Source organism: Talpa europaea (genome assembly GCF_964194135.1).
Source record: "Talpa europaea genome assembly, chromosome: 3".
Taxonomy (NCBI): domain Eukaryota; kingdom Metazoa; phylum Chordata; class Mammalia; order Eulipotyphla; family Talpidae; genus Talpa; species Talpa europaea.
The window spans coordinates 110,741,254-111,029,611 of NC_140069.1; the positions used below are offsets into that span (position 1 = coordinate 110,741,254).

The window sequence follows — 288,358 nt, forward strand, 5'->3', positions numbered from 1 at the left end:
ATTATAAATCTCTGGATACTTAATAAAGCTGAATAAAAAATGATAAAAGCAGGATTGTGTCATCTGCCATCGCAGTAAAAAGGACATTAAAATTTAAAAGGCTTGCCCATTTCACCAGTTGGCAATCGTTTAAAGGATCAGGAAACATCAGTTTGATGTTGCAGAATGTGTCTGCTTCTACTTTTGGCAGTGATTTTGGTATAGCTGCTATTCTCTATGCCATCTTCCTCTTCCACATTAGCAGCTCTAGTTCTTATAAGAGTAGTTTATAAATGTGAACTCATTGGGGGGCCTCCCCGGTGGCGCAGCGGTTGAGTGCTGGGTTGCGAAGCTGCCCGCAGCCTCCGCGGCACCGGTTCGATCCCCGGCTGCTCCCCGGCCACCAGAGGGAGGGTCCCATATGGCGCGCAGACCTCTCCTGCCGCCCGCTGCTCCCCTCAGCAGTGTACTTCGGTCCTTCTGCCTGTTCTGCTCCCCGCTCTGGATCTGGTGAATTCTCTCACCCTCCCGCGCTTCTGACTGTACCCAGTGCATGTATAAACAAGCAAACAAACGAACAAATGAAAAATAAATAAACATGCCTCTATTTAAAAAAATGTGAACTCATTGGGAAAATCATAGGAATATTGCCATCAGTGAAAATAACATGGGGAATCAATCTCTTAGGTATTTTGATGTTAGACCAATGGGAAGGGAGAGTGTAGACTCAGAAATATTCACCAAAGACTAAATTTAAATAGCTTAATTCCTAAGGTTTCAAATTTTAACAGATAGGCTGTGGGAGAGAAAATGTGTTCCTGTGCATTTCTCATTGGAACTCTACAACTTGTAAGAGGGTTCCCCATGGAAAGAACATGCCTGTAAAAAAGGGCTGCCTTTGAGTGCATATAACCTGGTGGGAAATTCAAGGTGGAGACCTGTGTAAATTTTCTACAACCTCACTTATTTGTGATGTCCATTTATTCAGCTACAATATGGTAAAAGAACAGTAACCCTACAGGATGAATTTGAAGATAAAAGAAGAAATTTATGTGTAGCTATTAAAAGAATGTTCAGAAATACTGTTAATTCTACTTGCTATATTATTATTCTCCTTTCAGCCCAGGACTGAAGGAAGGTCCTTAAGGAAGCTTTAGGCCCTTAAGGAAGCTCAGAACTTCACCCATGATGGTGTTAGATTCTCAGGCTAAACCTTTGGAGCCTCATTTTACTTCTGTCTCCCTTTCACTGGGATTTTGTTTCCAGTAATCAAAAATAGAATTTGAGGGCCTCCCTGGTAGCACAGGAGTTGAGCACAGCAATGTGAGGCTGTCTGCAGCCTCCATAGCATGAGTTTGATCCCCAGCGGGCCAGGGAGCTACCCACATGGCGCGGCAGGCCTCTCCTGTCTCGCCTGCTGCTCCTCTCAGCAGAGTATTTCAGTGGATCTGCCTGTTGTGTTCCCCACTCTGTCTCTGGTGAATCCTCTTTCCCCACCCCCCACACCTCTGGACTGTACTTCAGTTCTTGCATGCATAAAGTTCTTGTATGCATTGGGTCATCTTCTATTTTCATCTTGGAGCACTCATTCTATCTTATAAATAAATCTTTTTTAAAAAAAGGTGTCCTTAAAGAAAAAAGAGAACTTGACAAGACACATGTGTTTTATGATAAAGTACTCACAAAATTTTACTTCATTAAAATTTGAAGATGGTTAATACAAATAATGAAACTCTTAGAAACATATTTTGTTTCAAGTATGTAGGCCAACAGACATGGCCAAATCATTTATAATAGTTAGAACAGCCCAAACTAACCCATGATGATAAAAGACAGATTGGTACTTACACCCCTAGATGAGTGGGTAATGAGCAGTTGGGATCACAGGGCAGCTTTTGGAGTATTGTTTTTTTCTCTTGACTGGGTGATGGTTACATGATATGTGCATTTTTTTAAAGATTTGTCAACTGGCACTTAAACCAGCGCTTTCTACAATTGTCAAATTAAATGCAAGTGTTTTTAAATATCTGAAGAAAAGATATCTAAAATTAAGTATTTTTGTGAAATGCTCATTAATATTTTCATTAGAATTTTATGGGTCGTTTTTCTCTGAATTCAATCCTTATTGAGGGAAGTCCCTCATTCATTACACCTCAACTCTTAGGTATAAACAATTTTATATTTTGCTCATGCACTCACTTGTACCTCACTCCATTCTTCTTCCTAGGAAAGTCTCATTGACCTTCAAATCATTTCTTACGATGACGGAAAACATTAGCACCCATTTTTTTCCCTCTTCAAATGCTTTTGCTATCTTTAATCAAACTCAGTGCCATTATTTTTGCTCGGTTGACAAACTGCCCTTTTGTTCCTTAGTCTCATCTCCACCTGACTAGAATTCAGTCACATCTGGGCCTTGTCATCACCATAAGGAGTTTGGAATAAAAAACTTAGACAAATAAATTTATCACAGCCTCCTTCCTTCCAGCACTCTTGTTCACTATTTCCAGTAAAGTGCTTCAGTTCTTTGTCTTATTCATGTATCCAGTAGGCTGCTCTCTCTTTTTTCTAAGATGTTATCACTTTCATTTCTTTGCAATCTTGTTTATTTACCTTATAAGTCACTATCAAGGCAATACCTCTTTTCCTCAGATCAGAGGATTTTCTTTTAAATCTTTCCATCAAACCTCAGTCTCAAATCATCCAAACTGCCTATCATTATCATCTCCAAGCCTCCACCAGAAACATTAGAGAAAATCACAAGGCAATGAAAGTTAGTGACAGTGATGATTATCATGATGATTATCACTAATTGGCCTGCTGTTCAATGATTCTTAGATTTCCTTGTCCACTCTTTCTGCCATTTTTCACAAAAGTAATCTCATAGCCTTTTCCTACCTCTGTCCCTCCCTCTCAGACACAGTCACTCAGTGTAATAGAGAAAATACTATCTCATCAAGTGAGAAATATCCTAACTTTATGCCACCTGATGGCTAAATTTAGCTGTCCTATCAGTCATATTTCACTTGTTCCTTCTCCATAGAGGAAAGGATTATATCTTCTTATTATTCAAATTGGTTCATCTTCTATTTTCATCTTGGAGCACTCATTCTATCTTATATTTCTAAACTCCCATGATACACCCCACTCTAGCAATTTCTTCCTATTTAATTCTTTTCCCTTTATAGTTAAATAGTACATATATACACATATATATAGATGCACACATATATATAGATGCACATTTAAGTATGTCTCTCTCTATATATATGTATAATACATGCCTATGTAATACATCATTGGTATCTCTATCTGAAATGCTTGCAATATACATATGTACATATATGTGAATTGTACCTCTACCTTGTACATATTCAACACTATAAAACTTATTTCTTTTAAGTTGCAAATAAATGATAATAAAGTCACTTAATCTAGTAGACAATTTACAAACCCTATCATAATTTTTTTTTCTTTTGAACTTACTCTGTACCAGACTAAAAACTCTAAGGGCAGGAGCTAAAACTATCTTGCTACTCTTATATCTTCAAATTTCTCATAGCTGGTGTTCAATAAATATTTACTCAGTGGTTCAATTAATGTCATTAAACATCGAGAGTGGGGAAAGGAAATCTGGGTTATCTTGTTAACCGGAAAGAACTCCTAATTTTTGCAAGAGTCCTCTAGCTTCAGTGACCCAGGAAATCCGACTAGTTGCACTGAGGACAAAAGAAAACAGCTTTACTGTTCAGGGAAAGCACAGTATGTGGTGAGGCTAGATGACTCAAGTAATAATAAGGTTTATGCACAGAGTACTGGGGCAGTTACTAGATGTTTAGCGTATTTTCTGAGAAGCTTCTCCGTGGATAGTGTTTTAAGCTAAAAAGAAATATAGCTTTCTTGAGACAGCCTTCTGGCTCAAAAACATTCTTCCTGTCTTCACTTAAGTGTACAAGTCCTCACTTAAGAATAAATGAGAACACACTGCTATCCTGGAGATGTTTCTTCTGACCATGTGTACTGCCTTCAAGTCCTCCTGTCCACTTGGAAGCAGACTCTTGGCTCCCAATCATGTAAATAAGCCCTCCTGGCTCCTAACCTGCTGTTTCTCAGCCACAAATTCCAACCCAGCTGCTATTCTGATCACTTACCAAAGTGTAGCACCTTGGATCAGCAAACAATTCTTTTTTATTTTAAACAATCCTCTGAAAACCTAAAGAATCTTCACATTGATAGAATCAATGATACCCAGTTGCACTAATAAATTAATAGGGTTATTAATGTCGTAAGTTGATATTTGCCATACATTTCTCTTATTGCATAAGTGACTTAAAAGAATTGGGTTATATTATACTGTGGATTCTTATGATAAGAAAAATCCTATAGGAAGAATAAACAATATGAATTTTATCACTACTATCTCATCTCCATTTAATAAGAAATATTTAACTCTTCAGGAGATTTTATATATATATCCTGGGTATGGGCACTTTTTCTCCAAATTAATCAGAAAAAAAAAAAAGTAAGAAACAAATATTCCACAATGGACAGGAAAATTGATTCCTAAGAGATTTTGTAACAAGTGATAAAATCAGAATATAATATTATAACTCTAGAATTTTTCATTCTACATGTATATTCAAATAACCTATTAGCAGAAGTAGCCATTGGAAAAAAAGTTTCATTACTTAGAAATAGTGAACTGTCAACTCGTGTTGAATTGTGAAAACAGATTAAAATGAAAATGTAAAGTGCCAAGCTTGTTTTAGAGTTAAAAAAATCACATTGGCCTATGGCCAAAATATTTGCCTCCTAAATGTCATCTTCAAAACAATTTTTTAAACCCACTGTGATTGCTTCTCCCTCCTCTCAACTCCCAGCAGGCTAAAGCAGACCTCACATAGTCCCACACAGATGTAGACACAGAAACTGCTCATTATCAATCAGCAAACACAAACAAGTTGAAGACTGCTCAGTTCCCCCTATGAAAGGTAAAGGGACTTAGAGCCCCCAAAGAGTTTATTATTCTGGGACTGAGATCGTCAGAGTCATTTGATTTTGACTTGCACAGTAGCCACAAAGGTTAACCTGAGGTTAAGTTTCCCAAATAAAATGGAAGTAATTAAAACAGTTAAGTAATGTAGCTTTGTTTTTTTGTTTGTTTTTTAACCTAGAGACCAAAAAGGGTATTAATTTATTAAAGTATATTTTGTTTCTATTTAAGTAACAAAGGTAATACATAACAAATTGCCCTTTACAAATAATTGTATGTCTCTACATACTATTCTTTTACTAAAATTCACACCGGAATATATATGTATGTATCCAGGCAGTAACCGATTAAACTTTTTTTTTTTTTTGGCAATAGGATGTCTAAGGGTTTTAAAAGTCTATATTGTTTAATTAGACAGGGAAAAGTCAGACTTGTTGAAAAAGATAGTAGTAATACTTGAGCATGGTTTTGCACCATCAATTGGAAAGAAACCACAGAATCAAAAGATCTGGATGTAGCTGTTTTCTTTCCCTTATTATGTATTATGCAAGGCTAAACTCCTTTAGTTTACTCAGCCTTTTTCACCTTCTTTAGCTAACTTGACCTCTAAAAAAGTTTCATAAAGGAAAGGGACATTTGGCAAGTGAAAAAAAAAAGTAGACTATGTGACTTACCTAAGACACATATTTAGTGAGAATGGGTGTCAGATTCTAAGTCATTGCTAATTTCATAAACTACATTGTATTATACAAGTCTTTTTAAGTATTACAGAGTACTGATTTTATCTTTAACAAATATTCTGTGTGTTATTCTTAAAGAATAATTTCTTAGCACTTTAAAAAATAGTTGACCTACTATTCACTAACTCTATGTGTCTGAAAAAAGTTCTAACCCAACAGTATAGGGAGTGAAAAGTCTGGATATGTCTATTGTATCTGCATTTATTGGCAAAGAAAAGTTAAAAAAAAAAGATTGAATTGTGACAAACTTAAGTCCTCTCCTTACTAAATTCCTTTTCCAGTTTAATCTTAACTGTTACTCTAAAAACAAATACTCCCCTGCCTTAATTTAATCTGAAAGAGTTCATGGGGAAGGACTGAGTTGAAGAATGGCTTTTACAGAGATGTGCTCGCTACCGAGCCATCTTCAGGTCCAAGCTGGAGAGGAAGGGGAAAGTGGCTCCATTGAGGGGGCAGGGAACGGCCATCCAGCAAGTTACGGAGGAACACTTTATTCTCTGACACAGGGAAGGGGAAAAACTGAGCTGCATAAAATATTGCCCATGACTTTCCAAGTAAAGACACACCCAGTTTTCCTGCTCCACATGAGGTAAGAACTTGGATCCCAGATGTCCAGCCAAACGTGGCCTTACACTGACCCAGATCGTGCCACAGTCACTCTTAGGACTGTTCTTTTTTGTTCCTTGAAGCCCTACACTCCCTTCTAATAGGAATATTGAGCTATTATAGGTCTCATGGAACATTTTTGTAGAGTCTCCAAGGTGGAGAACCTCCCAACACACATTGTAGTTAAGAAGAAAAAAGAAAAAGACATCAAAGAGTGGGATTTTTTAGATGGTTGCCTACAGGAATCCTTTTAGCACTATAAACATCCATTGACATGCTGTTTATTGAAACATGTGTCTGAAAAAATATGTTAACTCTTATAGATAACTCAGCAAAAGAATGCAGTTTTTATCTTAAGGCAGCATAAGGAGAAGCACATTCTAGGAAAACTAAATGTCTATCTGCTGACTCTCAAGAAGAGACAGGCAAGTATTCAGTTTATGGTGAACTCTTTGTTTGACCACATGCCACAACCACCAAGCAAGTGGTTATATTTCTCATGGCTCCCTTTTATTGTTGTGAAGAATTTGCCTGTGGAGCATGTGACATACACATACAAAAATGCAGGAATTACTTGTGCTTCTTAATTTGTGAGAACGGTGTGGTCAACAATTTCAAGTAGTCCGTTTCAATAACTTACCCTCAGAAAAAAATATTTAACAGTCGTTTTAAAGAATAAGCAAAAATTTATTTGAAGAGAAAGAGGGAAATGGAGTGAAAACAATGGAGATGACAAAACTAGGGTAAATTTTATTTTTAAGGTAGTAATGTCTGCCATTGACCAAAAGAGAAGGCACAAATTCCAGTTTCCAACTTGAAGTGGCAAAGTAAGGTAGACCTCATATGATTGTTTATTTATTGAATAGTGGCAGGTAAGTATACTTTATACTGCTTTGCATGAAGCGGAAGGTAGGTCAATGAGTATTTTTTTTTTCCCTAGTGTAAAAGAGCTAGTCAGTAAATGTGTACAGATGAAAGAAGATCAGTCATGCCTAAATGATTTTGAAGAAAGAATTACAACTCAGCACATAGTTTTCTTTCTAAACTCTCAGTCACCATCTACAGTTCATAGGTTCTTCTACACCTCATACTTTCTGAGCAATAGCAGTTTCTTCTAGAAAGCTACCTGGTTGTGGTGGTAGTAGTGGGGTGTGGTCATGAATTTAGTGACTGAGCCTATTAAAGAATTTGGAGGCAGTGCAAACCATTTATTCAACATCTTACAGAAAATTCCCTTTTCTTCCTCCTCTGTGAACTGACCAAATGCTTCACTGTCAATTAGAATTTTTTATCACCATTAACTTGAAAATTTTTAAAAATTTGATGACTTTTTTCCAAATTATAAATCTTCTATACATTTACTTTGGGGTATCTCCCTAACTTATCATTAAAAACAAAGTGAGAAGGGTGCTATTTTGTATATTATCACTTTTTCCATCTCAATAAAATTTAAAACACAATGGAGAGATAAAGAACAAAATATGTCAAGATATTCATACCTCTGTAATATTGATGCTGGATATCATAGTCCATGTTGTAGTTTTTCTCTCACATTGAAATACTTATGTTTTAAAACTTTAAATATCAAAAATACTTCATTGTGGAACCCAGTGAGATTAGAGATTTTTAGAGATTAAAATTTAAGATACTGGGCCTCCCTGGTGGCGCAGCAGTTGAGCGCTGGGTTACGAAGCTGCCCACGGCCTCTGCGGCACCGGTTCAATCCCTGGCTGCTCCCCGGCCACCAGAGGAGGGTCCCACATGGCGCGCAGACCTCTACTGCCGCCCACTGCTCCCCTCAGCAGTGTACTTCGGTCCTTCTGCCTGATCTGCTCCCCGTTCTGGCTCTGGTGAATTCTCTCATCCTCCTGCGCTTCTGACTGTACTCAGTGCATGTATAAACAAACAAACAAATAAATAAAACATGCCTCTTAAAAAAAAATTTAAAAAAAAATAAAATAAAATTTAAGATACTGCTTTAAATAACTATCACTCAGAATTAATTATTTAAAACATTTGAAAATAAGTATCTGTTTATTTTTTTAAATATCCAATTTTGTAATTTTTTGTTTGTTTGTTTTACCTTCCAAAATTTTTTGTATTTCATATTTTCTTAAAATTATGAAATTCAGATTTCATAAAATTATGCCCCCAAAAGCATGTCTAATGTCATTAATTATGGTTAGAAAGCATAATTTGTAGCTATATCATATTTATTATATAATTTTCAGAAATTATAAATCTACCTTCCTACTGGACATTTGCATTATTTTCAAGATTTCCATACTGAAAATGATGCGGTGATAAATAACTTTCTGTAAATCATTCTGATGACTGACTTCCTTGAGAATAATTTTTAAAAGTTACATTTCAGAATCAAATATAATACATGCAATTTTTACACAAATATACATATCAAATTTCAATTTTTTTTCTAGGATGAAATGGTTAGTTTTTCCATGAGAACTGTATGCTTGTGCTTAATTTATCACATCCTCCCTTAAACTGAGAAAAATAGGGTTTGATATTTTTGTTAACTTAGGAAAAAATATTATCTCAACTTTATTTGCATTTGTTTTATCACATTATTAATTTTAAATAATACATGCATATTAAGGTCTCTTGAATCTTAGAGATAGTCTTGTTATAATAGGGTATTAGTAATTTGGTTTGTTTATATACTAGAATTAATCCTTTGTTCTGTTTATAACATAACAATATTAAGAGTGTGTTTTATTTTGCTTTTGGCATTAAAAAGCTTAAGATTTGAGGTAGCAAATATTTTTGTGTTTCTTTTATTAATTTTTCCATTGCCTTTGTGCTTAAAAAGCCATTGTATTACTTTCCTAAAATTACAGCAAAATATTAACACAAACTTGGGTCTTAAAAACAACACAATTTATTCTCACGATTTTAGATGACAGAAGTCTGACATCTGTGTCACTGGACTGAAATCAAAGTTGGGAGGGTCATGTTCCTTCCAAAGACTCTAAGACAGCATCCACTTCTTGCTTCTCCCAGTTTCTGGAGCTATCTCCCTTGATTGATGGCTTTTTTGTCCATCTCAAAATCATCAGTGGGTCATCTTCAGATATCTCTTTCAGCTTCCATTTTCATGTGTCCTGCTCTCTTCTCGGCGTGTGTCTAATCTCCCTTCGTCTTCTTGTGATAAGTACAACTTCTCTTCTGAGTACACTAGTGATAGTAGTTAGGGGCCACCTGGGATAACTCAGGTGCTCTCCTCATTTCAGGGTCCTTCACTCTTGTACCTGCAAATCTTTACCACTTAAGGTAACATTCACAGATCCCAGAAATCAAGACCTATTACCTTTGGTGATCACTCAGGTGGTCATCACTCAGGCCATTTTGATGCTCTTTGAAAAAACATTTATAAGTAGTTACAGGCTCACTTCCATATTTTTTCAAGCCTCATCATGCATTCTTTCTCTCTCCATTTGAATCTGATATATCTAGTCTAGCTTTGATATTTATCTTTTGTCTTTGACTATTGTTATTTATTTTGGTAGCGATACCCTTGTGGGTGTGAAATGGTTATATAAAGCACTTGAAAATTTATCTGATAATTTTACTTATAGTCATACTCTAAGTATTATTTTTAATATTATTTTTAATTAAAGCATTCAGCTAATCTTACTCAGTCTAATAATAATAAAAGAAGATGTGAATTCTGCCATTAAAGTGATTTAAAAAATAACTATTCTACTATATTGTAGCCAACTATATTGTATATAGTAGGCTATAGTAAATTTTTTATGACCTCTATCTTTTATTTTTTTATCAGTATAGACTTTGCCTGGACTCATAATCATAGAAGTGGTGATTATTTGTGAATTTCTATTTTGATGACAGGAACTTCAACCAAAGGTGGCCTCCAAAGATGGAAATTCAGCAATGTGGTTTCCTAATACTAATTCGTCAGATTTAGTGCCCCAGATCCCATTATATTTCAAAATTTTGTTAAAAAAAAATCCTAACTGTAGTTTTTTTTTTTAATTTAAACTATAAAAAGAAATTGCTACCTATAAAATATAATTGGTACAGCATTTTTAGTCAGAAAGATAGCCGGATGTTTTATTTATAAGATAAATTCATTATATAAGATTCTTAAAATTTGTGCTGTGAGTAATTATTCCACCAAATAACAGTTCTAATATTTTAAAAATATCATTTATTACCCATGTCTTCATTTTTCTTTGATATTTGAGAGCATGATGAGTATGCCACATGGCTACATAATATGGGTTAGTTACAAAATGTGTAGTGAGTGCAGTTGCCTTTGGGCAACAGATTCAATATTTTTGCAAAATTTTTGTTCTCAAATTTTTTAGATGAAATGTTGAAAGTTTCATAAATTAAAAAAATATTCTGATGGCAATTAAAATGTTGATTAATACATACCTCATGGAATATTAATATTTTTGTTTTACCTAAAGTAAATATGCAATTGTATAATCATGTACTCTTACAGAATATTCTGAAATGTTAACATATTATTTGCATTGAAAGAGTCTTATTTTAGTATTATTATAATGTAATTATCTTTATCTGCATTGTTAAAGTTCTGAATTTGATATATGGCTTAAAATCTTTGTTATTTTCATGATACAGTTAAAAGAGAGAGATGATTCTACATGCACTTCTATAAACATGTGAAATATGTAAAGTTGTTATGGAAGAACAGAAATGCTATAGAAAAATTAGTCTATTTCTACATTTCTACTTGTAAAAATTAAGTTACTGAGAAAAACACATATAATGTAATCACAATATTATATGCAAAAAAAAAGGAAACCTTAGAACTCCATTAAAAAAATATTACTCATTCATGGATATGAGTATATGAGTGTGTGAGAGGATTTCAGGTAAGTGGTATTATCAAGGTAAGGTCAGGTTTCAGCTCAGGTGAGGAAATGGTTCTACAAATTTTAGATTATAGGATTTAAAATTTTTCTAAATGATTCATATTGCAACTGAAAATAAATTCAGTTTAGAAGTGTCCAGTTAATGAAAACAATATGCCATGATTGCTACCAGCCCTCTAAAAATATCAATGTATTGACTTTTTTATAGCTTTTTACTGATTTGTATGCTGCTTTATGGCTATGATGTCATCATTGAAACAGATCAATAAATAAGATCCGTAACTGTAGTTTACAATATTTATAAAAATGAGGTTTTTTTAGTGCAGAGCACGTATCAGATTTTCATAGTAGTCACAACATTATAAATTTGTTATTCATTAAATGTATCTCATGCCTTTGAAGAGCCACTAAATGCTGAGTTCCTAATAGGAATGTGAGCTTCGTGAAATGAACTGCTGTGTCTTTGAGCAACTAAAGGTGCCAAATATCTGGTCACGTAGGAAAAATTGCAAAAATAGTTCTTTAAAAAAAAAGCCCCATGTCATGATTTAGTGTAATATAAGTAAATTTGAGAGAATATAAAAGAGAAATTCTATTTACTACAAGTGTTCAGGGAAAGAGCATTGAGTTGTTATCAAAGATATTTCATGATTGAAATCTTTCAAGCCTTTTAGGTGTTTTGATGTTGGCTCTCTTTTATTATATCCCTGCATTTAAAGCACACTCATAGACAATAAGATGATTTTTATTTTTCGTCACATGCAAAAATTGCATACTTGTGGATAGGTCTATGCAATTCTACCACAGAGAATATTCTGTGGTAGATAGTCTATGTACATTTAATCCTCACATTAAAAGTCTAAAATGAATCATATATTCTGTGTTTTTTCCTATGTAGAAAATAGGGACATAAGTTAAATAAATAGTAAAAGTCACATGACCAGTGAGTTTTAGGTTAAAATAATGTTTAATTATAGCTTTGCTATAATACACACCAAAAGATATAGTATTCGCCCAAGTGAATACATATGTGCAAGTGAGGTTTCATTCTTAACCAGTGGCTGTACCAACAGGAAAAAAGAAAATAAACTAAAAAGAAATTTTATAATTGAAAAATTACTTGTTGCCCTGGACTTTATCTTCAGTCAAACTAATTCTTTAGGTCAGCATAGTGGATAAGGAAGATGTAGAGTTATTGATATACCCTGACAACTAAGTAAACCAATGCCAAGTGTAATTCCACTTCTCACTTTTGTAATTTACCTAGGACTAAAATTAATCATTTAATCATTAAATTAAATTCTTTGGTGTTTGGAACATGCCAGAAAGGGTCTTGGTAATAATCACCACAAAGGCTGTCCTAAGGAAAGAGCAGAGTCTTGGCCCAGACTCCTGGGAAGAATCTGAGGTGGTGCTGAGAAGCACCTAGAACAGCAAAGATGACTAACTGTTTGTGAAATATGAGCCTGTGTTTGTATAAAGCATTCTTTTGCATTTAAACAGAACTTGGAGGCATGTCAAGAAAATGAATGCAGTACAAACATCATGTGAGTTTTGTGAGAAATTAGGAAGAAAGTCTAACTTCTCTCAGACAATTTCTGTGAAGTTGGATACAGTATTTTCTTAGGGGGTGGGTGACAATGAGGAAAAGAATAAGTGAAAAGAAGTACAATAAGGAAAAAAAATAAAAGCATTTTTCTTGCTACAAGAGTTGTTGAGCATAACTTTGAATTTTGTTGTTCAAATCTGTATCTTTAAGCCCTGGCACACATGTGAGTGTGTGTGTATGTGTGTATGTGTATGTGTGTGTCTATGTATGAACAATATATCACTGGGAGATGAGTTAAAATGTGTTCCTCTTTTTTTGGCCATGGGTTTTTCATTTTTAATTGGAAAATATGATTTCTGGTTTCTGTAATTTGAAGCTATGCTTTTTCTTGCAGGCACATTTTAAAATATCATGTCTATTGAACTGAATATTTTGTGACCCTCTATATTTAAATGGTGGTATATTGTTTTATATCATCAAATATTAATAAAGCTATAGTTTCTTTTAATTCATTTTAATGATCTCATATATATACATCTTCGTATCATTTTATTTTCAACACTCTCCCTTCCTTCCCCCCCCTCCTTCTCTCTCTCCTTCCCAGTCCTCTCTCTCCCTCTCAGCTCTTCCTTCTCCCTTCCTTGCTTCTTTCCTTTCTTCCTGCCTTCCTCCTTCTCTCTCCCTCCCTCCTTCTCTGCCTCTCACCCTCCCTCTCTGTCCTTCCTCCCTCCCTGCCTTTTATCTTCTCTACTAAGAACCAAGACTACAAATTCCATCGTATCCCCCTGTGGGAAAGAGTATGTTTCTATGTTCCAAAGTGGAGAGATTTGCCTGTCAGCCTCTGAAGTGATTTACTATGACCGGCTTTGGTTTTGTCTCCTGCGCGCTTTACATTTAGCCCCTTAAAATACATGCTCCTGGTCAGCAAGGAGAGAACGAGGTCCCCAGGCTTACCTCACAGGATTCAGGCTTTTCATCCCTTCTGAAATCAGATGTTTTCTATTTTTTTCCCTGTGGCTTTTTTTTTTTTTAAACTGAGTCACATTGCAAGCTTTCCTATAGATACCCACTATGCCCAGTTTAGGTAGCTGTTAAATCATGTAATAGAGCTCTCCTTTAAAGTTAAATGGGGAAAGACATAATCTCATTCGATTTTAGAGTTTTGGGATGCTGATACTACCTTGTTTATTGTGTCCAGTCCCAGGAAAGTATCGTTTAAGACCTTTTCTTCCTTCTATTTATTTTTCATTTGTTAGCGACTCAGTGCATACCAAGAGTGATAATTTGGGGGGAAATACATGAAAATGTACTATTTCAGTACAGTGAAATGAATGTAAATGAATATGTTGAAATAGCATAGTTGGTGTGATTCACCAACTCTGTGATTCAGCAATGACCGCAGGAAAGAAGTATGAGGGCAAAATATTTTTCAAGATTTAGGTTTCCCAGTCAGAATGGCTGCTTGGTGATCCAGCCAAAATGGTTAGCTGGTTAGCTGGTGCACTGTGATACTGTATGATTTGGAGTAAATTGTAAATATGTTGAGATAACTGGGATGATCTGCCAGCACATAGATAGATATTTGAAGATAAAATTAAAAATACAGCTACAAGCCAGAGTATCAAAAGCCTTTTTTTTAGAATGCAAAGAGAAGATATTGAAAGACTTTGCTTAAGAGAATAAGATTGCATTTTTTTTAATTCAATAGCTGTGTAATCAAGTCCATGAGTTTTGAGGTTATTGCAAAAGTAAAAATAAGAGTATTTGAGACATTAAGCCAATGTTAGCCGAGACATTCGAGATCCAGATAAAGCATGGTCAGACAGTGGAATCAGAATAAGGTGACAGATGATATAAAATCTAATGGGAGTTGCAACAAATAAGGTAACTGAAAGACATGACTAACTTTGGGATTTAAGGATTATTTTGTGTATTTGATTAAAGTATATATAAAAAAGGAATGTTTCATTTCAGATAATTCCATCCTGTTGAAGTTGAATTCCATATGAAACATGAAATGTGGACATGTATCCAGGCAGATAGAAATGTGAGCTTTAAAAGCTGAAAGAGAGTTACACATTGATTTGGCATTATCAGAATGTACATAACAATTGAAACTATGATAATGAGGTGAAATATCATTTTTAAAAATGTTTAGGCTGAAAAAAAGAAGAGAGCCAAGGTAGAACTTTGATAAAAATAAGGCTAGGGAGAGATTTTTCACAAAGATGATAATGGCGGGCGTGGGAGTAGGGGCAGGAAGATGATAGACCCGTGGAGTAGCAGAGTTCAGTAAAAGCTCTGTGATGGTAAACCAAAGAGGGGATGTTTTAACTAAGAATTTCAAATGATCAAGGGTGTCAAACACTAGAGATTTGAGGTAAGATTGTAACTGAATAATTAGGAAACCGTTAGTGACCTACTTATGGTGTTCTGTTGATTGCAGAGAACTCAGTAATGAGTGAGGTTAAGATTGGAGATGGTCCCAGTTGTCGCCTCTTCTGAGAATATTGGGTGTTAAGGGAAATAGAGATTGGCTTACAGCAAAAGGGGGTATATGAGAGTGGGGACACTGTGTTTTCCCTGCCTTTGTTTTTCCTTTTCTTTCCATAAGATTGAGAAATTGAGCGGGCTGTTGACTGGAAAGAAAAGAACAAAAGAGGGTAAGAGAGAAGTATAACAGAGATAACAGAGAAAGGAGACTTAAGGTGTCTTCTTTCTGTATTTTAAGAGCCAAAGACCAATAATTTTGTATTGCAAAGCATGAGTTAAAATTTTATTATTTTGTGCTACATGAACCCTTCAATTAAAGACCAGCATTGATAAAGTTCTAGTAATACAGGACTTGAAGATACTAACAAATCACCATTGTGAAGACTACCAGAAAGTAAGAAATATTTTAAACACAATCCGTCAGGGAAGCCACATTCTGTTAATGACATGTTGTATTTGACCAACATTACAAGATTAAATTGGATTGATAATGAAACTGGAATAAATAGTGTTTATGAGATTCTGTTAACTGCTATTTCACTGTCTATCCATAAAAGAAAAACTACTTATAAGGAGCAATTTCTGTGTGCTTCATTTGTAATCTTAGTAATAATGAACTTTAAAAAAAATACCTACAGTTGTCCATGGCCAGTAAATATCTAGACTTTTTTGGCCTTCTTAGCAAGTAAAAGTGTTCAAAAGGAAACTTGAGAAAAATATGAAACATCACTTTTCCAAATATAATCAAGAATTTTAAAATCTACTTTGTAACGATAACCCTAGTTTACCAACCGTTTTGGTGAGTTACTTGCTACTAGTTATAGATAACAAAAAAAAGTGATATAAAAAACAATCGCAAGTAAGTACAAGTGAAAATTACACACAATGCATGAACTGTACTGTAAGTGTTAATGTCCTAGAACAACTGGCACATTCAAAATGCAAAATTTGAAGATAGTCTAATAAAGAGACATTTATATAGGTGTGGGAAGATTATAGGGATCCCACCAAGGATGGTGAGCTGTTCATTTTACTTTCTATTTCCCAATCCACCATGATGTGGCCCTCAGTTTCTTTCCAGCCTAACCATTTCATGCCTTCTTAATCACCCCGCTTTAGAGAATATCTAGGTATCCAAATAACCCCAGCCATATCTTTCCTTCTAAATAGGTAGAGCAGAAGGTCTCATCAAGTAATTAAAGGAGGTTTTATGGTTTAACTGATTTTATTTTTCTGTCTCATTATCTGTTACTTTTACTTACCAATCTCATGAGCTTTCAGTGACCACTCCCCCCCATATACACAAACACACACACATATATCGCCTACTCATCTGTAGTAGCTCAGAAAGAGAAAATAGAGGTGGCACAGTGTTTAAAGTCTTACCACTATCAAGCTATTACCAGACACAGCAACCTGAGTTAGATTTCTGGCCAGGGAGCTACCCACATGTGCAGCAGACCTCTCCTGTCTCACTCACTGCTCCCCTCACTAGTGTATTTCAGTAGATCTGCTTGCTCTGCTTCCTACTCTGTCTCTGGTGAATCCTCTCACCCCCCACACCTCTTGTATGCACCCCAATTTGTGCATGCATAAATAAAAATAAATCTAAAAGAAAGAATGAAAATAACTCAGTGATGACAATTTCAAGCTGAGAAGGATACATTTCTGTAGCAATAGTGGAATTACTTTGGTGGTGGAATTACTTTGTAAAAGCAGGGTCTTTTGATTCTATTCAAATTACATCACACATGTAGCCCTACTCAGTAAAGAAATAATCCACTCTCCCTACGCATCAGGACAATACCTCTAAATAGCACTTGGTGCTCTTATTTAAAGTTATTAGAAAAATACTCATAACTATAATAGTTCTTTTTTAAGAGTAAAATTAATTCAATAATAAAATGGCCTTGATTAATATTTAATCAAATAAATAGTGGAGATGGATAGGATAAACTTTTCAGTCAACTATTTAATTAAAATGCAGTTTTTCAACTGTCAGACATATTTGATATTTCATGGAGAATATATATTAAAATAAAATATATATATACATATATATTTATATATGTGCAAACATGCATATATGTTTTTCTTTTGGTTGTTTCAAGAAAGCAGGTAGCAAAGAAATACTTATTGCATCCAAGTTAGAATTACAATTGCAGCCTGCCTTGAGATTGAAAATATCCTGATGAAAACTTGAATCTCTCTTGAGAAAGATTTTATACAGCAATCACTCATATTTTCTCCTGCACCACTGTATCCTCTCCTTTTAAAAAAAAATAAGCAATTTTCAACCAAAAGGCAAATTGGTTTTCTGCCAAAACCTGTCTAAATTGTACCCTACACAGTTCATTTTAAAGCATTCATTTATCACTCACAAATTAACCTTGTACAGGATAGCTGCTCTCATTTCCATGTCCTATGAAGAAAAAACCTCAAGCATTGAACAAATGATGAGAGTTGAAGCTGTGAGGCATGTTTAATGCAAAGAGGATTTTTAATGGCATCTCTATAATTATAGGTAATGATAACTGACTATAAATCTTCATTTCCCAAATGCCATGGCCATTGGGAATTGAATGATATGTGATTTGTACTAGACATTTTCAAGAATCTTATGCCAAAATCATCTAGCTTTTTTCTAGCTTTAATACTGGTTGTTGGGGATTAGGTATCAGATGTTTTTGTAGAACCTAGCTACCATGCAGAGTGATTTTAAATATTTTGGTCTTTCTTGAATTTAATTGGAATATGATATTACCACCATGGTATCTTTGCCCAACTGTTGATGATACCTTACAAATCACACTTATTTTAAGTAATAATAATAATAAGATAAAATGTTGGCTAATGTTGTGGGCAGGGAGCTACATTTAAAAAAGTTATAGATGTGATTTTTACTGCTTGAACACATTGCTATAATCTATGCCTGGTGACTTTATTGTAGACAATTTTTTTTAATGCTTCAAAAATCCTATGGAATATTTGCAAGCCCGAGTTATTCCAGTCCCTGTTTTTTGTAAAGCTTTATGGGCTCAGCTTGTACATTTAAAGACATTTTCTTTAAAGAATTTCTTATTGGGAATCCATGGCAAAATGTGTGATTTCTGACACCTTTCTTTTTCCCAAAAGCACCATTCAGAATTTATGTCCCCTGTTCCAAATCCTGCTCTCCAGGGATAGAGACAATAGACTGTCTCATTTAATAGTTAATTTCTGATTCACCACTCCTTGATCTCTAAACATGCTTAAATATTTGGTAAGATATTGTTTCTCCCTCAAACTTACTACAAGATGATTTACTATTGTTTCAAATGCTCTTATACAATTAAAATCTATCTTATATACAATATGTGTATTGAAATTGAATAAGAAGATACATTTTCATATGGCTTTCAGTCATGATCTCCAGGGAAATTTACCACATAGACAACTAATAAATAATAATGTTTAAACTTGGCATCCATGACTGTTTAAGTGCTTCTCAGAAATTAGCCCATTAATCTTCATGAGGCTCCTTATAAAGTAGACAGCAACTTATCTTATTCTGCCCACTTTCTTCTTTCATCACACTCCAGTCACCTAGAATTCCACACTTTTGTGCACACATCCTGAGAGCCAGGTTCTGTGTGCTTCTCTATGGAATAGAGGAGACAGCGAGTGAGACATTCTATGCCCCTTCCGCAAGATTAATCTAGACCAGTTCCCCTCAGGATTCATTTTAGATGGCGAGTCACATGACTGGGGCAGGCAAGCACACAGAATAGGCATGAGCCCTGAGTCATTGAAAATGGCTTCTCTACTTTGTGAATTGGGTCTTGCTTCTTGAAAAGAAAATCTTGGCATCTCTTCAGCATTCACTCTTTTCTGATTGTAAAAAGAATATTCCACAATTGGATGAACAACAAACCTTCAAGATCTCCTTCATGAATTTCTTATGAATTAATTTACACTCTTCAAATAGATAAATTTAATTGAATATTTTAGGTTTCTTACCCTACGAGGGATACATTAAGAAAAAAACAAAAACAACTATAGGGTATGGAGGTCCCACACCACATGTGAAAAATGATAAAATGTTGAATTAATTAGTTGCTGTTCACAGGTTTTCAGCTATTACCACAAATATGATCTCCTGAATATGGTTCACCTCTTTATAGTATGCATGATGCTTTTCTAAAATTACATTAAATCTGAATTTGAGAATGACAAGATATACAATTAGAAGTCACTAATTATATATAAGTGACTAAAAACAGAAAAAGTAATTTGAACTTTTCCGTAACATACTTAAATCTACTGTGAAATATTTCTTATTAGGCCTACAAAAAACTTTTTTCTGGTTCTACACTTAATGATTCTTTTTTCATCCGCTTTCTTCCTTCTAATGTCTTTTGATCCCAGTACATATATCTGAGAAGAATAGAATGCAGACACACCATATTTTCATAATTAGGAATTGATATATTACCTTACTGCATGTAGTATTGATGGCTCATATTCCCCAAACATTCACAGATTCCATGGGAAACCCATGAGTCAACTTCCACTTGAGTTGTTACCAGCTGTTGGAAGAGGTCTGTGTGCTAAAGGAGGCATTATTCATTCAGAGAGTAATACATGAAAAACATGAAGTCATATCCACCTCCCAGTGAGTGATGTGACAACAAATATTGTTTCATTAGTGGTACTTGAAAGGGTGCTCAAGGTGTCCTAAATTTCTCTCTCTCTTTCAGTACTCTCACCACCTAAGAAGGAGTAAGAATGGAATGAACTCTGTCTTGTTTAATGGATTGTGTATAGTTCATAATGCGTATTTTCATGGGAATGTTTTAGCTTTGTGTCAATACTCATTCATCATGATATTGTTTTTTGTAACCAAATGAGAGTGAAAGATTAATTGACCTTTTATCCTTTATATATTTAACAGACAACTTCTTATAAATAAATAAATCTAGGAAGTTTGAACAGTTGCAAAAATCACCTAAATTTTCTAGTATAAAGAGAATACAATTGACACTGTAATATTTGATATGTAGTCTTAATATTTCTATAATTTAGAAAGTAAGAGTTGTTAATTATATGCCAAGCCTATGAGTTAAACTTTCAGATAAAAAAAATACATTAGGAGCATCACCTCCTATACTATTTGTTCATACTTTATTATACTCTTTGGTATATAAATAATACTCACTGGAGCATGAAGAACAGAAGATAAATGTCATCAAATGTGTGAGCTAATGATGGAGAAAGTACAAAAAAATTATAATCTATTTTGGTTTGTTAACATTTGAACAGTGTATAGTTGTGAGTTACTTTATTATCAATTTTTATTTATATATTTATATGGAAGCCTTTTAAGATTTCTTGACTGGGTACTTTTATTGATCTTTGTTTTGGCCAAGATTTCATTCTTGCAATCAGCCTTATGCTTGGATATTTATTTCAATTAGAAGTATGTAACACAAGTCTTTTTTTTTTTAAAAAAAAAAAAGGATTTACTTATTTTAATACAAGAGCTGGGGTACAGGCCAGAGGCATGGGAGGGTGAGAGGATTCATCAGTGACAGAGTGGGGAGCAGAACAGGCAGATGACCGAAATACACTGCTGAGGGGAGCAGCGGGTGCAACAGGAGAGGTCTGCCATGTGGGAATCTCCCTGGCCAGCCGGGAATTGAACCCACACTGCAGGGGTTGGGGTCAGCTTTACAGCATGGTGCTCAACCCACTGCACCACTGGGGAGGCCCCTGTAACACAAGTCTTAAGCTTTTCTATTAGTGAACCCTGCAACTGGGTTCAGTTAGGATAAGATTTCTATTTCATTTCTAAACCATGATATTTTATCTTTCCTAAAGTTCATGATATCTAAAATTCTCTAAAATGTCATATTAATTGTATTATCTTTATTCCCCATATTTGGTTTCACATGCTAAAGCCTTAACTTTTCACATAAAATATTCCCCTTCAGAGCCTATATTATGTGGTTTTTAAAATCCTCATTCTAACTGACTGATTCTTACATTCTAACTGACTCTTAGTCTTACTGACTCTTACAAACACACCATATGTTTAGTTGAATTTTGAAACAAAAGTAATTTGAATTTTAATTTGTATAATGTAATTATATGTACTCTCACCCAGTGAGTGTATTTTCCTCTAAAATATGAAAGAGTTATGTATTTAGAAACACCAGTAAGATTTGAGTTCTACCAGTGGGTAAACCAGTATGTTAATGACAGGGGAATATTCTCCAAACAAATGTAACATATTAGATAAGTGTGTATACACACACACACAAATACACACACACGCAGACATATCCTTATATATATACAAAGGTGACAGATCAGTTGTCTCTAATACTCTAGTAGTTTCTCTTCCCACTCCACTTCTCATATCATTCAGTAAAGCTTGTGATTACAGCTTTTATTTTTTTTGGTTGTCAGCATTTCTTCTTTTCCCCCTCTTTAGTTCTTGCCTTTTAATGAAGGTACAAATCTCCCATCAGTCTATACCTGCTTCCTTGGTGGGCATGCTCAATGATCCTGCTTTAAATACTTGTTTCCTAATGTGTACAGATTCTGTTATGATATTACATTCAAAAGCATTTTTATTTAATCTGTTTCTAATTTTAAAATCATTACTTGAGAATCTTATTGAAAATACAGATGATTATTCCCCATACCTTTGAATCCCAAATCAAAGTTTGAAGTGATTTTTACATATTTATTTATTGAACAAGCTTCCCCAGTAATACCAACACAGCCAATTTTGTGAGCCATTACCCTAGCGCAGGTCTCGCACATGGTAGGTATTATGTGCTTGAAGAAAGATTTAATGTGTAAATGAAGAAGGCTGAAAATATTAATTTAAAGCCAGTAAGCCTTTCTTTACTGAAACTGAATATAATGCTTTTTTTTTAATCACTTTTGCTCATATGAAATTTAAACATTATTCTTTGGAAACGTCTATCCTGTAGCCAGAATTAATAAGTTTTGGAACAAATATAAAATTAATTACTTGCAGTTGCTTTGTCCATAATTGTCATTTCTAAGCCTTTGCTTTATTCTAACTTGCAAAAGGCAATATGAGATTTTAGTAGTTGTTTGGGTTTTATTTCCTGCCATACTCTTACCAGCTCGTTATATTACAACTGATTGATTGTCCTGCTTGGTTGGATTTATTCTTATGTGTCTGGTCTTTTTTTTTTTTTTTTCATCTCTGATGTAAAAAAAATGTTGGCGACTTGGTTTACTTCTAAGTATTTATCATTGGTAATAAGCTCTGTACATTATCTACAAGTATATGATGATCTAGAAATTTGATATGAGATGTGCGGTTAAGAGGCTATAGGTAATATCAAAGTTGTGAAACTTGAAATCTCACTCCCTTTATATATCTGTTTAATTTTTGTTTGATCATATTTTCAATGAATAACATTGAACCTAAGAATCAGAATCAGTGATAACTTAGTTCTTTTTCTTTTCATAAATCTTTTCTTTGTTTCTCAGATATATGCATGAATTTTGGTAGCAGTACTAGAATGCATAGTTAGTAGCTATAGAGCAAGTGTAGAGAATCATGAATCATCATCATGGAGAGCTTTGTGGTCTTGACATACATGATCAAGCCAAGCTTTCTTTGGATGATGACGAGTTCCATAATTGCATTGTGAGAATTACTGTTTCCATGCTTGACATAGCCATAGACTCTCCATACACCCTCAACATCCTTTCAGAAAAAAATAAAAATAGCTCTTCCCCTCACCCTGCCCTTCTGGGAGGCTAAATTTTACAGTCAGATTTCCAGGGTTTGCTATCGGTTTGGTTTTATGTAACCCTTTCTTTTGTTTCTCTATATTCCACATATAATTGACACCATTGATACTGGTCTTTCTCTGTCTGGACCATAAGTTCTTTAACATCATTCTTCTTCTTCTCTCCTTTACTTCTCTGTCCCTTCCTGTTTCCCATCCCTTTCCTTTTTTATGTTTAAATATATCCTATTTAAACATAGCAGCATAAGGTAGAGCTATCAAGCAATACTATAACATAAAATTTACAATGGAAGCTGACTTTTTTACACACTTGAGTTTTTTACTGCAAAACAGTGTGCTCATTGCCATTTCTATTTTTCTAAAAATAGAAAGGCCTACAATTTAGAATGAATGATTTTATTTCTTTTAAATGATAGGAGACAAAGCATGTCTCAACACATCATCACATATACTTGAGGGTTCACCTTTTATTGCTAATGTCTCCTAATCTGGAAATATTTGGGTGTTTTTTAATTATTAGAGAGGAGGAAATTATAGTACCAATGAATTAATTTTTGCTGAAAATATTTATGAATGAAATCTAAATTCTCATCTGAATCTATCAAAGAGAGGCATTCTTTTCAGTGCATTGAATATTGGTTTCAGAAGGGTATGGGATACACACTGAAAACACATTACAGCTGTGCCAATCTTTTTGCAATTATTTTGAATAGTTGGCTATTTGCCCCATTTGACAGTTTGTGAACATGGTGAATAATTTAGCATTCATGCTGCTGCTGTTTTGGCACAATTAACATGAATTGCATATCTGCTGCTATTCAAACTGATTGCAATATGGGGGGATAGAGAATCCCTGCCTTAATATTCTGTTCTTTGTAGTCTGTTTTTCCAAAAGTGACTTGCAAGGCAATGCTAAACAAAACACAATAAAGACCTTTTCCTGTGATGACCTAAAAGCCTCTGAGGACATCCCATTTTATTAAATTCCTGATACCAATTTGGATCTAGATTCTAATTTTAGAATTTTCTTGGAGAGTCTGTCAACTGGACATCCATGTATTCCAAGTATGTGCAAAATATTTATAGGCCTCCGTGCAGAGCCAAAGACTGCAATGTCATCATGTATATCATCATCCATTTGTCATTCTGCCTAGCTTGACTCAGGGGCAATGACTATTACACAGTTTTTTACATACCCTCAGTGGCATAACTTGAGCTTAGTCTTCAGTTGTGCTGTTTTAATCATTAAAAAATGTCATTATGATTTAAATTTGAGAAGGGGTCAGGATTTGAAAAGGTACTGTAAAATATATTTACCCTGAATTCTTAATACCTTAATGCAAAGAACTACTTTTTCCAACTGCTTTTATATCTTATAGGAAAATCTGAAAGATTATCTTTCACTACAAGGACACACTTTAAAATACAGGTAATTATATACCTCTAAATCATATTCGGTTGTTGTATACAAAGAATTACTGAGCCAAATTTATCATTATATCTTATTAGTAATACAATAATATTTTAATTCTAGTTAAAAATGAAATAAAATAAAGAACATAAAAATCAGCAGCAGCAAGAATTTGTTAAGTGAATGTTAGTGCAGTATCATTTATCTGTGTTTAAAGGACCATGTTTTAAAAACTGATAACACAATCTTGTCATAGCCCTATTAAAAAAGATTCCATGTTTTCTATATAGCATAGAAAAAAATCAGATTAATAAAAATTAGTCCACACTTAAGCTTCTGGATGTCTTACGAGTTCACACAATATTTAGAGGCATCTACATTTTTCCAGGTACTATATCAGGTGCTGGAGATATTAAGTAAAATGAACTAAGCATAGGAATACTTTCTAAAAGAAGACAAACAACATTGTCACCTAATTATGTTTACATTCTGGATGGCAATAAAGATGAAGAACATTACATCAGATTTCAAGAACAGAAATAAGGATTACAGTTTTAGACTGGGTGTCAGGGTGAATGTAACGTTATTGCAATGCAACTTTTGAGTGACTCCATGAAGAAGGTGAGGGGATGAGCAAGGCAACTAGTTGGGGAACAAAAATGTCAGACAGAGAGAACATTGATCCTTGGCTTTTTATTATTAATGTCCAAAAATACAGGGTCTGGAGGAATAATTCTTTTTTTAAAAGATTGATTTATTTATGCATACAAGAGCTGGGGTGTAGGCCAGAGGTGCAGGGGGTGAGAGAATTCACCAGAGACAGAGTGGGGAGCAGAACAGGTGGATTGACTGAGATAGACTGCTGAGGGGAGCAGCAGGGAGACAGGAAAGGTCTGCTGTGCCATGTGAGTCAGCATCCTGGCTGTGGATCAATTGAACTTTTGCTGCAGTAGTTGCCCATAGCTTCAAAGTACTGATGTTTAACCCCTTGCACCACCAGGGAGGCCCTAGAGGAATAATTCTTCAGGGAACTTTCCTAAGGTAACAATAATCCACATAGTTCAGCTATTTCCCTGTATACAGAAAGTTGGAATCAAATATTCTGTCATTATTATTCTAGTTTTGTGTGTGTAAGTTTTATTATTTTAATAAATGTATTTGTAAGAATGGTGTCATGCGCCTCCCCTGGCGGTGCAACGGTTGAGCTCTGGGCTGCGAAGCTGCCCGCAGCCTCTGCAGTGCTGGTTTGATCCCCGGCTGCAGGGCGAGGGTCCCACATGGCGCGCAGACCTCTCCTGCCGCCCGCTGCTCCCCTCAGCAGTGTGTTTTGTCAGTCTGCCTGTTCTGTTCCCCACTCTGTCTCTGATGAATTCTCTCACCCTCCCACGCCTCTGACTGTACCCAGTGCTTATATAAATAAATAAATAAAATCTTTAAAAAAAAAAAAAGAATGGTGTCATGTTTGTTCAGTTATACAATGTAATTGAATTGTTTAAAAATCATAAATTTTGGGGCCTCCCTAGTGGCTCAAAGGGTTAAGACTCAGCACCATGAAGCTATCCTCAGTCAGTGGAGCGTGAGTTGGATCCCAGGCCAGGGAGGTGACCCACATTGCAAAGCAGAGGTCTCCTGTCTCCTGTCTCCCTGCTGCTGTTCCCCTCAGCAATGTATTTCAGAGGATTTGCTTGTTCTGTTCCCCACTCTGTGTTGGGTGAATCCTCTCACCTCCCGCACCTCTGGCCTACCCCCCAGGTGTCCATGATAAGGCTTATTTATTTATAGATCTTTATAAATAAATAAATAATTAAAAATCATAAATCCTTTATGTATCTATTAGTGCTATCATGGTATCTGACTAGATATACTAATGTAAGTCCATCTGAGTTGCAACTATACAGAGTATGTTTTTAAATTGCCATGTGAGCTATGTTGTCAGACATCAAATTACTTAAATTTTCCAGGGTTCAGTTTCTTTATCTATAACATGAGAAAAATCATTCTCATCTTGCAGAAGACCACTGAGGATTAAATTATCATATGAAAGAGTATCTCTCTCTCTATATATATATTTTCTCTTTTTAGGACAGCTTGTTTACTAGGGCAGTACTTCTAAAACTGTGGTTCCCAAACTAGTAATATAATTTAGAAACTTACTAGAAAATCAAATTTTCAAGTATTAAACCAGGAAAAAAAAAAGAGTATCTAGTTCAGGATCTAGCTTTGTGTAGGCAATTGAAAATATATGTCTGTTATTACTATGTAATCAATCAGAACTTTTATTATTAAACTCTAATAAGAAATTTAAATGTCACAAAACCCATAATTCTCATATTTTCAGGACAGTCACACCCACGGCAGCTGCATAAGTGGAAGGTAGTTTACATGTTAGGATGTTTTAGGGCATTAGGTTGAGAGCATAGCTTGAAGTGCCTATTTTCATGATAGTGTTGGGAAATCTCTTCTTTTCAGAAGAAGAAAGTCCAGGAAAGATTAGAATGTTGTACCAGGAGTTGTCTTGTGCTCTTTTCTCCTTCTCCCTCCATGACTGTGCTACCTCCTATGATTTGCACTTTTTTATATGCTCACTATACTAATATATTCAAGCAGATGCTTTTCAAGTTTTTTTGTTGTGGGAATTATGTGATTTTTAGAGATCATTTTGCATCACTTCCCAAGAGTCCTATGTTGATGTAATTGGTGACTAAATGCTAATTTAATGTTGGTTTCATAGAAGACAGTTTTATTTTTTCAAATTTTCAAAATTTTTGCAAGAAAGAACTCTCATGTTTACCAGTTCAAGTCACTGGTAAAAATTTATCACCAAATCTATAATCCTATTAACAGTCTAGAAAGTGAAATAGTTAAAATCCAGAATATGCCTATTATGCCCATTATCCTGTAGTTTTCACCCAATATCCACCTTGTTCCACTATTCATTCATCCATACACACATTTCAGGTTTCTTTCTGAAACGCCTTTATTGAGTGGCTAGTGTATGCTTATGGTTGGGTTGTAAGGCAAAGAAGGTATAGTTTCGCCATGTGAGAAAGGAAAGAAATTGATCTTTAAGAAAATCTCTATGCTCTATTTTCAGATTTCATTGAAATAGCTAAGAACAAAGACTATCTGAAATTACCTATAGTTTTAGGAAAGAGTTAAGAGAGGTTGACATATGAGATAGGTCATGAAAAATGGGAAGATTTACTTAATAAGGATATATTGGGATTTCTTATAGGAAGAAGAGCTTTTGCTAGTTCTCATATCAAATTCCCTACAGTTGTCATACTTGCATTTAAATTGTAAACTTCCCATACCTTTGAATATAATTTTTACTTTCCCATAGTTTTGGGTAAAACTTGTATACTTTTTTTAACACCTGCATTCTTGACAGTGTTCTTAGGAAATTCCACTTAGAGAAAATGAGATAGAAGGTCAGCACACACGAAAAATATGCTACTGGAAAGGAATGTCATAAAATCAATTTGAATTAGGTAACAATCTCAAGTGATTCTAAGTGCAGCTGAATGTCCTCTAAGAAAATCACCACTTATATTTGTATTAACTGGTACTAGACTCAGAATTATATAATTTAAAATAAAGATAAGTGTAATAAATTAATAGCTAATGCCTTTCAAGTCAGTATTAAATTCTATTGTATTTCTCATTGAAATTAAGCATACGGAAAAGGAAGTGATTGATTTTTAAATCTCATAGAAAGGTTGATCTTTAATTAGAATAATACAAAAATTATCACTTTTTCTTTAAACAATGCATACATAAGTTTGTGTGTATGTTGGTGGAGAGGATGGATCCTTCAAGTAGGAAACTAGAAAAGACTGGTTTCTACATGTAGGCATTAAATATCCTTTTAATCTTACCATTAGCCAAGATAACAAGGAAATACATTTCCATTGACTGATAAAAAGGAGTATATCATTTCTTTTTCTGGCACTAAATTCTAGGAGGAATTTATCATGTGTATCATTATATGAGATGTTGACTAGTATAATGAATAGTGGTTTTACGGACACTGGAAGAGTATTTATAAGATCATTTGTTATATCAAACTACAATAGAAGTTAATGCTATAATATTACATTGTGATCAGTGAATCAGTTTCTATGTGGAAACTGCAGAAACACTGGGGAAAATGGAGAAATAAATTAAATCATATGGAAGAAAAGAAAATTAATTTCCTCAGTGTGGTAATGATAAATGAAAGCTGTTATATGTTCTAAATAGTTTCTATTTTCAGAGTAGATGTTTCCATTTTGATTGTGAATTAAAAATTCTAGGATGCTAAAGTAAAGAGTTTTAAAATGTCACTTCATATTTAAGAAAGGGAGGAAACTAGCCAGAATCAGCTAATTTTTTTATTGCTTATATCTCTTATAGTTGGTCTTCCCAAAATCCGTTGCAGTTTGACTTCTGTTCCTACCACTAGCTATTCTTGCATAGGGGAGTGATAATTTTCATCCTGGCACACAAAATAGAAGTTGTATTTCCCAGCTTCCACATATCTCTTCCATACTTGGCTGACCTCCTTTAATGTTTCTTCCCAGGTGTCCATGATAAGGCTTTCCCCTTTCCTTATTAGTCTCCTTTTTGGGGTTCTGCTCTTTTGCATGTTCCTTAATGTCATCCAGGGTATTATCTACTGCCTACATTTTCTCTCCAAATGATCTTAAGTTCCACATATGTCCCAATCTTTGTCTCTGGTATTTGAGCTTTAAACTAATTTACCATACTCTTATGTCTACTTGAAATATGTACTTAGCAATCTTCTGAAAATGAGTAAGTTCACAGTTAAACTTCCTTCTCTTTCATTGGTCATATCTGCTCCTCTTCTTCTCGTGCTACTATCATTTAATGCTGCCTGCCCCATAACAATCTTGAAATATTGTAAAGTAGTGTATTCTTTATAATGCAGTATTTACAGTATTGTAATATGAGCCTGGGAAATATAAAAAACATTTCTCCATCCTTTTTATCAAAACTTTCATCCTTAATGTAACTTCTCCTTTTCATTATCTATGGTCATGATTAACCCTTTGCACTCCGCTGTCCCCTCTCAGGGGACATTGGAATTCTAGCCTATCACTCGGATGTCCCCTCTCAGGGGACATTGCAATTTATTAGTGATTACGGGGAATTGAGGTTATTTCAACACAACTTTTTGAGACATGCATGTTTCCCTGAAGTTTTATCTTGAAATGGCACAAGAAATTAAATCAAAATATCGTAAAATGGTTCAGAGTGCAAAGGGTTAAATGTCTTTCCAATTCTTATTTAGACTGGTATAATGGAAACATACTTGGCCTTCCTATCTTCATGGTTGTTACTAATAATTTTACCTTACACACTGCAACCAGACTCATTTATCTAAGAAATAAATCTTTCTGTGGATGTCTCTCCTTTAAAGTCTTCTGAATCCTGGGCCTACCCGGTGGCACAGCGGTTGAGCACTGGGTTGCGAAGCTGCCCATACCTCTGCAGCGCCGGTTCAATCCCCGGCTGCTCCCTGGCCACTGGAGGAGGGTCCCACATGGCACGCAGACCTCTCCTGCTGCCCGCTGCTCCCCTCAGCAGTGTACTTCGGTCCTTCTGCCTGCTCTGCTCCCCACTCTGGCTCTGGTGAATTCTCTCACCCTCCTGCGCTTCTGATTGTACCCAGTCCTTGTATAAATAAATAAATAAATAATAATAAAATCTTTAAAAAAAAATAAAGTCTTCTGAATCTTTTCATCACCTACATAGGAATTAACACCATGACTGTATAGACACTTTGATTTAACCCCTGCCGATTCCTGCTTCTTCTCTTTACACTTTATACCCTGTTAGTGGCAAAATTTCCAGCACTTACATATGCTCTCCTATTTTGTGACTTTGTACTTCTTTAGAAACCTTGACCCAACTGCCTCATCTTTCTTCACCTGCTCTTACTCATCATTTAAGAACCAGATCAGGCACCATCTCCCACAGGAAGCCTCCTGTGAAATCCCAGTTGGGTCAAATGCCTATCATATGTGGTAGCTGAGCAATTAGTATGCTGTGTTTATATTTTCTTTTCAAGTAAATGTTTCCCTCACTAGATTGAGGGCAATGTTCCATACCCTCTTCAGGACAGGACTCATATCTTATTCAGTTTCCATGTATAACAACTGTTTCTGCATCTGGAAATGATTGATGAATATTCATTGAAATAGTTGGATTCAAATGATCATCAATATTATTGTTTTCCCTTTTCTCAAAAGCAGTGTAACTAAATAAGAAGAATGAAATTGAAACATGCCTTTTTTCTCTATTAATCCTCTCTAAAGAAGAAATTTATCTATTCTTCCCAAATGGGAGAAGTGGTAAATGCTTTCCAGAAAACTTTCTTCAGCCAAATTCTGTGTCATGCCAAAAACATCTAATATCAGAAATATGTGATCGGCTTTTGTCCCAAAGTCCTACTTCAGAGACTTGTATAGGAGATATGTTATAAATGCTTTGTTTAATAAATTAACACCTTGATATTGGCATATGTCCAATATTTTTGAAAACTTTATTGGCAGAGTATTATATAATATAAATTTTAAATTTACTCCCCAACTGAAGCTACTTTACAGGAAGCAATATAAATTATTACTTTCTTACTCCTAATTAAACTAATTAAGTATTGTTAATATTTTAAGTGATAAATTTCATATTATGATTTGGAACTACACTTTAGAAAATAACATTTTCAGTGCTGGAAGAAATCAAAAGTACAATATATCTGTCCAGCTAACTCATTAATAGTGAAAGATATTGAAGCTATAATAAATTAATTATCTAGTAACATTACTGTTTAGTGCCCAAGCTGGAAATAGAACACAGGTTGGGTTTCTCTCATCACATTATACTGACTCCTTACTTGTTATTTAAAAATATAGTCTATGTATTTGGGTCAGACATGAACTGCACACATGCTTTCCCTTCTCTCTCTCGCTCTCTCTCACATACACACACGCACACACACACACACCATTACATCACTACACATAGAGGTTCAATAATGGAATCTTCTTATTTTGTCATTACTATTTGAACCACAGAAGAATGTGAAAAACTAATCTCTAAAATTAGCAAAATCAATGAAACATAGTTACATAATATTCATCTCTACTTTGCAATTTCATTCCAGATCATTTCCAGGTATATGTAATCAAAGTGGTCCGAAAAGTGACATTTCATCTCCAGTGTACATGAAATAATACACTTGGAAGAAAAACACATTAAAAATGCAAAGATTAGCCACAAAGAAAATAATTTCCTTGATATTCACAATTGAATTAAGATGTATAGGTCAGTAGTAGACCATTAGTTATAAAACAACATACTATTTAGATGTTGAATATTGTTTCTAGAGCATTAAATATACATAGTGTCCATTTCTTATAATGAGACTCAGGTGATAGTACTTACCTTTAAACCCATTTACAATGTGGTAATCAGAAACCTGCAGTTTTCTATACCCTAAGAGTCTGATTTCTTTATCACTTTTTCCAAGGCTGAAATCTGAGAGTAATTCTTTAGCATAAGGAAATGGGTTAAAGCCAACTGTTCCACTTTTACTTAAGATGCCTGAAATCACATGAGTTGTATCACTTGAAAAGAACAGTATACTTTTAAAAATAAGAGTAATTATCTTCTAAGTTTTAAAGTTCATAACTAAATAGCATCTAGGAAAATGTTGGTGTGTACTTGTAAAAGACTAATATTACATTGTCTTTCCCACTCAATTAGAACTCCTTGATGGTGAGAAATGTGTTCATTTTCTTTTATTTCTTCCAATTTAAGCACAGTGTTTGGCACAAAAAAATTAATAAATGTTTGAAAATTACATTTAATTTGTTTATATGTGTGTGCATACATGCATACATGCATATAGAAGTAGATCTACATAAGCATGTATGTATACAGATGTAGTTGTGTGTATATTTGCATGTATATGCACACATACATAAAATACAAAGAAGTATAGTGTTTTATAATCTTGGGATAAAAGGTATTCATTTAACTGTGCGCTCCCTGTCTCACTGGTTGTACATACTCATTACAAGTACCGTTATACTCTGTCATTGCATATTCATTTAGGGAAGTGTAATTGAAAGGAAATCTACTTCCACCACTAACAGACCTACCAATCTCATGTGAAAAGGGTGACACATTTTCCGCACACCTACTTATTCAGAAAGAAGACTTAAATTTTATAACACCTGATATTTAGATTATGGGTCAGAGAACTGGGCAAAATGAAAGCCATGTATGTCAAGCTTATACCTAATGAAATTCTATTACTTAAGGATATTTCATCACTCTACTACAAAATACTCTTCTGTATGTTCCAAATTGGTACACAGTATTTTTGTCAAATAAATAGTTTTCAAAGCATAGTAAATTTTAGTCTTTTAAAAAAAAACTTAAGCAAATGGTTATATTGCCAAATTTTGAATGCTGGCATTTTTTTTCAAGCCAATCTTAGTGGTCTCAAGAATACATGAAATTCTTTGACTCACTTTTGATAGAATGGACAGAGTTCTTTTGAAAACCTTTGAATTTTGATCAACTCCTGTTTTTGCTGTTCTTCTGAATATAGCAGTTTTGACAGCAGCTTTGTCTCTTGCTGCCAACCCCATCCTGCATCTCCCAGGAACCATGATAATGGCCAGGAAGTCATTCACTTACATTTATTGAGGACCCATTGTGTAAAAGGAATTGCACCAGGAACTTCACAGGAAACAGTCCTTGTGAGCCTCACCCTTGAAGTGGTCCTGTAATTAAAGCAGTACTAAAGACAAATGTATTCATGACATGTGCACTTCACTGATGGTATGAATACATATAAACATGCCCCAAACACAATACATATGTATAGATTTAGCTCCTAATGCATAATGCATGTATTGGAGTAACTCAAGTTAGGATAAATGATTTGGCAAAACTTTGTAGAGAATTGAATATAAAAGGGGGAATAGCCAAATTAGAGATAAGGGAAACTCACTATAATGCCATGTGTCCCAGAATCTGCACAGAAAAAGATAGTGTTCTTTTTTTTTTCCCCACTGTATCCACTCGCTCAATTTTACAGTTGAGAGAAAGGAATGTGGAAAATATCATAAAGTCCTTTTCAAAACAAACAAGAAACACAAAAAGTAGAAAAGTCATTGTGATCTGGAAAAAGCCACAAGAGCAAATAAAAGTTCATCTTAATTTGTACAATAATTTTTATTTTAGTCTACTGATGTAAAGTTACAGGTTCATTTCTCTTTCATTCCTAATACTTTTAATGTATAAATGCAATGTGAAAACAATAACATCTACATAAACCTGAATGCAAAGAAAGCTGTAGTGTCAATCATGTCATTTTTATGAAATTATTCTGAAATTGTATGAAGCAAAGGAAACATGACCGAGCTGCCAGGGTGGCAAACAGCCCCCCACTGTCAGATAGCTCAAGTGCCACATCCTGAGTCTTGTTAAATGTAACTTAATCTTCTCTATTTCAGTAGAAGGGTCTTTATTTTCATCCTGGCACTCCAGTCTTAATGCAGACGAAAGCTTAAGTTTATTTAAAGCTACACCATGATTATTCCTATAAAACAATTAGTGACATTTGAACCACTTTCTGATAGATTCAATTTAGTGGGAGACTAAGTGACTTTCCACATTTATTGAATTCACATTTGAAAATGCTGCTAAATGCATTTGAAATACAGCATTTTTGAGGGAGTACAATAGGATATACTTTTAAAATTCTGGATAAGTTTATAAAACATGAGTTTTTTTCTTTAAAATGTGCTTACCATAGGAAGCTCCTTATGGCCAATAAATCTACAAAGTTTTGCCATCCATCAATGCTTATGTAGAAATAGAAATTCTACTTATATTCAGATTGTGGCAATTGTATTTTAATACTTTGCAATATTTAAACCTCTGGCAATTTGTATGAAAAATAAAGAATATCACCTTCATTTTTTGAGTTAAAGTAGCCACAATAGTTTGTTTTGTGAATCTACATTACATATTTTGAGTGTCCTTTTGTCGATTTGAGAAAGTATTCAAAGACAGTTGTATAATATTACTCATTGTTGTGTGTTTCTTTTGGCTAGTGTGTTTTAACAGTGATAATAAAGGTAAAAAGGAAATGTTCCTGGTGAAACTATTTTAGTAAAATGTTCCACTAGAATGTAAAATTAACTTATTTAATAGGCAATCAAGAGTCCCTAGTGTTCTGGAAACAGTGTGAAACAAAACTCATTGAACAGTTAAAATACTGAAGAACGCTGCTGAAGCATAATGACTTAAAGTATAAATAGTAGTAGGAGATATTCCCATAATAGTTGTACAGGTGTTTCACCTGTTGACCTGAACTTCTCTGCTTCCTAAAGTTAAGTATGACACTTATCTGGGAAAATAATTTTCTCTGAACTATAAATACTCACTAACTCATGAAGCTTGCAACTTAGGCTATTAAAAAGCACTTGCATAGGGAGGATTTAATGAGAGTAATGGGTTCTCAACTACTTTAAGCCTTGATTTACCATATAAGGTACAATTCTTTCTATACTCTGCAAGCTGTGAAAGGTGGAGGATCTCAAATCCACATCTGGCCAAATGAGTCACCAGCAATTCATTAAGAGGTGAAATGTTGCTCTCATTTAATTTGCAACTGCCTACAGTTATAGGACAGATTAGTGAAGACAAGCTCATGCTTGCTAGTCTAAGTCATGGTTTCTCTCCTTACTACTACTCTCTCTACTATCCCTACTTTAATTTAGGTATCTTATTCTTCATTGTTAAAGCTGCTAAACCTCACATGTAAATTTGATGTATTTATGGCTTTCTTCTTTATATTTTTGAGACGCTCAAAACAGTAAGCTTCTGGGAAGTAGTCCATCAACTGCCCTCCACACACACACATAATCTAATGGTATCTCCATAGGGAAAGTCCTTTAAAAAAAAAAATCATGTCATTGTGGTAACATTGCATTATAACACTGTATAAATTTTAAGTATATAGATTCAAACATTTACAGATGTATTTTATCACACCAACAATTCTTCAGGATAGACCATTGGGCCTCTCCCCCAGTGCTCCCAACTCCCACCATCACATTCTGGAAGGCTGAGTTCTGCAGGCAGATATCTAGAGTTTGTTTTGTTTGTTTCTATCTGCTCCTCTTTTTATTTCTCTATATTTCACAGATAATTGAAATTATATGGTATTTGTCTTCCTCCTTCTGACTTTCTGCTTAGTATATCTTACAGTTTTTTTTTTTTCCATTTTGCTGAAAGTTGCAGGGTTTCATTGTTTTTACATAGCTTAGTAGTTTTCCATTGTGTATGAGTACTGTATTTTTTTTTCAAATATTTATTTATTTATTTATTCAAGCACTGGTAACAGTCACAAGTGTGTGCGGGAGGGTGAGAGAATTCACCAGAGACGGAGCAGGGAGTAAAACAGGCAGACGGACGAAGTACGCTGCTGAGGGGAGCAGCGGGCGGCAGGAGAGGTCTGCGCGTCATGTGAGATCCTCACCGGTGGCAGGGGATTGAACTGATGCTGCAGAGGCTGCAGGCAGCTTCGCAGCCCAGTGCTCAACCGCTGTGGCACAGGGGGAGGCCCTATGTATTGTATTATTTTTATCCACTCATCAGTCATAGAGCAGTTACTATTCATAACTTGGCTAGTGTAAACAGTGCTAAAATGAATATAGGAGTGCATATATCCCTTCAAGTTAGTGCTTTTTATATTACTTGGGTGGGAATATAAATTCTAGAAGAATTGCTGGATCATATGATAGATATATTTTTTTAAATGTTTTGAGAACCTCCATATTATTTTCCATAGAGGCTATACTAGGCTACATTCTTACCAATGGTGTTTGATGTTTCCTTTTTCGCTATACCACCTTGAATCATTGTGAATTCATTTTATGTATAATGTGAGGTAGTGGTCTAGTTTCATTCTTTTTGCAAGTGGATGTCCAATTTTCTACCACCATTTGCTGAATAAATTTATCTTTCTCCAACTGATGCTCTATCATTAACAAATGACCCAAGAACATACTGTTCTGAGTTTGCAAGGGTTTTTCCCTTTCTCAAAAGGGCTTTTTAGATTAACCATTTTTCATCAATATTATCTGTGTGATACCCTCATCCCTCAAACTCAATTTTAATGCTCAGAGACTTAGCCAAAATTTTTATTACATAGTCCAGTGCCATGGTGTGTGGGTGTAGAAACAATCCCTGGTAACACAGGATCCAGAGATGGTCTTCTATTGGGCAGAATCAAAATGATAACTGATTTGAACCCCATTTCCTTGGAAAGGCAAAGGTAATAATAAACTACATTTCTAGACAAAGAAACTAGTTTCAAATATGTTGCTACTAATTATGATGATGTGATTTAGAACTCGATGTACTATGTCATTTAATTCATATATTTTCACAATTGCAGTGACTTTCTTCCTGGCATTTTTTAACTCACTGTTTTAAGCATTTTAGATAAAAAAGTTCTTTGTAAATGTTTTTTTATTTGGAAACACTATAGAATGTTCATTTTGATTAACATTTATATTAGCAACACACTGTAACAATTTGCAGGTTTTTGGAAATTTAAAAAGAGGTCTTTAATATGAAAATAAATACATAATAATATTTTAAAAATTTAATAAAATGTTCCATTCTTTGAAAGTTCAAACATAGTTTATAGACTGTAATGTGAGTACTTTAACAATGTTTCAAATGAGCAAATTAGAACTATTTATAGTGCTACTGTCTCCATCCAATATATGCTGAATGTAAGCACATGAAAAACTAGTGTGATTATATCTGAAGTGAAATAATTTCTGCCAAACTACTTATTAAAATTATGAGATTTCTGGAACACAAAATTTACCTATCTAGCATATATTTCCCCTGGCTCTTTAATTAATTAATAAATCCATTAATTAAATGTTAAATTTTACTCTGTAATGAAAATTACATCAAAAATAAAATAATGATAAAAAAGTTTCTGTTCTCTTTAAGAGTAGTGTCTACTGAGGAATTTGCTGTAATATAAAGGAATAAGAACTATAATAGATGTAGGTGCACAACACCATAGAATCATAATGGAGAGAGCATCACAAAATATTGTGGAAAATTATGTACTTAAAAAAATTGTCTTCCTAAAATAAAATCCTGACATAAGAGGGGTTAACTTTACAGAAATACAATAAGCAGCCACAATCATGAATAACCCAACAAAACTGCATAAATTATCTGTCATTGACTGGTGTTTTCCTCATAATAATAGACAAGATATTACTGCAAGTAATGAAAACAGATGTAGGATTTGATTAAAAAAAAAAAGAAGGTAGAGATGATTTTTTTAAAAATAATTAAGTGAACAAGGCACTCTGCCAAAATAAGTACAAAAAAATTGTAGTTTTTTTTTATATCAGTTGCAAATACAAAGACCAGATAAATTGGTTATGGGGAATGGATATTATTATTTTCAAAAAATAGCCATTTGTTTTGAAAGTCACAGTGTTTGACACCTAAGCAATTCTCAAAAATCTTTTGAATGAATGCATAAATAGAAAATAATAAATATAATAAGTAAAATGTTTCCAGTGGTGACTGTATGTGAATTTAAAGAAAGTATATTTAAAATTGACACTCTGAAACAAAATTAAGTGTGCTGAGTTACCTACAGTGGCAAGCACCCACAAACTCTTGTTACCAGCCCACAAAATAGACTATTGTACTTAGTTTGATTCATTCAAATTCAGTTTTCTTATTTCTCTAAATATTTTTATTTTGATCTGTGTTGAAATCAATTTCATAGCATCATTAAATCAGCAGTGGTTATATAATGTCAACATGAGACCACCAAACTCTCCAAGTCTATAAAAAAATTCAAATTCCTTTCTACAAAACTTACACAGTAAAAAATACACTCATTTGTAATATCTTAACTCAGAAATTGACTAGATTTTCCCTTATATATAATTGGCATATTAGTACATAATTGCTAACACTTTCATTTAGGTAAGAGTTTAAGCCTGTATGAGAATCCAGACTGAGATAGTGGACATTATTTTTATGCACTAAAGGATTTTTATAAATTTTTGTCTGATGTTTGGATATTTAAAGTTTTTTTGTTATCAAAGCTATGTACCAACTTTTACAAAAAACAAGCACAGTAATAGTTATTGTCAGGGAAGTCCTTAATCAAACTGTTTTTAACTTGGATATGTAATTTAAGAAGATGCAAGGCAGAATCTATTGAATGCTCCTTCACTGATCAGCGATACAGCAGGCATGAGAAAATGAATTTATGTTGATTGATTTTCAAAGAGATTAAATCTATGGATATGTCCTGAGCAAAAATGGGAAGGACTTTTTTCTTCACATATTATTTATTAATAATAGAAAATATTGTAACCATCGAACAAGGTATGTCCTAATCTCTTCCATGAGGTGACAGCTGCTCCTGTAGCTGAGTCAGTGACATGAAACCTGGTTTATAATTCTTACCCCATCCCCCATGCCACAAAAGAAAAAACGGGGGTGAGGAAGACATGACCAGATGATATTTAACACTTGAGACTATACTAAATAGAAAATAATTGAAGTCTTTTTTTCTCTAACTCTTGCTATTTGGAGAAACGATCCCTGAAAAGCAGAATGCACTGAGTTTTTGAGTCACCATCCACCTAACAGTTGGCTTTGCCATTCTAATGAACCCCTTTAAGTAGCTTTAATTTTAGGTTCAACATTTCTTTTCCCTATTGTTATCAGTTTTAAACACTTAAAATATATTTTTTAAAGAGGAAAAAGGCTGCTTGTGAGAACATAAAGATTTTAGCAAATTTACATTTGAGGTGTAACATTCTTTTCAGAGGATAACAAAGGGGAACTATATACATCTGCATCGCCTGATTCAGATGTAAAGTAATCCCTTAAACAATATCGCCTAGCTTCTTCACTTTATTTACTTACTATAGATCTGCTTATTTATTTATTCGTTGAGAAGATGGGTGATATGCCTTCACTGAAACAGATAACTAATAACTTCAAATCCTGAAACACTCAACAGCCAACCTGCTCATTTCATTTGTATTCCACAGACGCCTCATTTTTTCCTCCTCACTGCCTAGCCTGTACTGATCAGTATTAACAATGGGATTTTTGTCTCACTTGAAAACTTTCCTGTTCCATTTCAGTTGAGGTGGAGACACTCTTATTTAGGAAAAAAAAAAAAGCAGGTATTTTCAGAGTTTTATTGTTTTTCAATATATTGATATTCAGAACACTTCATTCACTTATCAGATAATCTAATAAAGAAGTTGTAGTGACAGCAAGCTTATTAAATAGAAAAGGAATAGTCCAATGTTTAGAGCATTTTGAAATATTAAAAAAATGTGATGATTTGAGAAGTTGAAAGAAAGAGAAACTGGAGAAGTGATAACTCATGTGCCTATAATTGGAGTTTAGCCACTTTCGGCAACTTGGATACAACCCATACAACATTTTATGCATCTCTATTTTTGTTGCTCTCTTCCACCCCTCATTCAAATTTATAACCTAAGAAAACATACCTACCAGCCCCACAGATCAAATTCTCAAGGAAAGAGAAGCAACTTGCTCACCTTATCACTAAACTTGATCTGTAATTTCAACAGCCTTTGTTTCAAGTTTGTTAAAAATCTCCAGTTACGAATAATGTGACTGTTGGGCCAGTTTCTAGTCTCCTTCTATACTGATTTAACATTTATCACTTCAATTCATTTGGGGGGAAAAGGAGACCTTTATCTTGAGTCCCTGTGTCATGGACATTGTTGTCAAAAGAGAATATATGCAACTTTTTTTTTTTCAAACTGTTACAGAATCAATCCAGAGGAAGGATGAGCTTGTTTTACAGAAATCTCTATTTTGGTGGAGGGAAGAGGGAAAGGCAAGAGTTAATGCTTCCCTAGAGACTGAATTCCCATTGCATTTTACCAATTCCTCCTTTAACTCATGCTTTTACATGTTGCTTATACTTAGAACATTCAAAAGGGTCAGACTGTGAAAAGTTTAACTTAATTTCTGAAATACTGCTTTTAACCTGCCACCCCCACTTCTTAGCCACTACCATAGTAGTTCCTAAATAGCTATCATTTTTGGCTAGAACAAATAATACATCAACTACTTAGTTTTCCCAATTAATAGGATATCTTCTGACCTTCTAAAGAATGTTTTCACCCACACAATTTCTTTTTCAGGAAAAAAAAAAAGGTTCAGATTCCCTGTACCAGAAAAACCCTCATTAAAAATGAATTTTCAACATGAGATGTCAAAGCAAGGGCAAATGTTCCACTATCGTACTTGATATAATTCTGTTGATCACAGACCTTTCTCATATATTCATGAAGCATTCCCTTGAAGAAAAAAAATAGGAAATAGCAGATGTTGGATGGAAACTAATATAGGTTTGTTGTTATTTACTTAATTAGATAGCACCTTGAGAAGTGTACTGAAATTTGTCTGTTTTTAGTAATGGTTTTCTTCCAATATACTCACTTTGAAATTCTTAATTCAGTCATTTATCATAGAGGGGTAATCTACTTCTGTTGGTACCACTCCTTTTGGGGAGTCTCTTCATCTAACCATAGTGAAAACAGGGATAGAGGAAAATTACAGGGAGAGGCAAATATTTAACGAGATATACAATAAATTTCAAGTACTCCTGATCCACTAACTCTTTTATATACACCTAAACTGTATTTCTCCTTTTTATTCTTTTATACGCATACATTTTTTAATGCACATATATCTTTTATTTCTTCTTGCGCATGTTTCCACAACCACCCACAGAAAGATTCAGGATATATAATCTGGTGAAGCACTTGGAATATTACCTCAAGAACTAGAATAATGTATGCTCTTAAATTGCAATGTTTATTGTTATCACAATTTGTTTCATAATAAATAACAAAATACAGAGTAGACATTTAAAATATATACACATTGGTTTTATCTACTACCTGAAAAGGTCAAAAACATATTTCCAGTGAAGAAATGATTTACTATGTATCTTCTATTACTCTATGGTATAGCAAGAGTTAACCAACCTGTTGTGAAGTGGAAAGTGTTGTTTCTCTAGAAAATCAAGCACGCCACCCAGAAAACTGTCACTCTTAGTTTTATACTTGAAAGTCTTTGTAATCCATCTCAATATGGAGTAGGGTGAGGCTAAAAACTACTGATTTATTTGACAGAAATGTATACAACAGCATGATCATCATATTAAGCACCTGCTCAAATTTGACACTGTAATAAGAGTTAATCACAACTGAAAGCTTGAAATTTAAGAAGATATTAGGAACTCACTTGCAAGCAGTTAATTATACACTGTGATTAGATTGTGGATGAGAAAATAATTGAAAATAGACTGCTTTGAAAAAAGAAAGAAAGCTATTCACTCTATTTTAAGCAAAATTCAGTGTTAAAAGGTTCAGATAATATTTCTGACTTTTAAAAAGTAGTATATGATGTAGTAAAATCAGTTGGCTAAGGTAGCAAATAGCACAGACTTGATTGCATCGGTGGTTAGGCCACAGATTGTTAGAGTAGGGAGTGATGTTCCTTGTGGGGCTGGGGGAAGGAGGAGGGCAAAATCCACCATTGACACATATAGTCATATTCTGGCCAAGGCCCACCCCTGCCTTCCTCTGTCTCAGTTGTTATCCCTAACATGTTTGGGGAATTAAGAAAAATTTGAAAATGATTTTATTTAACCCTACCCAAAGTCAATTGGGAAAGCAGTAGAAATATAAAATTGTAAATACTATCTTTAGTACCTTAGGGTTGTAATTTCTTCTTCTTATATTAAATTACAGTTAAAATATCTATGTGTGGCTTCAATTTCCTACAATTTTATAATTTAATTAGTTTAAGACAATTATGCTTGCCTAAGAAAACTTAATATTTCACATTTTTAAATAGAAGAAATCTATAGAAAAGAAATGTAAATGTGAATTTGTTGAACTTTCAAACCTCTGAAAAGATCCAAAAATCATGAAAAATTTGGGTAGTTAAAATATATCAAATATAAATATAAAAGTTTTTTTTTTATTATTATGTGTCTGTGTATATAAACATAGGGGTGTCTGTGCTACTAAATTCCTGGCTTCAACATCAAATTATTTGTTTTCCAGAATGAAATAACTGTGTCCTGATTTTGTGGTTCAAAATCCAGATTGAATTTCTTTCTTCCCCATGGAGTCAATTCTGACTTCTTTTATCTGAATTTTACCTACAACCTTTTATTTTTCCTGGAACACATCAAAATGTTTCAGGATTAGACATTACGCAAGTGTAATGGATACATTTCTAAATTTGCTTATCCTGTTTAGTTTAGACAAATATAAACTTGCTCTCCTACTTAGGTAACAAGAGCTAGAGGGGAAAAAAAGAAATATTTAAAGACATTTTAATATATATTAATGAAAACATTGCAACTATTTAAAGTATTCAAACAAATTATATGTGATATTTCAATAGGATAATTCATTAGTCCAATCCTTTAGGTAATCCCAAAGTGACATGAATTCCTCTGCAGAATGAATGTCTATAGAGAATAATCCATGGAAGAAAGACAAGCCTCTTGTCATTTGTAGCCTTAATCCATTGCCTAGAGCGTGAAAAGTGCTCAGGATAACAAGTGTGGGAATCAGTAAAATCAACATTATTTCGGATTGTATTTTCTTAACAATACTGACTGATCAGTAGGCTGTGGAAACTGACAAATACAATAAGGTCTGTTTGATGAATCAATCTAGTGGAGTAGAGTGGGGACCCTTCTTCCCTGCCCCCACCCCCCCTCCTTTAATCCTCTTCCTCCTTTCCTAATCCTCCCTCCTCCACCTCCACTCACACAAACACCCAATAGGGGGAGGGGGTGAGAGAGCAGAGACAGAGACAGAGAGACACAGAAGTTGTTGCTCTGTTGGTTAGTAGACATTAAGTAATGAAAGTTTCAGTGACGGTACTCTTAGATCATTTTTGTAAGTATAGTAAACACCTTTCAGAAAGTGTTGATGTTTTTAGTTGCCAGACTCTCTCCTTTCAGCTGAGAAATGTCCATGTTACTGAAGTAGTGTTCTCTCTTCTCTATTTCACGCGTGTCAGTTATACGTGAGGTGGGAGTCTGCTGTAGATGTAGAGCAGAACCAGTGGAGGAGTAAAGAAGTCCTGTCCTATTAACTTTTATAAATCACCACGAAAATAGCAGGATATTAGCTTTGGAGAAAATGGAGAGAAAAATGGAAGAGGGAGTTTAATAGTGAACAATGATGTCAAAATAAAGAAAAATGAAGAGGGAATTCAAACACCTCTAGCAACATGCCTATTTGGGAATGAACTGATGGTGTGTGTGACTGCCTGAATTCCTATATATGTGTCCCAAGAAAATTTCACAAACCTTCACCAACTCATGGAGACACAGAGCTAGGCTCTTTATATTGGTCCTTGATACTCAGTAGGGACTTTTGTGAACTTTGTCATCTTCCTCTGCCCTGTCAACCAAACTGAGGAAGTGACTTTAATTAATGAGATGTGATGCATTCAAAATGTTAGCCAAAACATTCCAGAAGCTAGAAAACCATAGATGTTTTTAAATTCTGAGTATCCTTTTGAGAATCCCTTGTTGTAATTTATAATTCTCAGTGGACCTATATTTGTCTTGAACTGATTGTTGAAATGGGCTTTACTAGGAATTTCTTCTCTGAAATTGCAGTGGGGCGGGGGAAGGGAGCAGTTGAGCCAAGAGGGTTTGTTGGGAGGAGGAAATGATCTCTAACAAGGCTTTAAAACCTTCAGTGGTTAAAGTTATGTTGATGAAAAGGCTCTACATCTCTATGCATGTGTGCATAGATATAAACATATACATACATGTCCACACATAATGCCAAGTCGGCACAATGACATAATGGGCAGGAGTTGTAAATTATGTAGGTAGCAAAATTCAGATTTTTTAAATCAAAATTGCACCTACAAATGGCTATAAAACAACGCTTGCCTTGGGAAGTAAATTTATAGCTACATGCCTTTCACAGGCACGCTGGAGGGTTCTGCTCCCGGCTCTAATCTCTACGAGATGTTTTTTGCATGTGTTGTGTGACAGGAGGGAAGGGGAGTGGGTTGAGCTTGCCTGTTCTCCCATTGTCAGCCAGTCTAGTGAGTGTTGGGAAAACCTGTCTGTGGGATCTTGTGTCATCTCTCTCTACATGTGTACAGGAAAAGTCCGCGCTGCTCAAGGTTCCTCTCTCTCTCTCTCTCTCTCTCTCTCTCTCTCTCTCTCTCTCCCCCTCTCTTTCTCTGTTTCCCTTTCATTCTGCTTCCCCGGAGCCGAATGAAGCAGAGAGCAGGATTAGAGTCTGCCACCGGCTATCAGAAGAGCCTAGATAAAAGGAACTGCTTCTTAAGCACCACTGCAGCAGCCCTTGTTAATTTTTTTTCTTCGCACACAACAGTTGTGCCTCATTATCCGGTGCCTGGCTCGATTTTTTTTTTTCTTTTTGGAGGGTTTGAAGTTTCTGTGCTTCAGTGACTGTTACAGAAGAAGAGGTGTTAGTGTTGCCTTGAGGTCTTGATTGTCTGCATTTATGAATGAAACTGACCTAAATCACCTGTTACCTCCAGTTTCCAGATTGTTTGAACTTCTCTGGCCGCACAATACAGGAGGGAAGACTGAAGCAGCATAGGGACTCACAGTCTCTGCAGCATGGGCTGGTTCGCTAGGATTGTCTGTCTTTTCTGGGGAGTATTACTTACAGCCAGAGCAAACTATCAAAATGGGAAGAACAATGTGCCAAGGCTGAAATTATCCTACAAAGGTAAGTCTTTATTTTTCTTTTATTTGTCTAGCTTTCCCCTGACCTCTGCCTTTTCATTTCTTGAACTCCCTCCCAACCCAAACCATAAAATCTTCAGTTTAACCTGGGAAACCTATGTGATTCTGTGTGTCTTTCTAAGATGATTTAAGCACTTTTTTTTTTTTTAAAGAAAAGCATGTCTTCTGTTTGATATATGACAATTTAAATGCAAACAAAGAACATTTAATCACATTTGCAGAGCCGGTAAATGCTGATCCTCCGTATATGTGATCATATATCCTGCTAGTTTTTCTGACTCTACCTCTATTAAAATATTTTTAAACCATTATTGCAAAAATGGTCTCTTTGTAGATGTGCATGCATCCCCTACAATAATTATTATGATAGATTGTATTTTTTTAGTTTTTGACACTAAATGGTTAATCATCATCATGAATATTCAGTTTGTTCAAATCTGACAATCAGATGCTTAACATAAGCAGTAGATCATGGTTTGCCAAGAGAATATAAACTGGAGAGAACAGACTAGTTTTTCCACAGTGTGTTATGATTGTACAAAAGACTGTGTATTTGACTAATTGGTGTAAAGCTAAAGCCTTTGAAATATAATGTTATATGTTTAATTCCATATGTACTTCAGTGAGAATGGAAGAGACATACTTTCTACTTGCACAGCTAGTTGTGTGAACTTCTCAAAAAAGGGGATCAATTTCAGAGAGGAAAAAAAGCTTTATCACATGGTTGCTAGTACTTTATTTGGTCACAGTTTAATGTGTATGTGTATGCTATTTTATGAAGATTTTAAAGAAAATATTCTGCATTTCTTTAAATAGACTTTATGGATATGTGCATTAAGCAATGCTTACATAGATTTCACAGTTACACATATGAATATAGGTGACTTTTAATGGAAGAGAATATTTATATTATGGAGGTATTATTAAAATGGAGTTGAAGATTAAACCGTTTTAACTCAAGTAGTTTTATTCCCTAAGGTGTTGCTTTCTTATTCTCAGATTTCTAGAATTGGGGGTGGAGCAGTGAGCAGCTTCAACTATATTCCATATTTAGACTGTAATGTGAGAGAAAATTATTGAAACTATCTGTAGAATTGTCTGTCTACTGTACATTGCTCTTATGCCAGAAAACACTGTTTAATTTTCACATGATGGGAACATCTCTTTCTGAAGGCTGTAGTGTGAATGAGGACCACAAATAGGAAAGAGAGATGCAATTTTCACACTTTGAATTGGAAAATTAAACACCTATTATATGTGTTTATTTGGATTTAATACTTTTTCAATAAAATACATGGAATTGGAAAATAAATATATTTGGCATAATATTCCCTGGTTATTAAATTGGAGTTGGATTTTAAACTGACAAATGTAATTGTAGTTGCACTCATTATGTAATATGAAAAAATAATCATATAGCATGTATTCAGTATCTAATTACATTTTTATTATCTACTTAGTACTTATCTCTAGGATATAGTATTTTGACCTCTGTGTTTTCATCAGTTTTTGCTTTCTTATTTCACTCTTTGAGAGGAGGCTGTCAAATAATTCTTAGGTTGATGGTTCACTTTATCGAAGTTTATATTTCTTATGTCTAAGTTTTATGTGCAAGTTCAGTTCTTAAACATGTGAATGACTTAATGCTATAATTTTCGGATAACAAGTTTGAAAGCATGAAATACATTTTAAAAATCTAATAGACTTGGGAATACTTGTCTAAGAGCTAAGTAAATTGTAAAATAAAAATAGAGAATTACGCTTATTTATTTGTCAAAATTTTATTTCCATGGTAACACCTTACTCTCCATTATATAGGAGGCATCAGTCCTTTTTCTATATTAAAAGAATAGCATTTAGTTAGAAATCCCCTTTGTTATATAGAAATGCTTTATTCTTGCCTGATGCAGTAAGTTGTGTATATTAACAAGATGTATATGTTTGGCACTGTCTTTATAAACTCTCTTCTAACAATGGCATCCATTAAAATTATTCTGCTTTGCTTTAAATCACAAACTTCCCTACAGCTAAATAACGATTCTATTGCTATACCTAGAGCTTGGCAATTTGGTAAAATAAGCTGTGAAATGAGCAACAGCAAAGAGAATAAAAGGAATAGCCTGAGCAATTTTTCTTCTGTCATTTTATTGGTCTGTCATTAACTTTTTGTGCCTACATGTACACTTGTTTTGCCAAAGCAAATGCCTGGTAGTCAGTTGTTACTACTTTGTTTCTAAACTATAATGGGGAATTTTTTTTTAGCTACTTCTTTTCCTCCTTAATTAGATGTCAAACATTGTTAAAACATCCATAGCATTGCCCTTAAAAATATTCCAGCATGATTCATGAAGAGTTAAATCCCTGCCAACCCTAATTTCCCATGGTCACTTGTTTTCAAAGATCCACCATTAACTCTCTCATTGCTCAGGTTGCCAAGACAAAGTTTCAGGCAATCACTGTACTTACTTTCTGCTTGTCATCTTGCCTGGTAGGGGATGAGAGAGATTTGATATGTTAAATGAGAAAGAAAAAGAAGTAAGAACAAGAAGGCAGCCTTTGTAGTTGATGTACACACATATCTAATAAGGCACCTCTACTTTCTAGGAAAAAATCAATTGAATAGATGTTTTCAGGACCATCTGGAGAAGTGATAATATTAGAAAAATGGGGTATGCTGGCTTTTCCTCTGAACCCTTCTGATTTAGAATCCTTGTGGGGGAAGCAAATGTGAGAACTCTGTAAATCTTAGCAGTCACATACAAATTATCTTCAAGAAACATTTACTCAGAGATACTTTTCCTTAAATATATGTAATAGAGCTAAATGTTGAAATGCTCCTTTTCAAAATTGGTGCACACTGTTTATTTCCCCTACAAAACTGTCAAATTTCACTTTTCTCATGAAATACCAGAATATCATATAATCTTCCTTTGGAAAGTGTGGTGCAATGAAGACTTCAGTAAAGCCTATGGAAATCACAAGGAAATAAATTAGGTTTGGGGTTTTAAACAAATGACAAATGTTCCATCACCCAGTGTAATAAGCTTTTCCAGGACATTGTGTGCTTCAGTTTTAGTAGAAATCAAAGAAACATGCAAGTATAAAGTGGCAGTAATCATGTGAATCCAAAGGTTAAATCAATGCCTTTACCTCACCTTCAGAGGAAGGACTTAAGTGTAAATAACACATAAATACATGGTAGACTTTAAGGCTTTTCATCTTACTTTTTTGTTTTATTTTCTCCCACGTCAAGTTTAATTACTATTAAGAATGAGATTATCAGTTGAATCAAAATTCTCATGGACACCTTTCTGATGCAAGATGATATTTACCTTAAAATTAGGATGCAAAATTTTCAAAAGTTTTCTTATTTGCTAGAGCTAAATACATTATAATTCAAAATTTAATTGACATGAATAATGATTTACTAATTAAACTTGTTAACATCTTTTCAAATATTTTGTTTATTTCTGCCAAAGCAATGTGTAGGTATCTGTATAGGTATAGAAATATACATGTACAAATACATATTCACACACATATACATACATATAAATGACAGCTTCATGTTAATAATAAAAAATCTGTGAATAAAATTGTTATTGTTTTTTAAATAAAATTCTTTATGTGTGTATGTATGTCTTTATAACAGGGTGAGTGTGATTTTGAGTCCCATAACAAATCTTCAAGGATATCTCATGTATTCACATAATAGTAATTTGTCTCATACTGCAAATCTCTTCAGAGTTAACATGGAATTATCTTCCACAGAGCAAAGAAGTTATAAATTATTTGTAAAATACCATTTTACAATAGTCATCCACATTTGGCATCATGTCCATGACCTGCTGATTCTTATATAACATTGCTTTTTTTCCTCAAATACTATTAACTTTAAAAATCCTATCGATTCTGAAATCTTTAAGTGCACTGAAAACTAGAACTTTTTATTTATCTGTACAATAAATAATCTTGACAAAATAATAAAAAGCAAAATAAAATAAGAGGCTCCATCACACATCTTGTGATGAAATGCTGGTCAGATCAAGTGAGGACTGGTAGAGATCTCCCATTCATGACTTCTCTGTATAAAATTGCCAACCAAGATTGGCTTTTGGGATACTATTTTATACAGTTAGAATTTAGCAAGTAAGAAAAAAGCTGAGCCTACCAGATCATCCCATATAAACCCCTAAGCCACCAACTTTGATAATGAGTTTCAGTTATTTCTAGCTGAAGTAAGCCTAATTATTGAAGATATAATTGTTCCAATTCTAACATTTTGTGTTGTTTTTCCCCTTATATGAATTGTTTCCAAGACTCCACTACTATCAATCCTACAAAATATATGAGTATTTAGGTAACTAAATCTAACTTTCTCTTGATTTTCTTTTAATTATCACATACAAATCAAACAAAAAAATTAACGTGTGCTATGAGTTTTGCTCAATTATATTTAAATTCCATATTCAAGAATTAATGCAATTGAAGACTCTTTCAGGAATAAACTTATTTAGACCTAATTAATATGATTGCATATGTTCCTAGCAACAAAAATAAAAGTTAAACTGTTGCTCACAGAGCATAATCTATTATGCTGGGTGTGAATCTATAATTGTATTGGCGATAAATTTTGCTTCATACCTTCAGATGTGTGTTTCAAGTAACAAAGTTACCATGAACTTTAAGTCAGATGTAAGAAATTGTATAGTTTAACTTATCCTAATTTTTCTCATTTAAAATTCAGTGACATATCTATATATCACAGTTCCTAAAAATGCTGGAGAATTTTTAAATGTAATGTCAGGATTATTCTAAATAGAATTTGCACTTGAATTTTTCTAAAATCTTCCAGAGGCATCAGAAGTAAAATAAACCTTGAAGTAATTATTAAATGTCTAAAAACATTCATTTACAAAATCATCATATCACATGAAGAGTTATTCATCAATCAATAAGATGTCGCTCTTATCAAACCTTTATAAAAGTCTGTTATTAAATAATCTAATAATGCAAAATTATAGGGAAAATCTCTGAAACTCTTTCCAATGTCTGAGATTAGTGCATACAGTGAGAGCTTACTTTAAAAAGACCACCAATGGTAAGCATAATTAGAACAAGTGTGAGTCTTGGGATGGGTTTTATCTATTATGACTTCTAAGGTACTATTTAAAGGAATTATCATGATTTGCAGTTCTATGCTTCCACTAATAGGTGGCACTAGTAATTTGTGACAGCTCTTTCATTAGCTTGGAAGTGGGCAGGCTGCTAGGATAAATATACAGTGTAATGTGTGGAGGCCAAGTTTGGAAAAACTGGCATCAGAGTCAGGAGAGGTAACATGTACAAAACAGAAGTATTAATGACAGTGAAATTCCTCAAAGATTTTGATGTGTTCTTTGCATGCATTTATTGCTACATTTGACCCTGAAAAAGTAAATGGTTATAAGTAATAAATAATGAATAGTATGTTTCAATTTAAATGGATTTTACATATACAATGATCCATAAAATGTAAAACAATGTAATGAGTTGAATAGTAGTACCAAACAATTAGGATGATATGCAGTTATGTATATATATATGTATGTATATATATGAAAATATACACACACACACATACACCCCTAATATACACACATATAGTATTTGAGTCATAAGGTGTATTTAGCAAGAATGAGGCACATTATTGCCACCATTTATAGTTGAAAAGTAGCTAGTTGATAGGTTAATATAAAGTTTATAAAATTATATTTGGCATATTTTTTAAAAGAAAGACTCCTTTTGGTTTGTACATTGTTTTAAATTATGATCATAATTAAACATGGAAGAATCAGCAATTTTTGTCTGACACAAATAAGTCTGAATGTCTCCAGTTACTATCTCCTTCTATTGCCAAGACATAAACATCAGTATAAATAGGGAATTCACACACTATTTCCAAACAGTAACAAAGCTGGACTCTGTCAAACCCAGGATAAGAGAATACACAATTTATACTTGAATTAGGGAATGAAGATAAGCAAAAATAAAATTTTGTTGATAAATATGACAAATGATTTGGTCTTAGTATTTTCTACAAGCTTAGGGTAAAACTTAAAAGAACCACAAATTTAAGGAGTCTTGACATCTCCTGACTGAAGTATTAAATCTATGTTTTCAGTTTCCTTTGCTTGGAGAGATATGCATAGGAAACAAGGTTGACCAAATCTTATGGTAACTTAATTTATTGCTGCAATCATAAACATGTCTTAGATAAAATATAACATAGCCTACTTGAGTCTTCATCAACAAACTAAATGAAGCTTAGTTCTATCAAATATGCTAAATGACATCTTTAATCTGAGAAACTACTTATGTGGATCATCTTTGTTTGGCCAGATTGTGAGTTTCTCAAGGCCAGATCCGTATAATTTTTCATCATTATAGTCTCAGTGGTTACTACAGTCATTCATTGTTGAGTGGTTTTATGTTTCATTTGATATACCTTGTTTTTTTAAAAACCAAAGTATACTTTTTATAAATGAGTACAATGCAAAGACACAATAAATCAATGCATTGTGGGTGATTTGTACCTGATGATGTTGAGAAAGTAAATTTAGTCCTCCATTCTAAGCAGGAAGCTATGCACAAAAGGTTTGAGAGAGATGGTGTTTTCCAAAAAACAGTACCCAAACCTATTCCAGGAATGAATCAAAGTGTCTGGTTGTCATTTTATGGCTACAAGTAAGAGATAGGCATACCTAACAATACCTGCATCTGGAAGCCTTAGGAACCAGGCTAAGGGACTGTTTCACTTCTTTGGAAAATACCCTGACTTTCCTTATTATTATGTCTCAGTACACAAGATGGGAAAAAAAGTAAAACTATTCTAAAGCCAAATAGTGGTTAAAGATGAAATGTCTCATCATCATTCTCATTGTATCTAAACCTTTATGTAGAACAAATCAATTGTTCCCCCCAAAAAGTAGAAAATGCAATTGTTTAAAAATTTAAATTGACTATTTTTGTTGTTCACATTTTTGGGGGAATCCTCATTCTGCTCTTTGACAAGTTGCTCAGATTTAACATGTCAGATTTTATATGTCCCTTGTTTTCCCTTATCCTTGATTCCCCTTATCAAGAGAAGCAGTTGGGCTCCCCTGCTTTTCATCCCCAAGTTGGCATCTGTCTTCCCCTGGTGTTTTGTTCTATGAAACCAGAATGCTGGTTTCTTCTTGTTTTTTTAGTTAGTTCTTTTTTTTTTTTTTCTGCTTAACTTTATTTTGTTTACCTAGCCAGTTCACTAACAAGTTATGGAAAGATCAAATGCCATTTTATAAATCATATTAGTTTTTATTATGAAAACATGTGTCACTTGTTTGATGAGTAACAGGTATGAAAGGGTCCCCTTAATTCTGTGTTCCCACTCTATGCTACTTATATCAAAATGCAGGGACACACATCGCATATATTGCACAGCACTTGGTACTTTGTTAACATTCATGATATTTCTAACTCACCTAAGAAAAAATTGGTTTAGAATGAACAGATTATCAAATACTGGAACATTTTATATTGGACAAAGTTATAGGTTCATAATACTTTACCACCCACACATTGCAGAAAGTCACATTCAGAGTTTTGGTTTAGTGTATCCCCTTGTTCTTGCAGAAATATATATAGATGAAGGACAACAAAAATTAGGTATTAACACATATGTATGTATCCTGAACAAATATAAACAAAGTTACATGTCTTTGTTTTTCTAAATTGTTGGTGGCCCTGGGGTTAAAGAAACAGCCTTAGCCAGCCACTGCAACATGAGTTCAATCCCCAGCCAGGCAGCTAATCCACATGGCACAGCAGACCTCTCCTGTCTCACCCACTGATCCCCTCAGCAGTGGATTTCAGTACATCTGCCTGCCCTGCTCCCCACTCTGTCACTGGTGAATCCTCTCAACCCCTGCACCTCTGGCCTACATTCAGCTCTGGTATGCATAAATAAGTAAATCTTTAAAAATAAATAAATTATATTACACTTATTTGGCAATTTATGGAAAGTGGAAAGAAGCACTAGGGTATAGATTTTAGGTGAAAGGCCTTGGAGTGAGTATCTCTTCTTGACATCAGGACTTGACTGTTCAGGACTTACTATGATCTTCTCTACCTTAGTCGTTGATTTCTGTAGAGCACCTTTTACTGTACATAGCTACTGTCTAGCTGGGTTCCCTGTTTCCTCTTAGACACTGCCACTGCTCTCAGAAGTAGCCAGGATCCCCATTTTGGTGGTTCCTTCATAGAGCCTTCTTGGCATGTTGGTTTGAAGCCATGGTGGTTTAATCTTGGCGCCAAAGACACACACAGTGTGTCCACTCCAACTCTTTCTACCTCCAGAGTGTAGGATAAGAGCAGCCTTCCACATTTCCAGATTTGAAATATATAATTTTTAACTGATTCTAGCCACCCTCTCCACCTGTTTCTCTGGAAATACAAACTCTTCAACCCACATCTTCTTGCTTTATTCAAATAAATCTCTTTTAAATCTACTCTTTTAAAAAAACAAAATCCCATTAATTTTCACGTAGGTGTCAGGAAAGTTTTCTGGGCCTAAAAAAAATAAAGACCCTTATGTCTCTTCTGGGAAGAGATTAGAAAATTTCCATTTTTAACAGTCTGATTCAAGGAAATTTAAACAAAATAATTTCTTAATTTGACAATTTTATCACTAAATGTTTTTCCTTTTATAGTTATATACCTAATGAGCTACACTAAACATCCTGAATAAAGCAGAGAATGTGGTTGTTATATATTTTACTCTCTCTCCATTTTACATCTATAAAATACTGTGATTAAAGTTTCTCTGCAAACATGTTTCTCCTTGTTTCCAGTTTCAGGGCATATTGTCATTTTGATGTAGTTATTTAGGTGACTGGTATCTTTGCCTTTTCCTCTTTGGCCCACCCCACATCTAGCCAGTCTCACTGTCCTTTGGATTCTATCTCTTGAATCTCTCTCTCAATCCTTTCCTGTTCTCTCCTCCACATTGCCAGGTCCTTATCATCATTACTTGCCCTCTAACGGGCACAGCCGCCTATAATTATTATCTCTTCTCTCTGTCATTACTGGATACAGTTCTTTCTGAAATTCAGTTTTAATTACGCCTTTCCTTTATTTAAATCTCTACTGACTAAAACCAAAACTCCTTAATTCCTTGAAGAATAATTAACCAAAAGTATTGTAGGGTATGGAGAGATTTGGAGATCCTGTGGTTGTTGAGACATAAGGAAATAAATGCCTGAATAAGGATCATTGTAATGAGAATGAGAAAGAAAGGCTGGAAATGAGATACTGAATGTAAAGCTGGAAATGAGATATATTGAATGTACAGGAAAATTAGATTTGGCAAATGACTGTATACAGGGAGGATCTGGAGAATGTGAGAATAAGTTTAAATTTCTACAACTGAGAGTAGAAAACAATAGTTAAGAATTACTTAAAAATGCATCTTCACCTTGCAGCTCTAGCCAGACCCCAGTGTAGTAACCCCTTCTCCTTTGTTATAGATGTTATCCTCGCCAATAAATATTGACTTGAGGCCCTTGAAGAGGCAGAGAGTTATAAAGCATAATAAGGCCACTGAGCTGAAAGAATTTACTTTTGCGAAAGGGAGAATACCCGGGTCATCAACTTTTAAACATCATTCCTGTCCTTTATCCATTTTCTATTCTCAGTCAAATACAGAGTCTTGTGCACAAAAGAGCCTCATTAAATAATCCCTTAATGAAGAGGTCGAAGGAAGAAGCAGGAACTAGCAAAGGTGAGAACAGACATACAATGGATTTGAGTACAAAACGGAACCCCATGTAATTAAAGGTTTCGAAAGGGAGTGGCAATTAAATATTTGATTGAAAAAAATCACTCCACGTTGCAAAAATTGTTAAATATGGGTAAATGGTGGGCCTCCCTGGTGGCACAGGCGTTTGAGCGCAGCACTGTGAAGCTGTCAGCAGCCTCTGCAGTGTGGGTTCCATCCCGGCTGGCTGAGGAGATACCCACATGGCAGACCTCTCCTGTCTCGCCTGCTGCTCCCCTTAGCAGTGTATTTCAGTCAGACTGCCCGTTCTGTTTCCTGCTCTGTCTCTGGTAAATCCTCTCACCCTCCTGTACATCTGGCCTGTACCTCAGTTCTTGTATGCATGAATAAATAAAACTAAAAAAATAAATAAATACGGGTAAATGGTAGAGGATTTTGGAACAAATGTTCTAGGATTCAAACTTTAGATTTCTACAATAGATGATTAAACTTTTTTAAGTTGATAAAGTTTATAAATGAGCGGCATATGCAAAGCAATCCTTTAGAAATCCAGAAACCTAGAGGTTGACCTTCAGTTATTGAGTCATCATCTGAGATACTAAAATAAGATTGTGAAACAAACGGTTACAGTTCAGATTGAACCTCATGTAATGACCTTTTTCTCCTGGGGTACAATGACTTCATATGTGGATATATGGTTTATCCTTCTCTGCATACATTATCACATATCCAGAGAAATGTAAGTCCTATTTAATAAAATTGCAGATGTTTGCGTTTTCATAAAATTTTTAAAAATCGAATACTTGATCATTAGTATACAGCACTCTATGTAAATATATTCCATATTGCATACTAATGCCTTCCAGTTTCATAGAGTTAGGCCTGATAATGAAGAATCCTATACACATTTTACACTGTCATAATGTCACAACTTGGGCAAAGCAAGATCTCAAGAGAAACCTTTCTTTATCCAGCTCACTATATTATGCAAGTTCATCATTCTTTTGATGGATTTATTTCTTTTCTCCTGGGCTGGTGTGCAGGGATTCACCCTGTTGCACTTGAGTCTAACTAGATAAAATTGAAAGCTGTGCTCAGAGCAACTACTCCTAAGACTCCAATTCCCTGTTAGACTCTTACACACTGGCCTGGAGCCAGGGAGTTTCCTATTTTCATTGCATGTTCTTCATATTCAGTAAAGTTTCAGCCTTCTTTTGCTTCCTGAGGTGCCTATTCAGAACAGAATTAAGGTTCCCTTTGCACACTCTAAGAGAGCAGACATCCTCTTTCTATCATTCAACCTCCTAGTCCAGACAACTTCTTGAAAAAGATTTCTAGCATAACAACAAAATGAGAACAAGTGACTGAAAAAAGTTTCTTTCTTGCATGCTTGAAATCACGTAGCAAGACAGAGTCAGTCTCTTGTCCACTATTGTTTCATTAGAAACAAGATTAATACTTATCTGATTGGCTTTGCTCCTTAGCTGTCAAATTCAAGAAAACTCCCTATAACAGTACTTACATCTACAACTATTTAAACATCTGCACATTAATTTTGAAAGAATCTTTTTAGTCTATTTTAAGCACATACCATATAAGGAAGTAAAAGAGTAATGCTATAGTGATTTGTTTCTTTAGTACAAATCTCAATCTATAACATTGAGCCGTATGACATAACACATTATGGGTCCTATTCCCTGACATGGAAGCTCCCTTGTATGTTACACACCACTTTTACTATATAGTTTCTTTTCTTTGTGGAAAAATATAATGGCCGAATGTGTCTAGTGTACTCTGCTTAAAAGTCATTTATTGCCTTTTCATATTTCCAAATGAATTAAATTAGACATTCTTGGAATGTAGAAAATTTTACCACATATTCAACTAAGCAGAAATGTATTCGCTAGCACACATTATTATTTATTGTCATTAATAGTAAGACATGCTATATTTGCAGACTTCAAGTACCTGCTTCTTAGTTGATTGAAAATTAATAGTTTTTAGAATTTAGTCCCTGCCACAAAAATTACACGAGAAGAAAAATACTTAGCATAATGGAGAAAGCATGAGATTGACTCTGATGTTTTCTATGTGTGAGGTCTTTGGCATGTTATTTTTTTAATCTTCATTTAACCTTCTTTAATGTGGGACAATAACAACTTCACTATATCTGTTATTGGGGTGACAATATATTTGTGTGATGCCATTCAGTACTTGGTACATAGAAGATATTCATTAACAATTAATTTCTTCAGACAGACTAATAATTACATAGCTTCTAGAGTACAGTTTTGCTCATTCACAGTGTGTGTACATCTGTGCATTCTATAGCTATTTGTTATTTTTTGAATTAGATTCTAATACAGATGAACTCTAATTGAAGGGTGCTTCTTTCAAAGATATCAGGCATAATTGCATGAATGTCTAAAAACTTAAAATTTGTTGATATCTACTAGCCAGTGACTATGTGATAATTTTTTTTTTAAAAGCTAGTATTGCCAGTAAATAATTAAAAAAAAATAGCTGAGTCAAACATTAGGCCTTTCAGTCCAATACAAGTAGATGTTGACCCATTGCTTGATGGCATTTTAAGTATAATTTCAATGAAATTTGTATGCATATATATATATATATATATATATACATACACATATATAAAGTTAATGAAGAGGATGAAAGCATGCCTTACTTTCAGGTCTTGTGGTTCTAAATACTTTCTGAGCCAGGCTAAGCAAGGAAGCACCTGCTTCTTAAGGAAGGGTTGCCTGCGTTGCACAGTCTGTAAGTTCCAATTCAACATGACCCAAAGTCAGTCATTTAATATTTAGTAAAACTAACCAGGAAATGACTAGTTTTATTTGCTTCTGTGATTACAGAATATCCTCTCAAATGGTGTAATGGTTGCCTTGAATATTATTTTGTTATGACTTGGTCCATGAAGACACAACATCCTTCATGACAACTTAAAGAGTATTGAATCCACATAGGAATTAACACAATATTTCCATTTAATATGTCCCCGAATCTGAATGAAACACTGTAGATATAGTCAGACTTTCTGACCATTCTATGAACCACCTGTGATTGCAAATAACCCATTTGCAGGAAAGAGGATATTCAGTCACTCAAGAAAATAAACTTGCAGTCTGAGCTAGTAAATAGAATGAAGAACATATTGAGAGTAACTTAAAGGGGCTTTTGTCTAACAGAAGACACTTGTAAGCCAGACTGGGAAATCTAGACGTCATTAGAAAGGGAGGTGACACTAACCACAGTTGGCTTTTAAAGGATTTTTCTGGAAGGCAGAATTCCTTTGGAAAACACTTTATGTACCAGCATGAGTAAATTTCTAAAGTACTCTAGACAAAGATGAATTTTATTTCATTGTGGCCTTAGCCATATTACAATGCTCATAAACTACTTTACCTTATGCCAGACATGTGGAAGCAATCAGTATATGTAAATGATATGTGAAGGTGAGGTATAGTTTTAGCTTAAAAACTCAGACTGTCTGTGGTTATAAATTATAACCACATCACAAAGAGCAACTTGCCTTTTAATAGTAACTTAAATGTAAAAATAATCAGTGATGAATTCTTAGAACTGCTAGTATTTTCTTAGTAAAGTACACTAAGTGTAAAATATAGTGCTACCTGAGGCTGTTACATTATTTTTAGGACACAATATTCAAAGGCAAATATTTTTTACCTTAAGTAATTGTTAAAATGTAAGTAGCTCTAGTTAAATGAAATTATGTCAGTCTTCCTATAAAATGACTTTTACCAAGCATTGTATTTTAGACTGACTGAAGTCATCCTTTATTAAAATAAACAGACCCCTCTTCTTTCCTAATAACATGATATCAATTTGTGTTTTGTCTGTAATATGTTCTTTCTACATATATATTATTTATGTGTATGTATACATATAGATATATACTTTATAGCATTTCATAAATTTTGCACATATAAACCTGAATCAAATCTCCTTCAAAAGGAAATAGACACAATAAAAGTAAATGTTTCCCTTTCTTTAAATTCAAAGCAATGAAACTCTTAGTCTCAATATGATGGTCTGTGCTTCTTTTAAAATATTTTTACCATCTGCTATGTATAAAACCGGATATTAAAATAATAAGGATTCAAGAGTGTAACTAGACACACACACACACATACACAACACAAACAACAGAGAAGGGAAAGAAAATAAAACAAAATAAAGCTAAGATAAATACTAAGCATCATCTTATCATCTCTCAATGGGCAGAAAAAGGCACAAAGTCATATTTTGTTTGACTAATAGTAGGTCTGTTGTACTCCCCATTAGCTTGTTTAAACTAATAAATAAATGCCTCAATTCTTATAATATGTTTACTTAAAGGAACCATAAAGCAAATCATTATACTAAGTATCTAAAGAAAATTCACTAGTAATTAAAGAAAAAATAAAGCCTTCATATCTTGTTTCAACATGCCATCCTTCATTCAATAGTAAAGTTCTGGGCCAGGACGTATGAGAAATGAGGGTGGCGGTCAAATTCACAGTTCCTGGGCAGAAGGATCTTACCCTTCAGTATCATCCCAGACTAGCTAGGGTTTAGTACATCATGGGGCTAATGTTTTCAAAAATAAAATTAACCCCAGTCTAGTAGACAAATGCCTGTTAACCATTTGGAGGATATTTCATACAATAAGAGAGGAATGTTAGAAATGTGAGTCAAAAGAATCACAGGGACTAACCGAGCCAAGCAGAGAAGCAGCTAAGCATGCTGGATGTGGAAAATTCTGGGAAAGAAACTTTTCAACTCAGATGTGCATGTGGGGGGGGAGTGAGGGGGCGGTGACTCTTGTGTTTGTGTGCATTATTATTGCTGTAATTTGATGTAGAATCTAGTGCAACTGGTTACACTTGATATATAGTTCTTTTTATTGTGTTTTTGCTTCTTTTATATATTTATTTTTTTAATTAATGAACCATCATTGTTTTATATCTTTGTTAATATATTTTTTTAAGATTTATTTATTTATGCATACAAGAACTGGGGCACAGGCCAGAGGTGCAATGGTGCGGGGTGGGGAGGAAGTGAGAGGATTCACCAGAGACAGTGTGGGGAGCAGAACAGGCAGATCGACTGAAATACACTGCTGAGGGGAGCAGCGGGCAAGTCAGGAGAGGTCTGCTGTGCCATGTGGGTAGCTCCCTGGCTAACCAGGGATTGAGTTCCTGCTGCAGAGGCTGTGGACAGCTTCACAGTGCTGTGCTTAACCACTTACCACCAGGGAGGCCCCCTTTGTTAATATTTTGATAATGTAGAACTTCTCCCCTCTGTTGTGGCCATCATAGCTCACCCACCATCAAAGTGCCCTCATCCTCCACCACAGTCTAGTGTGCTCCCTTTTCCACTACCTCCCCCATTCTCATTCCTCTCTCTCTCCCTCCTGGTGCCTTTCAGCTCAGGAAAGGGACAAAGGGAATTTTACCTCATGTAACAAAAATGTGCAAATGCTGTACAAAAGCACTGAGGTGATAGTGCATCATAGTCATGTATAGGAACAGAATGCATGACCTATCCAGGAACTAAACATAGATAATCTATGTATAGGTTATTTTATTATAAGGTGATTTTTGACATATTATGGATCAAATTTTTTTTTAATTTTTATGTATTGTAAAGGTTATATATATGCCCTTTACTTCTATTACCACAGTTCTAAAGATATTCCACTTGAATATAGCTCTAGTCATTGAACTATTTTCACTTAATTAACCTATAGAGAAAAATGAGCTGTATTTGAATGAACACATTTCATTTTTTTTTTAACTTTTTGAAGGAGCATTTTCTTAACATTTTCCCCCTGTGTATCGTTAATAATAGAAGACTCTTCCAAAAACATTTACAAGAAATTTGATAGCACCAATGAAGTAGTCCACTTTTAAGGCTCAGCTAGCCATTTTTATGCAACAAATGAAAGAAGACTTGGAAAGTATGTTTTTTTCCAAATTTCAGATTCAGTTTTCTTCACTGTAGCTATTGAATATTGCGCACTCTAAACTTAATGCATGCTATTAGGAAAGATGACCGCAAACAGAATTATCTGAGTTATTTACTGAAGTAAATAAGGTCATTGCTTTCAATTCACAGAGTGACATTGTCAGAAGGACTAGGAAGAGTAGGTGCATGGTGAATATGAGGAATTGCTCTTTATCGGATCTGAAAATTCAATGAGATGTTTAAATACTTAAATATTCTTAAGCACTATTCTTAAGACATAAATGTAGGTAAAAAAAGACAAACTGTTCACTTTGTCTATAAAAAAATGAGTTTTGTACTATTATCCTTGAGAAAAAGTACTTATATTTATAAGCTACTGTTCTCTGCAGTTGTGGGGGCTAATCTGGCACCTTCCTGGTTTGCTGTGTTACTGTTCATAAATAAATAAGCCATGCCTCTTAGAAGATGATAGGTGATTTTTTTCTTTTTGGATAGGTATACATCAAATTCAAAGTATGTTTTACATTAAGTACAGGAAGAAAGAACTATTTGTGGTAGAAATCCCAATAGAAAACATATTTACACCCTCTCTGATCTCTATTCCAGTCTGAATAATAATTTTTTGACTTGGCTTCTCCTTTTTTCAAAGTTCTTACTATTTGCACTAATTGGAACCTCTTTTTAAATTACTTCAGCAATTTACAACATACCACAGAATAACCACTTAATGTGTATTTCATAACGAGATTTGCATCTACTGAAACCTAAGAACTGCATCCTAAACAATTTGTAAACTCAAGGAAACAAGATATTTCATGTACTAAATGGAGAGCAACTAAATAGAAAGAATTGTTCTTTGGAAATAGTATTAAAAGTTTTACTTCAGAATTGCATAGGCTATCACAGATTTACCATTTCCCATGCCAAATGAAGGGATATGAATGCTGTGAAGATTCAGTGCTTGCTAGTGTTGGTGAACCACTCTGACCATAAATAAAAATTGCTATAAAACTTCCGAACATTCTTTTGTGGGCCAATCAAGTTTCACTCCTCTGCTTACTTCCAGACTTAAGGATTAACATACAAGCTTTTAACAGTGCGTGCATCTACCTGATGGAATGTTTATCCAATACTTTTATTCAAGCAAGCAATGGTTATAATACAGAAGTAAATGCGCCTTGAAGTCCTGACTCCCTGACTTAAAAGCAAGGCAGCTACCATGAGGAATACTCAGCTGTCACAGGTAACAGGGAGCTGTGCTTGCAGTCAGTCTTCCTACTTCATTTAAGTGGGAATGTTTGGCATTCCTCACAATTGATGCATAGTTTTGTTTGAAATAAGGTTAGTTCTAAGACAATTGTTTAAATTACTTAAAAAAAAAAAACCTATGTTTCTATTACACTTAATAAAGGTGATGATAAACATAGTGTCAATAATCACCGCTTAATGAGTGTTTTTATTGCCAGGACCAGTACTAAGATTTTTTTTTTTTTTGGTGAACTATTCCAGATAACACTTAACGCTACTCTAGGAAGAGATTGTCCATCTTTTTTACAGATGAGGAAGCTAAGACCTAAGGAAGACCAGCAGTAAGGGGAAAACAGTTAAAATCAGACATTAAAGGCCTTACTTTGTATTTTTTGTTTGTTTACTTTTATTTTTTTTAATTATTGAGTTAGCACTGTTTACAAGATTTCTTATGATTTAGGGGCATAGAATCACACCCACTAGGTGTATGTTACCATACCACACCCATCACTAAGACATCCCTAGTCCTCCACCGTAGTCCTCTCTGCCTCCTTCACACTTCGCTCTCTCCCCTCTGTTCATATCAATTCTACAGTCAGATTTCTAGTTTGTTATTGGTTTAGTTTTTCTGACCTTTGTTGTTGTTTTTTTCTGCATGTCACATATATAAGTGACACCATCTGTATTTGTCTTTCTCCTTCTGACTTACTTCTCTTAGCATATTTCCCTCAAGATCTATCCATGTTGGGCCTCCCCGGTGGCGCAGCGGTTGAGCGCTGGGTTGCGAAGCTGCCCGCAGCCTCTGTGGTGCCGGTTCGATACCCAGCTGCTCCCCGGCCACCGAAGGAGGGTCCCACATGGCGCGCAGACCTCTCCTGCCGCCCGCTGCTCCCCTCAGCAGTGTGCTTCGGTCCTTCTGCCTGCTCTGCTCCCCGCTCTGGCTCTGGTGAATTCTCTCACCCTCCCGCGCTTCTGACTGTACCCAGTGCTTGTAAATAAAACAAACAAACAAACAAATAAATAAAACATGCCTCTATAAAAAAAAAACCTATAAAAAAAAGTTTTTAAAAAAAAAAAAGATCTATCCATGTTGTCACACAAGGTAAGAGTTTATCTTCTTGATAGCTGAACAGTATCCCCTTGTGTATATATACCACATCTGTAAGAACACTTAACAAGAAATTTACCCTCAAATATTTTTTAAGTTTACAACACATTATTATCAACTGTAGGTACAGTGTTGTGCAACAGAGCTCAAAGGTTTGTCTTGTTTAACTTTAATAAATACTCTCCCATTTTCCCTCCCTCCAAACCCTAGTAACTACTCTTTAATTCTATGAATTAACTATTTTAGTAAATAATAATTTAGTAAATAATAAAAATAAAAGTAGACTTATAACTTTTAATTATTGCCCGCCACTGAAGGAGATCTGATTATTATTTCCATGAAGAAATTGCTGTTCAAAGGTTGCAACTGTGCAAATACACATTCATTACAGTAGAAAAAGACATTTTTAAGAATTAGTTACCAAATCAGAATCCTCAAGATTTTGATATAATTTTTTACTACTGACAATAGTAGGTCTGACTTACATTTTCAAGAACTTATCTAGAGATTATTTTTTCCTAAAATTTTCAAATTTGTCTTTCAAAAGGTCTTTTGAGAATGAAATCTTTTTCTGTTGACTAAATATAAGAATGAACAATTAGGACTATACAAAGATTAATTCTAAATCTTAGATCTTCATTTATCTTTATTTAGAAATCTATGACTGGTTGAGGCTGAAATAATGCAAAAACTTCAGTGTTCCACAGAAATTACTCTCTAAATCATAAATCCCTTCCTAACATCCAGATTTTACCCCAGCATTGCTGGCAGCTTGGGTCTCATTCATGTAAAATTTCCTGAGTTTTGGGAAACTTTTTGAAAAATGAATGAAATCAGGGGCTAGAGTCAATTGTCACATTCTATTGTAGATGCTTTATGGGAGCCATTACTTCTCAGCATCAATGAAATGGGCCATTTTTATGAAATGTTAAGAGGATCATCAATCTTTCAAGAAGAAAGAGAAAAATTGTTTAGATAATGTGGTTGCTCCAATTTTACAGTGTTGAGGTCTTCTGTTTAGAGATAAGCACAGATTGGCAACGAAGAGAACTGTGGTTATATTTTTGTTTTCCATTCAGCTCTTTCACTTAAAAAAATGTTTTGAGTGATGCCCAGAATAATTGGAATATTTCATGATAAACAACAAAGTGCTTGCTTGTAATACTTGGACACTTGTAAAGGATTAGTACAGGAACCAATTACATATCATCTCAGTATTTAGGATAGCAGGATTTGATTTATGTTTTATATTTATGCTTGTCATTTTCAGATACACATATCTCTTATCCTGAATTTCTCCCTTTGGATGTACCAACTTGAATTCATTAGTAACTTGAATTCTCATGAACTTGAGTTCATTAGTGTTTCTTGCTCAGATTCCTTTTGTTTTCTACCACTCAGTCTCTGGTGTCTTCACTTATTGAGTTGGAAATATGAAGCAGGAGGCTTTCTCCATTACATTAAATGTATTTGAGTACATAGTCATATTTCCAGTAAAAAATAGATTTTATAAGTGTTTCTGAAGATAGTTGAATTTTTTTTTTTATGAATAGTAGTGATACCTTCATAGATGAGATGATAACAAATAGTCCAGACATGGAATCGAACTAAATGCCTATCAGTAGATGCCTCAATTGGGTATACTTAAGTATAATCATCGCTACTTAAATACTACCAAACTATTTAAAAGGATGAAATTTTGCCTTTTGCAACAACATGGATGGAACTTGATGTGATTATTAAGTGAAATAAGTGAGAAATTGAAAAACAATTGGATGATTTCACTGGATGATTTCACTCATTTGTGGAATATGAATAATCAAAGCAAAAAAAAAGGGAAAACACAACAAATATAACTCTTAGGCTCTGTGAAAAATATTGTGCTTACCAAAGGGGCAGGGAAGGGTGGGTAGGAAAAAGAGGATTTATTTGGTAGTGTGATGGCTCTAGAGCTTCGGTGGTGGGTGAATGGAGCACATATACATATGAGGTGTGAAGTTGTACTATCAAAATAATAAAGTCTTTAAATCAATGGCCTGTCATTAAAATTTGATTTAAAAGAGGAAATACTTCAAAAAAGATAGGACAGGGGGCCTCCCCGGTGGCGCAGCGGTTGAGCGCTGGGTTGCGAAGCTGCCTGCAGCCTCTGCAGCCGGTTCGATCCCCAGCTGCTCCCCGGCCACCGGAGGAGGGTCCCACATGGCGCGCAGACCTCTCCTGCCGCCCGCTGCTCCCCTCAGCAGTGTACTTCGGTCCTTCTGCCTGCTCTGCTCCCCGCTATGGCTCTGGTGAATTCTCTCACCCTCCCACGCTTCTGACTGTACCCAGTGCATGTATAAACAAAACAAACAAACAAATAATAAATAAATAAATAAGACATGCCTCTAGAAAATTTAAAAAAAAAAAAAAAAAGATAGGACAAAGAATACCAGATACCCTAATCAGAGAAAATCTCAAGGAATAGATAATAATAAAATATTAAATAATAATAACTGTGCTTTTGTTTTAAATAATATTTGCTTCCCACTATTCTTCACTACTGAAATATAGCCAAAAAATATTGGGAGAAACAAAAACTTTTTCTGTACCTTGTGATGAGGACACAGGAAAATTGAGAATTTAGTCATCTACTTGTTTAATATTTCCTCGATACACATCTAGGTACATATTTCAGAAATGAATTTTTCAGGTTAAGAGGCGTATACTTCCTCAAGTAAAGCTGCATTTATTTCTTTATATTAGAAACTTTCCAAAACAAAAATCAAACCATTGATTGAACCAAGGCTTGGGAAATATACCTTGTAGGCTAAATCCAACTGCAGTTTACATAATAAGAGTATTTATGCATTAAAATAATTATAAGCAAAACTTTTTGTGATATGAAAAATCATATCACAACCTTTATAGACCCACAAAAAGAGTCTTAAAAATTGTCAATAAATTTTGTAGACAAGTGTTGACCTTTTTTGTTATGTTGGTCTGCAATACCAAAAATACTTTATGCCACTGACAGTAAAATTTTATTAATTGTTGAATTAATTGATAGTTGGAAATGATTAGTCTATCCATTTTTTTTTTTGTTTTTCATTATCAAAGGTCAATTTAATCATTGAATTGGTCATTTAATCCCAATGACCAGTAATATCGGGAATGTACAAACTTCATCGGATAACTTACAAAATACAGATAAATCCTGATTAAAAAGTTAAAATAGTGTTCTTGAAATTTGAAAAATATAGCAGATACTTGATTTTGATCATGTGTTTCCTTTCTCTACCACTTCCCATAGGAGTTGTTAACTGCTCTTTTTTTTCTCTTGACTTGTTTGAAGCAGGGTGACATGGCTTATATTGTTATACTCATGGTACAACAAATGTAGAAAACTCAACATGAATATGTTCCTGTGTAAACAGAATAAATATAATGTTTGGAAAAAAATCTTATATAAATGATATAATCCTCTCTTAATATGATATACATTTTTTCTTTCCAAAACAGTTCATTTAAAATATGAGAATTATATTTGTTCAGTAATATTTTATTAATTTCTACTGTTTTAGAAATCTTACATGTAGCTACTGTTTAGCTGGTCAAGATATTATTTATCTAGACTTGTATAATAAAAAATAGAAAACAATTTAATGGAATACCAATATCAACATGAAGATATTTTGCCATATAATGCCAAATTAATATATTTCTAATATTATACTGAAAAGAATGAATTTTCTAGTGGTTTGTGTATTTGAAGGTAGAACACAACAATCTTTGTCAGGACAAAGGTGTTAATTTACATATTTACATGTAATTTACATATATTAAAATGCCTATTTCAGCGTAGTATACATCCCTCAGATCTGACACTCAAATTTTTATTGTAATTACAATTCTCTTCTTCCTCTCCAATCCAAAAAGGAAACACAGTTTATCTGTTTCATTCATCCAGTGACAGGAAACAACCTTTCTACTTCATGCAATGTTATGTATTAACACTGAATGGTCACAACTTGTAGCTGTACTCTGTTCATTGTTTTTGAAATTTTTTGTTGCTTCAGTAACAGTGTTGATTTTGTACTCTAACTGAAACAACTATCAGGAGATTGGAGCCCCATTCTTTATAATTCAGTGTGATAGTATATTCCATCACCCAGCAGCTCAATTTCTTTCCTTCACCATCTGTTCTTTCTTCCTTTTCTCTCTGCCAAAAATCAATAGAACTCAATGAGCAAAATTGAGCTGTTCTGTAACCCAACCATATTGGGATTATTTTGTTCACAATACATTGACCTAATTCTTACACTGGTCCAGTTTAATTAGGTAAGCCCTCTGTTTATAAAAATGCACATTTACTAAACTGTAAACATTAAACGAGTGTTATAAAAGCAGCCAAAGTGTTATTGTTTCAACAGTTAAGATTTTAAGATGGCAACACTTGGCAAACATGAAGCCACACACTGTCTGTTTGCAGCTTGGAAATCTCTTTATGTAGGAAGAGCTTTCCATGAGGATCAATTGTGCACATCCAAGGAGATTCAATATTAAATTTTTAAATGCAGGGAAGTCTGAAAATATTACCAGGGATTTTTAACACACACACACACATATATATGTCTCTGGAGACAAGTCTATCACAATATTCACAAATTCCTAGAATAAATTCACAAACTCCTAGAATAAAACTCCTGTTTCATTTCAAAACTCTCTATAAAGTTTTGGTACACATATCAAATCTGTCTTCTATGGTTGTCACAAATAAAAAACAGAAAGAAAAAAAAAACAACAAAAAATGTGTGCTGGCATTTTCTAATAAACCAAAATTGTCACAGTGTTTGCTATTGTGCAGCTTTATTAGCATACAGAAGCCACAGCAAAAGACTCATAAATTTCATTTAATAGTCACTTGAGAAATTGTAGGAGTTGCACTACATCTAGAATAATTTTAGTACATTATATATTACAAAAATATTTCAGTATTTCAAAGTTGATAAATGTTAAGGCTTTCATAAATAAAAGATAAGTAGTATGTAAAACAATGCATATAAAATATGTTATCATTGCAAGGTCAGGAGTCATTTTAACTGAGAGGACTAAGATGAGTCTGCCTTCTATAACTATGTCAGGACCGTGCTAACAAAGTTAACTTTACCTGATGACTCATTTATCTTTACAGCCTGGAAACAAATTGCAGTGTACTTGGTAACCCATATATTTTCTTTTTTTTTAAAACTTTTTTCTTCCCAGAACTTTCATTAGAGATGGCACTTTATTATAAAATAAAGGTAGACTAGAAGGAAAACAGAGATTTAGATCTTAATATCTTTTAAATATGAAGCTATTTAATGAGAGGAGTTTTATCTTCACTACTGGAAAGTTTTAAAGATTCACACAAAGGAATCTTTCAAGTTACTGTCATTATTTTAATATGTAATCTCTCACTTTGAACACTGATTTCCTCTATATTGTGTGGTTTCATCATTTAATTTAAAGAAAGTGCCATCTTTTTGTGATTGGCCATAGGCTATTCGTTGTGACCTAACACAAAAAGGTGATATCTAGTTTTTTTAGAGAGAAGAAGAAAATTCTGGAGAAAGTATTCTTTCTTAATATTTATGCTTCTTAGTTGCAATATCTGAAGAACAGCAATTTTAATAATTACTATTAAAAAGCAGAAAACTATTGTTAAGAACCCCTTCTCTACCATATATATTTTAATCCAGCAAATAAGGTTTACATAAAAGTATTCAGATAGAGGGATAAACAATAATGATTATCTATAATACTCAAGTTTTACAAAGGTAAAAATGTGATATTAGATATACTGTATTAACTCATTGGCTCTATTAGTTATAAAATTGAAGCCTAATATAATTCACTGACTTTCTCTGTTGGAGACATGCAAAAACAGGACTAGAGCTTAAGACTAGTATCCATATAATGTCTTTAAACATTTACTGATGCTCCGTTATATTCATAAAAAACATAAGTAATAGAGAAACCTAATGCCTTCATTTCTCACCATACTAATGAGATTTTATTTAATAAGAATCTTGTTTATAATTTATGATAGATGTTGTTTTCATAAAAATATTTAATATGTTGGGGACAGTGTAGAAACCAACCATGACTACATTAGAATGATGTGGTAAGATTGATAAAAAAGTAAAATACTGACACCTGACCTCAACTCCTGACCTCAATAAATTTGCTTCCACATTTTCTGAAACCTAGGAGGTAACATTAATGTATGGTCAGGTTTGAGTCACTGCTCTAATAGTACATAATTCAATACAAACTTGAATCCTCAAGAAAATAAAATTACATATAAAAATCAGATAGGAAATAAGTATAAACCATTATTTGATAAATTTAAATAATGAAACTTATAAATTTAATGATGAAAATAATAAAGAAAAATTTATAGTAAAATATTATTTCTAGGGCCTCCCCGGTGGCGCAGCAGTTGAGCACTCGGTTGCGAAGCTGCCCGCAGACTCTGCAGCACCAGTTCGCTCCCCGGCCACCAGAGGAGGGTCCCACATGGCGCGCAGACCTCTCCTGCAGCCCGCTGCTCCCCTCAGCAGTGTACTTCGGTCCTTCTGCCTGTTCTGCTCCCCGCTCTGGCTCTGGTGAATTCTCTCACCCTCCCGCGCTTCTGACTGTACCCAGTGCTTTGTATAAATAAATAAATAAATCTTTAAAAAAAGGTGCAAAAAAACAAAAACAAAAAAAAATATATTATTTCTAATGACTCACATATTTTATGTACCGATGTATGTTAGGTATCCCAAATGGATTCTGAAAGATTCTAAAATAAAATTCCATTCTATTAATCACCCAATTTGTTAATTTCGAAATGACAAAAATTGATTAAAATTAAGTCTATAATTTCAAAATCTAGATGGCCATCTTTCATTTTCTTATAAGTTTAGAACATTGTGATACTCTTATCTGAAGATATATTTATTTACGCTGCCAGTTAAATGTATAGAAAAATCACTTCCTTCCTATTAATGCGTCCATATGTATTTGTAATGTCATCTTATTTTTGAAAACAGCCAACACTACAGAAGTTTACTTGCTTGAAGTGTTAGAAATTAAAACAATAGAACATAGGTTTCTATGGCAACATATGGGCTACAAACAGAACACGAGTTTGTAAATACAGCATATACTGAACAAGTAAAAAAGGAGATGATTTTTGCAAAAGTCATTTGAATGTAAGGAAAAACATCCCGAGAGACCATTACTTTGTCTTACTTCCTCTTTGTTTATTCTTCATTGTCCTTTTGCAGAAACAATGTTTTCTAATTGAATATCAGATCATGGAATTCCAGAATTTTATTCTACTTACGTATGAATTATCGTTGACCTCAAGCCACAGAAACTTCATTTATTATTAGGTAATACCTCACTTATTGAGTGAGATATGGTTTTATCATCTTTGAGAATGAAAACAGTAGATAGAATCAAACAAAACGACTGAACTCTGTCACCTATTCTAATAATTTACAGTCAGTAGTTGTTGGTTTAGCCTATGGCTCACTTCTTTATAGTGTCTTTTTTTTTTATTTTATTTATTTTTTTTTTTATAGAGGCATGCTTTATTTGTTTGCTGGTTTGTTTGTTTGTTTTGTTTATACATGCACCGGGTACAGTCAGAAGCGCAGGAGGGTGAGAGAATTCACCAGTGGCTCACTTCTTTATTATGTTTTCTGCTTGAAGACAGTGTAACCATCACTTCAGTGTTTTTCAAAACTATGCTATTCATCAGCAATCTCAATATTTATAGTTCCTTTTTGTTTGTCCCTTCTATTATACTTGAGGAATAATTCTTGTAGTGTATTTTATCCTCTTGAAGTGATGTTAAATTTGAACTAGGAAATGAAGACATTGGGATTGTCAAAATATATTGCTAAAAGACATAAAAATTTACACCAGCTAATTTTCTCTGTGTCTTATTCTATTAATACCACATGCAAATTCTTCTACACTTTACTCTTCATCTTGTAGTTTCTGCTTTTTCATGACTTTCATTGTCAGGGGTTCCTCTTTCAACCTTCTCTCTATGTGTCTGGATGTTTGCCATGATCACTTTTCCAAGTCTGTAATATTCAAACTTCCTACGAGGGTAAATTTAATCTTTTCAGTTAGGATTCAATAACAAAATGTTCTACTGAAAGAGTTATTGTGCCAGGCCACGTCAGAGCATATAGAGAGACTTTTGGCTCACGCAGAGGTCTCTAATCCTTTAAATTTTGACTGCATGATATAAAGCATGACAGCAGACTATGCTTCCCATTATTTTTGAAGAAGGCTGTGGGTATTGTGGACTCTCAGTGTTTAATGACTTCAGTGTTTTTTCAGTTGTTACCTGGATACACCAGCCACATGTCCCATTGGTGGTGTTAGGACCATATCTGGTCTTTCTGGAGCACAATCCTTATTTGGTCTATTTCCCTTCTATTTTTTTTTCTCTCACTCCATCATTCCCCCTTACCATCCAGATGAATTGTGTATGTGTTACCCTGCCTTACAAGATAGCTTATGCTTGCAAATGTGCCTGTCTTTTTATTATCACATCATCATTCTGCTCTGTCAGTTATACCCATGATCCAGAGAATATGAATTGCTTTTATAGTACTTGTTCATCCAGAAAAGAATTATTGAATACCCATACCCACTATATGATGAGCACTATTGTAGGCCCTGGGTACATAGTAAAAACCAGCAGACCAAAAAATATATGGTCCATTCATAGAGTCCATTCATTAATTCAGTATCGCAGCTACCCACGTCATTTTCCTTGTCCTACCACTTTCCACTTTCCATATTCTATATAATCAGAATACTCACATTTACTGTAAATATAGGCTAAACTGGAAGTTCTCCATATGAATATCTACTTAAATATGTTAAAATTTAGATCCTATGTCATTTGGATTAATATGTCACAAGAATAATGACTGTGCTAAGGATTAAGAACTATTTTCTTGATTTACTGTTTTAGAGCACAAAGAATGTTCAGTGTAATGAATAACATGAAAGATTTTTAAGTCAAGCTGCCTATATTCTGTTCTCAAGTTCTTTACTACATAACAATTGCTTGTAAGTCTTCTCACTATAAGCTGGGAGTAATAGAACCTATCTCAAGGGTTTATTGGTAGGACTAAATGTGATAATTTAATAATACTCTTTTTACTGTACATAGGGGTAACATAAACTGAAGTTGTTGTTATTATCACTGTTGTTATTAGCAAATAAACATGAGTTTTGAAACTCATGTTCCGAGTACTGTGAAAAATAAGGACCATTACACTTTATTTTGCACATAAGAAAAGATGGTATTTTTTCGTGGATATTATTCTTTCTTGGGTAGAAGTAGAAGCCCAATGCACAAAAGAGCTGTTTATTCAGTCATTGAGTGTTATCTAAAAACAATTCTAATTTTTCATTACTATAAAGGAATTTATGAGATAAAAATCTCAAATTTATTATAAAAATTTTGTTGAAAAATCTTTCTATTTTTTATAGCAATTCAAAATAAACCTGGGCAATGACTAATAAGTTAAGTAGGATATAAGCAGTATTACAAGCAATGGTTCCAAAGCTTTATTCAAGTATCTTTCACAAATTTTACCTTTGGTTTTATTTAGCATCCCTGCTAACTGTACAGGGTAATTAACTACAGTTAATTACCACTCCCTTATAAATGTAATTTCTCCCAAAACCATAATTATAGGTCAGTGGAAAAAAATTAATTAGAAGATGATCAATAGCTTATAAATATGTTTTATTGGTCAACAAGAATTTATAAAATACACAGAAGTACAAAAATTATTTATGCCATTAATTTTATTGAGTTTCACATATTTAAGCAAAATAGATAATTTTTACATATAAATTAACATGTTAATTGAGGGACAATGTTATTTTCCAACCTAATTTTTGAACATATTTTGTTGAAAGTATTTCCATTCATCTTTATTGCATGGAAATATTTTTAATATTTAATATCAACATTATTGTTATTATCAACATTAATTAAGGTGAATTTGGAATCACCAGAGTTGATCATTTTCCCTTAAAATTGTATGCTAACCACAAAGCACTCATATTAAATAATGCTCTACAAAGTATGTGAATACTGGAAAGAACTTGGATTTTGCAAACAAAAATTTTGTATTAAATGCAGCTCCAGCAACTTGTATGGCTTTTGACAAGTTACTGTATCATGAATACCATCTTTTCTTACGTGTAAAATAAAATTTAATGGTCCTTATTTTTGACAGTACTCAGAACATGAATTTCTAAAGGAATTATAATCAATTAAATTAATGAGTACTTCCTTGACTTTGGTATATAATTTCCATCTTTAACATAGACACTTTCTCCCTAACTAATTATTGTAATTCCCAAAAGTCTAATGCATTTTCAAGCAAATCTAATCCAGGTAGCATGAAGTACTGACAAGATTATGTTGTTACTTAGCTGTGCTCTTCCATTCATTTAGCTTCATAGAACTGGGCAGACAGCTACAGCTTTGTTAAGACTTCACATGCGGGGCCCTTTTCTGGAACTTCTCACCAAGGCATTGCCTCAAAGAATTCAAGATGTCCAAGGGTTTTGGATGTTTGTAGGTGATTTGAGAGTAAGACTACCAGTCTACTATGCTGCTATTGAGTAAGAAAAAGTATTTTAAATGAAACACATCTCTCAACTTTTCCTTAAATCTTTTTCTAAAAAACAAAACCAAAAAGCAATGCCAGCACAGAAAGTGATAAGCCAAAAATTAAATTGAATGACACATTGTTATATTTGTAATCAGACTCCAATTTTTATCCCTGAGATTTTTTTTTAATGAAGTCTCTCTCTATCCTTTATCTCCTTCTTCCCATACCCTAAAGCAAATAAGGACAGCTCCAATACCTGAAGTCTAGCCAAGTCTGAATCCCATGTTTGTCTCCAGCTGGGGACTCTGTTTCATTTCTCCCACCCTTCTTTTCTCCTCATTTCTTCCTTTGTAAAATCATACTATGGTGTGTGTGTGTGTGTGTGTATAATACATATGTATACATATATATATAAAACATCAAATCTACCAGTCACTCAGTGTCAAACTGTTTCTATAGCAACTCTTCTTTATTAGAGAAAATTGAACTTCAATGATATTTCAGAGCAAACTCCATTCATACAGGAGCTTCTGCACACCAATCTGGAAATAAATGATTCAAATATTTAAGTATCCAGGAGGCAATACATGAAAATGAGTATCTTGCTCTTTCAATAACATAAGACTTGAAATATTAGCATTTTAGTCCAAGCAGATCAATTAAAACCTTGTGCTAAATACTATACACTTAATTAGGCCAATCTCTTAAGTTATGAATTAGAGTCTGGATTAAATTAGTATTGTGTCAAGCAGGTCTTGAATATACTGCTGCTATTTTTAATAATAAGCTTTTATCAATGGCCTAGAAAAACAAAGCATGAATAGTATTAAATGATATTAGATATTAATTCTTCTATATCCTCACAATGGGTTTGTCAACATTTTAAGCATCTGTTCTTGATCTTAAGAAAAATCATTATGTAAAAGTATTTTACATTTGAATGAGCAGGCCTGTCCTGCATCTGCTCTGTTCCAGTTTCAAAATTAGATGGTAGACACCTAGCCAGTCTCTCCACAAATCGATGTATTCTACCATTTCCAAAGTTGGGGAAGACACATGCTATACAAACAAGTCATTTCACTTATCACTGCAAGTCACCTATTTCAGGATATGTCAACTGCTTTTATAGTTTAGTGGAGTAAACACTTTCCAACATTGCTTTCCCCAATGCAAGCCAGGACTTGGGGATCCAGAGTGTGCCTTGGACGATTTCTGTGGAAAGACAATGCTTAGAGTGTAAAGATTGTGTATTTGTACTGGACATCAGCAAACATTCTGATGGTTCTGAGGTTAAGAGGGTGCAGGGAAAGAAATGATATAAATTCTTTAGTTTATATTGTCCTTTAAGTATCTTTCCTACTCATGCAAAAATATAAACTTTTGTCCTAATTCTGGTGAATAATTCTATTGGAGCAAGCAGAAAGGGCAGCAGTGATAAGAAGCCTGTGGAAATTTAAATTCAGATAACCTTGATACTTGCTAGCTCTGAGGTTTTAGCCATATTTCATTGTCTCTTCAAATAGAAGTCTCCGCACCTATAAAATCAGAATAACACCACCTATCTCATGAAATTATTGTAAGAATAATTTATACAGTGTGTGAAAGAGTACCTGATATAAGGTAGAAATAAGTACAGTAAATATTAACTTTTTACTATTACTGCATGAAAACATATTTCAGTACAAACAACTGGTGCAATTTTGTTACTGAGAGTAAATGTGGAATCACTATTTAAGAATAAATGTTTACTCTAATTTTACAGCATCTTAGATTTTATAAAGACCTAATAGTTATCTCCTGAGGTTTAAAAGTTATAAATTGTTTCAAAAGTAAAATATTTTGAAGATCAATTTATAATCTTTATGACTGTTTTTATCCATCTGGTGTGAAAATTGCTGCTTTCACATTATGAAACTCTTACTCTCATGATTTCAATGTTTCTTTTCTGACTTTCTAACAGTAAAAAGGTCAAATTATGACACTCACAGTATTAAAACCCATTAGAACACAATTGTCCACACCCAGCTTACACATAAGTCATTACCTAAAGCTAATGGTAAAATTGAGTCTTGCCAGTCCTCAAATAACTAGAAGCATTAATGCTTAGATTGCATCAAGAGCTAAAAGAAACTAACCATATTTTTGACAGTTTATTCTGTGATTGAATTATAGTACCACTAAGTAACGCACTTCTCAAACTGCAAATTGCCTTAATGTTGGAATGCTTTTCTGGTGAGAAGAAGTGGTGTTCTAATTTTATTCCCCCCACAATTACTATGTCAACTCCCTTGGAAATAGAGGAAGGGTAGACTGATAGAGCTTTTTGTAGGAATTTTGCATCTGAAGTGTCTTATTATTTAACAGGATCTATGTGTAATATTTCTTACAGAAAAATATATTTGTAAAAATCAGTGCTTAAAAAATCACCTATTTCTTTTAAATTACTGTAAAATAAAAAGGTACTGTAAGAATTTTATTTTTTTTTAAATTTGCTATTCTTGATTGACAATTTCAGATGGACTGGCAACTTCTGTAAGTGTAGAAATAGTCCTTCAGTATCACCATGACTGTATCAGACAGTTATAAATTAGAGTTTCCGAATACTGGACTTTATAACCTGAAGTGGTTTCTCACCATACACAGGGGTAGATTATTTGAATAAGTTTCTATATAAAGATGGGAAGGCAGGTCAAAGAGACCATCCCTTTCTATAAAAACATGATAAAAGTTAATGATCATTAAAAAGCATTGCTTAACAGATCCAGCAAGTCAAACGACACTTTTTAAAAGAGCAAACCCTTAGAGAAGTCAGTTTTAAAATTAGCCCATAAACTTTAGTTTAGGTCTGAATTTTGGCATTTTATATATTTGGGAGTCACTTGTCATCTATGACAACTAAGTTTCTTTTCTGTGATCTAGTAAAATTGTTATATCTGTAGAAAATAAATAATTAAAAAAATCTGGACAAAATCAGGTAAAATTCAGAGCATCAACCATAGTATTGATCAATGGAAGAACAACTGTCAATAACATTTTACTTACTTTTCTTCAATTTGTTGATTCAATGCAATTTATTCAATCAATATTTTAGAAGAATTTACAGTGTTCTAGGCTCTGCTTTATATGGAAGAGTTTGCAGTAGACACAAGCACAAATGACACAACCCAAATGACATTTATTATCTAGTTGGGGAGAGGGGCAATAAACATAATCATGATGAAATCAATATACATTTCCACACGAAGATAAATTCTATGAAATATTAACCGAAAAGTTAGGAGGCTATTTATTAAAAAAGGCAAAGAACATTTATTTAGGATCAAAAAAATTCAATTTCAGGCTACACAAATTCAGAAAACTTAAAATGCACGCAAAGAAAGAAAAGAGTTGGGGAATACTATGGGAGAAAAGCAAAATTTGAGGTATGTGATTAAATAAAAGAGTTGATTAGTGTTAACAAATTTAAACAATTCTTAGAGATACATAATAGGTGACTGATTCTATCCTCCAGCAAAAAAAGGCCCACAGTAGCCAGTCCTTGTAATCAAGACATCTGTTCTCTCACTGATTTCCCAAACTATGGTTTAAGAAGCAATTGCTCTTTTGGCCAGTTCATAGGTCTTGGGTTTAATACAAACAGAGAGTAAGCAGTTTTCTACTGTGGCAGCTCTGGCCCCATTATAAAATGGCTTCACTTATGTCCTCTATAAACAAAATCAAATGGGGTATCCTGAGAAAATAGTGGGAACTATTTTAGATTTTGATTTCAGGGAAGACATCACTGCAATTGTAACACTAAGCTGAAACATAAGGTTCAAGTAAGCCAAATGGAATGGAGGGGGAAAGGGGTTAGAAGATTCCAAACCAAAGTTACAGCATATGCTTAAGACCTAAGGCAGAAAAGAACTGTAGCACTAAGTGTAGTGAGGAAGGAAGAAATTAATAAGCTACTGCCTTGACTCTTCTGTGTCCAATGCATTTAATGGTCGAGTCGAATTAAATTAGATTTCAATTGGATTAGTCCTGGTGAAAGAGAAGAGTGTCTTGAACTAGGTTGTTAATGGTGGCAATTGAAAGGTGTGTGTGGGTTTGAGATGTCTTTTAAGGGTGGAATTAACTGACTTTCTAAATTTGGGTAATTGCAACAACTGTGCACTCTTCTATCAATTTCCCTAAAAGTTAAAGTCTGAAAGTAGCTTAATCAGAATTTTAAAATTGTTTGAATTAGTATATGCGCTAGGTCTTCAGAAAAGACAGCACTGTTTCTCTCTCTCTCTCTCTCTCTCTCTCTCTCTCTCTCTCTCTCTCTCTCTCTCTCTCTTTCTTCCCATCAAAGCAGGTGAAAAAGGAAAATCCACCTATTATTTTTTCCTAGCAGATCTGCTCTCCAGATCTTCATAGCCATGAAAGACATTAGTCAATGTGTGATTATCAATAAGGCTTATATATGAATTTTCATATTCCCATTCTAAAGGCTCTGAATTGCAGTGTCATCCATCTCTAAATAATGAAATATGATTCTTCAAAGGATGTAAAAATTTTACATAATGGAAAAAATGTACTGTTAACATTAAATAACTATACCTGATTTTTTCAGGTAAACATACATATAAAAAATATTGTTACAAGGGTTTAGGAGAATTAGAGTTATGAATATGAAGGAAAAGTGGAAGTTTTAATACTCAAAAAGTGTTAATGATCAACATCAATTCTAATGCCATTCTAAAGAGTAAATTTTTGTTGATGCATATATTCCATGTGATGTTGAAATTACAGAGCACTTGATCAACATATATCAAGCTTGAAAGTTTAATTGCTAATTTATTAGGAATTTGAAAACAAGTAAAGGATTCCATACATGCCTTTTAAATCAGTGCCAGCATCCATAACAGATATTTAAACTCTGCCTTTCCAAGTTAAGTTGAAAAAGTTAGTTGCAAGTAAGAATTTAGATTTGATAATAAGGTACAGAATCCCTTTAATAAAAGGAATTGAGACAGTCTTGAAAGAATTAACATTTTATGGGTCAGGATGAAGGACTGTGACTTCCATTCAAATAAATATATAAGGAAGAATTCCTATGGCCAGAACACACAGCTGGTGAAAAACATAATATTCCCACATACATTTCATGTCTTCTTGACATGTGTATCTTCACTGTATACAGACTTACATACATACAAACTTTCCCACAGAAACGCCACATATGTAGAACTGGAATGTGTATTTTATAAATAATTCCATCACAGCCAATCCAAGCAATAAATACTAAGTGGTGTGATAAAACTATCTTTTCTGTGCCTCACTTGGTTATGCAACATTAATCTAAGTTTTTCTAAAACCCCTAAGGGATTATTTTGAAGATACTTTTAAGTCACTGAATGACAAAATTGCTATCATAGCTCTAATAATAGCATTTTATAAAGTGCCATACTTTCAGGAGTTCCAGGAGTACCTGTAATTAGGAACAGTTTGGAATGACTATTTTTCTGCCATAAGCTTTGCAGATGAAGAACTCAAACTTGAATTGAATTCAAATAACCAAAAAGTTTTCAGAGCATGAGCAAAAATGGTATGCTTTGGTCATGTCAGGAAGCTGGTATAAACCTCATCATTTTTTCCTTCCTGATACATCATGTAATAGTAACTTTTGATTACAGAGGATAATATAAGAAAATGAAAGAATAAAACAATAAGATTGTGTTACAATTTATACAATTCCAACTGAGAAGAATTATCTAGAAACTTAAACATTTGAAATATAAAAAACAAATCCTTCAGGATAGTCAGACATTACATCATTCGTTTTCTTTTAAGTTTGTCTGAAATATATTTTGGAGCAGGTATTTTACATGTGTTATAACAGACAAAGAAAGAAAATATTGCCAATAGATCCATCATAAATCCCGTGCAAAGTTAAATGTGCTGTTTAGAACAAAAGTTATGTTCTCTGGATCTTCCTTAACCCTAGAGCAAAGCTCAACAGATGAAAGTAATTGTATTATGTTGTTAAAATATAAGAAAAGTAACAAATCTCAGCAGAGCTCAAAAATAGAATACATTCTTTAAAAACTGTTTTATTAGATTGGTTAGTGTGAAATATATTTAAAACATCTGCCTTCAAACTTCTGCATTCTCCTCACATAATTAAAATAAGCTAATGAGCATAAAAATATATAAATTCATGATTTGATACAATTTGATGCAATTTCTAATCTATCCAAGGTGAATTCCCAAAGAGGAAAAGATGGCCTATTTAAGGTGAAGTGTGTTTGTCAAATTGTTTGGGAAGAACAAGGCTACCAACTTTGTAAATGTAAACACTGTGCACAGGAAGGTATAAAGTTGATGAAAGTTAAAACTCATCCAAATTCTCCCAGAAACATTAAAGTAACTTTTAAAAAGTTATGAAAATCTAATGGGAGTTGAACACATTTGAGTCTAATTAAAAGAGACACTATTTTATGTAGTCCTGGAAATGCTGATCGACCATAGGAAGAGCTCTGCATGATGAAAATCCTGCATGGGAAAGAGTGTTGATAGATAGGTCCTGAGTTGGAAGTATGAGGTCACTGGTTTATATCCTGAGGAGGAAACCTGGACATATTCCATGAAAAACAGCTGCTTTTGTAAAATGTAATGTCTTGCACACAAATGGAATTAAACTAGCTACTGTCATTTTAAGGATTCCACAACTCTCAAAGAGAGGTGGACATTTGGATGCAAGCATTTCAGACATGCTGCTTCAGCATGAAAATATAATTTTCCTTGAAATAAATCAAGAACAGAAAAAAGTTCCATCACAGTCACAGTACATACTTTATGAGCTGAATTATTTACATTTATGGAGACTTGCTTTATGGTCCAAAATGTGAGGTAGGTTTACTTCAAATGACTGTGTATTGTGTTTTTTGTTTGGTGCAAGGCTTCTACAATTGTCAGTTAGGTCAAGATGGTTTAAGTTTTCTTTACTGATATATACACATTCTGGTGCAATTATTTGAAGAGGATTGTTGATATCTCTAAATATAAAAATAGATTTGCCTGTTTCTCTGTGGAGTTTTGCTGTAGGACTCTGTATAACTTGTAAGATCTGGCTTCCACAGGACAGTGTTATCCAAACCACAGCAGCACTGGGCTGGATTCAGCTTCCTCTGATGCTCAGTGCTTTCCCCGCCTGCACCCACCCCTTTTCAAAAACTACTGATCTTTTTTACTGTTTGAATATCTTTATAAGAATATATTATTTTAACAGAAAGTAATAATTTCTTTAAAAGCACCACCTTCACCCACACCTATTTCAGATCCTTAAACTTTTTTTTTTTTTTTTTTTTTTTAGGATAGATGACCCAGAAAGCCCAAGGCAATTTTCTGGTAGAGAATAATTCACCCTCTTCAGCTGCCCACCTCCACCCTAGGCTCTGTGCACCTTCCCCTTTCACCCAGGGCTCTGGGAACTGACATCGTGGATGGAGATCCTAATGTCTCTGGAGCAACAAAGCCCCTTCAGGGAGTTGAAGGGAAACAGACAGATAGCCCAGAGACCCAACTGATTCAGAGAGTGGCTATGAATTTGGTAGCCCCTCCCTGCGTGCAGGTCTCTCCATTTCTAGGATGCCAGCAGCACCCACACGTTCATGTGTGGGAACCCAAAATTTGATCCAGGTTTATTAGGGTCCAGAAGGAACAGGACAGTTAAGTAGTGACCTAGACAGGCGTCCTAGTGTTGATTGGGGAACTGCCTGACTTTGAGACCTGAGCAGGTTTGCCTGCATTGCCTGGGTGTTCTCAGTACAGTGAGCAATTAGCCCATTCTACAGTGGGTGGGAGAGGGTGGAGTGGCTACGGATAGGGAAAAATTTGCCATCACCCCTTTAAATGTCTGCTCAAGGTCCTTCCATGGCTATCCAAGAAGGACATTCTACTTGCTCAACAAAGCATCAGAAGACATGCACATGTCTCTGCTGATGGTCACATGTGTGTCTGTCCCCACAGTTGTGGGACTGCCAAGATGACCCTGTCAGCCTCATCTACTAGGTCACCTCTGGGAAGGCTCCCCACCCCTGCCAGGGAAGACGGGAAAACCCATTTTATAACATATATTATATGTATATATTACATATATATGGAGAGAGACAGTTGGTATACAATATGTATCATTTTACAGGGGAGATTTGGCTAAAAATGTACAGAAAAGAGATATATTTTAAAAACAATATTAAAAAATTTTTTTTTTAAAAAAACTGCAGAAAACGGGGGCCTCCCCGGTGGCACAGCAGTTGAGTCCTGAGCTGCACAGCTGCCCACAGCCTCTGCAGCGCCAGTTCGATCCCCGGCCACAGGGCGAGGGTCCCACATGGCACACAGACCTCTCCTGCCGCCCGCTGCTCCCCTCAGCAGTGTACTTTGTCACTCTGCCTGTTCTGCTCCCTGCTCTGGCTCTGGTGAATTCTCTCAGCCTCCCGCGCTTCTGACTGTACCCAGTGCTTGTATAAATAAATAAATAAATCTTTAAAAAAAAAAAACTGCAGAAAACATAAAATGACTTATGTTCTACTTTTCAGTTCTGGAAATGCTAGAAAATCTAGGAAACTGTCCAGTTTTTTTATGCAGACATGCCTATTAATCAGTTTCATATGAATTATATGTAAAATATTTATGGCACTAATTTTATAATATTTCTCAGTGTATTATTTATATTAAGTATATAATTTTTCTTTAATTTGCAAAATTATATTTTTAAAGGTAAGTTGAAAATATCCTCAGTAGTCTGTTGACACAAGGGACATTGATATTGCACCATTGTCACTCACCAAAATTTAAAGAAATGCCGACAACACTAGTGCATGAAGAAATGAATAGGTCTACATTCATTTTCAGAATAATCAATGTAGATAATATCTATTAATTTTAAATTACATCTACTACTTTATTTTATATTATAATAACTAGGTAATCATTCATGAGTTACACCATATTTTTTTTTTCCTGATGTAGGATTTCTATTCTCAAATTGCAAAGACGGGCAGGAGGTTAAGAGAAGTTAAGGGCTATGCATAGTTATAAAACTAGTAGGTTACAGAGGTTATGTGTCATATTTTTAACATTAATGTGACAGTATCTCCCTAAATATTCTGTGAAAATTAGAGTATCTATATTTGAAATAGACTATGTCAAATCAGGTTGGAAAACACTGAGTTTAATAGTTTCCAACAGCAAATATCTTTATAGTCTATACTTGAAAAGTCTATGATGACTGAATTTCCACTATAAAATAGTATATGTAGCATTCCTCCAAATTTATTTTCACACAGAATCCTTTATTTTTATTTATTTTTATTTTTTATTATATTTATTCCATGGAGCAATAAAGGTAACCAGGGTTTAACAAACACTACCATAGGATCCTTCAGTCATTAACATTTGTGTTCATTATACAAAGTGGCAGGATCAACAGTTCTTAATATATAATGTACAGAAATGTCACAAAAAATATTTTCAAGTTATTGTTTGGAATATTTAAGATTTTATACCAACATATTTTTCCTATTGGGTATTCTGTTTACCACCTGTAGAAAAAAAGGTAGAAAATAGAGAAATTAAAGGCTATGTAATTAAGATTAATTTTCACTATAGTAATATTTTGAACCTCCTAGAGTTCATCTACATTAAAGAGAAAGCTCATGATAGCATTGTTTAATTAATAAAAAAATAATAAAAGATTGGCCATAAACATAAGACCAAGTATAAGAATCCATTTAGCTATGGAGATTAAAACCTGTTTCTTTTTATATTTTATGGTTCTTCCTTTAAGAAGAAAATATGCATGTTTTATTCCAATTTTGTTGCCCTCACATGATTATAAGGTAAGAGTTCTAAGGTCAATGGTAACTCCACAGTGTGTATTAAATCAATGTGTGTACTTTTTTTGAATGTTACAAGTCAACCACTGATAGTTCAAACCCACTCTTTTTCTTTGATGTCTATGAAGATGATAACCAACTGTGTGGATGTGGATGATGTGCCTTTCCTGATAGACTCTCTTTTAACTTGAAGTCTGTTGAAAATTGGCACTTTTGCAACAAGAGCATTTTCAACTACCTGAATCAAGACTTACATAGCAATATCACTTACTCGTTCTTGACAGCTAATGAAGTGGCAAAGCAGGGCTGATAAACTCCAGAGCCTATCAAGAGGGTTGAGTGTAACATATTTTAGATTCTGATTTACTAAATGAGGTGGAAGTCATTAAATTCATCAAACAGACTCAGCAATGAACTTTTCAACTAATTCCTAGATTCTTAAAAATTGAAGTAATTTCTTTCCTTTGAATGGAGATGATAAAACAGTGGTTATAGTTGATAAAAGCAAAAATTGTTTCTAGATTTTCTAATCCTACCAGTTTCTGCCACTTTCTAGTTATATCAATAGTGATATCTAGCCAACTAATTAAAAAAATAATTCCCTAATAAAAGATATAAAATTAAAAAAATCTCAGAAATATTATATAAAATACATTACTACTTAGGGACATGGAAAAATACATAATCTGAGCATTTAAAGTAATTTTGAAAAGATAGGAGTACATAGGTTATATTTTCATAAAAATTGGTTAATTTGAAAAGAAAGTTAAAAAATAATGGTTATCATGTGCCTTCAAAGAAATAAACTGGTTCCAATTTTAAAGATATAAATTGTATTTATTTTCAATTATTTAATTTAACATTTAGTTATAACAATATTTTCATAAAACTGTAATTGGCAGAGATCATGGTCTTGTAACTATTTACATGCAAAATAAACAAGTATCCCAAAGAAATGAAAGAATTAAGAAATCAGATAAAACCATAGATAAAGATACAAGATTCTTGGTTGCTCACACTGAACTAAAAACTAAGTTAAAACTTAACATTAGCACTCTTACTTTTTCTTCTTAGGTAGAGACAAGTTTCACCGTTATTTGCATTTAGGCTAAAATGAGAGAGTCTCATTTTGAATATTTGTTGTGGTAAGAGGGATTAAAAGGAGATCCTATTTCATTCTACATGTTTATTACTTGTCATTCTAATATCTGTATTTTGTTTTGTTTTGTTGCCTTGTAAAGGGGAAAACAAACACATTACATTTTTGAGGAGTTACAAAGGAAAGTTTAATTAAAATCGGGTTATGTTACTTTGTTGGCCGCTCTTGAAGAAGCAAGAAGTAGATGGTTCTGAAGTAGATGTCATTGTCCATCTGATATAAATTCTCTGGACCCTGCATTGGTCTGGAGAATCAAGTGTCTGCTGTCTTGTGCACCCCAGAGGTGCACTTTATTTAATGGGCCTAAGAGAGCAAAGATGTTTAACAAACTAGATTTTTATTGTAGTTCTAGGCAATCACTGAGTTGTTCTTTGGGCTTATAAAACAAACTTAGAACACATTAGGTTTAACTTCAATCCCATAACTTTTCTAAAAAGTACCCAATCTTAGATATAGTATGTTTTAAAAGTCTTAAAATAGTATATTTGGCAAAAAAAAAAATATATATATATATGACAAAATATCTTGTCACATTTTTCTATACAAAATACTTTTTCCTGTATAAAATAAATCTTAGAAATATTTTGGAACCATCAGATAATTGGTGCAAAATTATTATTTGGATAGAGCTGTATATAGGGCAACTTAATTTTAATCAGATTACTTATAGGATAATCCCACTTTCCTCCTTTTATTTGTGTATTCAGAAAAATCATAAAATGCCAATGAATTGGTATGAACCAACATATCATTAGGACATTGATTTTTCTATTATCTACCACATCAAAAAAAAAAAAAAAGAAAATATATGATCATCTCAATAAATACAGAAAAAACATTCGGCCAAATTCAACATTTCTGATAAGAACTCAGAACAAAGTAGGAACAGTAGGAACATGACGTAACATAATAAAAGCCACAAAATGGCAAGATCATAGCTAACATTGTACTAATCAGTGAAATGCTAAATTTTCCTTAAGATATAGAACATGACAAGGATGTCTACTCTCACCACTTTTATTCAGCATAGCATTGGAAGTCCTAGCCACAGCAATTAAGTAAGAAAAATAAATAAAACTTATTAAAATTTGAATGGAAGAAGTAGAAATGTTTCTGTTTGCATATGATATGATATATATAGAAAACCTAGAGACTTTCCCCAAAATTGATGAAACTAATAAATGAATTCAGTAAAGCTGCAGAATATATGATCAAAAATACAAAAATCTGTTGCATTTCTATGCACTAATAATGATCTATCAGAAAGAAAATTAAGAAAACTATTTCATTTACTACTACCTCAAAAATAATAAAATACCTAGGAATAAATTTAACCAAGAAGGTGAAAGACATATACTGCACTGAAAACTGAGGAGATTAATGAAATAAATTGAAGAAGACACAGATAAATGGAAAATGGTTCCATGCCCATGAATTAAAAGAATAAATAGTATCAAAATGTTCATATTATCCAAAGCAATCTACAGATTCAATGTATCTGCTATTGAAATTTCAATGTCATTGTTCACAGAAATAGAAGAATTATTCATAATATTTCTGTGGAACCACAATTGACCCCAGATAGCCAAAGAAATCTTCAGAATGAAGAAAAAAAAAAACTTGGAAATAAGACATCTTCTATGATTTCAAACTATTTTGCACAGCTATAGTAATCAAAGTAGCATGTTATAGGCATAATAACAGGCCCATCAATTAAAGGAGCAGAATAGAATCCAGAAATAAGCCCATTCATATATGGTCAATTTATGATAAAGGGGCAAAGAGTATATGATGGGAAAAATTCAGTCTATTAAATAAAAGATGTTGAGAACACTGGACAGAGATATATAGAACAGTGAAACGGCACCACTGTTTTACACAGTACACTAAAATTAAGTCAAAATGGATTAAAGACGTGAATGGAATACAAGTTACTCTGTAACTCCCAGAAAGAAACAGATGGGAAGCATTTTAACAGAGACCTGGTAATTACTTTTTTCAATCTGACTACAAAAAGCAAAGGTAACAAAAGCAAAAATAAAAAAGTAGATATACATGAATCAAACAAAAAGCTTTGCACAGCAAGGAAAATGACCAATAAAATGAAGAAACAATCTACTCAGTGGGAGAAAATATTTCCAAATCATATATCTGGTAAGGAATTAATATCTAAAATATGCAAAGAACTCATACAATTCAGAAAAATATAGGTTAAAATTGGGCAGAGAATATCTGAAATTTATATAATGTTATAACACAGTTGTACTTCAGTATAAAAAAGGTAGAGACACTAGACATTTCTTCAAACAAGACATACAGATGACCAACAAGTACATGAAAAATACGCAACATCAGTAATCATCAGAGAAATGAAAATGAAAACCTCAATGAAGTATCACTGCATACCCATTAAAATGGCTACTGATGTTATTATCAGAAAGATAAGAAATAAGTAGTGCAAGGATGTGGAGAAAATGAAACACTCACATACTGTTGGTGGGAATAAAAGGGGCACAGCCATTATGAAAACAGTATGGATATTCTTTAAAACTTAAAAATAGAATTATCACACAGCACGACAATTCTTCTGAAGCATTTCTACATAATGAAAACATTGCTCAGAGTAATATATGCACCTCCATGTTCATTGAAGCATTAATTACAGTAGCCAAGATATGAAATAACCATTCATCCATGGATTAATGAATAAAGGAAATTGGTATATGAGATATATATATATGGAATATTATTCATCTATAAAAAGGAATTAAATGTTGACATTTGAGGCAACATAGTTTGACTTTCAGGACATTATGCTATGTGAAATATGTCAGACTGATAAAGACAAATTGGTATGACCTTACTTATATGTGAAATCTAAAACAATAGCAAAAGATAAACCTTGTTCATAGAGAACAGATTGGTGGTTGTCAGAAGAGGAGATTTGGGGGTTGCCCAAATGGGTAAATGGGGTCAAAATATGCAAATTTGCAGCTGTAAATAAGTCATGGAGATTTAATGTACAGTTTGTAGACAATAATTTATAGTAGCACATTGCACATTTGAAAGTTGAAAAAAAGCAATCGTAACGTGTATCACAAGAAAAAAATTGTTACTATGTGTAGTGATGAATGTTAAGTAGACTTAATGTAGTGATTGTTTCACAACATATGTAAATATCTAATCATTATGCTGTATATTTGAAACTAATGTGGTGTTGGATGCCACTTATACCTCAAGTTTTGTTTTGTTTTGTTTTTTAAATCTAGGAAACACTGAAGAGCATGCCCTAAAACTATGGACCTTAATGGACTTTAGAGTATTTACAAATATCTTAATATGGTCATCATTTAGTCAAGATATTTTGGTATCATATAGATCTAGACTTTGAGTACTTGAAATGGCATATTTAACTGTTTTATAAAAAATACATCATAGGAAAAAGACATAAACCTAAAGCCATCAGTGAATATAGGGAAATTAATTTGAGTACAGACACTTTGAGGTCTTCTTACCTTTCATGATATGACATGTAAAGGAGATAGAGGAAAAGGAAGGACAGAAGGATACAGGATGAGAGGAAAAGGGAGCAGAGAGGATTAATGAATGTTACCAAAACAGAAATAAAAAGAATAGGGTGGCTATTGTTTGGATTTGAAAGTCAAATATACAGAAGTTCTGCATCCTACTATAAAAAATCTACTTCTGGGAGGTCTTGCATTCTAGAAATCAGTATTCATTTCACTGCCTTTTTGAGACTCTGACCCAGTCATTTATGTAATCATCTCTATAAATCTGTGTTTAGCTTAAAGATAATCAGAAGACCACAGTAACTGTACAACTTTATTATGTAAAGATTAAGAGCCATGTATAATTGTGATGTAAATTTCCCACCATTTTCTTTTAATGTATTAAAATCAATAAATTATATAATAGTTTTTTTAATATTATATATATTATATTGAAAGTAATTGCTACTAGTGTGTATTTTTTCTTTTTTCTATTCAAATACCACTATGTTAGAGATCATGATAAATTCAGGGAAGAAGGCAAAACTGAACTGCAAATTTATAAATAATTAAATTAGAAATTACTGATTAGAAAAAACTCAACATTCTTCTCCCAAGATTATTTGATAGCATGTTCTCATTGAAGTAAAGATCAGTATCTTATTGTGATGAATAACATTAAATGAATCTTTATCAAATGGACATTGTATATAAAAATATTGAATTTATAAAACTCTGTTTTGATGATATAGATGCTTGAATTTATATCTCTCCCAGATTGTCTATATATACTTATTGTCCATACTGTCATTATAAACTCATAATTATAATGGTAAAAATAGGCAGCACTTTTAAGCATATACTATTTGCGTGGCTTTATGAACACTATATCTTCCATTCTGTCATTAAATAAATCTTGGAAAAATGAAATCTTTTGGTGAATCTGGAATACACAGAATGGTTGTTTAATCACCTTTCCAATTTAAGAATACATCATTCATTAAAGAATGCTTATTCTAACGTTGCACTTTTGATTATAATAGAATGCTGTGTTTATGAATATGAAGTAATGTATTAATCAGAAAAATGCAAAATTACACCCAAGATGGTTTAGTGCCTTTATGTCCTTTATTCTATTCAGATTCACCTAGTCAAATTGATCTATAGAGATCTAGGTTGTTCTTTAAAATAACATTTGATGTTGTTTGACTGAATATGAATGTAGGCAAGGTGTGAGAAGGTAGAGAATACTAAGTGTCTCACATTACTGAATATTTATTTTAATTCCAATTCCAGTTTATGTAATGCTATGATTTAAATAACAGAAACTGAGAAGAAGCACTTGAAATGTTGAAGGAGTAGAGTCAAAGTTGAAGTTATTTACTATGAATTGGAGCTGCATAAGTCTACATCTAGGAGAAACAAGATCAAAGATCAAATAAGGGAACTGGAATATTAAAGATTGTGATATGTAGATTTAGAGAAAATACATCTAATTTTCACTTAGATAGTTTTGCCCTGTAAAGTGGTGAGATAACCTTGGCAACCAAGAATTTATGTTGCTTACTAACATGGTAGTCTTCCAAAAGACTCCTCTCTCAGTTATAAAGCTTTGTAAAAGTTCTGATAGAAAGAAACATCTAAAGAAATTGGATCAAATGAATAATGAGGCAAAATTAAGAACATTTGAAAACAATGGAAAACAGCTGGTAACTCATAATCCAGGAAAATATTGTTTTTTTGTTTAATGAAATGATCCAGCAGTAACATTTTTTAAACTGCGGTTTGTATCCAAACTGATTTCATGCATAAGCCTCTGAGGGCTTGTCTCTAATATTTCAGTAACTAGGAACCAATAATTCTTCCTGAACTAATTAATTTACATAACTTAATCTATAACATATTTCAACTGGACGAATATTTTCTTTGTTTATAGTTGTGATGTAGAAAGTCATTTTTATTTAAAATTCAGGATATAGGGCCTCCCCGGTGGCGCAGCAGCGGTTGAGCGCTGGGTGGCGAAGCTGCCCCCAGCCTCTGCAGCGCTGGTTCGATCCCCTGCTGCTCCCCGGCCACCAGAGGAGGGTCCCACATGGTGTGCAGACCTCTCCTGCTGCCCGCTGCTCCCTTCAGCAGTGTACTTCGGTCCTTCTGCCTGCTCTGCTCCCAGCTCTGGCTCTGGTGAATTCTCTCACCCTCCCGTGCTTCTGACTGTATCCAGTGCTTGTATAAATAAATAAATAATTTTTAAAAATAAATAAATAAATAAAATTCAGGATATAGAAATTGACAAAAAGATAGAACACTTCACTGTTCTGAAAATAAACATTACCTTTAATAGTAATGTAAATAAAGAAGCATATCACCTGTCTTATTGATTCCCTTTACCATATAAGATTGCTAATGTTAACATATCAATACATTTGGTAAAAGAGATTTTTGTTTTTATATTTTCAGTATGTTCCATCTATACCTTAATTGGCTACTGTTGGTCAAGAAAATAGAACATACTAATGTTTTACCTTTACCTATACCACAGGAGACCTTTGAGGTACTTACTATACCAACTATTATTCTAGGTTCTTTATATAAATTATCTAATTTCACTGCACAATAGCTCCTTGAAGATACAATATTAACCCCATCTTCCAAACACACAGGTCCGGGTAGCATAAGGAATTAATCCTACTGTTCATACCTAGTAGATAAGTACTACAGTCATACTTGTATTTTTATTTATAACTGGATGACTCCATCTTCAAGTTGTTTTTCTATAACTTTTTGTTCTTGATGCTTAGTGCTCCCCTATGTAGCTTGTATACATTTCCAATTAAAATCCACCCTGTATTTCTTAAATGATTCTGCCTTTGGTTACCTTCAGCTGTTTATTTTCACTTATCTTAGTATGCCTAGTTGGTATCTCTGCTATTATGCTAATTAAATTCAAACTCTAACATACTACTAATCCAAAATATATACTGTGTTATTAGGCTTCTGATGGTACATATGTACTGAACACATACAGTCGTTGCTTTTCTTTTTTTTTTTTATTTTAAAGGAAACAGTTTGAGAAGGAAAACAGTTTATTATTTTTTCAAGATTTATTTATTTATGCATACAAGAGCTGGGGTATAGGCCAGAAGTACAGGGGTTTAGAGGATTCACAAGAGACAGAGTGGGGAAGAGAACAGGCAGTCTGACTGAAATACACTGTTGAGGGGAGCAGCAGGCAAGACAGGAGAGGTCTGCTGTGCCATGTGGGTTGCTACCTGACTGACGGGGGATAGAACTTGTGCTGCAGTGGCCGCAGATTGCCTCATAGTGCAGTGCTTAACCCCTTGCACCACTAGGGAGGCCCCCAGTTTTTGCTTTTCATGTGGTTAGGCCCTACACAATAATGTATAATAACATTTCTAAAATATTTATTTTTTGGTATTAAAAGTTATCTAGAGGGCCTCCCCAGTGGCGCAGCAGTTGAGCGCTGGGTTGCGAAGCTGCCCGCGGCCTCAGTGGCACCAGTTCGATCCCCGGCTGCTCCCCGGCCACCGGAGGAGGGTCCCACATGGTGCGCAGACCTCTCCTGCCGCCCACTGCTCCCCTCAGCAGTGTACTTTGGTCCTTCTGCCTGCTCTGCTCCCCGCTCTGGCTCTGGTGAATTCTCTCACCCTCCTGCGCTTCTGAGTGTGCCCAGTGCTTGTATAAATAAATAAATAAATCTTTAAAAAAAAATAAAAAAATAAAAGTTATCTAGATATGGGCCTCCCTGGTGGCACAGGCGGTGGAGAGCAGCAATGAGAAGCTGTCCGCAGCCTCTGCAGTGCAGGGTCCATCCCAGCTGGCCAGCAACAATCCCTCATGGCACAGCAGACCTCTCCTGTCTCGCCCGCTGCTCCCCTCAGCAGTGTATTTCATCAGTCTGCCTGTTCTGTTCCCTGCTCTGTCTCTGGTGAATCCTCTCACCCTCCCGCGCATCTGGCCTGTACCCCCGTTCTTATATAAATAAATAAATCTTTTTAAAAAGTTATCTAGATATGATTTAAAGTGTACATTTCCTAGCAAGAGGGAATGTTAATTTCGCGCATCTGGCCTGTACCCCGGTTCTTATATAAATAAATAAATCTTTAAAAATGTTATCTAGATATGATTTAAAGTGTACATTTCCTAGCAAGAGGGAATGTTAATTCTGGTAGATAAGTCATTTATGTAAATTATTATAATAGAAATGGTGATGTAAGCTATACAGAGTAATTTAAATGTTGCAAAGAAATTAATTCTATAATAATTTCTTGGACGTTGTATTTAAGCTAACTTAAAAATAGTGGTGGATGCTATTTTGTCAGGTAACATATAGTTGTAGGTACTGGGAACAATAGCTGCAAAGTTGGAGGAGTGCACAATGTGTTTACTGGCAGGGTGGTGAGAACTGGAATGAGGTGAAACGCAAATGGTGACAATATGACCTTAATGCTAAGTAGGGGCTTGAACTTAATCCTTTATTGGAATAATACTTTCTGTGATATGATGGAGAACAAAGTAGCATAAATAGATAAAACAAAGAAATTAATCAAATATCTACTGGTCTGGTGTCAGGGCAGGACAGAGGAAGGGGATACATTGCTGCTTCCTTTCTTTGGATAGCACACCTACATTTTTGGATGCTGATGAAATGGTACCATGGAGTGTGTACCCAAAAACTTGGATCATTGATTCAGGACACAGAATTTGGAGAATCTTTGTCTATCCTGTGAAATGGTAGTTGTGGAGAGAGAGAAAGAGAGAGAGAGGGATATAGATATCTATTGACATATCTCTATCTAATTTTTTTGTAATAAAGCAGATTATTAAAAAGAATGGTGAGGTATGAAATCAGACAACCAAAATTATAAGGATTTGCAAAGGAATGGAAAATCAATAAAATTTTATTAAGAAAATGTTAAAGCAAGTAACGAAAGAAAACTTCTTTGACCATTATCAAAAATTACCTTTCTCATGTAAATGTTAGAATTTATATTTAATGTTTTTTTCAATTTGAAATAATTTTCTTACTTAAGATGTAGGTCTAAATGTTCAGTATTTGCCCATTTACAGCAAAAATAAATTGGAAAATGATAGCAATATTATACATTGGTTTCAGATAGCAAAATTCACTTATGTTTTCCTAAAAGCCTAGTCAGCTTCTCAATATTTATCAGTTTCAAAATACTACAAAGGATTTAGATAGTGAATTTAATAATTTCATGGTCCCCCAAAATATCAAAAATCCTCAAATGAAAAAGACTCAAGCAACCTGGGGGATTAAACAATGTTCCCCCCACAATACTTCTGCTCTGTTGGCCCCTGCTTATCTTTCTAGCTAATGACTTGGAGGAAATGAAACTACCTAAACAATTCTGTGTAAAATTAAAGACAGTTTTTAAACAACACTGACTATTCTTGGCGTGCAACGATATTCCACCAAACCAGTTGTATAGACAAGCTATTTCTCTTTGTAGAAGTGTTTGGTTTTGAGTAAGAAATCATCAGACTTATGAATATAGCATGTATTTTATTGAGTGAAAGAATTGATTGCTATGGGTCTCTAGTGCCATGAACAGTCCCTGATCAGTAACTAAAGCAGGAAGTAGTCAGAATACTGTGTGCCTATGGCTTATGCTCATGTAGGACCTAACATTAACACCCAATGTGTTGCTTTGTTATCTTACAGAAATGTTGGAATCCAACAATGTGATCACTTTCAATGGCTTGGCCAACAGCTCCAGTTATCACACCTTCCTTTTGGATGAGGAACGGAGTAGGCTGTATGTTGGAGCAAAGGATCACATATTTTCATTCAACCTGGTTAATATCAAGGATTTTCAAAAGGTATCTTCATTCTAATATATGCATTGTAGTTCTTTTGAAACAATTTATGTTATACAGAATTCTAGCACTGTGTGAGAGCTGAAAAAATTCAGTTAATTCTTTTAATGTTTCAAGATGCAAATAAAGATAATGCATTCATTTGACTATCACAATCAATAAATGCAGTAAAGCCTAAAAATGAAGCCAATAGCCATGTTTTTTCAATGATCATTACAGAAAATACTAATTGCATCTTATCCTTCCAAAGTTATATTATTTTTCTACATGAAAGTAAATAACTGAACTATTACAGAAATATATTGTATTGAATTAATGTAATATACATCTCCCTGTTACAGCAAATGTAGAGTTCATCAATCTCTATATACTGCCTAGTCTGGAATGTCACCTGTGTTTGTAAATGACATTTATTAGAACTGACACTTTAATTCATTTACACATTATCTTTATCTTCTTTCTACAATGGCAGAGTTAACTAGTTATGATGGAGATCATCTATCTGAGCCACAAATACTGAAATATTTCCTATCTGGTCTTTTAAACAAAATGTTTACCAAATTGATCTGGAAGATCAGTTTTCAGTGTCAGATTTTTGCAGATGTGGTCATTTAGACACTAGCAGTCTGTAAATTTTATCCTATTCTTTATAGTGTTTCTGGTTTATTTAATAAGTTATACAGTTTGGAAAATAAAAATGAATTGCCAATAGAAATTTTGTTACTGAATCTGTATATACTCCATGTCAACCAGTTTTTCACAGTGAATATTTCTAGTCTTGATTCTCTGAAGAACAAAGATCTTTATGTAACAGCTTTCACAAGAGTGCTGGTATTATGTGCTTTTTAGAGTGCACATACTTGTGTAATAATGTATACTAGTTTTCCTTTTTCTTAATAACGTAGTAGAGTATTAAGAGGCTATAGAGTAGCAGGCCTCAATTTCTTATAAGTTGTAAGAGATTGGAAAATAATTTTAAAAGTAACAGAATTGTAAAAATATTATCTTCTGATTGGAGAAGGATGCTTTTGGGATAAAATAAAATTTAAATTTTAAACTGATTTATATCTCATAGAGTATACCACTTTAGCCTCCCTTATTAGCCAAACACTAAAATTCCAACTGTGTAAAGAGATTTGATTAATTACATATAGTTATAGAAAATGGAATGCCCTTACTGGTATATTTTATAATTAGACATGGCACTTAGAAATTACCTCGATAATTTTCTGATTTTTTCAATCAATTTAATTTCTAATCTCTTCAGATGGTATCAGTCTTCCTAAAGGTATCTGTTATTTAAGAAAACTATTTGTTTTTCTAAAATTAAAAATATTTTAGGATCTTTTGTAAAGATCACAAAATAGGTAGATTTATTTTGTTCTTTCGTGAAAGGAAACTGTTCTTTATAAAATGAATGGAAAATTTAAGATGATTAAGAAAAATGTGATAGTTTACAATAGATTTATCAGTTCAAATTTCTAGTGTTTATGACATTTTTGTCACTGTAAATTCATATATATTAATGGAAATATATATAACTATAAAATTATAATGTGCAAGAACATATCACCTAGGAATATGTATTTAACATTTTTTTTGAATTTGGTTTAGATACGCAATTGGCTCTAAATTTGAAAGGACACAAATCAGCATATGACAATTTAACGTTTATAGTGAGAAAAATCCTAGAGTCATTTGTGTGGCTAGAAAGCATAACAGTGTCTTCTACCAACTAGATTCAAATAAATATATACTAAATTAATTGTTAATTGATTTGCCCAATATTACAGTATTACTTCTATAGCTCTTGCCCTTAAGTATCAAATCATCATTCTAGTAATAGAAGACATATTTTTAGTTTTAAAACATCCCATTCCAAACTTATTATTATATTTTAATTCTGTCATACTCTTTATTATGAACAAATGCCCTTCACTTAAGAACTTACATCTGTCTGTATTTTTCTATTATTGCTCTTTTTAACCTATATAAAATGTTACTCACAAGCTTCTTCCTAAGCATCTACATTGTTATAAACTCTAGTATGTCATAAAATAAAATTGAGTATCTTCCAATATAATGGTAAAGATAAGATGCATGAAGATAAAGATCAATTCTAAGTCAATTCTTACTAGATACAAAAATATATTTTTGGGTCTGGAAGAATCATGCAAAGATTCTTGACCTTGATAAAGGGTGTAATCTCTTTAAGGCATAGACACATATTAAATAACATAAGTAAGGTCTGCTGCCATGAGTCGAAACATAACTGCTCTTAGAAACTCTTGACTCTTTGAATATGAAGATAAGAAATTTAGGCTTTGTGAGTTTACTGATAAATGTCTGAGCAAAGAAAAGAAAGAGAGCAATGTATTAATAAATCTAACCATAAAGTTAAGAATTATCCTTCATGGAAATGGATACTGTTGAAAATAGACTATATATATGTGTGTGTTCCACTGGCTAATTGTTACTCTTATTAAATTGCTTTCAAAGAGCAGTTTCTAATTAATTTTATTTATTTATTTAACTTATTTTACTCATGCCAGATCTTTCAGTTTTAAGAAAAATCTTCCAACTCTGGAACTCTTGAAAGTTGAGAGCACATACCACTCTAAATGTTAGGGAATTTAACATGAATTTTAGCAAGAGTATTTTTTATTAATATTTGATATAAAAGAGAAATCACAAAAGGACGCCCATGTTATCTCAATGCCAACAATCAAAAGCTAGGTAATGATGAGAATACAATGTGCCTTTTTGAATTAAAAATCAGGCTTGAATCCAGGATTGTTACATAAGCTAGTTGGAAAACTGAATATAGAGTTCAGTAAATCTTAGCTCTGCTACATATTATTATTATTGTGTCCCAGAGAAAATTTATATTTGATTCTCTTCCACTACAAACTTTCAATAAGAATAGAACACTTATTTACCCTTTCCACAGCCAATATGAATATAGGACTATGGAACCTGCAGTATGAATCTGCCCAGCAATCTCCTTATAATTCAAGAATCAGGATAATATTGTTATAGGACGGGTTCCGAACTTTAACAATAAACATGTGCTATTCTTGGATTTTTTTTTTATTATATGACTACGTTTTTAAATAACTTGTGGAACAAGTTAAATGATAACTTTAATTTGCACCTACAGATATATACAGAAAAATAAAAGTGTGTGAAAAAAAAGGAAAGAATATATAAATTTAGAGCTTAAAATGGTAAAAATGAATGCACATCCAAGGAAAGGATTTTTAGGGCTTTTTTGCTTGTGCATGAACTTGTAATGCATTTGTCATGTCATTATAGGTCATTTTAATATGTCCTAAATGCTTTCTTTTAAATGTGTTGTATGTTGATTTTTAATTCCCTAGATTGAATATCACAGCCTTTGCCCAAGTTTTGAATTATCTAGTGGTTTCCAAATGAATGATAATCAGTCATTTTGAGGTTAAAAGCTTTCTAGCAGACATGAATGATTAACTGCCACCATCTCTGGATTTTCTTTTAAATTTGATTTTTTCCCTAAAATTAACTGTTACAGTGGAGAAAGATGAATAAAAAAACATCAAATTGTTCTGCTCCACAACAGAGATGAGTCATTGAAATCGCTTAAGGGAACTGGGAAATTTTATATTAAAATGTATATGAGGACATTTGCATTCCCCTTGTTGAGGGACATGCATCTACAGTTCTCTGCACCACCACTAATGCTCTGGCTCATCTACCAGTGTCACTATATTCATACAAGACAAAAACCTCTCAAAAAATGAAGACCAAATAGTAGAGACAACACATAAGCAATTAGTTTCACATAATCTCACGTAGTTTTACCTGCAATGAGGAAGGTAATATGTTTCAGGTTAGTTGTTCGCTTCTTTATTTTTTTGTCTAGCTCCCCAAAGTATACAATGCCACACAATCTATTTTCCATTCTTCCCCCCCCTAAAAAAAAAAAAAAACCCTTTCTAAGATTTTTTTAAATCATATTAGTTACTCTTTCTAGTATGTTCTGCTAAGATTTGGATTATGGAAATGGATCCAGAGTACCCCATGTTAAAATTTCAGTGTTACTATTTCATGTAACAACCAGCTAATTTAGGAAAATATCCATATTCTACACCTAAATCTCCATTTCTTCACTAGATTTTCATATCCTGTCAATCTGATATCCCTTTTTCAATCTGTATTACACTTCTTTCCATCCCACACTGTTTAGTTTTTTGGCAGCATTGATTTTTGATTGCTCAACTCTTCTACACAGCAGCTTTATAGGTAGATAATGAATAATTTAAGGTCAGACCAGTTAACTGAGGCCCCTCCAAGCCCATTGGTGCCGCAATATAGTATTTTATGGAACTTTCTTAATATCAGTGGCCCCAATTTGATCTACAAGACTTTAATGTTGGGGCCTCCCCAGGTGGCTCAGTGGTTGAGCGCTGGGCTGCGAAGCTGCCCACAGCCTCTGCAGCGCTGGTTTGATCCCTGTCCCCAGGCGAGGGTCCCACATGGCACAGATCTCTCCTGCCACGCCTGCTGCTCCCCTCAGCAGTGTATTTCATCAGTCTGCCTGTTCTGTTCCCCACTCTGGCCCTGGTGAATTCTCTCATCCTCCCGCACTTCTGACTGTACCCAGTGCTCGTATAAATAAATAAATAAATAAATGAATGAATGAATGAATGAATAAATAAATAAATAAATAAAAGACTTTAATGTTGGATCTCTTAGAGAAATTATTTGGCATAAAATAATGTTTCTTTTCTGCACTTAGATTGTGTGGCCAGTATCATATACCAGAAGAGACGAATGTAAATGGGCAGGCAAAGATATCCTGGTAAGTATCAATGCAAATTATTTTAGTAATTGTGCAAGCAGTTTATTATTGTGCTGTCAACACTTTTGTTCAGTATTATATTAAACACCTTGTTTTTCTTGTGAACTTAGGAACAGAATAATAATATTTAATTTTTCACATTGTCATTTTTACATGAAGCATTGAGAGGTTTATGTAAAGAGAGTAAAACAGTAATAGACATAAAGAAAGAAAAATATATCCCTTTGATGATTTTTATGTGTAAAAGATAATTAACAAAGACAAATTTGCAGCATACAGATATTTATATTCAATAAATCAACTTCTTTGCATATACTGAGTTTTATATGTTAATTCCTCTTGAATTTCTTTTGAAGAGATATCAATTTTTTTCTATTTGAATTATCATGATTAAGTTACCAATTCTTTCTATCCCATCATCCCAATCTTCTTTTTCTTTCCCTATCCTTTCTCCCTTTCTCTTCTGCCTTCTTTTCTTTCCTTCCATGTACTCATTTCTTGAATAAATTTGTATTGAGAAATGGCTGTAGATATGATAAGATTTTTGGTGTCATGCAATATTTAGGAATTTGAACTTGCCTATTAACACACAGATAAGAAGTAATGGAGATTGGAATAAATATCTATTCTGAGATCATCACAGTTATAGATAATATAATAACCAGCTCACAACACTACTGTAAGACTTAAGCTCAAAATTAAATTAATGGTTAAATGTTAATATTTAATTGCTAGTAAATATTAATATTTAGTTATCCATACTACAGACAATTATATATTATTAATATTATTGTTGGCTATATAATAGAGTTGTTTAGGTGACTTCTAAGTAAAAAGTTAATGAAATCACTTTCGTCTTTTAATAATCATAACCACTGCAGTGTTACACTGCTCTGAATTCAATTCGATTTGAAAATTGAGAATAATAAGCATGCTCATCTGACAAATTACCTGAATTTCATAATAAGCACCGAAGCCAAGTGCTGACCTTGTTAGATTTAATGACTGAATCAGCTCACTCAGTTGCTAAAAAAGCCAATATTCTTATCTTTGTAGTTTCCAAAATTCACCTCAGAGCTTTGCCTATCTTACATGACTGCCTTCCTTTCCCTTCCCATATTGGTCGTCAATAATGGGCACTGAGAGATGTTGGTGTTAGCCCAGATATAGATAGTCCAGCAGATGCAATAAAGTCATGATCCCCACAGTGCCCTATGGGTAACCCTAGTCATGACCACATAGACTTCCTCTCTAAGAGGAAGGACAACTTTGTTGTATTTTCCAGTCTCACTGAAAAATACTTAGAGGTTTTATGGAACTAAGACATATAATGACATTTGCTTTATCTGATATAGGGTACTGATGTCAACTAACCATTTCATAGCACCTTGTAAAAAAGATTCTGAAAATTTATAAATCATATCCCATATATTATGGTAGAGTAGGGAAAGGTGTGTATTGAGATACATAAAGTTTTGAAAGTTTAATGTAACACAGCATTGGCCATGCTAATCTTTTCAAAAGTCAACTAATTATGTAACATGATTAAATGCTAGTGCTTTGGGTATTCCTTTACATTCTGTGTCAAGTCAATTTATTTGTTGTGAGTTTTGATTTCCCTTCAAATGCATAAAGGAAAAATACAATAATTTCATATATTGTAGTTCAAGAAAAAATGTTTTTTTCTCTGTCTGTAAACATTAAACACCGAACACTAAATCTTTTTAACATCTAAGTACTAAATTGTATTTAATATTATTTTTTGCAATCCACTGTTCCTTTAACATTGTTTTTTCCTTAATCTAGTATACAAAATATATTTTATCAATTTATAATGCATTTTATTAAAGTTTGTTTGAACTTTGCAGGTAATTCTATGTACAAACCTCCACTTCTATTTATTTGGTGCATTTATTTTTTTTAAGATTTATTTCTTATTTTTTTGTGCATGCAAGAGCTGGGGTATAGGCCAGAGGTGTATGTGGGAGTGGAGGGGTAAAAGAATTCATCAGAGACAGAGTAGGGACCAAACAGGCAAATTGAAATACACTGTTGAGAGGAGCAACAGAGAAGACAGCAGAGGTTTGCTGCACCATGTGGGTCAGCTCCCTGGCCGTGATTGAACTCTTGCTGCAGTGCCTGCACATAGCTTTTGATCAAACTATCACTGCACTGGCTGCAGATAGCTTCATAATGCTGAGACTTAACCCCTTGTGCCACCAGGGAGAGCCAAGTTGGTGCATCTAAATAAGATTTTTTTTTTCCATATACCACATGATTTGCAAAAGAACTCATGAACAGTTTGATGGAAATTCTATACTGTATTCAGATAAATGATAATCAGTTGTGACTTATGAACAATAATCCTTTTCTAAGAGTTCTTGTGGGCTGAAAACCACAAGAATGAGGCTTGAGTATTTTTTGCCACCACAAGGACTTCAAAACAATTGTAGCCAACATAGGAACTGACCTTAAAATTTATAGAAAAGTAAACTACCAACCTCCATGAGTGCTTTGCATGGTTTCTATAACCTGGGTTTACTCTTTCCCACTAGTTTTAGTGTGTTCTCAAAAAAGTTCTCTGAATGCAAATTTTATTTAAGCATACTGTCCTGTAAAAAAATCTTAATAGATTCAGTTGCAAAGATTTAATAGGAAAATACAGACAAGGAAAAGCAAGGCAAAAAACTTTGGCTGATTTTATATATTTGAGAGTGGGTCATTCTTATATCTAACTAAGAGACTAAGAAGGCACAGCCATCGAGGAAATCAGAACATGCCACTGGCTGACCTATGCAGTTCTTGTGTCCCTAAATGTAGCATCAAACAGAACATTTAGCCCTTTCCACATTTTCCTGCGCAGGGATGGTGCAAGTGATCCTTTCTTACAGCTCAGTTTTATACAAATACATATGCTAATTTAGTAGCTGGAATTCAAGCATCTATTCCACAAAGTTGGATTTTGTGGTAAACACAGAATCTACAACCTAACCACCACCCTTCTCCCATTCATTTATTTTTCTCTTGTAGAAGTGAATATACAGGATATTTACTGATATGCCTTCTTTTCTTTATGTTGTAGGTTCCAAACCTTTCATTGTTATAGAATTTCATATGGAATGGAAAACTCATAAATTTTTCAGTTGTTGTTACTTGAGAGTTGTAGTTTGAAAAAAAATTATGTGCTCTTTAACATTATTAGGCAGAGTCTCTTTAAATAAATGCAATTCATATCTATCCATTCTGAAGCTATTACTGAACTTTACTTTCATTTTTGATATTTTTCTGTTGTGAATAACAATAACATTTCTGTTCAGGGATTAACTTCCTTGACCCTGTTTTGCAAATGAGAATGGAATACATGGTAAGCTGGTAAAAAGAATCTGTTTCAAATCAAAAGCTCTCTGAATCTTCTTTGTTTATCCTACTAAAGCATCTCTCTGCACTAAGTTTCAGTAAAACCAAATGGCAACCGTATGACTGTTAGAAATATTTTGAACATCATTGGAAATCAAAATTTCAACCATCTGAGATGAACAAAAAAAGGCAGATTCTCAAATCTCCCTTGGATATGTTTCAAAGTGTAATACATGCACCTGAAATTTGGGACATACTGAAATTCTTGAGGGGTTTGTTTTGTCTTTAGTGGTTATCTGTTTCTTATGCTATGGTCTATTATATATAACATGTCTGTCAAAAATATCATGGTTCAAATTGCAGAAATTCAACACTATTTTTGCCAAATGAATGAAATTGAGAAATTGAAACTGCTAATGCATCTAAGAAGAAGCACAACCTGTAATATACATTAGACCTTGAATTCTGTTTACTTTCTCAAAGGTCAAAGTTGACACAAACTTTAATTTTTCACTTTATTTTAAGAACTTCAAGGCCTGGTTAAAAATTACCATATAAATGCTTAGAATTGTCTCCTGATTCTATCAAAATGATGTCTACATTCAATATCAAAACCCTGATATGTATTTTTGACAGATAATCTTTCATGGGTCTCTTATACTTCTGCACAACTAATGAACAGAGGCACTGCCTGCCTATTTTGTGGACTATTTTTAGGATATTTGTACAATGAAGATACTTGAAGGTTGTGTCTCTGCTGAATGAAAGGCTGGTTTGCAAACATCAATGTGAATTAGAGCTTGTGTCTCCTTCTGGAAAAAAAAAAAAACATGTATGATTACTGCCCAGAACAATGAATATAATAGCTTGCTCAATGTGTAATGGCCAGTATATTTATGACTATTATAAAATATTCAGGGTCCCTCAACCCAGGGTTCCTCACTTATGTTGCAACTCACTATATCTGCAGATATCATCTGGCACTCTTTTTAGTGCCCAATGGGAATATTGGAACTTGAAGTTGGAGAATTGGCATGAGAAACGTTAATACTCAGAACACTTCTATCTATGTGTAATTAAGTCCTTTATCTCTGACCCAGGTCTCTTATATCCTCTTAGCATCCATGAAGTCATGGATGCTACCTTATAAATAGGAAAAAGCTGGCCTTCCTAATGGCCTATGGGATACGTTTCAGGGCTGTCACCACCACGACCTGAGTTTGATCCCTAGCCAGGGAGCTAACCCACATATGGTACAGCAGACCTATCCTGCCTGGCTTTCTGCTCCCCTTAGCAGTATATTTCAGTAGATCTGCCTATTCTGCTTCCCACTCTGTCTCTTGTGAATCCTCTCACCACCCACCCCATACCTCTGGCCTACACCCCAGTTCTTCTATACACACACACACACGCATGCACAAAAGTAGGAAAAATCACAGACCCTTTATATATTTTGACAATATTTATTATAAATTTTTGTTGGTACTTTAGATTACCTAACAAATAAAGACTATCATTAATTTATTCTGTTTTAAATATGCCTCCTATGATGAACTTGATAGCATTTCATTTATAGGGACAACTGATTTTTGTTGAGGTTGTCTTAGTAAACCTTTTCTTATTAAATGTCACAGAATATCTGCAACATTTAAAATGGTTGTATGGGCATTTATACTTGGGGTTAACTAAATAAACTAAACCGAATATTAAATAATTTCTTGATAATTTCATGATTTGTACTCATTTCTGACTTATCATAGATTTGGGAATATTTTTCTTATTATATGCCCACGGGGAAAATGATGTGGTTAACTTTCAACTTTTAATGTTTTTAATTTACTTAAAATATGTGACAATAAACAAAATCCACCATTATGTTCACAGTACATCACAAAATTCCCCTAAAGTTCTATTTAAGTCATTTAATTTTTACATATTTCTATTTACTGGGTTGTTTTGGATGGTAAGAAAAGAGAATGCAAAATTATGGTATCTGTAAACATTTGACACTATTTTAGGAAAATCTTAATGATGTCTTTAGTTCAGAGCAGAACATATTCTTAAAGTTTCTCATAATTGCATTCAATTTAGGTGCTATTTATGTATATGCTGCAGGATATTAAATAGTGTGCATATTAAATAGTTTGCATGTATGGGTAAACTAAAAAAATAGATTTTTAGTATTATATTTGAAAGAAACTGAATTAATAGAAATGTATATATGATAAATATGAATATAAGTACAAATATAAATCTAAAATTGATTCTTAAGTCTAATATTAATTTAAGATGGAGGACCCATTCATAGTTAGAAAATAATAAAATTCTCAACTACAACCCTGTAATTTTCTTTTTTTTTCTTTTAAATAGGTCAAATCCATGTTCTTTGTACATTACATATTGCACTGTAATGTACCTTTTTGTTAGTTATGGTTTGGCCTAGCATCAGAACCAGTGTGAGTGTTAAGGAGAAAGGGATTTGATTATAGGTACTAGAGTTCATGCAGCTGTGGAAATGATGAGGAAATCTGTGGAAGAGTATTGCTTCTGAGATAGCTATTGGACCTAAAATCACTGTTGGTCGTCAGACTGGAAGTAGGGAAGAGAAGCTGGACATGAAGTGGGAACAACAAGGGTAAAGTGAAACCCACATAAAAACTGGAATTTGTAAGGACAAGGTAGATCTGATATCTGTCTTTCATTACTTCCCACTTTGATGATTTGGGTGGCCAAGTCATCATAGTTCCTTTTGCTATGCTATAGGATGTATAAAGGGCCAGGACGAGGTCTTACAGAACTTAAAGAATGAGATTTGATGGTAGCTAAGTTCTTTGGGGCCCAGCTGCTGACCCATGTTAGCAAGGAGGATGTTAACAAGAAAGACATCAAATTTGAATGCTTTGCAAGTGTTGTGGTTGTAAATGAGCTTCTGCCATCCAAATGTCATGCAGAGATATCTTATGGCCAGTTTTAACTAATTCACAGGAAAGGGAATTGTGAAAATGCAGTTCCAGCCTATCAAAACAGAAATAGTATATTTCTGCCACAATTATTGGGGCACATATTTACTATTTGAAACAATGATTCATTCCATATACTAGTTTGATTACAAGAGTAATTATAATTTATAGCCCTCCATTGTTAAAGGACTAAAACTTCATGAGAATTCTATTGAACAAATTCTAATGAACAAATAGCTATTTTATAATTTGGAAATCAGAATGTCATTATTGAAAACAGTGTCAGGATTTTGACTACTTAATAGTTCTCTGGGTTTGGTAGGAAAAGTATTTAAATTAATTTCACATATTTTACAATTACATGCATTCATTTCAGTTAAAAGGGAGAAAGGGAGGGTATGCTGAACACATACAATCAGTGGAAACAAATAATGCCAATGAAAGGCACAAATGTTATAGTTCATTAATTGACAACAAAATACAAAGGAAAATATAAATCACAAAATAGGTATCTTCTGGTTCATAAGGAATTTCAATGCAAAATTGCTCAGGCTCCTTTAAAGAGTAAAATAGAGTCCCATTGGATAATGTTTGCCTATGTGAGTAATCATTTTTGGCCAAAGTTTGAAGGTTTCCAGTAATCTAAAAGAAAAATGTTTATAGATTCTAAGCAGTATTTCTAGAACTTCAAAACAAATAGTCAATCTAGGGGTGAAAAAAAAGTCAAATGGCACGCTGAACTGAAATGAGCATTTAAGTAAAATGATTTGGTAACCCTTGTAGGAGTCTTCATTGAATCCTTCATACCATTCATGCCATTTTTCAAATTTTCATTCATCGTAAGTTGAAAGATGATGCAGTTCAATTAGTATGAATGGGCCTACATACTTAAACAACTAGTCATAACATAATTCCAAGTTTGTTGTCCCTGTTGAACCGGTATTCTAAAAACATCCTCTAAAGTTAAAGCATTAAGGTGGAAAGGTCAATTAGTTTTATTATGTCATCATTCTTCTAAATAGTGAAGGTAAAAACGTCTCTCAAAATGGACAGAACAACCTAGTCACCATTTCAAAAGGTGAATGTTAAAAAATCCCATCGCAAATTCAACATCAGAAAGGTAATATAATTAGAACACAGTTAAATCTTAGTCTTATTAGATAAGTCTCTTTGAAGAAGAGATTTCTAACATCCTTAGTGAATGCTGAGGTATTAGAAAGACATGAGTGTGGATGATCTGATCACAGCTGCAATCACACAGTGTTAAAAGAAAAAAATGACAAAAAATTATCGCCATGTAAGTATGGAACAGCTTAAACGGAGAAAGGAATGAAATGAGTGACAGGAACAATCTCATGGATTACTGCTTTGGCACAAAGATTCTAGCATTCAGCTAGCTTGCCAAATAAATTGACCAGAGAATAAGAAAGTCAACAGATTAACTTCAGGAATTAAGCTTATTAATGGATTTTCATGCGGAAATGTATCCACCCATCATGATAGGAAAGGGCTTCCTTTGCTTTCCCAGCTGCTAGGTTGTACAATAAAATATTTTTACATAAACTGATGGGATAGAGACATTTTTCCCTTTTAAATGAATGTCCAATGACCTGAGGCAGTGTTATACTATACCCATTCATTTTGGGCTGATTTATATTTGAACCAGAACAAGTTGTTTGATTTAATCATAAACTGAATATGGTTGAATAGAGATTGTTCATCTTCACAGCCTTCTCTTCATTTTTCCCTTCTTTTGTTTATAATAAAGTATCATTGCTCCATCCATAATTTAAGAACATGGAAGGAGATAATTGGAATTGGAGGTAAATTATATTCTTTTGTAGAAAGTATAATTATTGGAAGTTAGCTAAAAACACCTCTATTCTCTTTGAATTTTCATGCATGGAGCAGTTGTTTTGACAGATGGATGGACTTTATTTTTGTAACCGTCCGGGAAAAGTCTGTGTAACACAGTCTAATCAGTGCTACATATTTGTAATGTTTGTTTTTGAATCACTTGCGCTTGGCTCCTATATCTTTTTTTTTCTAGGGGGCAGGCATTTTCTTTCTCATTTATTTTTCCAGGCTAATATCTCTGTGTGTAATCCCTCTATCCATTTCATCTGAAAACACTAAAAACCCTTTAAAAAACAAGCGCAAATGACTTGCCACTAAGGATGATGAATCATTACTGCTCAGGTGTGGCCTTGGGGTTTACTGGTTTATAACTACCTTTGCTTTTACTTTTAGGCTAAGTTATCAATTTATAATGCTGTTGGTCTGGAGTGCATTTCAGTAAAATAAGAGGTCAGTATGGTTGCCTGACTCTTGGGAAGCCAACTTGTTGCTAAACGTCTCTGTGTATATCAACTTAAACTCCAAAAAGAATCAAGGTTTGAAAAATGAATCCATTTTGAACTGATTACACTCTCTTTATTACGTTGTAAATCCTCCGGTGCTGAGCAAAGCAATGCAGTAGTGTAATGCCAAAAAGTACATTACATTCTGGGTTTTAAGAATCGTCATGGTTCAAGAAAAGGTCAGAAACACTCTTCTTCTGTCTCCCTAGAGCAGAAATGTGTGAAGTGTGTTTCCTTTTGCTGCCACACTTCCTTCTTTTTTAGAGGAAAGTCCATGCTGCTTCCAAATAAAATGAATATCCTGTTTTGGAACACTCCAAAACCTTGGCAGCAGCAACAAGCCAGAGAATGAAGCAAGTGAATGACAGAAGTGATACTCTTTTCTGCAGGTTTTCTGTTTAAGGAACAAATCCTTACTAGCAATGTCTCTTTCGACTTCTTGATTCTTCTCTGTCCATTTCCTTTAATTCACTCTATCCTTCTCCTCCATTGTTGTTGATGAATTTCCTTGCAGTCATTTTAACCTATTTTGAAGGTATTTCCTGCCATTTCTTTGTCTCACTCTCAGTGTCTTAAAACACATGCTAAGACCAAGAGATTTCTCTCCATTCCATTTGCATCAACCTTCAAAATAATATTGAGCTAGCCCCTGGGCATGGCAACAGTACAGACTGCTGCCAACTGGGAGAGTTCAGTGGGGAAATGAATGGGATCATTCCAGGCCTCAGGCCAATAGGGTGGGTCTATTGCTTTGTAGCTCAGATAGACTCCCTTATCAGCATTCTCAGTAGAACCATTTGCCAGATTTCACAGCTATAGTCCTGTGATTGATTTTTTTCCAGCAGCTCTGCAGAGGAATATTATAGTGGCTCTTCTTTGACACTTAATAGAGAACAAATTAAAATTATCATGATATTTAGTGTGACCTAATTCCAAGTTTTTAAGACCTGAGAGATGTTCACTTATTAATTATAGCTAATCAGTTATCCAGTCTAACAGCTGCAGAGGTATAGGAGCCTCCTCTGTGTTCACAAGTGTCTGTAGTCTTATTTTATATTTCCTTCTTTCTGTGTTGTGGAGAGTGAGGATCTATTCCCACCTCTGTGGGATATGCTAAGGTGTTCTTGATGGGATTAGAGAATTTGAGTTTGTCTTCAAAACTGCATGCATATCTTTAAAGGCAACACAGGCAACCTGAAACCCTATCCTTTTTTTAAAGATTTATTTATTTATACCAAAGCTGGGGTACAGACCAGATGCACGGGAGGGTGAGAGGATTCACAAGAGACAGAGCGGGGAGCAGAACAGGCAGACGGACCAAAAGCATTGCTGAGGGAGAGACAGGAGAGGTCTGCTGCACCATGTGGGTATCTCCCTGGCTGGCCGGGATTCGAACCCATGCTGCAGAAGCTGTGGAAATCTTCACAGTGCTGTGCTCAACCCGTGCCACCAGGGAAGCCCAGAAACCCTTTTCTTTTTTTTTCTCCCCCTCCCTCAGAAACCCTATTCTTTTCTAAAATGAACAAGACACCCATCTGGGTCTGCCACTATCGTTTATTAAAATATTCATTTGCTCACCAATAAATAGACATGGACAGTTTCCTGGTGTCAACATATGGTGCTGGAACAGGTTATTTACAGTATTGAATGTTATAAAATTGAGCCCATAATCAGGAAGGCTGTCTTTACGTAAAAGCAGAGACTATGCGGCCACCTACCTATTTGAAGGTAAGAGAGACCGTGAAAAGTTTCCTAAAAATAACTTCTTTGTAAGTGACTGAATTTTCTTAAAAGTGCAAAGAAATCCTCTGGGTAAAACCCCATGAATGCCTCATTTGTAAATGAGTTTATCAGATGTTTCCCATTCCACAACCTGTTTCCCCTGCCCAGCATCCATGCAGTTTCCTTGGGAAAGAGGAACTGTTACAGAATGAGGAATTTATTGTTAAAAGTCTTGGAAGGTATATGTGTTTCACCATTTTGCCTTAGAGGTACTCTGTGCTAAGTGAAGCATAGGTGATCTCCACACACCCTTTTATCTGTGGAATTTTTCTTCACAGCAACTTACAAAATCAGTTGATTTCTGAGTTTAATTTGTATGTATGACACCTTACCAGACAAAAGAAAAAAAAAATCAGGATCTAAGTAACAAAACTATGGGAAAAATTCAATGTTTATTTTTGTTACTCCTCAGCACATGTTAAAAAAGCATGAGGAACCATAACTTCGAAGTTTTACATTTTACTTTAAGTAGATTCACCTTTGGGACAATATATTTATAGCACATACTTAGGTTTCATACTTAGGTTTCATCCTAGAAAAATCGGCGATGATAGAAAGCAATTGTTATAATTTAAATATCAATTTTTCTGCTTAAGTTTGGTAGTCTGCTCCTTATTTTATTGGGGAATAGCATTAAGACCAAAATCATCAGTTGCAACCACAGACTACAAACGTCATGTGGAAATGTACTTAAATTATCGTAGCATTCAGTTAAAAACTGCAACTGACTACGTAAGTCCAAATGCTTGAAAAGCCACATGTCATAGAGGCTGACTTTGGGACTGTAACACACTTAGAGGCTCCAGGACCAGACCAATTCTTTGTTATGGTTGCCATTATTGCTTGCATTATAGCCTGCTTTTGATCTTTATTTGCCTTTATGGTTACATAATTGGTTTTAATTCAAAACATTTATGGGCAAAAACGCAAAACTATTTAAGAAAGTCTCTGATCATTAATAAAATAAATGTGAATGTAGTTTTTATTATTTATCTTAGGAGTATTCAAAGTGAATGTTTTGCATTCCATGGAGAATTCCTATTTTCTACTATATGTATATCCAATTTTTAAGATTTGTTATATGGTGTATACACTAGAGCATTTTATTATGATGTATCTTCATAATTTGAGTTTTTCTTTCTATATTTATAATAATGATAAAGATTCATCTAGTTAAAATAATTTATGAAATTCGTATCTTTCCTGCTTTGAATTATTTGGCAATAAAGTTATGCAATTTATAGTCTGAATATTCATTCTTTTTTCCTCCCAAATTTTCCTCCACAGGAATAAACTACTGTAATTTCTGTTTACAGAAAAATATTTCTTTTCACAGGATCTACAGTTTAAAATATAAATAGCTGTATCCATTTTACTTCTTAGGTGATATTTTTGTTGGAAAATAATACGGCAGGAATTTCTAAACTCCTGTAAATAATAAGATGTGACTAGAATTTCCTCTTATAACTTGTTCTTTAACTGAGCTCTATGGCTTATGGGGTTTATTGGGGTTTAGGATGTCCATGGACCTCCTCAAAATATGTATTAATTCATTATAGCCACTCTACAAATTACCCTTCAATCTACAGGTTTTCCAAACTCTGCCATATTCTCTATCTCAACTTAAATAAACCCGAGTTGTCTCTGAAGCTGAGTGAAGCTGAAGCAGGCAGCTCTACTTTCTTAGGATCTAAAAGCAGCACAAGTGAAGTGCACAGTCAGTGCCCATCATGATGGGTTACTAATGATATTTAAACTTCATGTTTAATAGATTTAGTTATATTTTTTTGTTTTATTTCTAAAATTAACTCAAAGTTGATCTTTGCAAAGAAATTTTCACCACTGTATTACTTAGATAATTCATTAAATAATCAAATAATTTACTATCCCTCTCCTTTTTAGAAAACAGCTACTATTGGTTATATTCTTTTTCTTTTTATTAAATTATTTGATAGTGATCATACTGTAGTATATGCAGATATCAAAGTATAAAGTTGCACAACTGAAACATAGTTTTATAAACTGTTACTTCAATTTTATAAAAGCTAAATTACACAGTTTTAACAAAGAGAATATTATTAATATTCTAACATTTTAATAGCAGAGAATATTATGTTTAACCTCCCAAAGAGTAAGAACTTCTATATTTTTAGTTCATGCAATGATATGAGCAAACAATAGAATAATAAGCTCTAAAAATGTTGTGAAAAGGACACCATAGAAAAGAAATCTGTTCAAGCATGCCTAGCACCCTAGAGGGTAGCTCAGTCATGCTGACTGCTCGAACTCACTGGTTTCCTTTTGTCTTGCAGAAAGAATGTGCTAATTTCATCAAGGTGCTTAAGGCTTATAATCAGACCCACTTGTACGCCTGTGGAACAGGGGCTTTTCATCCAATTTGCACCTACATTGAAATTGGACATCATCCTGAGGTAAAATGGGCTTTTAAAAAATGGTGTTTGTCCATGACCCTGTCCTATTCAAATGCTTCGTTACTAATTTTTTCAACTCATTTAGCTTCTGGTTTGCTATTCAGTGGAACCTACTTCAAATTCAAATGCTATTACGAATTTTAGTCTGTGAGTCCAAAAAAGAATGAGACCATCACTCCACAATAACTCTGGGACAGGAGGAAAGAAGGAAGAGAGCATTTGGTTTCACCCTGGCTTACAGAGTCCAATCCGTTTTGCATGTGCAGCAGATGTCAGCAGGCCGAATGTGTACTGTTTTCTCCTTCATTTGTATATTGCCAGCTTTCCCCTCCATTTCCATCCTCAGCCAGAAGTGTCTGCCACCCCAGTTGTTTTCTTCTGCCTAGGGATTAAGAAAGGATGTCATACATGTGCACAATTATCTGATCTCACATTTGCCCTAAATTATTCACATTTGTGTTCTTGCTCAGCTGAGCTTTGAATTTATATTTTGGCTATTATTTTGGCAGCAAGAAATAGAAAAAAAATTAATCTATTGCTCCTAAAAGATGATTAATGAGAAAATTTAGTGAAAACATTGGACAGGTAAATTTAAGTAAAACCTGAAATTATGGAAATATTTATAGGGAAAGTTACTAATGTTGAAAGCAGCTGAATTGGGTTTGCCGGTAACCTTCAATCACACGCATTTTTTTATTTCTTGGCTCACGATACTTAGAAGAACAAAAACATTCATGTGATGAGAAAATCATTTGTGACAGTCTCTTTCCATATTGGGATTTAGAAATACTCTACAAGTAAAAAATTTGTTTGGGGGATATTGCTTGTATCCGAAAGATTAAAATACAATTTGCATGTTAAACACTTTTTTATAGCTGAAATTCTAGGCTTTCTCTTTAAAAATGTTTATGGTACCTAAAGTGATACCAATGTGTTCTTTGAATCCAAAGACTTAGAATGAAAATAGTGTTCTGCCTACTTTTTTTAAAGAAGGTATCTTTAGACTATATGGTTTCTAGATAACACTCAATATTAATTTCTTGATGAACCTGGGAAGGTTATAACACTTTCCCAAGGTCTCATTAATTAACATCACATCCCTATCACATCCTTATCACATCCTTCCTCCTTCTTTTCATGTAAGCACATACACCGACTTGTTCACATATTTAAGAAATTGAAATAAAAATTAAGTAAGAGCAATTCTACTTAAGTGGCTTGTTTCATGATGACAAAATTAGGAATCATTTCCTACGTAGGTGCCCGGCTATGTTTGGCTCCTTTTAGATAAATCTCTCCCACTTGACTTCCTTCTCAGCTATTTCCTATAAACAGGTATCCTAAAACTTCAGCCCTGAGTGATTGTTCCACTTCCCTATAGCCTGGAGATGGCTGCAGACTGCTCCCTTCACAGCTTACTGCACTTTTTATATGTGCTGTCTCCACGCTATGTAGGACGGCGGGGTCAGGAATGTTGAGCTAGCAAAGGTGGTGGAAATGGCATGGACTTTGGTGACGCATATTACTTTTTTTTAAGATTTTTTATTTTATTTAATTTTTTTTATGCATACAAGAGCTAGAGTGTAGGCCAGAGTTGGGGGGGGGGGGTGGTGAGAGGATTCACCAGAGACAGAGTGGAGAGCAGAACAGCGCATTAGTGTGTTTCAATACACTGCTGAGGGTAGCAGCAGGTGAGACAGGAGAGGTCTGCTTCACCATATGGGTTAGCTCCCTGGCCTGGGACTGAACTCTTGCTGCAGAGGCTGGCAATAATTTCATAGTGCTGAGATTTAACTCCTTGTGCCACCCTGGAGTCCCGACACATGTTGCTTTTAATCTTGTTCTACAACTTACTAAACGGAGAACACTAGGGAAATTACTTAACCTCACTGAGACTCTGTCTCATAATGTGTATAACTAAAGAAATACTCTTTGATGCTCAATATCTACATTTTAAGGGAGAGGCTGACTTACTACCTCCAATTGGCTTCTAACCTTCTTATCAGGGCGTGACCAGTTGACTGTTTTGCAGTGAAAACTCAGAATTCTAGACCTGCCATTGTTAAAACCAAGTCCACGGGTGCATTGGTGAAGGAAACTCTATGGGGATTATACCTTGGGGGGGGGAGGAGAGCAAACATTGTTTAAAAATGAACAATGATGTAAAAAATTTTTTAAAGTAATAAAAAAAAAGAAAAAAGAATTTGGTTGTTTAGGCAACTCTAGATCAGAGGCATTCTGTAGGGAAGGAAGAGGGGGAAGGATCAGGACAGGGAGGGAAAAGCACAAGGGACTATGGTGATGATGCACGGGGGAATTGGTGGTGGGAATTTCATGGGAAATCATACATTGTACAAATATGAAGAATGATGTAATAAAAAATATATAAAAGAAAAAAAATAAAACCAAGTCCTTGGACTTCAGGATACTTGTTAGACCTCAGTGGGTACAGATGCTTGATTTAGAGCAAGCAACTTTCTCTCTGAGTCTCTGTTTCTGATGTAGAGTGGTACTGAGAATGGTCTCTAACTCATAAGGGTGTGAGAGTTTAACATTATGTAGTAGGTAGTAGGTGCTGGGAAACAGTCAGTTATTACTTTAAAAATATAAATCTGCATCTCAGGTTGAAAACTTTTGCTGTCTCTCATGTTAGTAATTGTTACCTTGTCTCTTAAACATAACTCTGTTCATCACAAATTGTAAATTACTTCATGGGATTTTCATTGTTGCCAGGTTATTCTGCACTTAGCTTAATTTCCCAATTTTAGTGTACGAAAATGACCTTGATGGCCACTGAAATTAAAATACCATATAATGTTCCTCTATCCAAAAAAAAGCCATGATTTTTCCCTTTTGAAGTTGCCTTTTAGTATAGTTTGCAGCATATTTCCTTCTGAAATCATCCACTATTTATTGTGCTCTTATGTGTATTGGGGAGAATGGAGAGTTATGGGTTCTGGAGCCAGGAAAGTAGAGGAGGCCATTTCCTCCATTGAAATAAATAAATGAATAAAACTTCCTTTATGATCTCCTTTGAGGTGGTATTATTATTTTCCTAAGACCTGAAACGCCGAGCCTCTTTAGAAGCTTAGTGATCTTGATTTGCATGGCAGCTACAAATTGGGAAATACTGCTCCAAACTGTTCATGAGGTCATAGGGAAGATGATTATACAATTACCTGGGGAATTTGGAGCAGTCTAGACAGTCAACCAGGGAAATTCTGGAAAAGATATTATCAAGATAACTTGTCTAGACGACATAAAATTTAATTTTAAGTGCTTAAGCTGCCTTAAGAGAGAATCTGCATCAAATTGATCTATACTGATATTGCAAGTACTGCTTTCGGATTTAAACAGTTATACTGTAGGGAAGTTTAGTAAAAAAGCCAATGTGTTCTTCATACAGTTAAGGAAAGAATGACAATAATGGAAAGACTGAAAAAGTAAGAAATAAAATAGCAATCAGGACTGTGGCCACAATTGTGTGATTAGAGTTCATAAACTCTCATGAAGTTTTAATCTAGTAACTTTTATTTACAAGATAATTTCTTAGATAGAATTTAGACACATCTTTCTCTTAAAGTATAGTAAAATATAGCTTGTATAGTTCTCTGTTTACCTTGTCCCATACTACATAAAATAACAAAATAGTTCTCTAACTACTGACCAGACTATAAATAAATTACAAGTAACTTTATTGTGGAAAAAGTACTTTTTTCTATTATCAATTTTTGTGGACATTTTTCTTCAATTTTTTCTTTGCAATGTTCTTCCTTTAAAATAATTCATTGCCTAACTGTGCTGAAGGGGAGAAAATCCTTGCATACCATACATCTAACAGAGAACTGATATCAAAGTTCTACAAAGAACTCATAAAACTCTACAAAAACAAAATAAATAACCCAATCAAATAATGGCAGAAGAACTAAGCAGACACTTCTTCAAAGAAGACATACAGACTGCAAATAAACACATGAAAAAATGTTCACCATCACTTACCATTAGGGAAATGCAAACAAGAACCACAAAGAGATAACATCTCACATCTGTGAGAATGGCCCATATTAAAAAGACCAGAAGCAACAAGTAATGGCAAAGATGTTGAGAAAAGGGCACTCTCCTGCATTGCTGGTGGAAATGCATACTGGTCCAGTCTTTATGGAAAAGAGTATGAAGGGATCTTAAAACATTAAAAAAAAAAAAAAAGTGGGCCTGCCATTCAACCCAGTAATTCCACTTCTAGGCATCTACTCAAAATATTCTAAGACACTACTTTGAAAGGAAACTTGCACTCCAATGTTTATTGTAGTGTTACTTAGTATAGCTAAATTATGGAAACAACCTAAGTGCCCCCAAACAGATGCATGGATCGAGATGTGGTGTATATACACAATGGAATATTAATCAGCAATCATAAAAAATGAATTCTTGTCATTTGTGACAACATGGATGGAGCTGGAAAGGATAATGCTAAGTAAAATAAGACAGAAGAGAAAGGTCAATACTAGGGTATAACTAATAGGTGGAATATAAAGTACCTCAAAATAGTAAGATAAAGACAAGCTTAAAAATTAACCTTTAAAAGCTGATTACAGAATGGAAGCACCAAGGTGCTCACCAAGGAAGATAGTGAGGAGGGAGATAAGAACAAAGAGGGAAGGAAGTTCAATGGACTTTGGAGGTGGAGTATGGGTGATTTGGTGATAGGTAGTTATACCTACTTGGTGATACCTGATGGGGGTATCCAAATATTACCTCAATTAACAACAAATAAATTAATGTAAACAATAGAGAAAAAAAAAGTATACCCTCCACAAACTTTCTGAAAGTAAAGTAATTCACTGGCTTATAACAAGTTCATAATATTGCCAAAATCCATTCATAAAAAATGACATTATGAACTTACTATTCCAAATGCTTGAATACCACAAAGTAAAGGCATCAGGTCTTTTTTATAACTGTATTATTTTTCTTGAGGTCTGTGGTTTACAATACTTTATATAACTTAGATATATAGGTTCATCTTATATCTCTTCAGATGTATTTTACGATGCCATCCCCTCCAAACAAGCACATGGGACCATCCAATCAAGACTCCCTTTATCATTTAATTGTTTCAGCTCTTATTGGAGGAAATTACTAATTCCTTTTAAATTATGATCATTTTCATAACCCCTTCAATTAGCATTCTAGTTATGAAAATAGACCTTGTTTTACTCTCCCAGCATTTAACAGCAATATTTGTATTTCTGAATACTGTATTCTTGAATCTACTCTCACTGTATATTGAATGTCTTCTGACCACACACAGATTGTCATTGATTGCTATATTAAACAGATTTTCTGTTTCCTGTAGGACATTTGGGAATTGGTAGACATATTAATTAACTCCAGTTCTATAAGATGGATGTCAATCAATTCTTGGGTATCTGCCAGTACTACTTGACACTGTAGATAACTGCCAATGAGGTCACATACTTCATACACATGTGTGTGTTTATCATAAAAATGCATGCAGAGTTCACAGAAGGAATGATTCAGAGTTAGAATACAGATGATTTTTGAGTTTAAGCTCCTAGCCATTCAAATGAAAAATATAACTCATCCTTAAGAGACAGACTATTCCCAAATGGCTTATTGAATGTGGTATTTCCCCTTCAAATTTACATCTGTTAATAAAAAATGTATGAATTTAGGAAGAGTATAGGTTTTCAAAGAAGTCTCTGACTGTTTTCTCATATTCCAAATGGGACTTTTCTATATAATGGAACGGAAATCTAAAGAAAGTTGGGCCTAAATGCAAGTTGGAAAATAATAGCTCTAAATACTCTCAATTTATGACAGAACAAAAGATCATTAATAAATTTCAGTGACATTCAATAGTCATCATTAAGTTCATTTCTACAATGACAAAAAATACATGTGGATATAAAGTAAAGAATATTTTCTCTTGTTCTTTCCTTCCACCAAGAATAAGAATAAGAATATTTTTATGTAAAACTTTGAATCAACTCTCTTAGTAACAATCCCCAAGGCCAAAATTCTATTAAAGTAGAAGCTAGGTCCCTGTTGACTGATGTATATACATCTAATCTAACCTAGTAATTGAGATATCTCTCTTAATGTATTATGTTATTTAGTCCAGTAGAACACAAATTTATTTCTAAGGTGAGGATACTAAAGCAGAAATTAGTTATCTTAAAAAAACAATTAGGAGTTAGTTTTGTGTAGTTGACTCCTTTCCATCTTTCGTAGCTGATACATTGGAGTATGTATTTACTTTGTAGTAGGCTAACCTGGGTAGAAAAAGTCAGAATTCCTTGTGATTTCTTGTCAGAAGATAGTGTTTCTACAGGAGATAGTTTTTCATTTCTACAGGAGATAGTGTTTGCCTAATTTGCCCTACTAGCATGAGTCAAATGGGGTTAGGGAAAATGTGTTTTACTTTGATGACAATGTGAAAAATACATATAAATACATTCTCAATTATTTGGATAGCTACTTCATAATCATATAAAATTTTAAGGCTTTAGTGTTGTTGTTTGCTTGGGTTTATGATTACATGAGTGCTAAGAAGACTTAATTTTTATGGGCTGATGAGAAAACAACAAAGCTTGACTCAATTTCAAATGCTGTATACCTGGCAAGCAAAGGTGAAAGAAAGGTCAGAGTGAGCTGTTGGAAGGAAGTTTTTGCTATGGTTCAAAGAGAGAAAAGTGGTTAGAGAATTAATATCATCCCAGAGTGCAAAGGAGCTGCCGGCCTAAGAACTATAGTTTCAGATCACTAAAACCACATTCTTGTTGCAAGGTGTTTACTTTTCAGAATATACCACAGTATCACTATCAGGCTGCATTACTATTGCTAATTTCAATTGTATTTGTTTTTCTCCTTTATAGGTAATTAATTGTACCATTGAGAACATAAATTTAGCTTTATAATTCCATAAATTACTTGTTAGAAAATATACAATGCATGGTACCTCAAAGGCATACTAAGAAGATGCCTTGTGTTAGTTTTTAAGCAGCTAGTCACCTGTTGCCTACGTTCACATCTGAAGATAGTCCTCTTGCCCTAATGTAATGATTGTGGTTGTGGGCTCCTTATGGTTCCCAACTGCTCCAGTCAGCACATGTGGTCTGTCTGCGTGGTTTGCAGTAATGCACTATTACTACCTGGGAATGTTTCATCCACTTTGAACATGCCAATCATATTCCAAAGCTAGAATCAGCTAACCTGAAATTAGAAAAAAAAATGAATAGAATACATATTTCATAATTCGAAGCATCATATGATTTTAAAGACTATGTCAAGAAATTATCTTTGAGCAGATAAATAGATTAATAATCACATATAGGCACTCTTACCCTGTATTGGCATCTTTACATTAGTCATGTAAATTGACTTTGTTAAATCCAACTCACTGTGTATTGGTGGTAGATCTAGGATTAATATCCATGATTAAGACTTCATTATATTCCATATTATTTTTTTAAAGATTTATTTATGCATTTAGCTGGGGTGTAGGCCATGGGTCACCTCCCTGGTCAGGGATTGAGCTCGTGCTGCAGTGGCTGTGATTAGCTTCATAGTGCTGTGCCTTAACCTCTTGCACCATAAGGGAGGCCCCCACATTATTTTTTTTTAATCAGCCCAATCCAGTAGAAATATAATTCAGACTGCCTGTACTTTTAATTATTCTGGTAGCCACATTAAAAAGTAAAAATAAACATTAATTTTAGTAATATATTAACTCTATATAAAACATATCATTTTAATGTGTAATAATATTAAGTCAGTAATATTTATATTATTTTTGTACCACCTTGGAAATTTAGAGTGCATTTTACACTTACAGCTCACTCAGTCAATTCCCACATTGCAGGTACTCAATTGGCTCATGTAGCTAGCAGCTTTCATATATAAGAGTACAGTCATAGAAGATAAAGCAATAATAGAGTTAATGTGAGATTATCATATCCTCATTGACATTTGTGCAAGAAACTATATGATACTTGAAATCTAAATTGTTGCTAATGATAATATCACTTAAAATATTTTTGATTTACATTGTCCCCATAGATTATCTGGATCTAGTCATTAGAATTAACAATAGTCTAATAATTATACATATTGCAATTGAGCTTCAGGAGGGAGAGCAAAGCATTGATTTACAAATGTAGGGTGGTTTTAACATGATGTTAATTTCTCAGAAGTTATGGTAGAAGTTCTAATATTATATGTTGTCTTACTGTCATTCATAAATTTATAAATACATCGAAAAGTTCCTTCAAGAGAAAAGGGGAAGCAATCAGTTTTTTCCTGGTATTGAGGTGAATATGATATTTGTTTCTTTCAAACTGTGGAACCTCTACTTCAGATTCATGTGGAAAGCACCTGTCCTTATGGATCTTAAATGATCTTGCTGTAAAAGCCAACACATGTAATTATAGTAGACTAGGAAAACATACCATAATATATATCGCTAACATGTGTTTGACTACACTGACTATAAATACAATAAGGACTATAAAGAACAAATTCATGGGGTAGAAAGGGAGAGCCATCAGTTGTAGCCTCATCGAGAAGGTGAGACTGGATCCCTGCATTACATGATGAGTCAATTCAAACAGGATGAGAGTTGGGGAAGAAGAAATAGCAAAGGCTGGTGATGAGAATCAGCGTGAAATGATGAGAAAAGCACTGAGGTGGGGAAAAAAAAGACATAATGAGAAAGCCAGACCTTTTGGAATAGAGATTTTGTTTATTAAATAGGTTTGAGGGACTACTAGGAAATAACGGAGGCTTAACATGTACATGTAGATTTCTTCAGATTTGTAGTTACCGTTCTGCTCACCTGCTATGCTCAATGCCCAGGTGACTCTGAAAACAACTTGTATTCACATGAAGGATTTAATAGAGATACAATTGACTTTAAAAAAAAATATGAGAAGTATTTTTTCTAAGCAAGGCCAGAAGAGTAATGTCACAGAACATAAAAACAAATACCTACCCTCAATGAACTCACATACACATAAATATCTGACTTGAAAATGGTGAAAATATCAGTAATAATAATATATACTTTAATGGTGATATACAAATGTGATCTCTTGCTCTCTCAAAATAACATTGCATATAATATTTTCATACTGCAGCTAAACATAAGTAATTTAAACCACAGAAATCAAAACTGCGATAATGGGGGACTACATCTTTATTTGATGTTTCAAAAACTCTTGGTGTATGCTTAGTTTGCAAGTGGTGATGAGTGTAAATAAGGAAATGTCTGTTAAAGTGAACAAAGACCATCATATTTATGCTGGATTTTGAAAAGTGGCAGAAGTATTGATTTATGTGGAAGGTAATCAAGACTGGGAACATGAATAGAAGGACAGAGACAAAAAAGATCAATTGGAAAATAGCAAATAGCCCAGTGTCCATAGAGTATAATGAGTTTTTAGAAATTAAGATGAAATTGAGTTAAGAGAAGCTAGTCTTATAGCTACACAAGATTTTAGAAAGAGGCTAGTACTATTATTGCCACCATTGGTTTTGAAATTTTGTAATTTTTTGTGCGTAAGTATGGAGAGAAGCAGAAATGAATGGACGTATAGATATAGCCATTATGAGACTATAGCAAAGTTGAATCATGTGAAATTATGAGAGTCTAGGTGGATAATGAGTGAAAGATACTAAATATATATTTCAATTCTTTTAGGAAAGCAGCAAGGAATCATAATGACATCCTAATCACATAAGCCATAAAATGAAATATAACTGAAATGATACTGTTTAAATATTTCAGTGGAAAAAAATAACTTTCCAATTTTTTGGTGCTACTAAGGCAAACCTGTTTTGTGCATACTCAATTTTCACTCCTGAGTCTACAAATAAGCTGAATTTGTTGTGCATAAAGTATTAAACTATTATATTCAGTTTTATGAATTTCTCACAATAGTGTATCACTCAAGCATGTTTGTAATTACAGAAAATGCTTTTTTGTGTAAAGCATATGTGATCATACAACTAAATTCTCAAACACACTTAGCTTAAAATTAAAATAAAAACAAAAAGCTGAGCAGAAACAAGCAAGATCAGTATGTAGTATTTAGAAAGAGTGAATGTAAATGAGAAATCAAACCTTGTTTTTTTTTAATGTAATAGTGACATTATAGCTTAAGGTAATTCTGTGACATTTATGACAATAATATTCATTATTTTCCCCAGTTTTTCTCCTGCTATCACTGGTTTTTATGATTGTTTTATTTTTATTTTTACTCTTAGTGACTATAGTTGTTGGCACATTTGCTGGCTTTATCAACACTATATCATTTGATTTTCACAATTCCATGATGAAAGTGTTATTTCCATTTTTCAATCTAAGAAATTAAGACTCAGTTTCAGCAAATTGCCTGTCATCTTAGTAAATCTGTTCACTAATCATCATAACATGATCTTTCAAATGACATACATAATATGTCTGGTATTGTACCAATAATGTCTCATTGGTAAGATGCTGCTTCTTGGTTTTATATTAGTTTTTTTATTGTAGTAAGAATATGTAATACACCATCTACTCTAACTTTTTAACTTGCACAATTAGGTATTATTAACTAGAAGCACAATGTTGTACAAAAATTTCTTCATCTTGCAGAACAAATTTTATAGCTATTGATATCAACTACCCATTTTTCCAAACCTGGCAATTACCATTCAACCCTCTGTTACTATGAGTATGACTACTTTAGATTCCTTGTAAGTGGAATCATGTAGCATTTGCTCTATGACTGGTTTATTTTATCTGACATAATAGCCTTCTGGTTCATTGTAGCATTATTCACAATAGCTAAGATATAGAGACAACCTAAACTTCCACTGATGTATGAATGAATAAAGAAAATATGGTAAATACATCCATACAATGAAATATTATTAGAACTTTGATGAAAATCCTTCGGTATTCAACATATGTCATGTGTTTATTAATAATAAGGCTTAAGCGCTCTCAAAACATTGACTTTCAAATAAAATGAACAACAACTTGCATTATTGAAGTCTTCCTTGAAAAAAGCATTAATTTCTTTATGTTGAAATTATGACAATTTGTTGACTTGCTAAAATTTCATGACAGTGGAAAATTTGTGAATTCCTTTAAAACTATATGGTAATAAAATGATCAATGACCCATATTCAGTAAAAGAAGTGCTAGGATATCCCACAAAAACAGTTACTCTCTGTTATGGTATATGTTGGTATATGTTGATTAAAGATAAACAAAACCTACCTACATTTATTGCCACTCAAGCACACAGGAGAATGGCCATATTTTTTACAATCAAATAAGAGTTGTAATTATTTTTTTAATCCCAAAGGGAAAATCAGAATTTATCAATATTAGGAATATATTTGAAATTATTCTTAAAATGGAAAAAAAAGGAATGCATTTTTCCAATTCTTTCAAAGAAAGTTTAACAATGAAGCATTGTTATTTTATTTTGCTTTTACTTAATATTTTGGTCATGTAATATTTTAAAGAAAAATATTATTTTAAAAATATTTTAAAAATAATATTTTAAAGAAAAATCTGAATGCTGGCATATTTAGAATTCTGGATTCTCTAATAATAGAAAATAATTTTATATGACACACAAATTATCAAATAACAGAAGATTAGCATAATCATTATTCCATTTTTTCTTTGTTTTAAAGGGTTTTTATCAAGCTCTCTCTGCCTATAAAGATCCTGAAATATTAACATGACATGCTCTAAAAAAAGTATTTTTTACTCAAATATAATTTTGTACATATGAGTTATTAGAATTTCCAGCTAGAACAAGAATATTTGGAAAAATAAGTATTTTATGAAGAGGTGTCTTTTATTGCCCAAAAAATTGAATGGCATAGGCTTTCAATTTTCGTTTGACACAATTATTTCCATCTTTGCATAGTTTTCTACTTGAGTTTAGTAATTTAATCCCATCCCTAGAGAAGTAATAGAAAATTGGGGCATAGCTCCTGAATACTACCTTGAGATTTGTATATTTACATGCAGGAAATATTATCATTTCAAATTGTCAGAAATAAAAACACAGAGAATAACTACTTTCCATTTTTTAATTTTATTTTTATTTTCCAGTCTTCCATTTTAATTTGATTATGCATCTTTGGGCACTGAAAGCAATCTCAAGAATTGCTGAGTGGTTAAAAAGGGAGTCTAATGGCATCTAAAATCAATTCACAGGTCTGTCCTGATTCATTGTGTGACTTTTGCTGCCACTGAGATGACATTAAACTGGTCAGTCTCTTCAGGAGGAAGAGACTCAAGAATTCTCTTATGATAAAATCACTTATTTAATGTATACTATGCTTATATACTTATGAAAATAGGTTACTGACTAAAATGCACAAAACTAGTTTCTATTTCAACAAGTTACCTCACTTGAGAATATCACAAAGCTTTCTACAGAGGCTGGAAGTCTGGTCTTCCTGTATTGTAAATGTACTTTTGTATATATGCCAGGGTTCAAGCTCCTGTTAAGTGCTTTTATCCTGGCAAACTTTTCCTCTTCTGATTTATTTATTTTTTTTTTTTTTTGGCATTTAATAGCTGTCTTACCTCATATTTAAATTGCTTAACCTGGAATGGATAGATGTATAGTGTCTCACATTCACTTGCCCTTAGCTGGTCTAATCTTGAAGGGAAACATAAGATTTGCAGGGAGCAGTACCTTTTCTTTGGTTATGTCATGCTAGATAGCAATCTTAGTTACTACCTTGACATTACATCAAGTTTTTTACTAGCAGTGATATGGATTTTTTTTAATTCATTAAAAAAAATATATACAGTGACCTAAACACATGTGAAAAAAAAAACCCTCTAGAATGAGTTACAATAGCATATCCAACAATGGAATGGGGATAGATTATATAAATGGTAAGCAAAATATTATCTTTTATTTTTTTTACCACAAAAACATTAAGAAAACTGAAAGTGAGATAATGTACATTTATAAAGTACAACTGAGGCAATTCATAGTGCCCAGTCTCTAAATTAAAATATTTAGGTGAAATGAAATAACAAAATGAAATGATACATTTGTCATATGAATGACAAGAGATATGATCCTTTGCTTTTCTAGCTTATATTTGTCAAAATTGTAATAATTTCCTAAGACAGAAATGAAAAGTATTTTTCAACTATGATGCTAAGACAAATATTTGGATTTGAAAGATCTGTGTTCAAAAAATTGAAGCAGGAAAATTTGATATACTCATAACTACCTAAGCCAAATACTATACTTAATACAAACTCAGCAATACCTGATATCTTACTTTTTAGAAAAATTATACTTCCAGAGTTAATCTGTGACCACAATTTCCATAAAATTCTTGTTCAGGCATACATGTTTATAAAATAATATAACTTACAGTTACTGCACAGCTCCTCTAATTTCTATCCTTCATTTCACAGGAAATTTAAACTTATATTAGTTACATAGTATTCTCAAATCCCATGGCTACTAAAGATAAAAACTGAACTGAAATTCAGTTCTCCTGACAGTTAATTCAGTCCTTTCCATTACACTATATTGTCTTTACTCTCACTGCCAAGTGTGTAAAAGACATGAAAACCACACTTTTCCATATATCTCAAGCTGTATATTAGATTTCCATCAATATTAAAATAAAATGACTAAATAAATAATAGTAGATATTCATTTTTAAAATTTAGTTGTCTTTCTTTTTTTTTTTCTTCTTGCATCCATGGCCTGATTATAAAATATATCATGTAATTTCAGGAGAAAGCTTTGTGATTCTTTTCATAAAAATAATATTTACTTTGAAAATAAATTGCCTCTACAAAAGATAAAAATTTAGTGTTGTTTCAATATTATATACTGTTTCCTTTCATTCTCATAAAAGTAGCTGAATTGTAGATGATTTTTGTTAGTTGAAGCAGTCAACACGTATCACATATTATCAAAGAAAATAATTGAAAACTTTAGGAAAGCAACCTAGACACAAGAATCATGCAGAATTTCATCCACATACCTCTGCATACACTGGACAAGAATGACTGAACCCTTTGATCTCTCCTGAATAACATGAAAGAGTAAAAGGGGAAAATAAGCAACATCTGTTAGACAAAAGTTTTAATGAACAGGGTGTGGAGTAGCTGAGTGTTGACAAAGAGCATGAGAAAAGTAAAAGATAAAATGCAGAAGCAAAGTTATTTATAGTCACAGACCTCAATAGATCCAAATAGATAAAGTCTGATTTAGAAAAAAAAGATAACGAATCCTTTGATTTATATTTAAAGTATTTATATTCTTGTAGTGAGTTCTCCGCAAATGTTTTAATAGGAGAGATATATACGTATGTATATAGATCCTATTTTTATATATTTCAATAGAAAATATATAAATATATACAACTTTGATACATATTTATAAAAATCTATAACATAAATTATATGCATTGTATATATATATGTGTGTGTGTGTTTATATGTATAGTGGATGACAATATCTTAGACAAAATTATGAAGATGTAATATAAGTTCATTTAGACTGTCTGACCATATATTTGTAAATACAGGCTAGCTAGTTTCCATTTAACTTAAAGAAATGTCTATTTTGAAAAGTGATTGTTTTGAGATGGATCAGTTCTAGATATGAATAAAATTTGCTGGCACATTGGCTATCACTGAACTATTACAAACATCTAAAGCAAAAATATTCTCTTCAGTATTTTATAAATTTGAGAGACTTTGATGTTAAGTTTTTATGTCCCTAAGGGTTTATAATTGTTGGTTTTGTTTTTTGAATTGGTATCAGATTATGCTATCATAACTATCGTTCCCATTCTTGTGTAACTTAGCTGTTTCTAGGATTCTGAATGTTACAGAAGCTGATCTCAGCCTAATATCTGGTAGATGACATGCATGTAGGCACACTAGTGATATTCTCTCATGGGAAAACCCTTTATTATATATATATATATATATAAATATTCTGGAATACAAGTGAGTAAAATAATTACATTAGAGCCTTAATTTTGAAATATAATTACATAAAAACCTTGAACTTGAATTGGCCATAACTTCTTAAACATATCAATAAGAAAAAAGGGGAACTTTAGAAAATATCCATAATTAAAGTGCAGGGAAGGGAGTCATATTTGAGGGCAGAGAAATTGAATGATGTGCAAAATCTTGGCAGGGAACCCTGATCTTTGTGGTAGTGATAAAGTGTTTAGGAAATATAAAAAGAAAGATGTCTGCCTTTAAGACCCTGCTTGCATGTAATAGACAGCGCTGATTCTTCTGCTGGTCACTAGACGAGAGCTGTACAAGTCACGAAGACAAATGGTTGTTTCCACTTGAAATAATTTTCTGATTTCTCATCCTGCTCCCTCCACTGTTCTCATCATCACCACATATCCTATCCAATTACTTTTTCACACTGAAGCTAGGGTATTCTCAGACAGCAAATGGCAACGCAGTACCTCAGATTAAAGACAGCTGCTCAAAGACATTCTCCTAGCAATTAGGAAATCTGTTCGTTGCTCTCCTTCCTCTGCATTCTTGTTTGGACCACTCTCTTCTTACCCTCACCTAACATTCCAGAGTTCCTTTTCTTCTTTCAGTTCTTTTTCTTTCTTTTTCTTATCTCATCCTTTCTAATCTACTGACACATTACTTTCTTAGAACTAGTTTCTCCAACTTCATTTGTATCATAGATAATACTGCTATCATTTATGCTCTCCTAGTAACATCAGTGAAGAGACTGTGAGTAGATTCATGTGATGAATCCTGTAACAGGAATTGGGGGGTGGTTCTGATACAGGATCTATATTTGCAGGTAGGATTCACATCATAAACTCTGACCTGTTCAGGATATTTCCTTCAGTTTCCAGAGTTCATTAATCTTGTGCTTTTCCTGTGCAAAAATCACAGCATGCAAGTTAGAATGTTGACATGAAATACAAATTCCCAGCCAGATTGAATACTTACATAAATAACACCAAACAGTGTCTTTAAAAAAATTGTGGGAGCTCCATATTTCAGTGCAAGCCATTTTATACTTTTGACATATATCACCATCACATGTCAACAGTAATCCACGATGATTACGTACACCTACACTGAAATATTAGCACTTTTGATATTTTTGGTTGGTATTCTTGTTTTATCCTTCATATGCATGTGACCTAAGTAGAGAACAGATGTAAATGAAATGTTCACAGTAACATTTATACAGATCTTCAACTGAAAATGATTCTGGTGTTACAGTCCTTTTATAGCATGTCAGCAAATAAATAATAATTTGAGGCTAGATATGACCAAACTTAAAGGATAAAGAAAAGGAAGGAAGAAGAAAAAGAAGGAATATGTCTACAACTCTATTTTGAGAAAATGGATTGGGCTAACAATGGAATTCTATTAAATAATAAATAATATATTTATTTTATTTTGAGCCTTTTGTTTAAAATAGAATAGAAATGTTTTGTAGCCTTCAATGCTCTGAATCAGATATGACACTTAAAGAGTCTTTGGGTGCTTTCACTCATAACATACATTTATGTTAAAGTCTGTTTTCACTCTGAGGACTAACACACAGGAAGCAATAAATATAATAATCAATGTGATGTTCCACAGCAGCTTATTTCTTGACAGTGTAGGGAAGTGGGAGTTTTAAGGTGAGAGGGTAATGGAGCCAAGTAGAAAGGCAAAGGCAGAAATATGCACACACTAACATTCAAAAGATAATGACTGAAGGTACCATTACAAGAAAACTATGCTCCATTGTTTGAGTTTTGATTTAAAGCTCTCTGAGGATAAAGGTAAATTTTATTTTGGTAAAAGAATTGCCTTTCATCTTCTCCCATCATGATTTAATTGGCAAGAGATGACACCTCCTGTTTAACAATCAGGTATTTCAGAGATTGGACAGTTTGACAGGGAACAAGCTTCCCTAGACTCTCCTTTAATGCCTTATTTTCTCTGGGTGAACAGCATGTGTTTGTCATGTGTAAGACATTAATTCACTAATATCTCAGAGAGTAAAATGTGGGTTGAATAGAATTCAGATTTTAGAATTTAGTGGAATGTGTGCAGAGTTACATAAAAATACAAATTGCATGTCTGTCTTTTGGGAAAAATATCTAACATTATAATATTAGAGATTGACTTTTGTTCCCAGCTTACTGATTTGGTTTCCAGATAAAGCATCTCAGAATTATACAGTGCTTGGCAGGTTATAAAAAGAGCATTATAATGAAAACCACTGCTTTTGCTAAGTCAAGAATGACTAAAGTAATCTCTTCTCTTATGAGTCATTAAAAAGTCAATTAATTCAAGGATATCCATTATAATGAAAGTATAAACATATTGCTTAAAAGATAGAATCAAAGTAAAGCAATCTTCCCTAAGTCTGTTTGAGTTTTTAGGAACCACTATGGATTATCCACAGTGTTGGCTAGATATGGGTGCCTTGGTGATGGGTGTGATATAATAACAGCCACCTAAAGAAACCCCTGCCTTGCATGTGGTGCCATTAAGCAATGTTATCTCAATTAAATCAAATACCTGAAACTTACATGTTATAGCATTAATTCAGTAAAAAGTGAAACTAAAAAATAACCAAAACAAAGAATTATATAATTTTACCTCAAAGGGCTATTGATCAGATGGGTTTCACCTAGAAAAGTGCTCTACTGAATAGATTATGAATTGTGACGTTATATTTTTCTCTAATTTTCCTCCTATCTCCCCAGCTCAACACTATAGATAATAAGGTGTTTGCTTTTATTTTGGGAATTTTCATCTCAGGTTAGGTGTGAAATAAAAAATGTATAGTGTACACAATTTTCTACAGCATGCTGTCTGACACATTTTAGACACTTGACAATTTGTTAATTTAAGCAAATGAATAATCTCCGGTATCAGCATAGTTACTACCTTAAAAGTCTTATTTCTAAATATTCTTGTTTTCAATAGGAAAATATCAGTTAATAGCATTCACTTGGACCATTTTGATTTATTTTCTTTGCTTCAGCATATAACCTTGAATGCCAATTTACATTGTTTCTTCAGTTCTGTGTATATGGTCCCTGTTCTTTTTATTTGGGTTAAATTTTTCTTCTTTGCAGAAAAAGCATGCCCTTGGCATAAAGTAGACTACTCCTGTGCATATTCGGGCTAATGATCTGCCCATTATTTAAGGAGCAAACATTGAAGACTTCATGTCAAAGAAGTGGAAAAGAAGGCACCTCATGATTGAGCAGTGATTGGATTAAGCGCAAGTGTTGATTTTTTTCCCTATGAAAAAACTCAAACAGACTTATCCAGTCCTTGAACTTCCAAGGTTTTACTTACAAACTTTTTATCCACTTCTTTCCAAGTCAAACATTCAATCCAAGAACTATATCCACTTACAGCTTCACTGAAACTCAAAAATGAGAACAATCTTGTATAATATTTGTGTTATTTTCTCACTCAAGTTTCTTTTTTAAAAGATTTATTTTTTTATGCATACAAGAACTTGGGTATAGGCCAGATGGGCGGGTGTAGCCACATTCACCAGAGACAGAGTGGGGAGCAGAACAGGCAGACTGACTGAAATACACTACTGAGGGGAGCAGCGGGCAAGCCAGGAGAGGTCTGCTGCACCATGTGTGTAGCTCCCTGGCCAGCCACGGATCAAACTTGCTGGCCAGGGATGGAACTCATGCTGCAGAGGCAGAGGCTGCGGATAGCTTCACAGCGCTGTGCTTAACCCCCTGCTCCACCAGGGAGGCCCTCATTCAAGAGGTTCTAACTCAACTCTTAGTTGTTTATGTATACATTCATATTGTAGCTAAAACATTTTATGTATATGAATATCTCTAGTATACCCCACATATAATATATGTAACTATGCTACATCTTAGAACTGATTATAAAAGAGATGCTCAATTTGCAAAATGACCCATTTAATGAATTCCATAAGAAATACTAATAACTACTTTGGAGAAATGAATATGATTTTACTAGATGTTTAGTTAATTTGAATTATAGAATAACTATTTGATTTAGAAATGTATCATTTAATTAAGCAATTGAAAACTAAAGATCATTAGGTGGTTATCTTCAAGACTATAATTGCTTTTAATCAGTAATTTTAAAATTCTCTGTGTTTATTATGGAATAATATTTGAAGTATAGTATATGTCAGAATATTAATCATTGATAAGTTTTATAGATTTGTATCTATACATTTAAAATACTCTTGTTGAGGAATTTGCAAATGCTAATTCTTGATTTATTTTTTAAAAGGTGATATTTGTTCCAGTCTTGCTAATAGCAGCATACATTAAGTATTGCAAGTGGAATAGCAAACTAATAGCTTAACTAAAATCTCAAAAGTTAAGGGGAAATACTTTACACTCCTCTGAAAGTATGCTGTAAAGTAGTGCTAGAAATGAATGTTTACATGCATTTTTTCAACAAGTGGCATTCTGTTTCCTAACAACTCTAAATTGAATCATTATTGTTTTTTAGGAGGATTATTACTTCAATGCCTATTTTTACTTTTAGTGTAAGTTCAAAAAGTTAAGCAAATAACTTTGCATTTCTGAACAAACAAATCCCCCTTTCGATTGTTTCAGATCCTGCAAAAAAATAGCATGAAAGATCATTTAGAGCAGTGTCTTCTAGCTAGCAAAAGTACAGTTATATCTTATTTATTTTTGAATTATCAAACTAGCATTTCATATTTTAGGATTGTCATCTTATTGGGCAAGAAGTTGGGAAAATAAAGAGTATTATGCATTTCACATCTTTATTTTCTAAAAATGTCCTATTTTACAGTCAAAGGATAGTAAAATATCTCTAAATAAATGTGAAAAAGAATTTGTGTGCAATCAGCATACAAAACACACAGAATATATTCATTTGATGTTAAAATATTGGTAAACAGAACTGACCTATATATGACAGGTATTTTGCCTTCAAGTAATTTAGAATTTACTCAGGGATATAAAACTGTCCTAGTCTACAAGCATGTTTCAACCCTTTTTCTAGCTCATTTTATGAATATATCAAAACTATGGATATGCAGTTGAAAGATAAATTTGACATGTTTTCTGTCCCCAAACTGAATAGTCATTTAGGAAAGAAATCAGATGTAACATACGCAGTGACTGGTTATATTATCACTATGTACCAAGTTTGATGGAAGCCCCGGTTTTAGATATATGATTCTGCCTGAGTACTTAAGGCAAATTCCAAAGCAGGTCAAGTGACAATCAGGTTATGCAGAAAATGTGAAGAACACTGCAGGTCACAGAGGAACAAGAATACAACAAAATGCAAAAACAGAAAACATCAAAGATAGTGAAAGAATACAACACAGCGATAGAAGTTTTTAAACAACAGAGAACAATGGGAATGACAGGTTCAGGAAAGGTTTCAAGAAGATAGTATTAACAGAAACAACTATAAAACAACTGTAAACTACTATTTTTTAATTACTGCTGAGCAGTGTTCAGTATGATTACTGTTTGTGTCTCCGATCTCTACTTAGATAGGATAGAGCAATAAAGAGCTCTTAATTGGAAGCCAAGCAGAAATCTAGTCTTGATGTAATCACAGTCAATACTTAAATGGTGAAGGCAAAAGAATATATAAGAACTTTTTTGTAAAAGGATCAAAAATGTTTAGCAGTTGATAGTTGATAAGTAATAGATTAACTGGTAAGTCAAAGGTATCATCTGGATAGACAGTGTGTTGTTTGGCTTCCACTCTGTTGAGATTATGATTGGGGAGGAATATACGAGCATCGTGTCACTTACACAGATAATGAGCTGAAGGGGAAAAGGTGGAGTTAAGGTGTAAATGAGGTAGTCATGACTTTAAAATTCTGAGTTTTATTAAGGAGAAATAAAATGCAAGAAGGCAATGACAAAATCCTAGCAAAAGTACTTTTGTTGAAGCTGTAGAGGAATGATAAGGAAAAAAGAAGTAGATTGTTGCAATAAATACAGAATAAAGTTGAAATCCATACCTTGAAAGAAGCACTCAGAATTTCCACATTTACAGAAAATATCAAGTAACAAAAAACAAACAAAAATTCAGGGGAGTTGACAAAAGAAAAGCAATTCTAATATGACCCTTTAGGTACATGAGTGGGAATAAAATATTAATGTGGAAGGGTGATTGAGGAAAAGGGACACAATGAAAGACTTACATGTGAAAATTAGCTATGACATTTGACTCAAGTTCAAGGGACTGTGGCCCAGCAAGAAAAACAAATTGTGTAACTGGTGAAATTCATCTTTATGGTTTAAAATATATTTCCCAATTAATCCTTTGAAAAAAACCAACACTTATCTTTGTTTCTCAGGCCTGTCACTTATTACACACACATGCCCCTGGTTATCATTGTGAGCATATGTAGAAACAAGTTAAGACAACTCATGGAAGAGCAAGATTTTAAATAATAGTTCCCTATTCCCAGAGTATTTTCTCAGTACACAAACCACATTGTTTTTGCTATGAATTATAAAAATCACAAATTTCTTGTAGCATCAATCTGAACAGTTAATCCTACTATCTTCTATTATAGTACTTTGGCTATGCATGTAATTATTATAAATTCTAGCTCTGTTAATTATTACTTGCACCCGCTGGGGCATAGGCAATCTCCTTAACTGACAACTGAAGAAAATAACATCTACCTCATAGCTCATTTGTGAAGAATATGAAGGTGATATGAAAATAACAATAATAAAAATAATAATAAAGGGTTTATATGTCTATATGTTATAAGTCTGCTCCCTAAGAGCAGACTTAGGGAGATTCAAGTGAGAGTAATATTACAGGGCAGCAGATCCTGCCTCAGAACCAGGTGCTCTAATTCTAGACACTGTTCTTATATCTGGCACAGGACCTATGGTCTTCCTATGTTCCCCACTTGCCCTGGGGCCACAGAGAGGACTGGCAAGGAGGCAATGGTAGCAATGATGGCCGCATCAGTAGCAGACAACTCTGTGTAATTATCACAAAGAGAATTCACAGATAATTTATAATAGCAACAGGGTGGAAAAACAACATTATTCTGGCCTCTTCCCTGATCCTTCATGGCAGCCTGTCTTCAGGAGTTGAAGCAATTACAGTGTACCAAGCAATGGCCAAAAAAAAAAAAGAAAGAAAGAAAGAAAGAAAAGAAAAAATGTGTGATGAAGTCAAGCAGTTTGGGGTGACTGTATGTTTGATTTGGTTGTATTTCCATATTCCAAAAAATTGGAGGTGTCAGAGTTTCTGGCTAAGAATGAGCCCTATGTCTTTTCCATTTTGTCTCAATTAAAAAGAACAATGGGGGTGGGTACAAAATATTAAAGGAGAATGAAGGTTTCAGTTCCTTTTAAAAGAATAGAGAAGTTGCAAAAATTTAGACTAATATAGGGGATGCTTAAGATTAAATTATTTAGTGATATAAATTTTTCAACCAGTTTGTTCCATATCCTCCAATTATTTGTCCTCTATTAAATGTTACTGGACTTTTTTCTGAAAAAAAAAATTTCATAATTTCCATTTGTGCAATAGATTATAACTGCAGCACATGGTTGAGGATATCTTTTAACTTAGTTCCTATCATATTTTCTCCTTTCTTGATCTTGTGGCAGTTTTTCATTTCCTTCTGTGTTCATTCATTACCCTCATTCCAGCCCACAATTATTCTACCACCTTCTTCCCTAGAACAGTGTCTAAGATTTTACAGTCAGTTTCAAAGCTCTTTGTAATGTGATATCCTCCCACATCTATGCTCTCATTTCCTACAACACCCCCTCTCATCCTCCCTTTGCTTCTCCTAAACCAGCACAGTCCACTGATGCCATTAGCCAAAAAATATCTCATTGCAAATGTAGCATTCTCTCTCACTAATACGACATTTCTTATTCTTTATTCTTAACATCCTTGAGAAACCCACATTGTTAGGCCTCATATTACAATGGTATCTTCAGTTTTCAACAAGTACTGTAGCTTTTATCCCCTAATGACTTTATCATTGAAAATATATAAGTGAATACCATCTTACATGTAGGTTTTCAGAATAAGTAACAGTTTATATCTATTAAGACAAAAAAATAATTCATTTATTATTGAGAACAGATCCCTAAATGAATTTTGTGCTGAAACCCTGGCCTTTCCAAATTAACTATAAAACACTCTAAACAAAATGGACTTTGGGGATCATTTTATGATTTATGGAAAACTGAAAAATCAGATCATGATACAAGCAATTTCACTGAAACATCTGTACATTTTTGTCTATTTGCTATCTCAGTTGAAATTTCCAACAAGCTGTTTGGTCTTCTTTATGTTTGGAATATTTTAAGTGAAAATTTATAAAGAATATGCACAGATATCACTAGTTACACATGATTTTCCTATATTATTACTGTCATTATTCTAGTTTTATGATTCATTTCAAATAAATACTATTGTAATGATAGCTATTTTGTTATTTATTCAAAATATTGACAGTCATTTCAAAGATGAAGGAAACAATAGGGAGTTATACACTGGTCTTTGCCATCAGTTTGCTTTTGCTTTTGAGAACAAATTGCACTGGAGCTGACATCAGAGGGACTGACTGTTGTCAGTCAAATGACTGTTCATTTTTGCTCAACCAAAACTCTAGCACCCTGTGCCTTGCTGTATTTAAAAATATATATATATTATGAGATTAAGTAAATAGTTACATTTACAAGAAAAAGTATAGAGAACCATGACTAAACTGTAAATTATTTTATAATTTAATTAAAATCAAAAGACAAAACATACAACCAACTGATGTTTCACCAAAACAGTCAGTGCCTCTAAGTTTACCACATGTCCACCACTTGTATGATCACAGATTCTTAGTGAAGTAGAGACCTGAACTTGAGAGAGGTCAACAAAAATAAGCATATGGTCTGTAGTAATGGTACCTGAGCTGTAGCTTATGTTGTATATAGAAAAATGTCTTTTAGAGGTTATCATTGTTGCCAAAGAAAAAAGCTAGGTTATTAGGTAGAAAGTTTTCTAAAACTGAACTATTGAATAATCATTTTTCTCCATGAGTTTCATTATTTTTAATTTATGGATAGATTATATCTCAAAAGTAACTGATAAATCTAAGCTATCTGGAAGTCACAATTGTCCCCTAGTGACTGTGTAGTCATTTTGGTTTTATTTACATTTACTATATACACACTTTAAAAGAACACAGTGTTAAGATGTTGTTTAGGTGTAGTAATATTTAATTAACTACCAGTAAAATATATATTATACATGTAAATAAATATATATTATACATTTAAATAAATGTTTTGAATCATCTTGTATAGTGTACTCATCTTTTAATGCCTGTTTATATACATTTAAAACTAGAAAATATTTTCAAAAATTGGTTTATTATACAAAATGTGTTTTTTATTTTAATTTTGACAACTAATGTTTATTGGTTTTGTTTACCCACAGCAAAATAATGTTGATTAATCAATTGTCCTCAGATCTGGAACTGACTTTCATTTTAGCCATTCTTTTTTTAAAAAAAGTTTTCATATAGTTCTGTGAAGAAAAATATCCTACTATTTAAATTCTAATATCACATTCCGAGGAGAATGAAACTATTATTTTTATTATAACTCTGATGACACAGTAATGACTAGCACTAGCAATCATCTTTCTGTATTATTTAAGTGATCTTCTGAAATTCAGACAAGATTTGAATATCTACTTCAGGTATCAACGACTTCTCTGAGATCTTGGTATCTTCAATATTTCATTTTTTTATTATCTTGAGCTCTTTACACTTCCCACTTCCTGCCATTACTCTTTGTTATATACCTTTGTACCTAGACTACACTTCAAATTAGTAATTCACAATTTTAAAATGAATGAAACATAATTTATTGTACTGTTTCAAGAGCATGGATTTCTTGTCTCTGGGTGTGCTGGCAAAAAAAAAAAAAAACAGTGCCATGGTTAATTAAGATGATGATGAAATTGTATTAAAGGCAAGAACATTAAAATTAAACTGAGTCAAACAGAAAAACAACCCTGAAGGTAAAATCTTTTTTTAAGCATTTTTCTTCTACTCCTTTGAGCAAGACATGTCAAATTTTCTCTCAGTAACATTACAGAGAGAAAAAAGAACAGAGGCAAAAGTTAAAACTAAAAAATTAATCTTAAACTTTAAAAAATAAATTTCTGTTAACCTTCAAAGTATATATCACAGTTTGTATGTGTGTGTATGTGTAAATAATTATAAACTCAATATCATAGTTAAGAATTATTTTAAAATATATAATAATAACTTGTATAAATATTAATATGTAATTATAATATGTGAGGTCAAATATATAGAATACATGCATGTGTTTAGATGAACATATGTATATTCATACTTACATAACACAAGTATGTATATATAATCAGTAGTCCCAATAATTTATTCAATCTGCATATTTTCTTCTACTTTTTGATTTTCATACCTGTATATTTAGAGACCTTTTGACTTTCATCTATTATCCATCAACATTGATCAAATAAGACTTGGGGAAAAATTGATAGTTATTATTTTAGTTCAACCATGCCAAGATAGTTAGAAAACACAAATTTTACTATAGTTTTCTTTGTAATCCCCACCTTATTAGTTCATTGTTCAACTTTCTCATATCCTCAGTTTTGAATTTGTATAACACAAAGTATGTAGGAATATGTATATCAAAGTATGTAGTAATTAATTTTTACTACTCTGTCTTTGTATGTGTCAATATCCTCCACAAATCTAAATTTTGAAATTTCTTAATGACAGGGATTAAAATAGCTTTCTTAGTGTTAAAAATGATCATGAATACGTTGAGTAAGGATTTAATTGTGTTTCAACTACTCTTAAGGCAATTTATGATAAACAATTATTATGTTTTCTCTCATTGAAAATGTTATTTAGAAACGGATAAATGTCCAGCCCATTTGAATTTTAGTTGTAGCTAATTTCCAGCACCAAATATTCTAATTAACCAGATAGACATGCTTGATTTAGTTCAGATTATGTAATTTTATTTGAAAACAAAAATATTTTATAGCTAGAAACTAATTTCCACCACTGTGAAAGATTCATTCATAAATAGCTCATGTTAACTAAAGTAGATATTAGAACTAATAACCCAAAAGTCAACTTGACATGTTATCTAGAACGTCTATATGATCTTTAGTTCCAAAATGAAGGAAGTGACTCAGTGTCTGGATCCTTACTTTCTAAGGATCTGCCTTTTTTGCATTTTTTTAATCACACAACTAAAGTTCATCTCTTAAGGCTTCTAGACAATTAAATTAGGTATAAATATTTAGAAAAGCCTATTTTTCTAAATAAAAAATATGCTAGTATTAAATAGTGCTGTTGTATATAGTGCTATTAAAATATGTGTATATCATTTATAATAGCGCTATTTATAATAGCGCTATTAACAATATTCCAGTATTAAATAGCATTATAGATCAAATTAATTATAGAAAATTTCAATAAAATGTGGAAATTTATGATACTAGATAAAGTAAAATTTCAGATCACTTTGAAGTCTCCATTAGCTTCTAAGTTTGACCACGATTAATTGTTAAACCTTACAGAACTTATATCAGGAGTTATGGAAACATGATCATAGTTCTTCTGAGGACTTTGTTAGTTTGAAGTAAATCAGAAATATGGGGACTATTAGATGACAAATGCAATGGAGTTGTTGCTGATCATGTCAGCTACACTGGTTTATAAGATTTGCCTACTCAGATGCCCATTGTGGCCACACAGGTCACATAAAAAGTAAGGAAGGAAACACAAGAGAACCGACAGTAGCTGAAACTTTTGCTGGTCACATGAAAAACTCTGAAGCCACATGAAATTACATCAGGATCAAGACTTCCAAACCCTGTGTCAGCTAAATAAAACATTTTCTCTGGGTAACAGTGACTCCATATACTGACAATTTGTTGATATCTATTAGGTTATACGATATAGAGAAAGAATACCCACATAAAATAAGTAGAGACTTAATATTTTATTTTTTTTATGATTTATTTTTATTTATTTATACAAGCACCGGGTACAGTCAGAAGTGTGGGAGGGTGAGAAAATTCACCAGAGGCAGAGCAGGGAGCAGAGCAGGCAGACTGAAGTACACTGCTGAGGGGAGCAGCGGGTGGCAGGAGAGATCTGCGTGCCATGTGGGAACCTCCTCTGGTGGCCGGGGAGCTACCGGGGATCGAACCGGTGCTGCAGAGGCTGAGGGCAGCTTCGCAACCCAGCGCTCAACCACTGCGCCATGGGGGAGGCCCGAGACTTAATATTTTAATGCAATTTCCTTCAAGTGTTATTCCATGCATCTTGCATAGTTACTGAATTACTACATTTTGCCTCCATAGCATTTTCAGAGAAATATTAATTCCAGGTAATATCATACTTAATATTAGCATCAGTTTTGATATGGGCACCGTAATCAATTTTATGCTGTAGTTTACCATTTCCCTCTTAATAACATTTAATTATTTTCCAGTATTCTAAATACCATGATGAAGCTCTTCTTACTTTACATTTTTTCTTATTTTTTTTCTTTTCATTTGCATGTATTTACAGAATTAAAACAATCAAGATAAAACATGTGGTTTATATGTTTATTTGTTTTTGAGGTGACATTGGTTTACACACTAATATGTATTTGATTTAAATGTATAGGATCGAATATTACAGGTGTGTGTTACCATTCCACACCCATCATTTAAAAAGAATCTATTTCCCAACTCTCTAAAGCTTAATTTTCTCACCAAGAATTCAAAGGATTATCTCTTTCTCACTATATCTTTGCCAAAATAATAATTATGTTTGAAATCTTTGCTAATTTGCTAAAAGCAAATCATGCATTTATATCACATGAGTGTGACAACACTTTAATGTCAAGGTTTTCTGAAAATAAAGCTTGGTATAAATAAAATGTTTATTATTTTGTCCTCATTGCTTTCCAGATGGTATCTATGAAAATATCTTGAAATATAGAGAAACCGTATGAGTAGATTCCAATTCTTCTTATTGTACATATGCTCCTTTCTATTGACATATTTACATTTAGGTTGATAAAATTTCCCAGTGGTGTCTAATCAAGGATGTAACAAACACATTTATAAAAAGATGTGATAAAAAATAATAGCAGTACTGTCACACGTGAGGGTAGTAAGCATTCTGATGTTTTATAAAATTATAAGAATGCAAAAAAGTAACTATTTTGACATAGAAAATACAAAAGGCACAGGATCGATCAAGTGAGTTGTCCAACTACTTTTTTTGTGAAGCATTGACTTGTTTGTTGAGCTTACTTTACCAGGTCTCTCTGGGGCAAAGCACTGTAAATTGTTCATGTTCTGGAATTTCTCATTCTAACCAAGATAGAATTTTCCCTTTATTGTCATATAACTTGGAAGTTAACAAGCATTCATAGCTGAATAATTATACCATGACAGGTATGTGATATCTGCATAAACTCAAATTAAGGTTCTATTAAAAACATAATCTGCATGAAGTATGAACACATATGCTTTCTGTTTTTTGTGGTTTATACTATTAATTTTAATGATGACAAAAAGCAGATGAATTATGTCACTGATCTTTGGGAAAACCAGATAAATTCAAGTCCCTTTAATTTAGAGGGCAAATCCTATTTGATCTCACTGTAAGAACTGTATGCATATCCATATTGTTATTAGGAGGACAATGAATAAAATGTGGCTAATTTTTCCCAAACTTAGAATCAAAGTAGAAACCAAGCCAATTAGACACCCTAGAACCCTTGCAGAATTAGGGTTACCAGAGGATGCAGAGCAAAGTACAGAGTAGGCCCAGTGAACTTTCTGTGGAAGAACAATAGGTGCCTTGAAGGCACGGTGGTGTTGAAGTATAATCTGAGGTGTGATCACATACCTCTGCATCATATACAGTGTTGTAGACCAATGTTTCCTTAATCAAAAAAAGAAAAAAGAAAAAAAATATCCCCATGGTTGGAAAGGATTTGTGCAGAAAACAAAAGCAATCCATTTAGTTGCAGCAAATTTTTTGTTTTATTGTAGGGAAAGAGAAAATTTAAATATGATTTAGTTGAAATTATAGTTAAATCTAAGGCATTACTAATACATTATAATGAGGGCAGAAAATTCTGCTTGCTCTATTCACATAGCATTACTTTTTAAATTGCTCAACACTCAGTGACAGAGACCAGGGTTACATTCCTTTTGTATCTTCCCACAATGTATATTGTTAAATAACTCTTTCTGACAGACTAATTCTTATGAAGTTTATTATTCATAATTGCTCCTATATTCTTTTGATGACTCAAGGACTCTTAATAGCTCTCAATTTTGAAATAACTATGGAAAATAAGGAGACTTTATATAGACCAGGAAACCAAGTTTGAATGACTGGAATAGCAGAGGGATTGGGTCTGATTTTTGGTAGCTAAATTTGAATTGAATTCCTAGTAATAGTATTTAGAGAATGGAAAGGAAAATAGGTTTTGAAAATCTGGATAATCCCTGTATTTATGTTCAAGGAAAAAGAGAAAGATCAGAAACAAATACCCAAGTTCAGAATCATAAGATGTTAAAATTGCACCATTTTTAGAAATGGTTAGGTCTTTGTAGACTAATTTGGAGCCTCTTTGCATGGCTACATAAAGTCAGTAAAGCGTAGAGACAGCTTATAAAATATATGTATGTACAGCTTCATTTTTTTTTTCAGGAAAAACCCATAGCTTTGCTGGAATATCAAAGGGGATTCAGATAGAACAGAGAAGTTAAAGAACATGAGCTACAATTCTAGAAGCTCAATGACTTAACGAAATCACAACATAGAACATAAAATTCCTTTAAGCTACTGTAATATGTAACAAGACCTAATTCTGCCCACCCCAGTCTATGGCACTCCTTTTCCTGCCACCAGGCTCATGTGTCTCGGAATCATCCTACACATCACTGTCAGATTCATCATAATATTTTACCTCTGTGATGCTATTGTTCTCTGACTAAAATTATCACCATATCACTGACACCTTCTGAATACAACCTAAATTGCTTGTTCTGGCACAGAAAACTTTCCACAGTTAGATTCCAAATTTATTTTTCAACCTTATCTCCTAATATATTTATATACTCTTTGTTGTCTAAATTCAACTTACTGATATTTTCAAATATGAATTATATTTATTTTTGAGAGCACATTGTTCATGCTGTTTCCTCTAAATACAGTAATCTGTCTCCCTGCTTCCTCCTGCCCTCACCCTATGAGTTCCTGACACTTTGTCCTCATACCCAGTGCGCACGAGTACACACACACACACAGAGACATACACACATATACTCACAGATATACTCATCTCGCACCAAAATATGTCTTTCAAAGACTAACTCAGATAAGGCCTTTTTCCATGCGCTGAAAGAGAAAATTAATTCTCCCTATTTTGAATTCCTGTAGTTTCCAGTTTTTATTATTTTAGAATCTAGCTCACATAATAGTTACTATACACCCCCTTTTTAATATGGGGATGGAAAATGTGAGTTTGAAAAGATTTCTGTTTTCTTATTCCATTGCTTATCAACTTTATTACATTAAATATTAAAGTAAAATATTAGTGTCTCATCTGTAAACAATGGGGTTAATGATAATAGGGTTGTTTGAATATTAAGTGAAATAATGTACATAAAGTCCTGGGACTTGGCTGGCACTTAGTGTGTGTACAATTTAATGTGAAACAGCTATCGAATACTTTATAAACATGTCATGTGTATGTAAGCTACTGTTATTATGTAATTTTTGTATCCTGGAGTTAAACAATTAGATCTATCACCTTCATGTTCCAACCATAATTCTTATGTAGTCACAGTTCATTATGTATTTATTGCATCAACTAATATTACCTTAGTGGTTCAGAAAGTTTTATATATTGGGATGTTTGTAAAGTAAATGTAAAGATTAAATTCCAATAAGAAATTGTTTTTATAAGCAGAAAATTATTTTTGATAAATTCCAACAGCTTACCTAGTTTGCTGTTCTACTTACCTACAGCCCAAAAACACTGAAAGTAATTTCTCTTGAGTTAAAAATAGGTGAAACAGTTACTCTGGAATAATGGATACACAAGAGAGATATTACATTGTTAAGGAATATCTTTAAAGTTCTGCAAAGGAATATTCTGATAACTTTACCCCTCAGAGAAGATGGCTGTATTGAGGGGATGTGTCTGTGGCTATAGTATAGTATATAGTAATAAGTCTAGTATTCATAAGTGAAGAATCATCAAGCCTAACAAAAATTAAAATTGAATAGCTATAGAACAGAGGGGCTATAAAGATATGTCATTTGTTTTAAGTTTTACTGTTTATGCTTTATACCAAGAATAATCTTATATTTGAAGTATATAAATATTGATACTGTATAGTAATAGTAACACATATAACAAAATATTAGAACATCATATTTCCTAAAACTCTTGTAATCTTTCTTTGATATGTAAAATTTGTAGTCTTGCCTCTGTTGCATAACTGTGTTTATATTTGTGTCATATCCTCAAATTGTTATCTACGGGAGGCCAGGGCTATGTCCTTGCTCTTTCTTGGAAATAGTTTTCCTATAGAGTCCCTTCAAATCTGTCACACTGTAATTCTTTTACTCCTTCATTCATTGTTTATTTTACTGAGTTTTAACTCTTTTTCCAAGCTCTAACTTAGTAGTGGAAAGATTATAGTAAGGTTTGTCTGCCACCTTGAAAATATGATAGGGAAGAAAACTATATGCATTATTGAATATCAGGGTTAAAGGTAACAAATGACAGAATGTGAATATATTGCTATGTAAGTTGCAGGGAGAAAACATTATTTTGTGCTAGAGAAAATCAATGAACATTTAGTGGATTGAGTATCATGACCTAAACTTTAAATAATGGATAAAATTTGAACCCTCATAAACCAAGGAAATGTGATTCAAATGGAAGAATGACATACAAGGATGCAACAGATACATTTATTCATCTGTACTGCCATTAAATATTATATAGATAACATAACCCCTGGTTAATAAAAGTTAAAAAACTAAACTGGTAGTTTGGTATAATGCCTCCTTGGACATTTCCTGGACATTTTCTATGATCATGGTCTGATGACAGTTTTCTGTCCCTGGACACCCTCTGATTGCTGATTCTGCCACTTATACTAAAGACTTAAGATTCAGATCGAGAGCTGCATTGTTCAATAGAACTTCCACAGCAATGGAGAGGTTCACATCTATACTGTATAAGTCTCATGACTGAAGAATACTTGACATGTAGGTAGTGTAATGAGGAATGGAATTTTTAATTTTAATTCACTTTAAACCACGTGTGATTCATGGCTGTAGCATTGCAAGGTATAAGTCTTAGAGTCACCTTTTTAGAAGTCATTCTGGGTGAATTTGATCCACAAAAGGATCTCCTTTGGGCAAATTGCAGTATGCCACAATATTTCCTGTGAGATCCTATTACATCCTTTCTTTGCTGAAACCAGTAGTTTTACCCTCTGCTATTGTTAATTAGGATATGTTCACAGGAAACTAATAAATTATAACCCAGGAATCTCTGAAGATTTCTACTAGGAAGTGATTTTTGAATTTACTTTTAAGGAAAGGAAGTTCACCCTGGGGTTGAGGACTGAGTGTGGGTGGGTGGGGGCAGGAAGAAGAGATTTTAGGCAGAGATGAGAAAAAGCAGGATATGAACAAGGAGTACTTGATAATTCAGTATGACTGGCACATAAGATGTATTTTGTGAAGAGCTGGAGGAGAGAAATAATAATTTAAAAATATTTAATATGTTCTTAGTTTCCTGTCCAAAATGGGCAGGAATTTTCTTTTCTTTTTTTTACAAACACCATTTATGTTTTAATCATTAAATTGCTAAAATTGCAACTTTGTTACCTAAATTTATTACTTGGACAAGATTGAGATTGCAGAAATTTATCACCAGTGATGTCATCAATGGTTTATAATTTATAAGACTTTGAATTAGACATTAGCACAGTTATTATTTCCTCTAATGTCTTACCTCACCACAGACTAATAACATGCAGGAAATCCAAAAGACAAAGGCAAAAGAGTGGTCTTGAAAGTTATAAATAGTTGCTGAAAACTGATGCAATCATGTAATAAAATATGGCACAATAACTTATGTGATATGTTCATAGTATCTGCTAAAGCAATTAGAATCCATGCAGCTAGAATTTTGTTCATGTATTACTGAAAATGAAAACCATTTCAACCAAAGTAAGTAAGACTATAAGCTATGCAGTTTAATTGTGTACATTTGTTTAAGGACTTTTTGGTCTTATTGCTTGCACATGTGATCTATTTAACATTCTTTATATAGAAAATCAACGAGTAGCAATCATATTACAAAAGACCTTTCAAGTACATCCAGTTAGCAAAGTGATATGTTACATATGACAACACTGGATGGTAATAGACAATCAGATTGATACAGTAGTTTTAGAATAGGTTAATATTTTTGCACATCAAATATTTATCTTGCTCACAAGGTAACAGAAACAGTAATATTGGTGTCTCTTTTAGTTGATGAGCAGTGATCTTTTTAACTGAAACTTTTTTTTTAAATAACAATTTTTTTTTTAAAGATTTATTCATTTACGTGCCTCCCCGGTGGCGCAGCGGTTGAGCGCTGGGTTGTGAAGCTGCCCGCAGCTCTGCAGCGCCGGTTCGATCCCTGGCTGCTCCCGGCCACCGGAGGAGGGTCCCACATGGCGCGCAGATCTCTCCTGCCGCCCGATGCTCCCCTCAGCAGTGTACTTCGGTCCTTCTGCCTGCTCTGCTCCCCGCTCTGGCTCTGGTGAATTCTCTCACCCTCCTGCGCTTCTGACTGTACCCAGTGCTTGTATGTATAAATAAATAAATAAATCTTTAAAAAAAAAAATCATTTATTCATACAAGCACTAGGTACAGTCAGAAGCATGGAAGAGTGAGAGAATTCACCAGAGCCAGAGAGGGGAACAAAACTGGCAGACCGACGACATGCACTGCTGAGGGGAGCAGTGGGCAGCAGGACAGGTCTGTCGCACCATGTGGGACCCTCGCCCGGCGGCCGGGGATTGAACCGGCACTGCAGAGTCTGCGGGCAGCTTCGCAGACCAGCGCTCAACCGCTGCGCCACCAGGGCAGGTCCATTAACTGAAGCTTATATATAACTAAATATTATATATATATATATATATAATATTTAGTTATATTTTTCAGAAAAGGATTTTGAGCTAGACTCAGATCTAGCTGTGGAAAATAACGATTCTCAATATTTCAAATACCTGTCCTAATTCTCAGTGAGAAAAATGCAGGCAATCAGTTCCACTGTGACACAGGAACTGGTCATGCTATAGCCAATCTAGGAAAGGATTTTATTGTAGTAATACTAAACAATGGCATAAGGATATTAGTGAATATTTTAGTACATACTATGTATTGTTTTTATGCATTACTGTAATAAGTATTCATATCAACCTTACGAGAATTTCCTATCCTCCTTTTATGGATGATAAATCTGGTTTTCAGAAGGGTTTAAGGATTACCTGAGTCCCAGAACTAATAAAAGGCAGGGTCAAGGATAACACCATTTCTGAATGATTTCAGCATCCTTAGACCCCATTACTAGATTTTATGGGTATGAATTCACACTACAGTAATTTCTATGTAAAAACTGTCCTTTACTTCCCATCAGAAATCAAATTACTCCAGGCCCCCCTTTTTAAGATGAAAAGGAAATGTAATATTTACCCTTCAGAATAATCATAATAGAATCTAGAAGAATTACATGGTAGATACACAAAAGTTTGGAATAGAGTTACGTTTAAAGAAAAAAGAAAAAGTAGGCCAGCTTTGAACATACTACCCAACACCATGACAAAGGATAGTTTTTCATCTTCTATTGACCCATAACTGACATGCTTAACCTTTCTTCCTATGAAGTCTTATACTTTACCTTGTAAATCAAATATTTAACACCAGGTTAGAAGCACTTCTTACCTACATTGGCACTGTCTTATTAACTTGGACTCATGAGCCAAGACATAATGTAGCTTATTTATCAGCACTATAAATTATCTTTTGAGAATGGGAAATTTATAGCTATACTTATAACAGTATTTTCAACCACGCCATTGCTCCCTGCTGCTTCTTTAATATATGAGACATGATCACATATACATTTTCTATAATTTGAGTATAGTATTTATCACCTACTCAGCATATTTCTTTTGGACTTTTTCTAATTTTTATCAATATGTATCTAAATATTTCTTAAGAGATTTTTCTATGCTTTTGTTAACATGTCAGTAAGTTTCATGTTATGATTTTAATATTCACATATCTTTGATAAATTTGCACTTGTAAAAAATTTTGTCATTTGGTGACTAATGTAACTGTCTTAAGTAATATTTCTTACAATATATGCTAGGAAAGTTTACAATAATGGTAACAACTTGTGTCAAATTTTTATTTTCTTTTGTTATAGTGGTAATATGAGAAGTATTGGTAGAATAAAATTAATTGCTCTTTTATGTCACTGCTTTAAAAAATGATTTATTTCACTTCTTTCATTCTAACAATAAACCTGTGAGATTAATTATCCTAGGCAGCATTGACCTTTAGGAACCAGAAGTTCAGATATAGTATTAAGTGGCAACCGAAGAACAAGAAAGAGCTAATCATTTGTCCATCTGAGCCTTACTCTTGACTCACCGTCCTTCCCACTGCAACAGGACACAGTTCTGAGAAAACCCATCTATTATTGAACCATGTAAATTCTAGAATTCTACTATAGAACCCTCATTGCTAGGGGATAACTAATGGTCATATGCCGAATCAATGCGAGGAAAGAATAGAATGGGGAATTTTCACTCACGGTCATAAAAATGGAGAACACTTGGTTTGCTTCCTTTTTCACTTTTACTCCCTAACTAAAATGAGTTTTCAGAGTCATAATTTGAAACACTGCCATTAACTCCATCAGAAAAATTAAATGTTAAATAAAGTGATCCTTTTTGGCCATAAAATGAATACTACTTACTATTCTAAGATAGAAAATACTTTTATGTGAATAAGTAGAGAAATTGCCAAAAAAGCTATTTTATTCAATCCATGGACAAGTTAATGTTCTCCTGGAAAAAGCATACATATTCTGACCTAATTAAATCCTCGGGAACCATGTTCTGAAAGAGTGCTGAAAAATATTCCCCAATTTACTCCACTGTCATATAGAAGTTACAGTAGCTAGACATAGTGTAAGAACAGAATCTTAGGCATGGGTTAGTTACCTCCTCATTAAAGCTTCTGTTGCACTGCTTTCCTCTGAACTAGAGTGCATTACTATGTCAAATGCTCAATCCAGTTTCTGGCCTCAGCTGAGCACTTCCTTGTGAAACAAATGAATCACCTCTGAGCTTGTTGTTCCAATGAATGTACCACTGGGCATAGCTCCCTGACTTGCAGTTTGGTATTTCTCACTTCAAGAAATTGATAAAGATTGTTTCAGTTACTTTCCACTTTCCAATATGAGTAATTTTAAAATGCTTGAGAAGTAGCAAAGTTGAAGGAAGGACAGAGTAGAAAGTGACTGTTAATGGTAGATAACGTTTCCTTTGGAAAGTACATAAGGGAAAGTAAGTTTATTTTATTACAGGCATTTAGTTTAAAGACTTGCTATTTTTCCTCTATGTAAATGAAGAAAAAGTCATTTTATATAAATTTGAAATTCTTTTAGGAATCATTTGGAAAACACTTGGAATACCTGTGTGATAAAATGATTAGTCTGCTTATTTCATGACATGTCCTGTTCTTTAGAGTCTCTAAGTATACACAAATTATAACACCCCATAGTCATGAGTGTATACTCAATAATTACTTGGCATGTACTTCCTGTTACAAATAAATTCAAATCCTCCCCCTTCTTATCTACAGGACAACATCTTTAAACTGGAAGACTCACATTTTGAAAATGGCCGTGGCAAGAGTCCTTATGACCCAAAATTGTTGACAGCATCTCTCTTAATAGGTATGTTGTTGATAATTAAATAAATAGTAAATGTTCTATAGATAATAGATTGTTTGATCCTTTTAATGTGCAAATCTTCCATTGTGAATCACAATTATTTTAGGAGTGATGTCAATTGAGGCTGAAATAATTTGAAAATGAACATTATACACTAAATGCTGCTTTGATTATTTCTATCTAGTCTGGGATTCTCTATCATCAAAATGGCTTAATACTATTTTTAAAATTGCCTGCTTGATAACTGTAAATTACCACTTGAAATTAACAATAATATCTCATGAAAACTGGTTTTGCTTTCATTTTGTAAAATATGTGCTTATTTTTTTTAATTCAGAAAGGATAGGTATTCTCTATTTTGTTAAGTGTAGTTCCAAAATTTTTCATGCTCTTCACTGTTAAACAATTTATTCAGTACAATATTGTTACAATTGACAAAGAACCTGTTTCATTACCTTGAGTTGACAAAGGCTTTCTCTACTCTTCTTTTGAAACTTTGGATATTTTATTTTTCAATCTAATAAAACATTTTACGTATTTTCTCTACCCTTTTTCTAACCATCTTTCTTTTCTAGTTTTCTTTTTTGCTCTTTTCCTCATCATTGCAGATGGGTGGTGAATGCTTAGTCATAGTTAAAAGGGATAGAAATAGAAAAGACAAGTAGGCAGAAAAAGGAGAAGATGTTAGACTTTTTATTGAAAGATAAAAACTTTTTCCCACATCCTTTTACCCATTTTTGGACTGTTGTTAAATAAAAACAAAAAATATACTTTACTTCATTAAATGATTTTTCCTTTATTTTTTTAAAGATTTATTTATTTATTTATACAAGCAATGGGTACAGTCAGAAGTGCGGGAGGGTGAGAGAATTCACCAGAGCCAGAGCGGGGAGCAGAACAGGCAGACTGACGAAGTACACTGCTGAGGGGAGCAGCAGGCGCGGCAGGAGAGGTCTGCGTGCCATGGGGGACCCTCGCTGGTGGTCAGGGATTGAACCAGCACTGGAGAGGCTGCGGGCAGCTTCGCAGACCAGCACTCAACCGCTGCACCACTGGGGAGGCCCCAGTTTTTTTCTTCTTTTAAGTTTGAATAAGCCTAGATTTTTAAAATGTAAATGTATATTATTACTAAATGTGTCACAAGTTCATAAAATTTTGTCAGTCTTTTTCTTTATAAAATACCCTTTTTCTACTTAACAAAATAAAACTTTAGCCACAGTGACTACAGCATTAACTATGAAGATATGTTTTTCCAGTATTCCCTAGTGTTTACTTTCTCACTCTTTCACTGATCCCTTTTCTGTTATGAATAAAGCTATTACAGCATGAATTATCTTCTCTATTGCTTTCCAAATGTAGACAATTTCAGTCCATTTGATCCATTTATGGAATGTTTTAACAAAAGTTTAAGACCTAAGGAATGCAGCAAATTTAACACACTTGAAGTGTTCCTATTCACAGAAGGCCTAGTGATTACAAGTGGATGACTTCTTTAAGTGCAGACACAGAAATCTAAAATTTGTCTTACACAAAGAGGAGTTCTACCTTGTTCAAATCACATCCTACTCTTATTTAAATTGCATGCTGAAAAAAAGGTTAGATATTACTCAAAAAGCAGTATGTAAAATTGTGCCTAAAGCAACTTTAATTTGTGGAATGTTTCTCCGTAAGGATTTACTTGATTATTTTAATATTCCATTGAGAAAGGATGATGACAAGTATTCCACACTTCATATGTTAGGCAACCACACAAAGTCCACAAAGAATATGAAACTCCACCATTTTGGTTTTATATTCAAGCTTCTTTGAAAACTGTTCATAGGTTTCTGCAAAGGAAAAGGGAATAAGGGAAATTCTGTGAGCCAAGGAGAGGATAGATGGCTAAAAAAGCATATTAGGCATTTCAGAGTAGCAGTTCTTAAATGGAGGTCCAGCCCTAACCTATTCAATATGGTCAAATAATTGTGGAACTATCAGGGCTTATTGACAAAGGAAGATTATTCAAGCCACCATTAATTAATTCTGGATCAGTTAAGTAGCAAGATCCGAGCCATTTATTCTAGACCTAGTAAAAAAATCCCTCAAAATATCTGCAGTATGATTTTAATTCAAGATCTGTGACTTCCTTTACTGAAGTTATTTGTTTCCTTTAAAATATGATATAAATCCTTCATCTCACAGTACATTTAATTCCCTTTGTTAGGCTTTTCTTGGCATTTTCTCATTTGCTGCTTTAAAAAGCATGTTCCCTGGTTAATGAAGAATTTTAACATAAATATTTTCTACTGCACTTCCTAAACTTTTAGATACAAGGGTAACAACTGTTCTCTGAAATATATACAGATTCTATATTGTATATTTGAGAGCAGCAATTGTGTATTCATAGAGTCCATCTCCCTATAAGATTTTAAATACAATCTCTTCATTTCAGCACACAAGAAATATTTGCAAGGTGGTTCCTGGAGGCTTCTTCCTCAAAACTGGGAAATAAAATTTCGCATTTGGCTCCAACCTCCTGTGAACTGTTTAGATGGATCCTGATAGCATATATTTTTTATACTACCAATGCCATAATTAAGCAATTACAACCAGTAATAAACTTTAAAACCAGATGACAGCTTAAACATCTTAGTTTGTAAAATCTAACAAGGTTTAGTATAACCTCTCCCCCAAATACCATGGGTTTTTAAACCTAGGTCATAGAAAATATGGATTCTTTCCTGTGCCATGCATCACTATTGAATTAGGTCCTCAAATCCTAGAGTGTTTACTACGTTTTTCTAAAATCACGTTAGTAGTGTTAACTTTCAAATCTACTTCAATAAAAATCACTTGGTCAATATGAAATTGCTTCCCTATTTATTTTGTAATATTTCTTATTTTACCCACCTGTAAATATTTTTTATAGCTTTGTTTTAAATTTCTTTATTTAAAATAGCTCCCTGTTCAGAATAAATGCCAGGTGTAAACACAACACAAGAATATTTTTGCACTAATTAAATATCTTCTCACATTTTCATGACATGAAACAAATAGACAACTTGAAACCAATTATATTTCCTTACTGAAGTTGTCTCCGGTCATTGCAGTGCTGATAATTTAGAGATATCTCACTTCTGAGAGATATTTTTAGCCTGTATTTCAAGGATCTGAGACTTAAAGCTAAAGTTCATTCCCCAAGTTAGAACTTTGCTCTGACTCAGGAAAGAATACATTTTGACATTAGAGTAAACTCTTCCTTGATATTAGAACATGAGTTACTCCCTAAATTAATTAACTATAATTGAGAAAATTATCTGAACCTATCTAAACCTCAATTTCTTTTTTTTTAAATAATAAATTTTATTTTTATATTCCCCCATACAATTGCAAACGCCCCATTCTGACCCCAATCCCTCCCCTCCCGCCCCCCACCCCCCAAAAAGTGTCTCTGGTTCATAGTTTTTTGTTGATTTTGATTTTCACTTTCTTATATTCATTTTCCTGGTCCCTTATTTAAGTTTTCTAGATTCCTGCTATGAGTGAGACCATCCGGTATTTTTCTTTTTCTTTTTGGCTTATTTCGCTGAGCATGATCCCTTCCAGCGCCATCCATGTTGCTGCAAATTGCATGTGTTTATCTTTGTTGAATGCTGAGTAATATTCCATGGTATATATGTACCACATCTTCTTGATCCAGTCATCTATTTTTGGGCATTTGGGCTGTTTCCAAAGCTTAGCTATTGTAAACAGTGCTGCTATAAACATAGGGGTGCAGGTGTTCTTTGGAATTGATGTTTCTGTGTCCTTTGGGTAAATACCTAGGAGTGGAATTGCTGGATCATATGGAAGCTCTATATTTAGTAGGTCCAGAAATCTCCACACAGCTCTCCATAGTGGTTGGATCAGTTTGCACTCCCACCAACAGTGCAGAAGAGTTCCTTTTTCTCCACACCCTCGCCAACATTTGTTGTTGCTATTTTTTTTAATATGTGCCATTCTCAATGGTAAACCTCAGTTTCTTTATATATGAATTTCTATATGTAAAATGACTTTGTCATGCTAATTCTACTAGTTTATTGTGAGAATTAAATAACATAATGCAATTACATAGTGCTGTTTGAGTGCTTACGTATTTCTGATCTATGTATTAAAGTGCAGACAAATTGCAGAAAAAGACAGTGGTTAGCCTATAGGTTGACTAGTGGAGAGATTTATATCTTATATATTTTGTTTTGTTTTTAATTTTATACAATGTGTGCATATTAACTACTCAAAATACACATTTTAAAAGGACAGCCTAAGTAACAAATCAGCATATTCTATTTATTGACATAGAGAAGGTACTAAATAAACATAAAATTGAAAAATAATTCCCACATACTTCTACTCTCAACAAATGTATTTCCATGTCCAGCATATGTGTGTGTGTGGGGGGGGAGTAAAGACATACATTTCTTCTTTATACCTCTGTTTCTAATTATTCTGCTACTCTGTGAATAGAATTTACTTAAGGTGTTAACAGCATAATGGCTTGGTCTTTAGGTTTGTTTGAATTTTTGCTCACAAGCATGTCACACTTTACACCTGTGTTGGTAATACTGTGATTTCATCAGGAAACATTTTTTTTTTCACCTTCTGTTTTTCCTCACCACACCCTTCTTAGCAATTGTAATCCAATACATTAAGTGATCTAAGCCACATTTTTACTTCATATTGTGCTGTGAACAGAAAGTCGAGAGTACATGTGAACTTTTGTTTTTAACACATACTTCTCAGGTAACTCAGCAATAGTGAAAATGCAGTAGACTAAATTTTTGTTCCTCTCAGTGAAGAAAGCTTTCCATAGAGATGGTTAAGAAAGCTTACAGTTAAGATAGAATGGCAGTGTTTTCAAAGAGCAATTTTTATATTTGATTGTAGTTGGGTAGTTACATCTGTCAACTAGATGGGTAGTTACATCTGTCAACACTAGTTGACTTAGTTGGTGTATTATTTTTGAGACATCAAATGGTCCATATGGTATTTTTTGTAGACTTTAAAGCCTTTTTGGACAGAGTAGCCACAACCATTTTTTGAAATATATACATCCATCCATACACACACACACACGCACATATATATTCATATACATAAACTGTAATATAGATGATATAATTATATATAGAACAATTCCTTGAGTTTAATAAAATTAGGCAAATATACTTTCTTTCACTAATAGCTTAGTATATATGGAAAATCCAAAAGTATATATCTTGACCATAATGCCGTTTGAATCATTGTAGAAAAACAATACCTAATATACTACCTCAGATTTTCAAGAAGCCTTTTATTTGGGGTTAGAGCACTGACAAATTAACACTCGCCCAAGAATCAATGTATAATTTGATAACATTATGAATGACCTAGAGAGTACAAATGAAGTTTGGCAAGTAAACTTTTTTGTTAAACATATTTGTTCTCTAAAAATAAACTGAGTTACTGTAAATTTCTTTATACTAAGATGCCTTTATATCATTTCAGATTACCACAGAATGTGTTAATTCTTAAATGCATGATAGAAATTCACAAGTATGCTAAGTGAAATGTACTCTGAGTTGATATTTTTATTATTATTTTTAAAGAGTTATTTTATGTATTTATGCATACAAGAGCTGGGGTGAAAGCTAAGGTGTGGGGTTGGAGGACAGTGAGAGGATTCACCAAAGACAAAGTAGGGAGCAGAACAGGCAGATCTACTGAAATACACTGCTGAAGGGAACAGCGGGCAAGACAGGAGAAATAAGTTGTGCCAAGTGTGTTAGCTCCCTGGCCAGGGATCAAACGTGTGCTGGCTGTAACTTGATAGCTCTTAAACTTTACCCTCTGTGTCACCAGGGAGACCCCCTATTATTGTCATTATTAATGAAAATACAAGAGTATGATACTCTGTTACCTATCTACTTTTGGGTCAAGACAATAAATAAGAGATTTCCTGAAGCTATCACCTCTGATGAGAATCCTATAGATACCCCAGCAGAGACTCTGAGGCAAGGCCTGCCATAAAAGAACAGCTGCTGATATTGTATATTGACACTGTAAGAATGTACTCTTTGTAGTCACCTAATCATCTGGTGCCTTCAAGCTCACAGAAATCACTCTGACTCTTGCCAAAAATAATACTTAGGTGGGAGGTAATTTCCTATAACTGTAGGCAACTTGTACCTAAGCTGCCACCTACCTTTGCTTTATAAGTCAATTGTTCAATTTAGGTCTGTTTTTTATAACAATTGAGTCAATAGATCTTCTTTCTCTGAAAACCTATCTATTGTCAAACAAGAATAACAAAATCAGCCCTTCTCCCTTTGCCTTCATTTATGTTGATTTCTGCCTCCCTTATTGGGAGTAGATAACAAAAAAATAAGTACAAGTTCTAAAATAATTAACCAAATGAATATGAAAAAGAAGTACATGTCTATGTCCAAGTAACAGTTTCTTATGTTGTTATTTTATTTTAATACTCTCATGAACAGTTTGTAACAACCATAATTATGAATTTTTTCATACTATAGCCAGCTAATGCTGAAGAAAAAGATTGTTAATTGATGACTTTCTTTACTCTTCCGTTTCTAATTACATGCTGTGCATAATCTGTCTGATTCTGAAATGAAATTTTTCAGTTTTCACATTTTGGTTATTCTATTTTCCCCTCTCCTGATTTTTATCACCTAACAAGTGTCTATCAGACAATAAGATTCAATAGATAGTTTAATGCTTTTGATTTAAATTAAAGAAAGCACAAGGTGCCATATGAAAGGTGTTCCATTGAAAATATTTGAAATTGACATGAACATTTTAGGCTACTTTCACCATATATGTTTAATTAACACCCTCTTATTCATACACATTGAGAGAAATAATTTGCCTGAAATTTTAAAAACTATCATATATATTTATCAATTAGTTGTAAAATGATAAAATATCAACCTAAAGAAAAATATTATAGTGATTAAATATAGGTTAAAATCAAGGAGACACTACACATTTAAATATTTCAAAGCAGCTTTGAAATATATAAAGAGTTTATTCATATTATTTATGTGTTTTTAGAAAAAGACTGCTTCTTTATCTTGTGGTCAGATAGAATATTACAGGATATTATGGTCACAGCAAGCCATATTTTGTTATTAAAGTGAGGAGAAATACGATGCCCCAAAGGAATGAATTTGGTGGCCTCGCTGGTGGCACAAGGGGTTAAGACTCAACCTATGAAGCTCTCTACAGCCACTGCAGCAGGAGTTCGATCCCCCAACCGGCCAGGGAGCAACCCACATGGTGCAGCAGACCTCTCCTGACTCGTCCGCCGCTCCCCTAAGCAGTGTACTTCCCTCAATCTGCCTTTTCTGTTCCCCACTCTGTCTCCAGTGAATCCTCTCAGCCCCCACACCTCTAGCCTGTAGCCCAGCTCTTGTATGCATAAATAAACAAATATTTTTTTTTTAAAGATACAAACAAAGGAATCAATTTGGGTCTACCACTGCAAATATCTATTTTCATTGCAAAGTCTTTAGTTACAAGTGAGAAATGGGGATGTAAACAAAGCACATCATATCATATAAGGATTAAGATCAATAAGAATTTCCCAAAGACATTTATAACTGAAGATTTATAGAGTTTTTCATTTATCTAATATAAAAATCCCGTGGAAGTATAGTGTTATACAAATGTTTAAGTTGTAATTCATCTATGCCCATTTTATTCTCTGAATACTTGTAAAATAAATTAATTCAAAAAATATTAATATATCCAAATGATCAACAAGAGAATAGTTTTAACTGTCATCATGATAGATTATTTGGATTATAAACCTTTCTTGTTTTGTTTTGCTGATAATTTACTAATTAGGAAGACAATCTTATGTCTTCTGGATGAAGTAATATGAGTGCCTCATATTTTTCCTGTTAAAGGAAAGAAAAATGTAATTTTCAAAAACTTCAGCTATTTAAAAGGTGACAGGGTTTAGTAGGAGAGGCTTGGTATTAAACAGTCCTGGGTTTGAACTTTCACCTTGACTTACCTAGTCATTTGCTGAGCAGCCTTGAGTTTCTTGAACTGTGAAATAGGGATAACATTTACGTCATGGGTTGTTGACAGAACTAAATGAGATAATTTGAAAGTGTCAGCCCAGCGCCTGGCTGCCTGGCAAGTACAGATTCGTATTCGGTAAATATTAACTCCTCTTTCTCCTCACTTGTTCTTTTCCTTTTCTATCCTTTACCTTCTGATTATAATTCCTCACTACTAAACTCTGAACTACAGTCAATTCAATTTAAGTAGAAATGAGTCAAGTGCAACAGAATTGTAAAGTGTGATGATTATGGCCTGTGTTGGGCAAAGTTTCCTTCTCTCCATATTCATTTCTGTTTCATATGAGGCTATGTGGTAGACTTGGTTTTAGACTGTATGGTAGCTGATACTAAGTTAGTACGCTTCTCTCACCTAATATGTTATAAAATGAAAAGCATCCGGAAAATTGACAAGAGAAATAGTCTTTACTAAATTATAACAAGATCTCACTAATTCAAATCCTACTACAAAGGAAGTATATTAGAAATTTAACTTCCATGAAAATAAAAGCTATTAATATGATTTTGCAGTTTACCTTATGCTAATGAGTAAGAATATTAGGACTATAGTAGCTTTAAACATATAAAAACTAACTGTGATACAGTTTACATTTTGTGTTTTACATTTTATCTCTGATTATAACAGGAAGGAATGAAATTTCAAGTTCTAGTAATTTCCACAGAAAAATACCTTACCCAGTTTTTGAAGTTGGTACTACATGAGAAGTCAGGTGAATGAACAGTGAATGGTCATTTGATCAAAATCTCCCATCAACAGAAACATATATATATATAAATAAGTAACCTTGCAGAATGATATGGAGAGATTCTGTCTTCTTTTTAGCATGCTATTGCCATAAAACTCATTTGCTTTGTTTTCTTCCTTTAATTGAATTAAATTATGTGTATGTGGTTTTATTTTGTCACAACACAGATGGAGAATTATATTCTGGAACAGCAGCTGATTTTATGGGGCGAGACTTTGCCATTTTCCGAACTCTTGGACACCACCACCCAATCAGGACAGAACAGCACGATTCCCGGTGGCTCAATGGTAAGTGGTGTGTTAGCATATAAGCACTTAACACCCGTAAGTATATTAAGCCAATGAAGAATTTTCTGTGTGTAACACAGTCACTGTGATTTGAGATTTAGTAAGAAGTTCAATGCATGGTGGTGACTTCATGACTGGGTGTGAGAAAGTTGGGCAAAAAAAGAAAAGAGATTAAAAATTCAGGAAAGTATTTGCTTTGTTCCAAAATTAAAGTTTCTCAGTAGTTAACTATGGAAAAAAATAGGTCTGTGTTAGAACTACGGAAAGGAAGTAATGGAAAAAGATAAGATGACTTAACAACCTTGTCTTATAAGGACATCAAACAGCTCTCAGGATGTAGTATTTTTTTTTCCACAACACTTATATTGCCTTGAGAACATAATAAAGGTTAGTGAAAGTTGTTTTTTGTTTTTAAATGTAGAACGGCCACATCACATTGGAAATATTTTTAAAATTTCAAAGGACTTTAATATCATTTCACTTGATTTTACCTTCACCTTTCTAAAATCCTCTTTTCCAATTTATAGGTATGGAAATTAGACTAATTTTTAAGTGAGATAAAAATCTAACTTAGTAGTAGAAGATTTGGAACAAAAACCTAGTTTCTAAACTTCAGGCACTAACTTCATTACTTGATCAAGTAGATATATTTTTTTACTCTTTCTCTTTATTAACATATAAATAAATTTAGTATAAGAGAAAATGTAGAAATATTTATACCTAAAATAAATGAATACTGTTTCATTTAGATTTTGAATGAAATGGCTCATACATATTGTTCTATGCAGAATTCGTTTTATTTTTATTACTTACATGTACATTCATCAGAGATTTTAATAATGGTTCCCACAATATTACCATGATATGTTTATTATAAAATAATTACCTCCACTTATATCTGCCTTCGAGATTTTTGTAACAAAATAATGTGTATTAGTCCCTAATTGCCCATACATGAATTTTATGCTGGATTTACACTCCTGATCAATGAGGATGACTATCATGGTTTTGCAGTCTATCTTCTCAGTTAAATGCTCAATTATCCCAGATTTTGAACTTCTTCCACATTTGTTTGTTCCACCTTTCTGGAGCACCCCCAAATTCATCAAATCATCTCTGAGTTTTATTGAATTTGAGAGAAAATTCACACCTCTGCCATTTAACCTCACTGAAAGTTAATGATACCACTATGTATGTGTGATCATCTTTGTTCTGATATAGCCCATCCTTTATAGTGACTCTTCAAAACATAAAGCATGCCTCATATTAGCTTACACTCTCCCTCCTACAACAATATTCAGTTGTCCTTTATTTTTTTATGTTTTAGTGAGAATGGTGTATCTCTTCCACGTTTGAGTCTTCTGCCTTTGCTCTTAATAGCATTGGTATTTTTTCATTAATTTACCCAACATACATTTCTTTTGCTGTCTTTATTTTTTTATTCACCACTAATTTCTTCTCCTGGACTGAAAACCTATATTTCTATCTGATCCAAACTCTTCCTTTAATCATGATACACCATGACGTTCCCACATCCTAGTCCACCACTTCTGTAGCAACTTCTTAATAGTTTCACCATATTTAGCTACTTTTAGCCTGACTTTGACCCCATGAAAGTGACCTCCTATGGTGGTCACAAAAGACTTTTTATAGTATTTTTCCCCCCACAATCTCTATTTGACAACTTTCCCTGCCGTATTTTTCAATGTTAACTAGTCCTTTCTCTTTAAAAGAGTTGGTTTTATTAGTTTCCATATTTTTATCTTCCCAAGTTTCCAGTAAGTTTGATGTCACTTCTCTATTGTTGTTCCTGTATATGCAGATAATACAAAGATCATTAGGTATTTAGTGCAAACATTGTGGTAATCAAAAGGATTGCACTTATAGTGAAATCCCCATCCCCCTGGGATAGTGAAGGGTAACCACACACAGATGACCATCTCAGAAATTACCTCACCAAGGAAATAGAAGTCCCAGAATGATGATAAGGCTGTCTGTGTAAAACTATGAGTGACCCAAACTCCCAGATCCCAGAGGACAATTTTGGAATGTCCACTGTAAATTATCAAATCTTTGCTTTATATGAAGGCAGAATTAGTGGGAAAAATACTCTTTCAACATTGCTGCTCTCTTGTCTATTGTCAAGTTGAAATGTTTATGTAGGCGGGAAAATTTTATTCAGCAAGAAGGAGACTTTGATCTACTAAGAACTCTAAAGATCATACAAGCTTTTGCTCTCCAAGAGAAAGAAAATCTCATTAGAAAATAGAATAACAGTATCCATTTCATTTTTATGGCTTTACAAGAAAAAAAAAGTCATCAAGTTAAAACTGCTTTTGTGTTGCACACTCACATGCTGACAGCTTAGTCTGAAGAATTTACATTGTAGGAAAATAGTCATTGTCCACAGATGAAGCTCTGTACTTCATCTCTGCAAATGTGTAGTTCATTTGAGAATTCAGTTATCAGTCTCTCAACACTAAACATGAGAACTGATTTTACCAAATTAGCACAAAGGATCCATTTGACAGGGTGCAGAAACCAGAACTGCTGCAAGATGGAAGATGCCGACATGTTTGAGATAGAATCAAGGGACTGTGTGACTCATAAACCTTGTGAAATTAAATACTATTCCAGAATAAAATTGGAAACACGCTGTTTACACATCCATGCATAAAGTAAATGAGTTTTGAGGCATCAGCATAGAAAACACAATTTTTGTGCTTCCAGAAGTAATAAATTACCTTGCAAGGAACTCTTTGAAAGGTCTTTAAAGTAATTAAAATTAATTTCAAGCACAGGATTTACTTTCTATTTCTCAAACCATTTCAATTATTTTTAAAGAAACAGCTGGCCTATTTTGGGTGATATTTTTTCCTGCAAAGAAAATTAAAAATTAAAAATTGTCTGGAATTTAATCGTGAAATATTTTTATTTTTAATGGCATTTCACTTTTTTATAATTAATAAAATTTACATTTTATTAGTGTCAATAGAGGTTTAAGTTAAATTTCATTTCAGCAGGAAATATTAGGAATGAGTAATGCTTTCAGATGAATTAAAAATAAGAAATGGAATGTAGTGATCTTTCTATTGCATAACTGCTTTTTAAAATGATTACTTATATTAACCTTAATTTAAAGTTGGTACACATTTGAACAACTTTTGATTTCAGAAAATGTACTTGCATGTGTTTGACATGATACACTTCATAAATTCTCTCGAAATTCTAATTTTGGCTTACTGTATAGTAATGATTTCTTAACATTTATTATACAAATACTTCTACCTATTTCTTATTAGAATAGAATAGATGGATGGCTAAACCCCTTAATTTTTTCACTTGATCAACATTATTTCTAATATCATTTATGTCTTAGACTGATATCAGGATACTACATGATTTGGAGGACAGACTATAGTCTTTAGAGTGAGACAGAGTTTCATCTTTTTGCCATTATTTGAATGGGATTATAATACTATGTACTCCCTATAGTTTTGAAAGAAAAAAATAAAATCACATGGTAATGTGTAAAAAAAAAAACAAAACCAGTACCAAGAAGTAATTGGCATAGATAGTAAGCACTTAATAAATGTGAATTCTCACTGGATCCTCTCCCTGCTCCCACTGGGTGGAGCATGCTTAGGAAGCTTTGGCATACTCATTCTGTGAGTGATTATATTTGAGTCAGGGTGAAAGGGCTGTCAGTGTCGGGTTTAATACATGAAACCACATGGATCCTTGAGAGAGCCAAGGACCAGTGAACACAAACAGACCTAATTACAGTGCCCGGAGTGTGAGGCATTCTCACTCATTTCAGGAAGACCTGTTTTCTTTTAGTGGAATTTCCTAAAAGGATCATGCCTGTGGATAGGCCAACCCACTTGCCTTTTTCTGTAATTGAAATGGTATGCAAGTCATCACGCGGCTTCCTCTCCCTTGTAACACTCACATTAGGCTTGCCTGCCCTTATTGGAATCCACATAACTTCCTCTGTGGCCATGCTCTAGGATATTTCATGTTCTCTAAAGATTCAGATTTCTTCACAGGATATATTTTCATGAAAATGGAACCAAGAAAAGAGACCACAAATGACCTATGAGGATACAAGTTAACATTACATGGTATCAGATACCTAATCTCAAATCATTTATACAAATCTTTTTTTTTTTAATTGGGGTAACATTGGTTTACAACACTATATGTGGACTCTGTTGATATCATATTTTAATCTACACTCTTTGGAAGTGTGCTTTATATCAGAGCATTCAATGACATGGGTCATTTAACATTGTATAATGACAGACTTCTAAATGATACCATTTTGAATTTTCCTTGGACCTAAATAAATTGGTAATATTTTGCTGACCTTAGAGGGAAAGGCCACCTAAATCTTTTATTTTGTGGCACTATGGAAATATGAGAGTTTTAAAAGCTCACCATCATTCAGTTAAAATAATAGCATATACAATATTGTAAACCAAAGTTATAGTAATAAAACGTTATTAAAAATAGCAAACACAAATGTTCTTTTGGTGTGCTATGAAAGAAGCAACAAGGATGCAGTATTTTTTTTTACTTTTGAATTATATCTTCTATGTATTACATACTTTATTCATCTATTAAAAATTCTGAGGAATTAGTGCATAGAGTCACACAAATAATAAATGATATCACTGATAGTTATTTACCCTGAAATGATGTTGAGTCATGAATATTAATGGATTAAAATAGAACCATAACTAAATACTTGAATACAAATATAGATATGGTAGATATAGACTAATAGATATAGACTAGCAGATATATTTTAAATGGATCTATTACCGAGAAAAATATTTATCCTAATAAAGAATGATGCTACAAGTGTATTACTTTTTAAAAAAATAAATATAAACCATAAAATTATTCTAGTCTCTAAATGATGACAAATTAAATAAACTCACTAATGCCATTTTTTAAAGAGCTAAGCTGACAAAATATAACTTCACTCCATTTCCTTTTCTGAGGACTTATTTTCTGTCACATTTGTCTAAGGAAACAATCACTTTTAACTGGTTTTGTTTGAAATTTTATTGCACTAATGAGGAAAAATGAATAAAACTTTGGAATAAATACTATCTTATTAGTGGCAATATTCTTGGAAAGTGTTTTACTTTTTTTCAGATCTCTAAGAAAATGTACCTGAAGGATATTGTCAGGATATGCTATAAACATTTTTTAATGATGTACTAAAAATGCAGATCTCACCTATGGCATATTTTTTACAGACTTTGTTTGAAGCACTAATTTAGGAACCTACATTGAATGTAGGTGTAGGAAAATAGTATTTACGAGTAAATATTCTAGTTTCTTAAGATAATCCTACTTTTTAAATTAAAAGCTCATGAAAATATACCAAAATGACATGAGACCTTAAAATATTCTTTAAAGTCAGTTCTCTTTTTCTTTTAGGAAATTTCATGCATTTGTATCCCTAGTCTTGCCATCAATTTCATGAATACAGAGTCTGTCTATACCAATTTCCTCTTCTAGACTCACTACATTCAAAGCTCTGTAGGCTTCAATAGGGATTTACTGCTGACTGGGTAATCTGGGTTCATGTGTGCAGTGACATCAAGCAAGAGATTTACCCAGAGAAGTGGATGCCATGACAATGCGTGTAACCATGGTGTGACTGGCCTCTCTGACATGGCTCTCAAAAGCTTTCCCTCTGTGAAAACAGAAGCCTGTTTGCAAATTAATTAGTTTCTGGCGGCAGCTTGATTGTTGACCCAGAGTTTGTAGAGTGGAAAAACAATCAGATTAGTGTGCTCAGGGTAAAAGACCAGTGTGCAGTTGCGTGTGGCTTGCTCAACTATTGAAGCTATGAATGGACTGAAACAAATTCTTTTCTTAGATGCCTAGGCAGAGGTTAAGTGTGATGAGCCTAGAGCTCCCCAACAGCAGGAGCTGGGGAATTAAAGGATTTTAGCCAGATAAAGCTGAATGATGGGAAGTGATGCCATTGAATTTTAATAGTGTGGATAGTTTTGACCAAAAAAAAAAAAAATGAAAAAAAAATGAAAAAAAAAAAAACACACTTGTTACATTCTAATCCTCTAAATGGAAGGAATGAATTTGCAATATTATTAAATGTTTACCTAACACAAATACTTTTACTTCCAGACTAGAAGGTTTTTGTTACAGCTAATATGATGATATCTAAATGAAAAAAAAGCACGTTATATAGTAGCCTGAATTTTTATGTTGATAAACTATTTAATATATTTACTGCAATATTTTGTGAAGTTTCTTTAGTTTTGCTATAAAACTAAACCTGAATCAAAGAGAAATGTTAACTCATGAGAGTATATATTCTATTTTTTTACAAATATCATATCAGCTAAGAATGCCTAAAAAAATGCTGTCTTCAAGTTCACAATAAATATAGCTTTTGATAATTAAAAATTATTTTAGTCAATAAATTGTGCTTATTTTTTTTTAAGATTACCTACTATAGCAAGGCCTGTAAATGTTTCTTTTTTAGATAACATTGACAGATGACTCCCTAAATACAACTCTCTTTGTTCTCACATACTCTCCCATTCAAAAATCATTTATGTCTCCCAGTTACAAGTGAATTGAATCCAGGTTTGACTCCCTGTAAGTCCTTTAAGTGACCCTTCCTATATTAAACACTATCATACATGAGTTGGTGGTCCTCAACTTTGTTCTCTTTTTTCATTTAACTGTACTATTCTCCAAATGGATTTTAATCTTTCCTACTTTTGCATCCTAAGAACACATAGATCCATGTTTTTTGTTTCTTTGCTTGCTTGCTTGCTTTTGTTTTGTTTTTCTCTATCACAGGACCTGTCATTTTTCCTTACAGACACTCTAGGATGTACCAAATAATAAACTCTTCCATTAATCTGCTTTGCAGACAATTTTAAATTGTCTGAATTCGGATCCAATGTCTCCCACCTACTGCCTACATGAACTTGGAGATTATTTATTTATTTTTATCAGCCATTATGGTTTAGGAAAAAGGGTTATACCATTTTTCTGAGAACTCATGAGATAGTCTGTATGGCATTATTACAGTAGTGACTGATAATATGGTACATGCAGGTAATAATTGTGGTCACTGTGTGCCTGTTTTGTACAAGATACACAATGCATGGTTTACAAATTAATACAGTGAGCTGAAGCTTATGTTTGCTAATCTTAATCTTCTCTCAATCTATTTTATATTTTTAATTGATAACCACTCTCATTTCTGGAGTACTTAATGCATCAACAATATATAAAGTACTTAGTTTTAGTAGTAAAGCAGTTTATAAACGGTAGCTTAATAAAGTTAGCAGATAAAGCAGTGAAATGATGAACCAAGGCTAAATTTCAGTAAAATGTGTTTATATAAGTGTCACCTTAGCTCTAGAAAGTGCAGTACTCATAGCTTAAAGAAACCATTGGGTTAATTCTTTATTAGAGCTTTTCCAATATAGTGTTTAAAAAGACATTGACTGCATGAATGACTTAAGGAAAATCAAGTATCCTGGTGTATCATGATTTAGCTTTTAAGTTGTTTTTTTTTTTTTTTTCATGCAAGACAATGTCTAATTTTCAGTGTGATGATTAGGAGCATGGCAGTCTGTGTTACGCTCCACTGCCTGATGTGGACACTTCGCTAACAACTGCAGAAGTCAGTGCTGATGCCACTCTGAGCTCAACTTCCCCTTGTTTCAAGTGGACATAATCGCAGTTGCATCCCTGTTCGCTTGTTATTAGGACCATGTTTAAGTTCATATAATGTATTTGGGAAAAGAACTACTATTACTAATACAAAAAAGTTACAACTCAGGTGATGATAACTGATTTCATAGTATAGAATATGAATTTTAAAGAATGGAACAACAGAAATACCTAAATGTATCAAGTTACTAAAATGTGCTAAAATGCACACTCAAGCTTAAATGAACAGCCACATATTTCTAGGAAAATGATTAAAGAAAACAAGATGACATAAAGTGATAGTGATTTATGTCCACCCATAGACTGATGTCTATACATATTCTGTATACACAGGATTTCTTGCCTAACATTGCCTATACGTTTTGATGAAACTAAATCTATCATCCCTTCACTTAAAGAAAAGGAAAAATAGCTTTAAGACTTAGTAACATACTTACCACTGTTACTTAATGTATAACAAAAGGCATTAAGATGTTGTAATCTTCATGTATCAACTAGATATTTTGTAAAATGTTATCCAGAAAAAGAGCCTTAAAAATGTATTCCAGATAATGTGAAGAAAGATTTAATTGTGCTTAACTGCCCTTAAATAGGAATATTTTCAAGTTAGATATGTTCATGCCACTATATGATTTAAGAAACTAGACAAGAAAAAAATCAAAGCCCCTGCCTCCCACACCCTGTTCTCTGCAATCTTTCAATTTCCTGTGGCGCTTTCAGATCATCACATCACTTCTGTGGCACTATATAATTTTTTAAATATTTATTCAAAAATAAAGATATGGATTTCAAAACTATCATTTATTTCTGGTAGTAATTTCAGAAATTAATGAGTACACATTTTTTAATTATCAGAATCACAGTTTTATTAATTTATTTTACTTGATGTCTATTTTCAGATTTAATGAGGCTGATAGCATAAAGAATCCATCACAAATGTGTCTTTTGAATATATTTATAAATATGTCTACATTCATATAAATCCAAATAATCACTTTTGCTCATTTGATTAGTAATTCAGAAAGAGGGCAGGGTGTCATTATATCAAAGAGCTATTCCATTTATACATTTGTAAAATCCTATCATGAAAGTGTATGAGAAATTGGTGATCACAAATTTATTTCTTTCCCTTTGGGATCCACACTGCCTTTTCTGCTTACTATATATTAGGATTTAAATTACAACCAGTGTGTTGTGTTTTAGACTTGCAAGTTGTGTTATGATTCTGAATAGTAAGTAATCCCTAGGCTAATATTAAATTGATAGCTACAACTTAATTGCTTAACATGTAATCGGCCCTTACCAAATGTGTTTTCTAAATACATTAAACAATAAAAGAACAAATTACTCCCATGTTTTACAACATGGTATACATGGTATACAACAAGAAAGCAATCTTATAAGTCATAAAAAATGAATTACTATCTGAATTAGCACATGAATTACTACAAAATTTTACTCATTTGGGGGTAAAGAGAAATATAGTCATATAGATAAACCAAATTGTAAAATGTGCACTTAAAGAGCTAGTGTGAACCAACAAAGTAAAGGGCATTGTTGATTAATGATTTGCAGGTGCTTGTAGTAATCATATTACGTATTTTAATAAAAGAGATTCTTAAATTAGTGGCATAGTACTCTTTGACATAAGAAGGCTAATGATTTACTTTCCTAATGTATTTTTTCCGATGATTTCTTTCAAATCAATAAAGGAGAAAAGACGCATTCTTCATAGAAATCAAGCTTAATATAACCAACTCTGATCAACCAGATGGAACCCAAATTATTAAAATTATGATATATTTCTGTTAGTGAATCAAAAAAATGTGAATTTCAAGTTTTTTCCTAACTACTCTTATATCTATGTTTATTTCTCTTTTATTCTGGGGTGTGTGTGTGTATGTGCTTGTGTGTGTGTGTTTGTGTGTGTGTGTGTTTGAAGTAACATCGCATTATAACATTATATGAGTCTCAGATGTTCATCATTGAAGATTGACATGTATATACTACATGTATATACTACAAGTCCAATTATATCCTTCTTTGCATCCTTCTTTATTTCTAATTCCTGAATGAGAGCAACTTGTAGAAGGCAATTAAAATGTTTGCTTAGAATTAAGAATATGGCAGCAGGAAGTAGAAAAACAATGTCTAGCTTTTATCTGGGTCAGCTTTGGTGCTGTGTAGTGTAGAAGTCATTCAGTAGCAATGCAGTCAAGGCAGTGCCAACAAAGAAGTTGGCCATCCCCTGTAGATTTGCAAAATCACCACTAAATTTATTATGGTGAAGACTCATTTTGTCATCTTGATTTTGTGCACATGTGCTGCATCTCCATTTATATTATTGCCTGCATGCCACCCATGATTTCCTAAAGTCTTCATCCTGAGAAGGATCACAGTTTGTTAGCAAAAACTGTTGCTGGTATGTTAGTAAAGAATATTATGAAGGGCCTCCATGGGGGCGCAGGCAGTTGAGCTCAGTGCTGTGAAGCTGTCTGCAGCCTCTACAGTGCCAGTTCGATCCCCACCAACCATTGAGCAACCCACATGGCGTGGCAGACCTCCTGTCTCACCCTCTGCTCCTCTCAGCAGTGTATTTCGTCAGTCTGCCTGTTCTGTTCCCTGCTTTGTCTCTGGTGAATTCTCTCACCCTCCCACACATCTGACCTGTACCCCAATTCTTGTATAAATAAATAAATCTTAAAAAAAGACTATTGTGAAAAAATAGCAAAATGAAAATTCTCTAATACAATTAAATGTAGTGGAAGAAGCCGAGTTAGTTGTTGCTAGTATGACTCCTATTTGAAACTCAAATATTTTCTGGAATATGAAAACAGGTAGCCATAAAGAGGAAAGATACTTTAAAAAACTATCCTCTATTTGGAAGGAAACTGCTAAAAAAAAAAAAAAAAACATGAAATTTAAAATCCTTTCTTGATATAGATTTCACATGTAACATTGTGTAAATTTAATATATATGGCATATTGATCAGATACTTTTATATATTGAGTTATGATAGATAGCCATGGTAGAGTTAGCTAGTCCCTCTATTGATTCACATACTTAACATTAGAAACCAATTCTTGTTACATTTTGAGGGAAAAAAACTGCAATCAGTTGTCACACAAAAAAACTGTATATTGCTTATAGATAGTGTGACTGTATAGGCATTTTATTGGCATATATTCCAATTATAAAGAAATTTTGAGAAGGGATGTTTTCCCAAAATAATGAGATGAAAAAAAGATTGGTGGTTAGAGAGAAAGAGTCAGGTCAGGGGAGAAACTAGAAACAACATTCTTTAATATTCAGGAGTTTAAGCATATGTCCTGAGATGTTGTGTAATAAAAGGATAGTAAGATTTCTTCAACTGGTTTCTAAGCTTTAAAAACCACACATAAAAAATAACAAATTAATCATTAACTATAATCATGGTCCTTGATAGTTATTTTCTATGTGTTTCATTTTGTATTAAGATTTTAATTTCTAGTTCAGTTATTTAAAGCAATAATCGAATAAGAGCTTCAAAACATGTATTCAAAATATTTCCCTTAGGTAACTTTTATTTTCTTAAGTAATTGAAAACTATTTGCTATAGAATTTGTACATATCAATAGTTATACTACCTTCCCTTTAATTTAAAGAAGCGAAGTGCATAGTGATTTTTAATTGTTATGTTTTATTACATCTGTCAGTCATCTGCTATCATTATTTTTTTAATGTTTTTAAGTATTTTTAAGATTTATTTTTATTTATACAATAACTGGAGTACAGGCCAGAGGCACAGGAGGGTAAGAGAATTCACCAGAGACAGAGCAGGGAGCCCAATAGGCAGACGACCAAAAACACTGCTGAGGGGAGCAGCGGGCGAGACAGGAGAGGTCTGCCATGCCATGTAGGTAGCTCACTGGCCGGGGCCAGGAATCGAACCCACACTGCAGAGACTGCAGACAGCTTCACAGCACTGTGCTCAACCTGCTGCACCACTGGGGAGGTAGTATCATCATATTTTTAATGTGCCTTCTATTCATAGAGTGAATCCATCTCAGGAATCCATTTTGCTTGTTCCCAGTACCCTCTTGTTCAATATTATTTAAAAAGATGAAGAGGTTTACTTTGCTGTTTTGGCTAATGTGTATATATATATATATATATATATATATATATATTATTTCTTGTATACGGCCTAACAATTTATCGTGTAATAATAGATAAATGTAATAAACACAGGATATTTAGTTCACCAATACTGGATTTAGATAAATTTAGTTACTTCATAAAAAAGCATAGAAATAGTAGGTTCACTGGAAAGTAAAACTAACTTAAGTTTAATCTCTATTAAAGAGCTTAGTAACCATTTCTTCATGTTATTAAAATGAGACAGTCTATACTTCTTGCAGATGAAGCTGAAAGTCAAATTGATTTAGAAAGCAACTTTACTATTCATCTTGATTAGGTATCTATGGAAACAGCTCTGTATTATCACTCAAAATATACAATAGTTCTTAAAGCAGAAAATTACAGAAAAGAATGAAAAAAAAAAAAAAGGAATGGGTTAATGGAGTGCCTGCACTGAACAAAGACCAGAAATTGATTTTAGGCATCACAGCAATTTTCAGTTGAATCCATCACACTGTAAATGCTATGACATTTAGTGCTATTACACTGAATATTTGAAAGTTTTAATAATTAAAGTAATGTTCCCCTTTCAGGAGAATTTTTTAGTCTTAATTTTTCCTGTGCAGATCTATGCTGCATGCCAAAGCACAGTTGATGGTGGAGGCGTCTTATATATTCTAAAAGTCCCCTTGGGCAATAATGTGTATGACTGGAATTAAATAGTCATTTTTATAACAAATCAATAATTACCTTTTAAATTAACAAAGCAATGATTTGAAAAATTGGTCTCCTTATAGAGAGAAATAATTAAAATAATAACGAACAGCTGAAATCCAATATTTGGGTAGTGTTCTGTATTCTTCAAAGTGCTTGCTATAAAACCACTTCATCCTCCCCCAAACTCTGTGAAATAGAAAACTGAAGGTAATAAAATTTAAGCAGCCCATAAGAGGTTATTAGTTACCTACTTCTGAGTGAAAACTGAGACTACATGCATATCTTCTAAACCCCTAATATGTTCATTTCAGCATTTACCTTTTTAAATTTGCAAAGTTTTGATCTTTGCAAAAGATTTTACATGTAGGAAATATTTGTCAAGTAAGAGATAGTCTTTTGGAAGTAAGCATGTATTTTTTAAAAGTAAAGAGGTGCCAAAGTTAAAAGATCCTATTAAAGTGGTTCATACAGTGAGTTGTATAATTCATACATCACTTAAATTACTGAGTACTTAGCTAGTATAAACCCATGTCACTAAAGATTTTGCCCTTGGACTAGTAGAATGTGGTTCCCTTGGAGCTTGTTAGAAATGCAGAATCTCGGGCTCACCCACACCTACTGAATCAATATTTGAACTCATTCAAGATCCTACATTAAAATCTAAGAATTTAACGAAACTATAAAACTATTCTACATCAAAGAAGAAAAATATAGACATAATGGCTTTTCCATTCTACCTTATATCTTATATCCCAACTTAAATTTACACTGGCATGCAAGAATGTGTATGTGTTCATTACTTAGATTTAATTTACTGCTCACAATGTGCTCTACTAAAAACTCTGTAATTCCATTATCGGTCTTCTTAAATTAGTGACTTTACTTCCATTTAATCTGGTGAGAAATAAACATTAGCTAAGTGGATCCTTTGACCAGGTAGGTTGGGATTTCCGGCAGCAATCACTGATAAGACCTGTCAATAAGACCACTTTATACTGCTTAAATTATTCTACTGAGACAGTGTCAGATTAGTACAGCAGCTAGCACCTTTATGATAACACACAAAATCTCCCACAACTACATGTCCTGTGAAATGTTAAAAATAAATAAAAAAAATGGTGCACTTGGTGATTTCTAGGATCCAAAGTAGACTCAAGTCATTAAAAATATATATTTTTAGAACAAGTTAATATGAATTAGTTATGCCCTTTGCTACAGGAGGACTAAAAATAGTACTTTCAATAACGAATTGGATAGCAATACAGTAATACAGTATTTAAAATTTGTTATAATTGAGTACTATTTCCCTGTAAACATTTTTTTGCTTATCATAAGCATCCAGTAAAGAAAAGCTGGGTAGATTTTTAGTGCAAAGAAACTGAATAGAACCCAAATTTAAAATCCTAAATTATACATTCTGTGCTACAACTTCAAATATTGTGTTGAATACCTAATTTGTTTGTTTTTCATTATGGGTATGTAATATGGTTTTATGATGATTTTATATCTTATATATAAAAACAAATTTTTGATATGAACTTGAAATTTCATGTTAATATAACAACTTTCTTAGTTCACAAAAAAAGCTCAAAGTAAACAATGTATGCGTTGTTAAAATAAGAATTATTTCTTTTCAGTATATTAAGATTAGGAGAGTAGATAATGTTAAACTTGAATTATTTCTTAAATGATAACAAGATCTTAAATAGAATGTGTAATAAGCATTGTTTTCGAAAATTGTTTTCTAAAATTCTAATTACTTTGAAAATTATACTATAAATTATCTTCTTTTCTGTCTTGAATTTCCTTCCCCACATAATTAAACATTTGTAAGAATCAAAACTAGTTTTTATTGTCTCTTAAGAACAAAAACCATAGAAACTGGTAATTATATCGCAGTTGAACATGTTTTTCTTCTTTCAAGAAATCCTGAATTCCCGGCATTTTGAGAACATTTTCTGACCAGAGGATGATAGAAATGCTGAAGCTCCACTGGTGTTGCAATCAGGATAATTAGTTTCTAACTATAATAACGTTCATGTTATTAAAAAATTGCCAAGGGTCTGTGTCAAATAAAAGGACCTAAATCTTCTGTCATCCTTAAATCATTATTTAAGAGTCAAGCCATATTCTTATAGGTATTTCCTTTTCCCTGGAACCAAATCCTAAACAGAGGCAACTGCAGGGGAAAAACCTTCTATCAAAGCCAGTTCTTGAATGAGGACTTTAACTATTAGCATGCCTGAGGAAATGGGCAAATATCAAAAAAACATTCTCACTTCTTTTTTAAAATTGATTTTGTTTTATTTCAGAATAAATATATTTAGTGAGATTATATAGTCAGAAATTTTTGGCAAACTAAATTTTATGATTAGATGAAAATTGACTTTTTTTCCAAATAGAACTTTTACTGAAATTTATAAATACCAGTTTCATCATCTATACAAAGGATGTACACCTAAATTTTAAGATAAGATAGCAGTAAAAATTAAATTGGTAATGCTTATTTGCTTTTATTTTTTTATTGCTCAGTAGTTTGTGGACAAAATTTCAAGCTTTCAACTTAACTTTGAATTATGTATAAAATATGTGGGTGGGAAAATTGTATGAATCCTTCCTGAAATAGCTCAGAACTTAGAAAAGGATAGAAAAGGTTTTCAAGTCTTTCAAGTTATAAGGAATTATAACTTTACCAATAACAATATCAGACAAAAAAGGGAAACTAGAAATAAATACAGTGATGAGTATCCAAATTATCCAAATAAATATTTGAAATCATTTCTAATATGACAAGGAAGGAATATCTCGATTATCTTAATGCTTTACTGTGCTTAATGTTGGGAAATAAGAAAAACTACTTTTTCTGATTAGTTAAAAGATGTTACCTACAAATAATATAAATTTTCTTACGATAAATTAGGAAGTGTTGAACTCCAATTAAAAATTTTAATACATAGAAGTATGCTATTAATTCAGTTAGTATGTTAATACAATTGTTTTTAGTAAAAGATTTTTTAGTGAGGCCCATAGCAAAATTAAGCAGAAGCTACAGAGTGATTCCCCACATAAACATATTCCCATTCAAGCATAGCATCCCCACTGTCAACATCCCTGCCCCAGTCCCAGAGTGTTACTGTTGTTTCAGTTGATGAAGCTTCACTGACACATCATTTTAACCCAAATTACATAGTTAACATTCAGGTTCATTATTGCTACCTTACATCTTATGGGTTTGGATAAACTTAAAGACATGTCTGCACTATTATAGAATCATATGGAGTAGTTTCCCTCACCTCAGAATCCTCTATGCTCAACCTCTTCATTCTTTCCAACCTACTAACCCTTGGCAAATACTTATCTTTTTACTGTCTTCATACTTTTGCCTTCTCCAGAATGTGCTGAAGTCATTATTAGATAGTATATATAGCCTTTTCATATTGAATTATTTCACTTTGTAATGTGCATGTATTTTTATTCCATATTTTTTCATGACTTAATAGCACATTTCTTCTTAGCTCTGAATAATATCCCATTGTCTAGATTCACTGCAGTTTATTCCTTTATTCACCTACTGAAGCACATTTTGGTGGCTTCCAAGTTCTGACAATTTTGAGAAAAAAAAAAAACTTCTATAAATGACTGTGTGCAGGTGTTTTTATGGATATAATTTTTTAAACTCCTTTGAGTGAACACCAAGCAGGAAAATTGCTGGTTTACATGATAAGAGTATGCTAGTTTTATAAGAAAATGCCAAACTTGGGCCTCCCTGATGGTGCAGGGGGTTAAGACGCAACCTATGAAGATAACCACAGCCACTGCAGCATGAGTTCGCTCCCCTGCCAGGGAGCTACCCACATGGCGCAGTAGACCTCTCCTGACTCTCCCACTGCTCCCCTCAGCAGTGTATTTCAGTCAGTCTGCCTGTTCTGTTCTCCACTCTGTCTCTGCTGAATCCTCTCAACCCCCCACATCTCTGGTCTGTACCCCAGCTCTTGTATGCATACAAATAAATCTAAAAGAAAAAGAAAATCCAAACTCTCTTTCAAGGTGGCTGTGTCATTTTGCATTCCAATTGGCAATCAATGTTGCTACACATAGTTGATCTTGACCCTTCTAATAGGTGTATCAGGGCTTCTCATTTTTCTAATTTATATTTTCCTAATGACATTTGATATGGAGCATCTTTTCATATGCTTATGTGAACCTTCTTGCATGAGATGTCTGTTAAGGTCGTGGGTCTACTTTTTAATTGAGTTGTTCATTTTTTTATTTAATGATTTTTAAGTGTTTGCATATTCTAGATAACAGCCCTTTATTGGATGTGTCTTGCAATTTTTTTCTCATAGTCTGAGACCTGTGTTCTCATTTTCTTAATATAATTGTTTTCCAAAAGTATTTCTGTTACCAACAGCATTTCTATGAAATGCATTTTAATTATATATATTTCTCATTTTAAATCATATCAATGAGTAAGATATTACTATGGATTGTGGAAGGAGTCAATAGTAGGCACTGGTATGTTTTTCTTACTTTTCAGAAAGATTTATATCATGCCTGTATTATATCTCTGCAGTATGAAGGTTTTTTTTTTTTTAGCTCCACTCTTAAGCCCTGAAACTTTTAAAAAATAAATCAGACACCACAGTTAAATGCATTTGTTTCATCTCATTTAATAAAGCAGAGTAAGCATGCTGTCTACAAAATTTGATGAACTTTCTGGCAAAGGGAAGAAAAACGTGCTCTAATTTAAAATGAGGTGAGTTAGGAAATACCATGTTTCTTGAACCTCTACCAATTTTCTCTTTAGTGTGAAGTCATTGATTAAATAAAATCATATAAATTACTTTTATGTGGAGCAATGACTTTTCTAACTAGAAAATTTTATTTTCTTTGGATGTAGGAAGAAAGGTCTGTTGCTTGGTTTTCATCAAATTCAAGTTATTTTCAATTTGTATTTTATGCAAAATATTGTAATTACCCTATAAATATGGATTCATGATTTTTTTTACAGAGAAGGGTTCATATTATACTTATTCCATTCAATTAGCCTTTGTGTTGACATCTCTTTAATAATAAAATATAAAAGAACAGTTGTCTTTTTCCCAGGCCTTTCCAATTTTATAGAAGTTCATTGGAAATGATATATATTAAGTCCTCAATGCCTTTATATGTAATCAAATCAAGATCCAAATAATTACATACAAGAATATAACTATCATATATGTTGTGTTGTGTGTTTAACCATTATGACATAATAACAAGATTCTCTCTGGAGCTTAATTTCTTCATGAAATTCTATCTGAACTTAAATAACAAATCATATAACCTAATCATACAGTAGTTTATACTTGATTCAAAAACATAATATAAAGGATAAAAGGACAGCTTGTGATTATGAGATAAGTGCATTTATAATATGAATTATTTACTACAGGTCTAATACAAGGAAACATCACTAGATATTGCAGTTTTTTGCAGTAAAGAGAGAGTAAATAGTAAAAACTAAAAAAAAATCCTAAAAGCATTATACTGAGGTAACTGAATTAAATCTAAAGACATGGATATATCTAATTCATATTTAACTTTACGAAACAGAGACCTCTAAATAGCTTCTCATAGAGTACTTGCAGATAACAGAACCACACATACAATTCCCAAAATCATCAGTGAAAAAGTCAGTGTAATATGTATTATATTAGGTAAATAATTTCATCATGAAATATTGAAGAACCGCTTCTTTTATGACAAATAAATACAAAAGAGCACATACTTAGAAGATGAGTGGAAACAAACTGAATTTTGGTTTTTTTTGGTTTTTTAATTTAAATTTTATTCGTGTATTCCCCATACAATTACAACCCCCATATTTTGACCCCATTTCCTCCTTTCCCCACCCCCCAACCCCCAGAGTGTCTCTGGTTCATAGTTGTTTGTTGATTTTGATATTTTCTTTCTTATAGTTATTCTTTTTCCTGGTCCCTTATTTAAGTTTTCTAGATTCCTGCTATGAGTGAGACCATCTGGTATTTTTCTTTTTCTTTCTGGCTTATTTTGCTGAGCATGATCCCTTCCAGCTCCATCCATGTTGCTGCAAATTGCATGTGTTTATCTTTTTTGAATGCTGAGTAATATTCCATGGTGTATGTGTACCACATCTTCTTGATCCAGTCATCTATTTTTGGGCATTTGGGCTGTTTCCAAAGCTTAGCTATTATAAATAGCACTGCTGTAAACATAGGGGTGCAGGTGCTCTTTGGAATTGATGTTTCTGTGTCCTTTGGGTAAATACCTAGGAGTGGAATTGCTGGATCATATGGAAGCTCTATGTTTAGTAGGTCAAGAAATCTCCACATAGCTCTCCATAGTAGTTGGACCAGTTTGCACTCCCACCAACAGTGCAGAAGAGTTCCTTTTTCTCCACACCCTCGCCAACATTTGTTGTTGCTAGTTTTGTTAATATGTGCCATTCTCACTGGTGTAAGACGGTATCTCATGGTAGTTTTGATTTGCATTTCCCTGATTACAAGTGATGTTGAACATTTTTTCATATGCCTGTTGGTCATTTGCATTTCCTCTTCAGAGAAGTTTCTTTTTAGTTCTTCTGCCCTTTTTTTGACTGGGTTATTTTTTTTGTTTTTGTTGAGTCTCATCAGCTCTTTGTAGATTTTTGTGATCAGTCCTTTATCATTAGTGTTGTGTGCAAAAATGTTCTCCCAGCTGGTTGGGTTTCTCTTTGTTTTGTTATTGTCTTTTTTGCTGTGCAGAAGCTCTTTAATTTGATGTAGTCCCAGCTGTTTATCTTTGCCTTCACTATCACTGCTTTGGGTGATGTGTCTGTAAAGATGTGCATATCATGTAGTGTTTCGCTTGTATGTCCTTCTATGTATTTTATGGTTTCAGGTCTTATGTCTAGTTCTTTAATCCATTTTGAGTTGGATTTTGTGCATGGTGTTAGGTAGTAGTCAAGCTTCATTCTTTTACATGTAGCGACCCAGAACAAACTGCATTTTGATAATTATCAAAGGATAAATAATAACAAAATAGTCATATGAACCTCTGATATATCCATTTAGTTTAAATTTAATTAAACTAAATTTAATTACATATAGTTAAAATTATATTTAAATTTAATTAAAATCCAACCAGTATCCCTAAAACCTTTTGTGCTAATCAGTTTTTCTGAAATTTGAGATAATCCCCGAAATAAAGAAATGGTCATAACAAATTAGAGATTAAGCCAAACTAAAACTAACCCTAAAAAGATGACTGTAGAACTGAGGCTACTCAAGGGGAAGGGTCAAGGGTCAAGTGGGTAGGGAGCACAAAGACAATCAATGGTGGGGGAATATGGGTGTTCTGCTAGTGGGTGCAGTGAGGTAACAGCACCTAAGGGGGAAGATCCTATGCTTCTAAAACACAAACATTGTTGTAAAGCAATGTTACCTCAATTAAATATACATACATACATACATACATACTTACACACACACATATATATGATGAAAGTAAATCATGCTACAAAACAGAAAGAAGGAACTACAGGCATTTCTTTAAAAAGAAAAAAAAGTACTTTTTACTTTTTAAACATTTCTATAATGTGGCCAATTACATTAAGAAAATGCTTACATTTGAATAGATGTTAAAACTATAATATTTAAGTAAAAAGAACATACATGCTATATAAATATAGAGAACCAAAGATACATTAAAGATGTTTCCATGCTAAATTTGCATCTCTATAAAAATCCAAGCAAGATGGGGAGTGCAGGCTCAGTTATGTTGTTTGAATTTCTTGATTTTATTGCACTTTGAGTTTAATACTGAGCCAAAAAAATGTGTTAGTTAAAAAACAACAACAAAGTAAGTCATTTTATCCACCACCCATAATAATTATTGTATTTATACACTGTATTTTCTTAATTTTGCCTTAATGCTTCTATGTACATAAGATTGTCATTACTGAAAGTTCAGCAAAATATATTACTTTTTGTTTCAGGAGGCATAGAAGTGCTTTCGATTTTCTTTTTTTAAATCTTTTTTTTTTTTAAGATTTATTAATTTATTATTTATACAAGCACTGGGCACAGTCAGAAGCACGGGAGGGCGAGAGAATCCACCAGAGCCAGAGCGGGGAGCAGAACAGGCAGAAGGACCGAACTACACTGCTGAGGGGAGCAGCAGGCGGCAGGAGAGGTCTGCGCGCCATGTGGGACCCTCCTCCGATGGCCGGGGAGCAGCCGGGGATCGAACCGGCGCTGCAGAGGCTGCGAGCAGCTTCGCAACCCAGCACTCAACCACTGCACCACCGGGGAGGCCCTGCTTTCGATTTTCTATGAAAAATTTCATATACAGAAATTTTGAATGAATTTTATAATGCTACCAATACATATACCTTTGTATTATGCCTAGATTCTACAAATTTGCAATTTTCTAAACATGTTTGTTCATTCTTCCCCGTTCATCAACCATCTCTCTTTTTTTAAAACTGATGTAATATTTGTTTATATTATAGAAGTTTGAGGAGTACAGCTTCAAACTTCCATAATTGTATATACAACACATGCCTAACCTCCAAAAGTCATTTCCATACATGACCATCCAATCAGCTCCACTACCTGTTCTCTCCTCCCCTCTTACCCTTCTCCTTCTCTTAACAGCTATTCTATTTCCAATGTCAGTTTGTTTTGTTTGTTCCTTTACTTTGTTTCTTTATTTTCTACACACATCAATTATATTAATAGAATAGTGTCCAATTGAGTTCAAGTTACCAAGTGTGTTAAAGAATAATATACTACCTTAAGAAGCATAGAGGATTCAAAGATAAATGGCAAAGGTGTACTTCAAAAGAACTTCGTGAAGAAACATGGTGTGTCATCATAAAGAACAATCTGGAACAGGTGGGAATGTGTAACTGCTTTAATTGAAATTTAAACAAACAAAAAATATGGAAAGTCAAGAGAATTTCACCTGAGGAATTTAAAGGAAGTATTGGTGTAAATTAAGTCTTGTAAAAATGAAAGTTCTGGTCATTCAGACTGGTAAGATAGGAGGGGACAGAGGCAAATGTAATAGGAGGTAAGCCTAGAATTATATATAGGAGCTGAGTAGTGAAGGACTTGAATGCCTTTTAAAGGAGCCTGTTTAACTGTTTAATGAATGAAAAATCATTAACAAAATTGAGTGGATATTTAAAAATACACTGGTAAAATTGCTAAGTGTTAACTGGGAAGAATATTTTGAAGTAAAGTGGGTCTTTTAAGAAAACAGACCAACTTTAGGAGAGAGATGAAAGAAAAAAGAAAAATACACTCACAAAATATGTTAGGAGTAGAATTGGCAGGAAATGCCAATTATGTATTTAGGCAGAGATGGAAGTGGAAAAAGGTTTCCTCTTTCACTTCAGGGTTGAATAAGGAAGGTGTAAGGTAATTAATTTGTTTGGACATGCAGAGGTGGAGGCACTGCACTTCTCAGAGATGTCTGTGGTCACTTTATATGTTTCTCCTTGTAGGTCTAATATCTCAAAGGCTTTTCATTTCCTCAGTAATTTGCCTTCAGTTGAGAAAAACTAGGGAAAGTTTGTTTTGGCCGTAACTATTTAGTTCTGAGAGCCTTATTTGGTGGTGGTGGAAAGCACCAAGTTTTTCCACTGGTTTTTATTAATGTTAAAACTGATCTTTTTATTAAAATAGTAAATAACCAAATATCATATAAGTGTGTGGAATTCAAAACCATATTACTCAATGCATAATGTAGGAGGATGGAATAGAAAGAAACTCAACTCATTCATGTCCTCCCTTCTTTATGGGACAACTGCACATTGGAATTTTGTATAAAAAGGCACCAGGAATGGGCACAATAATAGTATCAATTATATTCACTTACTAGTCATATGCATCTTCCATTCTAACAGCCCTTCACTTCTTCCTGACATGACTCATCTTGAACCTTTCTTCGGGTTAAACTATCCCAAGGGCTGTTCATAGTTTCCCAGCCAGCTAAGCATCAAAAGTTTTTCCAGGCCTATTCCTTGGCAGACAGTAGTTTTTCTAGTCCACAGCCAAAAATGATATATCCATTCTGCTTAGGCTGTTAGCTAAAAATGTGAGATGACCTTATAGTGCATTCCCTGCATTCTCAATGTGCTAGAAGTTCCCATTCATGGTCTTTTAGCTCTGTTTTTTTTTTTCCCCCCATCTGTTGTGGCAAAGGGGAAAATACCAACCACTATGACTGCCATCCCGGGTGCTGGCTGTCATCTGGTGATAATTTTTCTCCATCACTAATTTCCTTGCTAGTTAGCCTGTATTTTGAAGCAGAGACTGATTTTGAAAATATTTTTTAATTGTAAAAATAAAGTTTTAGATTTTAAATAATTTGCAGTTTTTCTTTATTTTCAGTTGCCTTTTTAGGATATTTCACAAAGTGTTAAAAGCAGTTTTATAAAATAATAGCAAGAAATCTTGGAGACATAATATACTGGATGTAGGAAAATAAATAGAAAGGTAGAAAGAGATGTAGATGATAGATGAACAGGTGGATGATAGATAATCTATATGTAGACATAATGCATATTATTATACCAAAATCAAAAGTATTTATCCTAAAAATGAGGTATGGCATCAAAAATAGTTGACATTAACTTTTTGAACTTCGAATCTACTGAGGGGGGGCCTCCCTGGTGGCGCAGCAGGTTGAGCACAGCGCTGTGAAGCTGATCCCAGCCTCCATGGTGCTGGTTCAATTCCAGCCGGCCAGGGAGATTCCCACATGTCACAGCAGACCTCTCCTGTTGCGCCCGCTGCTCCCCTCAGCAATGTATTTCAGTCCTTCTGCCTGTTCTGTTCCCCGCTCTGTCTCTGGTGGATTTTCTTACCCTCCCGTGTGCCGGGGACCAGCCTCCGGCAAAACGTCGTGTCAGGGGTTCCTGAAAGGATGAGACGGCCTAGGCGAAAACGAAAGGGCTGAAAACTTAAGGGCTGAGGGGAAGGGGATGAGGTAGAATGAGGAGACACTGACACTTGGTGAGGTGCTAGTATCTTCTGCCGAGAGACTCAACAGGTCTTTATTTATTCATTATTAGTAATAATAATAAGAAAATACATTATCAAGTGTAAAGCATAAACAATTAGTGTATTATGTTTCCCATAGACTACTGGCCCCTACAGGTCTCAGCTAGACAGCAGCTCTCAAGGTTAACAGATAATAAACCAAACCTAACATTAAAGCTACTTATTTTTTCATTTAGACAATTATTAAAAACAGTGAATAACCGCCAGTGCATCCCTATCAGCTAAAGCCTAAGCATCAAAGGACTATTCTATTCACATGACCTTCAGCCGGAGACCAGCTGCAGTTCAGCTATCAGAACTTTTTCTACCTAGAAATTCCTTAACTCAAATAGCTTCATATTAAAAACTTTCCCAAGAAACTTCAAGAGAAAACAAAATAGAAGGACCTACTATGATTATTGTATTGTAATGCTTGTCAGGCATGTTCAATAACTTGTCTCCCATTGTCAAGTGAGCCAAACAGCCCAACAACTAATTTCTAAACAAACAATTTTTCGTGCTGTTTACTTACAGTATGCTGATACATATAATTTATTGCCTAATATACTTTCTGATAAATTTTTCTCTATGTCCATGAACAAAAAGCAAAGGGATGTCAGATCTTCAGCCCCACGGTGTGAGGCCCTTTCTCTTAGCTGCTTGTCAGTATCCTATCTGGCTGGGGCAACAAGACCTCCTGCAGCACCCGTGCCTCTGGCCTGTACCCCAGTGCTTGTATAAATAAATTAAAAAAAAATCTACTGAGGGGTAGAAGCCTGGTTTCTACCCAGTTTTCTTTGATTTCTATCAAAGAATAGTTTTATATATGTGCAGTGACGGAAGAATCTGCTTTTTAGTTTGTAATTAAAGGTATATATTTAGTCTGGATTTTCCTTTGTGAGTAGTCAGAGTATCAGTGTACTCACATTTAAAGTGTAAAGAAAATAAAAACGGGCAAATGTATTTTGTGAACTATGTACAATTTCAAGCCTTCCTTTTCCTCTCAAATTCTATCATGGTTGATTCAAAGAGATAGGTAATTTAGATTGTTTTTCTGCAGTGGGTTTGTGATCTTCATGGTATGAAACTAAATGAGCCTTGAAGCAACTGCACAAGAGAGCTCATAATCATTAATTCCATCCTTTATCCAAATGAACTTGCAAAATAGTTTCATGGATTCTAATTGAGGAAAATCAGTACATGCTCTAATTTCTAAATTTCTAAATACCTGCAAAGTCTTAATTAGTCTATAAATTTAATTCAAATTTATAAAAACTATTTCTACAAATTTAGTTGTATGTTCTTGTTCTTTGGGGACTTGTTGGCTGGAAGGGTTAGATCCAGCTAAATGCTAGTCAAAACGAAGGTGTACTGGAGATCCAGGCTGAGAGCCTATTCCAATGCTGAGAGCAGCATAACGTGTTCATTATTTAAATAAACTTAAGCTGCCAAATGAATCATAAAAGCAGCCGCATGTCCTGTGCCAAGGTGTCATTTTCATTAAGTGTGAGATTGCACCTGAAGGACAGTTTAATTTGCAGCTGCTAAAAAACATTTCAACAGAGTGGTACTGTTACAAGTGGCAGGTGGTGCCCAAACGTGAATTTTGCAAGAAATGCCATCTGTGGGATGAGGTGTGGAAGAATGTCAAGGGGGTGGTAAAAGAGATAAAGGGGGCAATAAAAGAGAAGTATATTTATTCAGTGTTCATTGCTATTATCACGACTAAAGATTCCATGCTTCACATGATAGCATTGGCCCAAGATTATTAAATGCGATTATTGCTCAGCTTCTACAGTATGCTCAAGGCATTGCAAAAGTACCACAGTACCTGTAAAGACAATTGCTCCCCCAGAGGCATATCATTTAAGCTATCCAGATGAGAAAACCATTTCCAACTTTATTTACCTTTCATAGTGTTTACATTGCAGTTTTACGCTGGTAAGATTAATGCTTTGATCTCGCTTAAATGGATTTTGCCAATATCTTTTGATGTTCAAATCCTAATACACAATCACAATGACTGTATGCTTCACATCACAAGAAATATTTTCAAATTGTATAAACTCAAAGATTTTGTTCAATCATTGCCTCTTGGGATTTTGTAAACTTTATAGACAGAACTTTGCAATGTGGAGAACAACCTAGGGGCATTCTGTTTACATTACTGAAGGAAGAGCTATATGTCTGTATTAGTTTCAGTGGATTTGACCATGTTGAAATCAGGAATTTATCTGGAATATAAAAATAGTCATTCTCTCCTTTAGTAGGATGCAGTAAAAAGATTTAAGAAAAACTAACTAATAGGTTTGGGATTTTCATTTCTGCTTGCCATTCGATGAGAATAACTGAAAATAAAATATTTTCTTTGTAAATAACATGACCTTTTTCAGGTCCCTAAGGAGAAACAATAAGGTGAGTAAATTTCAATGAATTTTGGAATAATTTTCCATGGGGGAGATTTGATGACTCAACAACTTATTGAATTGTTTGTACTTTCTCAGGACAGTGGTAATCTATGACTTCCAACATATGAATTGTTTATAGCTTTATAAAATGGAGAAACATGGTTTTGTTATTTTGATCCTACTGATGGAATCTAACTGAAAAAATGCAAACATTTAATTAGTTTTAATAATCTAACACAAAAGGATGTGATCAAAGAGAGTTTCTTCCAGGTTAAAAGAACATTCATAAAATTCCAGAACGTTTTGAAAACCCACTGTTGTGTAATAAATCCTAGTTGTAATTTAAAGAAGCTTATCTAAGAATTTCCTTATCCAAAAACCCATATATTGTATAGCTTCTGATGAATTCAACTTATTCCTAAAGCTTTAGGAAACTGTGTCAAAATGCAGGAGAATATGACTCCTTTGATGAAAATAAAAATGACATATTTTAGTTCAGGAAATTCATTTATTCAGTCACATAGAAATGATACTCTCAGAAATTATTTTAATCTGGAATAAATAGAAGGAACAGGGAGATCAATTTACAATAAAGAAAAAGGAAAGAAAACAAGTGAAAAATAGAGTTTTAATAGATTCTAATTGAGTGATATGCACCAGATGCCGGGGAATGGTTTATGTGTTTAAAGGTGATAGACAGTACAAGATGGTTTGGGGAAGGTGAGGCCAGAGGTAGGGAAAACAGATTGAATGTGACTGCCAGGAGTGAGGAGATAAGGGTCTACATTTGGGTGGTTGTAAGTGGGAAAGACTCAAAATTTTGCTTAGGGAAATGCTTTCGCAAATATACAAGCTGAAGAAGGCAGAGATATTAGACAAATGTCTGCCTCAACCAATATGAAAATGAAAATAATAGAAAAAGAACTAAATGTTATAAAGAGTTAGAAGAGAACTTTTATGAGTTAAGGTCATATGAAAATTTTCCTATAAAGATAGTGAAAACAGTGTTTTAAATTTCCTCTAAAGGATTAGAGGCAGGAACTGTGGTCAGTTCTGCTGGAAAGGTAAGTCAAGGTTGCTTTGTGAATAACACTGATTAATCTCAGTTTATTTTTATATTACAGTCACTGTAAATAATGTAATTGACAAGGTTTCCCATTTTCCTCTTGTGTCAGAAAGCTTGGAACCAAAATTGTGACCCACCTTAAGTATCTGTATCGAAGAACAGAGTATCTAATTTTACCCTTTGGGGCACTAAGTCTTATTGTGCTTTGTGCTTGACACATCTTAATTTATGTTACTTCGTCATATCTGACATTCATTCTGCCTGACATTCATTTTGAAAAATACATGGTGTAAATATATCCAGACTTATTCCTGTAGCACTGCATGAATAGCTTAGAAGAAAAAGAGAAAATGCATGTAAATACAGTTAGATGATTCCAACCAGATACTGTGAAGAACATGAACTGTGCTGGCAACATTCGAGCTCTAAAAAGGGGAAATAAAGTGAAGGATGTCAGCAGGAATAAGCTTAATAATATATTTAGAGTGCAAACAGATGATCAGAGAAAATAGATGCTAATAAAGGCCAAAGTCATGTTTTATATCTATGTGCTGATGTTGACATTGACCACAGTGGAAGAGTAGGATAAGAGCAGTTTAAAAAAAAAAAAAAGTTGATAAGCTCTTTACTAATCATGATTATTTAAAGTTATATTAAGATATATAAGTAGGGCCTCCCCAGTGGTGCAGTGGTTGAGTGCTGGGCTGCAAAGCTGCCCGCAGCCTCTGCAGCGCCAGTTCGATCCCCGGCCACTGGGCAAGGGTCCCACATGGCGCGCAGACCTCTCCTGCCACCCACTGCTCCCCTCAGCAGTGTATTTCGTTGGTCGGCCTGCTCTGCTCTCCGCTCTGGCTCTGGTGAATTCTCTTACCCTCCCACGCTTCTGACTGTACCCAGTGCTTGTATAAATAAATAAATAAATCTTTAAAAAAAAAAAAAAGATATGTAAGTAGAGAGCTTTAGCCAGAATTTTGAAATGCAGAATTGAATATAGGAAGAAAGCCTGGGATAGTCTAGCAATAATTGAAGCTGTAAAAGTAAGTAAATTCCCAAAGAGAATTTTTTTTTAATATAAGAAAATTGCAAATGGTGAAATAGTGGAAGAAATACTAGGAAATGACTGAATTTATGGGAGTGGGAGGAAATAAAAAAGTGCCCAAAGAGAAATTTAAGAAGTGTCTTTATTTAGGAATTTGGGGGAAAGGGAAGTAATAAAGAAAATAGTGAAGGTTAAATCATTGATAGTTTAGAATTAGGGTCACAAAAACTACAAGTCAGAGAAGCAATGAAAGTTTAAAAATTTGAATTTCTTATTTGTGCTAGTGGTTCTTTTTGTGCAGTTTAACAACTGCAGTTTAATTTTCAGCATTCCCTCACAGTATGCATCGGTGAACCAAAAAAATTATTTTATCATAATATTCCCTTAATTTTCCACAAACCAGAGCAGAGTAAGTGCTTAGAAAATATTTGATAAGTGAAAATAAAATATTAGTAAGTGACTGTGTGAAGAATAGAGATTGTTATTGGAGCAATTGTCTGTAGGATATTTTATTGAGAGCAAATAGATATGTAAGACTTTAAAAAAAAAAAAACTAAGAGTTCCTTCTTCCACAGAAAGAAAGAAAAGATAAATTTGGGACTGAGAAGGAGAAGGAGAGAATTTTTACTAAAAGATCTTGATGTACCATTTAGTGAATATTGTCACTATTGCAAATAAGTCCATCTTTGAATTAATTAGATTAATTTTAATTAGCTAGAATTAAATTTAGATTAAAGCGAGAGATGGTTAATTAGTTGATTTAAAGAAATTCAGAATGATTTCAAACAGTTTTTTTTTTTTTTTTTTTTTTTTTTTTTACTGCTTAGATAGGGGATTTTATTTTTTTTATTTATTTTTTTTTTTATAAATTTTATTGTTATATTCCCCATACAATTGCAGCCCCCCATTCTGACCCCAATCCCTCCCCTCCCGCCCCCGCCCCCCTAAAAGTGTCTCTGGTTCATAGTTTTTTGTTGATTTTGATTTTCACTTTCTTATAGTTATTCATTTTCCTGGTCCCTTATTTAAGTTTTCTAGATTCCTGCTACGAGTGAGACCATCCGGTATTTTTCTTTTTCTTTTTGGCTTATTTCGCTGAGCATGATCCCTTCCAGCGCCATCCATGTTGCAGCAAATTGCATGTGTTTATCTTTTTTGAATGCTGAGTAATATTCCATGGTATATATGTACCACATCTTCTTGATCCAGTCATCTATTTTTGGGCATTTGGGTTGTTTCCAAAGCTTAGCTATTGTAAACAGTGCTGCTATAAACATAGGGGTGCAGGTGTTCTTTGGAATGGATGTTTCTGTGTCCTTTGGGTAAATACCTAGGAGTGGAATTGCTGGGTCATATGGAAGCTCTATGTTTAGTAGGTCCAGAAATCTCCACACAGCTTTCCACAGTGGTTGGACCAGTTTGCACTCCCACCAACAGTGCAGAAGAGTTCCTTTTTCTCCACACCCTCGCCAACATTTGTTGTTGCTAGTTTTTTTAATATGTGCCATTCTCACTGGTGTAAGATGGTATCTCATGGTAGTTTTGATTTGCATTTCCCTGATGACAAGTGATGTTGAACATTTTTTCATATGCCTGTTGGCCATTTGCATTTCCTCTTCAGAGAAGTTTCTTTTAAGCTCTTCTGCCCATTTTTTGACTGGATTATTTTCTTTGTTGTTGTTGAGTCTCATCAGCTCTTTGCAGATTTTTGTGATCAGTCCTTTATCATTAGTGTTGGGTGCAAAAATGTTCTCCCAGTTGGTGGGGTTTCTCTTTGTTTTTGTTATTGTCTCTTTTGCTGTGCAAAAGCTCTTTAATTTGATATAGTCCCAGCTGTTTATCTTTGCCTTCACTATCACTGCTTTGGGTGATGTGTCTGTAAAGATGTCTTTGATGTGCAAATCACGTAGTGTTTCGCCTATATTTCCTTCTATATATTTTATGGTTTCAGGTCTTATGTCTAGTTCTTTAATCCATTTTGAGTTGATTTTTGTGTATGGTGTGAGGTGGTGGTCAAGCTTCATTCTTTTGCATGTAGCGACCCAGTTTTCCCAGCACCATTTATTGAACAAACTTTCTTTGCTCCAATGCATAGTCTTTGCTCCTTTGTCAAAGATTAGTTGACCATAAATCTGTGGGTTTATTTCTGGATTTTCTATTCGATTCCATTGGTCTGTATGTCTGTTCTTGTTCCAATACCATGCAGTTTTGATGATTATGGCTTTGTAGTATAGTTTGAAGTCTGGGAGTGTGATGCCTCCATTCCCTTCTTTTTTTTTCAGGAGAGTTTTGGCTATTCGGGGTTTTTTGTGATTCCATATGAATTTCATCAATAATTGTTCTATTTCTTTGAAGAATGACATTGAAATTTTGATTGGAATAGCATTGAATCTGTATATTGCTTTTGGTAGGATGGCCATTTTAATAATGTTTATTCTTCCAATCCATGAGCAGGGGATGTCTCTCCATTTCTTTGTGTCTTCTTCTGTTTCTTTTAACAGTGTTTTATAGTTTTCTTTGTATAGGTCCTTTACCTCTTTTGTTAGATTTATTCCCAAATATTTGATTTTTTTTGTTTCAATAACAAAAGGGATGGTCTTTTTGATTTCTTCTTCTTCAGATTTATTGTTTGTGTATAGGAAGGCTACTGACTTTTGCGTGTTGATTTTGTATCCTGCCACTTTACTGAACTGATTGATGAGTTGAATTAGCTTTTCTGTGGAGTTTTTGGGGTTCTCTATGTATAATATCATATCGTCTGCAAATAGTGATAGTTTGACTTCTTCTTTTCCTATTTGGATTCCTTGGATGTCTTTCTCTTGTCTTATTGCCCTGGCTAGGACTTCCAGTATTATATTGAAAAGCAATGGTGAGAGTGGACATCCTTGTCTTGTTCCAGATCTTAATGGAATTGCTTTCAGCTTTTCACCATTGAGAATGATACTGGCTGTTGGCTTGTCATAGATGGCCTTTATGATGTTGAGGTATGTTCCTTGTATCCCAAGAATTTCAAGGGCTTTTATCATGAATGGGTGTTGCACTTTGTCGAAAGCTTTCTCAGCATCTATTGATATTATCATATGGTTTTTATATTTCTTTTTGTTGATGTGTTGGATAACGTTGATTGATTTTCGGATGTTAAACCATCCTTGTGCCCCTGGAATGAATCCAACTTGGTCGTGGTGAATTATCTTATGGATACATTGTTGGATTCTGATAGCTAAAATTTTATTGAGGATTTTTGCATCAGTGTTCATTAGGGAGATTGGCCTGTAGTTTTCCTTTTTTGTGTTGTCCTTGTTCGGTTTTGGTATTAGTGTAATGTTGGCTTCATAGAACGTGTTTGGTATTGTCCCTTCCTTCTCAATTTTTTGGAAGAGTTTGTGAAGGATAGGCACTAATTCGTCTCTGAATGTTTGGTAGAATTCATTTGTAAATCCATCAGGTCCTGGGCTTTTGTTTTTGGGGAGGTTTTTGATTACCATTTCAATTTCGCTAATTGTAATTGGTCTGTTTAGGTGTTCTATTTCTTCTTTATCTAGCTTTGGGTGATTGTAGAGCTGTAGGAATTTGTCCATCTCCTCTAGATTGTTAAACTTGTTTCCATATAACTGTTCATAGTAGTTACTGATTATTCTTTTGATTTCTGCTGTGTCCGTTGTGATTTCTCCTCTTTCATTGATGATCCTGTTTATTTGTGCTTTCTCCCTTTTTTCCTTTGTGAGCCTGGCTAGGGGTTTGTCTATTTTATTGATTTTTTCAAAGAACCAGCTCTTGGTTTCATTGATCTTTTGGATTGTTTTTTTAGTTTCAATTTCATTTATTTCTGCTTTGGTTTTTATTATTTCTTTTCTTCTACTGGTTTTGGGGTTTTTTTGTTGTTCTTTTTCTAGATCTTTGAGCTTCGAGATTAGGTTGTTTCTTTGCGTTCTTTCTTGTTTCTTGATGTGAGCTTCTATTGCTATATATTTTCCTCTTATTACTGATTTTGCTGCATCCCATACATTTAGGATATTGGTGTCCTCCTTGTCGTTCAATTCAAAAAATTTTTTAATTTCTTCTTTGATCTCCTCATTAGTCCAATGGTCTTCCAGTAGTGTGGTTTTTAATCTCCATGAGGTAGGAAAGTTCCTTGCCTTCTTTTTATGGTTTATTTCTAGTTTGATGCCTTCATGGTCAGAAAAGATGGTTGATATGATTTCAATCTTGGTGTATCTGTTGATGTTTGTCTTGTGCCCCAGTATGTGATCGATCCTGGAGAATGATCCGTGTGCGCTTGAGAAAAATGTGTACTCCGTTTTTTTGGGGTTTAGTGTTCTATAGATGTCTGTTAAGCCCAATTGCTCTAGGTCTTTATTTAGAGCTTTGGTTTCTTTACTTATTTTTTGTCTTGTTGATCTATCCATTGTTGATAGTGGTGTGTTGAAGTCTCCCACTACGTATGTGTTTTCTCTGATGTCTGTTTTCAGAGAGGACAACAGTTGTCTGATATATTTTGGTGCTCCTTCGTTTGGTGAGTATATGTTAATGAGTGTTATTTCTTCTTGAAGTATTGTCCCCTTGATCATAATGTAGTGACCATTGGGGTCTCTTTTTATCTTTTTGATTTTGAAATCTGTTTTATCTGATATAAGTATAGCTGTTCCTGCTTTCTTTTTTGGTCCATTTGCTTGTAGGATTGTTTTCCATCCTTTAACTTTGAGCCTATTTTTATCTTTTATAGCTAAATGTGTTTCCTGGAGACAGCAAAAGGTTGGGTTTTGTTTCTTAATCCAGGCTGCAACTCTGTGTCTTTTTATTGAAGAGTTTAGTCCATTTACATTTAGAGTTAATATTGATATGTTAACATCTGTATTTGCCATTGTGTTTGTCTTTCCTTTGATTTTATTTATTTATTCTTTTAATAACTTTTTTTTTTTTTTGGCCTTCTTTCATTGTTATTCGTCGCTCTGAGGTTCTGGCTTTAGGACTCCTTGTAGTATTTTTTGGAGTGGGGGTTTAGTTGCAATGAAATTCCGGAGTTTCTGTTTGTCTGGGAAGGTCCATATTCTTTCTTCAAAGAGGAAGGAGAGCTTTGCGGGATAGAGTATTCTTGGTTGGCATCTGTTTTCTTGGAGTCTGTTGACTATGTCCCTCCACTCTCTCCTTGCCCGTAGTGTTTCTTCGGAGAAGTCTGATGTCAGCCTGATTGGTTTTCCTTTGAATGTTATCTGTTTCTTCCCTCTTGCCAGCTTCATTATTTTTTCCTTGTCCTGGATTCTTGGGAGCTTTACTATTATGTGTCTTGCTGTATTTTTCCTTTCGTCGTGGAAGTTTGGTGTTCTTCTTGCTTCTTGTATATCAATTTTCAGCTCCTTCTTCACATTTGGGAAGTTCTCTTCAATTATCTCTTTGAATATTTTCTCTGTTCCTACATCTCTCTCCTCTCCTTCTGGTATTCCTATAACTCTTATATTTCCTTTCCTCATGGAGTCAGATAGTTCCCGAAGTCTTTCTTCGTTCTTTTTCCTTCGTACTTCTCTTTCCTTTTCTGTTTTGGTTCTTTTTATTTCTGTGTCTTCAAGATTACTTATTCGTTCTTCCATTTCATCTATTCTGCTTTCATTGCTTTTCCCAGAATTCTTTAGTTCTTCCATTAATTCTTTGATCTTCTGCATTTCTTTTACTTCCCTCTTTAGGGACTCAATTTCTTTCTTCTGACCATTGTTTTCCCTCTCTAGGGACTCAATTGCATTCTTCTGATCGTTGATTATTTTTCCCTTATCATTGTTTTCCTTTATGACTTCTGTCAGTTTTTTAATCACGGCAATTTTAAATTCTCTTTCTGGAAGGCTCAGAAATTCTTCCAAGTTATTGTCGTTGCAATCTGGGGGCTGGCTTTCTTTTTGTGGTGTGCTTTTTCTCTGGAGAGTTGCTAGGTTGCGTGTGGTTCTTCTCCTCCCTACTGTCTGTTTTCTAATTTGCCGTATGCGTTGGGACACTGTGTTGTTGGGACTGGCCGGCATCTTGGGTGGGCTTCTCTGTTCCCCTCTGGTTCTTCCAGGAGTCATCTGTCAGTTTCAAGCAGCCTTTACTGGAGAAAGGTCCCTGTTCTAAAATGCCGATGTGGGGACACACTCCCCTGTGCGCCTGGTCTGCCCCGGCGGTGGGTTCCTGCTCCCCTCTGGGCTTGGACTGCAGGCCAGAGGGGGTCTGGCGTGGGTGAACTTCCCCCGCTCACCTCTGGCTCCTGAGGAAGCCTTCTGCAGGTAGTCTTTATTGAAGAAATATCCCTGTTCTAAAATGGTGATGTGGGACACACTCCCTGCGCTTCTGGTCTCAGGCACACTCTTCTGCGTGCCTGGTCTGCCCCGGCTGTGGGTGCTCGCTCTCCCTGTGGGCTCAGACTACTTGTTCGGAAGGGGCCCGGTGTGGGCTAACTCCCCAGCTGGCCACTAGCTCCTTCAGTAGCCTGTGCTGGGGTCAAGTCGCTAGGTGGCGCCAGAGATTTCTCCTAGAGCCCTTGGGGAGCTGATTTTCCACCCCGTGGGACAGGGAGCAGAGCGGGGATGGTAGGGTACACCTCAACGGCTTTGGGGTGCTGTGTCTGCCTTGTGCCCCACCGTCGTGGGGAACCCACGCCCCTAATTTCGTGCCCCGGTCTCAGTTCCAAAGCCCTCAGTTCCAGGACGCGGGCTGTAGCCCAGATCAGTGGCGCGGGAATGGCGCCTTTTGAATCCCGCTCCCCTGCCTGGGCGCCTTGTTCCTGCTCACTCAGGGAGGGCCTCCGCCGTCTCCCCGCAAGCCTAGGTCGCAGGTGCAGGGCCCTGGGCAGCTGCAATCCGAGCGCCGCTTTCGCGCAAGCTTACCGGGCGGCTGGGGCTGTGTGCTGGTGCTGGTCTCCTCCTGGGGGGCGGGGCTCTCTCTTTAATGGCGCCTGGAGCTCACCGCCGCGGCGAATCCTGCAGGGTTCGCCTCAGCTCCCGTTCACGGGGTGTGGTGGCTGAAATAGTTCCTTTCCACTCACAGTCCCGCTTGCTGCGTCCGTTTTTCTTGTTGGACGTTTTCGTTTGTTGTTTCCCTCCTCTCTGCCGGTCGGAGAGTGCCGCCTCTGTGGGCGGGGGAGGGGAGCAGGGTTCTGCGCTTCCCTCCCTTCTCGTCCTCTTTTATGGCAACTTTCTTCTTCGGGCAGTTTGCTGGAGTCGTCCGTTTATCTTCCGTGTCCCATTTCTCACTGGGACCTGCCGCTTTTCCTCCCTATTAACTTTTTTTAATGGGAGATCTTACTCGCAGCGTCTCCTCGCCGCCATGTTGCTCCGCCTCTTCCTCAAACAGTTTTTGATTGTAAATCTATAGTGAGTCAGTAAAAGTAAATGAAAGAATTTCTTAGTAAGCGAGCCTCTGAACGCAATTTCAACACCTACAGATTTTTTTCTCCCTCATCAATAAGCAGTTTTTGGAACACGAGCAGTGTATCATACAGTTCACTTCAGCTCTGACACTATCTTGCTGTACATCGATTCAGGTTCTTCATGTTAAGAGCCCAGCTCTACAAGACCATTGCCCATTCCCCTCCGTTAGTCTCAAGTAGCCAGCCCAATTTGTGACTTCTGGCCCACTGGTTACAGATATTTCCAGCACCCCCTCTGAAGGTTTCATTCATTTGTTAGAGTGGCTCACAAAACCCAGAGAAACATTTTGTTTGCTACATTACAGGTTTATTATTAAAGAATTTTACCCATTAACTAACATGAGATGTATAGTATGGAGGTGAGGGGGGTGAGAGCTTCATACACTCCCTCCAGGTCTCCTCACTAACCCAGCAGCTCTCCAAAGGAGTCCTTTTGGGATTTTCTGGAGACTTCATTACATAGATAGGACTCATTGAAAAATTGTCAAGTCTTGACTCAAGGTCAAGACCCTCTATCCTCCCAGGAGGTTGGTTGGTGGATCTGAAAATTCCAGCCATGTAATAGATGCTCGATTCTACTAGTAACCAATCCTCATCCTTAGGAGTTTTTCAGAAGTCATCTCCTTTACATAACATTTTTTCTGGAAACTGTAATAAATTAATGGGTAAAGAGATTTAGACTGTTTCATGTTTAAAAGAAAGGATAACAATGGTAATGAAAATAAGTAATACTTATACTTCACAGTACTAACAATTTGCAAAATATTTTAACATCCAGTAATGCATTTGCAATATGTTACCACACTGAAGATATACATGCCTACTCTTAACTTTCTGGAAAAAGGTTAATGAATTTTATCTTGAAATAGAAGGTATTTTGTAACATTTTAAAATGCAAAAAGATTCATGGGTACTGAAGCAAGTGAAATAAGGAGAGATATATTTGATATAGTCTTGAAATATATCAAATAGGGGTTGAGAAAGTGAAATGAACTGTAATGAATGATATCACTTATTTTCAACTGTCTTAACATATGCGCTCTAATTTGTTTCTCAGATCCAAGGTTCATTAGTGCCCACCTCATCCCAGAGAGTGACAACCCCGAAGATGATAAAGTATACTTTTTCTTCCGTGAAAATGCAATAGATGGAGAACACACTGGAAAAGCCACTCATGCTAGAATAGGTCAGATATGCAAGGTGAGGTGAATTTAAAAAAAAAAGTCAGGAGGATATCATTGTGCAATCACTGTTATTTTTCTTTTCCACTTATGTGCAAATATATTGAGAAATATGCCCAAAAACTTGTCAGATCTCAACAACTATTCAAATGGTAAAAATGATTAAAAACCTGTATAGTTACTTATAAGTAATTCTTCATAGTCAAACTTGCAGTCAGAGGTTGTAAGGCATTTTTCCATAATTACATTAAATGATCTTAGTCTAAAATTCTAGAATAGTAACTGTTCTCATTATCCTTTAGATAAACTATTTTTTTATATTCTCAGACCTAGAGAAATTTCTAGTTTTTAAGTTTTGAATGAATATGTGTTGTTGGAATAACAAGTATTGATATGAGAGAAATGCATTAAAACTTATTTAATAAAAAGATGGTATTTTAATGCATTCATATAAACAGACAAATAATTTTGAAACTCTAAACTTTATCAGAGATACTTTATTTACTGTGTCACAAAATTATATATATTATATTGTAATATCACATATATAAAATTGAAAATTGTTCCCTAAATACTTGTGAGTTAATTAGTATAATCAGTATGAAAACATAAAGCATTATTTCCCCCTGCACTGTATAGTGTAGTACATATATGCAATATAAGCACAGCCAACTATTGCTGTGTATATTAAAGCAGCTTAAACTCAGGAAAATCACAGAGAGCTCCAACAATTGTCTTAAAATGGAATTCTTCCTTTTTATGAAAGTAGTGTGAAATTTTAAAAATCTCTTGTTTTGTTTTTTGGTAACCTCCTTTCTACCCCACTCATCTAATTATTTATCTCTAATATATTTGTTTACTTGGAAATTAAATGTTTTAACTATCTGGAAACAAACAAGTAGGTAAAGGGCTTGAAACTCTTTTCTCCACAAGTCTAGATGTTTAAAGCACCACATACAAAGGTTTAAAAAAAATCTTTATAGCATTTAAAATCATATGAACAAAATATAAATCAGTGTTATATTTTGAAGGATCATTTGTTTCTTTAAACATATAGATACAAATACTATTTTAAAATAAAAAGACTCTAATTTACCAATAAATACATACCATCATTATAGAATTTATCGCTACCATAGATTAAATTCAGTTTTATATTCTGGAAGAAGACACTTTTTTCCAAATGCTTGCTATGGAGTGAGTTAGCTTTATTCAGGCTTATGCAAACATTTTCTCATCATGCTATTTGAAAGTAGCAATTGCTTATTGTTAACCATATAAAATATTTGATGCTAGCATAGCTTTGAGATGTTTTTCATTATGGGTTATTCTTTTATTCAGACAATCACTAAGTGTTTGTTGTGTGCCAAGCACTGACTGTGAACCAGTCTATTTACTGAGTAAGATGTCAAGAAATACATACATAGGGTGAGATACCTAAACCAGAACAAAATAGAGAGCAATGACTTCATTACAGAGTGGTAACAAAATGGAAAAATAAAGTGACTTTTTAATGCTAAGGGAAATTATTATGAGTCTCCTTGAAGAAAGTTGGAGTGAGTTATTTGACCAACAATGTAATAAGAAATCATAGTTATTCGTAAACTGGTCATTTAAAATTCCTTATTTTGTAAAATTAGGAAATATATTTTGTGTCTGTCTGAAGGTACTAATATAAGAAAAATATTTGAAATTATCATTAGCATGCACAGTTCCTAAAACTGACATTCTCTCCTTTTAGAACGACTTCGGGGGACATAGAAGTCTGGTAAATAAATGGACAACATTCCTCAAAGCTCGTCTGATTTGCTCTGTGCCAGGTCCAAATGGCATTGACACTCATTTTGATGAACTACGTAAGTAGCTGAGGATGTTGTGCAGAGAATATTTGTTCAGAATTTGTGATGACCTTGAAAAATGCAACTCTCTCCAATTTTATTTTCAAACAGAGGATATATTCCTAATGAATTCTAAAGATCCTAAAAATCCAATTGTATATGGAGTGTTTACAACTTCCAGGTAAACAACTTTTTACTATTTCATTATCATAGAAGCTTCATGTCCTGTAGATGCTTTCCAAATATCCATAATTTGTGAAAATATGTTTTTGAAAGAAAAACTCTTGTTTAACCTGTGAGCTGTTGTACATTCTTTGGTAGCTGAAATAAGTTAAGACCTAAGTAGATTTAAAAATTAAATTAATTAATTTTAGTATAGAATATCACCACCATCATTAGAATAATGAAACAATTAGGAAAATGTGTGTCATGTCCTCTGTCTAGTTAATACTTTAAATATTTGAAGGAAATATAGATTATTACAAAAATGGAAATTGGGGTTTTGATTAGCATGTGTAGTGATAGAAACTAAGGGTGAATGAAATTTTATTCTCTTCTTTCTCTTCCCCCTCATCTTTACTCCCTTTTCCCTTTAGCTCTCTCCCCCACCCTTCTTTTCTCCTTGGCCCACCCCCTCACCACCTCCTTTCTTTCATGCGCTCCTTTTCTTACCATGTCCTTCTTCCTCAAGACCCTTGCTATCAATGAAGCAGCAATTAGTCCCTGACAATTAATTTCAGTATAAAATTTATATATCCTGGACTTGCTAAACACACACACACACACACATTTACATCTGTATGAATAGTGATATGCATTTGGATAAAGATGAAATGTTTAAAAGAAAAATTGTCAGAAAAAAGAGTCAGGAAAAGTGTTACAAGGAACTGTGACAACACAAAGAGGAAGGGTAACCGCGGTGTCCATCCCTGATTTATACTGTGAATATTAAAGCCAGTCGAAATTTCTTGGGCACTTTTAATTAATAATTTAAAAAGTAACCTGTAAAATTAGGAAATTTGTGTTACTAAAATTTTATGTTATTTTGTCATACCTAAATATTTCTCCTCTTTGGTAAAAAACAAAAAAAAAAAAAAAAAAAACAGAATGATTACTGAAGTAACAAATGTGGGAAGCTCAAATTAAGCAAACAGAATATTTCCTCTGCTTTCTCATTTCTTCATGCATGATTCCCAGGCTTGGGTCTGCATCAGAATCACCTGCAGTGCATGTTAAACTATAGAGTACCAAGCTCCACCCCAGGGGTTTGTGATTCATAAGAAAGGAATAAATCCTAAGCATTATCATCTCTAACAAGTTCTCTGGGTGATGCCCTTACATGTAACTGATGCTGCAGATGAGAGTCAGGTCTCTTCCCTCATGAAGCTTGCAATTTCCAATAATAAACTCTTATGAACACATGTTTTTCATTTGGTCTGATTTATATGTAATTCTCTATGGGGACAGACTGTTAAAAGATAAGTGTTCCACATTTCAAATATGCACAAGAGTTTTATATATTTGTAGAAATAGATTCCTCAAGTTGTATTTATGTAAGCAAAATAAAATGAAAAATTGTGCTAGCTTATAGCACACTTCCAATTTGCTGCAATTACCTGATTCTAGTAAAATGATGGGGATAGTTCCTCCACTTTAAATAGACTTAAAATAAAATAAACTTAAAATGATTTTTTGTTTTGGAAAGAGATGTTTTAAATGCCTCCATGCAAATCAAATCATATTCCCTAATCTAACATATAGGGTATTTGGGCGATTAAGATACTAATAATGTGATTTATTGTTTGATATTGACTATTCATTCTCTGACCAGAGTTATTAAATGAGTTATAAAATGACTTATTAAACATTCTTAAAAGTTTCATGTTTTCCGTACTGATGCTTGGGGCTTAATATATTACCAAAGTTTTTATTTTTACATGATATCAAAGTTAAATATTACATATTTTAGAGGGTCATGCATGTAATTTTTTTTTCTAAGAAGTCTTGTGTCTGATTTGAATGTACCCATTCACATATATAGTTTATATATATATATATAATATATAGTTTATGAGAACTAAAGAGGGTTTCATCTATACCATCTCTTTCTGAAAAATCATAATTTGTTTTGTGTATTCTTAAATAGATTTTGTGTTTGTGTGTGGCTAAAATAAAGTACCGCACACTAATTGAAGTTGCTAGGAATTTGTATTTCAGTTTTGAAAATAGACATCTGAAATTTAAAAATTCATTAGCAGTAGTTCATGATCTCTTGCCACTGTATAAAAATGAAAGTCTGCTTTTTTTTGTCTCTTATTTTCAGTAACATTTTCAAGGGATCAGCCGTGTGTATGTATAGCATGAGTGATGTGAGAAGGGTGTTCCTTGGTCCATATGCTCACAGGGATGGTCCCAACTATCAGTGGGTGCCTTATCAAGGAAGAGTCCCCTACCCACGGCCGGGAACTGTAAGTGCAATGGCTGTTCAAAATGTCAAAAGAATAAATTTATTCTAAAAGTTAAAGCAAAAAGCAACAACAAGCAGTTATTAAATAAATTGTAAAACAATGATTCCCAAAGCTGTAAATAAAATCAAAGCAAAGATTTTCTATGATATCATGAAATTCCACATTTACAAATGTGTTTTTTACAGACGTGTTTCTTTTCAATGTTTATCAGTTATTATGTATGCACTCAATTTTTTCAAAATAGAAACTACCCCAGTAGCCTTCTCTATTTTCCTTTCTGAGTGGATGTAATGGAAATGGCCTTCAGAGGAAGGTGAAACAATTAGGATACACCTGCTCTTGGTCTGTGGGATCTTAGTGAAGGATCAAGGGTTGCACATTCAATAGGAGAAAAAAAAAAAAACTAAAGATCAGTATTACCTTCCCCTGAGGAAGGAACATGTTCCTCGACTAGGTAATAAAAGATATGTGAAAATAATTTCAGAGAGAGCAGTGCCTAGATATTTTAACAGATGCCATCTATTCTTGCCAACCTCTCCCTTTATTCTCCAGAAAGTATAAGCACACTCAGGCATAAAATAATTGTACAAAACTGAAAATAAAACCAGCTTGGATTTGCAATTTAAAGTAGGGAGAAAAGAAAAAGAAGGAAAGACTTCAGTATGGTAGAAAATGAGTCATTGTCAATATGATATCAGAGGTAATAGAACAACCTGGATAGAAGCATCCACTTAAGGGCAACATCTTCCAATTCTAAGAGTCTTTCAGGAAGTAATTTAATATAATTGAAAAAAATTGTCTTTGAAGTTTTTTATTACTTTAGTTTTGCTTCAGTTGTTTTTATTCCTACTGAAGTCAAGTAAATTATATTTTATATGATTATATTAGACATAGGATGCTTTTAATATTCTTGTTTTTCTAATAATGCTAAATTTATGAGAAAATTGACATGTTTTTATTTTGCAAATTTAACTTCTACCTAATAGATCTTATAAATTAAAAAAAAATACCTAAAGAGAATTTCAGAAGAATAAATATCTAAGATGGGATATTTATTATAAAAAGCACAAATATTTATTCCATGGCTTAATGGTCCATTGCTTTTAATTTGTCAATGGACAGTTTTATATCATCCCTATGCCTATTTATTAATTAATTATTAATAAATCCCAAAGATGGTAGCTGATATTTTATTAATTCCGAAGATGGTAGCTGATATTTAGTTCCATCAACAATATTGGGTAGTAACATATTAAATGATATTCAAAGTGTGAATAAAATGGGACTTTATTATAAATGAGACAAATTTTAAGATAAAAACCCAAGATGAATTTATTCATTACTTTACTTTTCAATCACACATTTCTAAATTTTTAAATGTCAATAGAAAATAAAAACAATAAAATATAAAAATAGGTTTTATTGTTTCTTCTAGGAATTTATACATATATTCAATACTTATATAATATTAAATAAGTAATGTTATAATTTACTTAAAGAGAAAGTAAACTAATACTGCATTATTGTATTTGTGTGTTATATATACAAAGTACATATACAAACATATATATTCATAGATAGATACTCGTCTGATTTCAAACCAGGTTTACTTATTTCATTTCTCATGAATTATTAATAATCTATATCAAGGTAATGGCAAAGATTATTGATTCTACTCCTAAACCTCTAGTAATTACATTTAAGTTCCCAAGCTCTTACATTATGTAAAAGACAATATTTAAGTGTAAGACCAAAAAGCAAGAGACTGGAGATATTGTATTGGATGCTCATATCACATAATTAAATGCAGTAAAAAAAGAGATGGAGTAAAATCTGAATTTTCTCATTTTTGTTTTGTTGCTTTTAGTGGAATGTGTGAATCCACCTGTGATACTATGCCATTAAGCCACAATACATCCTTTCGGGTCCTCTGTGACCTGTTTTTTCCATTCTTTTTTTTAAAGATTTATTTTTATTTATTTATGCATACAAGGACTGGGGTATAGGCCAGAGGTGTGGGAGGTAGGAGGATTCACCAGACAGAATAAGGAGCTGAGCAGGTGGATTTACTGAAATACACTGCTGAGGGGAGCAGCGGTCAAGGCAGGAGAGTTCTGCCTGGCCATGTGTGTTAGCAGTGATAGCTGAGACTTAACCCCTTTGCCACCTGGGAGGCCCCTGTTTGCTCTTCTTATCAGTCATTATCTATATCATGCAGGTTGCTAACCACTTTAAATAATATCTTCCCTTATCCCTAAAATGACTTTATTAAATAAATAGCTTTCAGTGATTTTCATGGTGAATTTAAAAAATCGTTTCTTTTTTTTATTCAGATGATATTGGTTTATATTGTCGTTTGTATTTTGGAAGTTAGTGTTCCCCCTGCTCCCACCTTCTGGTGATGTTGCCATAGCACTTCCATCATCAAAGCACCCATTTCCACCACCATAGCTCATTGTGCTCTCTCCCCACTGTTCACCTTCCCTGCCCCTCATGTTAGAAGCAAAGGAATAAATGATAGTATATATTGTCTATTAGTTTGAAAAGTGCATTTGTATTTTAACATAATGGCACAGGAAAAATTAAATATATACAGAAAATTATTCTGAATTTTTGTATTCTAATGATTAATTGCACTTAGTAGTAACATACTTCATTCATTATTTCCAATACTTCCTCTGTCATATGAAGAACATATATGGTGTTGCCACTCTTGAGGCGTCAGATACCTCCTGCACATTGAATTTATCAGATGCATTCACAATTTTTGTTAAGAAATGGTTACATAACTATGTACCATGGAGACATAAGATTTATCTAGGAATTATATATTATATATTGCATTTAATAATTTAAGCCTTATTATAGTTTTTAGTTTGTTACATACTTGAAAAAATAATAGAAGGTTAAGAGTTCTAGACCATGGAGATTATTTATAATCGTATGATTTATAATCTTATTCATTAGATTTTAATCAAAATATATTCTTCTTTTTATCCTAATAGTGTCCCAGTAAAACATTTGGTGGATTTGATTCTACAAAGGACCTTCCAGATGATGTTATTACATTTGCCAGAAGCCATCCAGCCATGTACAATCCAGTGTTTCCTATTAATAACCGCCCGATAATGATCAAAACAGATGTAAATTATCAGTTTACACAAATTGTAGTAGATCGAGTTGATGCAGAAGATGGCCAGTATGATGTCATGTTTATTGGAACAGGTAAAAATTTTAACTTCATCTCTAACTTTTCTCCCAGGACATTGTGTTTAACCGATTAAGAATAATAAGAACTGAAGGAAGATTTAATAGTCATTCTCAAGGTATATAGTAAGCTAATAAATGACTAAAAAATCTGAACATTTTGTCATTACAAGTATACTTTTAAGCAAACTGACATATATTAATTTAAAATAAATTTGTTTTTCAATCAAAATTTATTAATGTAATTAGGCAAAGCTAATGATTAAGTGAGGAACCTATGTCTATAATTAAATCATAACTCTTTTCTGGCCAGTGGATTTTTAGAACAAAGATGTATTCCTCAAATCATGCCTAAAATTCTCAAGACTGCTATAATGGTTCCAGGATATATTGATGTAAAATTAAAATTATTGATCTTTAAAATTACAATAGGGGGCCTCCCCGGTGGCGCAGCGGTTGAGCGCTGGGTTGCGAAGCTGCCTGCGGCCTCTGCGGCGCCGGTTCGATCCCCGGCTGCTCCCCGGCCACCAGAGGAGGGTCCCACATGGCGCGCAGACCTCTCCTGCCGCCCGCTGCTCCCCTCAGCAGTGTACCTCGGTCCTTCTGCCTGCTCTGCTCCCTGCTCTGGCTCTGGGGAATTCTCTCACCCTCCGGCGCTTCTGACTGTACCCAGTGCATGTATAAACAAAACAAACAAACCAGCAAACAAATAAATAAAGCATGCCTCTATAAAAATAAAAGATAAAAAAAATAAAAAATAAAAAAAAAAATAAAATTACAATAGGGTACAAGTCTTCCAGAAGATAACTTTGACAATAAAACTCATTCAATATTTTTGCTATACCAAGAAAAAAAGAAAGAACCCTCAGGAAAATAAGAAATGGATCTAAGAAATCATCAGATATATTTTAAACCTATTTCTATAGAAATTTAACAACATATTACTACTATATACATGATCATAAATAAACATTTTGTTGGCATATTTTCAGAATGAATTCCACTGATATTTGAAATTTTATTTTCCCCCTACTTTTTTTAATAATAATAATAATAATAATGCTATTTTGAAAGTACCAGTTACCAATCTAAAATGTGCCTCTTAGGGTCAGATTCCAAGGTAATAAATTCCTAGTCTCCATTAACATTGTTAACTGACATAAATCAGTGAGAAGCAGAGTGAGTGGTCCACTGGAACCTTGTATAATAACATTTATTTTTCCCTTATTATCAGATATAACAGTGTCAGTTTCTGAGCAATACATTACAGACTGTTTTTATAAGAAAGTTTCTTTATCAAATAAAAAATCCAATGAGACTCAGAGTTATGTAAAAGTGAATGAATTGCAAGTATCAACTTCCAGTTATAAATATCTTTAAAAATAATAGGATGATATGATTTCTTTTCAATAAATATTAGTTTGTCATCTAATGTCAAATTATAATCAAACCTCTGCAAAATAATTAAGCTTTCTCAATAAAATATCACACTTAGATCTTTTTCTTCATCTCTGGTCTATACAATGTGAGAAGCCGTCACTCATTGTCAAAACACACCAAAACTTGCATCTGGCTATTTAACCAAAGAAATCCAATCTTGAGTTCTTCATTTCTCTTGGAAACAAGTTGTATTTAAAGGAAGCAATTTCACGAGCATTTTGAACATCCAGTATTGTGGATGGCTATCAGTCAGCACAGATCAGGGTCATCTGTCAGCAGAGTAAATTGATTACAGTAATTTTACCTTTTAACTAAGTTGCACATATTGATCCTAGTTGAGTAATCTGATTCAGTTTGTGCAAAATTGTTTGAAATACTACTCTGTAAACTTGATCTGTAACACAGATAAAGTGATGTTTGGGTACTAGAGACAGAGTAGATTAACCTAATTTACCTTTAATCTTTGTATTATGAATAGTCAAGGGTTCTGTAAACATGAAAGGATGCTCTTAAAGGAGGGCATTTTTTAAAACTTTACAAAGGATACACTGGCAATCTTTCTTGATTCCACGTAGCACATCATTCTGATCTGAAAATGGTTATCAGTATGATGAATAAATTTAATTGTTTTTCTGGTGTAACTTACTCTTTTTTTATTTGCAAGGTTTTCTTATTAATTGGTCTGTTAAACCTGTTTAAATTGAGTTAATTGAAACTAAAATAATTGATCAGTTTATCAAAAGTGCAATGTTGAAGAGTCAAAGTGTTTAATCAGGTCCTGTTCATTCTATCAAGGAATAGGAACATAGTTTGTAGATACTGGGAAATTAATATCTTCATAAACCAAAAGGGAGTAAAAGGGACAGCACTTGCCATTTAAAGTGTCTATTTTAACATGAAAATTAGAATGAATAATTCTTGAAATTTCTATAAAACATTTTCAATTTAATTGTTTTTTTATGATCTAAATTTTAAATTTCATTTAATCTAAATTTGGTTAACCAGTATGCTAATAAAACCAGTATGTTAAGCAACATTGATTAACTAATTGTTGAAAAATCACCATAATAAGTAATCCAAGGTGTTTATTTTGAGAAATTAGGTTAGTGCCATTCATCACTTAATGGTCATTGAGCTGTCTTTAGGGGCCTCCAAGGACTAAAGGTTTTCAGGTGACAGGAAGATGAGCAGCCAGGCCCTGAAATTCTAACTCTTGTTGCTTAACAACATTCCTTGCATTTTACATCTACATTTAGGCTTCATCCTTGTCCCTGATTTCATAATGAAAGTGGAAAAACCAGTCATGTCAAACTGGTATTACACCTTTTTCTGAATCTTCTAACATTTGAGATTAAAAAAAATAAAAATAGTTAATCCAGCCTAGTGATTATAATTTTTTTTATTTATCCAAGTTCCAGATAAAACCACCCTCAAAGTTTCATATATTTCTAAAAATACAATTATTTTTATTTCAAGGCTACATTTATAGTTTGGTATCTGGTTGCATGAAATGCATTTAACTTTATATTTTAAAAATACTGTAATGAAAACATGAATTAAAACAGAGACTTAGGTCCAAATGTTCATTTTGATCAAATACTGACTGCATTAATTAACACCAAACTTTTGTTAAAATCTATTTAAATTGTGGTCTTCTCTACTTTTTTTGAAAGATGTTGGAACCGTTCTTAAAGTAGTTTCAATTCCTAAGGAGACTTGGCATGATTTAGAAGAAGTTTTGCTGGAAGAAATGACAGTTTTTCGGGTGAGTGCTGCTTAATTTCAAGTGTCAACAAGTTCACTTGTATGTCTCTCCCCCAGGACAGCTGCACACTGAACTTGGTATGGACAAGTAGTCTAGCACACCCTTCTAATTAGCTTGTCAATTAGAAAGCCAGACACTAGTCAAAATAAACCTTGAAATGTTCAATGCTAGTTAAATCTAAAAATGCTAAGAAATATATTCTTGGCTCATATTTTGTTTTCTCAATGATAAAATACATGATTTACATTTTATGTTATTTATGTAAGTTAGTTCAATGAATAAACTCCATGTGCCATTGCCTCCTACCCCAAAACCTCCCTTCAAGCTTTATGTTCTTATGCGGTAACTTCCATGCTAAAGGAGATGGATTCAGAATGACAAGGAAACTAAAGATAATTTAACCTTTTTTCAGTTTACTCATAAATTGTTTTTATCATATTTTCTTAAAAAGATTATAAGCAAAATATGTTTGATGTATTAAAGTCACCAGTGGCAAATTTGTTACGGATGTATAGTGGACACACTTAAGAAATGTGCAGATATTTGTTCTTTGCTCCTAAAAGACAGACACAGCCTAGGCAAATTTATATAGGGTTGGGGATAGAAGAAGCAAGGTGTAGTTTGAAGTGAGAGAAGAGAACCAAAGCAATATATATCAAAATGTCTGTTGTTCCTTTTGGAATGCTAGCGAATAGAAAGTGTTTGAATTTGAAGCATGCCTTGATATGAATTCTTTATGCCATGACAGATACCTTAAAACTGTGATTTCAGCAAACACATATGATAAATTTATACCTGCAAAGCAAGCTGAATTACAATAATTTTGTGGACAGAAAATGAAAAAAAAATTGGAACTATTTGCACAATTAACTATTGCCTTAGGTGTTTCAGATACTTTATAAAATGAAAACTGAATTAAAAATTTTAGCTAATTAAATATTAGCAAGGTGCTCGTAAAACTATTCTTATCTCATATTTCTTGACCTGTTTATTAGCCCAAGAGATCTTTGCTCACTGTTCAGCAATATTTTGAAGAGAAAATTATAAGTACAGTATGGTAAACTCCTAATTTATTTCATTCACTTAAAATTATGATTAACATTAAAACAGTAACTGGTGGCTCCCTGGTGGCATATGGGGTTAAGACACAGCACTGTGAAGCTGTCCGCAGCCACTGCAGGACAAGTTCGATCCCCAGCCAGGAGGTGACCCACATGGCGCAGCAGACCTCTCCTGACTCACCTACTGTTCCCCTCAGCAGTGTATTTCAGTCAGTCCACATGTTCTGCTCCCCACTCTGTCTCTGGTGAATCCTCTCACCTCCCACACATCTGGCCTGTACTCCAGCTCTTGTATGCATAAATAAATAAATCTTTAAAAAAAAAAAAAAAACAAGTAACTAGTAAATCATGACAAACACCTTGTGGCGACAACTACCCAATTATTCAATGGAAAGAATTTAGGTTCATCAGTTATATGTACAGAGCAGTTCTATTTGGAACACTTGTCCAATCCCTTTGAGCTTCCCTGTCAATAAAACAGTGAGGCTAACACCAACCTCACAAGGAGACTGGAAGAATTAGACATGTTAGATGAAAAAACACATTGTATGTAGTACCAGGTACCATGCTCAAAATTTAATTGTTAATATAATTTTATTATTTTAGTTTAGCAAAAATGAAAATAAGCCATAAAATAAACAATTTTTTCTGTAATTCTTGGTTTAATCTTCAAACACTAAAATCATCCTAGTTTTATTATGATTTTTTAAAATCAGGTACTTTGTTGTTTATTTATGTGTGGCATAGAATGATGAGTAATAATCCCTATCTTTCACCATGACTCATTTCAGTGTTGATACTTCATCTTACAAATTCAAAAATAGTTATCCAAATGGACCTTGCTGGTAATGTAGGGTCCATCTAAATTTAGAAAGTAAATTAAAGATTCTGAAGGTGAAAAAATATATTGCTGTTTGGTTTTCATTGTTATGTTTCCAGGACCTAAGATATGTTCTAAACCAACACTTATTAAAGGAAGGTATCATTATTGATGGAAAATGAAATATGATAAATGTTAAGAGATTGAGGCCTTCTAATGGGAGTCCATGCTTAGAGTGAGGTGCCAGAACATGAGGAAGACAAACTAGGACTAGAAACAAGTTATCCTGCAGATTATGCTCCAATTAGTCTCTAGTAGAAAATAAAAAAGCCAGTGAAATAAATTTGAAAATTTATATTGTCACCATGGTTGTAAATGAAGTTATAGGAAGTAATAAAATATTACATTAACTTAAAAATTTACAACTTTTTCTAGAATCCTTTGTATTAGTCATAATTCCATATTTATCTTTAGTTATATATTATTAAAAGAAATTTCACTTAGTAATTCAACTATAAACAAAACATATTCTTTTTTTTTGCAACTAATATGAGACTTTTTATTTTATTTTATTTATTTATTTTTATTTTTTTTAAATAATAAATTTTATTTTTATATTCCCCATACAATTGCAGCCCCCCCCCATTCTGACCCCAATCCCTCCCCTCCCACCCCCGCCCCCCTAAAAGTGTCTCTGGTTCATAGTTTTTTGTTGATTTTGATTTTCACTTTCTTATAGTTATTCATTTTCCTGGTCCCTTATTTAAGTTTTCTAGATTCCTGCTATGAGTGAGACCATCCGGTATTTTTCTTTTTCTTTCTGGCTTATTTCGCTGAGCATGATCCCTTCCAGCACCATCCATGTTGCTGCAAATTGCATGTGTTTATCTTTTTTTTGAATGCTGAGTAATATTCCATGGTATATATGTACCACATCTTCTTGATCCAGTCATCTATTTTTGGGCATTTGGGTTGTTTCCAAAGCTTAGCTATTGTAAACAGTGCTGCTATAAAAATAGGGGTGCAGGTGTTCTTTGGAATTGATGTTTCTGTGTCCTTTGGGTAAATACCTAGGAGTGGAATTGCTGGATCATATGGAAGCTCTATGTTTAGTAGGTCCAGAAATCTCCACACAGCTCTCCACAGTGGTTGGACCAGTTTGCACTCCCACCAACAGTGCAGAAGAGTTCCTTTTTCTCCACACGCTCGCCAACATTTGTTGTTGCTAGTTTTTTTAATATGTGCCATTCTCACTGGTGTAAGATGGTATCTCATGGTAGTTTTGATTTGCATTTCCCTGATGACAAGTGATGTTGAACATTTTTTCATATGCCTGTTGGCCATTTGCATTTCCTCTTCAGAGAAGTTTCTTTTTAGCTCTTCTGCCCATTTTAAACAAAACATATTCTGTTTACCATTGTCCTGACACATAATTAAGTTCTAGTGATTCAGCGGCGAACACTGTAAACCTGGTCCATGACTTTATGCAACTTTTAGACTCATCATTTAAAGTACTTAGTTTACTACCTATTAATACAATTAATTTTATGTTATATAGCTATATCAGTTCAAATCATGCCACTTTAAAAAAGTTTCCTTTTTTTCTCATTTAATTTTTCTATCACAAATTTATAAACAAACATGCATAATTATTTAATACTATATTATAGCTAATTTTCATTTCCCATATCTTTGTAATTTAAGTTTGTATTTCACCTCTAGTTATATATTTAGTGCATTAATAAAGCTTTTAGTTTAGAAATAATAATTTGACATGATCTATTAAATGACTTTTGACAAAATATGAAATATTGGAAGACAACAATTTTGCAAACAAGTATTTAATATCTGTTATATCTTGTTAGTATTTTGCAGATAAAAATACAGTCAAATTACACCTATGATAACTATTGAATGGCATCTGTGTGGCATTTAAGGCATGAGAAAGGGTCTTTATCATTCTCTAACAGTTAAGTATAAATAAATAATATGATGCTGGCATAAAAATGATTTTTTTATGAGTTTACAATTTTATAAAAACATTGCTTGCAACCTGGAATACATTTCCTTCCACAGATAAATGTTCCAGTTTATTCCCATGTTCTCTGCTGTGTCTTATTGTCATTGTTACTTTTTTGACACTCCAGTAGACAAAACATATTTGGGCAGAGTTTAGAGAAATATTTACTTTCAGCATTCTATTCTATCAGGCAAAGTTCATACATATATTGTGGTCTAGCAATTGGAATATTTCACTGTCAAACTTTGTTTAATTTTGGAGTGGGAGAAAAAAAATACAAAACACGGTAAAGTATATACAGTGAAAGAAGCAAATGTTACAGTTTCTGCATTTCTATTTGAGCCATGCAAGTCATTCCAACTAACATAAAATAAATTTTAAAAGGGTTAGCTTGAGCATTCATTATGATAGATTGACAAGGTAAATAGACAAAGAACAGATTTAGTGTCATGATGTATCTGATATTCTTGGATTTAAAAAGAAGCTATTTAATGTCAACTAACCAGTTAATTTTACCATAATATCATCTCCATGACACCACATTCATTATATAGACCTGTTAGACTGAAAGCCAAATCTCTTATAAAATCCTGAGTTAAAGCCAGCACTATGTCCATTGCATTCTTGAGGTTGGTTTTAGTGAAACACCTTGACTAATCACAGAACATTCCAGTGGTTTCAAATTATATCCAAGATGCATTCATTCTTGATGACATCAAATCCTAATCAGAATATAGAAAGAAAAATATTCCTCAGTAATAAAAATTTCCATTTTAGAGTAAAAATTTTAATTGGTAATAAGAGGTGGAATAAAATTGCCATTGGTATAACTCCAGAAATGACTTTGAGTTGCCATTAAATATTGAAAATTGTATTAAATTACTAAGCCACAAATCTAATTCCAAATATTACTTGTAACCATAAATCTGAATTTGATTCATGTTTACCATGTGATCCTAAACAAGCTGATTGTAAGCAAATGAGTCCCAACTTTCTCATTTCATGATGATTGTGGTTATAAATGATTGTGATTATAAACTTTCTTTAAAGTTTTTTTTTAATTGAGATTGGTAATAAATAATAAATATTTTAACTAATTACATGAATGAAGAATGAAGATTTCTTTTAAAATATTTGAAAATTCTGAAATTTATTCCTTGTTTTAAAAATATAGACTAGGCATCAAGGTGGACATATGCTGATTTTTACTCCATATGTGATTTTTTTTCCAGTACAGTCAAATAGGATTTTACCTTTGAAACAGTGAAGCGTTAACGTCAAGTTGCAACACATTAAAAAAAAAAAAAGTTGCAGCACATTTAGTCAACTGGGTTTATTTATAGTTCTATTGACTGCAAAGGATTGCAAGGCAGTCACATAGATAACACATGCATTTTAAACCCAGTGCATGCAATATGCCATGAACAGCTGAGCAAACAAATGAAAGAGTTTAATTTTCATTGAAATGTAAAACATAATTGATACTTTCCAAAACCTAGTCTCTTAACTCATTGTAAAGGAGTATCCATGTGCTTAACATCGAGAGATATATGTCAGATTCTCCTGGAATCAGCAGGTTGAAAAGCTCTGCAAGTGTGAAAGTTTAATAAGGAATAGATTAAAATATCTGGGAAAATATAGTAAATTAGAGTCATAGAAAATCTTGAAAAGATGCTAAGTTTTTAATTTCATTTTTATTCAAACACCAATTAAATTTGCATTTGAAACTAGTTTCATGAGAAATGCTTATGAAGCTACATCTGTTTTAAATGGAAGTCATATTCACCACCAGCATTTCTCAGAAAAAATATAGCTTATTTAAATGGATGTCTTTTTAATATATTGCCTATTAAAATTCAACCACAGCCAGCATATAGAACATACTAGTCCAAACAGATATTAATTCTCTAGTCGAAAAAATAATGCTTTTCTTAATTAAGGGATTTTAGGATCTTAATTTAATTATATTGAAATCACAGTGTAACACAGTGGACTCTGATGTGTATTGGGTTTGTTTTGTTGTACCTATTATTTATGAAATAAGTCATTTTCTTCTACCTTCGAGATATTTAACATATTGTATTGCTGTGCTCACTGTGGCAGCACATATACTATTTTTTTGTTAATGAACAGGAAAGGATGAATTTTAATTAACTTCACAATTTTGTATAACTTCTCTGAAGTTTTTAAAAGAACTTAGATATTGCTAACCTATACTAGCTGTTAATTCGGTCTTAGAAGCACTTTACTTACACCTAATTCATGAAAGTTAGCATGAAACTAGATGTTCACATAAACACATAGCTATTTCACATGTGAAACTTGGAATATAAGAAGTTTCGTGGGATATTTCCTAACTTTTCTAAATTCTCTGTTTGGGTTATTTAAGCGGAATATATATAATCCTAAATACAGTAGTCAATTTTACCTTTAAAAACTAAAATTCTTCTGTGCTGATAAATTCTAAAGTTCATAACTCTGCATAGAGAAAATTTGTAAACATTCTTTTCAGTGTGGTTGTCTGTATAATTGATATTTTCTATAGAAAAGTATTGTTTTTAATATTAATTTAAACTATGAAAATGGAAAACTGTGGGAAATCCTTAAATTAGTCCATTCAGTAACTGTACATCCTCAATCATTTGTCCCATTTGCATCTTGGGTAGGTTGACTTAAATTTGTTAAGAAAATCTGCATTCAGCTTAGAGAGCAGGGTTTGAAGTGGAGTTCTGCAATTCTACAGCACATAATGGGTAACTGAAACCACAAGAGAGGATGAGTTCATCAGGTAAGGAATGTAGCTTCCAAGGAGAGTGGAAAGGAGTCAGCAAGAAATCATCATGAAAGTGATTGAAGGATGTAAGGACTCTGGAAAAGGATAAGAATAGTCAATAACTATTTACTGAGCATAATGATATTTATTAGAGGATGCATTTAAGAAAAAATGAGTGGTCAATGGTGCCATAACAAAACCCAAAAAAGTACTGAAATTCTCCATTCAGCCCTATCGTTCATTGGCATACTGCTTCTGAAAATTGTAGGTCACTTTAGAGATTCAGTGGTCTCCTCACCCCTGATTGACGCTGAGTGAGACATGAATACATAAAGACAGTGAGTACAGAATATCTAGATGATTTTCGAAGAAATTCAAGGTAAACTTGAAGGATCATGGACTTTTTTTTTGAAAAGGTGGTTGTCCTTATCTTAAATACAAATTGAATGGAAGGAAAAGTATAGTCATGTAAATGAAAGAGAATTGGTAAAACATTCATTCACTCACTCATCATGCATTCATTTAACAGTTACTCCCTGAGAACTTGTAAATACCAGGAACCATGCCAGGTGCTAAGGAGATGGCAATGAATGAAACAGACAAATACCTCTGTCCTCAATTACTGTGTATGTCTCTGTGTGCACGCGTGCGTGTGTGTGGCAGGAACAAACAAATATGAAGACATGTGTGGCCTTTTCTGCCACTCCTCACATCCTATCAGCCTCAACTTTAATTCCCACTTGAATGTGTTTCACTTTCTGCACCACAACTTCTCAGTGGACAATTTTGAAAGTCCTTATCTGCTATTCTCAGATTTTTCTCTGTGGTAATTTCCATGACACATCATATTACTGACTTTTCCTATTTCTCAAACCTTACTTCCTCACTACTGCTGCTAAGGGTTTACCTACGGGTCCACTTTTAGGTTGGATGGAGGAACTCACATGACACGTGATAAATATATGTGTCTGTATCAATCACTGCTTTAGCCTCATTCTGTTCTTCCTCCTTCTTAATAAAATTTATGAAGATCGTGGAATCACTTTGCTTTTTTGACAGTCTTCAATGCAAAGCAAAGCCTCACTTCCTCGAACCTCCTCAAAATAACTAACTCAAGCCTGAAATACATAAGTCCTTTCGAATACCCTCTTACTGGATGGTCCTTGTGACTGATTTATTGCAATAAGCAATAAATCCAATATGATCGCTATTTGTATGTTCTTGAAAGTCATTGGCTAGAGGACATTAACACTTTCATTTTCTGCACATACTTGACCCTTAACCTATAAAATTTCTTTCACATGTTTTGTGGGTACTAAGATTATCTCTCTAAAAACATTCTTGATTAATTAATTAATGTTAGTTAATCAACGACTGACTTTAGTAATTCACCAAGCATTTCACATTTTTGTTTTCTTCTTTAGGAACCAACTGTTATTTCAGCAATGGAACTTTCCACTAAGCAGGTACTATCTTTATGCATTTTAATCAATAATCTATATTTTGAAAGTTTCATGTGGTAAAAGATAAATATATTTATGAACATGAATTCTAATGGATTTATTTACAATTTTTCCAAAAAAAAGAGAAAAGAAAGACTAGTCTTAAAATAAACTAGTAAAATGAAATCTAAAGATAAGTGTCATTGCTCCCATGTTTATGACCAATTTCATTTATGTCAAATAAACATGCTTCTTAGATCATTATCTGTTGCAATTTATTACTTGTAGAATTTCTATTAATCATTGTAATGTATTTGCTCAATAGTTATTTTCATCTATCTAATTATGTTTCTATCCTCTAAAAATAACATTGATGGGTACTTCAGGTTTATAATTTAATTTAAAACATAAACAAAATAAATAAAATACATTTTATAGGCTCATAAAATTATACACCAGACTATGTTTGAAGTAAAATGTTAATTTTACTCTTTCAGTAGTATTGTATGCTAGAGGAAACATTTAGTTTGGCTAAGTATAAAAGGAAAACAGCAAAATGGTCACTGCCCAATAATAAGTTATTAAACTCTATGAATTCAAAGGTTAAGGGCAGTATGGTAATAGCCTTTCCATTCACATTGAATGAATGCTTTGGCAAAATACTTAAGAAACAAAAATCACTTGTAAATACTAAATGACATGTGCAAACAAATAGATTTGTAACTCCTTACAAGTTATCTTTGCTCCATAAATATTATCTAGCCCTTCTATCTAATATTTCAATAGTAACTATAGAAATAACAAAAAAGGCTTAGATGCTGCATTGAAATTAGTTATTAAATAACCCTGCAGAAAAAGCCAGAATGCAGTAGGGAGTCCCTCAAACACTGTAATGAAAACTTATAAAGAAAATTGTTAAATTTGAGAATCATTTGAGAATGGATTCCTGAACTGTTTGACCATGCATTCTCCTGTACAAGATACTAAAAAAGTGGGCCAAAAAACTGAGTATGTATTCTTTCCACACATACATATCAAAATAGGTTGATAATCTCCAAGATATTTAGAGAAACTCAGTGCAGATATTATTGACCTGATAGTGTTATCTTACACCTCATAACTATGTGTTCACCTGTTCTTGTAATCTAAAAATTGTCAGATGTTGGCAAGGAAATCTGGGGATTTCCAAGGATGGAAACTAGACTGGAATATTCTTTCCTGTAATGATATTTTTAATTATTTATTTTTGGGTCAGCTTCATTACCAATCTTAACTGTATTAGTTATTATATTAGTTTTGGAAGACCTTCCTTTTATTAAAAAAATGCTACCTTTAAATTACCTATGAAATGCAAAACATTGCATCAACAAACAAAAACAGTTTATCAATTTTAAATACCATGGGAGAAGTGTCCCTAGCATTCATTTTCCATTACTGGAAGTTTGATTTTATTCAGATGTGACTCACTTTCATTCATGCTCATGGAAATTTTAAAAGTGAAGCAGTAGTTTCAAGAGGGACAAGCAGCATTGCAACTAATTTTCTGGATAAATGGTCTCATCTCCTGCCTGTGACCCGAAACTTGTTAAGGAAGATGTGAGAAAGCCTGTGGTGATGTTAAATTGGGCAGAAAATACACATCAGTTTGCTTGCTAGTGACTGGATGATGCTTGGCGGTGCCTACAGCCTTCCCTGTACTTTACTATAGTACAATTTTATTTTGTAAATCATTAATAGTGCTGCAGAATGATTGTAAAATGACAAGTAGACATGGATTTGTATTTAATTTTTGGCATTTTATCACACTTTGGGTTTTCATTATAATTTTTTCAGTTACCATATGTTTGGTTTTCTGTTCTTTCCCAATGTTGTTTCCCTGTTTTTCTCCAGGCGACAGATTTAGATATTGTTATTTAGATAATACCAACTCCATTATTACTCAAACATCATATTCTTAAAAATCTTTAAGTATGAATTTTGCTCAAACTTCTTAAAATTGTTTGGCCACAGGCAGAAGCATTTTGATGAGGAGTGACAAGTTCACTAGTAGCTTTTTAAATAATTACAACCATAATATATGGATATCCATACTTCTGGATATTGCAACCCTATTGTGACTAATTTAATTCTTTAAATATTGTATATTTGCTTCATTTTCATCACATTGAAATTACTTACCTTCTATATATACAAGTTTATTAAAAAAAAAAAGAAGAGAGAAAGAAATTGGAAGAGAGAAGGAAAGAATTGGAGAGAACAAAAAGATATTCCTTTCCTTAGTTCTTTGTTAATACTCCCTAAATAATGGTCTATGGCTGTCACTGTGTCTGTAGGTGCTTTTAGAGAATTACAAATCAGTCCAGTTTTCTCAACAAAAATCTTAACACTATTTTACCTTTCCTTCCCAGAGACTTTATCACTTCTTAATTTGCCATGATGTATAACATTCTTCAATATAATAAAATATGGACATAGTGAAATTTTGAGTGTCTAGTAATATCTACTAGATAGTATACATTATACTATAAAATTATATACTATAAATATTCTCCATTAGAAAAATGGAGCAAGAAATATTTATCATGGTAATTGCTTCCATAATGATTCAGTTTTTATTGTGTTACTTCTTCCCTTCTATTTCCCATTTTTATATTAAGATGTAAGTTGGCTAGTTTCACCACAGAAATCGTTTTATTGTAATTACTCCTTGTACCCATAATATTTTTTAAATTCTAAAAGTTACTCAATCTTCACTCAACTTAGGTTTTTTTGAATATATGTAGTCCATCTTTGAAAGTCTTTTGGAAACACAGAGTTTATTATTATGTCCATTGCTTACAGTTAGATAATTTGTAACATTAAAAGAGCACACCATGATTCTGATAATGACTTTAATGTGATTTATTTTTCATATATATAATGGAGGAAATAAAGTACATTTGAAGTGTTTTCCATGTACACTATTATATATTTCAATATTTACACAACTTTTATTTAAGACTTACAGTTATTCAATCCTTAACTGCAAGAAAAAGGAGGTATGGCATCAATTTCAGTAAATTGAATAAATGGCAAAATAATTTTAATGGCATTATGTGTTTACATAAATTTGCAGCTGTTATGTTACATTGGCTTGACATTATTAAAGACATTTGTAAAATTGTACTGATATCAGGAATTAGTGGCTGCTAGAAATTTGGGTTTTTTAAATTTTTTCCATATTTTGTCTCATTTGGTAGTCCAAATTCATTGGGGATAAGGACATGTATAGAGTTTTTATCTGGATGTATACTTTAGAGATCCAGCAAAACATGCTTATTTTATGCATAACTTAAAGTTATTTCTTAGAAAACGAAGATGAACAGCTGAAGAGCACACAGAGTTAATGTAAGACAGGATGGAGCATCCATTGGCCTCGATGCCCAGCGCAGCACTTTAATGTAACACCTCAGCCTTTTGTTCAAGTCAAATGCACCAGCCAGAGTCATTTGACTTCCATTTTTGTTGATCATTCAAATGGGAAGCAACTTAGTAATTTTCCTTAAAGTAATCTTCCCGAAGATAGTGCAAAACCAAGACAGTTCTTGGTGTTGAGTCAAAACTTCTAAAAACTGCAAGCACCATATCTTCGCCCATTCCCTTTTCATAAGCTAGCAAATACATCATGGGCCATTAATAGGGCGACCATGACTCAGAAACAAATGATCCCTGACTCAAAACCAACATGAAGGCATGGCAATGTAGTTCACCTAGATAATGAAAATTATAACCAGAAGTAAAAAATAAAAAAGCTGTCTAAGAACAAAAACCCAAGAGCTGAGCCTGACACTGATTAGGATCTCACTGTCTTTATCTTCCCTGGTTTTATAGCTATGAAATATACCTGTTTCGATGAAGCATTTCGATTTTAATCTTCTATTTTACTCTTCCTCGTACTATCTATCTTTGAGGAAGAGGGTTTTTTTTTTTTTTTTTTTTTTTGGCTTGTTTGTTTTTTAGCCCACAGATGGGAAACTTTGTAAAGGAAAGGGGTGTTGAAAAACAAGATAATGTTTGTCATGATAGTAATCTCTTTCCACAGCAACAGCTGTATATCGGTTCCAGCGCAGGGGTTGCCCAGCTGCCGCTGCACCGCTGCGACGTGTATGGAAAAGCCTGCGCTGAGTGCTGCCTGGCTAGAGACCCCTACTGCGCCTGGGACGGCTCCGCCTGCTCCCGCTACTTTCCTACTGCCAAGAGGTAGGAGGGATGTTAGGAATTAATATGAATTGTCTCCATTTGGCTCACTTGATTCCATTTTGGAGATAGCTTTCTTCTGTAGGTGTCTCATCTCGTTCTGAAGAATGAAAAGCGGTTTAGAAGGATTTTTTCCCCCTCTTTGACAATAGTCCAAAAAATCAGAAGAATGTATAATAGGCAAGTGGATATTAAGTGTAAGGGAACAAATAATAAGTTACTGAGGTACATCTGAAAACACTATAATTCCCTTGAATGTTTATATTCAGAAATTATGAAATTTCATTCTAACCCAACAGGAAAATGAAGGCCCAAACCCACAGGGAAAATCATGAGTAGAAGCTAGACCAGACCTTGTGCCTTTTAACCTAATACTCTTTTATATATTTATTACTTATTATTTAATAAACATGTATTATAATATTCATTATTATATTGTATACAAATATATTTATAAATATATATTTATAAATAAATATTACATATATTTTTGGCACTTCTTTTTCCCAGCAGCGACATTCTATCCTGGTTTGAAATTTTAGTAGGGCAGATTATGTCCTTAGGTGAATGGAAAAATCTCAAAGAAGTGGTTTGCCTTGAGCATCTTAGAATATACATCGCAACCCAATTATAAAATGTCAAAATGAATTTTTTCTAAGTTTGAAGATAACATTTTTTTTGTGAAGATTTTTTTGCTATGAGGTATAACTCTATAACATTATATTAGTTTAAGGTATACAGCATAATAATTGAATATTTGTATATACTGCAAAGTGATCACCACAATAAATCTACTTAACATTAATCAACATACAGAGTGGCAAATTATTTTTTCTTATGATGAGAACTTTGAAGGGCTTCTCTCTTGGTAACTTTCAAATATGCAAAATAGTGTTATGAATGATGGTCACTGTTTTGCATTACATTACCATATTTATGTTATAACTGAAAGTTTCTAAATTTGTATCACTTTTCTATGTAAAACATAAAAATGTTAATTAACTAGCATCAAAATACATCTTTCTTTGACACAAAATATATCTTTATTTGTCCCCCAAAATATAAAGTTCACTATACCATCACAGTATAATTTGGCATTTACCGTGTTGGAATTTGAACTATATAGAATCATGTAATAAAAAGTCCATCTATCTACTTATATTATACAAACATTTTTGGTATAATCTGATAATTCTTAGAAGTATTTTTTTGGACATACTTGACTAAAAGTTACTAAGGTATACCTAGAAAGTAAAGTCATCATCTAAAATGGTATGTTCTAATGATATGTAACTGTGAGTTACTGTAAAGGAGACTGAATGGGGTCTCTCTGGTGGTAAGGGGGTTAAGTCTCACCACTATGAAGCTATCAGCAGCCACTGCAGCTTGAGTTTGATCTCCGGCCAGGGAGCTAACCCACCTGGCACAGCAGACCTCTCCTGTCTCGCCCACTGCTCCCCTCAGCAGTGAATTTCAGTAGATCCACCTGTTGGGCTCCCTACACTGTCTCTGGTGAATCCTCTCACTGTCCCCACCCTCCTCAACCTCTGGCCTGTAAACCAGCTCTTGTATGCATAAATAAATAAAATAAATGTTTAAAAACAGAAGGGAGACTGAATGTATTACAAATAGACAATCATTTAATAAATTCAAGAGATGCAGTTATACTTGAGGAAGTCCTTGATGCATCCACAAGTTGTATAAAAATTTTGCTTTAAAATGTGTTCTACAACATTTGGATCATTTTAAATGTTGGAAAAATATTAGGTAATAGAAATCTCTATGTAATCTTTTCATTACATACTTGAGATACTGTTGACTGTTGTGTTAAGTCCTCTATAGCTTAAATTAGTCCATAGGGATTAAAACACAGTACTTGTTAATAATTATGTTAAATGCAAAAATATTATTAGCTTATGCCTATTTAAAATCATTTTATTTAGTCCTCAACACTCAATTACATCACATTTATGTTCATTTTGTATATCAATCAATTTTGTTGGAAGTTTAAAGTAAAAATTTTGTATGGAGATGTGTTATTGGTTAAAGAAACCATAGATAGATTAATAAACTGTAATATGCAGCTCTTACAGGGACAAAATTAAATTATTAAGATTGGAATTTTATGGTTCTTAAAATCCCTTAGCTCTAGGAAACGTATGGTTACTCAAAATATGTGAAATTCATGTTTAGACTAAAAATGAGTGTTTACTTTCCATATGAAAGTATTAACATTTCTTAATTTACTAATAATCCATTTGATTTTTAAATTTTACTAATAAGAAAGTTGATAAAAATAAGATCATAACTACATCTATAACATTTAATAAGTTGTAAATTGTCCTGTATGTGAAATGTGTTTATTGCATACTTACAATCCAAGATTGAAAGAATTATCATTAACACATTTTTGTTGTGCCTTACAGATTTTACTTAATCCAATTTCATGTTATTTGAAAGGATGTTTAACACTCTCACAATTAATATGTTCTTTGTGATGGCATTTTTCGAAAGCTTAAATGGCAGTAAAAAATGCCTTCCCAAATGCTTTGTGGTTCGTGTTTCACAAGTTCCCTCGTTGGCTCCATTTTGAAATGTGCAACATCTGTTTGATAGTCTCACCAATTCTACAAATAGAAATCTATAAATACTTGGGACTCCTAAATTTATGAATACAGTAACAAATTCCATATTTGCAAACCTTGATGTCCTTTGTGAGAACTGTCTTCAGAGATGGTAACTAACTATGCAGCAAGACAATACTAATTAAATAAGTGCAGAAAACAATTGTACGAGTGTGTCCCCAATCTTCCAGTCTGTTACACATAGCCAAGCTCTGTTAGACTGTCAGAGGACAAGTCTTTTTGCAGCATAGTGACTAGAGCCCACCTTCTCGTTCCCAGTCAGCCACTAGCGAAGTATAGAGAGGACACCCAGAATGTACTGCTGCTAACATGATCTGAACAGTAGAATGTCGGAGAAATTAATTTTGACTTTTATAAACAAATTTGGTTCTTTTATTAAAGGTAAGTTTGTCATTTTTTCTCTCTCATGTCCCGCTAATAAAAGGATGTCTTGCTCCTCAATATTTGTTGTCGCTCTTCTCCTTTTATTCATGCCATAGGTAAGTTGGTCTGCTATTACAATCATGTGATCATAAAAGAAATATTTTGTAAAATGGATACACAATCAAAAAAGAAAAGTAAACCTAACTTAAAAATAGAATTCATAGTCTTAATACTTTAAAATTTCAGTGAAGTCTACTAAAGACATTATGTATAAATATGAAGAGAAAGAGAAGTTCTGAATTTTAACATTCATGCTTACATCATTATTAGTGATCAGGAAAAAAAAGTTCTGGTTATTCAGGAAATGGGTTGTTATTCTATATGTTGTGTTTTTTCCCGCAGAATTGAAGATTTTAAGAATTTTAGAGTTACTATGTGTTAGATTCTTAATGATTATTGACATACAGTACCAAAAAAAATGATATCCCTATTGTGAATACTTGAAAAAATTAATACATTGTTAGTACTTTTGTATACTGTTCCCCATTTTGTTCATCTTGGAGACTGCTCATCCCATTATGATGAACTGCTTTTAAAAAATCTTTTAGTCCAATGTGAATACATATCTTCCTATAACCTCCTAGATTCATTGATTTTTGATTCTTCTTAGTTTTTATGGCATATTCCCAAGAGGTATTAGACAAATAATAATACCTTTTAAATGTATTTGTTTTAGACGTACAAGACGACAAGATATAAGAAATGGTGACCCACTGACTCACTGTTCAGACTTACAACACCATGGTAAGTTACAACATGCTTCATCTTTCAACCTGCTAACACCATGATAAAATCATAAGCGGTAATGCATATCCACATATGTGCATGCAGGGAAGGCATCTCTCCCAGAACACTTAAGGAAATTCAACTGAAGAATAAAACTAGAAGGAAGAAAATTCTAAGGAGCATAAAGCTCTGTATTGTGTTTAATTACTACAGGTATGATACATTCAAGATTTTGGATATAAGACATTTAAAGCTCAATTTTCTTATATGAATACGAAGTCAGGAATAGTACATACTTTTGTATCTCATAGCAGCCTGAGTGTAGTAAGCAACAAAAATATTCATTTACATATATCAATGAAAGAATTATATACTGAAATTAAGCCATGACATTTTTTCATTAGTATGCTGATGATATAGAACTAATATATCCTAATCAATAGATGACAATTCAATACTGATTTACCAGTAGGCTAGTCCCTAAACTAGAGAATTTGGAGAAAATTCATTTTATGCCACCTAAAAGATTTTAGGTAAAATTTAATGTTAAGTTGCTTAGTTAATGCTGAAATTTTGATTTAAATCTCAGTAAAATTGTAGTATATCTCAGTACCCTACCACTTCATTATTTACATGAACGATAATGAGGTTATGCCTCCCTCTGCTGGGGAAACTTACCAATAACTAAGGAACTCTTCAAGTTTAAAGAGCAATGGTAGAGGATGATTGGCACTTTGGCGATGCATGTGATGGGATAATACAGGTTTGTAGCTGTGAACCCATACATATACAGTGCTGTAAACCAACACTACCTCAATAAACATAATTTAAAAATGAAAAAAAATAATGAAAGTATAAAATGTAAACATTTTACATGCAATTGAACATACTTTGCTATTAACTTTTGGGTGCCTTTAACATTAATCCTTAAGAATAACATCTAAAGTTTTTATCAGTTAATTTGAATTTGATCTAGTTATTTTGTGTGTAGAATATTGATATTTCATAAATGTAAAAAAGGAAACATTGTACAAATATCACCCAGGAAGACTTCCAAAGCCTAGTTGTATTTTTGAAAGTCAGATCCCCTCCTGTGTAACCTACCTGTGCTGGTATCTGATTCTTGAAGGCTCACAGGGTGCTTTGGGGGGATGCCACTACCAGAAGACAGCCAAAATTTGGGCTTATGTTTTGGATTCATTTTGCTTGCAAAATTTTCTCTCAAAGACTTTCCTATTGTTATTTTTCTCATTAAAAGAAAATATACCACAAAATTATCTGATATTAATACGATAATATCACTTGTTATCAGATACAGTGCATTAGTGACATACCCTCCTTAATTTTTTAACGGCATATTTCAGAGATTTGACCTAAAAGGCATGTATTGCTTATTGTGAAAATTATTTGTCATCTGTTGTTATTATCAACACAATCATATTCAGAAATAGGAAGTCAAGAAAGCATCACTATCAACTGATTGGCTAATAAATAATTGTTGTAAAACAGTATGTATAGGATACTATGTTTCATTTTGAAGATTGTTAGAGAATTTCTCTCTATATATAATTTTACTGATACCTACATTTATTGTATAGATACAGGCCCTTCATAGATAGACCCAATTAGAATTTCAAGATGATATACATGCTGGAATTATGAGTATACATATATAATACAAGGAAACGCTGACCAACTGCATATTTTTTTAAAGTAAGATGGTGAATAAATGAATAAATGTTGTTGCCTATTAAATGAATGGACTTTGCAGAGTGCTTCAGATTTTGAAAATGCATTTTAATAATATTAAAAGAAAGTTTGTAAAAATTGGGAATATAGAATTGCTCAGCAATAGGAAGTAAAATGAATGTGAATCCATTTTTCTCCTCTAATTTTTTGATTGCTTTAGATACTATAGAGAGGAAAGAAAACTCTTGAGACTCACTGTTACTGAATCTGTGTGTGTGTGTGTGTGTGTGTGTATAAACAACTCAGAGTGGATACTTGTGGTATATGGGAGAAAATGGTACAATAGTGTAAAAAGTTCTGGAGCAATTACTTGTTTGAAGTCTTTTATTGCTTGTCTGCATATATTACAAATTGGACAAATACAGAAAATATACACCTTGAATACAGCAAATTGTGAATGTTTGGAAACTAAGTCAGTTATTCTCAGATGGTCAGGCGAGCCTTACCACTAGGTATCAGGAAATTATCTTGGAATAAGTGATGTCGATATTTGAAAGTAAAAATGGGCAAAAGTCCAGAGCCCAGCCCTGCTAAATCACATATGTTGTCTTGCTAATGTCACGTCTCACATCAAATAAAATATATGTGCTCATATGGAAACATATAAAGATATGAAATGTTTTCACAGAAAGCTGCTAAGCAACTCATAGCCAAATTATACACTTCAGGATGATCAGTTCCAGCTGTAATGGTAAACATAGTCTGTAACACTCTATATTTTACATATCCTGAGGTTTTAATAGAAAGACTGTATAAAATAACTGAGAATTAAGGTGGAAAATGTTCCACTCTCGATAAAACCGTTAGCACTCACTCCATGCCCTGCTCCCTCCGGTGTAAAGGCAGTGCTAATGGTGAACTGGCCCAGGCGAAACAGAAACATCCAGTTCCACTTCCCCTTGACCCAACATGCTTTCGTCCCTCAGTGGTGGCCCTTCACCTAAGGAACATTTAGTATAAAACCCTAAATACAGATGTGCTGGCAGATCCACTTGTCTCCCCACTCACACCTCATATAGTATGCAAAGGAAAAAAACCTCAGGTTGTTTCCAATATGTTCCTTTCCCTAAAATAAGTGTGGTGCACAAAATTGGAATTTGTCTGGCTGCATTCAAGTGACTGCGTCAGTTTCTCTTAAAACTAACTCCCATTCCCCTCTCTTTCCTAAGCAAAATGAGTTATGATCTGCATGTCCAGAGGGGAAACTCTATACCATAAGTTGCAGCATTTTGCAAACCATAACATCATCTTAGATATTTGAATCTTTGAGATATTTTAGGTTTTAAGTTGCAATTTAATGCAATCATTGAATTCATTTGTTAATAGTTCTCTTGTTTGTTCTACACCAATGCATTTCATTTCAGCATCCCACAGATAAACATCCAGTCTTCTTAATAAACTCCACAACTAGCAATTTATGTTTTGACTGGTATCAAAATCATTCCAAAATTTAATTAAATATCTTTTTTTTAGATTTATTTTATTTATACAGAGCCAGGGTACAGTCCAGATCCATGGGAGAGTGAGAGGATTCACCAGAGACAGAGTGGGGAACAGAACAGGCAGTCTGATGAAATATACTGCTGAGGCAAGACAGGAGAGGTCTGCTTGCTATGTGGGTTGCTCCGAGGCTGGCGGGATCGAACCGGCACTGCAGAGGCTGCGGACAGCTTCACAGCGCTGCGCTCAACCGCCTGCACCACCAGGGAGGCCCCTCATTAAATATTTTCAGCAGTATCATCTTTATAGTCTAAAGAGATGAACATTTAGTATTTTGTTGCTATACTAACCTGGTCTGTGCTTCAGTTTCTTTTATACATATAGAAAATCTAACCATGAATCTGAGCACTTAGCCCCAAGGAAAAAAAACCTCAATACTTAATAAGCATGATGTCAACCATAAAAAATCTCTAATAAATGACCAAATTTTATCAAATCTGAAGAAAGATTCACCATTATTTACTGCTAAGAAAGAAAAACTGCCTAAAATGGGCAAAGAGATGGTCTCAGCATCAAACTAATACTCTGTGTGTTTCAGTATTTTTTTAAAGATTATTTATTTATACATACAAGAGCTGGGGCACAGGCCAGAGATGTGGGGGTGAGAGGATTCACTAGAGACAGAGTGAAGAACAAAACAGAAAGACTGACCAAAACATACTACTGAGGGCAGCAGCAGGTGAGTCAGGAGAAGTCTGCTGTAGCTCCCTGGCTGCGATCGAACTCATGCTGCAGTGGCTACGGATTGCTTCATAAGGCGGTGCTTAACCCCTTGCGCCACCAGGGAGGCCCTGTATGTTTCAGTATTAGTGCAAAGGAGAAATAAATTCGCAAGTAGAAGATAGAAAGGAAATTTCCGTGTTTCAACCATAATTTGAATGATGGAAAGGAGTTAACAGCACTCTTTGAACCATAAAGTGAGCACATGAAAATTTACTTTCTGAATTCACACCAGCATGGTGGACCAAAAGCTCAGACAGAGACTTTCATTTAAGGAGTATCAGGTTAATGGGGTATCCCTTAACTGTCAGAAGAGCAAATTATTTATGAAAGAAGGCAACTTCAACTCAGGGCAAGAGCAATTATAAAATATGCCAATATCAGATATGTTAAAATGTAGAGAAAACGCATCCAAGGATGAAATTATTACAATATTTTTGTCTAAAATTTTTATAAACCCTTATGCAAGTATTTTCACTGGAGAACATCATCACAATGTTATCTTAGGCAAATAATCTAATTATTTGGATTAGATGTATTGAAATATGTACCCACATCCTGAATAAGAAAAGATTTCATGCATTCAGTGCTTTTATTGATTCTCATTATTTTTAAATATGTCAATGGAGATCAATGAAATTGCAGGTTTAAACACCTAAAATTTAAGTGTTGGAAAATTTTTAAGCATGGTGTACTTTTTTTTAATTCTAAGACTTACAAGGAACACAAATCATTAAAATATAAGATAGTATTTTTATTATTGTTTATGGGAGGTTTCTGCTTCAACAAATGGTTGTTTTCCAACTCATTATATTTCTTGGGAATTATTAAACTAAACATTAAATTTAATGTTTTCTGATTTTTAAATAAAAAATTTATGGTAATTTTATTCTGTCATGTGGATTAGATATACCTCCTATGGTAACTCATTTGCTATGATATCATGAAAATAAAGCAATCAGATATTCAATATAGACTAAATACTTATGAGTAAGTACCTTAAGTTGGTATTGCTTCTTGAGTAATTGATTTTTCTCCAGTCCTATTTCAGGAAGTGTTGAAGCCTCTGACATCTCAGGATGTTAAATACATTGTAAAATATTAATAGACAATTACCTCATAGTTAAATTCATGAGGTATCAATTTTATCATTATATTTAAATTAATATATCCCTTTAAAAAAAGATACTAGTGATTATCCTTTATAATAATTAGCCATGAACAATAAAATTAAAATACCCTGGCCCTCTCTACTTAGTTATGCATCTGCCTATCTGTATTTTCAACACATATCTACAAGTAACTAAGCATTCAAGGATAATTGGAAACTACCTGAATTGCAAAAACCTAATGCTATATTCTGGTTGATTATTATTTCCCATCACCCATGACAGAGCTCTCTGTTTATGACATAGAACAAAATATTTAAAATTTACATTTTTTAAATGCAGGTTGATGAACTATAAGTTCACATTTTTTCTCAGGTTCATTAATGAGTCTATTTTTAACTGACAAATAGATGTATTAAGCTTGTGGTCTTCAATACAAACTTACGCTACATTTCTAGGTACAGGCATGAAAACTCACATTTAACAAATACTTATGAAAAACTATATAAACCTCACACAAAACAATGGAGAAACAATGAACAGTATCCTGATAAATAGATAAACATGTACCCTGTTACATAGTTTAGTAGATAGTATAGAATTTGCTTCAAGTACTTAATATATGAGATTATTAATTCAGTTTTTGTCATCTTAATAGTCAGGTCCAAAAACAGACATGAATGTTAAGGATAAATGAAATTTTTTATCTTCAGGGTTTTTTTTTTTATTTTTAACTATTTTATGTCTTCCCAAGAGATATTGACTCATACATGATTAGCCTTTTCAATTACTTCTACTTAAAGAGCTATTATACATCCTTAAATTAAAATTAGAGTCTTTCTATTAATAAAAAAGCCTGTTGTATTTTTAGAGAAAATTCTATCTGTCCAGTAAGGAAAAATTTAAGTAATGATATTAATAGTTAAGAAATGCTAATCTAGTTTTCTATGTCAGCAAGAGTTGATAGGCAACATTTCCTTGTCTCCTTCTGTAATAGAATGTATCACCATAAACAGGGGAACAGTACCAAAGCACAGTGATATAACCTTCAGTGCATGACCCAGGGGCCCTCAGGTCATCCTCTAAAAAGGGATCCAGCCCTCTATGCACGTGAAGACAAAGGAAGCAGGACTCTTAGTGTGAAAGATCTTTAACAGAGTAAGTGTGCCTAGCGAGGGAAGAGAAGAGAGGATATTCCTAATAAAAGTTTTCCAATAAAATTTCCAAAATTACCCATCCTCTCATGGGCATATGCCAAGCCAACTGGGTTGGCCTGAAGTGGGGTTGCTGAGGCCCGAAAGCTTGCATAAGTCTGAGATACCTTTTATTGGGGAACACCATGAAAAGGGTCAGGCAGGTCTGGGACAAAAGGAGTGAAATGAAAATATAGCTCAAGATAATGGCCACTGATATCCCTGCCAAGGAGAGCCTTCCCACCTCGCTTTCATCCATGTGTCTCCACATGTCTTCTCCATGCATCTCCTTCCAAGTCTCCCCAAGTTCCCAGGTACAAGTCAAAGCCAGAGAAAATGAGATCCCTCACAACCCACTTACCTTCCATACTCTATATCTTCACCTGGCCTCATAGCTCTGCATCCAGTTCCCTGTAGTTTTCTGCTCATTAAGTCTGACTCATGATACACTAGGACCCGTAATCCACGGTGCTGCATTTAAGTCAGGGTGGGGAAAATAGTGCCAGTTCCTTTAGCTTCAGTGCTCTTCCCCCTTTCATGGAGATGCATTCTATATGACATAAAACTCAAAATATTATTGAAAATAAAATTTACAATATAGAATATTAAAATACAATGTGATGAAAACTGGATTTGGATTTCGGTTTAAATAGCTCAACAACTCATTGTATTTGCTAATTATTTAAAATAATTTGCAAGCTGTAATCCCACCCCGATTATTTTACTTTTATATTCATTACTTATGAAATTCAACTTTTTAACAAACTAAATGTGGAGAACATAAAAATGATAAACATAATTTTTTCGAAAGATAGAAAAAAATTGGTAGCACAGATCAAATATTTGAGTAAATATATGGTTCACTACCTTTGCCATCTCTGTCTTTTCCACGTGACATCGGATTTCCTGAGTCTTCCGTTATTAACATTTCAATTTAGGGAGACATTTATGGGGTTAAAATGGACAATTAAATAAATGGAAAGCTGAAATGGGATGTCTTCTGTTTCTGCTATATTGGAAGAGAATCAAATACTAAATAAGCCCTTTAGCAACATGATATTTCTAGCCAAATGATGGATATCATGACTTTTTGTTGTTACAAAAGGAAGCAATTTATTTAACTTCTTTCTTTCCTCCCATTCTTTCTGGTTTATTAGCCTCATTTCATTTCCATAAATTATCCCACTAAAAGAGGAAATGATTAATTGAAGATTGCTTCCTTAAAAACATTATTTCTTGTCATTAACAGCTGCAACATATTGTAACATTGTGTTATTCAAACACAGTGTGATGCTTTTAAAATAATTTTATACCCTCAAATTTATTTTAAACCCACACGTCGATATTCAATTGATTTTTCACAAGGGTGCCAGGCTAGTCAATGAGGTAAGAATAGTCTCATCAACAAATGATGCTGAAAGAGCTGGATTTCCACATGCAAAAGAATAAAATAGACCCCTAACTCCCACCGTGTACAAAAACTAATTTAAAATGTATCATTAACCTAATTATAAGAACTAAAACCGTATAATTCTTAGAGGAAAACATACGGACACATTTTTATGGCCTTGGATTTAACAATGAATTCTTAAATATGATCCCAAATGCATAAGCTATTAAAAAAACAGATCTCTATCAAAATTAGGAAATTTCTGTGCATTGCAAGACCCTATGGGAGAATATATTTGCAAATCATATATTCCATAGTTTTATATTCATAGTATATAAACCCTTGCTGCAACTTGATAACATGAACACTATGTCTTGGAGAGTGGGTGGTATTCATTCATACAATTTGCAGAATGAAGCAAATATGAGCAAAATACAGGAGTACAAAAATACAGGATGTACTGAATGGAAGCAAGTATATTAATTCAGCTAATCCCAAAAACCCCCATTATGGGGATTGAAGTCAAGAAGGAAAAATTGCTTTGTGTTCTCATTACTGATATTATTTTGTTTGATAAACAAGTCAAATAGAATTCCAACACATTTTTATAAATTTGAGAAAAACTGCAAAGCTCTAGTCACAGTATCAGTCATTTCAAACAGAAGCCGATATAATGACAAATGTAATATTACTAAGTTTTACTAAGAAAGACAAATCATTAGATTTGATAGGCAAGATATTTTATTTGGAGCAAGATTAAGAACAAAATGTACACTATTTTCCTCCCAGGTTTGTATTTAAACAGGAATGACAATAAAATCAAAGATAGTATTTTTAAAAATTAAATAAAACATTTTTTTTATGTTTGTGGTCCTCAGTTATTTTGCTTTAACTATTCAGATTGTCCAATCAATGAGACTATTATGCAGATTTTACAGCTATACCTTTCTTTCTTACTGGTAGTTTTCATGACAAATGCTTGTATTCAAAACAGTTGCTTTTTAAGGACAAAGTGTATTCTAGAATGTATTAAAACTAGATTTCTTTCTTCCTGCAAATCTACAAGATTTTTCATTTGATGAACGTCCTTTACAGATAATATTTCTCAAATCTCTTTCTCTTCTTATGATCCTGTTTTCGGAAGTCTTTATTTTGGTGTATACATGATTAGTCATTTTCTTTTTCCACCATATCTCAGATCAATTTTTGTAACATTATAAAAATCTTAAATTTAGATTTAATGAGTAACTTTCTGTTATAATCACAGATGTAAACCCTATGAACTTTTTAATTGATTAAGTTGTAATCATTTATTTTATGTAATTATCATAGTTCTATCTTGAGGGTGCCAAAGTTACATGAGATTCCAGCTTTTAAATACAATGTAATGGAGCAGATTTTTTTCATCTTACAAGTGTAATCTAGGAATGATATCATGTAGGCAAAGCAGAGTTCTGACTGGGAACAAACCAAGGCAGGGAAGAAGAAAATTTTTACAAAATTATAACAGTAAGACATAAATTTGTCCAATCTTGTTAACCAATTTACAGGAGATGATATGATAGACTGATGAGACAAAAGAAAAATTAATTGTTCAAGTGAATCTAAATAATCCCTAAAAGCTAAGACAAGCAAGAAACCTCTCCCAATATTTGGCCATAAAGAAAAAAACAGTATAATGCAGTGAAAATCGTACTAAACAATATTGTGACATAAAAACATTGAGCAAATCCGTAGAGCATTGCTTGTCAGCTCCTTCAACACAGGTCAGAGGGACCCCACAAAACACAATTCACTATGTTAATCTCATGGGATTAACACAACAGATTTCATGAAAAGTGCTCTCAGATCAATTAGTTTAATCCAGAGGGAAGCTTTAAATTATAGTTATTCGGAATGCAAAATTACATAGACTTCAGGAAATCTTTAATCACAATGTTCTCACAGTTAAACCTTTGATTTATATTGGGTAATATGAGCTCAATAATATGTAAGTATAGCTTTACTCTGTTGCTATGTCAATGCAGGGATTGGTTAAATAGTCAATATGACCATATGTTTGACATCTGAAGAAAACAATTGAGACACTAGGGCCAAAAGACAAGAAGAGAAATATTGTTCCTGTTTGTTTTGTTTCGAAAGCAGTCAGCAAGAGGGAGAAAGACTCAGAGATTAGGATGGGAAGAAGAGAAAGGGGGTGAAAATGAGAGACAAACACATTGCTGTGGGACCGCTAATGAAATCTCTACTGCTTTCTTTATTGGGCAAAATTTACTCAAACAGTTATGGTAGGAAGGTCAGCAAAATAAATAGATATGTTAGTGCCTTCTAATTATTATTACTGAAATTTGTATTGGTATCTGTTTATAAGACGTCAGCTATGGGGAAATTAACAGGAAAATGTGTTTACACATTATTTATCTGAATGAACAAATATATAGGTCCTTGGCTGAGGCCACTTATAATGGAAGCTCCAGTCTTGCTGGTAATAGAAACAACTATATTTGAGTAGAAATTTAGTACCTGCAGTTATAAAATGATAGCAGGACCTATCAAAGCATAACACAAAATCTCAAAACAAAGAAGACAATAGTACTTCTGCATATTGGCTTACAAACTCTTAAAGGATTTTAAGAGTTCAATATTTTAAAGCAATAGCTTAGGGACTCCCTGGTGGCTCAAAGGGTTAAGCACCACATTATGAAGCAGTCCACAGCCTCTGCAGCAGGAGTTCGATCCCCGGCCAACCAGAGAGAAACCCACATGGCAAGGCAGACCTATCCTGTCTCGCCCGCTGCTCCCCTCAGCAGTGTGTTTCAGTCAGCCTGCCTGTTCTGCTCCCCTCTCTGTCTCTGGTGAATCCTCTCACTGTTCCCCCCATCTCTGGCCTGTACTCCAGCTCTTGTATGCATAAATAAATAAATCTTTAAAAAATAAAAATAAAAAAAAATAAAAGCAATAGCTTATACCTTGATTTTCATAGTCACTGAGACAGATCAGTTATTATCATAAATATCTGCCTGAGAAAAGTAGGCCTAGACTGGTGCTGAGCCAGGAATTACTGAGGGATCACTATGTTTTTTTTATTTATAAATGTAGTGGATAATTTTCTGTTATACTCTCTTTTATCATATGATTCATTAGTATATAAGGATTGAATGAATAGTCTCTCCCAAAAAGTGAAAGGATTTCTATTTTTAGTTAAAAATTTTATAACTCATTTTATTTAATTGGAGGGGGTAACAACACTTACATGAGATCCACCCTCTTAACAATTTATAAGTGCACAATACAGTATTTACAGTAGTTTCAATGTTTTACAGCAGATCTCTGCATAACTGAAACATTATTCTGTTGATTTACAATTCTCCACTTCTCTCTCCTCTAGCCCCTGGCAGTCACCATTCTATGTTCTGATTCTAAAAGTTTGATTATTATAGAGACCTCAAATAAGCAGGTTCATACCATAGTTATTCTTCTGGACTGACTTGTTTCACTTTTAGCATGTCCTCAAGTTTCATTCTTGTTGCTTATTTTGGATTTTATTTTTTAAGGCTTAAGTAATACTCCAAGTAAAAGAATTTCTAAATTATGACAGATTAAACTTCACAGCAATTGTCAAAAAATACAAATTCAGTGTAAACTGTACTTACGCTGTAGCAAACTTGCTAGTTACTTCTGGTAACTCCTGAATCACAGATTTCCCAGCCTCTTTGGGGCACAGAGATTGAATTCATCTCTAGCCAGGAAAGCAGATGTGTTTCCAACTAGTATAGTATACAGCATGTAATGTATCTATTCAATGCAAAGATACATTAATAATTTCAGAGAAAAAAAGAACATTACCCCATTTAATGTAGACATTGAGACACAAAGATATAAATTTCTAATATAAAAAAAATGTGGCTTGGAATCAGTTAATTTTTGTTTGTTTACACCTCAGGCACTTCTTCTGGTCTTTTTTCCCTATTTCAGTGGGCCTTATCTTTTATGTGAAAGAATAGATACTTCTCAATATCAGAAGAGTTTAGTTTCAACACCTATGGCAACAGAGGAAAAGCCACTGAGGTTGACATCTCTGGAGATAACAAAAGCAGGCAGAAAGTCAGCCGCGGGCTGGGTGAGAATAAGAGATGAGGGACTGGAGCTGGGTATGGGAACTGTATAGAAGCTGAATTTCAGAAAGGTTTAACCCTAGTAAGCACAAATCAGATTGTCTATGACAGAAAAAAGTATTCACTCGATTATAACAAGAGTAAAACTGTCAGAGCAATGCCAAAAAAAAGGGAAGAAACATTTTTTAAATTAAAAGTCTAGCTGAATTTTAAAGTACAAAGAAGAAAATTTCATCTGTCTGCACTGTCAGCCCTGTATGCATGTGAAAATATATTTATTATTTTCTAAATTAATTTAATGAGTTCCAGATTGTACAGGATGTCATAATGGAAACAGGATTATACAAGCTAATAAGGAGTTTTTCTCTAAATGAGTTTTACCTAGACTCCCTGTGTCGTGCTTTTGATCTTAACTGTGTTTCATTTACCACACTGATGGAGGTTACAAGAAGGGTAAAATAATAGAAACTTAATCAGGAAACAGATTTTCTTATTGCTGCATTTTATTATATACTCTTGCTATATTCTGTAGCTTAATTCTTGAAAATAATAAAAGATGTGTCATTTGAAAATAAGAACAATTGAAACCACATTGCAGAGTCTTCTTCTGAGCCATCCCAAACATTTCACACCCATTGATCTGCAAAACAAACCTGTGGATTATTTGGGGAGTATAAACTTCCTGAACTCTACCTTCTGTAAAATAATTGAATAAATATTGTTGCTTGATGAATTTAATTTTGAAGATAAAAACAAACACAAAGAGGCAAAATAACTTCTCAGAAATACATTTTTGTTTCTGAAAGTTCAGTAAAATAAATTTCCTGCTAGAGTATAGTACAATATGAACTGACCCCCTTAGTCAGAACATGGCATTTTACAGTAAAAATAGTTTCAGGGAGAGTATTATCATGGCCTATAAAGATGTATAGGTCTCTTGCACACATGACTGATTTTGTTAATATAATGCTATTTTCTGGTAGACAAATCTCTGCATGTGCTTTATATAACCCACACCAAAATAATTAATCTATTTAGGTTAGCATTTGGTCTCTGAAACTTTACATCCTTGACTTTTCTGCCATCCTCAATCAATTTGGAAAAGACATCTAACTTGGCAACAAATTTATCTCCCGAATTTCCAAATAAATACTTGGGAAAGTTGAGTCTGCTCCCCTAACATTTTCTCATTTCATTTCCTCATCACTGGCCAGATAATCACCATGGCCACAGCCTTGAAGAAAGAATCATCTATGGAGTAGAAAACAGCAGCACGTTCCTGGAATGCAGCCCAAAGTCACAGCGAGCCCTGGTCTACTGGCAATTCCAGAGGCGAAATGAAGAGCGAAAAGAGGAGGTATCAGAGTGAAATTGACGGGATCATTTCTAACATACTAATAAGTGATTCCAGCATGGTTGACTTAAGGGGGAAGAAAGTACCATACATAAATCTTTATCTTTTTCTAAACCCATCAATAGTTCATTCATTAAACAAGTATTCATTGAAGGTTGCTTACATGACAGGCTTTGAACTACTAGAATTTGGAGACACAAAAGTGAACTGGTAAGAGATTTGTTCCAGCAGCCACTCAGGAACGTATTTTAGAGTTGTTTTTTGTTTGTTTTTTTTCCCCTATAGTTATCTACAAAGAATTATGTTATCTACATTTGTGTACAAAAGAAAAACTAATCAAATTCTTCTACTAATTTTAACTTCTGTACAATTAATTCTGCTATCCAAATGTGTTTTTCTTTCTCCGTTAATTTATTCTTCAAGTAGGGAGGGGAGGTTTGGGGAAGGAAGTCAAAGATTTTTGATGAAGGAGCTGAAGTCTCTGTGTGACTCTGATATGAACTTCGTGCTTGTAGCATCAGACAGATTTTCATTCTCAATGAATCTGTTCTTCTGTAAAAATTTTTAAAAATGTACACAGAAATCTCAGCAAGCCTTTAAAACTTTTTAAGATCGTTAAATGTAGATCACTTACATAAGCACCTATATAATCACAGACTATGTAGGTGATTTAAAAACTGTATTATTATATGCAGACTATTTTATCAACAAAATCTGAATATAAAGGTTAAAATTTTCCCATGATCTACTTTGACATTTGAAACAGTCTTTATATGTCTTACCACATTATACAAGTGTCAAGGTTGATTTTATATATTATCAGCTAAGGCTTTCTGAGATCTCTGTTGTAAAGTATATTCAAAAGAACTGAGATTAGTTATATTCTAGAGCATATCTTCATATATGTGTTATATAAATCTACAAAATTGAATAAATATCTATGAAGCATGTAATCCATGATTTTGTTTGATGATATTTTCATTTTCTTTTTTCAAATCTTATTACATTTCTACTGTTGCATTTCTAAGTTCATTCTTATGATGCATTGTTTCCTAATATCATGGTTCTGTATTTCCAATTCCAATATTTCATGTTACCTTTTGCCTTTATTTATATATCTTCTTTCAAAATTATAAAATAAAGTATTTTTCCTTTCTTCCCATTACCCTGAAGATTTTAAAATTATTGTAATGAGACAGTCTATTAAAATATTAGACAACTGATATTTTGCAATGCATCTTAAAAACCATTAACTGGGATTATAACTTGTTTCCCTGGTAGAAAATAGTATCATTTCTCTTAAACTAAACATCTTATTAACTGGTAAAATGTGCCTCCACGTATAATCTAAATTTTTCTGAGATGGAGTTCAGAACTTATCTATTTTTTAAATATGTATATTTTTACTACCTTATTTTCTTCTGCTAGATCAGAGTGGATGATCATATCATCAGGACAGAACAAGGCCTCCTACTGCGCAGTCTCCAGCGCAAGGATTCAGGTAATTACCTCTGTCATGCTGTGGAGCACGGATTCATGCAAACGCTTCTTAAAGTGACCCTGGAAGTCATTGACACAGAGCATTTGGAAGAACTTCTTCATAAAGATGATGATGGAGATGGCTCGAAGACCAAAGAAATATCCAACAGCATGACCCCTAGCCAGAAGGTCTGGTACAGAGACTTCATGCAGCTCATCAACCACCCCAACTTGAACACAATGGATGAGTTCTGTGAACAAGTTTGGAAAAGGGACCGAAAACAACGTCGGCAAAGACCAGGACACACCCAAGGGAACAGTAACAAATGGAAGCATTTACAGGAAAACAAGAAAGGTAGAAACAGGAGGACCCATGAATTTGAGAGGGCACCCAGGAGTGTCTGAGCTGCATTACCTCTAGAAACCTCAAACAAGAGGAAACTTGCCTAGACAATAACTGGAAAAAAATGCAATATACATGAACCTTTTTCATGGCATTATGTGGATGTTTACAATGGTGGGAAATGCAACTGAGTTCCGCCAATTATAAATTAAGTCCATGAGTAACTAATCTAACAGGCTTTCTTCCTAATACCAACACCTAAAAGAGGTCAGGTGAACACAAGCGTTCACTTTAGCAGACTTAATGTTTCCTATAAGATTTCATTGTATAGGTTTCACTTTCTTCTTTGCCTGAGAAATAAAAATGTCACTTGCCATATCACCACCTAAAGAAGAAAACCGCATCAGCAAAGCCATTTTATTGAACTAAATGTTTAAAATAAAACTGCATGGATTTACTAAGCTGATGGTTATTCCAAAATGTGGTTGGATTCAAGGATACGTTTTTGTCTACCAGCACTCGTGTTTATATGTACTGGAGGAGTAAAATGAGTAAAATGATACTGAATGAAATGGTCTGTGGAAATATAAAAAACATAAACCATCCATCATCCAGAAAAAAAAATGGAATACACTGATCTACTACTGATGTCTTCTTTCAGCTTTGATCTAAAGATGTATTTTATTAAAACTATAATTTAAGTGTACCATGACAAATATGCAGTAAAAAATTAGCTCTTTTCTAAGCTAGAGTAGGTTTTTGTCTTACAATTACTGTGCTATCTAGTTTTTGTTTTAAAATTCCAACTGTGTGCTGCTTTTTTTCAACATTTTCTTTTCAGTTCTGCAGGAAGGGTAGCCAATATTGTCCTAGAAACACACATACATTATTAACAGTTAATTCCTTAAACCTGGATATAAATTAAGCTTCATTTCTCTGAGGAATTCAAACAAGTAGCAATTCCCTTTAAGTATTATATAAATTAATTTTAATCTGCATAATGTTTTTAGAAAAACAGAGCATTTAACCAGAATAAAAAGGGAAGAAACAAATCAATTTGTTAAATGTATTTTATTGTACCTAATGGGTCATTGAAGTGAAAAAGAACTGCATATTCCATGAATACAATAAGCATTGTTTTAATAGTGTTGATAGAAAATGTCTCTTTATTCTGTCCTTCTTTAATCCCTGCATATTTAAGACATAAAACTCTTCATGATTCCATTAGAAATAATACTTGTTTCACCTTTTTTTGAAAAGAGAAAGAACAGTAATAATTCTAACAACTTAAAAGCAAATTTGCCAACTCTGTTTACATATGTATTAGCTGCCGCTTACCTTGTTTAAGACAGTTATCTCTCTTATTAAAGAACATATGGTTCCTTTTATGTCAATAGGAGTGATTTTTATACAACTGTTTTCCAGGACATAACCCACATTTAACACTTGCGAAATTTTGTCTTCTGCACAATTTTTCAAATATTATAAAATATTCACTTAAGACTTGCCTCCTTCTCTGTCCTAAGATGATTCTTTGAGAATCATTGACTCCAAGATGTATAAGATCTTCACCAGTTTCTTTCGCGCTGAAATCACCTTTCCAAGAACCCCTTCCTAGGTCCTTCATCATGCACAAAAAAATGCAAAGAGACGTTTTACTGGTAATTAATGAAGCAACATTGAAATTCTAACTCTAGCTGTCTTGGAATTCTAATTAACTCGGTATTAATTTCTCACCTCAGAGTAGAGTGAAGTTTTAAAATAACTCTCTATCAGTTGAATTATTTCACAGATGGAAACCCATGTTTCAGTTTTAATGATTACTTTGAATATACAATTTGTTGACACTCATTTCAAATGAAAACCTAAAAATATTCTACACTCAATTTTAGGCGCCATTGATTAGTATGGTGTTACTTTTGAAAGCACATTCTCATTTAGAAGCTGAGATGTTAGATTATTTTAAGGACACACTCCTGTGGAGGAAAAAATGTCTAAAATATAAATTCAAGAACAGTGTGCTCCAAAAATAAGTCCATTTTTTATTTTCATAGAATATATTAACTCTACTAAAATTCATTGCTGCATTTCATTCTCAGTTGCCGCTGAAACAAACTTACTTGCAATAACAGAAGTATGCTATTTCTTATCAGTCCTCAAAAATAAAGGATTTAAAAGGATAGATATTATAACTACAAGTATACCTTCCAATATATGTATGCATTTTGTTTAGCAATATGAACTAACAATAGAAAGTCTAGACTTTAGTTAAAATAAATAAACACAAACAAATCCACTGGCATGTCTTCATAAATCATTACATCTACATTTTCAAAGAAATTTATAGGGACAACTTTTGGATAGATAATTTCTATTCACATATAATCTCCTGCCACTGTGTATTGAGAGGGGGCAGTTTACACAAAAAATAACATCCCATTTAATTTAATTATAATAGACTGGCATATGCATGTATCATCAAAGTTGAAACTTTGTTAAGAGACTGGGTGTGATGTTAAGCAAATTATGGTGGTCATCTTAAAGTAGGAAAAAGGTACATCACAACAGAGAAATTATGGCCTACTTGAAATCAAATGTAAGACATAAATGCATGTAAATGCACACTTAATGCTACTTTTATGTATTATTTAGTGATTTTCAATGGTATGTGTTTAATATTTTTGCTACCTACACGTTAGGCAAAGAGATGTAAATACTTTTGAAAAGAAGAGGAAGAACAGTGTAAAATGCAACTTTTTTATGGGTACTCCATTTCAATGTGCTCAACATCATCCTAAAATGCGAGATTTTTCCACACAGGTGACGAAGTGGTATATGTGCTATTTCAGGGTAGAAAGTGTGCACCCATTTGATAAGCATGTTTTTTGCCAGATAGTAAAAATGTTCCATATCTGTATCTATCATTGCATTTCAGATGGGAACTAGAAAACTGGAGAGAAAAAATGTAATGGAATTGCTGCTGTAAATTATTCATTTTAGCATGTATTCAGTTGCTAAATACACATTTCTTCAAAATATTTGAATTCAGATGTCTTTACTATTCCTTGTAGGATATGATTTCAGGGGACATAATTATAGAAGATGTTAAGACCCACAATCATATTTCTTCATTTTAGTTTTCTGTAAACTAGGTACTGTAGTTATGGTGGTGATTTGAATTTTTAATGCCCATTAAGTGAAATACTACTATTTTTATGTCATACCTAAAAAGGAAATGTGGGGGTGAAATTCTATAGTGTGTTTTATCATCATCAGTTTGATTTCATCATGATATCTAAAGATGCCTGATGATTGTTACTGAGATTATCCTAAAGGTCATCAGCAAGCATTTTATTAATATGGAGTTATTAGTATAATATTTTTAAATTTTGGTTTTATTAATTCATTATCTAAACACAACTTGCATTCACTTTATGGAAATTTATCAGTTTCATGGTTTCCAAGACACATTTCACAACTAGGATTCGATGTGATCTTACTGTATAACACCATTGAGATATAAATTGGCCTAATGCCAGACAAACATGCTTTTTAGTTTAACTTTGTAATAATTATTTGAATCAATGCTAATGTTTGCAAAATATGTTTCATAAAGAAGAAAATATTTTAAATTTACTTTTATAAACATCCTTGTTTAAAACAATATAAGATTTCACATTATAGATTTCTCTGCTCAGGTGTGGTCACCATAGTTTTCCCAGCCCCAAAGTGACCACAGCCTCCACCACTCCTCCCCCTGTTCTCTACTCCCCTCTGAAAATGTTATTTTTATAAGCCTGAAAAATCCTATTTGTTAATTTGATTTCCAACATCTTCTCTGTCTTAATTTACTTAATTTACTTTCTCTGTGTTAATTTACTTTGTTTAAATTAATCTATTAAGACGACCTCTAAAAGAAAGAGAGAATGAAGTAGCAGAAATGGTGTCTCACATAGTATGGCAACTTTCAGAATGATCATGACCAAAGCAAAAGGCTTGTTTACATTTTAAATGTGCAGGCACACCCAGAGGCAGAGTTAACAAATAGAATCAAACAAAGCAAAAGAATGAGTTTGAAAATAAATTGTACTTCTACATACATTACCCTGTACAATCAGATTTCTACCTGTTAAATTCTACTTACAGATCTTTCTTATATACTGTAAGCAGGCACTGGGTAGATGATGAGGCTACTGACATGAGTGAGACATAATGCTGGACATCAAGGAACTCACAGTGAAATAAAGGAAACAGAAACGAACACTATTTACCATCATCTTACTGGGCAAGCCCCTCCTGATCTTTCCATACCTAGATTAACCTAACCACCTCTCTATGCTAAAACTGTGCCTTGTATATAATTTTTTATTGCCACACTTTATCACCAAAGTATAATTTCTTTGTCCCCTTCTCCCTTTCTAGACTGTAAGCTCCATGAGGGCAGGTTTTGTATCTAATTTATTTCTACCCCCCCAACCCCCCCAACCCAGTGCCTAGTATGATGTCTAGCCCAGAGAAGGAGCTCAATAAATCATTGTTGGAAAGAACCAGGTTAAAATGTGATAAATGCCAAATGCAAGCTCACAAAAAAAAAAAAAGTATTATATGATGACACAAGAGGGAGGATTTAATTTAAGGAGAGAGAGCATGGTAAGATTCAGGATATAAATGACATGCAAGCTGTGAATTGAAATATAAGTCAGATGAAGTAACAGATGAAGTAAAAGAAGGGCAATCTAGGCAGGGGGCTGGAGAGGTGGGAAAAAATGCTTTTATTGTGGGAACAAGTGTTCCAAATGGAGAGATCACAGGGTTCAGAAAAGTAAAATGTCCCCCAACTGAGGCCAAATTGTTCATTTGGTTTTTCTTGACTTTTGATGTATTGCCCTCTATTTGTACCCCACATTTTCATCATTGGCACATGGTGTGCCACACATTTCTTCCTTCCACCTCTTCACCCCTTTTGCTATCCCTCGCAACCTTAACATCTTCATGTTGATCTTTTTTCTCTTTATTTATTTATATATATTTTTAATCTTTTTTCTCTTTAATCAGCTGTGGTCTCAGAACTAGTTACACAACCATTATCAAACTAATTTTCGTATCAAAATCTCCTCTCTAGTTCAACCTACCATGTGCCAGGTGGAATGTGAGATTCGGCAGATGAATTACTGGGAGCAGAGAGCTTCATCAGGCTGACCCTTCTGTGCTCTAACCCAGGTCAAATCAAGTTTCTCTTATATTTCACCTACCTACAGCATTAGCTCACTCATTTAGTATTAGACTGCTGGGTCACAGCTTCCAACATTGCCTTGCTAATTAGCAACATGATTGATTCTTAAACATTCACTGAAGTATTCAAACATTAAACCCTGTGTTTGATTTTCAGTGGGTAAACTAGGTGGAGTTCTTTGTAGCTAAGTAATGATGCAGGTGAGGTTAGCACACATAATGAATAAGCAAAGATGCCTTTGTTTGTTAAACAAACAAAAAAGAGAAAATGTAAAAATGAGAAGGCTTAGCTGCATCTTGAATCTGTCAACCTCATAACACCATTATGCTAAACTGTCAATTTTTTTCTCATATAACAAAAGAATGTATTTTATTTCTCTTAATCTAGACATTATATTTATAGGCACATTGTTTATTCACTATCTAAGCAAAAGTTTTCATAAATATGCTCAAGTCATCACAATTTGGGTAATTTTGAAGTCTCAAATTTCACCCTTTCTTTGTAAATCTCACTGAAGCATTAGGCCTCAAGTAAGTGCATTTTAAAAAAATCCATATCATTTTTGCAGCCCACATCTTAAATGTTTTGATTATTTTGTAGATAACTAATTCCACAGAGACCAAACCATTTTTTGACAAGTTTTGTGTCTAAAATTAAACAGAATTTCTACTTTATGGTTTTTTCACACTGAGTTATTTTGTTAGTGCTGAAGTTTCCATCTCAATTTAGCCCTACTGAGCAAAACCATTTTTTTTTTAATTGAGCTAACATTGGTTTACAATGTTGTACATGATTTAGAAGTATAGGGCTTTTTTAAAAATACCTCAATTTTTAAGAGGTTTTTATCCTTGAATTTCAAAAACAATTTTATTAGTCTTCAAATATTTTTTATTTCTTTATGCAATGTTTTAGTGCCACTATTAAATGCATTTTGTGCAATGCTGATGAATGTCAACAATTAATAATGGTCTCTATGTACCATTCAATAAATTGCACTTGAATTTAGATACCTACTAAAAAGGTATTTCTGTCTTTCAAATGTGTGCAGTTTCAAAAACATTGCTCATTTTCTTCTTTGCATTACTTTTGAACCTAATAATATGTTAAAAATTATTATGTTGTATTTGGTTCAGGAAGCTACTAAATTAATACCTTGTGAATTATACAGCAGAAATAAAATCTGGTATCCATATGAAAAAGTGTACTATTGAAAAATATATTGAATTCTTATAATTATTAAATATATACATAGAAAGTATAGGTAAATAATCATCCTAAGATAATTATATTTTTACCAAAACTAGAGTCTAGTCGTTAACTTTAGAAACATTCTGTTATTAAGGTTACTTATTTAACTTAATTCCTCTTTAATTTAAAAAACAAGCAAAAGTAATTATCCTATAGTAGATCATAAAATCCTAAATATTCAATAAGTGATATTAGCTGCAATAGTGACTGGAATATAATTTGCAGCTGTTACCATTCTGATCTATTTCTAATATCCAATTTGCCATTAGACCATATTTATTAAAATTGTTAAAACCATTTCATCAGATAGCTCTATAAAAATTAAGGAGCAACATTTTTAACTTATTTAAAGGAAATTTTGATACATATTTATAAAATTACCTAATTGATAGTAGTGCATTTTAAACCTAAGCAAAACTCTTCATATAATATTATAATATTAAATGAAATCAATATTATCAGAAATGTAGAAATTTTAATGAAACCTGTACTGAAATTACTGTTTGGTGATAGTAATACTGCATTTTTTTATGTCACTCTGTAATGTTCAAGTAACTTTATGATCTCATTTGCTATATACTATATGAAGTAAAACAATTTTATTATCCCAACTTTGAAGAAAAGTAATAAGTTGACTTGTCTGAGATGAAACTTTAGCAAATTTTACACCCCAGATCACAATCTTGTTCTTTGATCCTATTACAAAAGAATCTTTTAATTACTACATTGAATCATATAATGAAAATGAGTTACCTATTAAATTTTTAATAAATTTTACTACTGCATGAACATTATTTTAGTTTAGGTAATCTAAAAGTAATGTACCTTCATGGAAACAAATTATTGACTTGGGTACTTAGTAACATAAGACTTTAATTAATATAGAAGATGAATGAGCCAATGAAAATTGGTGAAGTGTTCCGTTATAAAACACTTGGATCTATGTCTATATTTCACTTTCTCTAACAGAAACATCAAAGAAAAAATTATTAGTTTCTTCGTTTATGTTTCTTAAACAATTATATGAGGCAAAAAAAAGTAACTGATGCAAAATGAGTTTTTTTCACATATTTTTATATGACCAAAATAAGAAAAAAAATCTTAATATGTATTTGTAAATTCCTTTATAAGTGAAAACAATTTTTGAGAAAACACTTTAATTCTTTAACCACAATCTGAAATGATTAGTTTTGAGAGAAACAGTATCTGTATACTATAGTTTAGCAAATGGAAGACAACTCCAAAAACTTCAAAAATTGTTAGTATTTTAATTAAAATATATGTAGAACAGCTGTTGTTCTTTGTTGAATTTCTATGTCCTACTTCATAACAAATGTTAATACTTCATGTCAATAAATGCTAGAGGAAATCCTAAGTAGATCTGCATTCTTAGCACTAATATTATAGCCATCCGAATATATATATTCAATTCAAATTTATATGGCTTTTGAAATAATGTTTTTAGTATAATGGAAAAGTTCATAAATTCTCAATTGTGTGGGTAAAATTTTGTTGAAACCTTCCATTCTTTAGTCTGCCATTTGGTTGTAAAGTTTCCCCAATCTCACCCATTAGGAAAGCAGTTATTGGTCTGTTGACTATTCCAGTGGAAATAAACTGTAGGAGTCACAACATGCTTTGGAAGATATATATCAAGATCTGGTTAATGTTCAATTAAAAATGGTATCCCAGAACGTCAGGTTTGTTCTTAGTTTTCTCTGAGGTACCTAAAACCATTTTGAAAATTATTTCAAAATCAAATTCAGTATTAAACATCGATTATGATTGTCAATTGCATTGAATGTCTTCTTCATCTCCAGTTGCCTAATCTATCACTTCCCCTATACCACATGGTATTATTCAGCTGTGTGACACTTGATTAAAGTGTGTTTTAAAAGCTGGGTCAACATATAAATGTTCTTTAAAAAGCTCATTATTATTATAAATGTATGTTCTCTTCAAGGATAGTCTTCGGTGAGGAAAATCATTATTACTGCCCCATATCACCACATTAAAACTCTGCTGAAATCATAATTTAAAAAAGAAGCTCCTGTATTTTGAGGGTTTTGCCATCTTCTCATTATTCTGTTATTAATCTTTTTTAAATTACTCACTAATTTCCACAATTCTCTTCCACTTTCTTCATATCTTTGTTTCCAGGTTGCAATCCATCTTGCAAAATCCAATATCCTCACAAATGACCCATCAAACACCTTGATTCCACAGTTTATTGAGCTATTAACCACTGCACCTTTAGTAATCCAGAGATGATCAGGGAAAGGCTTAATGGCATATTACAATAAAAATTGAATGATAACTTATATTGCCTCTGGTAAGAGAGAGGAAAATAGAAGAGTTTCAAGAATGTGGCCATCTAGGTCTTGGGCCATGTATGCATGTGTTGTATGTGTTGAGTGTGTCCTAAGTACCAGGCCCAACATGATGCACTTAGGTTTCATGAATGAGTAAGAAGTAGACTCTAATACTGAGAAATTCACAATGTATTAAGGAGAGAAAAACAACAAAAAAGTCAAGTACCATAATCACAGTATAATTATGTTAATAATAGTAGTCATTATAGTTATAATAGTAGTGACAATATAGTAATATTAAATGTTTACAACATAATCTTTATTAAGGGCTTTATTTGTGTGTGTATTGCTTTTATAAATTAATGTAGCATCTCTACAAATCTTATTACTGTTCCATTTCATCAATAAAGAAACTCAGGTGAAGAGTGGTTCATTACCCAACTGACACAGCCAAAAGGGATCAAAATAAAGTTATAACTCAAATTTATTAATATAAATATTACTTAAGGGGCTATGCTGTATAGAAAGAAAGAAAAAGTATATTAAAATTTTAATAGGATGAAAGAGGTGGTTAATTTAGGGAGAAGGAAATATGTTTTATAAGGCAGGATAGACAATAAAGCGATTTTGGAAGCTACAAATGTGGTTTGAATGGCAGCTGTATCCCTTTACTTGGAAGATAAATGTTAGACAACAGTTTTTAGGTCACTAGCTCTCAGTCCTGCCAACAACAGATATGTAATACCTCAGTTCTTTCATCTGTGTAAGAGACATAATAGAGTACTTATCCAGAGCATTGGGGGAATAATTAGCATGAATATATAACACTTACTGCTTACACTGATATATATTCACATTTTCCCTCTTTGTAGTGAGAATAATGAGAAAAAGATGTTCCTCCTTGTTTCAGAACATGCTCTTGATTATATCTACTGCCACTCTCTCTAGATATTAATCCCTCCACTTCATGTCTTGGTCTATTGTACGTATAATTCCTTCCTATTCCCATCTCGAGTAATCATTGTAAAAATAACAATAATTCCCCTTAGTCATACTACTTCTTTGAGTTCTTTTATACTTGTCTTTTCCTATAAAAATTCTCAAAGGATTCTAAGGGACTCCCAATGAAAGATTAAGAAGTTATGTGTTTAACTTTTATCATTTTGAAAAACCCCATTAAAGTAAGATACTAATTTATCTTAATTTACAGTTAAGTCAACTTTAATTTCTAACCTTTAGTGCTTCTGTCTGCCATCAGCACCCCAAAGGATGTTTTCTATATTTTCTGTATTAAGAAATCACTGTACATGGTGCGCAGACCTCTCCTGCTATGCCTGCTGCTCCCCTCAGCAGTGTTTTCGGTCCATCTGCCTGTTCTGCTCCCCGCTCTGGCTCTGGTGAATTCTCTCACCCTCCTGCGCTTCTGACTGTACCCAGTGCTTGTATAAATAAATAAATAAATCTTTAAAAAAAAGAAAAGAAATCACTGTACATATATAGTTTCCAAATTTAGGGTTTTCAAGTTTGGAAAAGAGATATTTCCCTACATGTTATTCCATAAATTATCTTTCAGAAAACAAAATAACTTTTTATATCATCTCAAATAACTGTATGCATACTTTTATTTATGAAAACTCTTGGGTTATAATTTAAGCAATTACAGTTGCTGATGAAGAAATTTCAAAAGGAATCAAAGTTGAAGAAATCTGTAGTACAAATATCCCTACATCTTGTGTTTGCTTAGCTTTACATCATTTTTAAAAAAGATCTACGTTTATGAACTTTTTCACTAAGTAAATAAAATCTAAAGAAGAATTTCACTTCTAGGACTAAAAAGTGAAAAGCAAAAACAGCATCAGCTTTTGTTTTGCAGCAGCTGTCAGAGGCAGTGCACCCCAAGCTGCAAATATTACACCAAGTTTCTTCCGTGGGAACCACTTTATTTAGGAGTGTATTTTTTACATTATCCCTATTTTTTCTATATCATAGTTATTTTAAGTTTATGTAGTATTTGATATGATTTGCTAGGTTATTTGGGGGGTCTTGGATTGCTTAACTTTTTTCAATGTAAATTAATCTCTTTGCTGCTGTGCTTTACACCATTTTGTCTTATGAAAGTGTTCATAGCAAATCTCTTCTGTTGATTATGGAGGAACCTGAATAGAAGGAATTCTATTTCTTGTAATAAGATGTAATTTATAAGGACAAAATGTAAGAACAGGCATTAATTCATAGTCTCTAAAGAATACATGAAAAAGAGCACTTCCATAATTCACACCTAGAAAGATAATAATTTATGTAAAACCACTCCTTTTAAAAAATAGAGATGAAAAGAGACATGACACCACAAAACCCTGCCAAACTAAGGATAAACATAAGAAATGAACCATATGTGTTGTGGGAGGCAAATCCACGAAGAAACTGTTAGGCAAAACTAAGACTAAACTATGACATGATCCAGATGTTTGCTAATATGAAGGCCTCAGCAAAATCTGACAAACTTCAAGGTCTAACACAAAAGGATAAAAGTTGCAAAAGTGTGAATACTGCTTGGCTTCAATTATTGGGTAATTCTTTTAAAATAATTGCTTTTTGTTTGAAGTATTGTCATCTTTCAGCCTTAACTATCTTGGAAATTGATAAAAAGCAGCATAAAGAGGTAAAATAATAATGCAGGAGTCTTTGAAGTAGAATTATTCCATTCATATGAACTTTAAGAGACCATTTGGTCTGATTCCCCAGGAAAGACCACTATATATATTAGAGTTAGAAGGGAGAAAAAATGAAGACTGTATAAAATTATTTTTCACTATTCATGTCTGAAAAAGATTATTAAATTCAAAACTTAATGGGTACTATAGAAAGCCATGAAGATAATTTTTAGAGAAAATAATTTTTAACTTTCTATTGAAATAACAAGGTTCATATTATATAGGTGTCAGGTGCACGACATTATATTTCTATATCTGCATATACTACCTATGATCACCACCAAAATTCTAGTGTCCAACAACACCGTTCCATTGACACTCTATAGAGTTTGCGCATCCCTCTGGTGAGTACCATTTTGATATCACATAATCTTTATATCCTCATTTGGCTTTTTTTTTTCAGTGTCAGGATACAGATCTAAATTTTGATATCTGTGCATTACATTATGATCACCGCCAAAAATTTAGTTTGCCTTAAATCTTGGTCTTATCTCTGTATATCTTTTAGGCTCTATGTTTATCAGTGCTTCTGATTAATGCTGCTATGTTTTAATGTTTTGTACTAAATACAACACATTTCACCTGCATGCACCCTCAACTTTTATTTATTGGCTGCATGATGACATATTTAATATAACAGTAAGGGATTGAAAGTATTCAACTATAAATTTCTTTTAATTAACAAAACATATTTTCTGAAGATTTAAAGTATACTTTAGAAACTTAATTTTTTTTTTAAAAATAAACAGCTTATTAGATAATATTGCTAAGAATTTGTTGCGTATGTGAATATACTTCAGGGAAATTGTTGTAGTGGCATGTTTTCCAGACAAAATTTTATTTATTTTTTCAACTTTAAATTTTAGCAGATCCAAATATAAATCATGTGTTTCCAATGAAAATTACCATTGAAATTGAGATATACTGAAAATGTGGAATATATATCAGATTTCATTCAGGGTCTTAGAATCATAAAAATGTAAAATATCTTATTAATTTTGTGTTGGTTACAGATTGAAATGATATTTTGAGTACATTGGACTAAATAAAATACATCATTAAAATTTATTTTATGTTTATTTTTATTTTTTAAACTTATTTTATTGAGATAATGCTAGTTTAGAGCAATGTATATGTTGGGTCATGAGCAGAAAAATCTGGAATGTTGGGAGAGTAGGAGGAAAGAGAAAGTAAGGGGTGGGTAAGGCCAGGAAAGAAAGTGCATTGATCTTCAAAGTAAATAAAACACCTAAAGGAATACATTATCTCTTTTTTTAACAGTTCAAATACTTGAATTCTTGTCTATTTCCTCCTTTTCTCTTCTATAGATTTCAATCTTATTAGCCATTGATCAACATTTATCTTGTCTGCTTTGGTCAGCCATCCAGTGAGTTCAGGCTACTCAAAACGTGTTGCCATTCTGTGGGCCACTAGCATCACCCTCCCCTGGGCTTATGAGAAATACACTTACCTAAGACCCACCCCAGACCTATTGAATCAGAACTGGGTTGTTGGGTTTTGTTTTACTTTTTTTTTTGTTTTGGTGGGGTTTTTTTTGTTTGTTTGTTTTGTTTTGGTTTTTTTTTTTTTTGCTCAATTCACAGATGACATGTGCATACCCATTACAACATTCAATTTCAAGTGATTCATTCATAGATATGGATCATTCTGGGGCACACATTTAAATTATTCTTACTGGATTTAATGAATGATTTCACCAAGTTTCATTCCCCCCTTGACTCCAATCAGGTTCTCCCATCTGAATCCTAAGAAGGCTTAGCTTCCAGGAGCTATTGGCGCTAGCAAGTAAATATCAGACACTAAGAGTCAGGGGCCTCAGATATCAAGTTAAAAATTACTTAACCCATTGATGAAGAGAAACCATGATGCCTTTGGAAATGATTTTGAGGTAAATTGAAAAAAGGTATTGTGTTTAGGTAGTATTTACCACAAAACTGTGCAAGCTAAACTGAAGGAGAGAGAATTTCACAAAGATGTTTACTATTCAGTTATTTTTTAAGTGGTGCTTCCTACATTTGTTTAGGATAACGATATGTGGAAAACCTCAGCTATAGAAATAGTTTGATCTAGTTTTTGAATAACATTCTTAGGACAGGAAATGCAATGCAATGAGAGATTATACTTTAGCAATAATAGAGATATATATTTTCTTTTATGTTTCTCAGAGTAATGAAGGTATAAACTGTCTTGGAATAATCTAGTATTAGTCTTCCTTAAACTTGACAGCAGTATAAGAGCAACTACTTGAATTTCTCAGTAATTTTTCCAGTGATTTTATAGCATTTTAATTCTATGAACAGAATATAGTAATTTAAACATAGAATTACTAATGTTACTAACAGAAAGTCTTTTGAGTTAATTGTAATCAAAGGCTATTTTCTTAAAATATTTTGGTGCCATCAAATTCCAATAATGTGTAGAGTCAATACCTAAAAGCATAACCAACATTAACAATGTATGCATGTGTACATGCCATATATTTCTAAGATTTTTTTTTTTGCTTTATCCTGGGTGGTCTACTACCGCTTCTTACACTACAATCAATTGATCTCAAAGTTCAGGGTTATTGAAAAGCATCATAAATAAAATCCATGTGTGCATTGTTTAAGTAACAGATGATATTTACAAAGGCTTCAGCAACTTTGCCAGCTCACTGCCAGCAAAAATTACCAGTGTCTACCATTTGTCATACAATCATAAATGTTTAGTAATGTTGAATATACCCTGATAATCTTTCCTGGAAAATTCAAATATGACTGTGAAGGAATGAAATTATTTTTGTTGCGCTCACTGTTGCATGTCAAAGCAACAGATACTATCTGCTGAAAGCAGCCCATAAACTTCTTACATTCTCCATTGTCACAGATCTATGCAACCAGAATCTCTGTCCTTAAGAAGTCTCTATGCTACTGTTTCTGTGAAAATAGTTTATTGATTAGTAACAGTATGTGAGCCAATTAAAAATCATTTCCAAAAACCATTTAGAGTTGAAGTACTAGATGTTTTAGGGCAGTGACTATTCAGGAAGCAGGGACTTTAAATTAAAGCTCAAGGGAGTTTCCAGTCACGGAGTTTGAAAAATGCAGTTTTTTCTTAAGCTCTCTGTAAATCATCTTAAAATACTGCTGATTTGCTAATGTATAACACAGACTCCTAAATTTTTGTTGGGGAAAAAAGGATAAATTGGGACCAATGGGAATGGACGTTTCAGGGCAAGTTGAGGTACAAGAATGTTTCCAGGGCAGATACGATATACTAATTGAGAGCAGTAAGGGCAAAACACGGTCATTGACAAAGAGATGATAGCTAATTGTCCCTTCATCATAAAATAAGAGTTTTGCTTTGAAATGTTGATATTAGCTCCTTGATATGATTTTATAACAAGTTATATTTTAACAACAAGGGTAACCTTTGGATAGATCTCATAGATTCAGTAACTATATTATTGGCTAAAACATAAGCATAAGAACTATAAAAAAATCAAATCTCCACTGATAATAAATAATCCAGTCTCATCTGCAATTGGCAAATGTCTTAAGATGCATCTGTGACAGTTTCCTTGAGAACCAAAGAGCCTTTATGACTTGTTTACTTGGCCAGGCACAGTGTGAAATCCGCACTCCTGTATTGATCCATTTCTGTGCTGACTCGTGTCAAAGTAGTCAAATTTCTGTGCTGATCAGTAGCCTATGGTTTATAAATGTTATGTGAGGTCAAGACTTTAATTGTACAGAGATGTTTGAAAATTACCCAGCATGGCAATTATTTATAATTTCCAGAAGGTTATTCATTCTTTCAACTTTGAAACTGAAAAGAAACCACCTAAGACAAGGACAGAAGATGGGGAAGAACATTCTGATAACTTCCAAAGAGAAACGTTACCCTGAGTGAGAGCAAAAGAGCTATCTGTGGTTAAAAAAAAAAAAAGATAACAGAAAATCAGAGTGGGTAGAAGTAGAAAAGAAAATGAAAGAATAATGACTTTACCTTCCTTCTTTAGGAAAAATCTGATTTTTTAAAAGATTTTATTTATTTATTTATTTATACAAGAACCTGGGTACAGGCCAGATGTGTGGGAGGGTGAGAGGATTCACGAGAGACAGAGCAGGGAACAGAACAGGCAGACTGATGAAATACACTGCTGAGGGGAGCAGTGGGTGCCACAGGAGAGGTCTGCTGTGCCATGTGGGACCTCGCCGGCCAGCTGGGATTGAACCGGTGCTGCAGAGGCTGTGGACAGCTTCACAGTGCATCACTCAACCACCTGCGCCACCAACGGAGTCCCCAGGAAATCTGATTTTTTAAAGCAATGTGTATGCAATTCTGTTTGTGCTTGTGATTGTGTATGTGTGTGTTATAATGAACTTAAGCATGTCAAAATTAATTAATAGCCCTCTCTTTGCTTTTTCACACTTTAAATTGGGTAAATTTTTTAAAGCCAAAGTTGCTTATTGGGAGGGAATCTACAAACACCTATACAACTTTCTCATTTTTGCATTCCATATGCCATTGGCCAATGCAACAAATTATAGCCCTTCTAAGAATGTAGACTTCAATGAGGAGAAACCAAACAGCCTCACCTTTCTCACCAACTCATAAGTAACTAATCTGGAAAAATGATATGGCACCTCGCCATTATAGGTTCTTCCTATAAAACTTTGCTCAAGTATTGACCAAATCCCTCTTATAACTAACCTCCAGTTTCTGCTGTTCTATATTCAACCCATCTCCAAGCCTACATATCTGCACTTATCCCATTCTGTCACATGATTACCTGGACTCCACAGCACCCATGTCTACTGATTGTCACAAATGCAGAACCAGACTCTCATTCTAGGAAATCACAGCAGTGCCAGGACCTCTCATTGGTGCAATCCCACTTCCCCGGGACCTTGTGCTCCTGACCAATTCTAGTTCCTGGTATGTTCCATATAATTGAATAATAAAAGCAACAAGGCACAGATATTTTATTACCATAATAATGTCTTTTAGTAGTCTTCACTTAAACCCAAAGAGACTTCAGTCAAGACAAAAATTCATATCAGAGTCTTTGTGTGTCAAGTGACAATACTAATAGGCACTTCTCATTCACTTCTTGGAGTGCTATTTTTTAAGGGAAAGTTGAAAATGAGACTCCAAACATTTTTTCAAACTCCTCCCATGGATTCATGAGGAAAAGAGGTGAACCAACAAAATTCCGTAGTATTGTCTATGTACATTATAGGGGTATTCAAAAAAAATTAAATATGACCCTAACCACTGCCCAGGTTGTACATATTAACATAAATAAAATAATTGCTATGAGTGAGGGGACTTCAAGAAATCTAAATGACAATATCAACCATTAAAAAGGAAATGTTTTGAATGCAGGAAGGATCTGCCCCAAATCTTGTAATCCAGATTACACCCTATGTTCCCTTCCTACAAATTTCACTTTCCCTTCACTCTATATTTCTGTGAGACAGTTCTTGATATCTACTCCTAGTTGTGGATACTCAGGAATTTGTACTATGTTGATAATTTCAACACCCTTTAAAAGATACATCGTCATTATACCCTATATCATTCCCACATGTCATATCAAAATGCATTCATGCCATCACATACTCTGGCTATTAACTTTGAGCTTTGAAATGAGAAAAAAATGCATATGACAGATGAGCATCTATCATATACTTACAATACATAAAATTCATAATGAAAATGATGCATTTATTATTTATTAAAAATTCATAATTAAATATCCATTATGGAATTACTGACAGTGGACTCAGGAGTACCAAAGAGGTGTTATATTTCATTTATTTATTTAAAAATTATCAATCCCTTACTATGTTTGGGCACAAGAGGTATAAGCTAGACTTCTAGTAGTTTACAACCTTTAAAATTGAATTAAGAGTTAATACTTGAATATATAATATAAAGTGACAAACACCTGAAGGGACAAGAGATTTGCATACTATGGTAATTCATAGACCACACATTTTAAAAAGAATCTCAGAAGTAATTTTGGAGCAGCCCCCTTCTCTCAAGTGTATCTTGTGTTCTTAGCCCCAGTTACACAGAGAAATTAACAAGTAATGGAAGACTTCAATGCTAGCATTTATGTGTCCTTATAGAAAGCTTTTTCATACCAAATATCATTGTGTCTGTGATGTATGAAGTTAACATGAATATTTCTCCTTGGTAATTAAAGTATTTATATAAATTCACTCATATGAAATGTTTTTGTGTAAATAGTTTTGATACTTGAGAAATAAGTATTTCAGCCTGGCAATTTACTGCTTTTGAATTTGCCTACTGTGTAGCTCCTTTGGCTTAATTCCTTTTTAATAATTATTTTATTTTTATGTAGGGTGATCCTAGGAGTTTAGTTCACTCAATCCCTTCACATAATTCTGATATTGTGCACAATTTATATTTAGCTAAGTATATATGCTTTTAAAAATGTATTTCAAGAAGAACTCAATCTTGAAAATGGGTTTCTACTGGAGAAAACATCAACAGACTGTCAAATATTCAGGTCCAGACTTCTTAAAATGTAAGTAACTAGGGGTTTTGCAAAGGCTATTTTCACATCATAAAATGTCTCGGACTAAATTTTTTTGGCAATTTGTTTTTGACATTTTATTTTTCATTTCAAAGACATCTTAGTGCGTCATTATCTTGAAGAATGTAATATTACATAAGGTCCAGATGAGTACTGAAATTTAATGAAAGCTCCCTGGGTTTAGCCAACCTGCACCTGCCATCTTCCCTGGAGACCAACTCCTGTGTGATTTTTTTGCATGAAGCAAAAGCTTTTTTACAGGTCATACTGCAGTTATTTCTGACTATAAGAGAGAGTTGGGAAACTATTTGATGTTTGCCTTCCACCCACAAAATTTAGAAAAATACTGAGGGAATTTTAAATTAACATACTCTTTCTTAAAAATCCTGCGATGAAATTTGATAAGGAGCATAAATAATACATTATAAAAATTTCTAGGTCTTCTTGTTGTATTCAACTTGAATTCCTGGACATTAAATTGCTTGTGCAGAAAATATCTTTCTCTCCCTCTGATCCATGTAGCATTTCTCCAAGAAAACAGGTTGCTTTCATTTACTAATTCATTCATTCATACAGTGTTTATGAGCATTACTATATGTCAAGCATAGGTCTGTGTTGAATATTTAGTGGTGAAACAAAAGGACAAAATTCCTAAGGGATGTTATATTTCTGTGTGTGAAACAATATGTAATAAATCATTAAACAAGCAGCATTTGGAAAGGCTTAAGCAAAGAAAAAAAATAAGTGATAACTATTGCAAACAAGTGAGAACAATTAAAAATTATACAGTATTCCCCCTGCCTCTTATCCATAGTTTTGCTTTCCACAATTTTAGTTACCCATAGTTAATAGAAAGCTGAAAATGTTAAATGGAAAATTCCAGAAATTAATAATTCAAACGTTTTAAATTGAGTGCTGTTCTGAGTTGCTGTAATGAAATCTTACTCCAGCCCATCCAGGACATAAATCATCCCTTTATCCATACTATATAAACTACCTGCCTGTTAGTCAAATTAGCAACCATCTTGGTTATCAAATCAGTGATAAGTTACCATCCTGCTGTGTTCAAGTAACCCTTATTTTACTTAATAATGTTCCCAAAGAAGCACAAGAACAATGATGCTAGTTATCTGAAAATGCTGATAAGTAACCTAAAGTGGTTCTTTTAACTGAATAGGTGAATATTCTCAATTTAGTAAGGAAAGAAAAACAGACCATATGGCAAGGTTACTAAAATCTAAAACTATATCACAGTGCAGATGATGTCATTCACCTCACCGCATGTCATCTGTAAGGTAAGGTAAAAAGTATCAGGCTTTTCTGCCATCCTGCCATTAGGATTAATGATGGATCCCTGCTGTACTGAATGCATGCCTGATGGCGGGCACCTGGAGGAGGGTGTGGCATGCATAGGTGGGTACACCTGTGCTGAGAGACTGGGCTTATAAGGGCAGTGTCACGGGGAAGCCAGCAGAACCACGAAAAGAGCGAACGAGAGTGAAAGAGAAGCAGAGAAGCAGAGAACACCAGAGAGCCCAGACAGAGTGAAGACTTGCTGGGGGGTGGGAGGCTGGCTGGAAGGCTGGTCTCCCAGCCCCCTGGCACCCCTTGCCAGCTCTGTACCTGGTAAATCCCAATATAAAAGCCGCTGTGGGCTCCAGGACTCCTCCATTACCCCATCTGCTCGGGTCATAGAGATCCTGCTCCGTATCCTCCTGCACCTTACACCTCACTGTATCAGTTCACATCATAAGAAAAAAGAAGGTAAGTCTAATATACCAAAATATTTCAGAAGATCACATATACATAACTTATTACTGTATATTTTATAATTGTTCTAGTTTATTCTTAGTTAATGCTCCTAATCTCTCTTACTGTGCCTAACTTATATATTAAACCTTATAATACACATGTATGTATAGGAATAAACATGGTGTAATAGGGTTCAGTACAGCTGGTTTCATACACCCACTGGAGGTCTTGAAAGGTAACCCCTCTGCATAAGAGGGGACTAGAACATTTAATATCTAGTAACTCACAAATTTTCTCTATCACTAAGAAAAGTGATTACTACATAGTATATGTTTAATGACTATTTGCTAAATGAAAGGTGTAGTTTGGCTTAGCTTTGCTATTTACTAACAAACTACTTAACATCTTTGTTAATTGGGAATAATGATAGGCATCTGCAGGGTTCCTGTAAAGATTAAGAAATATTTGACTATGTAATGAACAAAGTCTTGCATATAGTAAATGGTAGAAAGTGTTAGTCATCTTAGCACAAAATTTTGTACAATGCACTCTAAATGCTATATGAAAATTGGAGTTAGTGATATTCTGGTAGATGATTAGCTATAGTTAAATGAACAAATGGCTGGGCCTGAATGTGTCTTGATGAAATAAATACATCTTATTCCTTCTCTACGTTCAAGGATGTTACCTAAAAATAAACAGTTGAAAGCAAAAGATATATAAGTGTAAGATTTCAGCTAGTGGTTTGAGTCAGTCTGACAAGTGATGGTGATAGCTTTGTAAAATGGGAAATAGGTCAGTACTGGTGTGAAGGCTATAATGGTTAACCAGGCAGTTCCACAGCTGTGGCTAAAAATTAGTCTTTCCCATGTGGCTTTCATATTCAAACTGAAGTGGTGAAAGTACTCCAAATGGCAGATGGATCAAGTGGGAACATAAAATGTGTTGAAAGTACTAAAATTGATAGCTATATTATTCCATAGTCTCACTTACCATTATTAATAATTAAGTTTTGATTATGATACATACTTTACTTCATTAATTCAACACAGTGATTTCTGTGATGTGCCAAAAATGTGTGTCTATTTTAAAGTGGAATACCCCACAAAAATTCTTTCATATGAGACAAATAATGTGTGTTATCATAATATAAATTCCATGTTAATTGACCCTTAAATCTTTCAATTGAAATGATTCCTATTTTCCAATCTTGTAAGAGTTTTCACTTAAAAATTTTATGCCATGAACACAGAGTGAAGTGGAAAACACTTAATGGAGAAAATGTCCCAAGTCAGCTTGAATCTCAACATCTGCCCTTCTTCAAATTAAAAACCTCCGGGGGAAAAAATGACACATTGTAAGTCTATGATAGTTTTAGTGTCAGTTGGTAGAATTTAACTAATGCTATATGAGGTTGGAATTACATGCAACATGTCTGACATGTAGATTCCATATGTGTATACATATGTAGTTTTCTTTTTAGCAAATTCATTGATTTTTATTAAAAGGTTATTAGGTGCATTAATCACAAAATTATCTCTCTTCAATACTAGAAAGACAAAATAAACAAGTGAATAAATACACTTATAAACATTTAATCTGTATCCCAAAATTATTTTTTTAACCTCCAAGGCTTTTCTTGTACAACCATGTTATGAGGAAGTTTTTTTTTTGTTTTTTTGTTTTTTTTGCTCTAAACTATCTAATAGGTTATTTCAATTAAAACCTGGCAAGATATGGGAACGTAATATAACATTTGAATGTAATATGAAATCCACTGAATGAAATAAATGCATTGCCATGGAGAAATGTGGACCTACTTGTTCAGGAACATTTTCTTTACAATAGCTCTTTTCTGCCACTCTTTTAATACTGAAATCCCAGTGGAGTTGAATATTTTGTTTTTTCATTTGGATTGATTTGCCAAATTCTTTGTTAATTGAGAAAACAGATATTACATGAATTCTCCAAATGACTGTAGTTTTAAATTAGAACTATAATTATAAAAGAACTTAATTTCTCTACTTTCAAAGTGGGGAGATTATTTATCTTAATTACATATTATGATTGTACCTAATATTTCAAAACTGAGGAGTAACTGTAAAAGAGGAAAATAAACTTTAAAAAAAAAATTCCTATTAGGATATAACAAAATTATGTTTAAAGTATGGTGAACTTTTTTCCAAATATTTAAAGCTTATTTCCTTTAAAATATGAATTCAAATTCTTGTACATTGCTAACTCGGCTCTAAAAGTTATGCATCTGAAGATTGTGATGTAATAAAAAAAATATTTACTATTTGAATGCTTGGGCAAAAGCTGAGCATTTAAACTTCCTGGTTGAAAATTTCAGTTCATAATATTTCAGTTATTGCTCAATTTACCAGCACTTTCTGATTAATTCAGTAGTTTTTATTATTTTAATCATCTTTACAGTATATTAAATGCAAACGCAAAATAAATGGAAAACAGGAATTTTTAAATAGTTATGCAAACTGTATCTCAGAAGTATTGTGGATTAGCAAAAAAAATTTTTAGAAAGATATAAAAAGTATAAAAGCACATCAATCTACAATGACATTATGTAGAATAATTTCTATTTTTTCTGTAACTACCCATTAAAGCAATCCTCTAAATGATCTAATAGTTAAAAAAGGAAATTGAACTTTACTATTTTCATATAATTTTTGAAAGACTAAGAATAAAGAGCAGAAACACCTTTAATGCTATTCTTGCCCTTCTACCAGAATCACTTAAAACTGATTACTAAAAGGCCAGCTGGAGTTTGAGAGCGATACCCTCAAAGATTGACTTAATAAGCTAAAATAATCAAACACCTGAAAGAGAAGCTGAACTACAGATAAGAATACTTTGATAGATCACAAGACACCTCAGGAGTACCAATCCCCATGAAAAAGAAAACCAGAATCAGGAGAACTCAAAGCCCAGAGAATAGATTGGATACAACAGTGAATATCAACCACTGCTATATTGGAATCTCTTTAAAAAGTGTGCAAGGTTCAGATATTATGATGTAGTTGGTTCAAGTTACTACCTGTCAGTGTTTTTAAAAGCTCTCCAAGTGCTATTAATGTGCCTTCACAAATGAAGTCATGATATCAATATGATTAATGTATTAATAACAGGAATTTTAAAAACTATACACCTTTAGAAAGTTAAAGGAAAGACTGCATCTATGATAACTGTCTTGATATTTAAAATTCCTCTTTCAGATGTGACATTATCTTCATCCTTCTAGTTTTCCTCTGTTAATACTGACTATAATTGGGGGAGAAAGAGGTTTGGATAAGTGTTAAGTTTAGGATACTCCCAGGGGGTATCTTAAAGACTAACCAAACAAAGGCCACATAGAGCAGAATTACCTCCTTGTATTCATCTAATGTCTGGTCCTTACTGGATCACAAACTTGATGTGCCAGTTTCAAATGGCTATATACTCAGGGATGATGATATTCCAGTCTACTAAATACAATGTAGAAGAAGATGGAGAATATTTTTAATTTATAATGAGAAATGTAACTGTGAATGAGAACAAAAAAGCAGAAAGGGAGATTTATATTTAACATGGAATTAGAACTAAAGAAATTAGTCATATGACTCAAATATTTGAAGGTTTCAGCAATGACGATTATAAATATCACTTATTTGTTCTTTCACTAACACTGAAAAGACACACTGAATTCTTATAATGTGTCAGTATAGCTGACATATAGATAACATTTCTTGTTTCAGGGAACTGACATTCTTGTAGAAAAAGTGGGGAAGACAACAAGGAAATTTGCAGAAACCAAAAAAAATATCAAATAGTGTTTATAGTGGATTTAATAGTGTCCCTCTAAAATCCCTGTATACGGGGAACCTGAGAATGTGACCTCATTTGAAAATATAATCTTTGCAGGAGTCATATTGGGTTGAGGTAGAACTTAATACAAATGTCTAAAGAAAATACAGAAAGACACAAAGAAATAGAGATGGAAAATCAAGGTTAGAGTTAGACTTCCACAAGACAAGAAGTCCAGCTACTACAGAAACTGGAAGAAGCAAGGAAGAATTTTCCTCTAGAACTTTCACTGGGACTATAATACCTGTGTCACTCCCTTTAAACCAGACTTCTGGTCTCCAAAACAGAACACCTAGTTTTTGGCAATTTGTTAAGGTAGCCCTAAGTAACTAACACAATTAGCTATTCTTTGAAAATTAAGAATTCTAAAGGTATGATAGAAAGTCAGTGAATGACACTGATTCTGAATTTGATGAAAATAAAGAGCTAATCATAAAAAAAGAGAAGCAGTAAGAAAGTTCAAGATAGAAGAAATTCCTATAGCACAGATATAAGGTTATAACAAGCATTGCATGTTCCAGAAACCAAAATCAGGCCAGTGTAGCTACAGTTCAATGGAGTGAGCACAGAAAGGCAGAATCAGGTTGGAGAGGCATGTAATGAATGGTTTACATAGATTTTAATTTCAAGTGAAATATTAAAATGTTGGAATTTTTTTTTATTTTTTAAAGATTTATTTATGCATATAAGAGCTGGGGTACAGGCCAGAGGTGTGGGGGTTGAGAGGATTCACCAGGGACAGAGTGGGGAACAGAACAGGCATATCTAATGAAGTATACTGCTGAGGGGAACAGCAAGTGAGTCAGGAGAGGTCTGTTGAGCCATGTGGGCAACTCCCTGGCCGGCCAGGGGATCAAAACTCTTGCTGCAGTGGCTGCGGACAGCTTCACAGGTTGCATCTTAACCCCTTGTGCTACCAGGGAGGCCCCAGAAAATCTTTTTAAAAAGGACAAAAATATTCAATATTATTAGGAGTATTGAAGATCCCACTGTTTGCTTTGGGAAGAATACATTTTGTCTAGTTAGTCCTTCAACAATTAGCATATGATCTTAGAGAGGTGTGACTTGGGGTGAGCAAAACATGTCATTTCTGGATATAACCCTTAATCTGTCACTGACGGTTTGTTGTAGAATCAGTGAAATATTAAATGAGGAAAATAACATAACCTAGTAATTGTCATGAGTGCCAGGACTCTTCTGCGCTTGCTTTTCATCTACTTTCATTAGCATCTACTGGTTTTCTAAAGTGAGAGTGAAGGGTCTTACCCATAGCTTATCAGCTGCTATTATTGTAATTTTCTTGGGCAAAGAATAATTTAGAGAAGCCCTCTTCCATTATTATATATACTATTTCTCACAGAAAGACATAACTAAATACCAGTAGCATTTCTAACTAACTACATCTGAGAATATAGGATTTCCTAAGAAATGACACAAAATGTTAACTTGAAATGACTGTACTGAATATCTAGTATAATATTATATATATCAAGCATGCATGCTAGAAATCCTAATGTTTCCAATAATTCTAAAAATTTCCAGTTTATACCCTCAGTATTTATGTAATCTCTAAAAGGAAAATGAATAGTAGATAAGCAGCTGTGATAGAGATATAGAATAAAACATTGTGCTCCAGTGAATTTCCCAAAATGCAGAGTAGAAACTAACAGCTAGTGAAGGATCTCTGGTCACCTACTTCAAAAAAAAATCTGGAGAACTTATGCTCACCTGGGGATCTTACTCTCATCAGCTAATTTTGAGAACAGGAAAAAGGAAATTGCATCCCAGACAACTTGACATTGAGACAATGGGGCAGTCTCCTTATTGCTTAAACATACAGCATTTTGCAGAGTCACTCTGCATTTTCCTTCTCACAAAAAGCAAAAGCAGCCTCAAAGACCAGTGAAGATATTGCAAAAGAAGGATTTATTGAGCTTCATTACATCTTGAAAGGATTAGCTGCACCTGCACATAAAGAATCTCAATCGGTTCAGATAAAAAGGCTGAAGGCGCCTTCTTTATTCTACTTCTTTCAAGGGGAGATATTTGACTTATACGAGGAGTTCCAAATCCTCCCGGTGCACTGCTGAGAAGCAACAGTGCCATCTTCTGGTAATCCAGACTGACAGCATGCAGAAGGCTTTGAAGTTGAATTACAGAATTTTTGAAAATATCCCTTTTTAACCCAGCTGCTATTTTAACTAAGGTTTTACTCCACTTTTGATTACATAAAATTAAATAAAAATGCACTTTAAAAGTAAAGTGGGAAGAAGGGGAAAAAAGAAGACCTTTAAAGGGATGTCTTTTGTCAAAGAACATTAACAGACAACTAATTTTACTGTTACGATAGGATTTTCCCCTAACTAGTTATATATTCTTGTAAGTGCCTTCCAGTAAATTAATAGCTATTAAGTAACCTTAATAGTTTGAAAATTCTTGATGCTTAAAACAAAATGTTCTCTATGCAAAGTAATACCAACATTTAGAATTAGGGCAAGCAAAATATACCAAAGCGCTAATGTTAAATTATTTCAATAATTTCTTTGTTCCACTCAAAACATCACTCATTTACTCAAGTTAACTTTATATTTTTCTCTTAATTTCTGACATAGAATTTTAGCAATATGTTTTAAACATCCATATATTACATTTTTAAAATCACTGTATTGAAACAAGCCAGCTCGTGTTACAAATGTACTTTATTCCTAACTACACTTACCAACTTCAACTTCAGAGTCCCCACTTAACCAGTAATCCTCCGTAAAACTAAGCTGTAAAGACACAGCCAACACTTCCTTGATCTCCCTTCAAAAAAGGATTTGTTTTTTTCCATACAGCAGCTTCGAGCCCTGTTAGGAATTCTTTAGGTTCACCTACTGACTTTCAACTGCTCCAGGTCCCTGGTGCCTCACATCTACTGGGTGGGGAGACAAAAACAGAAAGGTCAGTCATGTCAGTCTAACTTTGTACAACTCTAATGTACCATCTTAGCTATAGAGCAACTTTGAGGGCTAACTTCTGTTACCTTCATAACTTAGATGCTGTCTTTGCCCAATCCTGCTTCTTTCCCTTCCCTTCCACAGGTGTTAATTACAATAACACACCAAAATAAACATCTTGTAGCATTATTCCATCTCAGAGCCTGCTAACGGTAACCCAAACAGGACAGGCTCACTGTGACACTTACTTTATTTTGTATGAGAATTTATTTATTTTTAAAGATTTATTTATTTATGCATACAAGTACTGGGGTGCAGGCCAGAGGTGTGGGGGTGGGAGGGTAAGAGGATTCGCCAGAGACAAAGTGGGGAGCAGAATAGGTAGATCCACTGAAATACACTGCTGAGGGGAGCAGCGGGTGAGACAGGAGAGGTCTTGTGCGCCATGTGGGTTACCTCCCTGGCCGGGAATCGAACTCATGCTGCAATGGCTGCAGATAGCTTCAAGGTGCTGCCACTTAATCCCTGCACCACTAGGGAGGCCCCTCATATAAGAATTTAACTTAATCAAAAATGATTTATCTCATCACATCTTACCAAATATAAGCTATACTTTTATATAGTTAATATGCTGTAAGATGCATACTTTAAGATTGTTATATCTATATTACATTGCTGAAATATTTTATATAATTCTATATGTGAATGTATGTGTGTAATCGATCTATTGATTTAAACTGAAAAACCTTAACTGTTGGTTGGATCACTGTTTTAAATTCTAGAGAGTAATATTCCATGGTGTATATGTACCACATCTTCCTGATCCAGTCATCTATTTTTGGGCAAATTGGTTGTTTCCAAAGCTTAGCTATTGTAAACAGTGCTGCTATAAACATAGGGGTGCAGGTACATGCAATTTGGAGCAACATGGATGGCGCTGGAAGGGATCATGCTCAGTGTAATAAGCCAGAAAGAAAAAGAAAAATACCGGATGGTCTCACTCATAGCAGGAATCTAGAAAACTTAAATAAGGGACCAGGAAAATGAGTAACTATAAGAAAGTGAAAATCAAAATCAGCAAACAACTATGAACCAGAGACACCCTATGAGGGGGTGGGGTGCAGGGAGGGGAGGGATTGGGGTCAAAATAAGGGGGTTGCAGTTGTATGGGGAATATAAAAATAAAATTTATTAAATAAATAAATAAATAAAAATAAAAAATTCTAGAGAGTTTGACTACTGAACATGAATGCTTAAAATATGTATTTTTAAGATGTGTGCTCTAAAGAATTTGTGCTTTTAATAATTCAAGAGGATTAATTGATCTGAAATATTTTATCTTTCCAAGTTAATAAAGTATATTCAATCCCTTCAGTATTTTTTTTAAAAAGGAAAAGAACCAGGATTTTAAGGTGGAGGGAAAATGCCCTCTAGTGGCAAATATTAATATAACTTTAAAAATATATATTAAACTCAGTACCTTGTTTAATCAATTGTTATTAAGTGTCTGCTATGCTTTAGGTATTACTCTAGGCCTGTATGCAATTATGAATAAAATAGAAAGGAAAAAATCTAATGTGCATCCTAGTTAGAGATTTAGACATACTTAAAAAATAAAATGAGGCCGCCTCGGTGGCGCAAGGGGTTAAGCACCTCACTATGAAGCAATCTGCAGCCTCTGCAGGATGAGTTCAAACCGGGGCCAGTCAGGGAGCAACCCACATGGTGCAGCAGACCTCTCCTGACTTGCCCACTGCTCCCCTCAGCAGTGTATTTCAGTCAGTCTGCCTGTTCTGTTCCCCACTGTGTCTCTGGTGAATCCTCTCAACCCCCCACGTCTCTGGTCTGTACCCCAGCTCTTGTATGCACAAATAAATAAAGTCTTTTTAAAACTCATAATCATGCCAATTAAATGAACATGAGCAAACTTCAGAGTACTTCAAACCCCACTGCCTTCATTTTTGATGTTCCTTGGCCTATTTTAAATTTTATTCCAGGTTTAGACCTAACATGCTGCTTAAAAATTGCTCCCTGGCAACCTTAATTTCCCCAAATGCATTTCCACAGTTCAGTCTTCTTATAGTAGTCCAAGAAAGGATGGTGATAGTTGCTGCAAGAGATGATTGTTGAAATCTCACTAGCATAACAAAATGGAAGCACATTCATGTGTAAAATCCAATTGAGTATTGCTGATCTAGAGTGGGGGGCAGTTGGGACTGGCTATTTTTCCATGAAAGTTCTACATGGTTCAAGGTTATCGAAAGTATATCATCTTCAACTCAGCTGGTGGATGGGAAATTTAAATGGAAATCACACAGAAGGCATATTCTGTCTATAAATATTATATGCATAATTATCATGGCCATCCTTAGACCAGAAGTTGCTCATATACCACACCTTAGTACAATGTAGTGCAAGAAATGTGGTCCTACATTATTCCCAGTTGGGAAGAGAAACAGGATCAGAGAATGATATATTATTGTCAGAACATTTTAGAAATACTCAACCTCTAGCTTTATATAGAGCAGTAACAAAAACCTTTGAGTCTCATTTTCTTGAAATGCAAAAGTAAATTTGACAAAATCTTTCCTAAAATAAAATGCAAGGTTAATAAATTTTTTACATGAAAATGACTACTCAGTGTTTGGCATTCAGTAGATGCTTTTTTTTTTTTTTTAAGTTGTATTGATGAACAATACTGCGTGACTTAGAGGTATTGTTACCAAAGTACAGACACCGTTAGCCCTCCACCAGAGATTCATTTTGCTCCCTCCAACTTTGCTCTTCCCTTGCCTTTCCTCTTTAATAGCCTCGATTTTATAGTCAAATTTTTAGGGTTTTTTATTGGTTTGGCTTTATCTGAACCTTTGTTTTGTTTTCCTATAGTCTCTATGTAATGATACCATCTGACAATTGTCATTCTTCTCATTGATTTAGCTTATCATAATCCCCTCCACTTCCATTCATGTGGTCTCAAATGGCAAGAGTTTATAACCAAGTAATAGTCCATTGTACACATACAACTTCCTAATCCACTCATCTGTCTTTGGGCATTTAGGTTGTTTACATAGCTTAGATATCTCCAATAGCGCTGTAATGATCTCAGGAAAGCATATTCCTCCAAGTTAGTGTTTTTGATTTCTTCAGGTAGATACTTAGGAGTGAAAAAGTTGAATCATATGGTAGATCTATTTTAGTATTTGAGAAACATTCATACTGTTTTCCATAGGGGCTGGACCCGTCTACATTCTTACAAAGTGTGTAAGTTTCTTTTTGTTCACATCGTCACCAACATTTGTTGCTTCTGGTCTTTTGGACATGGACCAGTCTTGCAGGTTTTTATTTGTATTTCCCTGACAATAAGTGATGATGAGCATTTTTCCATCTGCCCATTGGCCATCTGCATACCTTCTTTGGATAAATTCCTATCTAGCTCTTCTGCCCATTTTATGATTGGGTTATTCGTATTCTTTTTATTGAATTCTTTTTTGATTTATGGTTTGCAAATAATTTTTCTCATTCAGTAGGGTGTTGTTTTCTTTTAGTGATAGTTTCATTATTCAGGAGATTTTAATTTGATATAGTCCCAAGTGTTCATAATTTATTTTGTTTTTCGTGTTGTTGGATACAAATCCACAAAGACATTACTGAGGCCTGTGTCATGGTCTAAATTTTTTCTTATGTATGTTATTTCAAGTGCTACATCCAAGTCTTTTATCCATTTTGAGCTAATTTTTATATATGGTATGAGGTAATAGCCTAATTTTATTCTATTGTGTGTGGTTGTCCACTTTCCCCAATTCCATTTATTGAAGAGACTTTTGCTTTTACACACATGTTCAGTGAAAAATACGGACTCTGAATTTGGGGATGCTACATGTGAGGTGAAGCCAAATGATACAGCATTTTAAAGGCTACAGCATCTGGATAGGTGGGTGCCTTTGTCAAGGAAAAGGAAGTCCATACAGGAATGATTAGTTATGTTATATTGAAACTGAATGTAGATAGTTCTGGGTCCTCACTCATGCTTATGCTTGAAAATGGGGATTTTGTTTCAAGCATTTGAAGCTGCAGACGAACACACCATGTAGACTAAACTGAGCTGCATACTTTGTTGTATCTTTCCTCTAAGAGTTTTCAATGTTTTCTGAGTATTCAGGGTCTTAATTTATGCATTAAAAATTATCAACTATTCTCAAAGTTAGCATTCCTTCTTCTATGCATTTGATTCAGAGTTCAAATCTGTTATCCTACTCTGCTTACAAATTTTTCCTATAACTTTCTCCATATCGTGGCATACATTGATGTGATCCTAAGCTATCTCCCTCACTTTTCTTTGTTGATTCCATCCTAGTCAGCCTGCTATGTAGGCTAAGACCCACTTTTATCTTAATAACTGGTATTCTTCCCAGTAGGCCATGATCTGCCAGGTTTCTCTGCCCTTGTCCAATAAATTCTTTCATGCCTTTCCTTATACTGGCTATTTGAGTTCAAATTGACCTCTTTAAATTTTCTCCCATTCTTTGACAAGAGAATTATTGACTCCCTAGACAGTATTCCCAAAAAAGTATATTGTCTTTCCATTTGCATTTTTTTTATTTGCATACCACCTACAGTACAATGAAAGTAGCTAAAAACCATGCTGTGCAATTATTATGTTGTGTCTGCTTCACCAGCTAAAGTTTGTCTGGCTTAGGAGCCAGATACATGTGGTCTGGGTCAATAATAAAATTATAAAGGCTTATAAGTTTATGGTGATTTAGCCAAATGCCTAATCATTAGGAGTAATTTTTGAAATTCAGATGCTGAATTCAATGTGCCTGGTACAGGTTCTGAGATTCTGTATTTCTACAAGTTTCTAGCTGATGCAATGTTACTGTGAACCTAAAACCACTCTAAAAAACAAACTCCTTAAAAAAACTAACAAGCAAATGCAAAACACACTGTTTTAGGATATCTCTAGGCTGGATTTAGGTTTTATACACCAGCTTAAAATGCCCTCATCAATAAAATGTCAGCAAGACCTAATTCTGTGTCTAGCTACAAATGTAATCTCAGTGTCTAGTCCACAGGGTAGGATCAAGAAGCATTAATAAATAAGTGACTAGTTAATCAGAAAATGAATAGGAAAATTGAAAGAAAATAAATGGATACTATTTTAAGCCACAAATTATTGGTAAAGTGTTGCAGTGACAGTAGAAAACTAATATGGGGAGGAGGGAGATATCCCTGTATTTTTAAACTATAAAACATGTGCATTCAATAAATATTTAAAAAAAAATGAGTAGTATAGCATTTGTAAACATTTTCTAGCACTCTAGGAAAATACAGCATTGCTCTTTTATATAATATGTGCAATTATATAATTAATATTTTGTGAATCAATTTTCTTTGCCAATGGAAGGATAAAATTCACCAATATTTTCAAATCTGTTCATATGATTCATTTCTCTGAAATAATTTGGTCACCATATAATCAAAAAGCCTATTCATTACTTATGCTCAAATTTGATCTCCTCAAATGACTCCATTAAGATCTCTGAGGACCTGCTTATAAAAGGGACTGCACCACGTTGAGATTTACCTCCAGCCCTCATGTTCCTTGGTATTTGCCTAAGGGTCCTCAGGACACATGCACACATAAACCTGTTCCAGGATGTTTTTAAAAGTGTTATTTATTGTCAAATTTGGAAGCAACCAAATTGTTCTTCAGTAGGTGATAGATTAATAAACAGTGATATATCCAGACAATGGAATGTTATTCAGATCAAAAAGAAATAAGCTACAGAGCCACAAAAAGACATGGAGGAGGGCCTCCCCGGTGGCACAGCAGTTGAGCGCCAGCAGCCTCTGCAGCGCCAGTTCCATCACCAGCCGCCAGGTGAGGGTCCCACATGGCAAGCAGACTTCTCCTGCCGCCGGCTGCTCCCCTCAGCAGTGTACTTCCTCAGTCTGCCTGTTCTGCTCTCCGCTCTGACTCTGGTGAATTCTCTCGCTCTCCCACACTTCTGACTGTACTCAGTGCTTGTATAAATAAATAAATAAATAAATAAATCTTAAAAAAATAAAAGACATGGAGGAAACTTAAGTGCATATTACTAAATGAAAGAAAGGGCTCCATATTATATGGTTCCACCTGTATGACATTAGGGGAAAAGCAGAAGTTTAAAGATAGTAAGCATAGCATTTATCAGGGCTTGGGAGGCAAAGCTGGGAGTGGATAAAAAGGCTAAAGCGCAGAGAGTGGCAGAAAATAAAGAATATATCAGATAATTGATTGTATATAGAATATATAAAATTTATAAACAACAATCAAAAACAAAAAGCCAATTAAAAATGGACAAAAGAATAGTATTTTACAATAAAAATGAGTGAAAAAGTAATTCTTGCTATAATGTGGATGAACCTTAAAACATTATGCTTGGTGAAAGATGTCAGTCACAGAAGACCATATATTGTATGGTTGCTCTTATATGAATTGTCTAGAATAGGCAAATCTGTAGAAACAGTAAGCTAACCTGAACTGAATGGCTGGGAAACCGTGAGGTATCTACTGTTGGATATGAGGTTTCTTACTGGAATGATGAAATGTTCCAACATTGACTATGGTGGTATTTATTCAGCTCTGAATATACTAAAAGCCACTGAATTGAATAGTTTAGGTAGGAATTGTATGGCATGTGATTTACATCTTAATCAAACAGCTGAAAAGAATACAAAAAGACAGAGAGGAACAAATGAGGGAGGAAGGAATGGAGGCATAGGAAGAGAGGGTGGGAGAGAGAAAAGAAGGAATACAAACAGGTAAACAAGGCCCACATTTGCATGCCTGGTCCACGCTAGATAGCATGAAATCTGAGACAGAATGAAAATGGAACCTCTGACTAGCATAAAAATTGGGATAAAATTTTTCTGAGACTGACTCATTTTAAGATACCTTTTTTCAACACACACGAGCATGCATTATTTTTGTATGATTATGACAGATATCAACCCATATAAATAAAAATAAGTTTCAAAGAGATAAATCATGGAAATACTTAAAGACAGAATGTAATAACCAAGTCACTTAGGGAAAAACATATATTCTTTGTAAGATAATAGGTTTTTATGACAATATATGTTAAAAAATCTTACAAAATAATTATACAGTAGTTTCAGTTTTTCTAGATTGTATTTTAAAATGTATAACAACAAACATTACTTAAGGTTTTAATCATAGTATTTAATTCTTAGTTATTTAGATTTAGTTGTCTATAAAGCTAGCATTTTAAACAGAAAACTGGTCAAAGTGATGGTTATAGTCTGCCAACCACTTTCAACATTTCAAGTCAGTGTATTCTTGAAAATTTTCTCAAGAATGACTCCTTGGTTTAAAGTTCCATCTGGAAAACATGCTACTAAAAACATTTCCCTAAATTATATTCCACATGCACAAAAAGTCTTAGCAATATCATTAAAGGTGTTGTTTGAATGTGACTGCCTTTTTAATATTTTAGTATTAGTATATGATTCAGGAACATTATAGAAGTTATAATTTTTGAAAAATGTATGTTTCTGAAGTATAACATAAACCATTAGAAAATGTGATTCTTTGTTTATTAATAAAATTGAAGAGTTTATTAATAAAATTGATTAAGTTACTTAATCATTTAGCATTGAGTAAAATAGTGTATATGGTACCCTGAAATAACAAAAGGTCAAGCAAATTAGAGTGTATTCTTCTTACTTGTGACCAGAAGTTTAACAGAAAATCCCAGAAACAGAGTGTTATTCTTTCCATGTTATCCAAATTGGGAATTTATGGAATTATTTACCCCACTGAAAAATTAAGTTTCAGAATGTAGAAAGTAACTCTAATGAAAAAAGCTATACAGATGTTGCTGAGTTAATGTGAAAGAGTCACACACATATACGTGAAAGGAAAACATGAGAAACAAACTACTGGGGCTTAACTACAACAAAGAGCATTTAAGGAGTCACATGGTAGATAGATTACACCTGAAAATTCTTCAACAAAGAAGAGAGTGAAAACTCTTTTTTGAAGATCCAAATTAAAAAGCAGACCAACTTTTATCCTCAGACTGAAAACTCATGTAGTGTCAGAAACTAAACAGATGACCTTTTTGTTTTGTGATTCTGTTATTTGAAAGGTTTATGAAATCTCATACTTTCCGTTGCTTTCTGGTGCTTGTCTCCTGTTAAGTCCCATAGGTATATTTTCCTCCTGGGCCCCAGCCCACTTATAGCAAAGCAGTCTTGGGAGTTGCCAACTCATCAAAGCAGGGTCTACTCCAGCATTAACCTAATTATATGCTGCAACCACTTTCTTGTGCATCTGGGAGTAACTCCTTGGCTTCCAGCCAGCATCTCTGGGATTTGATTTTCAAGTGACATGACCAGTTACTTTAAAATGTTTACCTCCTGAATGCTGGAGATGGAATGTCATCATCACAAAGGAGCGAATTCACAACTGGATCAAAACCTCTGCTCGTGTTAGCCAGCCTGGCTTAGCCACTGGCCAGAGAGCCCTGATCTCTGGTTTCTCTGGAGTCATATTTTCTCAGTAATGATGCAGTATCTGGTTCATTATGATTCATTCTGAGATGATGCAGTCATTATGTTCCTTGCTTTTCCTTTCACAGAGCATTGGTAAGCATTTTTAAGGAAATTTTATACAAATCTTTGAGATTTCTGGCAAGGAAATTAGACAGACATCTGGAAAAGAGGCAACATCACTTATCCCCATCCAAAATGATTCATGTCTGCACTTTTTACAACAGACAATACATGTTCCTGTTAGCCGTGAGCCTTCTTGAGCAAAAAGTGTTTGAATAGTCTATGGGTTATCTTCTGTATCTTAGAAAAAGAAGTCGCTGTTTCTATCCCATCCCTACGTGCCAGAGTGCTCCAGTGTGGTACAGAGCTGCCACATGTATTAAATCAATAGCATTTACTGTTGGCAGGAAAATATAATCTGCACCCAAAAAGCAAAACATAAATACATCCACACAGGGAAGTTAGTCAATAAGTGCATTTCTTCTCCATCTGTTGCTGCTGAGTTTGGCTACAGTTTTCCTCTATAGTGGTTTGTTGTCTCTGTCTTCTGATATGTTCTCCTTGGCTTTATGAGGTGGTTTCCTGAGCTTTCATAAGACTCTTTTCCACACTTATTGAGTGGCTGCCTTGATAAATCTTAAAAGCACCTTCGAAAATTCTGGTGGAAATCTTTTCTTAGTTGAGGTTTTAAGATATTGGCTATATAACTAAATAAGGAGTTCCATATTTCAAAGTAGTATATTTGGAAGACTGCCCAGAATAAAGAAAACATTAATAGGCATAAAGAGCTAGCATATGGATACTATAAGAAGTATAATGGAAAATGTCCAAATAAAGTAGTGGAACCTTCCAATCAAAGGGTGTGAGGGGCAGTAAGGAAAATATGTTCTCTCTTATGTTGCTGCCAAAATTTAAGGACAATACAACCTATAGAGTAAATTCAGCAGATGCTGGAAAATGCAAAAAAAGAACACTAGTTACAACCAGTTTTACTTAAAATGATAGCATACTATTTATGTCTTAAATCAATGGCAATGATATTCTGTTATTTGATCTTAGGGTCTATTGAGGCTACTTTAATTAATATAACCAGATTGCACTAAATTTTTCATAAGAAAAAAGAACAAAATTCTAAGAATTCTTTCTTTAGAAAGGTCAATCTAAAAAAACTCTGTGTCCTGAACTCAGATCAGTTGACAACTGTCTTCGAGTTTTATTAAGCATCCAGGGATATGTGAGGCACATATGGGGGATGGAAATATGGCATAATTCCTTCTTTTAAGTAGTTTAGATGTTTATTAAAAATGGTCACTTGTTACATATTTTCTGTTGACTTTAGGGCCGTTACTTCAAGATTTCTGACTATGAAGAAATTTGGGTTACCAAATTCTATGGATCACTTCTTATAAACTTCAATTATTTTTATTTGATGTTCATAATTTTTAGTTAAGGAATTGTTCTTACCACAACTCTGGAGCTGACTAAGCATTTCATGTCTTTTTACTTGAACACATTTTTGCATCTCCCATATTATCCTTAGGTGGTACACACATAGATGAATTTCATTATATCCCTCTATCCAATAACCTGTCTTATATCAGTAAAGAGTGGTTTATTACATATTATGATTATTAACACATTTGAACTCATTTATTCCATTTTTATTTAATATTCTAAATTTCATTTTTGTTTCCATTTTTCTTATATTTTACTATTTTGGCATGTTGAATATTTTTCTTTTAGTCTTCTTTTAATGGAAATACTTTGAAATTGTATCATATATCACAGATATATGTACATGCAACTTAATAATTTTCTAAAATTATTTGGCATTTTAATTCCCTACCAAATAATGCAAGATGATTAGGACACATAAATTCTGATCTCTCTTGATTTATACATAATTGTTATGTAAATATTATTTATATTTTTGTTAATTCTTTTATTATTATCTTATGATGAAAATACATATTTCAATTTACTTATATATTTACTTCTTTATTCAATATTCCTTTTTGCATCTCAGGGCACTTTCTCCCTGCCTTGAGCTAATCTGATAGAAATGTCCTTTTTGCATATCTTCATGTGAACTTTTATTTGAACACTTAATTTATTTTGGCTTCTATTTTCTATTCCTTTGGCATACTGTTTTTTTAGTTGTATTGTTTTTATCTGCCATTCAATTCAGTTATTCCACTTCTAGGTATCTACCCAAAAAATCCAAAACACTAATTTGAAAAAAATTCAAAAAAACTAATTTGCACTCCCATGTTTACTACAGCACTACTTACTATAGTTGGATTATGGTAACAACCTAACTGCCCCAAAACAGAGGAATGTATCAAGAAGATCTGGTATATATACACAATGGAATATTACTCAGCAAGCACAAAAGATAAACTCATACATTTTGCAGCAACATGGATGGAACTGGATGGGATATTGCTAAGTGAAATAAGTCAGAAGGAGAAAGATAATTACCAAATGGTTTCACTAATATGTGAAATATAAAGTAACAGAACTAAGAGTCAGATAAAGATAAGCTTAAAAATTAGTCCTTTATAGTTGACTCTGGAACTGAGGCACAGGTGGTGGAATATGGGTGATTTGGCAGTGGGTGTGCTACAGTGGTCATTTTTTTTTTAATTAAGATTTATTTATTTATGAATACAATAGCTGGGGTACAGGCCAGAGATGTGGGGATGTGGGGGCGGGGGCGGGTGAGAGGATTCACCAGAGACAGAGTGGGGAGCAGAACAGACAGACTGACTGAAATACACTGCTGAGGGGAGCAGTGGGCACAACAGGAGAGGTCTGCTGCGCCATGTGTGTCACCTCCCTGGCTAGGGATCGAATTCATGCTTCAGTGGCTGTGGATTGCTTCGTAGTGCTGAGGCTTAACCCCTTGAGCTACAAGGGATGTCCCCACAGTTGTAATTTTTAAAGGCAATGTTGGTTTGCAACACCGTATATGATTTAGGGGTACAGTTTCATGCCTCTTCAGATATGTTACCACAACATGCCCACCATTAAAGCACCAGTAATTCTCTACCATAGTCTACTGTGCCCCTTTTCATCTTGCTCTATCTCCCTCATCTTCCCCCTCTGGTATCCTCACTACTGCAGTTATATTTCTAGAGATTGTTTTGGTTTAGTTTTGACTATTCATTTGTTGTTGTTGTTGTTTTATATGTTCTATATATGAGTGAAATTACCTGTATTTGTATTTGTCTTTCTCTTTCTGATTTATTTCAATACATAATCCCCTATAGTTTATTTCACGTTGTTGCAAAGGCAAGATTTCATCATTTTTACAGCTAGGTAATAGTCTATTGAGTATATATACCACATCTTAATCCACTCATCTGCTGTTGAACACTGAGGTTGCTTCACTATTTTTACTTTTTTTTTATGGATTGTTTCCTTTTATTTGTCCTTAGAAATTTCTTTAGTTCTCTTAAGAGACCCATAGTGAGTTGAAATTATGTGTATTTTCATTTTGGGGGTTTTCATTGTTTTATTTCTAAAAGGCTTTTCAAATATACACACCACTTTCTTCAGGGGAATAGTTATTGCATAGGTTTTGATTTGTATTGCATTTTTTAAAAGTGAGAGAAGTTTCTAATAGACTCAAAGTAATACCTAAGAAAGGGAAATCTACACAGGATACTGAGAGTAAGTTAAAAATTAACTGTCCTAAAAGGGAATGAAGAATTGGAAGAAAAATCTTCAGAATGTTTTCATAATACAAGAAGGAGTTTGATTCAAGTTCACTGAGACTGATATATTAAAATTTACTGTCACTACTTCTTGATTAACAACAGTCCAGTTAATATATTACAATATTTGAAAACAAATCAAGTTCCATAATTCTTGGTAATATTTATTATAACTGGTAAATCTCTTAATGCTTTTTATCTTAAAGATATTTGAAAAATAGACACAATAATGACTTACAAAAGAAACTACAGAATTCTGGCCTTCGTAAAATAGGTAGACTGTGTGTGTTTCAAAGTCCTTTCCATCAGCTTATTCCTTTTTCCAAATCTTTTACATCTGGTCATCAACTTTGACCCAGGGACGGAATTTAAAAGTTATCCCTCATCTGGCATTCTTTCTAACCCTGCTCCTGAGATGAGATTTCATAAAATCTCATCCTGTAACAACAATGGGAAAAAGGTTGACAGTTTGTGAGCTCATAACTCAAAATAATTCTCATAGCTCATCTTTGAAACTCCTTTATATTAATCATGTAAATGAGTTCTCTCTCCTCTATAATCCAAATGACTTAAAGGTAGTGTTTCATTTCACTTGCTTTATCACTGCTTCACTCCTCCTGAAGCACCTATCATACTTATTTGGAAATACATTTTGAATGAATACATCAATAAATTAATAAATTGATTCCCCTTTTCTGGAAATAACCCTGCTACCTCTTCTCTCTATGATTCTTGTCCTCTCATACTCTACTGAGTATAGATTTACATAATTATCATTTCTCTTTAGATTATTATAAAAAACACACTTGCCAAAAGTATAAAAATTATTTTGAACCAGTGACATCAAGACAATTAAATTTCTAAAATCACTCACTTTAAGCAAAAAATAGTTATTTCTCTGAAAACAGCAGCAACAATGAAAACATAGTTGCTTTTGGAGGGGTTTTTTGGGTTTTTTTTTTTTTTTTGGTCTAAAGCATTTAATTCAGTGAACTTAGAAAAACATTCATGGCTACTATTTGTCAAAATACAAATCTCGTTGGTGGAACAACCAAAAAAGGAGTCAGAAAAACACCCACAAAAAATAATTTAATTGTAGTAAGAAAACATTTTTTTTTCAAACATGTATAACTGATATCATTTTCTTTTACCTATTGGGTGCAACAATTAACCTAAAACAAGCTAAACTTTTATATTGGTGAAAGGAAAGTCTAATTTCTGTCATCTCCACATGAATTACTATCATCATGTGTAAAGATAAGGTTTCCCATACATCTGTTTTATAATCCTCCTCCCATGGATTACTATCTAAAGAATTTAAATGTCATGACAGCTCCACACCAGCTGCCACGCTCAAAGAACCCTTCTTGGAAAGAGTTTAGTGAACAGGGATGAAGACTGCCATTGTTGGAAATAAGTTTGTAGGCATGAGAAAATGTTCTTTTTCAGCAATTGAGCTGTTATGTATCCTCAGATTTACACTAATCTAAAAAAGTCCTTCCTCCTGATTTGTGTTTGCCATATAAACATTTACATAAAGCCAGATTGGAAGCAAATCACTGATTGCCACGATATGAATTATCTCAGTGGAAAAGATTATTCTGTTTATGATTTATGTGCATGCTTGATTCATATTTTATGAAAGTATACTTTTCTTATGAAATAGACAACTAAGGTTTTATAAAAAAATTGACATGTGCTTTCCTTTTAAACATTGTCCAATATTTCCCTTCCTTTCTTTCTGACCCACTTTCTTCTAAGAGTATGAAAGTTACATTCAGAAATGTAGTCTGTAATACACATGGATGACCTATGGTAGCAAAATTCATATGGGAAGTTTACCCATCTAAAATCTTTATTTCCTTGACCCAAAGAAAACATTTGGCCAATAAAATAATAAGATTTTCATTCAAATGGAATGTTATCTATGGTGGAGTATTATTGGAGTTTGGTGGTGAGAGTATTGTGATAGCACACACTCTGTAAAGGTGTGAACCCATATGCCTAAAATATATACAGTGTTGTAAACAAACTTCAATAAATGCAATTAAAATGTGGATTAACTATTGAATTTAAAAATTATTTTTATGCAAGATAAAGCAACAATTTAGACAAAAATGAAAGTTGTAGAAAAGGTAAAAGTTAGAAAATTTAATACTTACCCTTAATAATCCAGCTATATTCTAAACTGTCAATCAAGGTTAGAATGGAGTAGAACAGGGAAGACTTAAATGCTAAATACAGTGTTTTGTATTATAAACAGAGCAAAATTTTCAATCTCAATTCAACAGATAGAATTTGACAGTAAAAATAATTTTTTTTACTGTAAGCTATTGATGAGGCTCATGTTTTTCCAATGGACAAGCATTCCATAAAAGTAAAAGTTAATAGTAAGCTACTGATGAGGCTTATGTTCAAAGTTTATATATTCTTTGTAGAAAAGCCACAAAATGTGATTGAAGATGTTTAATTAATTGGTGAACTCTAAGGAACTAGTAATTTTTAAAGATAACTGATTAGTAGCAATAGTAGTAGTTACAGTAATAGTCATTGTAGTAGTTAATAATAGTAATAGTTAATATTTATTAAGTACCTACTTCATGATAATAGAGTCAAAATGTTGCCATGCCTCATTATGATATTTTGATCAAAGATACACTGGATACTAGACAGTAGACCCATTTTTTTTTTTTTTTTTGCCTAAATGACATCTAGGTATATTTAGATGCACAGATACTGTCCTGTTACAGCTACCTGCAGTATTGAGTACAGTTATAGGCTGTGTAGGTTTATAGCCTAAGGACAATAGGTTATACCATATAGCCTTGGTATTGGGTTGTCAGAAAAGTCATGATGGATTTTTCTGTTTTCTATGCAAAAACACATCATGACTTTTCTGACAATACAATACATGGTAGGTTATCCCAGTGACCTTTGGGTAAGGGCTTCTCACGTTCTTTACATTTGTTGCATGCATTGCCATTTCTCAGAAGACATCCCTGTTGTTAAGCAATATATAAAAACTTAATCCTTATAAGCAACATGTATTAGAAATTTATAAGAATTAACCATCTGGCCTAGATCATAAAGTTTGGATGAACTGGAGCTATAATTAATACACTAAACGAATGGTCTCACTTCAGCACTGCACTATCTACCTTTGTATCATCATCACCACTTAAGATATAAATTATGTTTTTAGAAATATTACATTAAAATATGTTGTAATTATTATAAGGTTTATGTCAACATTGCATAGTAACAGATAGCTGAGAGAAAAGAGTAAAGAAAAAGAAGCAGACAATTGAAACAAAAATAGGAATTTCAAAATCATAGTATTTGTGTTGTATTAGCTTATGTTAAAAGACTTCTAAATAGGGAGTATTAAAAAGAAAACAGAAAAAAAGAAAAAGGTTCGCATTCTATTATGCAGTGAACACAGGCAACCTCTTTTATTTATTGTAACTGCTTTCTTTAAATTGGTAAAGGATTGCATTGTGTGTATATTTGCCTCACTTGTTCATAGCCTGGTACAGAGAATCTACTACATCTAGAGGTTCTAGATTTGGCTCTTCTGAATGAATCCACATCACATGACTCCATAGCCCTGAACATTGCTTCCTACATTGGAACAGACACACAACCCACAGGTAGAGAAGGGATTCATAGGCTGAACAGAGCCAACTGGATTATTTCTTTAAAGAACTCCAAGAACGCAGAATACAGGCAATCAATAATGAATGCTAGTTGAATGATATAATATGGGGTTAAGGCTGTCAACTTTGAGACTTTTCAGGGTGATAAAAGGGCAAACTCATTTCAGGCAGAAACAGAAAACTCAAGCAAATAAACAGAGAGAGGCAGACATGGGAGACATAAAGCTCTGGGAGGTGTAGATTTAATTTAATTTCTGACAGCTTTCTAGCTTCTGTGAGATCAGCCTCTGCTTAGATTAATTCTTCAATGTCCCTAAGTCTGGATTTCTTACAAAACAATTCTCTAACAAGTCTTTGCAAGTGACTCATGAATCCATGAAATTTAACTGCCTTTTTTGAGAATAAAATAACAGCAATGTGTTAATCTCCATTTTCTTGTTATAAGATGATTTAACTTAATTCATATTTAAATAGGAAGAGTAAGAAATGGAAAAATATTGCTCTATATGAATTGTGTTGATATCAATGGAAGAACTTAGGGACAACTGGGTCCCTGGGGCTAACTCCCAGATAAGATATTTTCTAAAATAGAGCTCTTTGTTCAGTAGCTAAAACCTTAGAAGAATCTCAACTTTTGATCAAAAGAACAGTTAGCAAGTAAAGATGAGGTAACAGAGATTTTCAGTGTTCACAATCAGGAAAGGTTACACTGAAATTAAATACAAATATATACAAGCTATTTAGTTGATTTAAAAAAAAATGTCCCATTATAGTTTTTACCATTGAATAGGAATTAAATTGGTGAGTTTAACCTATTCTATAGTCTACATTTTAAAATAATGACACCTTTGACATTCATTTCCACAGAGAAGAAACCATGTTACATTTTTTAACTGACACAGTCATTGAGTACCTAGCCTCTCTTGGTGCCAGAGTTGAAAGAAATTGGCATATGTGCTCAACATAACAGTAGCTTACAATTTCACGGGAAGAAAACTGATTCTTAAGTACAAAAACTATATTAAACATATAAATAATGCTTTAAAACTGAATAATTTATTAACATCTACTAAGCATTAAGTTAAAATTGAAATTGAGAGTTTTAAGCAAATGCAAAATGTCATCTGCTAAAATGAGATAATGAATCTATATTAAATCCTCTCTTTGAAATACATTACCCAATGAACATTAAATTAAAAATAATTCTGCTTGATAGTTTAATCAAGTGCTTAATAAAATACTTACATTAAATTTTGTCATAAAAATCTGTTAGGAGAATAATGTGTTAAATATTATTTTCTATGTGTTGTAATAGATAAAATTGTGAAATATGTAACTTAGGAGTCTTTATTCAAAACTGATGAATTATATGATAATTTATGTTGTGTCAAAATAATAAACATTATTTTAATATTTTAATATTATTTTAGCATGAGAGTAATTAATTAGACATTTACCAATCCTTACAATATTAACACAACTGAGCATATAATATATAGAAGGTGCTTAATAAAAAATTGTTAAATAATTGTGTGATGTAAGAGTAAGCATTTTTAAATCCATGTTTTATGCTATGCAATATACAAAATAGAAAAAAATAACTCTCCTAAGTGCTAAATATATATTTGGAAAAGTGATACCAGTGTAAATAATTGCTCTATTTTTTATTCCAACTTTGCTTTAGAAAAGTGATAGTTAAAATAATTTTGCCAAGTCTAAGGAAACTAGGTAATTTAACATAAATGAATCATTTTGTGCAGTGGCATATGGAACTATTTTATGGATGACCCTGGCAAAAATTCTGGACTCAATAAATACGTTTTTTTTTCCCTTTCTTAGGCCAGTTCAAATTAGAAAGGCATGAGTACTTTCAAAGAAAAATCAAGCAAACTTATGGTCGATGTCTTTTATAGCAAACAAATTGTTCAAATAATTTCAGAAGGGAAATCCTTGATTTTCAGTCATAAATGAGCCAACTGGAATAAAATTAGAACCAAATGCAAAAAAACTCATTCAGCTTTGTCATATACGTAGGTTGTTTATTGTGAGTGGGCAAAGGAGAGAAAAGCAATTAGACAACTTACAGTTTTTAGTAAATGTGAATTTAGATAATTATATTCAAACATAAAAATAATGTGACAGGATAAATCATTATTTTCACAACTTCTAGAATCCATTGAAATGTTATTTTCTATTTCTTAACAAAATGCACTATATTTGAAATCCTAAGTATAGTTTGTGTTTATTAAAAATGGAATATAACAGGGCCTCCCTGGTGGCGCAGCGATTGAGCGCTGGGTTGCGAAGCTGCCCGCAGCCTCTGCATCGCCGGTTCGATCCCCGGCTGCTCCCCGGCCACCAGAAGAGGGTCCCACATGGTGCGCAGACCTCTCCTGCCGCCCGCTGCTCCCCTCAGCAGTGTACTTCGGTCCTTCTGCCTGCTCTGCTCCCCGCTCTGGCTCTGGTGAATTCTCTCACCCTCCCGTGCTTCTGACTGTACCCAGTGCCTGTATAAATAAATAAATAAATAAAAATAAATCTTTAAAAAAAAATGGAATATAACATCCCCATATCATTCTTCCATATTTTCTGCCATCAATAATGTGAATTTCTGTCTGGAGTGATACCCTTTCCATTGTTCTTACATTTAGCTCTTTTACTTGGCAACAATCACTCTACACCATTTTCTTAATCTTACTTAGGAATAAAATATAAAAATCGCAGTCTAGATAATTATTTAAAGGACTGTGAAATCATAGTTGAAAACCACACAAGAAAACATTTGGGCTTATATATATCTTTGCTGATAAATTTCCCCCAATGTTAAAGGAATAAGTGATATAATTTTATATACACTTTTCTGGAGAATATAAAGGGAAGAAATACTTAGAAATACTTAGGTATTTAATTAAACTTGAAATTTTACCTAACAGTATGTTTATAGAGGGCATATAAGAGACTGACATGCTTTCTGCGATTAAAGGAAAAATATTCTGGTATAATAACATGATAAATTTAGAGAATGCTAAAAAAAATTTTAGAGATTTCTTGTACTTGGGAAGTGAATTTATTGATGTTCTCTATTAAACCTTGCCTTCTTACCCCAGACTTACTGACTATACACTTTGCTTTTCAGTGTATATATATTTGAGGTAAAAATTGCAGGTAGTGTAACAGACAAGTGTCTGCTACCTGCATATTTATTTTCAGGTTATGGTAAAAAGTGGACAGAAAAAAAGTTTAGGAGAATTTTTCATGATGGCACATTTGGTTCTACTCAATTGAATCTCTATATAACCAAATATTCAGTGTATCATTATGAATGCACTACACGTTCTGTTTGAATTTAGACTTCAATAGCAACATTTTTTTTTTTTGGTCACAGACTAATAGTTGCATGGTCCAACAGGTACTCTTCTTTTCTGTAAGAAAACCCTGGTTGTAATTCACAGTTTTCCTTGAAGCTTTATGTGGCTATCAGAATAAATTCCAGCCAATGAATTAGACCCTAAGATTGTGGTGGATTGAGTCAGAGTGAGTGAGGTCAAGCTGATATTCCAGCCGAGGGTGTGGTAGCCCTTTCTGATAGGTAATTTTTCATTATCAAATATTTGAGTCTTTACTACATGTTAAGAGTTGGCGTATTATGTAGTTTAATCCTCACAATAGTCCCTTGAGGTGAGTAGAGAGATTATCTCTATTTTAACAATAAGGTGAAGTGGAGTTATAGGCAGGATAACAAGTATTGATGCATAGATTTGAATGTAGAGTAAGACTATTAATGTAATTGTGTTTAAAAAAGTTTTAATATTTATTAACATTTAATTTGTTACACATACTAATGACATTGTCACTAAGTGTGTGTATTTATGCTTTCTCAATCTGCTTTCAAGAAGTTTTCAGTAATTTGTCTGTTTAGTGTTTTGTCAACTTTAAGATTTTTTTCTTTTTTTAAATTTTTAAATAATTTTTAAGATAACATTGTTTTATAATACTCAGAATCACAGTGTTGTAAACCAATGTTACTTTAATAAAAAGAAATATATACAGGATCACACCTCTTCAGAGGTATTTTACCATACCACATCCACCACCTGAGCTGCCCATAGTCCTCTATTTCAGTTCATTGTGACCCCTTCCCCTTTGCTCTCCACGCACCCACTACCACCTCAGTTTTACAGTCATTTCTAGGGTCTGCATTTGGTTTGGTTTTGTCTGACTCCTTTATTGTTTATCTATATTCTACATATGAATGAAACCATCCGGTATTTGTCTTTCTTCTCCTGATTTATTTTGCTTAGCATAATTCCCTCCAGTTCCATATGATTTTCTTCTTAAGAGGACCAAGTGTTCATTTTGTTCAATTTATTCCTACTGTTTCTAGCATTTCACTGGCTATGTTTCTGAAGGATCACTGGAACAAATCAATGTGGTAACTCATCAGTGGGCAAGGTTTTGAGATGATGCCATGGCGGCATGCATGTGGTGCAAAGTGGAGGAAAGAGGAAGAGAGGTTATAATGCCTATTGCTGTGGTTACAAGTAATTGTCTATGCCTTCACAATTAAAGACAGCTATAACCTTCCACTCCTTATCTGAAAAGACACAATACCCATCAAGAATATTATTTTAGGGCCTCCCTGGTGGCGCAGTGGTTGAGCGCTGGGTTGCGAAGCTGCCCGCAGCCTCTGCAGTGCCAGTTCGATCCCCGGCTGCTCCCTGGCCACCGGAGGAGGGTCCCGCGTGGCGCAGACCTCTCCTGCCGCCTGCTGCTCCCCTCAGCAGTATACGTCGGTCCTTCTGCCTGCTCTGCTCCCCGCTCTGGCTCTGGTGAATTCTCTCACCCTCCGCGCTTCTGACTGTACCGTGTTTGTATGAATAAATAAATAAATAAATCTTAAAAAAAAGGATTTTAAAAAAAATTATTTTAAAAGATTTCACACATTCTAGTGTCAATTCAGTTTCTTCTAACTTAGGACAGAACATGACTCTAATTATTTAAAATAATTAAAACATTCAGATTTAAAAGGTTAAACATAACTAAGTTTATGCTGTCTTTAGACTTGTAAGACTCCATTCATCATTATCAAGGTTTTACATAATGCATTCTAATTTTTACATAATGGAAACTAAGATGCATAATGCAAAAATAAAAGCAAATTTTCAAAATGGCTATAACATTTTTCCTTTAAAAAAATTCTCACTTTTTATTAACTTTCAATTTTTTCACTACAAAAGAGTTCACATCATTTCACCTGGAATGTGTAATAACACTAAAAGAGAGAAAAGATTATATCAGTAGTAAGGAGGTGACCTAATTAAATCTAATTATCAGATTCCATTATTTTTAAAGCTCATCCTTCTGTCTTTTCTCTGCAATTTCCCTCAGAGAACTTACTCTGAAGTCTAAAGCATCTGAAGAAGCTAAACTCCTCCTCTGCCTTTGATGCTCATCAAGAATATTGATTTTTTTTTAAGCTGTAAAATATATAAACACCCACCAACTCTCCCAAAAATGCTTCCTTTAGGCAAGGCTCTTAATGAAATACAGGCTGCATTTCAAGTAGCAGTAGTAAAATAATTTTAAAAGAAACATATATATTAGTATACATTTCATAAAAGTTTATGACTGAAACCTCAGCACAAGAGGAAAGAGTGTTTTTAATGTTGTAGGGTAAGTAATTGTCAGGCTTTTCTGCCCTCCTGCCATTAGGATTGATGATGGATCCCTGCGGTCCTGCATGCATGCCTGATGGTGGGCACTGGGAGTAGGGTGTGGGCATACGTAGGTGGGTTTCACCTAGGCTGAGACAGGGCTTATAAAAGGGCGGTGTCGTGGAGCAGAACACCAGAAGGGGGAGCAAGCTAGAGACTGGAAGAGAGCCAGCAGAGAAGCAGAAGCCAGGAGAGAACACCACAGAGTGCAGGAAGAGTGAAGAATGGCTGACACCCCTGTCTGCCGTGTACCTGGCAAACTCAAAAAAAGCCTGAAAAATCCACCGGGGGCTCCAGGACTCTCCTTTAACCATTCTACTCTGGTCACAGAAAACCTGCCCTGTGTCTGCCTACCACTACAAATGTTAAAAGGCCACTGTGTAGAAAAAGGGGTTGAGATGATTCTCAGTGACTGCATTAAAGCAGTAGGTAAGAGGACCATAACCCGTACATTGAAGATGTTTATAGCAAATCGAGTTATTCTGACCTTGACGGTTGGCTATTTTTCTAGAGAGCCACAGAGAAGGAAATGGATTAGATGATCTTTTAGATTCAAACTAAAATCTTAGATCATTTTAGATCCAAGATCCAGGTGAGTAAGCCTTCAGTAAGTCAAGGGAGTCTTGCATTTCATTTGTAAAACTAGCATGTATAGCATAATTTCATTTTATTACATTTATTAATACTTATTATGTGATGATATATATTATCAAACCAAAACTGTCACCAGAAAAATTATACACATTCCCTGATAAAACTTACACAGGTAATCTTATACAGGTAATCTCCATTTTACTTTGTTACTGACACTTGTTCATTCTATTTTCTTCTGAAAATATGATAGCACTGAGGTGCAATCAGGAAAGTTTTCATAAAGGAGTTTGGATAGTTTGTTTTGGCAACAAATTGTTAATATTAGTCTAGACTATATGAAAGGAAGCTAATTTAATGTGTAGTATTTAGTGTTCATCAACTGAAAAATTAAGGAAAAAGATGAAAGTGTGCACAAAGGCACTAGTCTTATAACTTTTTAGAGTCTCAATGTCCCAGAAATAGCACCAAAATTCACCTCTTTAATTCTTGAATTTGCTTTGTGAAGTCAAACATTTTTTTTGTACTGATTTGTACTAAATCTTAAAAGAATATGCTATAAAGATTTTTTTTTCACAAAAAAAATCCAGAAACAGGGCTGAAAGAGTATGTACTGGTTAATGAACTGTAGATGAGTGATTTTTAGAATTTTTTGTTGTTAACAGAAAGAAATCTTGCCAGAAGCATCTTCAAATATAAGAAAAAATCCACGTCCAAAGATGCTCTCTTGACCAGACAAGTGAACTATCCTGTATAGTCACTCACTATTAAGATCAGGTCAGACAACTTAATTCCTTCTCTAGATGCATAAAATTTGTTCATTTGCAAATAAATGAACAAATAAATGTTTTTAAAAAATCCAAACGAAAAGAAAAACACCACCTTGTTCTATTCACCTTAAGTTCCTGTCCAATTGCGTATTTCACTAACAATTTCAAAACTTGTGAAGAAAGAAAAGCTATATTAAGGTACCAGACTCTTGTGCCAGCAAGCACAGGGTAGCTTCACTGTCAGTTCAGGCAGACAGATGGCTAAGAGTCCGGGAGCCCTTGGGGGGAGTTTCAGGCATTAATGCTCCCGGGGAACCAGATAAGTAGGCCCCCCAGGCAGGAAGGCCTGCAAGCAGGAAGGCATGCACCAGCTAGCCAGGGCCACTGCGAGGAAGGCAGGTAATGGCACCCATGGGCGCTCAGGAATCTTTTTAAGCTGTCTCAGCTCTTTCTGGTTCTCTCTTGGCCTCCCCTCCTCCATAGTCACACTGCTAGCCCTTCTCTCACTGCTATCCACGCCGAGACTTTTAGCTCAGCGTCTATGCACAGGTGTGCACACTTACACATGTGCTCACACCCACACTCCAGGTGTCCACAATCAGGCACGCATGCCCCACTCCCACGCTCCCAAGTGCCTTGTGCATGAACACCATCAAGGCCCAGGTGATAGCCACAGAGGCTAGTGGCTGATAAAAACCTGATTAATTCATTTACCCTACAAAAACAAATGGTGATTTTTCTTTATCCTGTAATTATTTGAACGCATTTTTTTAGTGCGAGTAAATAAACAGAAGTATAATCTGTTATACTGTGGAAATGTATGGAAGTATGTTAGAAATAATTCTGGATATACGATAAAGCTTTTTCAGTTTTGGCTGGAAAACAACTGTGACCTGGGAAAATCTTTTCCCTGTTATTATATTTCATAATTAGTAAAATGAGGAACTGTCTAGATAAATTAGTTTCAGTTTTGTGATCATGAAATGCGGTGGTGGTAGCTGATGGAGTTTTTGGAGAGAGTGGGGTCCTTGGGTTCACTCTGGGAAAGGTTTCACCAGAGCTCCCCTTTCAGCAGCACACGGGGAGTTCCCCAGTCAAGTTTCTCCATGGGACAGAGACGTTAGTCATATTTAAAGAACAGGTTTATTAGGGAAGGGGAAAGGGACAGGTTTTGCTAAGAGGCCTGCATAGTTGCAGGCAGGTGGCCTTGAGGAGAGCTGCCTCTGCTGAGGGAGGTCAGTGAAGAGAAGTCCCTGCATGGGCAGGTCACAGGCAGGCAGGAGGCTGCTGCCCTGCAGAGGGAGAGCTGGTGAAAAGAAGCACCTGCATAGTCACAGGTGGCCAGTGGGAGTGCTGCCCGGAGCTGTATAGGGACCGTACTGATATAGTCCTTGTCTCTTTGGGAGGGGTCACTCCTCTGTGGAGTGGCCTGCTTGTTGCAGATGTTGGGTAACAGGCAAAACTAGAAAGGGACCAGAGATTCCAGGGTGGGCCCAATCTCCAAATCTTTACCCTCAGGCCTGTGCTCCACCCCCTAGAGCTTCTGATCCTGCTTGGGTCTCATGCCTTGTGATAAGGCGCTGGTGCCTAAGGGTCCGACCTCTGCAGCTGCATTAATGGTCATGTTATT

At 33.7% G+C, this 288,358-nt stretch overlaps 1 protein-coding gene across 1 annotated transcript; it reads left to right on the forward strand.

Moving 5' to 3' along the window:
• Positions 1-45,128: 45,128 nt before the first annotated feature.
• Positions 45,129-237,154, forward strand: SEMA3A (semaphorin 3A; the record flags this gene model as incomplete). The annotated part of the gene is made up of 17 exons (XM_084230360.1): positions 45,129-45,332; positions 94,398-94,555; positions 99,330-99,392; positions 112,164-112,283; positions 149,339-149,432; positions 158,448-158,567; positions 195,153-195,295; positions 197,018-197,132; positions 197,226-197,295; positions 199,438-199,582; positions 202,588-202,807; positions 205,903-205,994; positions 214,093-214,134; positions 218,192-218,349; positions 222,091-222,158; positions 235,131-235,273; positions 236,699-237,154. The coding sequence occupies exons 1-17, from the start codon at positions 45,221-45,223 to the stop codon at positions 237,152-237,154; spliced, it is 2,319 nt and encodes a 772-aa protein (XP_084086486.1). The 5' UTR covers positions 45,129-45,220.
• Between the last annotated feature and the right edge of the window lie 51,204 nt (positions 237,155-288,358).